Below are 288358 nucleotides of genomic sequence, written 5' to 3'. Positions count from 1 at the left end.
AACCCTTCCAAGACTGAGTGGCTGTGGCTCCCGGCATCCCGATATAGTCAGTTGACTCCATCACTGACTATTGGGGGCGAGTCGTTGGCCCCCACAGAGAGGGCTCGCAATCTGGGAGTCCTCCTGGATAGGCAGCTGTCCTTGGAGGAACATCTGACGGCTGTAACCAGGGGGACCTTTTGTCAGGTTCGCCTGATCCGCCAGTTGCGGCCCTTTCTTGATCGGGATTCCCTGTGCACAGTCACTCATGCCCTCGTCACCTCTCGCCTTGACTACTGCAACGCTCTCTACATGGGGCTCCCCTTGAGGAGCACCCGGAGGCTCCAACTGGTCCAGAATGCAGCAGCGCGGGTAGTGACGGGAGCAGCCTGGCGCTCCCATGTAACACCGTTCCTGCGCGAGCTGCACTGGCTCCCAGTGGTCTTCCGGGTGCGCTTCAAGGTGTTGGTTATCACCTTTAAAGTGCTCCATGGCATAGGGCCTAGCTATCTTCGAGACCGCCTGCTGCCACCGACAATCTCCCATCGACCCGTGCGCTCCCACAGAGAGGGCCTCCTCGGGGTGCCATCAGCCAAACAGTGCAGGCTGGTGACCCCCAGGGGGAGGGCCTTCTCTGTGGGGGCACCTACCCTCTGGAATCAATTGCCTCCAGAGATAAGGAGAATCCAAGACCTCGGTGCCTTCCGCCGTGCCCTTAAAACCTTCCTTTTCCAGCAAGCCGGGCTGGCCTAATTTTTTTAAGTGTTTTTAAGTGTTTTGTTTATTGTTTTTAATTAATGGGGCCAAATTTATATATGTATATTTTAACTGTATTTTAATATTTGTACTTGATGTTTTTACTTGGCTGTTCACCGCCCTGAGTCCTCAGGGAGAAGGGCGGTATACAAATTCAAAATAAAATAAAATAAATAAAAATAAATATAGTTTGGTATAATAGTCCACAAAAGCTTCTTTAATTAATTTTTGTTGAAAAATTTCTTTCCCTCCAATATCAATACTATTGTAAAATACCCCCATCATGGACAACAGCTTACATATCTTTGATACCAAAAGAACAAGTCGGTCCTAAAAAACCTGAGAATTATAGACCAATATCTCTTTTGAATACAGATTATAAAATCTATGCGAAAGTATTAGCCAACAGGTTGATGCCAGTAATCCAAAAGGTGATTCATGAGGATCAAGCGGGATTCATCGAGGGCAGACACATGAAGGACAATGTAAGGCAAGTAATAGATTTATTGGAATATCTTGAGAAGAACAAACAGATTCCTGCAGTGCTGGTCTTTTTGGATGCAGAGAAGGCCTTTGATAGAGTGGATTGGAATTTTCTACTAAAGACTTTAAAAAAGATGGACTTTGGGGATCAATTTATACAGGCGATTTCAGCAATTTATCAAGAGCAAAAGGCACAGATCATTATTAATGGAAGCCTGACAACAGAGTTTAAAATTGAAAAAGGAACAAGACAGGGATGTCCGTTGTCCCCACTTTTATTTATTTTAACACTAAAAGTCTTGTTAAATACAATAAGGGACTCTAATATCTTGAAAGGTATAAAGATTAGGCAAGAGGATTACAGAATAAAGGCATTTGCAGATGATCTGGTTGTTACCCTATCACAACCAATGGAATCAATAATCCTGATGAAGGACATTATACAAGACTATGGTAAAGTTTCAGGTTTTAGACTGAACTCAAAAAAGACTAAAATGATAGTTAAAAACATGACACAAGATCGTAAACATGAGCTTGAAAGGAGGGCAGGTTTTGAGACTGTACCTAAGGTAAAATATCTAGGAGTTCAGGTTGCAGAATCAAACATGAAATTGTTTCAAAATAACTATGAGGTGTTGTGGCGAGAGGTGCAGAAAGACATGGAGACTTGGAAAAAACTGCAGCTGTCTTTACGTGGAAGAATAGCAGCAGTTAAGATGAACATTTTGCCAAGATTTCTTTTTTTGTTTCAAATGATTCCGGTGCTTAAAAGTGATAAACAATTGAAAGTTTGGCAATCTGGAGTGAATAAGTTTGTCTGGAATGAGAAGAAGCCGAGAGTGAAATTGAAAATTATGCAAGATGTTCCAGAAAGAGGAGGTCTTAAACTTCCAAACCTACAGCTATATTATGATGCAGCAGTTTTAACTTCAACAAGTGATTGGTTTGGAAGGAAAAAGACTGGAATATTGAATGCAGAAAGTTTTGATCTTGAATTTGGATGGCATGCTTACTTATTTTACGACGACAAAGTAGATAAAGTATTTAAAAGTCATATACTTAGAGATTCTTTGATGAGAGTTTGGAAGAAGCACCGACTCAAATGGGATTATAAAATACCGCTATGGCTGGATCTTGGTCATACTTTGTGGAATACAAATATAATGTCACTCGGGGGGTTTTTATATAAAGAGGTTCTTTTTACAGATGCGGGCAGATGGCAGCTGAAGACATTGCAGACACTGTTGGATGAAGGGATTAATTTAATTTGGTTACAATATAATCAATTACAACTGAGATGGAAAGAGGACCAAAAAACTGGTATTATGTTGCATGAGGAAGAATTGGTTAGACATATAAGAGAGAAAGGTCCAATGCATATCAAAAGGCTTTATAATGTTTTGCTAGAAAGAGATTCAGAAACTGAATTAGTTAAAGACTGTATGATTAAGTGGGCACAGAATTTTGAAGAACCAGTGATGCTGGAAACATGGGAAAAAATTTGGGTTCAGAATGTTAAATTTACACAGTCGCAGAACCTGAGGGAAAATTTCTACAAAATGTTTTATAGATGGCATTTAGATCCCAAAAAGTTGTCATGTATGTACCCTAATGTTCAGCCAAAATGTTGGAGATGTGAATGTTTGGATGCTACGTATTATCATGTTTGGTGGACCTGTAGGAAAGTTAAGGCTTTTTGGATAAAAATTTGGTGGGTCATGCAGAATGTTTTGAAGAAAAAAATTCAATTTTCTCCACAACTGTTTTTATTGGGTATAGTTAAGGGTTTTACATCGGGTGAAACAAAATTGATATTGTATATGATAACAGCAGCAAGATTGTTGATAGGTAAATATTGGAAGAATGAAGCTTTGCCCACTATAGAGGAATGGACTTTGAAGATGGCCAGTTTTGCAGAGATGGCGAAGATTTCAGCATATTTAAAAGATTGTTCACAAGAGACTTATGAGTGGGAATGGAAAAGGTGGATAGAATATGTTCAGAACAAATATCAAACTAGAAAGTATCAAATAGCTTTTATTTGAAAATAATGTACTAGAAATTTTTTAATGTATTGAGATAAAGAGAAAAATTATACAGGGGAGGGAGGGGTTCAAGTTTATATATAAGTGTTATATTAGGGTTCTTTATGAGTTTGAGTATATTATAGGGAAGTCTGGGGGGAGGGGAGGGTTAGGGAGGGTTAGGGAGGTTGGGAAGTTTGGGGGGGGAGGTGGGGGGGGAAAAGGGGTGAAAATGTAATTGTAAAACTTTTGCAATAAAAACAAAAAACAAATCATACCCTTCAATATTTAATATTCTCTCTTCTGTTAAATTGATCCAATCACTAGTTGCTGAGAGCACAGCTGCCTCATAATACAATCTTAAATTAGGCATTTTGAGACCTCCTCTTTCACGTGTATCTTGCATTATTTTTCATTTTATTCTTGGTCTCTTTCCTGCCCACACAAAGTTAGTAATACCCTTCTGCCATTCATTCAAGTTTCCATCTTTTTTCAATATTGGTATCATTTGGAAAAGAAATAAGAACTTTGGTAAAACATTCATCTTTACAGCAGCTATCCTTCCCAGCAATGATAGTTGCAATTTTTTCCAATTTTCCATCTCTTTCTGTATTTTTTGCCACAACAATTCATAATTATACTTATATAATTTCGCATTTGATGTCGTAATATAAACTCCTAAGTATTTGACCTTCATTACTGATTCAAATCCTGTTAACCTTTCTATTTCTTGTTTTTGACTTGTAACCATATTTTTAATTATTATCTTTGTTTTCCCTGCATTTATTTTAAATCCAGATACTTGTCCATATTGATTAATTATATCCATTAAACCTATAACCGATTTTATTAGTTGGGTCAAAGTCACAACCAGATCATCTGCAAATGCTCTTACCCTATAATCCTCATGCCTAATTCTAATTCCCTTTATTTTATTTGAACCACGTATTTTATTCAATAAAAATTCCAAGGTCAAAATAAACAATAATGGAGTTAAGGACATCCTTGTCTTGTTCCCTTTTCTTTATTGAAAGATTCTGTTAAACTACCATTAATTATTACTTGTGCCATTTGTTGCTGATATATTGTCTTAATAGATTGTACAAAGTACTCTCCAAATTGCATCTTTTCAATTATTTTAAATAAAAAATTCCAGTTCAATCGATCAAATGCTTTCTCTGCATCTAAGAATATAAGCACCGCAGGGACCCGGTTGCTTTTTCCCAAATAGTCCAATATATTAACTATTTGTCTTACATTACTCTTCATATATCATCTATTAATGAAACCTGTTTGGTCATTGTGAATCATTTGTTGCATAACTGGCATCAACCTATTTGCCAATATTTTAGTAAAAATCTTATAATCTGTATTTAAAAATGAAATAGGCCTATAATTTTTTGGCTGAGTGTGATCTTGATCCTCCTTTGGAATCAGGGAAATAAATGCTGTTCTCCAAGAAGGAGGCACTTGTCCTCCAGTTTGTATTTCATTAAATAATTCTTTAAGTGGTTCCACCATTTCTACCTGCAAATTTTTATAATAAGCCGCTGTCAGTCCATCCGTCCCGGGGGCTTTTCCCACCTTCAGTTGCTTAATTGCTAAAACAATTTCTTCAACAGTTATCAATTTATTCAAACCTTCCCTTTGCTCTTCTGAAACTATAGAAGTATTCTCCCCCAGTAAATATTTATCTATGTCTGTACCTTGAATCTTATCACTAGTATACAACTTCATGTAAAATTCTGAAAATGCTTTTTTAATCATGTTTTGCTGATACACCTCTTTACCCTTATATTCTATTTTCTCTACAGTACGTGACTTTTGTTTTTTCCTAAGCAAGTATGCCAGCCATCTGCCTGGTTTGTTCGCATTACAAAAAGAATTATGTTTGGCATATTGCAAATTAGTAGCCACCTGCTCTGCCATCAACATATTAAATTGCCCTCGCAATAAATTAATTGCTTCTTTTATTTTCTTATCAGTTAGATTTATAACTAATACTTGCTCTTTATTTTTTATTTCTTCTACTAACTCCTTCCGTTTCCTTTCTTGTTTACGTCTATGTTTATTATTCAAATATATTAAAATACCTCTCATATATGCTTTACTTGCATCCCAAACCATTTCCATAGGTGTACCTTTATGCATATTCATAACAAAAAATTGTTTCATAAATTGTTTACGCTCTTTCACATTTCCCTCATATCTAAACAAATTTTCATTCAGCCTCCAGGACTTCCTGGGTCCCTTTTCATATTCTAATTCCATCCAAACTGGACTATGATCCGTTAATGTTCTTGGACATATTTTCGTTTTCTTCATCCTAGAAAGAAAATCAGTAGAGATTAATATAAAGTCAATCCTAGAAAATGATTGATGTCTATCAGAAAAAAAAAGGTAAAATCTTTCTCTTCTCCATTCCTCTCATGCCAAATATCTCTAAGCTCCATATCCTCCATCATATCAAAAAAAGATTTAGGCAATGTGGCACGTGTTTGGATATTTTGCAGAGATCCTTTTTTGTCCTTTTTAATATCCAAAACTCAATTCCAATCTCCCATCATTATATGTGTTTTATAATCCCATTGTGTTAGCTTGGCATGTAAAGTCTTATAAAAGCTTTCTTGTTGCTGATTTGGTGCATATATTCCAATCAATAGTGTTTTTTTCCCTTCTATTAAAATTTCAATTGCAATATATCTTCCTTGCACATCTGCTTCAATTAATTTAGCTATTAAACCTTTTTTTAGGTATATAACTATGCCATTTTTCTTTTCTGGTGCTACAAAATGTGTCCCCAACCTTGCATTTATTAAGTATTTTTGATCTTGCATTCTAATATGTGTCTCTTGTAAGCATATAATGTCATTTTTATACTGTTTCAAATAATGAAATATTTTCCTCCTCTTTTGTGGTGAATTTAATCCATTGACATTACAGGTTAAAAATTTATTTGCCATCTTTGGCAATTTGAAGCTTTTCAAGCATTAGCTGAAAATCCTCTTTCACTTTGATCTTTGGCCTTGCCCCTCCCACTGCTTCTGATTTTGTAGTTTCTTGTGCTTTCATCTGGGCTTGCTGCACCTTTAATTCCTGTTGACGTTTCGTTGCTGCTCGAGTCTGTCTTTGGTCCCTTGGTTCCTCTATTTTGCCAAGTAATTCCAAATCTTGGGCAGAGCTCGTAAATTGTAATAAATCTTCTTCAAGGCTCGGGGCCCCTCCTTGAGCCTGTGCCTGGGCCTGTATAATTTCTTTCTCTCCCTTTCTTGCTCCCTCTATTTCCTTACATCTTCTGATTTCCGGGGAAGATGAACCTCCAGCCTTTAATACATTAAAATGAAAATCTCTTGCCTTCCATACTGTATTAAGACGAAATCGCTGCCCTGAATAATCCACCACCAATCCATTTGGAACCTCCTATTTGTACTGTATCTGACGTTTTCTAAGTTCATCCACCACAAAAGCATAGTCCTTCCTTGCTCTCAACATTTTGGGAGGAATTTCTTTCAATGTTAAAACATTCTGCCCTGCCACTTGAAGTTTGTTTTTATAGGAAGCCTGTAATATCACATTCCTTAGCCTCCTTGTTGTAAAGTAAATTACGATGTCTCTTGGTAAGTTTCTCTGCCTGGCCACCCATGAATTAACGCGATAAATTTTGTCAATTTGCCAATCCAGATCCTCCTTTCTTTCTTCAGTTATCTGTACAAAGCCTTCTGCAAAAATCTCTCTCAAATTCTCTTGGGTATTTTCTTTCAGACCTCTTACTCTTATAGCAAATTCCATCGATCTATATTGTATCATCATCACCTCTGAGTCTGCTTTTTCCATCTGTGTCTGAACTTCTCCCATTTTATTCTCCAAGTTCAAATTTGATTAACTTCCTTTAATCTCTTATCTAAGCCTTCAATGTGTCTTGCTAAACCTTGAAATGCAAATATAATATCTTCTCTAATTTCCTTATTCCTCTCTTGAATTACACCTTTGATTTCAGTCATTTCTCCAGTTATTTGGTCCATTTTATTAGTCACCTCTTTCATTTTTTCATTAAAAGCAGAAGTAATTTTTTCTTCTAAAGAAAAGGCTTGCAGCTTTAAAGCCTGCTGCAAAGCTTCCACAGTTAAAACTTGTGGTTCTACTGGAGCTGTCAAAGATTGCGGTTTGGGTGGTAGAACAGGAGAGCTCACAGTATTTTTGGCCCCAGCCGTCTTTATTTGTTTGAAAGCCATTTTCCAATTTTCAATTCCAAATTAAAACTTTTACAGCAACCAGAACAAAGTCCCAGAAGTTAGCTCAATTCCCAATAAGTTTCCAGTCCTCAATTAATTTAATTTAATTTAATTTAATTTAATTTCGAATTTATATACCGCCCTTCTCCCTGAGGACTCAGGGCGGTGTACAGCCAAGATAAAAAACATAGAATACAAATATTAAAACATTTAAAAATATATATAAAATTTGGCCCAAAAAATTAAGAATCGCAGACTAATTAAAAGAATTTTAAAATTTTAAAAATTTCTTCTTAAGCCAACCCGGCTTGATGAAAAAGATAGGTTTTCAGGGAACGACGGAAGGCATTGAGGTCCTGGATTCTTCTTATCTCCGGGGGCAACTGATTCCAGAGGGTGGGAGCCCCCACAGAGAAAGCCCTCCCCCTGGGGGCCACCAGCCTACATTGTTTGGCTGATGGCACCCTGAGGAGGCCCTCTCTGTGGGAGCGCACGGGTCGATGGGAGGTCATCGGTAGCAGCAGGCGGTCTCGGAGATAGCTAGGCCCTATGCCATGGAGCGCTTTAAAGGTGATAACCAACACCTTGAAGCGCACCCGGAAGACCACCGGGAGCCAGTGCAGCTCGCGCAGGAGCGGTGTTACATGGGAGTGCCATGTTGCTCCCATCACTACCCGCGCTGCTGCATTCTGGACCAATGAGTTTAAATTTATCTACAGTCCAATTCTCTTTTCTTTTAAAGCAAATTCTGTTTATAATCAGCAAAGTCTGTCAGCACAAAAGAGTACTTTAGAGTTAACTTTCATTACCACGCCCAATTAAGACTTGGCACCATTTCCTTTCACTTTCTTCCCACAGCAATCAAGAAGGAAGTATTCAATGCACAGGAGTTAAAGCTTAATACTTGCAATTGGAGTCCCTCCTGCCTTTGCTCTGCCTGCTTTTGTATCCAGAATGTTGTCAAATTGAAGCAGGGGTGGTCGCGGCGTCTAGTTCAGTTTAAAACAGAAGCGTCCCGGGTCCGGAGCTTGTGTCAGGTTTCTATGAAGCTTCGAGAATTGTTCCTGGGACTCTTGGGGAGCTCTACCCAAGCCTGGCTGCTCTCCTTCCCCCTCTTTTCCTGAGGGGGAATTTTCAAGCCGCTAGACAGCTGATTTTCGCTGTTCTAGCGGCTTTAACGAGACCGCGGGGCTAGAGCTCCAGGGGAGCTGCCATCGATGCCTGCGGTGCCACCGGAAGTCCCAACCATTTTTTGATGTTAGACCAAAATTTCTTTGCTGCCGGGCATGTCCACCATAAATGATAGAAGGTTCCTTGTGTCTTCTTACACTTCCAGCAGATCGGACTTTTTTTGGCCTGTATTTTTGCCAGTCTAATTGGAGACATGTGCTACCTGTAAAACATTTTCAGTTGGTTTTCCTTGTACGCCACTGCTCTTGTTAATTTTATATTTACTTGCCAGAACTTTTCCCATTTATCCATTTAATCATTGTTTCCTTGATAGTCTCTTCTTCCATTTTATAGCGTAAAAGAAATTTGTAAATTCTGCTAATTAGTTTATTTTCTGAATCTAATATAATTTTATCTATTTCTTGTTTTTGTTTATGAATTTCATATATTTTTATATGTTCTTTATATTTAGATTGTATTTGGGTGTAAGTCCACCAATCTATTTCCCTTTCTATGTCTGTCTCCACTTGTTTTGTCTTCAGTTTACCTTGATAGTCAATTAAATCTTTATATCTAATTATTTTTGTCTTATCTGTTAGATTTCGGTGTCTAATTGATTCTACTGGTGATAACCAATTTGGTATTTTCATATAGTGTTGTTTTTTATTTTGAGCCAAATTTGTAATAATGAGTTTCTTATTGTGTGTCTTTTAAAGTATGAATGTGTTTTGTATCTTTCATCCCACATAAAGGAGTGCCAGCCAATTTTTTTCAGAAGAATTTCCAATGATAGTATGTACAGTAAAGGTGAGAGTGGGCAGCCATGTCTGACTCCTTTTGTTATATTAAATTTATCTGTTATGTCGTCATTCGTAATTATCCTTGCTGTTTGGTTAATATAAATTTCTTCTATGCTTTTTCCAAATTTTTCCCCAATTTGCATATTTTGTAATTGTCTAATCATAAATTTCCAGTTTTGGTTATCAAAAGCTTTTTGGGTGTCAAGGAAAACCAACGAAGCCTGTTTCTCCGGATGTGATTCATAATATTCTAGAGTATTAAGTATTATTCTCATGTTGTTTTTTATTTGGCGTCCCGGCAGAAATCCATTTTGGTCTACATGTATATATGTATTTAGTACTAATTTAATTCGCTCGGCCAGAATTGCTGCAAATATTTTGTAATCGGTGTTCAGTAATGAGATAGGTCTATAGTTTTGAATTTTCTGAAGATCTGTATCTTCTTTTGGTACGATTGTGATTATTGTTTCTGTCCATGTCTTTGGAATTTTAGCTTTCTCCATGGCTTCATTATATAACATCAACATATTTTCTCCCAATACTTCTCGCATTGGCAAACAATACTATTTGATATGGGATTTGTTTTATCAATGGCTAGATAATAAAGCATGGAGAAGAAGTATGAAATATGAAATTAAGGTAACGATAAAATATAAGAAAGGTTTTCTCATGGGAAATAAGCCATTGTTAAAAACCTGTTAAATGAGAATAATAATATAAAGGGATATATAAAATTGTCAAATAAGAGAGATTAAATAATTTGTAACCTTAGATATGGGATTAAGCACAAAAGAATTTTAACCGATCAACACACTGTCGGTGATTGTATTGAATGATGGTTGTTTTTATGTTTTGTTATGTTTAAAATAAAAAAAAATTCAAACAAAAAAAACCAAGTTGCTCTCTCAGTGATTAAGGCAGTACCTTGTTTATGAGGGAGCACGAGATAACAAGGGTATTAATACAATTGTCAGTCATTATGAGAGGTTTTGTTTAAAAAACAAATTCAACTGTTACTATTTCCATTTTATATTCCAAGCTTTACTAGAATATTCTTTTCATCACTTGTTTGAAAGAATGGAATATTTCATTTATCCAGTATACCTGGCCTGAGGGATCTAATAAGTTTGAATTTGAAAGAAAAAGTCAAGATATATCTAAACATTTCTCACCTATAAAATTCTTCTTTAAGATCATTATTTTCCCGTAGGAGCTCTGCATTTTCTCCAGCATATTTTTTAAGCTTGCAGCTGAGACTCTCATTTTCTCATCTGAGTTTGTCCAGCTGCCCAGGCTCATCTGAACTCTTTTTCCTGTAAAATATCACGAGCAGAGTGAAATTAGCCCCCTTAGGTTTTTTTATTTGAATCATAATACTTGTTTAACATTAAAACTAATTGAAATAGCTGAGAAAGGAAGAGGAAGTCAGGGTTACTAGCTCACCTGCTCAGTTTTTCTTCATACACTTTGCAGAGTATGAAGAGTTCCTCTTTTTCTTTGGCCAGTTGCAGATTTTTATTTGTAAGCTCCTGAATTTTTAATTCCAGCTCCTCTTTCTCTGTCAGGAGTTTTGACATTTCCATTGTCTTTCTGCAAATTATGAAGATCGGAGAGAAATTAGCTCCCTTTGTAAAAGAATGAGCTTTTTTACTTGAATGATCACTCCTTTTCTTCAATTAAAATACATTAAAAATACCTTCATGGGTGGGTGCGTGCGTGCGCTTTCGTGCGCCACGTTTGTGCGTGTACGTCAATGCACAGGAAATAATGCTTTGACCATTTATTTTTCTTTTTTTCTAAATATGTTCCATGAAAGGCACAAACAAATTCAAAATGATTTTCAGAAGCGAAGTAAAGTTATGGATGTAGGATATGAGGAAAGTTCTCACTGCTCATAAATGCCTGTCGACATATTTCAACAAGTTGGTCTCTCAGTGATAGTAGTACCTTGTTTATGAGGAAGCGTATATTAATTGTATTAATACCCTTGTTATCTTGTGCTCTCGCAGTACCTTGTTTATGAGGGAGCGTAACAAGGGTATTAATAAACCCTCAAGATAATAAACAGCAAATTGTTACTAAACTCTTTTCAGAAGTCATTCTGTAGAATATGAACCAACAACAAAGCATTCAATTAAAGAAGGATGGGAACTGCTTTGATGTCAGGAAACTCTCACTTTTGTGTATAAAACGTCAGGATCTCGGCCTTGACTCGGAGCTCTTTGTTTTTCTAATGTCAGTTTTGACATCACTGCTCTCTTTCTGTAAATTATGAGAACCGGAGAGATATTAACTCTCTTAGCCCTTTTTGACTTGAATTACTAAGCATACCTACATTCCTAATTATTTATACATTCCATTATACCTATTGCTCTTCTCTTATTTAGCTATACATACATATGAAAGAATGGAATATTTAACTTCTGGTGGCTCCGCGGACATCGAGGATGGTCTCCATTGACCGCCAGCCGCGCGATCTGTTAAAACCGCCCTGACAGCGCTAAACTTCTGTCCGGCGGTTTGAAAAAACTCTCCTTCGGGAAAAGAAGGAGAGGAGGGGGTGGGTAGAGCTCCCCAAAAGTCCCTGGATTAATGCCAGGGGCTCGGAGGGTGAGAGCTCCCCAGTTCAGTCCTCCCAACGCTCCGGATCCGTGGTGTCTCTGCCAGCCAGAGCCAGACGTCGCGTCCAGTTCTGCCGGCAAACAGTGAGTTTTAATGAGTACTAAAGAGGCAGACAGAGCAGAAGCAAGAGTGCAAGCATTTTAAAAGAAACAGAGCTTAACTCCGTGTATACATTGTTGCAAACGGAACTTTCTTGAGCTGGAGGCTGGAGAGGAAGCCTTTGTTATGGGCGGAATGGAAAGTGAAAGTTAAAGGGAAATTGTCTGTTTAGAGCTTTTTCTAATTTGGAGTTAGCAACTAAATTAGGAGAGGTTATGATAAAAACAGAGAAAGTGGATGATGAAATGGTCATGCTACGATATAGATCAATGGAATTTGCCCTGAGACTGAGAGGCTTGAAAGAAAAGAGTGGTGAAAACTTAAAGGACATTTGTTCCAATGCTCTAGCAGAGATGATTTCAGAAAGGCCAGAAGATGTGGCAATTCAAACTGACAAAATCTACAGGGTTAATTCTTGGCTGGCAAAACAAAGGCAGCTGCCAAGAGATGTGGTGATTTATTTTACAACAAGGAGAATTAGAAATGATATCTTGCAAGCTTCTTACAAAAATAAGATTCAAGTGGATGGACAGGAGCTGGTGGTTTTGAAGGAGCTCCCTCCTAAAATGTTGAGAGACAGAAAGCAGTTTGGTTTTTTGGTGAATGAATTAAGAAACCAGCAGGTGCAGTACAAATGGGATGTCCCATTTGGTATAATAGTGACATATGTGGGCAAAGACATCGCTTAAACACAGTTGGGAAGGCAAAAGACTTTTATGCCAATATTTTAAAGGCTGGACGGCCATCCTCACCAGGGGATGGTAGAAAGCAATTGGAAATGACACAACAAGAGAAAGATGGAGGGCAAGTACAAACCTATGCTCAAGCTCTGGCTGGAGGATCTAACCTGGAAGAAGATTTATTGTTGAGTGGGGGTCCACCACCAATCCTTGAACCATTAAAGAAGATAAGAGATGCCAAGAGAACGACTGACAAGAACCACTTACAAACAGCAATTGATACAACAGCCTCAAGATCTAACCCAAGAAGTCCAAAAAACACAAGCAGTGGGAGGAGCTAGGCCGAAGACCAAAATGGCGGAGGAGGTTCAGCTGATGCTCTCAAAGCTTGGAGGGCCTAGAGATGGTAAATAAATTTTTATCTTGGAACGTTAACGGCTTAAATTCTCCACAAAAAAGAAAGAAAATATTTCACTACTTGAAGCAATTTCAGAATGATGTTATTTGTTTACAAGAAACGCATATTAAATTTTCAGATCAAAAGTACTTGATAAATTCGAAATTAGGTACACATTTTGTGGCATCAGCACCAGAGAAGAAAAATGGCCTAGTTATATATGTTAAAAGAGGCCTATCGGCCAACTTAATTGAGGCTGATGCTCAAGGTAGATATATTGCAGTTGAATTAACAACACAGAACGGGAAGTTGCTTGTAATTGGAATATATGCACCTAACCAACAGCAAGATAATTTTTTTTAATTTTTACATACTAAAATACTACAATGGGATTACAGATCTCTACTTTTAATGGGTGATTGGAATGGGGTAATAAATACTCAGAAAGATAAGAAAAGTTTATCCAAGATATCTATGCGTGCTAAGCTGCCTAAATCTTTTTTTGATATTTTGGAGGATATGGAGCTGAGAGACATTTGGCGAGAAAGGAACGTACTGGAAAGTGATTTTACTTTTTTTTCAGATAGACATCAATCCTTTTCTAGGATTGACTTTATATTAACTACAAATGATCTTTTTTCTAGGGTGAAGAAGACGAAGATATGTCCAAGATCGTTAACTGATCATAGCCCGGTTTGGGTGGAATTAGAACAGGAAAGAGGGGAAAGGAGGTCTTGGAGGTTAAATGAAAATTTATTTAGATATGAAGATAATTTGAATGAACTTAAAAAACAAATGAAAGAATTTTTTGTAAACAATATGAATAAAGGTACCTCTATGGAAATGGTATGGGATGCAAGTAAGGCTTATATGAGGGGAACATTAATTTTTCTGAACAATAAATATAGATTAAAACAACAAAGCAGGCGGAAAGAGATAGAGGAGGAAATAAAAAAGAAAGAACAATTGCCTATAACTAATCCAGGAGATAAAAACGCAAAAGATATGATAAACATTTTAAGAGAGCAATTTAATATGTTAATGGCTGGGCAAGTAGCAACCAGTATACAATATGCTAGACTTAATACATTCTGTAATGCCAATAAACCTGGGAGATGGCTGGCTTACACGATGAGGAAAAAGCAAAAATCACGTACTATAGACCAGATAGAATTTAGAGGTAAGGAGATTTATCAACAAAATTTAATTAAAAAGGCTTTTATGGATTTCTATACAAAGTTATATGCTAAAGACTCAATCCAAGATGTTGATATTGATAGATATTTAAAGATAGATATTCCTGAATTAACACTGGAACAGAGAGAAAGATTGAACCAGCCAATAACTTCTGAGGAAATTGCTGGGGTAATTAAACAATTGAAAATAGGTAAGGCTCCGGGAACAGACGGATTAAAAGCTGTTTATTACAAACATTTACAATCTGAAATGTTAGAACCACTTAAAATTCTATTTAATAAAATACAGGTAGGGGGAGGAGTACACCCTCTTGGAAAACAGCTTTTGTCTCACTAATTCCAAAGGAGGATCAAAACTGTATTAAACCTGAGAATTTTAGGCCAATTTCACTCTTGAATACCGACTATAAGATTTTTGCTAAGATATCAGCTAATAGATTAATGCCAGTTATGCAAAAAATAATTCATAATGATCAATCAGGGTTCATAAAAGGGAGACAAATGAAATATAATGTTAGACAAATTGTAAACTTACTGGAATATTTGGAAAAAAACAACAAAGTCCCTGCAGCGTTTATATTTCTGGATGCAGAGAAGGCATTCGATCGTTTGAACTGGCAATTTTTGTTCAAAAAAATGCATTTTGGGGAGTATTTTACACAATCAATTAGAGCGATATACCAGCAGCAAACAGCACAGATAATAGTTAATGGAGGTCTAACTGAGGTTTTTAGAATCGAGAAAGGAACAAGGCAGGGGTATCCTCTGTCCCCATTGTTATTTATCTTGACTTTGGAAGTGCTACTGAATAAGATATGTGACTCAGAAAAATTGAAGGGTATTGTAATCAGACATCAAGATTATAGATTAAGAGCATTTGCAGATGACTTGGTTGTTACCTTATCTCAACCCATAGAGTCGGTTCCATTGGATATAATTGATCAATATGGGAAAGTATCAGGACTTAAAGTCAATTCATATAAGACAAAGATGATAACCAAAAACATGTCTGTACTTGAAAGGGATGAACTAGGAAGAATAACGGGGTTTGAAATAGTTAAAAAGGTTAAATATTTAGGAGTGTATATAGCAGCTTCAAATACAAAATTTTACAAAAATAACTATGAAGATCTCTGGCAGAAGGTACAGAAGGATATGGAGAACTGGAAAAAATTACAGCTGTCTTTATTGGGAAGAATTGCAACAATTAAAATGAATGTGTTACCCAGATTTTTATTCTTGTTCCAAATGATACCAGTGCTTAAGAAAGATGAAAATTTGAGAAAATGGCAGAAAGGTGTTAATATTTTTATTTGGGCTGGGAAAAAACCCAGAATAAAGATGAAAATTATACAAGATACACATGAAAGGGGGGGTCTTAAAATGCCTAATTTAAGATTATATTATGAAGCAGCGGTCTTATCACAAATTAGTGATTGGTTTAATTTAACTGAGGGGAGAATGTTGAATCTGGAAGATTATGATTTACTATATGGATGGCATGCTTATTTGTTATATGATAAAAAAGTGGATAAAGTATTTAAGGCCCATATACTTAGAAATGCTTTGTTGAGGGTTTGGAAAAAATATCAATACAAGTTAAATTATAAGATACCTGTATGGGCAAATCCTAGACATGCAATAGAAAATATAAGTATAGAGCAAAAACAGGAGGTGATTACCTATAAAGAGCTTCTTGTTATGGAAAGGGGTATATTATATTTGAAATCTTTAGATACATTGAGAGAAGAAGGTATAATTTACACATGGTTTCAGTATGGTCAGCTTCAAGCTAGATGGAAGGAAGATAAAAAAACTGGCTTTATGCAAAATGAGGAAAATTTGGTAAAACAAATTAGAGATCAAAAACAAATGCATATCAAAAGGTTGTATAATGCTTTATTGGAAATAGATTCTGAGACGGAACTGGTTAAAGATTGCATGATTAAATGGGCACAAAATTTTCAAGAGCCAGTGATGATGGAGACTTGGGAAAAGATTTGGATTAGAAATGTGAAATTTACACAAGCACAAAATTTAAGAGAAAACTTTTATAAAATGTTTTATAGATGGCACTTAGATCCCAAAAAACTATCATGTATGTATCCTAATGTGCAAGCTAAATGTTGGAGATGTGATTGTGATGATGCAACTTATTATCATATATGGTGGACTTGTAAAAAAATCAAAGCATTCTGGATAAAGATTTGGTGGGTGATGCAGAATATTTAAAAAAAAAGATTGAAATTTACTCCGCACTTGTTTCTACTGGGTATAACTACGGACTGTACAGTTGCAGAGACTAAACTGATCCTGAACTTAATAACAGCAGCAAGATTGTTGATAGCACAACATTGGAAGAAGGACTTTTTGCCTACTATTGATGCTTGGATACTGAAAGTAACTAACTTAGCTGAAATGGCTAAAATTTCAGCATACTTGAAGGATCATACACAAGAAAGATATATACAGGATTGGAGAAGATGGATTGATTATATTCAAAATAAGTATCAGACTAAAAAATATCAAATAGCTTATGAATGAATCTTTAATTGTATAAGCGCTACATGAGTGATTTTAGAAGTATTATATCCAGGAAGCATGATTTTATCTATGGGGGGGGTTAAGATTTTTTTTTTTTTAAGAGGGTGTTAGTTTAATGGATAGTTAAGCAATTTAGTTTATTGTTAAAAGTTAACTGAAATACCTTGTGTTCTGCTCTGGGAAGTCGGGGAGGGGGAGGGGGGGGTTGGGTGGGAGGGTTGTGGGAAAATTGTGTTTTTTCTCTAATAAAACTTTTTCAATAAAAAAAAAAAAGAAAGAATGGAATATTTCTTTCATCCAGTATATCTATCCTGAGGGCGCTAATAAATATATTTGAATTTGAAAGAAAAAGTCAAAAAAAGTCTAATATTTCTCACTTATAAAGCTCTTCTTTAAGATCATTATTGTCTCATAGGAGCTCTGCTTTTTCTCTACTGTATTTTTGAACCTTGTAGCTGAGTTTCTCATTCTCTTGTCTAAGTTTGTCCAGCTGCCCAGGCTCATCTGAACTCTTTTTCCTGTAAAATATCAAGAGCAGAGTGAAATTAGCCCCCTTAGTTTTTTTTATTTGAATCCTAAAACTTATGATTAGCTGAGAAAGGAAGAGAAAGTCAGGGTTGCTATCTAAAATTTTCTCACGTGCTCAACTTTTCTTCATACTCTTCGCAAAGTTCCTCTTTTTCTTTAGCCAGTTGGAGATTTTTATTTAGAAGCTCCTGAATTTTTAATTCCAGCTCCTCATTTAATGTCAGCAGTTTTGACATTTCCATTGTCTTTCTGCAAATGATGAAGATCGGAGAGAAATTAACTCCCTTAGTAAAAAAAATGAGCTCTTTTACTTGAATTATCAATCTTTTTCTTCAATTAAAACACTTTAAAAATACCTTCATGGGTGTGTGTGTGTGTGCATGTGCGTTCGTGTGCTGCGTTTTTACATGTATGTAAATGCACAGGAAATAATGCTTTAACCATTTATTTTTCTTTTTTTCTAAAAATGTTCCACAAAAGGCAGAAACAAATTCAAAATGATTTTCAGAAGCAAAGTAAAGTTATGGATGTAGGATATGGGGAAAGTTCTCAGTGCTCAAAAATACCTAACTGTCCACATATTTCAACAAGTTGCTCTCTCAGTGATTAAGGCAGTACCTTGTTTATGAGGGAGCATGAGATAACAAGGGTATTAATACAATTGTCATTCATTATGAGAGGTTGTTTAAGAAACAAATTCAACTGTTGCTATTCCCATCTTATTTTCCAAGCTTTACTAGAATATACTTTTCATCACTTGTTTGATAAAATGGCCAGTCCCATTGCCAATGTAGAAATTATGAATGTCGTGTTTAATGTGTGAACTTAATAGGATTATGCAAAGATTTGAAGGAGTGCTTCTGTTTTATGAAGCTATGATTATCTCATGATACGTAACCACTAAATAAACTAGGTGAGTATTAAAAGACTTGAGGGCAGATAATCCCTCGACATAATAAACAGCAAATTGTTACTAAAGTCTTTTCAGAAGTCATTCTATAGAGGATACCTAAAATGTTTGTGCACCACATAAAGGTATGACATATGCCATGACTTACGCATAACTCTGGTTCCTCGCTCTCTTCAGATCTACTTCCAGTCTTTCGGTTTTGGTGTGAACAATCTAGAGAAACAAAAATACATCACAAGTCAGGAATATATTTCCATGTCAGCCCACTCCCTACTCCCCACTACACCACCACTTACACTGGGCTTCTTCCCCTCTTATTACGATGGGAATTATTTAATGCACACTCAAAAGATTCCTCACGTGCTAGATAGCTTACCTGATGGGAACGCATCCTTAAATTTAAATCCTGGTCCAGCTGCATCCTAATATTTTCTGAACGCATGGAAACTTGGCAGTTTTGTGAAGAATGAAAAACATAAAATGAATTGCAGATGTTTGCTTGATAATTTTCTTCCTTACAAAAATTTCTTCAAGGAGATACATTTCATGATCATGAGAAAAATTACATGAATTTGTTTTCCATTAATTCTCTGTGATGTCAGTGTAAAGAGGATATTACTTTAAAGTTCCTCTTTAGGAAAAGAGTCAGGGGTGTAGACAAGCATATTTGTGCATATTAAAATCATGCTTTCCAAGATGAGCACACACATGTGCAACTCCCAATTTATTGCTGTAGATGTTCAATACAGGCAATAAAGAGTATTCCCGCTGGGATAAAAGAAAGATCTAGTTTTAGTTAATTTGTTTAGGAAATGTAAAACACAGTGGTTCAAATAAAACATGAATCATCTAAATTTTATTTTACTATTGTATGTGGCCAAAGAAAGTAGCTAATGTGGCAAAGAAGGAACGAACGAAGAATTAGCACGAACTCTGATAATTGCCATTCTTTAATAGAAATTACAAATAAACTAGTTTGTATTGAATAGATGTGTGTGTGGATCTCATATATGTAATGGAAATAGAAAGCAAACATATACACTATATAAAATATGTTGTACATAACAATTAAGAATTGTGAAAAAAACATTTATTTTCAGTTTCTCATAAACATATTCTAAGGTGAGCTACAAGTATACATTATATACCTCAGCGCATCTCTGTTGTTCTGTAGTAGATGACAGAAGAGGATGTCTGGATCTTTCTTCCTGCAATGATAAAATACCCTGTTTTCCTGAGAATAAGACCTCCCCGGATAATAAGCCCAATTGGGCTTTTGAGCGCATGTGCTAAAATAAGCCCCCCCCCCCAGGAAAATAAGCCCTCCCTGAAAATATTTAACCACATGTGCAGCCGGCCCTGCCATTTCCTCTGGTTAGGGTCAGGGAGACAGAGCTGGAAATCAGGTAAGATGGCAAGAGACGCCCCGTCTTGCTCCATGCGCACCAAAATAATAAGACCTCCCCGAAAATAAGGGCAAGCATTTATTTCAGGGTTCAAAAAATGTAAGACAGGGCCTTATTTTCGGGGCAACGCGAATTAAAATCTACAATTTTATTGTATACAATAGTCTACTTACAGCAGATGTTAACTCGTTTATATTTTAACAACTTCAGTTGTTCAGTGTGACTTATTATGTTACTAATTAATTTTATGAAACTATGCAGTTAAAAATGAATCACATTTCATGGAGTATGTCCCAAACCACATTACCTATATTATAATAAGCACAATTTCCTCCCATCTTACACAGAAGGTCCTTAAAACTGCTCTTTTAATAACTCTACAGATTGTCAAATGTACAAAACAACTTATTCACATTGTATACAACCAAAATACGTATTTGCATTTCTTCTTTCCTTCCATATTAGTTTCATGTATGTCTCTCTCTTATTCACACAAAACCAAAAGGAAGAATAAACTCTAATTCAGTTTTATTTTTTCCTATTTCTAACTTATCATTACATGAAACATAAATAATTGTTTAAAATAAATTATTGATCAGCAATCTGAGGGCTGGCAAGGTCACTACCAAAAAGTTCAAGATCAGAAAAGACGATTATCAAAAGGCCATACAAATGCCACTATTTCCAAGAAAAGTCCAGAAAAAAGTTTGTAAACCCATCTTGGCAGGAGAATTCAGTCATAGGCACTATGATTTAAGATGATTTTATGGTGAGTATTCAATTCATTTAGCATAAGGCTTATTTTGATCTTCATCCTCCCCTCTTCACATCTCAAAATCAAATATGACTAAGCATTATTATGTGGTTACTAATCGTTTTCAACTTGTTTTCACAATCATGGTCCACAGACTCTCTAAACTTTATTTTTTTGAAAAACTAGGGTGATTTTTATATCACTGAATACCTGATAGATATTCAGATATTACATGTCCAGGAATGTAGTCTAGGTTATACAAAATCAACGGAAGCATAATAAAGAAATAAACACCCAGGAATAAAAGTTTAATTATTGAGAGTGTTATTGATTGATTGAAAGTATGATTGAAGGCTGTATTACTGAACATTAAAACTTACCTAAAAAGTTGGGATATAGATGATCAATGTTATCCACAAAATAATTATATTTGGGGCATCTGTTGTTATCTTCCAGGCTTCCATGAATACACTTGTAACTGTTCAAGAAAAGTAACAGAACAGTGAAAAATATTGCACAAATTTATTAAGATGTGTTTTTGAATATGATATCACATTCTGTTTCTTAGCTGAGGAATTGGAGCTGTGGAACTAGGTGATTGCATACTAAAGATAGATCAAATCAATGAAGCAGCTTCAAATCATCAAATTACTATCTAGTTTAAAATGAAATTTACCATATTTTTCAGAGTATAAGATGCACCTTTTTACTCCTACAAAGGGGGTGAAAATCTGGGTGCGTCTTATACGCCAAATGTAGCCCTCCCACCCACCGGCCCCCACCCTTCGCACATTTTCGGGCAGTTTCAGGCGGTAGGGATCTGGGTCAGGGCACAGCCTGAGAAACAACCCTCTTCGGGAGGGTGGGGGGGGGGGAAATTTGCCCGGCAGCTTCGGGGAACAAGGCTGGCCCCACGGTTTGTGGCTGGTCAGCCCTCTGTCTCTGGACTTGTGTGTGTATGTGGTTGTGTGTGGAGGAGGAGGGGTCGCCCTGTGATATAAACACCCTCTGCGGCGCCTGAAACCGGAGTTGCAAATTGAAAAGTCAGCTGCCCACGTCGCCCCTCTTCTCTTTCTACCCCTTCCTTCTTCCCTTCCTGATCACCACCCACCCACCTCCCAGCCCAAGGCCGCCAATCCAAACCCACCCACCCACCAGTCCCCCAAACTCCCTGCTCCCTCCTTATCCACGCGTGGCAATGAGCCTCCTCCTCCTCCTCCAGTCTTTGCGTGGCTGCATCGGTGCGCCAACAGAAAAACACACAAGAGTCTGGGGGGCCCTGGGTTATATAGAGTGGGTGGGTGAACGAGGGGAGTCCTGCCGCTACCTCGGAAGGTATTTGTGGGGGTGGGCATATTGGGTAATGAGGAGTGGGCATTTCTCCTCCTCCTCCTCTTTTTCTTCTTCTCTCTCTCTCCCCCCTCTCCTTCCCCACCGCGGCAGATTTTCCCGATGGCATCGTCTCTGAATTGGATTTTCCAAGCGGGTCCACGCAGAAATGCAGAGAGGGGTTGGGGTGTGTGTGTCGAGATGTCAATCTCTCCTTCTCCGCCTTGACTGCTTCTCTCTCCCCCCCCACTTCCTCTCCCCCGTCTCCCCCATTCCCCCCCAGCTCCGCATGGATCGATCGTTGGCCAAAGTCACGCAGGAGGGTGTTTATACATATTTTGGGAACCAATCTCGGCTGGCTGGTGAGATTGGCAGTGCCTTGTTTTTTAAGATGGGAAGAGAGGGGAGGGGAGGAAACGGTGCACCCAACCTGGACTCAATAGGTCCGCCTCGAAAATGGCCGGCCAAAGAGCCCCGCGGGCTGCCTTTGACCGAGTGAATCCGTGGGTTCGTCATGCTGTGGAAAGCTTGCGGGGGGGGGGTTCTCTGATCTTCGGTGCGTGATCAACAGAGAAAAATCACTAGCATTCAACCAGAGTGGGGTGAGGGTCCCCCTGTGTCGGCTTCACGGGTTTTGCCACTGGGACCAGTCTCAGCCCGCTGCGTGGGGGGGGAATCTTCCTTCCACTCGGGTCAAACCCGGGTGGGATCAAAATTGCGACCTAGGAGAAAAGGCGAGGCTCTCATGGAGTATCCACAGCCTTCCCCGGAGGGCCAAAAGCTCATAGCCCAAGAAACCCCCAATTCTGCAGGAAACGGGCAGGTTCCTTCTCCACACCCACACACACCCCGCCAAAGGGACCACAGAAACAGCTCTCCCTGGTCTATTTGCCCCCCTGGCAAATTTAAACCCACCCCCCTCTATTTTTGGCCCTGTCCCCTCCAGCCACTCAGAGGGGGGCTTCAGCTGTATACAAACAGTCATTGCAAACATTGCAGAGCCGTGCGGCAGTGGGAATGTGCAATGGGAAGAAAAGTGCTTTCAGGCAGCAGCACTGCAATCCCCTCCTCGAATCCAAAATGGTTCCCAGTTCCCCACTGCACATTGCAAGGGAACTGGCTGCCCGCCGCCTGAAACGCGGCTCTGAAAATTGCATTGGGGAATCCGGGCAGCAATGGCTGGAAAGGAGGGACGTTTCACTTTAGGGGCTCCCGTTCGGCTCAGCTTCGCTCCTGGGCGTGTAGAGGGCTTAGGTGGTGGCTCCTCACATTGCTGGGGAGTGAAGTCATTGTGACCATTGTCTGCCCTAAGCTGCCTGCTGGGTGGCCAGAGGGGTGACCAGCTGCAAATCGTGGTGCTCACTTTGTTTTCCCCGAAGCTGCCGGGCAGATTCTCCCCCAGACCATCCCAAAGAGGTTTGTTCCTCAGGCTGTGCTCTGTCCCTCCCCCCAGAGCATGCGAGGGGTCTCTTTGGAGGAAAGCGAGTAGTCCCTGCAGATCGCAGGAGCACCCTGATAAGTTTTCTGGAAAAGAACTTATCAGTAATCGACGCCCTCTTTCCCAGCCGAGTCTCTGAGGCACCTCTTGCTTGCAGGAGAAGGGCGGCGTAAAGCAATGCTGATAGGCAGAGGTAGAATTCTTGTTTTCTTCCCCCAAAATTAAGGTGTGTCTTATACTCTGGTGCGTTTTATACTCCGAAAAATACGGTAATCTGAAAAAGAAATGAGAACAGCGGTTATATCTTAAACAATGACTTAATTTATTTAAATTTATCATGACTGAGAAATAAATACACCTTCAAGGAAATAGAAAGGAATCATTAATCAAAACCAGAAAACCTTTCCTTAAGATTGAAATTTTTGCCTAAGAACTTTTAACTTTAAGGAAGGGCTTGAAGAAAGAAGTTAAAAATAAATAATTGGTTGCTTTAATCTCTTCTAGGAAAATTTGTAGAAAACATTACTAAATGTAAAGTAATTAAACACACTGAACACATAAAATAACAAGTCTTCTTAAGGAATGAACTTTTTTCTGCAAAACAAGTTACATTTGTTTTAAAGTTCTTTGCTAAAATCAGCAAGCATGTGAAAGTGGGGATCTTCTTCTTTCTAGATCTGAAGGCTTCACCTCTTCTTACTAGACCAGGGGTCTGCAACCTTAAATACTCAAAGAGCCATTTGGACCCGTTTCCCACAGAAAAGAAAACACTGGGAACCACAAATCCTGGGTGGGCATGGCCAACTCGATGTCACTCACTTCCACCAGTCACATGACACCCCCCCCAGCCATGCCTACCCAGCTGGTCATTAGGGCAGAAAACCAGTTTTTAGAAAACACCGGGAACCACAAAATCCTTTGACATCTCTCTCTGTCTCCCCTCCCTCCCTCCTTCTCTCCCCACTCTCTCCCTCTCCCTCTGTATCTCTTTATGTCTCTCTCACTCTCTCCCCCGCTCTCTGTATCTCTCTGTCTCTGCCCTGGCCGCTTCTCCATCCCCTGCTGTCGCCCTTACCTTCTCAGGCCAGGCAAGGAGTGACTGGCAGGGGAGGGCAAGGGGCAGGGCCAGCCAGTGGTGGGATCACCTGACAGGGAGCCACAGCAAAGGGCCCAAAGAGCCGCATGTAGCTCCAGAGCCACAGGTTGCTGACCTCTGTACTAGACTCTGAAGGATTCACATACCAAAGACCCCTGAGCAAAATTAACCATCTCAGAAGTGCAGAGATTTTCTTATGTTTAGATACTGTCTGAATATCACTGGACGATGACAGCCAGATTAGCCTAAAACTACAGTTTCCAAAGCTTATGTCTTCAAAAATGTGTTAGTTGGAAAAGGTGCTGCCAGATTCTTTCTGATAATCTGAAGAACAGTAAACCATATGTGAGCAACAGGGTCTTTAAAAGCTCACATTCAAACTAGTGTTTCTTAAGAGGTGTTAGAGGCAAGAAATAAGGCAGCCAATAATTTGGATGACAAAAATTGTTTAGAACAATAAGCAAAGGGTTCCAGAATACAGAATAACAGAGTTGTAAGGGTTTTCTAGTCTAGTCCCCTACTCAAGCAGGAGACCCTATACCATTCCAGACAAATGGCTGTCCAATCTCTTCTTTACAGCCTCCAGTGATGGAGTGTCACAACTTCTGGAGGCAAGCCGGTCAACTGATTAATATTATATCCAAATTAGAGGAACAGGAACTAAGATGAAATGCAAATTAGGATAAAGACTTTCACACTAGAGCAAAACATCCTAAACTTTCTGCAATTGATAGTGTCTGATCTGGTGATGGCTAATCAGAAAAAAAAGATATGTTTGTGATAGATGATTTGATACAGATGACAGTACAGCTACTATGTAAATGTTTTCACTTGTAGATCACTGCAGAATAAACCAATAATAAATGTTGTAACATCATATTATAATTCCATGATTCAACATTAATATTATTGACAGGTTTGGTTACACAACTTCCCAAATACAATGTCGAAACAGATCCAGAAAGGGCCAACTTAGTTGTTTAGACCTAGGTGGAACAACTATCCAAGGGAGAAAATAAATGGGCAAAAAAAAAAAAGGCTCAGTACATAATACAGATACACAGAATCATGCATATTGAAAAGAATTGCATAGGGTTAATTTTTTTATTTAGCTCCTATAATACTAAAATCCAGACCATACAATGAAACCATATATTCTTCATTTAGGTCATGGCTAACTGTGAAATTGGATATCACAATACAAAAGAATAGCCAGCAATCTAAATGTTTTAGAAGAATTTACATACATTTATGAAGAATAGCACAAAAACTAGGTAGGCAGCTGGTCAAAGTGCTTTTATCATATCTAGCGTAGAAATAGTGCTCAGCCTTGTCTATCCCTCCTCCAATAGTCCCCAGAAGGTAGTAAGCATGTTTGCTGATCAGGCACTTAGGCACCTAAATTAAAATGTCTATTCTCTGAACTAAAAGATTTCTTAAAAATAATGTACCAAATTTATATTGCCCAACTTACAGATACTGTTTTAGAAGAAAAGACAGAGATTTGAGGCACATTCCTTGCACAAGCATCTTCTGTAAGAAATGTGGATTAAAGTCTTTTTTTGTCTGGAGTAGTTAAAGAAGTCCTATTGACTGGTTTTGCTGGAATAGTTCTCCAAGGTAAACACACTGAATTAATTGGTGAAGCCCTATGAACCCACAACATGATTCTATGCCGATTTCAGAAAAGAGAAGGGAAAATTGAAATGCCCCAAAACACATTTTTTCTTCCTGTCACTCAGTAATCAAAACAGAATCCTGCTGCCAACACAGATATTTCAAACCTGGTTGATCTGTAATAATCTGATTTCAGGCAAAATGCAGGGCAGCTGAAACCTCACCATCTACTCTTCTGACCAGGAGCCTGCAGAATGACTGCAGTAGTAAGCCCCCCTTAGCTCCACAGAACTTATTCTTAAATCATAGGTGTGCACGTGTGTGAGAGAAAATCACAAGCTACCAAATTCACAGCTTAAATCTTACATCAGCCGTGAGTTCGCCGAGTGCCCATTCCCTCCTCTCTTCCACTGCGGTCGCAGTTCCCAGGCACCTAGATGAGCTAACGCTCCTCCTAGCATGCCAGCAACAGCCCTGAGCTATAAGGCACAACCGTGGGGCGGCATTATCAACCAGGGGGAGTGTTGCACTTGGAAGAGCAACGTTGAGAGATGCCTAGATCTACACCAACGATTTCGCCAGCCTAACCCTAATCCCACGACCCCCCCCCCACACACACACACAGCCCTGTCCCCAAACACACGGGAGTAGCAGCACCTTCCCCATCCGCCCAGCGCCACTCACCAGACGAAATCGTTGCTTTTGTCCTCGTAGGAATTCAGAAGGCCGTTGCAAAGCGGAGTCAGAAGCGGCCTCTTCCTGGTGCCGCTGCTGGCTGCGCCACTGCCGATCCTGACTCGGGTCCCCGCCAGGCGAGAAAGGCCCCCGCTGCAGGAGGATCCGGACACGGCGGCCGCCACCAACACGGGTCGCGAGGGGACCGCTGAGGAGCCCGAGGCCATCGTGGTGCCCAAGCAGGCCGAGGTGGTGGTCGAGGAGGAGCCGGCCGGAGGGTGGACATTGACGAGTCCTGCCTGGGCCAGCTACAGCGGCGAAGAAGAGTCTTTCCTCCTCGCTTACCGCCCCTCTCCCACAACACCGACCAACTGCGATCAGAGAGGAACATTAGGGCTTCTATGGAGAAAATTAAAACTGTCACTGTAGTCCCGCCTCAGGAAGCCAGTACACCGCATCTGATTGGTTCCCGGACTGCCTCTGGCTCTCCTCCTCCCATCCGAATGCAAAAGAGGCGGGGAAATGCCTCCCGCTTTTCTAATTTTACCTTCACACAAACGCAAGTACTCCGGAGGCAGGGTTAACAACGACGCATGCGCCACTGAAGAACCGCCTCCCTCCCTATCTGCGCGAGCAAAGCTCGTGCGACAAACTGTCAGAACGGTTGAATGGGTGTTCTTGGGAGAGTTCGCCTTCGTTGCACGATATCGACTTGCGGGGAAGGACGAACTCTCATCAACAAACGCCTCCATTTCCAAAGCCCTAGTCTTTCCTAGGCTCTGTTTGCGTGGCCTTCGGACACCCGGACGCCTAGAATTTTCGGTTATCCGTTGGGGTTGTCCTTGGTGCTGTGGCTGTGTTCAACTATTGCCTTCATTAGACAGAGAAGGGCATCATTCCTGAGGTTTTTTTGTTTTGTTTTTCATAAAATGCCTTTTGGGACTCCCAAACAAGTCGGCAGTTTTCCCCTTTGGAGATCAGTTAGATTTTTGCATATCCATTGGCAAAGCACCTGTCTCAACAAGAGACCGTTATTATCAAATTGGACAGGTTTTACAATTTCAGTGTGCAAGAACCCTTGACACGGCATTGCCTGGTAGTTCGCCCTTTCTTGCAACAGCTGAAACCTTTGGTTCTAGCACTGCCTTCCTCAATTGAGAGCCAGACATCTTTGCCTTTAGACACATCAGCATCTTACAGCCAGATACCTTTGGAATAATTCAGAGGCTCTGAGCGTGAATAATGAAGGTTTTTTAAGCACTTCTATGGAAAGGTATGTATATGTGCCCCTAAACTCAAATATAAAATTTGCAGGCTCCCCTGGTGAAGAATAAGAATCCGACAAACTGTTACAATCAAAGAGATTTATTCTCCTTCCCAGTCGACACCGACTGAACGCAAATTCCTCATTTATTGGGATCAGTTTGATTTTGTTGTTGGACAGCAGATCACACAGTAGTGACCCCTTCTTTTTATTTAAGAGACTAATTTGGACATCCATCTTATATACAACATCCCTGGGCGGGTCAGGGCATAACAATAAAATATAGAAGCCAGCAAAATGATAGTAACCACAAACTGTACTGCGTATTATACCAGCAAAACCATTCTCCCTCCACATCTTCTGAACTCTAGTCTCGAACTATCTCATGCATTGGAGGAAGAAACGACTGTTTGCAAAGTCCTTATCACCCAATAAAGGGATGGAGAGAGGATGCTGGAACTCATAGAAAAATCCTTTCACTGGGCAGGGGCAGCTATGAGAAAGGTGTGCTAACTAGGTCTCACTGGGTGACAATATCTAAGCAAGGAGACCTGAAGGCACCACTCTATCTTGATTGGATAGGCATGTACCCTCAGAGAGAGGCCTTTTTGTAAGTATCTTTGCTCTGTGATATTCGTAGCTTGAAAAGTGATAACTTTGTATTAAATATGAGAAAAAACTGAAAGTCCATGCAGCATGATGGCCAAAGGAAGACTAGCTGTACAGCCCATTACATGAATCCCATTACATGAGTTCAGCTGTGAAGGGACCAAGTAGTGAAGGACTGTGAACAAACCCTCTCAGTCAAGGAATGGGAGGAGATGGCTCTGTGCAAAGGCAGCTAGTCACAGCTAACAATCGCTCTTCGAGCAACAGTTGTAAGTCCAGAGGGAACCCAAATTGCACACCACCTGTTTCTGGGAGCGCTTACCCCATTGAAAATCAGGGTTGAGGTAGACCTGGTTTCTCCCTATCCCAAAATTCACAGCCTTCAAGCACTGTGTAAGCACATGAATAGCATGTGTGAGCACATAGAAGAATAGCAGGGTTCGTGGCTGCTCCTTTTTAATACCAGCAGTAGATGAAACCATTTGGCAGGACGTGATGTAGCACAGTATTATGTGGTCTTTTGCAAGTTCTTTTCTTTCAGCTTAACCTAGAATGGAAAGAACGGAAGGCTTTCTTTGGTGGTGCCCAAATACTGTCTTTGCTGCAGAATCAGCAAGCCTGCCCAGAATGCCAATTTCTAGAAAATGTCTTGGGAGGAAGGCTGCTCCTGGCATGGAGATGATGTGCTTCATTTCACGTGGAGGGAGCAGAGCCTGGCTTCTTCCCTTACAAAGTGGCAAGGGCCTCGTGCTCTTCTCCAGCCCCTTTAATCAGCTGGGGAGGTCACTCTGTAGAAAAGCAAGCAAAACTTCCTATCCTTGGCAGGTGCCACAATGTGGCTTGATGGTTTGGTAGTGCTGCTGCCTGCAAGGCCAGACCCATTCTGGTGGCCTGCCCCAGATACCTTATGTATACAATTGATTTCTGGTGAGAGCCGGGATTGCTAGTGATCTTTGTCTCTTTGCACAATTGCTTCTGAATAGCAAATTTATTTGGGTGACTCCTTTGTTTGGTTGTAAATTTACTTTATTATTCAAAGTAAATCAATCTGATAGGATTAAATCGGCCAAATCTATTTAATTATTTTAATTTTTAATTATTGTTGTGTCTTGTGTTTTTAAATTGGCTGTACACCGCCCTGAGTCCTTCGGGAGAAGGGCGGTATAGAAATAAAATTATTATTATTATTATTATTATTATTATTATTATTATTATTATTATTATTATTATTATTATTATTTGTTTATGGGTCTGTGTGTATGTGTTTTTGGCCAAGTGTCAGGCAACAGCCAGGTGCAACATAAATGGCTTTTTGAGAATCCAAAGACAATGAACACACCAGTTAATAAGATTTGAGGCTTTATTAAGAACCTGTAGCAGGTAAATTAAATACAAGAAAACATCAAGTCTAATGTCCAAAGGTGCTTTTTCAAGAGGCAACTGGACTTTCTTGTTTTTTTCTTTGAAGACATTTCGCTTCTAATCCAAGAAGCTGCTTCTGCTCTGACTGGATGGTGGGGAATGGAAGGATTTATATTCCTTACAGATAGCTGGTCATTTGCATTCTTTTAGAGAGTTGTTGAGGCCACCTCTTTGTCCTCAGGGTCACCTGCTAGTGCAAATGGGTGTGGAGTCTTTTTGGAACTGCTGAAAGGGTTCCTGATTTTCTGGAAATCAGTTCATATTCCCATACTATGAAGTCTCATGATTTTTCTTCAGCTGCTGGGAACTTCATTTCAAGCAACGGAGATACTTTGAGGTCCTGGATGTATAGCTCTGAGTGCTCCAACCAACTGCAGAGCTCTGTGCTGAAAGGGAAATTTCATGGTTTTAAAGTTTGGCACCCAAATTCCATGGTCATGGCAAGACCAGACCATGGCCCATAAGTGTCAGATGGACATCGAAGTCAGAGAACTTTCCTGATAAGGCACCCCTTCCCTTCCACATAGGCTGCATTGTTATGCTAGCAGTGCTGGAATCAGGGGAGCACTCCTGATTTTGGTTGATTCCTTTTCACATTCAAAACTTCCAGCTTTCACATCTGGCTTTTTGATGAGAGCTGCATGTCGTTCTCTATATCATTTTATACATGCAGCTCAGTTGATTCCAAAGAAACAAAAGGATCAGCAGTAAAGATCCATTTGAAATGGTCCAAAAGAGTTCAGCACATGCTGAAACTTAACTGACACTGGATAAACCTCCTGTAAGAATCAGGTAAAAACATGGTATTTCTCTGAAGAGCAGGGCTGCAGATGTTCCTGGATTCCATCCCCCGAGAGAAGGCCCATGAGCTGGGAGTTTGCACCCCAAAACTACTGGAGGCCCACAGATTCTCCACCGGAGATGATACAGTATTCACAGTGCTTCTCATCAAGATGCTTCAGAAATCCTTACCACAACCATGACAAATAAATCTGTCTTGTTCTTTTCCTAAATGTGCTGACCTAAGTGATCATGGGGGTGATTTCTAGACCTTCTGATCCATAAACTAACCTCTTAGTTATAGAATGATCTCTCATTTTGTTTTTAGGGTAAATTCACATAGGACTGTTCATAACACATAGAAACGGAGCGTGCATCTAAAATTTTTGTCATTGCTGACTGATCTAATTTCTAAACTAATGCTTAAATGCATTTCTCTGACTAGATCCTTGGTGACAGCTGAGTTTGCCCAGCTGCCCAGGCTCATTTGAACTATTTTTCCTGTAAAATATCAAGAGCAGAGTGAAATTAGCCCCCTTAGATTTTTTTATTTGAATCATAAAACCTGTTTAAAATTAAAACTAATTAAAATAGCTTATATTTTGTTATACACATTCTTACCTTTTAATTAATGTAGTTTTGCTATTTCTATTACAACAACTAGTAAGCTCTTACAAGAATCAATGCTGGAGTGATTTACTGGGTACTTTTGAAATTCTCAGTAAAAGTGATGAATCAGTAAATCTATACAGACTCTACCTCTGTTATACTCTAAAGGGATTTGGTTAGCTCCTTCAGCATTAAGGTTAAGATCTATATTTAAGAGTTTATTAGTACATTAATAACGGTCATTTTCAGTATTTAGCATTACATAATCTATTATTATCACCAAGAAAAAAATGTTTTTTTCTTTTTTCTCTTACATGCTAAAACAGGCACGAGCCAATTCAAAACAATTTCCAGAAGCAAAGTTTCTTCTGTGTATAGAATGATGGATGAGGCTGAATTTGGAGAATTAAAGAACAAAGTGGAAGCCGAGAGCTGGCGTGATTGAAAAGGACAGTAGTAAGTAGGAGGTAAAACCCAGGATCTCCTAATTATACATGATTGGGCCATGAAGATTTCCTGTGAAGAGATTCATGATGTCTAATACCCATCTGGGACCCAATGCTCTCTCCTCCTCTTTTGCAATTGCTGTAATAAAAAACAAAGTCTCTGGAAGTGAAAGTCTTTGAAGAAACAAGGCCTCGCTGCGATCAGAAAAACCTGCAATGGCCAGGTTTGGAGAGCCAGAATGATTGGAAGGTTGAAAAGAGTCATCTTTTTTTCCCCCTAACCTTGTTCCAGGCAATGTAATTCAACCCAGAACATTGTGTTAAGTACATCCACGGGAAAGAGTTTAGGAAAATATAATATGAAATTCTGGAAGAGAAAGTCAGGGTTGCTCTCTAAATTTTCTCACCTGTTCAACTTTTCTTCATACTTTTCACAGAGCTCCTCTTTTTCTTTAGTTGGCTGGAGATATTTATTTATAAGCTCCTGAATCTTTAAGTCAAGCTCTTCTTTTTCTGTCAAGAGTTTTGAAATTTCCATTGTCTTTCTGTGAATTATGAAGACGGAGAGCAAATAGCTCCCCTAGGTTTTTTTACTTGCATTATCAACCTTTTTCTTCAATTAAAACACATTAAAAATACTTCTCACAAATGCCTAACTATCAACATATCCCAACAAGTTGCTTTCTCAGAGATTAAGGCAGTACCTTGCTTATGAGGGAGCATGCAACAACAATGGTATTAATAGAACTGACAGTCATTATGAGAGGCTCTGTTTAAAAAACACATTCAAGTCTTACTACTCTCAGCTTATTATACCAAGCTTTACTAGAATGTAATATGCCCTTTCATTTTTAACAGAAAGTTGTCAAATTTACCAAAATGGCCTTATTTACTGACTGACTGACTAAATAACTTACAAACATTACTTATTTGATAAAATGGCCAGTCCCATTGTCAGTGTAGAAGTTATGACTTTGTGTAAAAGTGTGAATAGGATTATACAAAGATTTGAAGGAGTGCTTCTGTTTATGAAGCTATGATTATCTCATGCTACATAACCACAAAATAAACTAGGTGAGCATTAAGAGTCAACACTGATTTGATGACAGCAAATTATTACTAAATACTTTTCAGAAGTCATTCTGGAGAGGATATCTAAAAAGTTTGCGCACCACATAAAGACATTACATATGCCATGAACTATTCCAAGCATTACATATAACTGGTCCCTCACTCTCTTCAGATCTACTTCCAGTCGTTGATTTTTTGTCTGAACAATCTAGAGAAGCCAAAATACATGACAAGTCAGGAATATATTTCTATACCAGCCGACTCACTTCCCACCATGACCCCACCACTAGGCTTCTTCATCTTTTATTATGACATGAAATATTTTTAAGTAATACCCACTCAAAAATTCCTCAGATGCTAGATTGTTTACTTGATGGGAACCTATCTTCTAACTTAAATCATGGCCTGCTGCTGGTTCCTCATGGCCCATGGGCATCCTAATGTTTTCTGGATGCCGGGAAACCTGACAGTTCCATGAAGAATGAAAATATAAAATGAATTGTGAATTAGACCAGGGGTGGGTTCTACTTACCTTTATTACAAGTTCGCAACAGGATCGGGTGCGCATGCTTGCATTGCTTGTGCACGTTCCTTGCTTCTGCGCATGCGCAGATCTCTTCTGATGATGTCAGGGTCAGTGGGTGGAGCCTCACAGCGGTTTTACTACCAGTTCTATAGAACCGGTCCGAACCGGGGGCAACCCACCACTGAATTAGACGTTTCCTAATCCTAACACTAATCCTAATCCTAACCCATTCCTGCACATCTAAATCACATGTTTCTGGCCCTTCTTCTTGGAGATGACTTAGTGATACATCCAGACAATCATTCACATCCACCCTGGATGCCTCAGCACATTCCTTTGGGAGGTTAGTCGTGGATGCTTTAAGCCATTGTGGCAGGAAGGAATCCTTTTAAGGATTTTCAGAGATTGCTGAAGCCGTATCAGTATATTTGGCCTGGATTCCTTATATTTTTTTATTTTGAGGCTGTCTACCGAAGCTTTAAGCCATCTCTTGTTTAATTGATATTCCACCATTTGAGGCTTCATTTTTCCATGCGATTCTGTTTTGTCTTCTTTAATGTCTACCCTTGTTAGGCAGACACTCACAGAGGCACTCTCTACTACTAGGTCTCTGCTCCATCTGGTCTCTGTCCATCAATAATGTGCAGCAGCCCTTCCTCAGTTGTTTCCCACTAGAAAAAAATCAGAAGGTTAGATGTAACTCTGGACCAAAAACAAAGTATTCTTAGTTAAAAAAAATGATGGGAACTGCTTTCATTTCTTTCTGAAGTAAGGAGATTTTCAGGTTTTTCCAAGCTTTCTAAGATAAGGAGGACCTAATATGAAACTCTGGAACAGGAAGTTCATGGTGGCTATCTAAAAATTTCTCACCTGCACAGTCTTTCTTTGTACTCTCTGCAGAGCTCCTCTTTCTCATCAGTTAATTCAAGATTTTTGAATGTCAGCATCTCCGTCTTCATTTGGAGCTCTTTGTTTTCTAATGTTAGTTTCGATATTACTGCTCTCTTTCTGTAAATTATGAGGACCGGAGAGATATTAGCTCTCTTAGCCCTTTTTTACTTGAATCGCGTGCGTGTGCTTGCTTTGCTTGTGCACGTTCTTTGCTTCTGCGCATGCGCAGATCTCTTCTGATGATGTCAGGGTCAGTGGGTGGAGCCTCACAGCGGTTTTACTACCAGTTCTATAGAACCGGTCTGAACCGGGGGCAACCCACCACTGAATTAGACGTTTCCTAATCCTAACACTAATCCTAATCCTAATCCTAACCCATTCCTGCACATCTAAATCACATGTTTCTGGCCCTTCTTCTTGGAGATGACTTAGTGATACATCCAGACAATCATTCACATCCACCCTGGATGCCTCAGCACATTCCTTTGGGAGGTTAGTCGTGGATGCTTTAAGCCATTGTGGCAGGAAGGAATCCTTTTAAGGATTTTCAGAGATTGCTGAAGCCGTATCAGTATATTTGGCCTGGATTCCTTATATTTTTTTATTTTGAGGCTGTCTACCGAAGCTTTAAGCCATCTCTTGTTTAATTGATATTCCACCATTTGAGGCTTCATTTTTCCATGCGATTCTGTTTTGTCTTCTTTAATGTCTACCCTTGTTAGGCAGACACTCACAGAGGCACTCTCTACTACTAGGTCTCTGCTCCATCTGGTCTCTGTCCATCAATAATGTGCAGCAGCCCTTCCTCAGTTGTTTCCCACTAGAAAAAAATCAGAAGGTTAGATGTAACTCTGGACCAAAAACAAAGTATTCTTAGTTAAAAAAAATGATGGGAACTGCTTTCATTTCTTTCTGAAGTAAGGAGATTTTCAGGTTTTTCCAAGCTTTCTAAGATAAGGAGGACCTAATATGAAACTCTGGAACAGGAAGTTCATGGTGGCTATCTAAAAATTTCTCACCTGCACAGTCTTTCTTTGTACTCTCTGCAGAGCTCCTCTTTCTCATCAGTTAATTCAAGATTTTTGAATGTCAGCATCTCCGTCTTCATTTGGAGCTCTTTGTTTTCTAATGTTAGTTTCGATATTACTGCTCTCTTTCTGTAAATTATGAGGACCGGAGAGATATTAGCTCTCTTAGCCCTTTTTTACTTGAATCGCGTGCGTGTGCTTGCTTTGCTTGTGCACGTTCTTTGCTTCTGCGCATGTGCAGATCTCTTCTGATGATGTCAGGGTCAGTGGGTGGAGCCTCACAGCGGTTTTACTACCAGTTCTATAGAACCGGTCCGAACCGGGGGCAACCCACCACTGAATTAGACGTTTCCTAATCCTAACACTAATCCTAATCCTAATCCTAATCCTAACCCTAACCCATTCCTGCACATCTAAATCACATGTTTCTGGCCCTTCTTCTTGGAGATGACTTAGTGATACATCCAGACAATCATTCACATCCACCCTGGATGCCTCAGCACATTCCTTTGGGAGGTTAGTCGTGGATGCTTTAAGCCATTGTGGCAGGAAGGAATCCTTTTAAGGATTTTCAGAGATTGCTGAAGCCGTATCAGTATATTTGGCCTGGATTCCTTATATTTTTTTATTTTGAGGCTGTCTACTGAAGCTTTAAGCCATCTCTTGTTTAATTGATATTCCACCATTTGAGGCTTCATTTTTCCATGAGATTCTGTTTTGTCTTCTTTAATGTCTACCCTTGTTAGGCAGACACTCACAGAGGCACTCTCTACTACTAGGTCTCTGCTCCATCTGGTCTCTGTCCATCAATAATGTGCAGCAGCCCTTCCTCAGTTGTTTCCCACTAGAAAAAAATCAGAAGGTTAGATGTAACTCTGGACCAAAAACAAAGTATTCTTAGTTAAAAAAAATGATGGGAACTGCTTTCATTTCTTTCTGAAGTAAGGAGATTTTCAGGTTTTTCCAAGCTTTCTAAGATAAGGAGGACCTAATATGAAACTCTGGAACAGGAAGTTCATGGTGGCTATCTAAAAATTTCTCACCTGCACAGTCTTTCTTTGTACTCTCTGCAGAGCTCCTCTTTCTCATCAGTTAATTCAAGATTTTTGAATGTCAGCATCTCCGTCTTCATTTGGAGCTCTTTGTTTTCTAATGTTAGTTTCGATATTACTGCTCTCTTTCTGTAAATTATGAGGACCGGAGAGATATTAGCTCTCTTAGCCCTTTTTTACTTGAATCGCGTGCGTGTGCTTGCTTTGCTTGTGCACGTTCTTTGCTTCTGCGCATGCGCAGATCTCTTCTGATGATGTCAGGGTCAGTGGGTGTAGCCTCACAGCGGTTTTACTACCAGTTCTATAGAACCGGTCCGAACCGGGGGCAACCCACCACTGAATTAGACGTTTTCTAATCCTAACTCTAATCCTAATCCTAATCCTAACCCATTCCTGCACATCTAAATCACATGTTTCTGGCCCTTCTTCTTGGAGATGACTTAGTGATACATCCAGACAATCATTCACATCCACCCTGGATGCCTCAGCACATTCCTTTGGGAGGTTAGTTGTGGATGCTTTAAGCCATTGTGGCAGGAAGGAATCCTTTTAAGGATTTTCAGAGATTGCTGAAGACGTCTCAGTATATTTGGCCTGGATTCCTTATATTTTTTGATTTTGAGGCTGTCTATCGAAGCTTTAAGCCATCTCTTGTTTAATTGATATTCCACCATTTGAGGCTTCATTTTTCCATGAGATTCTGTTTTGTCTTCTTTAATGTCTACCCTTGTTAGGCAGACACTCACAGAGGCACTCTCTACTACTAGGTCTCTGCTCCATCTGGTCTCTGTCCATCAATAATGTGCAGCAGCCCTTCCTCAGTTGTTTCCCACTAGAAAAAATCAGAAGGTTAGATGTAACTCTGGACCAAAAACAAAGTATTCTTAGTTAAAAAAATGATGGGAACTGCTTTCATTTCTTTCTGAAGTAAGGAGATTTTCAGGTTTTTCCAAGTTTTCTAAGATAAGGAGGACCTAATATGAAACTCTGGAACAGGAAGTTCATGGTGGCTATCTAAAAATTTCTCACCTGCACAGTCTTTCTTTGTACTCTCTGCAGAGCTCCTCTTTCTCATCATCTCTAATTCAAGATTTTTGAATGTCAGCATCTCCGTCTTCATTTGGAGCTCTTTGTTTTCTAATGTTAGTTTCAATATTACTGCCTTCATTCTGTAAAATATGAGACCGGAGAGATATTAGCTCTCTTAGCCATTTTTGACTTGAATCGCGTGCATGTGCTTGCTTTGCTTGTGCACGTGCCTTGCTTCTGCGCATGCGCAGATCTCTTATGATGTCAGGGTCAGTGGGTGGAGCCTCACAGTGGTTTTACTACCTGTTCTATAGCTTTCTTTCTTTGTACTCTCTGCAGAGCTCCTCTTTCTCATCAGTTAATTCAAGATTTTTGAATGTCAGCATCTCCGTCTTCATTTGGAGCTCTTTGTTTTCTAATGTTAGTTTCTGTCACAAGTGTTTTCAGGATTGCTGTGGCTACGTGATCAGTCACAAACAGTATGGTTTCAATCAAGCCATCTCCTATTTGCAATTACCTGCAAGCCTTCCCCCCCCCCCAGTTAATTGCAGGTTAACTCCCCATATAAGCAAGGACCTTTTCGCTTGCTACTTGGGCCTAAACACTGTTTTCGGCCTAGATGCAAGAGCTCTTGCTGGAAGCTGCAAGCAGAGCTCAGTGCAACGTCGCAGATGGGAGGAGAAGCACAGATAAGGACTCCAGACGCTGTTGCAGAGAAACTCCTATGGATGCTTGCCTTTTGCTGTTTTGAAGCACGCAAGCTATCATCGGGACTGCTGTTGCTGGACATTCTTCCTCCCACAAACTTCAAGCTATGTTTGTTGTTTGAACTGTTTTTACTTCAGGTGACTTTTAGCTGTGAAGTTTGTGCTGCCGCCCTTCTACTACCTCGATGATGTATCTGTTATGTATTGATACTTTTCAGCGGGAATTTCAAACCTGCCTAAGTTTCTGATTGGCTGACAGTCCCTCCTGGATTGTATATAAGGAGGGCTGCAGCCTCTGAGTTTTTGCTGAAGTTTCACTGTATATTAAAGAGCTGTTGTCACTTGCTTGGTTGTGCCTCTCGTTATTCCTGAACCACTTCATTGGCGACGAAGGTGGGATAGAGGTCACAAGAAGTGAACCAGTGTGACCATGAGCTTCAGCTAGGCGACGAGGCGAACTACAGGAGGCATACTGAACATGTCTGCCTACGTTCCGCCCAAGCCTTTTGATCCGACCCATGAAAAATGGGTCTCGTACCTAACGAGGTTCGAATGCTCGCTTGAAGCCAGCGACATGCAAGGGCTCTCCGCTAATCGGAAGAGGGCCCTCTTCCTAAGCCACTGCGGACCGGACGTGTTCGAGATGGCAGAGTCACTGTGCGAGCCAACGCCAGTCCAGACCGTCTCCTGGGACACCCTGATGGCCACGCTCTGGGCTCACTACGCTCCCGTGCCCTCCAAGTTCGTGCAACGATACCAACTCAGACAGCGCGTTCAACGAGAGGGAGAACCGGTCAGCGCGTACATGGCCAGCCTGAGAAAAGCCGCAACTCATTGCGACTATAGGGATTTAGACGATGCGTTGCTTGAGCAACTAATCTGTGGCGTTCGGGACATTAGGCTACAATGGCGCCTGCTCACCAAGCCTGATTTAATGCTTGCTGGAGCCCTAGACAAGGCCAGGGCTCATGAAGCCTCCACAAAAGCCGCAGAAATGCTACAGTGTCCGCTGACCAGCAAAGACAGTCCCAAATCTGCCCCGGTGCATAGAGAAGACGCCGGATCCAGCTCGGAGTCCGAGTCAGATGAGGACGTCTTCCGAATGGAGCACCAGAGGAAAGACACAGGCAGCCCTCGGCGAAGCTGCCCCAGCTGTGGAGGGCACCATGATAGACTGTCCTGCAAATACAGAGAGGCTATTTGCAGGCATTGCGAGAAAAAAGGGCACTTGGCGCGAGTCTGTAGAGCCAGTCTGCCCAGAAAACACCAACCACGTGAGCGCCGCAGCCAACCGGAATCGACGCGCCAGAAGCATCCAATGAGAGACGGCGGCGCGAAAAAACGGCGCAAAATTGAACCGCGAGATGGCCGCAGCATACACATAGACCAGGCCAGCACGGCGATCGAGGACAAGGTCAGCACGGTGGTCGAAATCAATGGCAAGCCATGCTCGATGGAGATCGACATCGGATCAGCTCTCTCCATAATGTCATGGGCGACCCTAAAGACCCTCCTGCCGTCGTTCCGGAAGGACCAGCTCTCCAAGCAGAGACTGCGCATCCTAGACTACCAGGGGAACCGAGTCCCCCTCGAAGGCGTGGGCACGTTCCGAGTCACCTATGGAGACTACGAAAGAGACCTGCCACTGACCATCGTCACGAAGCAGCTCCCCAGCCTTCTCGGCATGGGGTGGTTCCGAGCCCTCGGCATGGGCTTCACCGGCGTCCACCAGATGCTCAAGTCATCGTTAAAGGACAGTCTCCTGACCGAGTTCCAGGACGTTTTCAGGGACACGTTGGGCAAGTATGTGGGGACCCCTATTTCTCTTAATCTAGACCCCAACGTAGCCCAAATAAGACTCAAAGCGAGACGGGTGCCCTTTGCATTGAAACCAAAGATCGATGCGGAACTGGACAAATTAATTAAACAAGGGATCTTGGTTCCCGTTGATCACGCAAAATGGGAAACCCCCATAGTGACCCCAGTTAAGTCGGATGGCTCAATTAGAATTTGCGCCGACTACAAGTGCACGATCAACAAGGCTTTGCAACCGAGCGCCTATCCGGTGCCGATCATGCATCATCTACTACACTCCCTGGGGCCCGGAAAAATTTTCGCCAAACTAGACCTGGCCCAGGCCTATCAACAACTTCCTGTCGACGACGCCATGGCAGAGGCGCAGACAATAGTAACCCATAGGGGTGCATTTAAATGCACCAGGCTCCAGTTCAGGGTGAGCGTCGCACCCGGCCTATTTCAAAGCACCATGGAGCGCCTGTTGCAAGGGCTTCCCGGGGTGGTGCCGTATTTTGATGACGTCCTAGTCAGCGTTCAGGACGAACAACAACTAGGGGACAGAGTTAGAAACGTCCTGTTCAGATTCAGGGAAGCGGGACTCAAATAAAAAAAAAACAAGTGTATGATAGCAGTCCCCTCCGTTGAAATCTTGGGGTACAGGGTGGACGGCACAGGCATCCACCCTACCGAAAGCAAGGTGAGAGCTATTAAGAGCGCACCTGCCCCCAAGACCAAAGCAGAGCTCCAAGCCTTCCTTGGACTGCTCAATTTTTACTCAATGTTCCTGAAAGACAAGGCTACCGTCGCAGATCCCCTACACAAACTATTGGGGAAGAATGTACCATGGGTCTGGGGGAAACCACAAGCAGCCGCTTTTGAGGCAGTAAAGAGACTTCTATCGGAAGACAGTTTCCTAATCCAATACAATGCAGCGCTACCGCTTGTATTGGTTTGTGATGCCTCCCCCATAGGAGTTGGTGCCGTCCTAGGCCATAGACTGCCGAACGGCCTAGAGGCGCCCATTGCGTTTTACTCTCGCACCCTGTCAAGCGCAGAGCGGAACTATAGTCAATTGGACAGAGAGGCTCTGGCTGCAATTGCGGGGGTTAAAAAGTTCCACGAATACCTCTATGGCCGGCAATTCGAACTTGTGACTGATCACCGGCCCTTGCTAGGACTTTTGGCAGGCGACAGGCCCACCCCCGCTGCTCTTTTCCCACGTTTGACTAGATGGGCTATTTTTCTTTCGGCCTATTCATATCAGCTTGTACATCGACCTGGACGGACCCTGGGTCACGCGGATGCCCTCAGCCGCTGCCCCCTACCTGACTTACTGACCAATCCAACGCCAGAGGCCTCCGTCCTTCTACTGGACACATTAACTTTGGGACCTATTTCCTCTGCCGAGGTGGCAAAAGCCTCAGCCAGGGACCCGATCATTCGCACTGTGATGGGGTGGGTTCTAAAGGGGTGGCCGGTCAAGGTGGACGGGGGGGGGGGACTACCAAGGTTTTGTGAACAAACGAAACGAACTGTTTACGCAAGGGGGTTGTCTGTTGTGGGGCGACAGGGTGGTAGTACCATCGAAACTAAGAACGAGAGTATTAGAATTGCTGCATGAAGGGCATCTGGGCATTGTTAGAATGAAAAGCTTAGCCCGCAGCCACGTTTGGTGGCCCAACATGGACCAAGTCATCTCCGAGTGGGTGGGGAAGTGCAGATTCTGCCAGGAGTCTCGCCCCAATCCCACAGTAGCGCCCGTCCGAGAGTGGGAGAAACCAAAAGGGCCATGGGGGAGGATCCACATTGATTTTGCCGGTCCCTTTCACGGGCAAACATTTTTAATCGTAGTCGATGCCTACTCAAAGTGGCTCGAAATAATCTTAATGCCTTCAACCACCGCCGAGGCAGTAATCAAGGTCCTGAGGAAGCTGTTTGCCACCCACAGCCTGCCGGATACCCTGGTATCTGATAACGGCCCGCAATTCACGGCAACCCTTTTTGAGGGCTACTTGGCCGGACTGGGCATCCGCCATGCCCTATCGGCCCCGTTCCACCCGGCTTCTAACGGATTGGCTGAACGTTTTGTAAGAACGGCCAAAGAAGCACTGTCCAGACTAGATAACGGGGACTGGCAGGCCAGGATAGACCAATTCTTAGCTGTCCAGCATGCCACAACATGCACCACCACAGGGAGAAGCCCTGCAGAACTCCTCATGGGCAGAAAGCTTCGGTGCGTGTTAGATAGGCTTCACCCTAACTACTCGCACGAAAATTTCAAGGGAGAGACCTCTGGACTAAGACAGTTTCAGGTTGGGTCCCCGGTGTTCACTCGCAATTATGCCAGCAGACCTCTATGGGTTGCAGGAACCATAGTGGGCATAACAGGCCCAAAATCCTACACGGTAGACGTGGGGGTAGACAGACTCTGGAAGCGCCACATAGACCAACTTAGAAAAAGGGTAGTCGGCGAAGCAAACATCAATTTAGACATCTCCGAACCTAACTACAACAACTTTCCCAAAACAGCTAACTCAAGCCCGGGTTCGCGAGAATACTTAGCTGACAAGCCCTGGTTCCAGCGCTGCCCCAGCGAGTCGCCACTCCCAGCCGGGGATAACCACGCCCCGGACAAAATCCAGGAGGTTCCATTGGCGGAGCCGGGAGAGACAGAAAGTCCCTCCGACCAGCTCGACGCCCCACCAAACACTGAACTGCGCAGGTCAACTAGGACGAGAACTCGGCCTGGGCACCTGCGAGATTTTGTGTGTACTTATGTAAATATTTGAATGTTAGTGCCTTCTGGGAAGGGAAGGGTGTTATGTATTGATACTTTTCAGCGGGAATTTCAAACCTGCCTAAGTTTCTGATTGGCTGACAGTCCCTCCTGGATTGTATATAAGGAGGGCTGCAGCCTCTGAGTTTTTGCTGAAGTCTCACTGTATATTAAAGACCTGTTGTCACTTGCTTGGTTGTGCCTCTCGTTATTCCCGAACCACTTCAGTATCGACACCGAAGCTGCTTATCTTCATGTTAGCTTTAGTCTCTTGTGAACTGTTTCGGTATTGTGGAGAGGAATCTAGGGAGATAGCCTTGCTTCACATAACCAAGATAAGACTTTGTTTTTGATGTGCTTTCTTAAAGACATAGTGCTTTTTAAACATTTTAAAGTAAATTATATTTTTACACAAGACTCCTCTGTCAGATTTATTTCAGTCCTAGTGCGTTTGCTCATGAGCTGGTTCCAGGTCTGGGGGACCCCTCAACCCCATTCCCTAACAGTTGGTAGCAGAGGATGGTTGAGTGAACCTCTACTCATGTGGTAATATGCTAGACTGGAATGTCTGCAGTTGAACAGATGTTGATTAGGGCAGCAGTAGCAGCAAAAAGTATGAAGTCACAAACTGGACTGTCTGGGGCTCAGGCCAAAAATGTTTTGGCTGAAGAACCCCAAACTCTAATTGATTCAGAGAATAGTGGAGTTGTAGGTTTTGGAGCAGAGGCCTTAACTTCTGAAGTGCCTAAGATAGTGAGTAAACCATCATCACTTAAAGAAGTAGAGACTGGAAGAACGCCACTTCAGATCTTGAAAACAAATTCAGAGGTGGATGATGAATTTAGGAAGGCAATCCTTCAGTTTTTAGTTTTGCCCATAGTAAGTCAGAACCCGACTGCTGATTCTAGCGAATTATTAAAGAATCCAGCCGTGAAAGGAAAGAAGATCGAAGTCCAAGAAAACACAGGATCGGTAAGAGACTTTCAATCTTTTCCTAAAACCCCTACCTCAGACCATAAGTGGAGAATGGGGGATAACAGATTGCCTGATTAGAATGTTCCTGCTTCTTTGTTAAACCAGCATGGCCAAGTTGATATTGCGCCACCTGCTGTTGAAGCCATCATAGATCAGGCCATAAAGACTTTAGCTCCCTTGATGACGTCAATGACTTCTGCTAAAAATTTAAGAGACTCTCATGTTGAGCGTAAGGTTGCAAGTGTGATAGAAACTTTGGCAACCATTTTAGGTGATGGTTTGCAGGCGCCATCGGCTCAACAAATAGTAGCTGCACGTACCAACTTACCCCTGATGTCTGCGACTAATTCAGCGCACGCCACGAGTGGGATATATCCATCCGTGATGACATCGACATCCAGGACGGTTCCAGAGGCTGCCTCAACTGAAGATAGGAATTTGGGAGCGCGCCCAAAAATTCCTAGAGATGTGCACCAGAGAGGACCCTCGAGCTTTTGTGATCAAACCAGGATGAGCTTTGCATCCGCACAACGTAAAGTTTTAATCCCTCCCATTGGGGAGGAACGATCGTCAGAATGCCAGATGGAAGACACTGTGCTGTTTGCTTCCATTCCAATGCCTTATTGCCTGTTCCAGGACGGACCACATTTTGAACATCAATTAATGTCTGTTTCCATGTTTAATAATGTACAGGTCCTTCCTCCTAATTTTAAAAGTTTAAGTGTGGGTGGAGGAAATTTTAAGGAATGGGTTAAGAGTATTCAAGTAATCTTAATGAAAGAGAATATTTTATCGTTGTTGTTAAAAACCCCACCTTGACCATGGTCCTTAGAAGTTGATCTTTTACATCATAAGGCCTTTTGTATTTTATTGATGTCCATTGACCCTGCACTATATCCCAGTATATCTTGTAACCTGACCATAACAGAAGTTTGGGTGAAACTGCATAAGCTATTTTGTTCAAAAAGCTCCCATGTTACAAACAGAGTTTACAGGGAGTTCTATTCCACAAGGTTGAAGGCGGGAGTAGATATTAATGAACACTTATGTGAGTTAAACAGGTTAAGGCAGGAATTGATGTTGAGGGGGGAAACAGTGTCTGAACAAACCCTCATTACTGTTATACTCAATGCCCTTGATCCTAGCTGGGATAATTTTATATCGCAACTGGATAATGTTAGTTGTAATAACTTATCTTTAGAAGTGTTATCTGGCAGATTGATTGCAGAAGATAACTTGCGAAAATGCAGGGCGGTTTTTCACAAAAAGGAAAAACCTTTAAGAAGGCCCGATAGTTCAGATAGAGCATATACTATCGGAGAATGCTTCAATTGTGGTTCAAGAGAACATTATAGAAGGGATTGCCCACAAAATGTGAATGGTAGGGCATGCTCAAGGACACCTTCTGATAATAAATGTAAAAGGAGGTCATTTCCTCCCGGCAGAAAGCCAAGTGGAGATGTTCCTAACCACAGAAGGGGTAAAAAGCCAAATAGAGGCAACAAAGGGAACAATCCCAGGTTTAATTATAGTTCTGTAGGTATAGTGGAAACTACTGAGTCAGAGCTTACAAGGGAACAGCGAGAGCAACTATGGGTAATGGACAGTGGGGCCAGTAACCATGTTGTGAGTGACTGAAGGTTGTTTGTTAATATGAGAAGGCATCAATCCATGGTCATAGTTGCAAAACGGTAAAAAGGTGAATGTTGTTGGCATTGGAGATGTTTATATTCCTGGGATAGGAGAAATTAATGGAGCATTGTATGTACCTGAGATACCATAATTTGCTAAGCCTAATGAGGATATGTGAGAGCCCTAGAATGGAGATTCTGTTCTCAGGAGGAACAGCTGTGATCAAAAACAACAAATGTGTGATTGGGGAGGTTTTGAAGATAGGTGGTTTGCCTTATTATTCCCCCAATACGAATGCTGAAACGTTTAGTGCTAGCAATTATACTATCTCATTTGGTAGTAACAATGAATCACAGTTAGAACTAGGTGATGAGGATCAAGACTTTCATCAGAGGAAGCCTTGTAATGATCAATGTAAAGTTAATAAAAAGTTTTTAAATTTTAACTTAGAGTCAGTTAATAGGGAACCTGAAAATGCTCATGCAATTTCTATAGGAGAGACATTGCACAATGAATGTGCTCACTTGATGCATCACAGGTTAGGTCATGTGAGTTTTCCTATAGTGAAAAAGGTAACCGAACACTCAAGGGGAACCAAGATCAATGATTGTAACACATTTCTAGATTGTTCAATTTGTAGGAGTGCAAAGTTGAAGGTGAAATCTGCGCCCAAGAGGTCTCAGAGGTACTCCGAACACCTGTTTCAGCTCATCCACATGGATTTGGTGGGTCCATTTGCACCTTCCGTGGGTAAGAGACGGTACTCCCTTACCATAGTAGACGACCATAGCAGATTTGGATTCGTTTTTCCCCTAATATCCAAAAGTGAAATGTTGACTAAGTTTAAGGAATTTTGTAACTTAGTCCAGAACCAGCACAAGGTCAGAGTTAAGAAGATCTTAACTGACGGAGGGACTGAATTTAATTCGAATCAGTTCTCCAGCTGGTTGAGGAGTAAGGGCATAGTCCACTTACGCACCACGCCTTGCTCTGCATTTCAAAATGGCATCGTAGAATGACGCAATGGCATGTTACAAACTATGATGCGGTGCTCCCTAGAGGATTCCGGATTAAACTTCGCGTACTGGGTAGAAGCAGTTAGATACGTGAATTACCCTTGAACCGAGTGTGGTCTAGCATGGTGCAGAAGACCCCATACGAGGTGCTATACGTCCATAAGCCTTTCTTGGCACACCTCCACGTTTTTGGGGTGATGGCTGATGTTCATGTCCCGAAGTAGCTCAGGAGAAAGGGAGACCGAATCTCTGTTAAACTGAGATTTGTTGGTTACGAGCAGGGCTCCAAGGCATTTAGGTTTGCCTACCCTAATGGGAAACTGATGATATCCAGGTCTGCCACCTTTCACGAAGGGGCCAATTGGAGTAAGATCCATGCCAATGAGATTCTTACTCAGAACCCTTCCCGTAGTTGTTGTAGACAAACGGAGGATGTATCAGAGAACCTATCCGATGATAGGGATACATCTGGTTCTGGGGAGCATGTATCCCAGGCACCCTTGAAAGGGATATTAAAGTGTAAGAGGGGGGTAGCCAGGAAGGATAGGCACCCAGCTTCTGAGACGCAGAGCGAGAGTCACAAGGTAGATGACTCATCAGACGACTCTGATGTCAGTGACACGCCTAGAGGCAGACCAGTTAGGGCTACTAGAGGCAATAAGCCTAAGAGGTACGACGACTTTGTTACCTCAGTCAACCAGGTTTCAGCCACACCTCAGAAATATGAGGATGTGCTGGCCTTACCTGACCATGAACGACAGAAGTGGCTGGCCGCCATGGATACAGAATTAGACAGCCTGAAAAGGCTGGATGTATTCATGCCAGCAAGATTGCCCAAGGACAAGAGGGTGATCGGCACCAGGTGGCTTTTCAAGCAAAAGCCCATTGAAGGTGGGGGCTTTATCTATAAAGCGAGACTAGTAGCGCAGGGATTCTTGCAGAGATTCCCTGACGATTATGAGGACACCTTCTCGCCCACGGTGCGCCCTGAGAGTGTGAGAACAGCTCTCACTATCGCTACCATGCGAGGCGAACATGTATATCAGTTCGACATTCAGACCACGTACCTGCACGCCCAATTAGACAAAGAGCTGTATGTGAAGATTCCTCAGGGAGTAAGCCATCGGGAAGATGATGTTTGGTTGTTGAACAAGAGCCTATATGGCTGGAAACAATCTGGTAAGTGATGGTACGAGTGTCTCACTAAAAGCCTGAGAGAGATGGGCTTTTTACCATCGTCGGCTGACGAGTGTTTTTGTCAAGGAAGATCAGGGCATTAGGGAAATGGTACTGTTGTACGTTGATGACATCTTATACATTTGCAAATCAGAGAACAGGCATAAAAAGTTCTCTGAGGACCTAAGTAAAAGTTTCACCTTAAAACCTTTAGGTCGCATTAATAAATTCTTAGGGGTGCAATTCGTAAAAACTGAGAAGGGGTTTCGGCTCTCTCAGGAAGATAAGATTCTGGAATTGCTTAAAAAGTGTAGCATGGTAGAGGCGAAGCCATGCGATACCCCTATGGCAACAGACTTCCTTAAGAGTATGTACACTCAGAGCACGGAATTTGAAGATAAGACCCTTTACAAATCCGTGATTGGGTCATTGTTGTACATTGCAAATTGGACTAGACCGGACATCAGTCTAAGTGTAAATGTGTTATCTAGACATTCTGAACATCCCACACAGTACCATTGGAGTAGAATCAAACGACTCCTGAGATATTTAAAAGGTACTGTGAACTATTCATTGTTATTGGAACCAGAAGCAACTAGAGAACTAAGATTGAGTTGTTTTTCGGATGCCGATTGGGCAGGGGATGTTAGATCTAGAAAAAGTACCTCGGGGTATATCGTATACCTGAATAGTAGCCCCGTGTATTGGTACTCTGGGAAGCAGAAGCTAATTGCAACTTCCACAGCGGAAGCTGAGTATGTCAGTTTGTCCAAAGCTTCCAACAACCTAGTTTGGTTCGACGATCTCTTGGTAAGCTTATGGAGGCAGTCCATACATCCTATAAAAATATATGAGGACAACATGGCTGCCATTAACATATCGGAAGCCGATGCTGTAGGCCAGAGATCACGCCATATTGATACCAAAAACAAACGTGAGGCAGTTGGTGAAAACAGGTTTCATTAAGACTGAATACTGTGAAACTAAGGAACAGGTAGCGGATGTGTTTACCAAACCGCTGCCCCATGATCAACACCATTATCTCCTGGGTAAAATATCGATGGCTATGTGAATGTACTTACCATTGATGTGTACATGTACCCAATGTTGAATGTATGTTTGTTAACAAAATCAAATAGCCGCAGAGAAGGGGATTGTCACAAGTGTTTTCAGGATTGCTGTGGCTACTTGATCAGTCACAAACAGTATGGTTTCAATCAAGCCATCTCCTGTTTGCAATTACCTGCAAGCCTTCCCCGCCCTAGTTAATTGCAGGTTAACTCCCCATATAAGCAAGGACCTTTTCGCTTGCTACTTGGGCCTAAATGCTGTTTTAGGCCTAGATGCAAGAGCTCTTGCTGGAAGCTGCAAGCAGAGCTCAGTGCAACGTCGCAGATGGGAGGAGAAGCACAGATAAGGACTTTATTTAGCTTTATTCTCTTGTGAACTGTTTCGGTATAACCAAGATAAGACTTCGTTTTTAATGTGCTTTCTTAAAGACATAGTACTTTTAAAACATTTTAAAGTAAATTATATTTTTACACAAGACTCCTCTGTCAGATTTATTTCAGTCCTAGTGCGTTTGCTCATGAGCTGGTTCCAGGTCTGGGGGACCCCTCAACCCCATTCCCTAACAGTTTTGATATTACTGCTCTCTTTCTGTAAATTATGAGGACTGGAGAGATATTAGCTCTCTTAGCCCTTTTTGACTTGAATTACTAAGCATACCTACATTCCTAATTATTTTTGCATTCCATTATATCTATTGCTCTTCTCTTATCAGTTATACAAACATATGAAAGAAAAGAATATTTCTTTCATCCAGTATATCTACCCTGAGGGCTCTAATAAATATATTTGAATTGGAAAGAAAAAGTCAAGATTGCTATCTAAATATTTCTCACCTATAAAGCTCTTCTTTAAGATCATTATTGTCTCATAGGAGCTCTGCTTTTTCTCTAGTGTATTTTTTAATCTTGCAGCTGTGATTCTTATTCTCTTGTCTACATTTGTCCAGCTGCCCAGGCTCATCTGAACTCTTTTTCCTGTAAAATACCAAGAGCAGAGTGAAATTAGCCCCCTTAGGGTTTTTTTATTTGAATCATAAAACTTGTTTAAAATTAAAAGTAATTGAAAAAGCTGAGAAAGAAAGAGAAAGTTAGGGTTGCTATCCAAACTTTCTCACCTGCCAAGCTTTTCTTCCTACTCTTTGCAGAGTTCCAATTGGAGATTTTTATTTAGAAGCTCCTGGAGTTTTAATTCCAGCTCCTCTTTTTCTGTCAGCAGTTTTGATATTTCCATTGTCTTTCTGAAAATTATGAATCTGAGGTGCCAACTGTATCTCTGGCATGTAAACTTTGCACCCTTGCCTGGAAGTTCACACTACTGAATAAAAGAATATTTTGATATTCCTCTATCTGTACTGATACTAGCGTTTAATATAAAGTGTGTAGCTGCAGTCTCATCTGGCATAAGTTGTCTTGTCTCTTTTAACCCCTACCTTTCAGAGCCTGATGGGTTGGAGAAGTGAAAGGCCGCTAATCATTTTGTGGCATTTTAGTCATCTCAGTAAATTTAATATTTATTTTCTTTTTCTGCAAAACTGGATGAAGAATCTTAAAAAGTACATCTAAAATTGGTCTTCCACTTTGGTTTGCACTGTTCTCTTTAAATAAAGAATGGATTAAAGCGGATCTATGGAGATTCCATATGTAGCTGAGGAAATAGTTAAAGACTCGATGATAGCCTGGGGGAGGAATTTCGGATATTCATTAGATCTGGAAAAATGGCAACAAATAGGGAATAGAAATGCGAAAATGACGATGGCAGTGTCTTTTAAAGAAAATATATTTAAAATGTTATATAGATGTCATATACCACCAGCAAGAATTGCAAAGATGTTCCCTGGAACCTCAGCAGAATATTGGAAATGTGGGTCAGCCAGGGGTACATTTTACCACCAATGGTGGACATGTATACAAGCCCAAAACTATTGGCGCAAGATAAAAGTTTGGCTCATGGACATCACAGGAGTCAGTTTTCAACTGAGACCAGAGGTCTACTTGCTAGGAATAAACCCTGGGGGCATAAGGAAAGCAGACTGGTACCTTTTTGTACACATTACCACAGCGGCTAGAACTGCATATGCGCAACTTTGGAAAGGGAAGGAAGTACCATCGGATCAGATGATTATCAGCAAAATTTTGTGGTGTGCAGAATGTGATAAATTAACATATATATTAAAAGATAGACAAGAATCAATTTTCAATCAAAGCTGGGATAAATGGTACCAATGGATAGAAGTAAAAATGTCATGAGGTAGATGTTAGGGAAGCATGTAGCATAGAAATATAAATAGCAAGCTAAATATGAATAAGGGAATATTAGATATAAGATTAACAAATGCAAGATGCAATATGACAAACCAAACTGAAGCTGTAGTATGATGATATGTAGTGTTATCTAGAAACTGTATATATATGGGGGTTGAATCAACCTCAGTCGTATGTATGTGATTGTGTTTCGTTATAGTCTTTATTTTGTTCTATGTCTCTAATTTATAATAATAATAAAAAAAAAAGAATCTTAAAAAGTACATCTAAAATTGGTCTTCCACTTTGGTTTGCACTGTTCTCTTTAAAGCCTGGGGGGGTTGCCTGAAGAGTTGTAAGACGTGCCGGGCACCCCCAAAGATCTCTGGGACGTCGCAAGGCTTTTTTGGTGTTGGCGATGATGGCGCGGCGGCAGCGGCGATGGAGGCTGCCTGGCAGTCAGAGGGCATTGGCGACCCCCCCCCTTGGAGTCGGAGTTAGGAGTTAGTGGGGGCAACGAATCAACTAGAATTACCAAGATCGGGAGACCTGCAACCACGGCTGGGGCGAAAAGGACCTGGTGTGACATTTTTCCCAGGCCTCGGGTTGGCCTCAAATCGTGGTTGTGTGGGGGTTGGGGACTTGAGACAACTGCCCCATTTCCGCCCCACTCTTCTCCCCTCCAGCATTCCCCTTTTAAGACTGGGCTTATTCGGACCAACTGTTAACCTGTGGGACTCACTCTCGCTATGTTTTTTATTACCATCTGAACCCCCTGACTGTGGAGAGGGCTATTTCCAGCTGAAAATGGAGGTTGGTTCATGGCTGTATCCCGTCGGCTAAGGGGGCTAGACACCAGTTGGCCACCGTGAGAGGGTGGCCTGGTGTCGGGGCCTCCTGAGGGCTGAACCGGGATGTGTTTACACTTATGCACTTTACCAGCACTTTATCAGCGGTGGGGATCCGACCATCGGACCAACCGCCGTGAGAGGGTGGTTTTTTGGACCTGATCCCTGGACGCTGTTATGCACTGGTTCCATTGCTGCCATCTCACCACAAGAGGGGGCGGACCAGCTGACCTAATCACCGTGGGTGGTTGGATCGATTTTCCCCCTTGGACTGTGGTCGTCCTGGATTTGGACTGTGTCCTCTGTTGTGAGGGGACAGTGGACTTGGTCTTGTGAATATGTTTGAGATCCCCCATTTTCTGTCTTCTCCCCTGTCCTCTTTAAGGACCCTCAGGATATGGTCATGTCTATCCGCTATGATCAAAATGTTCTCAGCAGCGGAGCTTCTTGGTCTGCAAGACTCCCCCCTCTCGCAGGCTTGGCCCTCCACTCTATCAATGGCCTACCTCGATGACGGGCTTTGGAACCTCGAGAGGTGGCATGCCGCAAAGAGGGGGTTGCAGGGTTTTTTAAAATTGTCTTTGTCTAATTTTTTAAGGGGTTGGGGGAGGGGGGAGGGGGGGAGGGGGGTGGGATTGGAACTAGGGTTGTGGGTTTGGGGGATAACCCACCAAGGGGAGGGTCGGGCCCGGCCATGACACGCGGCAGGGAGGGTGAGGGATCCGGGGGCAATGGGGGGGGTCGAGCTTGTCCAGACTGTGTTTTTACTATCGGTACTGTGAGTGGGAGGGGTAGATATGGCGGGAGCAGGGGGCCATATCATGTTAAGGGAGCACGCACCTGTTTCCAAGCGGTAGGGCGCTCCGGCCTCCAAGGCTCCACCCATTCTCCAGGTTGCTCAGACCCTCATGGCCCGGGCCTTCGTCTAATGCTGTGCAATGCCAGGTCCGTAGTAAATAAAACCCCCCTCATCTGTGATCTTGTTCAGGAGGGGGGAGCGGACCTGGCGGGTATTACGGAGACTTGGTTGGGCCCGGAGGGAGGAGTTCAGGTTCAGGTTCGATAACAGGCGCAGCTGATTCCGGCATGGATGGAGAAGAGAACGGTACAATTGACGGATTGTTCCCTGTTACAGACTTCCCAGCCTCGGACTCTACCTCAGGTAAGTTGAGCCACTGCTGGCTCCTCGCGGTGCCCCGCGTTAAGTTTTCATTTGCTTGTGAACTTAACGTTGGACCTGGCATGGAACTTAGCGTTGTTGTAGGTGACGGACTCACAACCTCTGCCGGGTTTTTTTCTAACACACATTTCCGTAACTGGTCCACGTGTCTCCACCAGGTTCTGCCATCAACGAGCAGGACCCTGTAAGAGCAGGGACCCGTTACTTGTATAATCTGTCCCGGCAACCAACGGGGATCACCCCCATAGTTTCGTGCAAAAACCTGGTCCCCCTCTTTAAACACCCTAGGTGGCAAATAGCCTGTTGTAGGCCGGTCTGAGTTGTATCTTTTCTTGACCAGATGTGGCCGTCGCCTTGCGGGGTTTGTGGCTGGACAAAGCAGACCTCTTCCCCGAAACTGACTTGAGACATTTGATGGCCCTGTGAGGTGGGCTCACCTCAGGTTCAAGATCAGACGAGAGGGGTGAGTCTGCCATTATAAGGAAAGGGCCCTCCAGAAGGGGAAATCCAGTAATTCAGCCGAAGGAGGAATAGCCAAAGTCAGTGTCCAATTGCTTCTGAGGCAAAACGAGGCAGCTAATTCGGTGACAAAATGTCAGCCGTTAGATTGACAAAATGGCCGTCGCACTTGGAGGTGAGGTGAACTAAGCTGGTAGGGTGCAACTCCAGCGTCAGTGAGTTCAAAAAGACGCCCGCAGCGAAGACCAGGCCAATTTAACGGCCCAGAGGTCCGTTAAAATGGCGGCTGCCAGACAGTAGCTGTGGAAAATGGCGGCCCGGCCGCAGCAAAATTCGCACCAATTAGATGGCCCAAAGGTCGGTCAAAATGGCGGCTGCTTCAAAGAGATGCGCCGAAATGACAGCCCGAAGGTCCGTCAATGGCTATCACCTCCTTTACGTTACCAGGTATCCTTCTGGGAACGATCACCGCTGCCTCCCTGCAAGCTGTCAGAAAGCCCTTCACCGCTTCAGTTTGTTGCCAATGAAGCGCGGCGCGATGGCGGTGGCAGTTTTTGCAGCCTGTCCCACTAACCGGTGGCTGATAATCAAGGGCCGAATCTGCCCCGAGGGGAACAGAATCCAGCAGCTGCCTTCAGCGAGAACGCCGAGGCGCAGGCGGCCCGGAACCCCAGACACACCACGCGCCTTTCGCAGGAAAGGATCTTCACCTTTTGCTGAAGAAAAGAATAATCAAAATAAAGAAAAAAACCTAAACGAGCCAAAAGAGGCACTAGAAGGGAACAAGAGGAAGGAATTAATTAGGGAAAACCCTGAGCTCAGAAAAAAACACTTCAGTCCTTGACAGCAACTGAGTGAAGACTGGGGGACCATGGGATTGTGGGCGTGGCTAAGCCAGGGAAAGTGAAATTCAGCTCTCACTCAGTTCCTGTCAAAACCTGAAGAAGAACCCAGCTATGGATAGTGGGAGCAGCGCTCAGGAAAACCTTTAGGACAGAAACATTATTTATTTGCTAAACACAGTTGAACTATGTTAAATGTTCAACACTTGTCCTAAAGGATCAGAATAGAGGAACTGGAGGGCAAATATAATTTTAAAATGATGTGTGCTACTGTAGACATTGTGTCTCAAGATCTATGTTCCAATTTTTGAAATAAAAATGTTAATGCTATTCTGCATTGATGTTCTGTCCCCATCCCCACACACACACAAACAGCCAGCCGGGGGTTAAAGAAGTACTCAGCACACACAAGGTTCGTTATCAGGAACTTGGCAGAAATACGATAACCGTCTGCCAAGTGCTTTACTACAAGAAGAGGGAGTGTTCCTCCACCAGATAACACCAACGAATACACACAGTTTTCAAAACAGTCCAGCTCAAACAGAAACCTTCAGCAGATTAGGCGTTGTACAAAGTGACTAGCCAGAAGTTAGCTTTGTCCATCACAGAATCTAAATGGCCACCACACTCTTTTATATAGCCTGTGGGGTGTGGTCCAGTGACTCAGCTTAATCCCTGGCACACCTCATCTGCTGCAAACATTTATCTCGCCTTCGTTGGCGTGGATCCAGGAACGACTTATCACCGTCATCGCTGTCATCGGAGACACCTGGCTCCTGGCCAATCTACTCTCCCTCGGCAGACACCTGAGGCATTGTCAGAGAGGAGGGGCCTGGAGAGGGAGGCCTGGCCGGCTCCTCTCCTTCATGTTCGGAGCCTTCTTCCTCCGATAAGATGGGCTCGGGGGTCGGAGCCACAACAATTCTCACCTATTACTTTATCTTCTACTTTCCATCACTGATTTTGTGATGGAATCTCCATAGATCCACTTTAATCCATTCTTTATTTTATTTATTTATTTATTTATTTATTAAATTTTTATACCGCCCCCTCTCCCGAGAGGGGGAGCCAGTTGGAGCCTCCGAGTGCTCCTCAAGGGGAGCCCCATGTAGAGAGCGTTACAATAGTCCAGACGGGAGGTGAAAGACCTTTGCATTTTTCGGGACAGCACGACTGGACCCTTCTTTCACGCTCAAGATGAACTCCTGGTTTCACCGTGCCCAGGAACTCATCTTGCTGGACTTTTGCCCATCATCTCACGACCACCGGGAGCAACGCTGGCATACGCTTGACGTGCATCGGGCCCTCCGTCTCTACATCCGTCGGACCTCTTCCTTTCAGAAATCGGAGGCTCTTCTTGTATCCTTCCACCCGGCTTCCATGGGCCAGAAGATCTCGGCTTCTATGGTCAGCCAGTGGATTAAGGCCTGCATTGCCATGGCGTATGACCTGCACTCCAATCCACGACCTGGCAGGATTCTGCCGCATTCCACTCGCAGTGCAGCCACTTCTGCGGCCTGGGCAACACAAGCGTCGGTGGCGGACATTTGCCGTGCGGCAACGTGGTCGTCGATTTCGCCCTTCATTCGCCACTACAAAATTGACAAATATGCTTCAGCCGAGGCCTCCTTTGGTCATCAGGTTTTGCAAAGTGTCCATTTGGCCCGGGACTCTGGGGGCAGTCAGCCTCCCGCCCTAGGCGTTTAAGCTTGGGTATATCCCAGCTATGGATAGTGGGAGCAGCACTCAGGAAAACGGACGTTGTCTTACCTGAACGTCCCTTTTCTGGGCGCTGTGACCACTATCCATTCCCACCCCTGTTGTTATTGTTGGCTTCCTGCCCTGGTCCCATTTCACATCTGCATGGGTCGGTTGCCTTTGTTCTACTCGTCATTGACATTTTGTTGTACAGACTTGCCGCACCTTCGTGACAGACTGGGGGACCATAGGATTGTGGGCGTGGCTAAGCTAGAGGAAGTGAAATTCAGCTCTCACTCAGTTCCTGTCAGAACCTGAAGAAGAACCCAGCTATGGATAGTGGTCGCAGCACCCAGAAAAGGGACGTTCAGGTAAGACAACATCCGATCTAGAGGAATAGTCACGATAATGAAAAATGTCATTGGTAAATTAAAATCCAAGCCATAAAAACATTGGCTTCTAAAGACCATACTAAAAATAATTTTTTATGTATTTTATAAAGACAGAGCTGTAGCCAAATGCAGCTGCCTCAAGAGTGCGTTTTAAACTCTGGAAATGATGCAGGAAAAGGCCATCTCCCATCTGCCTAATAGTTTAGTTTCCAAAGAGCAGTGGAGCTTCTTGTTTTCTCCCGCAGACTTCAACGTCTGCTGAAACGCATTCTCTTCACATTCTCTTCGGTAGTCAGGCTCTAAGTGCTTGAAAAGGCAACTCCCTTTGCCTCCCCTAATAACTGAGGAAAACACAGTCCAATCTTCCTGGATAGCACCTGGTTGCCCATCCCTCTCCAGGAGTTTTCACTTTCCACATTATAACAAGAAACATCAACACTAATTTTGTTTTTAAAATGTAAATCCTACTATGTAGGGGATACAACCATGAATCTGCTAAACTAGAATGATTTAGAGCTGAGGTGGTGCAGTGGTTAGAGTGCTGTACTGCAGCTACTTCAGCTGACTGCTAGTTCAGCAGATCAGCAGATCAAATCTCACCGGCTCAAGGTTGATTCAGCCTTCCATCCTTCCGAGGTGGGTAAAATGAGGACCCAGATTATTAGGGGCAATATGCTATTTAGTATACTGTCGATTGTTGTAAGCCGCCCAGAGTCCTCGGAGAGTGGGTGGCATAGAAATATGATTAATAAAAAAAATAATAATAATCTATATAACTGGCCGTGTTATAATATTCCCCATGAAGTCTTTTAATTTAAAGTCTTGGGAAACCCCCCCCCCCCACCTTTTTTTTTTTCAAACCACAACAGATGCAAACAATTTCTAAAGGTAAAATTTTTGATTTAGTGCGTGAGAAAAGTGTTCACTTTTTCCCCAAATGCCAATCTGCAAAGGTAGCCCAACAAGTTGCTTTCTCACAGTTTAGGTAGTACCTTTTTGTGAGATTGCATCAACTGCATCATTAAAATTTGCAATAATGAAGAGAGCTTCAGATGAAAAACAAGTTCATTGTATTGCGGCCACCAACAAATAGCAGATTTCTTCTTGGTATTCTATTCTATAATTTATCTGTCTTTAAAATGGGGATTAGCAACAAAATTTTACAAGGTGCCAAGATTTCTGCTCACCTCCCCAATTTTAAAGTACAAACTAAATACTGAAAGCAAACATGTCATAAAGGCTCAACACATCAGCACAAGGATTGGGATCCTTGATGGTTATGTGGTGGTCTCATCTGCTTTTTGGCTGAGAGTCCCACCTCAGAAATGATTTCGATGGTTTTGAATTTGATGGGGGATCTGAATTCAACATATATCTGAAATGCAAGATCAATTATTCATTGGAACATCTTGTATTAATTTCACTCTTGAACCTTAGACTCTTGGAGTGGCTGACAACCCTGACTCTGCTCTTAAGGCTTGGACCGAATTTAGATTACTCTTTTGTATGCTCATCTTTAGAAAACACTTTACACAATAAAATTCCTCTGAATAGCCAGTTTCAGGAAGAATTGGCAGAGATTTTGGAAGAGTTAATAGATACCCAGAGTCTGGCAGTGGTGGGTTCCTCCCGGTTCGGCCTGGTTCCTGCGAGCCGGTAGTGATGACGATATGATGTCACCGAACCGGTTCTCCCCCCCACCTGCCCCCCCCACCCCCCGCGTTATTCTTACCTTTTATTTGGCCCCACTCCCAATCTATTGCTCCCTCCTGAGTCCCAGCTGATGGCTAGAGGGAAAAAAAACTGCTTAAACTCTTGCCGGGCTTCAAAGGGCCGCCCTACAGCTGATCAGTGTTAAAAGAAAACAAATTAATAGACCGGTGCCTGCAAAAATAGAAAAAACAGCCCCTTACAGCTTCAACATAGGTTAATTAGCACAAGTGGTGGGATTCTACTTCGGTACAACTGGTAGTAAAAAAATTTAGAAACCACCCCTGGGGTCCGGGCACAATTCAGCTATGCTTGCAGATGGGTGGGCACTTATAACAACAATTGGTCAAAGTCTGAAATCACAAACCTGTTATTATGCCTGCAAAACCACACTCCATGTAAAATGTTGAAAAAAACTTCCCCTAAGGAGCTCATGCAGATTGGGAGTGCAGGGCCATTGATGGAGCAGAGAAAGCACAGAGATGGAGAGAGGGGCTTTCCTTTTTTTTTTATTGAAAAAGTTTTACAATTACATTTTCTCCCCAATTTTCCCCCCCAACCCTCCCTGACCTCCCTAACCCTCCCTAGCCCCCCCTAGCCCCCCCCTCCCCCTCGGACTTCCACAGAATATAATCCAGATCAAAATCCCCTTTTTATAAAACTTGAACCCCTCCACCCCCTATATATTTTTCACATCTTCACAAAATTCAAATATTCTATCTCTATATAATACTTTCAGTTAAAAGCTATCTGATATTTCCTAGTTTGATATTTATTCTGCACATAATATATCCACTTTTTCCACTCCCATGCATAAGTCTCTTGTGAGCGATCTTTTAAATATGCTGAAATCTTCGCCATCTCTGCAAAGCTGGCCATCTTCAGAGTCCATTCATTAATAATAGGCATAGCTTCATTTTTCCAATATTGACCTATCAGTAATCTCGCTGCTGTTATCATATGCAATATCAACTTTGTTTCACCCAATGTAAAACCCTTAACTATACCCAATAAAAACAATTGTGGAGAAAACTGAATTTTTTTCTTCAAAACATTCTGCATAACCCACCAAATTTTTATCCAAAAAGCCTTCACTTTCTTACAAGTCAACCACACATGATAATATGTAGCATCTAGGCAATCACATCTCCAGCATTTTGGTTGAACATTAGGGTACATGCACGACAATTTCTTAGGATCTAAATGCCATCTATAAAACATTTTATAAAAATTTTCCCTCAAATTCTGCGACTGTGTAAATTTAACATTCTGAACCCATATTTTTTCCCATGTTTCCAACATCACTGGTTCTGCAAAATTTTGTGCCCACTTTATCATGCAATCTTTAACCAATTCAGTTTCTGAATCCCTTTCTAACAAAACATTATAAACCCTTTTAATATGCATTGGACCTTTCTCTTTTATATGTCTAACCCAGTGTTTCCCAAACTTGACCCTTTGAAGATGTATGGACTTCAACTCCCAGAATTCCTCAACCAGGCATACTGGCTGGGGAATTCTGGGAGTTGAAGTCCATGCATCTTAAAATAGCCAAGTTTGGGAAACACTGGTCTAACCAATTCTTCCTCATGCATCATTATACCAGTTTTTTGGTCCTTTTTCCATCTCAATTGAAGTTGATTATACTGTAACCAAGTTAAATTAATCCCTTCTTCCAACAGCGTTTCTAAAGTCTTCAGTTGCCATCTGCCCGCATCTGCAAAAAGAACTTCTTTATATAAAACCCCCCCGAGTGACATTATATTTGTATTCCACATGATATGACCAAGATCCAGCCATAACGATATTTTGTAATCCCATTTGAGTCAGTGCTTCTTCCAAACTCTCATCAAAGAGTCTCTGAGTATGTGGCTTTTAAATACTTTATCCACTTTGTTCTCATAAAATAAGTAAGCATGCCAACCAAATTCAAGGTCAAAACTTTCTATATTCAATATTCCAGTCTTTTTCCTTCCAAACCAGTCACTTGCTTGTGTCAAAGCTGCTGCTTCATAATATAATTGTAGGTTTGGAAGTTTAAGGCCTCCCCTTTCTGGAACATCTTGCATAATTTTCAGTTTAACTCTTGGCTTTTTCTCATTCCAGACAAACTTATTCAGTCCTCTTTGCCATTCTCTCAGTTGTTTATCACTTTTAAGCACCGGAATCATTTGAAACAAAAAAAGAAATCTTGGCAAAATGTTCATCTTAACTGCTGCTATTCTTCCAAGTAAAGACAACTGCAGTTTTTTCCAGGTCTCCATATCTTTCTGTACGTCTCGCCACAACACTTCATAATTATTTTGGAACAATTTCATATTTGATTCTGCAACTTGAACTCCTAGATATTTGACCTTTGATACTATCTCAAAACCTGCCTTGCTTTCAAGTTCCTGTTTTCGATCTTGTGTCATATTTTTAACTATCATCTTAGTTTTTTTCTGATTCAATCTAAATCCTGATACTGTACCATATTGTTCTATAATGTCTTTCATCTGGATTATTGATTCCATCGGCTGTGTTAGGGTAACTACCAGATCATCTGCAAATGCCCTTATTCTGTAATCCTCTTGCCTTATCACTATTCCTTTCAAAGTGCTTGAGTCCCGTATTATATTCAACAAGACTTCTAATGTTAAAATAAATAACAATGGGGATAATGGACAACCCTGTCTTGTTCCTTTTTCAATATTAAAGTCTGTTGTCAAACTTCCATTAATAATAATCTGTGCCTTTTGTTCTTGATAGATTGCTGAAACCGCCTGAATAAATTGATCCCCAAAGTCCATCTTTTTTAAAGTCTTTAATAGAAAATTCCAATCCACTCTATCAAAGGCCTTCTCCGCATCCAAGAAAACCAGCACTGCAGGGATCTGTTTATTCTTCTCAAGATATTCCAATAAATCTATAACTTGCCTTACATTATCCTTCATATATCTGCCTTCTATAAATCCTGCTTGATCGCAATGAATCACCTCTTGAATAACTGGCATCAACCTGTTGGCTAATACTTTTGCAAATATTTTATAGTCATTATTCAGAAGAGATATTGGTCTAAAATTCTCAGGTTTTTTAGGACCTATTTGCTCTTTCGGTATCAATGAAATATAAGCTGTTTTCCATGATGGGGGTATTTTACCCCCTTGTTGTATACTACAAAATAGATCTTTAAGATGTTTAATCATTTCTGCTTGTAAGGTTTTATAATACACTGCAGTTAAACCATCCATCCCTGGTGCTTTAGCTGTTTTCAATTGTTTAATTGCGGCAATAATCTCCTCAGCGGTTATAAAATGATTCATTCTCTCCTTTTGTTGACTAGTAATTTTTGTGACTCTTTTATTTTCTAGATATTTCTCTATAAGTCCATTCTGTGTATCGTCTTTGGTATATAATTTAGTATAATAATCTACAAAAACATATTTAATTAATTTTTGTTGAGAGATTTCCTTCCCTCCAATGTCGATACTATCAATAATCTGTGTACTCTGTTTCTTCCTTAATGTATAAGCCAACCATCTGCCCGGTTTATTAGCATTGCAAAATGTGTTTTGTTTCGCAAATTGTAAATTTGTTGCTGTTTGCTCCACCATAAACATTTGAAATTGATCTTTCAGAAGTTTTATAGCTCCTCGTATTCTTTCATCTGTTGTGTTTTTTATAAGTAACTGTTCTTTATTCTTTATTTCTGCTTCCATTTCAGTTCTTTTCTTTTGTCGATTTAATTTGTGTTTAGAATTCATATGGATGAGTACCCCTCTCATATACGCTTTACTCGCATCCCACACAATTTCAATAGGGGTACCCTTATTCAAATTCATTTCAAAAAATTCTTTCATCTGCTTTTTAAGTTCTGTTATATTCTTTTCATATCTAAACAGATTTTCATTTAATCTCCATGATCTTCTCTCATTCTTTCCCATCTCAATTTCTATCCATACCGGGCTATTTAGTTAAAGTCCTTGGAAAAATCTTTGTTCTTTTTGTTTTTACAAGTAAGTCAGCTGATAGTAAAATAAAATCAATCCTAGAAAAAGATCTGTGTCTATCTGAGAAAAAGGTAAAGTCCAATTCTTTTGGGTTATGTATTCTCCAAATATCTTTTAATTCCAAATCTTCTTTCATGTCAAAGAAAGTCTGTGGTAATCTAATCCTTGACTTCACCAAACTCTTTTTATCTATTTTAGGGTCAATTACTCCATTCCAATCTCCCATAATTAAAATAGATCTGTAGTCCCATTGCAATATTTTAGAATACAAAGTTTTGTAAAAATTATCCTGTTGATTAGGAGCATAAATTCCAATCATTAGAATTAAGCCACTTGCTGTGTGCAATTCAATTGCTATAAACCTACCACCTTCATCTGCTTCTATAATTTTAGCTGACAGTCTTTTATTTATGTAAATAACCACACCATTCTTTTTCTCCACATTTGAAGCTGTAAAATGTGTTCCTACTCTTGAATTTATCAAATATTTTTGATCTTGTGTTCTAACATGAGTTCTTGTAAGCAAATTATATCATTATTAAATTGTCTCAAGTATGTAAATAATTTCTTCCTTTTCTGTGGTGAATTTAGTCCATTCACATTCCAAGATAAAAACTTAATCATCATGTAGACTTTTTTGAAGCGACGAGCAGAATTGTCAAAGATCTTCCGAATCAGTAGTTTTCGGCTTTGCTCCCCCCATGGCTTCACATTCTTGTATATTGCTCTTGACTCCTTTCTTGTATTGTTGTGGCTTGGGCCTTTCCTGTTGTTGTTTTTCTTTGAGTTGCTTAGAAATTGCTTGAGTTATACGTTGATCTTTAGCTTCACACATCCGGGCTAGGTCCAAAGCCACTTCTCTTGTAGTCTTAGGTGGTTCAATCACAATTTTCGAAGGAGGGTCTAGCAGGGGCTCCTCCAGAAAACCTCCTGTAGCTCCCTGCATTTCCATTGCCTCTGATTCCACCTGCTTAAGCTGCTCTTCCATCTCTTGCTGAAGTTGCTTCTCCTTATCACTCTCCTTTATCTCCAACACAGTAGATGTACGTGGGGATGGTGAACTCTCTTTAAAAACATTAGAGTAAAATTGTTCTGCCTTCTCAACAGTGTTTAATCGGTATCTTTCTCCATTATACCTCAGAATTATGCCAGTTGGAGCGTCCCACCGAAATGGAATTTGTTGTTTTTTTAGTTCATTCACTAGAAATCCAAAATCTTTTCTATCTTTTAACATCTTAGGTGGTAGCTCTTTATAAACTCCAATCTGCGTTCCCTCCACTTGCACAGCAGAGATAAAGGACTTTTGCAAAATATCATTTCTCATTCTTCTGTCTGTAAAATATATCACCACATCTCTAGGCAATTGTCTTTGTCTGGCCACCCACGAATTCACTCTGTAAATTTTATCCATTTTGTAAAAATCTCTTCAGGGCTAATCTTTAACAGCACAGCTAGAGCATCAGCACAAATCTGTCTCAGGTCTTGTCTATCGTTCTCTTTTATGCCTCTCAGCCTTATAGCGAATTCCTAATTCCTAAACTGCATCATTGTAATTTCATTTTCAAATCTCTGCATTTTGTTATCAGCATCAAAGATTTTATAATCAGTTTCCTTCATTTTGACCTCCATTTCTGATTTAAATTCTTCCACCTTGGCATCCGTTTTAATAATTGCTTTTGACAGTCCAGACACCACTGTCATTAAATTTTTAGTCACCTTATCATACTTTTCTTGCACCACCTCTTTAATTTCTTTAATCTCCTGCTTAATTTCCTGTTGTGACTTTTCAAATTTCTCATCCAAAGCCTGAGTAATAAAATCCTTTAAGCTTTCAAGATCAATCTCTTTTTTCTGGCTCTGCTGGCTGGGAGGCTGCTGTTCAGGTTTACGTGTGGGGAATCCTCCCCCCTGCCGCCTTCCCTTCCTGTTTGGTCTGCTTGGAAGCCATCCTGCCACATAGGCTAGCTTTTCCAAAAAAGGATATCCTTTTTCCCTTTCCTCCACCACAAAGTCCAAGATCAGGCTTGTTTAAAAAAAGGATTTTTCCTTTCTTTTCCTCCACTTGTTACAGACAGCGCAACTTTGTAGCTAGTTGAAATAACTTTGCTAATCCATTCTCACTTTCAGCTCGTTAACGCTGAAGCTAGGCGCCATTTTCAAGCGACTTTCACACATTCACTCTTCTGCTTTAAGCTTAATCACAGGGCTAGTAATACTTGCAGTTTTGAGGTTCAAGTTGTTATTGCAACCTGGTTGTTTGAGTTTTCTTTATTTTGAGTAAAAAGGTTGCTCCTGCCGCCTTGCTCTGCACTAAGCAGACTGGTCCCACGCTGTCCGGAGTCTCGGCAAGCTGAAAGGGAGCCGCACCTGTTTCCTTCCCAGAAACAGATGTCTGGGGGCTCACAGGGGCTCAACCTGCTTCTCGCCCACTCTCTTCCACTAATCCTTTGGATTAGGAACTTCCGAGCCGCTTCTCTGGATCGAAGCAGCTCTAACAGACAGCGGGGCTGGCAGTCCAAAAACGGGACCGTCTTTCGGCATCAGGGAGCAAACCGGAAGTCCGAGAGAGGGGCTTTCCTTGTTATGTGGCGACCAGGGACATATGGCAGCAAAAGCCCCTGCCAAAAAATTCCAACTTAGCTCTCTTGTAAAATAGTTTACCTTTAGCTGGACTACTAAATTGGCAAGAGATTGTGGCAAACTAAGCCCAAACATCATGCCCTCCATCAAAACACCTAGAGTGTCATGGCAGATACAAGGGAAACATATTTTGGAAGCCCTGGGCATTCTGGAGGTACAACCAATTTTGTGGACCACCAGTTTGCAGTACATCATAGCATTCCTATGTACGCCCTCCAATCTCTCCTACTGCTCAAATCAACCAAGAGTGTCCACTATGATGCGGTACTGGAGTATGTGGTGAATTACCATCCAACTTTACCATCCTATTTTGCCTGTGGAGAAATCCTTGGGACACATCTGTGCCAGGAACACAACACTGGTTAATTTTCTCAAGTGGCAGATTGCCCATGTCAAGGGTGGAACAGATTTATGTGACTCTCTTGATTCTTGGAACAGTTCATCTGTGGGCAAGGTGGCTGAGGGAGGGTCGTCCTGTCTCCTCTCTTGTCTGTGGGGAGGCCTTTTAACTCTAACACGACGACATGTCGAGAGAGTTACTGATTAGTCTCGTAAAGAGAATTCTAAAGGGAAAGGAAATTACTGTCTCCAGAAGAACCTGAGAGAGAGTCCATCTTGCCTCTGGTGCTTCAGAAGACAGAATCAAAAGATGGAAGGGTTTCAGCTGGACATTAGGAGAACATTCTAAAGCGAAGGGAGAGAAGATTAGAGAATTGACAGCCATCAATTTTTCCTCCCAACTGTGGACATCAAAGCCCCCACTTTATCGACCCCATTGGGTCTGAAAAAGACAGTTAAGCTCTAGGCAGCTTCAGAAGAACATTGGCTCTCCTTGGAGATCTTAAGCTAAGTCTAAGAAATTTTAGAATGGTTCCACAAGGACAAATGTAAGTAAACCACCAAAGTTGAGAGTTCAGATCAATTGTGATGCAGCAGTCAAGGTATTAGATGAGGAACAAGGAGCCTCCCGGTTCAAGTCCAACCATAGACGTTCCTGGGTGACTTCCTCACACTTTCTCATCCCTTTATCTCACACGGTTAATGGATGGAGGGAAAGAGGAACAAAAACTCTCCGGTACCATGAGCTCCTGAACATGAAGCAATACAGGCTGACACAAACACCTCCCAAATTCCAACTGTGGGTTGTGCAGAGGTGCGCTCCTGCATGCGCACTATGGGTTCAGGCTTCCTAATGGGAAATGGGGGAAGGCAAGGCACATACAAGCAGGGAATGTTAAAATTTGCTGATGTATAAAAGGAACACGTATGCAACTGTCCCTGAATAACAGACACATACGTTCACTCTTATGCAGTGCCAGAGTAGTCTGCTCAAGCTGTAAGTCCAACCCTGAATTCTGTTGTGCTAATTGTTAGTTGAGAAGATTCTGTGCATAGTTTCAGCGTTCCGACGGGACCTTTGCGAGTTGACACATAGACTGTTTAGCATTAAATCAGTTTAATTGGACCTTCGTGTGTGGACCTGGTCTTTCCATCAGACACCTTGTTGTCAAATTTTTGCCATTTCATCCCTGGTCATAAATTAATTATTCATGTCATCATGTGACAGCTTTTACATCATCACTTTTACTGCATAATCTTTTTTTCATTGAATGACCTCTCATTTTCTTGATGCTTATAAAGTGGCCTTGTTGCAGTCTCCAAATGCTTTGGTTTTTCTTAAGGGAGTAGATTATTTTATGCAACAGATAGTAATGTACTCAGCCCCTAGATCCTATTGCAACTTCCCCAGGATCAAAACCAGATTTACTTTGCGATTGCTCGTACGTAGTGGGCTCTCAGCTCCTTGTAACTGATTCATGGTGGATATGAATTTCTGACTGACTGAAAAGTTGTCTGACTTTTAAAACGCATCCGTGCGGTGTGTGCCTCCCTTTACACTGCATGCGGAGGGATTGTAGATGAGAATAACCACGATTTGAGTGAAAGTTCCCCTTTTAGAGATTGGGCCCTATGCAAGGCCAGACCCATATTGGTGGTCTCCCCCAGATACCTTATGGATACAGTTGATTTCTGGTGGGAGCCTAATTTGCAAGGGATCTTGGCCTCTTGGCACAATTGCATCTGAATAGGAAATTTGTTTAGGTGGCTCCTTTGTTTGATTGTTAATTTACATGTTATTCAAAGTAAATAAATCTGATATGATAAATCAGATATGTTTACGTGTCTGTGTGTGTTTTTCGCAAAGTATCAGGCAATGGCCCAGGGGCCAGATAAATGGCTCTTTGAGAATCCAAACACAACGAACAAACCAGTTAACGAGGAGATTTCAGGCTTTATTAAGTACCTGTAGAACAGGGATGTCAAACTGGCGGCCTTCAGGCCGTATGCCCCATGCACAGGCCATGCCCACACCAGCTCCCCAAAGGTAAAAAATGTCACGGAACGTCACGTGATAGCAACGTGCTGTAGAAGGCAAATTAAATAGACGAAAGCATCAAGTCTTAGAAGTCATTTCGCTTCTCAACCAAGAAGGTTCTTCAGGTCTGATTGGATGGTGGGAATGGAAGGATTGATATTCCTTGCAGACAGCTGGGCATTTGTATTCTTTTAGAGAGTTGTTGAGGCCACTTGAAGGTTTGCTTGGTCCTCAGGGTCACCTGAGTAGTGCAAATGGGTGGGGAGCCTTTTTCGACCTGCTGAAAGGGTTCCTGCAGTCTGCACTTTTTCTGGAACTCCCTTCATACTCCTGCACCATCAAGTCCAATGATGGCTCTTTTGCTGCTGGGAACCCCATTTCAAGCAATGGTGATGCTCTGAGGCCCTGGGCGTACAGCCCCACACAACAGACAAGACCGTGGTCCATAACTGTCGGACGGGCATGGAAGTCTGACACGTTTCCTGATAAGGCATCCCCTTCCTTCCACATAGGCTGCATTGTTATGCTAGCAATGCTGCACTCAGGGGAGCACTTCTGATTTTGGTTGATTCCTTTTCACCTTCAAAGCTTCCAGCTTTCACATCTGGCTTTTCGATGAGAGCGGCATGTGGTTTCCTATATGATTTTATACACGTAGGTCAGTTGACTCCAAACAAACAAAATGATCAACGGTGAAGACCCATTTGAAATGGTCCAAAAGAGTAGCGCACATGCCGAAACTTCTCCTGTAAGAATCAGGTGAAAACACGGCATTTCTCTCAAAAGGAGGGCTGCAGATGTTCCCGGATTCCAGCCTCGGAGAGAAGGCCCATGAGCTGGGAATTTCTACCCCCAAAATACTGGAGGCCCACAGATTCTCCACCAGAGATGATACAGTATTCACAGTGCTTCTCATCAAGATGCTTCAGAAATCCTTACCACAGCCATGACGAGTAAATCTGTCTTGTTCTTTTCCTAAATGTGCTGACCTAGGCTATCATGGCTTGTTTAAGATATCTGTTGAGTTCATGGGGAAGCTATTTCCAGACCTTCTGATCCGTGAACTAACCTCTTAGTTACAGAATGATATCTCATTTTGTTTATGTCTAGGTAGGGCAAATTCACATGGGCTGTGGACCAGTAATATGTATTTTTAGGAAAAATGCTTCCTCTTCATACATCGCACATAGAAACAGAGGCGTGCATCTAAAATTGTTGTCATTGCTGACTGATCTAATTTCTAAACTAATGCTTAAATGCATTTCTTCAGCTAGCTCCTTGGTGACAGCTTTTCTGATATCTCACTTGGCTTGAGATTTCTTGATAGGCTATCAGGGAAGACTATTTAACTTTGATGGTTATCTTCCTGAATCATCCAGCTCTCACTGGCATAATTCCTAGTTCACAAGGATCTCTTTGTTTTAGTGAGTTGTTGGTACAGGTGACACAGCCTGTATGGCATATGCAATCTTGGTCTATCCTTTCTTTGTCCGTGCTCTACGGTTGTCTATCCATTCTTGGCATTTTGGCATAAATCATGCTTGTCGTTTGGCCCTTCTTTCCTTTTCTTCCTCCATATCAATCGCTTCTTCTTTCCTTTTTCCTTCCACTCTCTTTCTTTTCTCCTCCCACCCAACTTAAGGCAGCGTCTAGATAATCGCTATTGTTGATGACAAGCGTTCATTGGTTATGAAGCTCCTGCTGTAATACCAACGTCCATTAGGAAAACAGTATGCCACTCACTCCAAAAAGGCCCAAGAAGTTTTGGAAAACCAAAACAATAAATACTTGCTGATAGGTTTCCAGTTTGTACATTTGGTCATCTTGATCCCAGTAACCCTAGAAGCAGCAGAAATGAGAGACAAGTCTGTACCAAGATGGGATGGGATGGGAGGTTTCAGGCTCTTCCCCATGGAGGTGATTTAAAACTATCTCAAGCTACTCATTCACATATTGCACGATTTCTTCAGGACGTTTTCTATGCATTCCAAGAGCCATTCTTTCTGGCTTCTTCCGGGGATTCTCGTCTGAGGTTTTTCAGAGATGGTTGTAGCCATGCTTGCATATCTGTTTTGGATGCACTAGGACCATTCTTTCTGAACTTGCTAAAGATGCTTGAAGCCATCCATCCACCCATAAGTTTCTTTCAGAGCAAGCAGGTTCTACCCAAATCACCCTCTCCTTCCTCTTTACCATGCTTGTTTTTGATTCCTTAGAGTATTTGAGATCCTGGATGCCCTTAATAGATGCTTCAGGACATTCCCGAGTACCTAGATGGGGTGCTTCAGGTCCTTCCCCTTTGAAGCTATTTACAGATATTTCAAGCCATTTTTGGCATCTTGCTTGTATGTTTCAGGACCTTTTCCAAGTTTTTCAGGGATCGTTGAAGCCATTTTTCCAGTTGCGGTATGGGTTCTTCAGAAAATAAAAAGCTTTCTAAGGATCCTTGAAGCCATTGTAAACTATTTTCCACGGGTCCTTCGGAACATTGCTTCTTGAGGTTTGCTATTGATTTTTCAAACCATCTCTTCCTCAGAGTTCTTTTAATCTCTACCGTGGACTTCTGTAGATCCTGAACGCCTTTAATAGAGGCTTCAAGCCATTCCCGAGTACCTAGGCGTCCTTCCTCCTCAAGATTCTTTATAGATATTTCAAGTCATTTTTTGGCATCTTGTTTAGATACTTTAGGACCTTCGTCTTGCAGGTTTTTTAAGGATTGTCGAAGCCATTTTTCAAGAACTGGTCTAGGTTCTCCAGAAAGTGACAGGCTTTCTAAGGATCCTTGAAGCCATTCTAATCTATTCACCAGAGATCCTTCAGGACATTGCTTCTTGAGGTTCTCTATTGATTTTTCCAGCCATCCCTTTTTTCTGGCTCGACTTGGATTTTTGTAGATGTTGAATGCCTATAATAGATGCTTCAAGCCATCCCTGCACATCTAAATCGCAGGTTTCTGGCCCTTCTTCTTGGAGATGATTTATCGATGTTTCTAGCCAACCATTCACATCCCCCCTGGATGCCTCAGCACATTCCTTCGGGAGGTTGGTGGTGGATGCTTTAAGCCATTCGGGCAGGGTGTACAGTTCAGAGGAATCCTCTTTCAGGATTTTCAGCGATTGCTGAAGCCACCTCAGTATATTTTGCCCAGGTTCCTTAGATGTTCTGATTTTAAGGCTGTCTACTGAAGCCTTAAGCCATTTCTTATTTAATTGATATCTCAAATTGATTTGAGGCTTCGTTTTGTCTTGAGCTTCTGTCTTGTTTTCGGTAATGTCTGCCCTTGTTTGGCAGAGACTCACAGAGCCTCCTTTGCTCTCTCTGCTGCTGGGTCTCTGCTCCATCTGGTCTCGGTCCATCATTAAGGGGCAGCGGCCCTTCCTCAGTTGTGTCTCTCTAGAAAAAGCCAGAAGGTTAGATGTGAATCTGGACCAACAACAAAGCATTCTTAATTAAAAAAGGATGGGAACTGCTTTGATGTCAGGAAACTCTCACTCTTGTGTCTAAAGTGTGTAGAAGTGTATGAATATTGTTGGGCAGCGGGGGTTGGAGGTTAAAAGATCTCTCCTATACATATCTTCCCATTCACTTCCATGAGATTAACTCCTAGATTTGTATATGTAAAAGTATAATGAGCCATAATTCATTAATTTCTTTCTGAAGTAAGGAGATGTTCAGGTTTTCCCAAGCTTTCTAAGATAAGGGGAACCTAATGTGAAATTCTGGAACAGGAAATTCATGGTGGCTATCTAAAAATTTCTCACCTCCACAGTCTTATTTCGTACTCTCGGCAGAGCTCCTCTTTCTCGTCGGTCAACTCAATATTTTTGAAGGTCAGGACCTCTGTTTTCATTTCGAGCTCTTTGTTTTCTATCGCTAGCTTTGCTATTACTGCTCTTTTTCTGTAAATTATGAGGACAAGAGATATTAGCCCTCTTCATTTTTTACTTGAATTACTAAGCATACCTACATTCTTAATTATTTTTGCATTCCATTATACCTATTGCTCTTCTCTTATTCAGTTATACATACATATAAAAGAATGGAACATTTCTTTCATCCGGTATATCTGGCTTAAGGGCTCTAATAAATAAATTTGAATTGGAAAGAAAAAATCAAGTTCGATCTAAACATTTCTCACCTATAAAATTCTTCTTTAAGGTCATTATTTTCCCGTAGGAGCTCTGCATTTTCTCCAGCATATTTTTTAAGCTTGCAGCTGAGACTCTCATTTTCTCGTCTGAGTTTGTCCAGCTGCCCAGGCTCATCTGAACTCTTTTCCCTGTAAAATATCACGAGCAGAGTGAAATTAGCCCCCTTAGGTTTTTTTTATTTGAATCATAATACTCGTTTAACATTAAAACTAACTGAAATAGCTGAGAAAGGAAGAGGAAGTCAGGGTTACTAGCTCACCTGCTCAGCTTTTCTTCATACTCTTTGCAGAGTATGAAGAGTTCCTCTTTTTCTTTGGCCAGTTGCAGATTTTTATTCGTAAGCTCCTGAATTTTTAATTCCAGCTCCTCTTTCTCTGTCAGGAGTTTTGACATTTCCATTGTCTTTCTGCAAATTATGAAGATCGGAGAGAAATTAGCTCCCTTTGTAAAAGAATGAGCTTTTTTACTTGAATGATCACTCCTTTTCTTCAATTAAAACACATTAAAAATACCTTCATGGGTGGGTGCGTGCGTGCGTGCGCTTTCGTGCGCCACGTTTGTGTGTGTACGTCAATGCACAGGAAATAATGCTTTGACCATTTATTTTTCTTTTTTTCTAAATATGTTCCATGAAAGGCACAAACAAATTCAAAATGATTTTCAGAAGCAAAGTAAAGTTATGGATGTAGGATATGGGGAAAGTTCTCACTGCTCACAAATGCCTAACTGTCGACATATTTCAACAAGTTGGTCTCTCAGAGATAGTAGTACCTTGTTTATGAGGGAGCGTATATTAATTGTATCAATACCCTTGTTATCTCGTGCTCCGCCGGACCTTGTTTATGAGGGAGCGTAACAAGGGTATTAATAAACCCTCAAGATAATAAACAGCAAAGTGTTACTAAACTCTTTTCAGAAGTCATTCTGTAGTGTAGAGGATACCTAAAATGTTTGTGCACCACATAAAGGTATGGCGTATGCCATGACTTACGCATAACTCTGGTTCCTCGCTCTCTTCAGATCTACTTCCAGTCTTTCGGTTTTGGTGTGAACAATCTAGAGAAACAAAAGTACATCACAAGTCAGGAATATATTTCCATATCAGCCCACTCCCTACCCCCACCCCCACTACCCCATCACTCACACTGGGCTTCTTCCCCTCTTATTACGACGTGAATTATTTAATCCACGCTCAAAAGATTCCTCACATGCTAGATGGCTTACCTGATGGGAACGCATCCTTAAATTTAAATCCTGGTCCAGCTGCATCCTAATATTTTCTGGACGCCTGGAAACCTAGCAATTCCGTGAAGAATGAAAAACATAAAATGAATTGTAGATGTTTGCTTGATAATTTTCTTCCTTACGAAAATTTCTTCAAGGAGATACATTTCATGATCATGAGAAGAATTACATGAATTTGTTTTCCATTAATTCTCTGTGATGTCAGTGTAAAGAGGATATTACTTTAAAGTTCCTCTTTAGGAAAAGAGTCAGGGGTGTAGACAAGCATATTTGTGCATATTAAAATCATGCATTCCAAGATGAGCACACACATGTGCAACTCCCAATTTATTGCTGTAGATGTTCAATACAGGCAATAAAGAGTATTCCGGCTGGGATAAAAAAAGAAAGACCTAGTTTTAGTTAATTTGTTTAGGAAACGTAAAAGACAGTGGTTCAAACCAAATATGAATCATCTAAATTTTATGTTACTATTGTATAGGGCCAAAGAAAGTAGCTAATGTGGCAAGGAAGGAACGAACCAAGAATTAGCACAAACTCTGATAATTGCCATTCTTTATTAGAAATTACAAATAAACTAGTTTGTATTGAATAGGGGTGTGTGTGTGTGGATCTCATATATGTAATGGAAATAGAAAGCGAACATGTACACTATCTAAAATATGTTGCACATGCATTATTAACAATTACCTCAGCACGTCTCCGTTCTTCTGTGGTAGATGACAGAAGAGGAAGTCTGGATGTTTCTTCCTGCCATGACAAAATACCCCATTTACAAAAACAAACAAATTGACAGCCACTATTTTTTCTAACAACAGCTCTATGTGACTTGGGTTGTTGTTAAAGATAGTTTCAGCTTCAAATCTGCGGTGCCAACTGTATTTCTGTCATCTAAAGTTTGCACCCCGGCCTGGAAGATTTTGATGTTTGTCCACAACTGGAGCAGCTTCTTGGATGAGAATCTAAACATCTTCAAGGAAAACAAAAAAGAAAGTCCTGCTTCCTCTTGAAAAATTCCCATTCCTATTCTTGGGAATAGGAATGGGACAGATAGGGAGTCCTTCTACTATATCCCCAAACAGCCCTTTCATTTTAAGTGCAGAGAAAACGAAAAGTACTCCTGCTAAAAGTCATGTAAAACCTCCATTAGCAACTTGGCCTATTAAATATGTTAAATCAATACTTACAATGACCTAAGATAGCTCTGCAAGTTCATTGATTCATTCATCCAACTTATTTGGCTGCCCAAGTTGCAATAGAGACTCTGGGTCTCTCTCTTTGCTTTCCTTCCACTTGTTTGTGTTTGATTCTCAGGGACTGACCGACCGACCTATTTACCTACCCACCTACTACCCACCTACCGACCGACCGACCGACCGACCGACCTAACTATTCAAATTTCTATACGTTTTATCACACTTGAGAATAGCATTTACTGCGACAGCCTATGAACAAATGTTTTTTCTTACCTCTTTTTGGAGACGTTTCATGGTTTCTCTTAATCTTCTCAACAAATGGTTTTCCATCGCAAAATCAGTGATGGAAACTAGAAGGTAAGGTAATAGGTGAGAATGCAGAATAGCTTTAACATTTTTATTTCAAAAATTGGAATGTAGATCTTGAGACACAATGTCTACAATAGCACATCATTTTTAAATTATATTTGCCCTCCAGGTCCTCTAATCTGATCCTTTAGGACAGGGCTGTGTCAAGCTCCCAGCCCGTGGGCTGGATGGGTCACATCCTGGCCACAGCCACACCCGGTTTAGTGAAGGAGAAAAAAAGTCCAGATATGTCACGTGATGCCGCCGTGACGACGTGACTTAAAGACAGAGCTGTAGCCAAATGCAGCTTCCTCAAGAGTGCCTTTTAAACTCTGGGAATGATGCAGGAAAAGGCCATCTCCCATCTGCCTAATAGTTTAGTCTCCAAAGAGCAGTGGAGCTTCTTGTTTTCTCCCGCAGACTTCAACGTCTGCTGAAACGCATTCTCTTCACATTCTCTTCGGTAGTCAGGCTCTAAGTGCTTGAAAAGGCAACTCCCTTTGCCTCCCCTAATAACTGAGGGAAACACAGTCCAATCTTCCTGGATAGCACCTGGTCGCCCATCCCTCTCCAGGACTTTTCACTTTCCATATTATAACAAGAAACATCAACACTAACTTTGTTTTCAAAATGTAAATCCTACTATGTAGGAGATACAACCATGGACCTGCTAAACTACTGTATCTAGAATGATCTATATAACTGGCCGTGTTATAATATTCCCCATGAAAAGTCTTTTAATTTAAGGAACTTTTTTCCTTTCAAACCACAACAGACGCTAACAATTTCTAGAGGTAAAATTTTTGATTTAGCGCGTGAGAAAAGTGTTCACTTTTTCCCCAAATGCCAATCTGCAAAGGTAGCCCAACAAGTTGCTTTCTCACAGTTTAGGCGGTACTACTTTTTGTGAGATTGATTGCGATCACAACTGCATCAATAAAATTTGCAATAGTGATGAGAGCTTCATATGAAAAACAAGCTCATTGTTTTGCGGCCACCAACAAATAGCAGAGGTCTTCTTGGTATTCTATTTAAAATGGGGATTAGCAACAAAATTTTACAAGGTGCCAAGCAAACAAGTCATCAAGGCTTGGTGCTATGGGGTGATGACATCTCAGTGGTTTCTCTCGAAGTGTGAACTGTGACACGCTGGGTCCTCCTTCCGGAGGTGTGTCCTTACCAGGATCCTCAGCTCCTCGACGCTTCAGCACCTCAGCACTTCAGCACCTCCGCACTTCAGCTCCTCGACGCTTCAGCACCTCAGCACTTCAGCACTTCCGCACCTCAGCTCCTCAGAACCTCAGCACTTCAGCACCTCCGCACTTCAGCACTTCAGCACCTCAGAACGTCCGCACTTCAGCACCTCAGCACTTAGCTCCTCAACACCTCCGCACTTCAGCACCTCCGCACTTCAGCTCCTCGACGCTTCAGCACCTCAGCGCTTCAGCACTTCCGCACCTCAGCTCCTCAGAACCTCAGCACTTCAGCACCTCCGCACTTCAGCACTTCAGCACCTCAGAACGTCCGCACTTCAGCACCTCAGCACTTAGCTCCTCAACACCTCCGCACTTCAGCACCTCCGCACTTCAGCTCCTCGACGCTTCAGCACCTCAGCGCTTCAGCACTTCCGCACCTCAGCTCCTCAGAACCTCAGCACTTCAGCACCTCCGCACTTCAGCACTTCAGCACCTCAGAACCTCAGCACTTCAGCACCTCAGCACTTAGCTCCTCAACTCCTCCGCACTTCAGCACCTCAGCACTTCAGCACCTCCGCACTTCAGCTCCTCAGCACTTCAGCACCTCCGCACGTCAGCACCTCCGCACCTCAGCTCCTCAGCGCTTCAGCGCCTCAGCGCTTCAGCACCTCAGAACCTCAGCACTTCAGCACCTCCGCACTTCAGCACTTCAGCACCTCAGAACCTCAGCACTTCAGCACCTCAGCACTTAGCTCCTCAACACCTCCGCACTTCAGCACCTCAGCACTTCAGCACCTCCGCACTTCAGCTCCTCAGCACTTCAGCACCTCCGCACGTCAGCACCTCCGCACCTCAGCTCCTCAGCGCTTCAGCGCCTCAGCGCTTCAGCACCTCAGAACCTCAGCACTTCAGCACCTCTGCACTTCAGCACTTCAGCACCTCAGAACGTCCGCACTTCAGCACCTCCGCACTTCAGCACCTTAGCTCCTCAACACCTCCGCAATTCAGCACCTCAGCTCCTCCGCAACTCAGCACCTCAACTCCTCAACACCTCAGCACAAGGATTGGGATCCTGGATATATATATATGTAGCAGTCAAAGTCATCACAATCAGTGTTTCATGACACGGTCTACTATGTCTTAATCTTTTATTTAGCTGTGGATAGATGCTAGAGGTGCAACTTGTATGCCCCACAGTGTCATGGCAGATAGCGGATACCCCCTCCTATGCCCCCTCGTGCTCAAATCAATCAATGGCTGTCCACTATCGTGTGGTATTGGAGCTTGGGCTACAACCCCATTGAAACATTCTTTCGCTTTTTACTAATTTCAGAACAACCCCAAAAATGCTTGGCTTGAGTTTAGGGGTGCTTCTACTATGTCCATTATACCAAATGCCCTTTGCTTCTGGAGTGCGATGGAGTGGAACCATTACAGGGCACGAAACCATCTCAGTGGGTGGGGTCCTTTCTGCAACAATGACTATCTTGAGGTCGCACCATTTCAACAAGTGTCCATCTACTAAATGACCACTCACAAATGATTCCAAAAACTCTAATCATTTCTCAATTTCTAGCATGTGTCTGCTTTGTTTCATCCCTCTGGTGAATTACCATCCAACTTTACCATCCTATTTTGCCTGTGGAGAAATCCTTGGGACACATCTGTGCCAGGAACACAACACTGGTTAATTTTCTCAAGTGGCAGATTGCCCATGTCAAGGGTGGAACAGATTTATGTGACTCTCTTGATTCTTGGAACAGTTCAGCTGTGGGCAAGGTGGCTGAGGGAGGGTCGTCCTGTCTCCTCTCTTGTCTGTGGGGAGGCCTTTTAACTCTAACACGACGACATGTCGAGAGAGTTACTGATTAGTCTCGTAAAGAGAATTTTAAAGGGAAAGGAAATTACTGTCTCCAGAAGAACCTGAGAGAGAGTCCATCTTGCCTCTGGTGCTTCAGAAGACAGAATCAAAAGATGGAAGGGTTTCAGCTGGACATTAGGAGAACATTCTAAAGCGAAGGGAGAGAAGATTAGAGAATTGACAGCCATCAATTTTTCCTCCCAACTGTGGACATCAAAGCCCCCACTTTATCGACCCCATTGGGTCTGAAAAAGACAGTTAAGCTCTAGGCAGCTTCAGAAGAACATTGGCTCTCCTTGGAGATCTTAAGCTAAGTCTAAGAAATTTTAGAATGGTTCCACAAGGACAAATGTAAGTAAACCACCAAAGTTGAGAGTTCAGATCAATTGTGATGCAGCAGTCAAGGTATTAGATGAGGAACAAGGAGCCTCTCGGTTCAAGTCCAACCATAGACGTTCCTGGGTGACTTCCTCACACTTTCTCATCCCTTTATCTCACACGGTTAATGGATGGAGGGAAAGAGGAACAAAAACTCTCCGGTACCATGAGCTCCTGAACATGAAGCAATACAGGCTGACACAAACACCTCCCAAATTCCAACTGTGGGTTGTGCAGAGGTGCGCTCCTGCATGCGCACTATGGGTTCAGGCTTCCTAATGGGAAATGGGGGAAGGCAAGGCACATACAAGCAGGGAATGTTAAAATTTGCTGATGTATAAAAGGAACACGTATGCAACTGTCCCTGAATAACAGACACATACGTTCACTCTTATGCAGTGCCAGAGTAGTCTGCTCAAGCTGTAAGTCCAACCCTGAATTCTGTTGTGCTAATTGTTAGTTGAGAAGATTCTGTGCATAGTTTCAGCGTTCCGACGGGACCTTTGCGAGTTGACACATAGACTGTTTAGCATTAAATCAGTTTAATTGGACCTTCGTGTGTGGACCTGGTCTTTCCATCAGACACCTTGTTGTCAAATTTTTGCCATTTCATCCCTGGTCATAAATTAATTATTCATGTCATCATGTGACAGCTTTTACATCGTCACTTTTACTGCATAATCTTTTTTTCATTGAATGACCTCTCATTTTCTTGATGCTTATAAAGTGGCCTTGTTGCAGTCTCCAAATGCTTTGGTTTTTCTTAAGGGAGTAGATTATTTTATGCAACAGATAGTAATGTACTCAGCCCCTAGATCCTATTGCAACTTCCCCAGGATCAAAACCAGATTTACTTTGCGATTGCTCGTACGTAGTGGGCTCTCAGCTCCTTGTAACTGATTCATGGTGGATATGAATTTCTGACTGACTGAAAAGTTGTCTGACTTTTAAAACGCATCCGTGCGGTGTGTGCCTCCCTTTACACTGCATGCGGAGGGATTGTAGATGAGAATAACCACGATTTGAGTGAAAGTTCCCCTTTTAGAGATTGGGCCCTATGCAAGGCCAGACCCATATTGGTGGTCTCCCCCAGATACCTTATGGATACAGTTGATTTCTGGTGGGAGCCTAATTTGCAAGGGATCTTGGCCTCTTGGCACAATTGCATCTGAATAGGAAATTTGTTTAGGTGGCTCCTTTGTTTGATTGTTAATTTACATGTTATTCAAAGTAAATAAATCTGATATGATAAATCAGATATGTTTACGTGTCTGTGTGTGTTTTTCGCAAAGTATCAGGCAATGGCCCAGGGGCCAGATAAATGGCTCTTTGAGAATCCAAACACAACGAACAAACCAGTTAACGAGGAGATTTCAGGCTTTATTAAGTACCTGTAGAACAGGGATGTCAAACTGGCGGCCTTCAGGCCGTATGCCCCATGCACAGGCCATGCCCACACCAGCTCCCCAAAGGTAAAAAATGTCACGGAACGTCACGTGATAGCAACGTGCTGTAGAAGGCAAATTAAATAGACGAAAGCATCAAGTCTTAGAAGTCATTTCGCTTCTCAACCAAGAAGGTTCTTCAGGTCTGATTGGATGGTGGGAATGGAAGGATTGATATTCCTTGCAGACAGCTGGGCATTTGTATTCTTTTAGAGAGTTGTTGAGGCCACTTGAAGGTTTGCTTGGTCCTCAGGGTCACCTGAGTAGTGCAAATGGGTGGGGAGCCTTTTTCGACCTGCTGAAAGGGTTCCTGCAGTCTGCACTTTTTCTGGAACTCCCTTCATACTCCTGCACCATCAAGTCCAATGATGGCTCTTTTGCTGCTGGGAACCCCATTTCAAGCAATGGTGATGCTCTGAGGCCCTGGGCGTACAGCCCCACACAACAGACAAGACCGTGGTCCATAACTGTCGGACGGGCATGGAAGTCTGACACGTTTCCTGATAAGGCATCCCCTTCCTTCCACATAGGCTGCATTGTTATGCTAGCAATGCTGCACTCAGGGGAGCACTTCTGATTTTGGTTGATTCCTTTTCACCTTCAAAGCTTCCAGCTTTCACATCTGGCTTTTCGATGAGAGCGGCATGTGGTTTCCTATATGATTTTATACACGTAGGTCAGTTGACTCCAAACAAACAAAATGATCAACGGTGAAGACCCATTTGAAATGGTCCAAAAGAGTAGCGCACATGCCGAAACTTCTCCTGTAAGAATCAGGTGAAAACACGGCATTTCTCTCAAAAGGAGGGCTGCAGATGTTCCCGGATTCCAGCCTCGGAGAGAAGGCCCATGAGCTGGGAATTTCTACCCCCAAAATACTGGAGGCCCACAGATTCTCCACCAGAGATGATACAGTATTCACAGTGCTTCTCATCAAGATGCTTCAGAAATCCTTACCACAGCCATGACGAGTAAATCTGTCTTGTTCTTTTCCTAAATGTGCTGACCTAGGCTATCATGGCTTGTTTAAGATATCTGTTGAGTTCATGGGGAAGCTATTTCCAGACCTTCTGATCCGTGAACTAACCTCTTAGTTACAGAATGATATCTCATTTTGTTTATGTCTAGGTAGGGCAAATTCACATGGGCTGTGGACCAGTAATATGTATTTTTAGGAAAAATGCTTCCTCTTCATACATCGCACATAGAAACAGAGGCGTGCATCTAAAATTGTTGTCATTGCTGACTGATCTAATTTCTAAACTAATGCTTAAATGCATTTCTTCAGCTAGCTCCTTGGTGACAGCTTTTCTGATATCTCACTTGGCTTGAGATTTCTTGATAGGCTATCAGGGAAGACTATTTAACTTTGATGGTTATCTTCCTGAATCATCCAGCTCTCACTGGCATAATTCCTAGTTCACAAGGATCTCTTTGTTTTAGTGAGTTGTTGGTACAGGTGACACAGCCTGTATGGCATATGCAATCTTGGTCTATCCTTTCTTTGTCCGTGCTCTACGGTTGTCTATCCATTCTTGGCATTTTGGCATAAATCATGCTTGTCGTTTGGCCCTTCTTTCCTTTTCTTCCTCCATATCAATCGCTTCTTCTTTCCTTTTTCCTTCCACTCTCTTTCTTTTCTCCTCCCACCCAACTTAAGGCAGCGTCTAGATAATCGCTATTGTTGATGACAAGCGTTCATTGGTTATGAAGCTCCTGCTGTAATACCAACGTCCATTAGGAAAACAGTATGCCACTCACTCCAAAAAGGCCCAAGAAGTTTTGGAAAACCAAAACAATAAATACTTGCTGATAGGTTTCCAGTTTGTACATTTGGTCATCTTGATCCCAGTAACCCTAGAAGCAGCAGAAATGAGAGACAAGTCTGTACCAAGATGGGATGGGATGGGAGGTTTCAGGCTCTTCCCCATGGAGGTGATTTAAAACTATCTCAAGCTACTCATTCACATATTGCACGATTTCTTCAGGACGTTTTCTATGCATTCCAAGAGCCATTCTTTCTGGCTTCTTCCGGGGATTCTCGTCTGAGGTTTTTCAGAGATGGTTGTAGCCATGCTTGCATATCTGTTTTGGATGCACTAGGACCATTCTTTCTGAACTTGCTAAAGATGCTTGAAGCCATCCATCCACCCATAAGTTTCTTTCAGAGCAAGCAGGTTCTACCCAAATCACCCTCTCCTTCCTCTTTACCATGCTTGTTTTTGATTCCTTAGAGTATTTGAGATCCTGGATGCCCTTAATAGATGCTTCAGGACATTCCCGAGTACCTAGATGGGGTGCTTCAGGTCCTTCCCCTTTGAAGCTATTTACAGATATTTCAAGCCATTTTTGGCATCTTGCTTGTATGTTTCAGGACCTTTTCCAAGTTTTTCAGGGATCGTTGAAGCCATTTTTCCAGTTGCGGTATGGGTTCTTCAGAAAATAAAAAGCTTTCTAAGGATCCTTGAAGCCATTGTAAACTATTTTCCACGGGTCCTTCGGAACATTGCTTCTTGAGGTTTGCTATTGATTTTTCAAACCATCTCTTCCTCAGAGTTCTTTTAATCTCTACCGTGGACTTCTGTAGATCCTGAACGCCTTTAATAGAGGCTTCAAGCCATTCCCGAGTACCTAGGCGTCCTTCCTCCTCAAGATTCTTTATAGATATTTCAAGTCATTTTTTGGCATCTTGTTTAGATACTTTAGGACCTTCGTCTTGCAGGTTTTTTAAGGATTGTCGAAGCCATTTTTCAAGAACTGGTCTAGGTTCTCCAGAAAGTGACAGGCTTTCTAAGGATCCTTGAAGCCATTCTAATCTATTCACCAGAGATCCTTCAGGACATTGCTTCTTGAGGTTCTCTATTGATTTTTCCAGCCATCCCTTTTTTCTGGCTCGACTTGGATTTTTGTAGATGTTGAATGCCTATAATAGATGCTTCAAGCCATCCCTGCACATCTAAATCGCAGGTTTCTGGCCCTTCTTCTTGGAGATGATTTATCGATGTTTCTAGCCAACCATTCACATCCCCCCTGGATGCCTCAGCACATTCCTTCGGGAGGTTGGTGGTGGATGCTTTAAGCCATTCGGGCAGGGTGTACAGTTCAGAGGAATCCTCTTTCAGGATTTTCAGCGATTGCTGAAGCCACCTCAGTATATTTTGCCCGGGTTCCTTAGATGTTCTGATTTTAAGGCTGTCTACTGAAGCCTTAAGCCATTTCTTATTTAATTGATATCTCAAATTGATTTGAGGCTTCGTTTTGTCTTGAGCTTCTGTCTTGTTTTCGGTAATGTCTGCCCTTGTTTGGCAGAGACTCACAGAGCCTCCTTTGCTCTCTCTGCTGCTGGGTCTCTGCTCCATCTGGTCTCGGTCCATCATTAAGGGGCAGCGGCCCTTCCTCAGTTGTGTCTCTCTAGAAAAAGCCAGAAGGTTAGATGTGAATCTGGACCAACAACAAAGCATTCTTAATTAAAAAAGGATGGGAACTGCTTTGATGTCAGGAAACTCTCACTCTTGTGTCTAAAGTGTGTAGAAGTGTATGAATATTGTTGGGCAGCGGGGGTTGGAGGTTAAAAGATCTCTCCTATACATATCTTCCCATTCACTTCCATGAGATTAACTCCTAGATTTGTATATGTAAAAGTATAATGAGCCATAATTCATTAATTTCTTTCTGAAGTAAGGAGATGTTCAGGTTTTCCCAAGCTTTCTAAGATAAGGGGAACCTAATGTGAAATTCTGGAACAGGAAATTCATGGTGGCTATCTAAAAATTTCTCACCTCCACAGTCTTATTTCGTACTCTCGGCAGAGCTCCTCTTTCTCGTCGGTCAACTCAATATTTTTGAAGGTCAGGACCTCTGTTTTCATTTCGAGCTCTTTGTTTTCTATCGCTAGCTTTGCTATTACTGCTCTTTTTCTGTAAATTATGAGGACAAGAGATATTAGCCCTCTTCATTTTTTACTTGAATTACTAAGCATACCTACATTCTTAATTATTTTTGCATTCCATTATACCTATTGCTCTTCTCTTATTCAGTTATACATACATATAAAAGAATGGAACATTTCTTTCATCCGGTATATCTGGCTTAAGGGCTCTAATAAATAAATTTGAATTGGAAAGAAAAAATCAAGTTCGATCTAAACATTTCTCACCTATAAAATTCTTCTTTAAGGTCATTATTTTCCCGTAGGAGCTCTGCATTTTCTCCAGCATATTTTTTAAGCTTGCAGCTGAGACTCTCATTTTCTCGTCTGAGTTTGTCCAGCTGCCCAGGCTCATCTGAACTCTTTTCCCTGTAAAATATCACGAGCAGAGTGAAATTAGCCCCCTTAGGTTTTTTTTATTTGAATCATAATACTCGTTTAACATTAAAACTAACTGAAATAGCTGAGAAAGGAAGAGGAAGTCAGGGTTACTAGCTCACCTGCTCAGCTTTTCTTCATACTCTTTGCAGAGTATGAAGAGTTCCTCTTTTTCTTTGGCCAGTTGCAGATTTTTATTCGTAAGCTCCTGAATTTTTAATTCCAGCTCCTCTTTCTCTGTCAGGAGTTTTGACATTTCCATTGTCTTTCTGCAAATTATGAAGATCGGAGAGAAATTAGCTCCCTTTGTAAAAGAATGAGCTTTTTTACTTGAATGATCACTCCTTTTCTTCAATTAAAACACATTAAAAATACCTTCATGGGTGGGTGCGTGCGTGCGTGTGCTTTCGTGCGCCACGTTTGTGTGTGTACGTCAATGCACAGGAAATAATGCTTTGACCATTTATTTTTCTTTTTTTCTAAATATGTTCCATGAAAGGCACAAACAAATTCAAAATGATTTTCAGAAGCAAAGTAAAGTTATGGATGTAGGATATGGGGAAAGTTCTCACTGCTCACAAATGCCTAACTGTCGACATATTTCAACAAGTTGGTCTCTCAGAGATAGTAGTACCTTGTTTATGAGGGAGCGTATATTAATTGTATCAATACCCTTGTTATCTCGTGCTCCGCCGGACCTTGTTTATGAGGGAGCGTAACAAGGGTATTAATAAACCCTCAAGATAATAAACAGCAAAGTGTTACTAAACTCTTTTCAGAAGTCATTCTGTAGTGTAGAGGATACCTAAAATGTTTGTGCACCACATAAAGGTATGGCGTATGCCATGACTTACGCATAACTCTGGTTCCTCGCTCTCTTCAGATCTACTTCCAGTCTTTCGGTTTTGGTGTGAACAATCTAGAGAAACAAAAGTACATCACAAGTCAGGAATATATTTCCATATCAGCCCACTCCCTACCCCCACCCCCACTACCCCATCACTCACACTGGGCTTCTTCCCCTCTTATTACGACGTGAATTATTTAATCCACGCTCAAAAGATTCCTCACATGCTAGATGGCTTACCTGATGGGAACGCATCCTTAAATTTAAATCCTGGTCCAGCTGCATCCTAATATTTTCTGGACGCCTGGAAACCTAGCAATTCCGTGAAGAATGAAAAACATAAAATGAATTGTAGATGTTTGCTTGATAATTTTCTTCCTTACGAAAATTTCTTCAAGGAGATACATTTCATGATCATGAGAAGAATTACATGAATTTGTTTTCCATTAATTCTCTGTGATGTCAGTGTAAAGAGGATATTACTTTAAAGTTCCTCTTTAGGAAAAGAGTCAGGGGTGTAGACAAGCATATTTGTGCATATTAAAATCATGCATTCCAAGATGAGCACACACATGTGCAACTCCCAATTTATTGCTGTAGATGTTCAATACAGGCAATAAAGAGTATTCCGGCTGGGATAAAAAAAGAAAGACCTAGTTTTAGTTAATTTGTTTAGGAAACGTAAAAGACAGTGGTTCAAACCAAATATGAATCATCTAAATTTTATGTTACTATTGTATAGGGCCAAAGAAAGTAGCTAATGTGGCAAGGAAGGAACGAACCAAGAATTAGCACAAACTCTGATAATTGCCATTCTTTATTAGAAATTACAAATAAACTAGTTTGTATTGAATAGGGGTGTGTGTGTGTGGATCTCATATATGTAATGGAAATAGAAAGCGAACATGTACACTATCTAAAATATGTTGCACATGCATTATTAACAATTACCTCAGCACGTCTCCGTTCTTCTGTGGTAGATGACAGAAGAGGAAGTCTGGATGTTTCTTCCTGCCATGACAAAATACCCCATTTACAAAAACAAACAAATTGACAGCCACTATTTTTTCTAACAACAGCTCTATGTGACTTGGGTTGTTGTTAAAGATAGTTTCAGCTTCAAATCTGCGGTGCCAACTGTATTTCTGTCATCTAAAGTTTGCACCCCGGCCTGGAAGATTTTGATGTTTGTCCACAACTGGAGCAGCTTCTTGGATGAGAATCTAAACATCTTCAAGGAAAACAAAAAAGAAAGTCCTGCTTCCTCTTGAAAAATTCCCATTCCTATTCTTGGGAATAGGAATGGGACAGATAGGGAGTCCTTCTACTATATCCCCAAACAGCCCTTTCATTTTAAGTGCAGAGAAAACGAAAAGTACTCCTGCTAAAAGTCATGTAAAACCTCCATTAGCAACTTGGCCTATTAAATATGTTAAATCAATACTTACAATGACCTAAGATAGCTCTGCAAGTTCATTGATTCATTCATCCAACTTATTTGGCTGCCCAAGTTGCAATAGAGACTCTGGGTCTCTCTCTTTGCTTTCCTTCCACTTGTTTGTGTTTGATTCTCAGGGACTGACCGACCGACCTATTTACCTACCCACCTACTACCCACCTACCGACCGACCGACCGACCGACCGACCTAACTATTCAAATTTCTATACGTTTTATCACACTTGAGAATAGCATTTACTGCGACAGCCTATGAACAAATGTTTTTTCTTACCTCTTTTTGGAGACGTTTCATGGTTTCTCTTAATCTTCTCAACAAATGGTTTTCCATCGCAAAATCAGTGATGGAAACTAGAAGGTAAGGTAATAGGTGAGAATGCAGAATAGCTTTAACATTTTTATTTCAAAAATTGGAATGTAGATCTTGAGACACAATGTCTACAATAGCACATCATTTTTAAATTATATTTGCCCTCCAGGTCCTCTAATCTGATCCTTTAGGACAGGGCTGTGTCAAGCTCCCAGCCCGTGGGCTGGATGGGTCACATCCTGGCCACAGCCACACCCGGTTTAGTGAAGGAGAAAAAAAGTCCAGATATGTCACGTGATGCCGCCGTGACGACGTGACTTAAAGACAGAGCTGTAGCCAAATGCAGCTTCCTCAAGAGTGCCTTTTAAACTCTGGGAATGATGCAGGAAAAGGCCATCTCCCATCTGCCTAATAGTTTAGTCTCCAAAGAGCAGTGGAGCTTCTTGTTTTCTCCCGCAGACTTCAACGTCTGCTGAAACGCATTCTCTTCACATTCTCTTCGGTAGTCAGGCTCTAAGTGCTTGAAAAGGCAACTCCCTTTGCCTCCCCTAATAACTGAGGGAAACACAGTCCAATCTTCCTGGATAGCACCTGGTCGCCCATCCCTCTCCAGGACTTTTCACTTTCCATATTATAACAAGAAACATCAACACTAACTTTGTTTTCAAAATGTAAATCCTACTATGTAGGAGATACAACCATGGACCTGCTAAACTACTGTATCTAGAATGATCTATATAACTGGCCGTGTTATAATATTCCCCATGAAAAGTCTTTTAATTTAAGGAACTTTTTTCCTTTCAAACCACAACAGACGCTAACAATTTCTAGAGGTAAAATTTTTGATTTAGCGCGTGAGAAAAGTGTTCACTTTTTCCCCAAATGCCAATCTGCAAAGGTAGCCCAACAAGTTGCTTTCTCACAGTTTAGGCGGTACTACTTTTTGTGAGATTGATTGCGATCACAACTGCATCAATAAAATTTGCAATAGTGATGAGAGCTTCATATGAAAAACAAGCTCATTGTTTTGCGGCCACCAACAAATAGCAGAGGTCTTCTTGGTATTCTATTTAAAATGGGGATTAGCAACAAAATTTTACAAGGTGCCAAGCAAACAAGTCATCAAGGCTTGGTGCTATGGGGTGATGACATCTCAGTGGTTTCTCTCGAAGTGTGAACTGTGACACGCTGGGTCCTCCTTCCGGAGGTGTGTCCTTACCAGGATCCTCAGCTCCTCGACGCTTCAGCACCTCAGCACTTCAGCACCTCCGCACTTCAGCTCCTCGACGCTTCAGCACCTCAGCACTTCAGCACTTCCGCACCTCAGCTCCTCAGAACCTCAGCACTTCAGCACCTCCGCACTTCAGCACTTCAGCACCTCAGAACGTCCGCACTTCAGCACCTCAGCACTTAGCTCCTCAACACCTCCGCACTTCAGCACCTCCGCACTTCAGCTCTCGACGCTTCAGCACCTCAGCGCTTCAGCACTTCCGCACCTCAGCTCCTCAGAACCTCAGCACTTCAGCACCTCCGCACTTCAGCACTTCAGCACCTCAGAACGTCCGCACTTCAGCACCTCAGCACTTAGCTCCTCAACACCTCCGCACTTCAGCTCCTCGACGCTTCAGCACCTCAGCGCTTCAGCACTTCCGCACCTCAGCTCCTCAGAACCTCAGCACTTCAGCACCTCCGCACTTCAGCACTTCAGCACCTCAGAACCTCAGCACTTCAGCACCTCAGCACTTAGCTCCTCAACTCCTCCGCACTTCAGCACCTCAGCACTTCAGCACCTCCGCACTTCAGCTCCTCAGCACTTCAGCACCTCCGCACGTCAGCACCTCCGCACCTCAGCTCCTCAGCGCTTCAGCGCCTCAGCGCTTCAGCACCTCAGAACCTCAGCACTTCAGCACCTCCGCACTTCAGCACTTCAGCACCTCAGAACCTCAGCACTTCAGCACCTCAGCACTTAGCTCCTCAACACCTCCGCACTTCAGCACCTCAGCACTTCAGCACCTCCGCACTTCAGCTCCTCAGCACTTCAGCACCTCCGCACGTCAGCACCTCCGCACCTCAGCTCCTCAGCGCTTCAGCGCCTCAGCGCTTCAGCACCTCAGAACCTCAGCACTTCAGCACCTCTGCACTTCAGCACTTCAGCACCTCAGAACGTCCGCACTTCAGCACCTCCGCACTTCAGCACCTTAGCTCCTCAACACCTCCGCAATTCAGCACCTCAGCTCCTCCGCAACTCAGCACCTCAACTCCTCAACACCTCAGCACAAGGATTGGGATCCTGGATATATATATATGTAGCAGTCAAAGTCATCACAATCAGTGTTTCATGACACGGTCTACTATGTCTTAATCTTTTATTTAGCTGTGGATAGATGCTAGAGGTGCAACTTGTATGCCCCACAGTGTCATGGCAGATAGCGGATACCCCCTCCTATGCCCCCTCGTGCTCAAATCAATCAATGGCTGTCCACTATCGTGTGGTATTGGAGCTTGGGCTACAACCCCATTGAAACATTCTTTCGCTTTTTACTAATTTCAGAACAACCCCAAAAATGCTTGGCTGTTTATCAGGCTTGAGTTTAGGGGTGCTTCTACTATGTCCATTATACCAAATGCCCTTTGCTTCTGGAGTGCGATGGAGTGGAACCATTACAGGGCACGAAACCATCTCAGTGGGTGGGGTCCTTTCTGCAACAATGACTATCTTGAGGTCGCACCATTTCAACAAGTGTCCATCTACTAAATGACCACTCACAAATGATTCCAAAAACTCTAATCATTTCTCAATTTCTAGCATGTGTCTGCTTTGTTTCATCCCTCTGGTGAATTACCATCCAACTTTACCATCCTATTTTGCCTGTGGAGAAATCCTTGGGACACATCTGTGCCAGGAACACAACACTGGTTAATTTTCTCAAGTGGCAGATTGCCCATGTCAAGGGTGGAACAGATTTATGTGACTCTCTTGATTCTTGGAACAGTTCAGCTGTGGGCAAGGTGGCTGAGGGAGGGTCGTCCTGTCTCCTCTCTTGTCTGTGGGGAGGCCTTTTAACTCTAACACGACGACATGTCGAGAGAGTTACTGATTAGTCTCGTAAAGAGAATTTTAAAGGGAAAGGAAATTACTGTCTCCAGAAGAACCTGAGAGAGAGTCCATCTTGCCTCTGGTGCTTCAGAAGACAGAATCAAAAGATGGAAGGGTTTCAGCTGGACATTAGGAGAACATTCTAAAGCGAAGGGAGAGAAGATTAGAGAATTGACAGCCATCAATTTTTCCTCCCAACTGTGGACATCAAAGCCCCCACTTTATCGACCCCATTGGGTCTGAAAAAGACAGTTAAGCTCTAGGCAGCTTCAGAAGAACATTGGCTCTCCTTGGAGATCTTAAGCTAAGTCTAAGAAATTTTAGAATGGTTCCACAAGGACAAATGTAAGTAAACCACCAAAGTTGAGAGTTCAGATCAATTGTGATGCAGCAGTCAAGGTATTAGATGAGGAACAAGGAGCCTCTCGGTTCAAGTCCAACCATAGACGTTCCTGGGTGACTTCCTCACACTTTCTCATCCCTTTATCTCACACGGTTAATGGATGGAGGGAAAGAGGAACAAAAACTCTCCGGTACCATGAGCTCCTGAACATGAAGCAATACAGGCTGACACAAACACCTCCCAAATTCCAACTGTGGGTTGTGCAGAGGTGCGCTCCTGCATGCGCACTATGGGTTCAGGCTTCCTAATGGGAAATGGGGGAAGGCAAGGCACATACAAGCAGGGAATGTTAAAATTTGCTGATGTATAAAAGGAACACGTATGCAACTGTCCCTGAATAACAGACACATACGTTCACTCTTATGCAGTGCCAGAGTAGTCTGCTCAAGCTGTAAGTCCAACCCTGAATTCTGTTGTGCTAATTGTTAGTTGAGAAGATTCTGTGCATAGTTTCAGCGTTCCGACGGGACCTTTGCGAGTTGACACATAGACTGTTTAGCATTAAATCAGTTTAATTGGACCTTCGTGTGTGGACCTGGTCTTTCCATCAGACACCTTGTTGTCAAATTTTTGCCATTTCATCCCTGGTCATAAATTAATTATTCATGTCATCATGTGACAGCTTTTACATCGTCACTTTTACTGCATAATCTTTTTTTCATTGAATGACCTCTCATTTTCTTGATGCTTATAAAGTGGCCTTGTTGCAGTCTCCAAATGCTTTGGTTTTTCTTAAGGGAGTAGATTATTTTATGCAACAGATAGTAATGTACTCAGCCCCTAGATCCTATTGCAACTTCCCCAGGATCAAAACCAGATTTACTTTGCGATTGCTCGTACGTAGTGGGCTCTCAGCTCCTTGTAACTGATTCATGGTGGATATGAATTTCTGACTGACTGAAAAGTTGTCTGACTTTTAAAACGCATCCGTGCGGTGTGTGCCTCCCTTTACACTGCATGCGGAGGGATTGTAGATGAGAATAACCACGATTTGAGTGAAAGTTCCCCTTTTAGAGATTGGGCCCTATGCAAGGCCAGACCCATATTGGTGGTCTCCCCCAGATACCTTATGGATACAGTTGATTTCTGGTGGGAGCCTAATTTGCAAGGGATCTTGGCCTCTTGGCACAATTGCATCTGAATAGGAAATTTGTTTAGGTGGCTCCTTTGTTTGATTGTTAATTTACATGTTATTCAAAGTAAATAAATCTGATATGATAAATCAGATATGTTTACGTGTCTGTGTGTGTTTTTCGCAAAGTATCAGGCAATGGCCCAGGGGCCAGATAAATGGCTCTTTGAGAATCCAAACACAACGAACAAACCAGTTAACGAGGAGATTTCAGGCTTTATTAAGTACCTGTAGAACAGGGATGTCAAACTGGCGGCCTTCAGGCCGTATGCCCCATGCACAGGCCATGCCCACACCAGCTCCCCAAAGGTAAAAAATGTCACGGAACGTCACGTGATAGCAACGTGCTGTAGAAGGCAAATTAAATAGACGAAAGCATCAAGTCTTAGAAGTCATTTCGCTTCTCAACCAAGAAGGTTCTTCAGGTCTGATTGGATGGTGGGAATGGAAGGATTGATATTCCTTGCAGACAGCTGGGCATTTGTATTCTTTTAGAGAGTTGTTGAGGCCACTTGGAGGTTTGCTTGGTCCTCAGGGTCACCTGAGTAGTGCAAATGGGTGGGGAGCCTTTTTCGACCTGCTGAAAGGGTTCCTGCAGTCTGCACTTTTTCTGGAACTCCCTTCATACTCCTGCACCATCAAGTCCAATGATGGCTCTTTTGCTGCTGGGAACCCCATTTCAAGCAATGGTGATGCTCTGAGGCCCTGGGCGTACAGCCCCACACAACAGACAAGACCGTGGTCCATAACTGTCGGACGGGCATGGAAGTCTGACACGTTTCCTGATAAGGCATCCCCTTCCTTCCACATAGGCTGCATTGTTATGCTAGCAATGCTGCACTCAGGGGAGCACTTCTGATTTTGGTTGATTCCTTTTCACCTTCAAAGCTTCCAGCTTTCACATCTGGCTTTTCGATGAGAGCGGCATGTGGTTTCCTATATGATTTTATACACGTAGGTCAGTTGACTCCAAACAAACAAAATGATCAACGGTGAAGACCCATTTGAAATGGTCCAAAAGAGTAGCGCACATGCCGAAACTTCTCCTGTAAGAATCAGGTGAAAACACGGCATTTCTCTCAAAAGGAGGGCTGCAGATGTTCCCGGATTCCAGCCTCGGAGAGAAGGCCCATGAGCTGGGAATTTCTACCCCCAAAATACTGGAGGCCCACAGATTCTCCACCAGAGATGATACAGTATTCACAGTGCTTCTCATCAAGATGCTTCAGAAATCCTTACCACAGCCATGACGAGTAAATCTGTCTTGTTCTTTTCCTAAATGTGCTGACCTAGGCTATCATGGCTTGTTTAAGATATCTGTTGAGTTCATGGGGAAGCTATTTCCAGACCTTCTGATCCATGAACTAACCTCTTAGTTACAGAATGATATCTCATTTTGTTTATGTCTAGGTAGGGCAAATTCACATGGGCTGTGGACCAGTAATATGTATTTTTAGGAAAAATGCTTCCTCTTCATACATCGCACATAGAAACAGAGGCGTGCATCTAAAATTGTTGTCATTGCTGACTGATCTAATTTCTAAACTAATGCTTAAATGCATTTCTTCAGCTAGCTCCTTGGTGACAGCTTTTCTGATATCTCACTTGGCTTGAGATTTCTTGATAGGCTATCAGGGAAGACTATTTAACTTTGATGGTTATCTTCCTGAATCATCCAGCTCTCACTGGCATAATTCCTAGTTCACAAGGATCTCTTTGTTTTAGTGAGTTGTTGGTACAGGTGACACAGCCTGTATGGCATATGCAATCTTGGTCTATCCTTTCTTTGTCCGTGCTCTACGGTTGTCTATCCATTCTTGGCATTTTGGCATAAATCATGCTTGTCGTTTGGCCCTTCTTTCCTTTTCTTCCTCCATATCAATCGCTTCTTCTTTCCTTTTTCCTTCCACTCTCTTTCTTTTCTCCTCCCACCCAACTTAAGGCAGCGTCTAGATAATCGCTATTGTTGATGACAAGCGTTCATTGGTTATGAAGCTCCTGCTGTAATACCAACGTCCATTAGGAAAACAGTATGCCACTCACTCCAAAAAGGCCCAAGAAGTTTTGGAAAACCAAAACAATAAATACTTGCTGATAGGTTTCCAGTTTGTACATTTGGTCATCTTGATCCCAGTAACCCTAGAAGCAGCAGAAATGAGAGACAAGTCTGTACCAAGATGGGATGGGATGGGAGGTTTCAGGCTCTTCCCCATGGAGGTGATTTAAAACTATCTCAAGCTACTCATTCACATATTGCACGATTTCTTCAGGACGTTTTCTATGCATTCCAAGAGCCATTCTTTCTGGCTTCTTCCGGGGATTCTCGTCTGAGGTTTTTCAGAGATGGTTGTAGCCATGCTTGCATATCTGTTTTGGATGCACTAGGACCATTCTTTCTGAACTTGCTAAAGATGCTTGAAGCCATCCATCCACCCATAAGTTTCTTTCAGAGCAAGCAGGTTCTACCCAAATCACCCTCTCCTTCCTCTTTACCATGCTTGTTTTTGATTCCTTAGAGTATTTGAGATCCTGGATGCCCTTAATAGATGCTTCGGGACATTCCCGAGTACCTAGATGGGGTGCTTCAGGTCCTTCCCCTTTGAAGCTATTTACAGATATTTCAAGCCATTTTTGGCATCTTGCTTGTATGTTTCAGGACCTTTTCCAAGTTTTTCAGGGATCGTTGAAGCCATTTTTCCAGTTGCGGTATGGGTTCTTCAGAAAATAAAAAGCTTTCTAAGGATCCTTGAAGCCATTGTAAACTATTTTCCACGGGTCCTTCGGAACATTGCTTCTTGAGGTTTGCTATTGATTTTTCAAACCATCTCTTCCTCAGAGTTCTTTTAATCTCTACCGTGGACTTCTGTAGATCCTGAACGCCTTTCATAGAGGCTTCAAGCCATTCCCGAGTACCTAGGCGTCCTTCCTCCTCAAGATTCTTTATAGATATTTCAAGTCATTTTTTGGCATCTTGTTTAGATACTTTAGGACCTTCGTCTTGCAGGTTTTTTAAGGATTGTCGAAGCCATTTTTCAAGAACTGGTCTAGGTTCTCCAGAAAGTGACAGGCTTTCTAAGGATCCTTGAAGCCATTCTAATCTATTCACCAGAGATCCTTCAGGACATTGCTTCTTGAGGTTCTCTATTGATTTTTCCAGCCATCCCTTTTTTCTGGCTCGACTTGGATTTTTGTAGATGTTGAATGCCTATAATAGATGCTTCAAGCCATCCCTGCACATCTAAATCGCAGGTTTCTGGCCCTTCTTCTTGGAGATGATTTATCGATGTTTCTAGCCAACCATTCACATCCCCCCTGGATGCCTCAGCACATTCCTTCGGGAGGTTGGTGGTGGATGCTTTAAGCCATTCGGGCAGGGTGTACAGTTCAGAGGAATCCTCTTTCAGGATTTTCAGCGATTGCTGAAGCCACCTCAGTATATTTTGCCCGGGTTCCTTAGATGTTCTGATTTTAAGGCTGTCTACTGAAGCCTTAAGCCATTTCTTATTTAATTGATATCTCAAATTGATTTGAGGCTTCGTTTTGTCTTGAGCTTCTGTCTTGTTTTCGGTAATGTCTGCCCTTGTTTGGCAGAGACTCACAGAGCCTCCTTTGCTCTCTCTGCTGCTGGGTCTCTGCTCCATCTGGTCTCGGTCCATCATTAAGGGGCAGCGGCCCTTCCTCAGTTGTGTCTCTCTAGAAAAAGCCAGAAGGTTAGATGTGAATCTGGACCAACAACAAAGCATTCTTAATTTAAAAAGGATGGGAACTGCTTTGATGTCAGGAAACTCTCACTCTTGTGTCTAAAGTGTGTAGAAGTGTATGAATATTGTTGGGCAGCAGGGGTTGGAGGTTAAAAGATCTCTCCTATACATATCTTCCCATTCACTTCCATGAGATTAACTCCTAGATTTGTATATGTAAAAGTATAATGAGCCATAATTCATTAATTTCTTTCTGAAGTAAGGAGATGTTCAGGTTTTCCCAAGCTTTCTAAGATAAGGGGAACCTAATGTGAAATTCTGGAACAGGAAATTCATGGTGGCTATCTAAAAATTTCTCACCTCCACAGTCTTATTTCGTACTCTCGGCAGAGCTCCTCTTTCTCGTCGGTCAACTCAATATTTTTGAAGGTCAGGACCTCTGTTTTCATTTCGAGCTCTTTGTTTTCTATCGCTAGCTTTGCTATTACTGCTCTTTTTCTGTAAATTATGAGGACAAGAGATATTAGCCCTCTTCATTTTTTACTTGAATTACTAAGCATACCTACATTCTTAATTATTTTTGCAATCCATTATACCTATTGCTCTTCTCTTATTCAGTTATACATACATATAAAAGAATGGAACATTTCTTTCATCCGGTATATCTGGCTTAAGGGCTCTAATAAATAAATTTGAATTGGAAAGAAAAAATCAAGTTCGATCTAAACATTTCTCACCTATAAAATTCTTCTTTAAGGTCATTATTTTCCCGTAGGAGCTCTGCATTTTCTCCAGCATATTTTTTAAGCTTGCAGCTGAGACTCTCATTTTCTCGTCTGAGTTTGTCCAGCTGCCCAGGCTCATCTGAACTCCTTTCCCTGTAAAATATCACGAGCAGAGTGAAATTAGCCCCCTTAGGTTTTTTTTATTTGAATCATAATACTCGTTTAACATTAAAACTAACTGAAATAGCTGAGAAAGGAAGAGGAAGTCAGGGTTACTAGCTCACCTGCTCAGCTTTTCTTCATACTCTTTGCAGAGTATGAAGAGTTCCTCTTTTTCTTTGGCCAGTTGCAGATTTTTATTCGTAAGCTCCTGAATTTTTAATTCCAGCTCCTCTTTCTCTGTCAGGAGTTTTGACATTTCCATTGTCTTTCTGCAAATTATGAAGATCGGAGAGAAATTAGCTCCCTTTGTAAAAGAATGAGCTTTTTTACTTGAATGATCACTCCTTTTCTTCAATTAAAACACATTAAAAATACCTTCATGGGTGGGTGCGTGCGTGCGTGCGCTTTCGTGCGCCACGTTTGTGTGTGTACGTCAATGCACAGGAAATAATGCTTTGACCATTTATTTTTCTTTTTTTCTAAATATGTTCCATGAAAGGCACAAACAAATTCAAAATGATTTTCAGAAGCAAAGTAAAGTTATGGATGTAGGATATGGGGAAAGTTCTCACTGCTCACAAATGCCTAACTGTCGACATATTTCAACAAGTTGGTCTCTCAGAGATAGTAGTACCTTGTTTATGAGGGAGCGTATATTAATTGTATCAATACCCTTGTTATCTCGTGCTCCGCCGGACCTTGTTTATGAGGGAGCGTAACAAGGGTATTAATAAACCCTCAAGATAATAAACAGCAAAGTGTTACTAAACTCTTTTCAGAAGTCATTCTGTAGTGTAGAGGATACCTAAAATGTTTGTGCACCACATAAAGGTATGGCGTATGCCATGACTTACGCATAACTCTGGTTCCTCGCTCTCTTCAGATCTACTTCCAGTCTTTCGGTTTTGGTGTGAACAATCTAGAGAAACAAAAGTACATCACAAGTCAGGAATATATTTCCATATCAGCCCACTCCCTACCCCCACCCCCACTACCCCATCACTCACACTGGGCTTCTTCCCCTCTTATTACGACGTGAATTATTTAATCCACGCTCAAAAGATTCCTCACATGCTAGATGGCTTACCTGATGGGAACGCATCCTTAAATTTAAATCCTGGTCCAGCTGCATCCTAATATTTTCTGGACGCCTGGAAACCTAGCAATTCCGTGAAGAATGAAAAACATAAAATGAATTGTAGATGTTTGCTTGATAATTTTCTTCCTTACGAAAATTTCTTCAAGGAGATACATTTCATGATCATGAGAAGAATTACATGAATTTGTTTTCCATTAATTCTCTGTGATGTCAGTGTAAAGAGGATATTACTTTAAAGTTCCTCTTTAGGAAAAGAGTCAGGGGTGTAGACAAGCATATTTGTGCATATTAAAATCATGCATTCCAAGATGAGCACACACATGTGCAACTCCCAATTTATTGCTGTAGATGTTCAATACAGGCAATAAAGAGTATTCCGGCTGGGATAAAAAAAGAAAGACCTAGTTTTAGTTAATTTGTTTAGGAAACGTAAAAGACAGTGGTTCAAACCAAATATGAATCATCTAAATTTTATGTTACTATTGTATAGGGCCAAAGAAAGTAGCTAATGTGGCAAGGAAGGAACGAACCAAGAATTAGCACAAACTCTGATAATTGCCATTCTTTATTAGAAATTACAAATAAACTAGTTTGTATTGAATAGGGGTGTGTGTGTGTGGATCTCATATATGTAATGGAAATAGAAAGCGAACATGTACACTATCTAAAATATGTTGCACATGCATTATTAACAATTACCTCAGCACGTCTCCGTTCTTCTGTGGTAGATGACAGAAGAGGAAGTCTGGATGTTTCTTCCTGCCATGACAAAATACCCCATTTACAAAAACAAACAAATTGACAGCCACTATTTTTTCTAACAACAGCTCTATGTGACTTGGGTTGTTGTTAAAGATAGTTTCAGCTTCAAATCTGCGGTGCCAACTGTATTTCTGTCATCTAAAGTTTGCACCCCGGCCTGGAAGATTTTGATGTTTGTCCACAACTGGAGCAGCTTCTTGGATGAGAATCTAAACATCTTCAAGGAAAACAAAAAAGAAAGTCCTGCTTCCTCTTGAAAAATTCCCATTCCTATTCTTGGGAATAGGAATGGGACAGATAGGGAGTCCTTCTACTATATCCCCAAACAGCCCTTTCATTTTAAGTGCAGAGAAAACGAAAAGTACTCCTGCTAAAAGTCATGTAAAACCTCCATTAGCAACTTGGCCTATTAAATATGTTAAATCAATACTTACAATGACCTAAGATAGCTCTGCAAGTTCATTGATTCATTCATCCAACTTATTTGGCTGCCCAAGTTGCAATAGAGACTCTGGGTCTCTCTCTTTGCTTTCCTTCCACTTGTTTGTGTTTGATTCTCAGGGACTGACCGACCGACCTATTTACCTACCCACCTACTACCCACCTACCGACCGACCGACCGACCGACCGACCGACCTAACTATTCAAATTTCTATATGTTTTATCACACTTGAGAATAGCATTTACTGCGACAGCCTATGAACAAATGTTTTTTCTTACCTCTTTTTGGAGACGTTTCATGGTTTCTCTTAATCTTCTCAACAAATGGTTTTCCATCGCAAAATCAGTGATGGAAACTAGAAGGTAAGGTAATAGGTGAGAATGCAGAATAGCTTTAACATTTTTATTTCAAAAATTGGAATGTAGATCTTGAGACACAATGTCTACAATAGCACATCATTTTTAAATTATATTTGCCCTCCAGGTCCTCTAATCTGATCCTTTAGGACAGGGCTGTGTCAAGCTCCCAGCCCGTGGGCTGGATGGGTCACATCCTGGCCACAGCCACACCCGGTTTAGTGAAGGAGAAAAAAAGTCCAGATATGTCACGTGATGCCGCCGTGACGACGTGACTTAAAGACAGAGCTGTAGCCAAATGCAGCTTCCTCAAGAGTGCCTTTTAAACTCTGGGAATGATGCAGGAAAAGGCCATCTCCCATCTGCCTAATAGTTTAGTCTCCAAAGAGCAGTGGAGCTTCTTGTTTTCTCCCGCAGACTTCAACGTCTGCTGAAACGCATTCTCTTCACATTCTCTTCGGTAGTCAGGCTCTAAGTGCTTGAAAAGGCAACTCCCTTTGCCTCCCCTAATAACTGAGGGAAACACAGTCCAATCTTCCTGGATAGCACCTGGTCGCCCATCCCTCTCCAGGACTTTTCACTTTCCATATTATAACAAGAAACATCAACACTAACTTTGTTTTCAAAATGTAAATCCTACTATGTAGGAGATACAACCATGGACCTGCTAAACTACTGTATCTAGAATGATCTATATAACTGGCCGTGTTATAATATTCCCCATGAAAAGTCTTTTAATTTAAGGAACTTTTTTCCTTTCAAACCACAACAGACGCTAACAATTTCTAGAGGTAAAATTTTTGATTTAGCGCGTGAGAAAAGTGTTCACTTTTTCCCCAAATGCCAATCTGCAAAGGTAGCCCAACAAGTTGCTTTCTCACAGTTTAGGCGGTACTACTTTTTGTGAGATTGATTGCGATCACAACTGCATCAATAAAATTTGCAATAGTGATGAGAGCTTCATATGAAAAACAAGCTCATTGTTTTGCGGCCACCAACAAATAGCAGAGGTCTTCTTGGTATTCTATTTAAAATGGGGATTAGCAACAAAATTTTACAAGGTGCCAAGAAACAAGTCATCAAGGCTTGGTGCTATGGGGTGATGACATCTCAGTGGTTTCTCTCGAAGTGTGAACTGTGACACGCTGGGTCCTCCTTCCGGAGGTGTGTCCTTACCAGGATCCTCAGCTCCTCGACGCTTCAGCACCTCAGCACTTCAGCACCTCCGCACTTCAGCTCCTCGACGCTTCAGCACCTCAGCACTTCAGCACTTCCGCACCTCAGCTCCTCAGAACCTCAGCACTTCAGCACCTCCGCACTTCAGCACTTCAGCACCTCAGAACGTCCGCACTTCAGCACCTCAGCACTTAGCTCCTCAACACCTCCGCACTTCAGCACCTCCGCACTTCAGCTCCTCGACGCTTCAGCACCTCAGCGCTTCAGCACTTCCGCACCTCAGCTCCTCAGAACCTCAGCACTTCAGCACCTCCGCACTTCAGCACTTCAGCACCTCAGAACGTCCGCACTTCAGCACCTCAGCACTTAGCTCCTCAACACCTCCGCACTTCAGCACCTCCGCACTTCAGCTCCTCGACGCTTCAGCACCTCAGCGCTTCAGCACTTCCGCACCTCAGCTCCTCAGAACCTCAGCACTTCAGCACCTCCGCACTTCAGCACTTCAGCACCTCAGAACCTCAGCACTTCAGCACCTCAGCACTTAGCTCCTCAACTCCTCCGCACTTCAGCACCTCAGCACTTCAGCACCTCCGCACTTCAGCTCCTCAGCACTTCAGCACCTCCGCACGTCAGCACCTCCGCACCTCAGCTCCTCAGCGCTTCAGCGCCTCAGCGCTTCAGCACCTCAGAACCTCAGCACTTCAGCACCTCCGCACTTCAGCACTTCAGCACCTCAGAACCTCAGCACTTCAGCACCTCAGCACTTAGCTCCTCAACACCTCCGCACTTCAGCACCTCAGCACTTCAGCACCTCCGCACTTCAGCTCCTCAGCACTTCAGCACCTCCGCACGTCAGCACCTCCGCACCTCAGCTCCTCAGCGCTTCAGCGCCTCAGCGCTTCAGCACCTCAGAACCTCAGCACTTCAGCACCTCTGCACTTCAGCACTTCAGCACCTCAGAACGTCCGCACTTCAGCACCTCCGCACTTCAGCACCTTAGCTCCTCAACACCTCCGCAATTCAGCACCTCAGCTCCTCCGCAACTCAGCACCTCAACTCCTCAACACCTCAGCACAAGGATTGGGATCCTGGATATATATATATGTAGCAGTCAAAGTCATCACAATCAGTGTTTCATGACACGGTCTACTATGTCTTAATCTTTTATTTAGCTGTGGATAGATGCTAGAGGTGCAACTTGTATGCCCCACAGTGTCATGGCAGATAGCGGATACCCCCTCCTATGCCCCCTCGTGCTCAAATCAATCAATGGCTGTCCACTATCGTGTGGTATTGGAGCTTGGGCTACAACCCCATTGAAACATTCTTTCGCTTTTTACTAATTTCAGAACAACCCCAAAAATGCTTGGCTGTTTATCAGGCTTGAGTTTAGGGGTGCTTCTACTATGTCCATTATACCAAATGCCCTTTGCTTCTGGAGTGCGATGGAGTGGAACCATTACAGGGCACGAAACCATCTCAGTGGGTGGGGTCCTTTCTGCAACAATGACTATCTTGAGGTCGCACCATTTCAACAAGTGTCCATCTACTAAATGACCACTCACAAATGATTCCAAAAACTCTAATCATTTCTCAATTTCTAGCATGTGTCTGCTTTGTTTCATCCCTCTGGTGAATTACCATCCAACTTTACCATCCTATTTTGCCTGTGGAGAAATCCTTGGGACACATCTGTGCCAGGAACACAACACTGGTTAATTTTCTCAAGTGGCAGATTGCCCATGTCAAGGGTGGAACAGATTTATGTGACTCTCTTGATTCTTGGAACAGTTCAGCTGTGGGCAAGGTGGCTGAGGGAGGGTCGTCCTGTCTCCTCTCTTGTCTGTGGGGAGGCCTTTTAACTCTAACACGACGACATGTCGAGAGAGTTACTGATTAGTCTCGTAAAGAGAATTTTAAAGGGAAAGGAAATTACTGTCTCCAGAAGAACCTGAGAGAGAGTCCATCTTGCCTCTGGTGCTTCAGAAGACAGAATCAAAAGATGGAAGGGTTTCAGCTGGACATTAGGAGAACATTCTAAAGCGAAGGGAGAGAAGATTAGAGAATTGACAGCCATCAATTTTTCCTCCCAACTGTGGACATCAAAGCCCCCACTTTATCGACCCCATTGGGTCTGAAAAAGACAGTTAAGCTCTAGGCAGCTTCAGAAGAACATTGGCTCTCCTTGGAGATCTTAAGCTAAGTCTAAGAAATTTTAGAATGGTTCCACAAGGACAAATGTAAGTAAACCACCAAAGTTGAGAGTTCAGATCAATTGTGATGCAGCAGTCAAGGTATTAGATGAGGAACAAGGAGCCTCTCGGTTCAAGTCCAACCATAGACGTTCCTGGGTGACTTCCTCACACTTTCTCATCCCTTTATCTCACACGGTTAATGGATGGAGGGAAAGAGGAACAAAAACTCTCCGGTACCATGAGCTCCTGAACATGAAGCAATACAGGCTGACACAAACACCTCCCAAATTCCAACTGTGGGTTGTGCAGAGGTGCGCTCCTGCATGCGCACTATGGGTTCAGGCTTCCTAATGGGAAATGGGGGAAGGCAAGGCACATACAAGCAGGGAATGTTAAAATTTGCTGATGTATAAAAGGAACACGTATGCAACTGTCCCTGAATAACAGACACATACGTTCACTCTTATGCAGTGCCAGAGTAGTCTGCTCAAGCTGTAAGTCCAACCCTGAATTCTGTTGTGCTAATTGTTAGTTGAGAAGATTCTGTGCATAGTTTCAGCGTTCCGACGGGACCTTTGCGAGTTGACACATAGACTGTTTAGCATTAAATCAGTTTAATTGGACCTTCGTGTGTGGACCTGGTCTTTCCATCAGACACCTTGTTGTCAAATTTTTGCCATTTCATCCCTGGTCATAAATTAATTATTCATGTCATCATGTGACAGCTTTTACATCGTCACTTTTACTGCATAATCTTTTTTTCATTGAATGACCTCTCATTTTCTTGATGCTTATAAAGTGGCCTTGTTGCAGTCTCCAAATGCTTTGGTTTTTCTTAAGGGAGTAGATTATTTTATGCAACAGATAGTAATGTACTCAGCCCCTAGATCCTATTGCAACTTCCCCAGGATCAAAACCAGATTTACTTTGCGATTGCTCGTACGTAGTGGGCTCTCAGCTCCTTGTAACTGATTCATGGTGGATATGAATTTCTGACTGACTGAAAAGTTGTCTGACTTTTAAAACACATCCGTGCGGTGTGTGCCTCCCTTTACACTGCATGCGGAGGGATTGTAGATGAGAATAACCACGATTTGAGTGAAAGTTCCCCTTTTAGAGATTGGGCCCTATGCAAGGCCAGACCCATATTGGTGGTCTCCCCCAGATACCTTATGGATACAGTTGATTTCTGGTGGGAGCCTAATTTGCAAGGGATCTTGGCCTCTTGGCACAATTGCATCTGAATAGGAAATTTGTTTAGGTGGCTCCTTTGTTTGATTGTTAATTTACATGTTATTCAAAGTAAATAAATCTGATATGATAAATCAGATATGTTTACGTGTCTGTGTGTGTTTTTCGCAAAGTATCAGGCAATGGCCCAGGGGCCAGATAAATGGCTCTTTGAGAATCCAAACACAACGAACAAACCAGTTAACGAGGAGATTTCAGGCTTTATTAAGTACCTGTAGAACAGGGATGTCAAACTGGCGGCCTTCAGGCCGTATGCCCCATGCACAGGCCATGCCCACACCAGCTCCCCAAAGGTAAAAAATGTCACGGAACGTCACGTGATAGCAACGTGCTGTAGAAGGCAAATTAAATAGACGAAAGCATCAAGTCTTAGAAGTCATTTCGCTTCTCAACCAAGAAGGTTCTTCAGGTCTGATTGGATGGTGGGAATGGAAGGATTGATATTCCTTGCAGACAGCTGGGCATTTGTATTCTTTTAGAGAGTTGTTGAGGCCACTTGGAGGTTTGCTTGGTCCTCAGGGTCACCTGAGTAGTGCAAATGGGTGGGGAGCCTTTTTCGACCTGCTGAAAGGGTTCCTGCAGTCTGCACTTTTTCTGGAACTCCCTTCATACTCCTGCACCATCAAGTCCAATGATGGCTCTTTTGCTGCTGGGAACCCCATTTCAAGCAATGGTGATGCTCTGAGGCCCTGGGCGTACAGCCCCACACAACAGACAAGACCGTGGTCCATAACTGTCGGACGGGCATGGAAGTCTGACACGTTTCCTGATAAGGCATCCCCTTCCTTCCACATAGGCTGCATTGTTATGCTAGCAATGCTGCACTCAGGGGAGCACTTCTGATTTTGGTTGATTCCTTTTCACCTTCAAAGCTTCCAGCTTTCACATCTGGCTTTTCGATGAGAGCGGCATGTGGTTTCCTATATGATTTTATACACGTAGGTCAGTTGACTCCAAACAAACAAAATGATCAACGGTGAAGACCCATTTGAAATGGTCCAAAAGAGTAGCGCACATGCCGAAACTTCTCCTGTAAGAATCAGGTGAAAACACGGCATTTCTCTCAAAAGGAGGGCTGCAGATGTTCCCGGATTCCAGCCTCGGAGAGAAGGCCCATGAGCTGGGAATTTCTACCCCCAAAATACTGGAGGCCCACAGATTCTCCACCAGAGATGATACAGTATTCACAGTGCTTCTCATCAAGATGCTTCAGAAATCCTTACCACAGCCATGACGAGTAAATCTGTCTTGTTCTTTTCCTAAATGTGCTGACCTAGGCTATCATGGCTTGTTTAAGATATCTGTTGAGTTCATGGGGAAGCTATTTCCAGACCTTCTGATCCGTGAACTAACCTCTTAGTTACAGAATGATATCTCATTTTGTTTATGTCTAGGTAGGGCAAATTCACATGGGCTGTGGACCAGTAATATGTATTTTTAGGAAAAATGCTTCCTCTTCATACATCGCACATAGAAACAGAGGCGTGCATCTAAAATTGTTGTCATTGCTGACTGATCTAATTTCTAAACTAATGCTTAAATGCATTTCTTCAGCTAGCTCCTTGGTGACAGCTTTTCTGATATCTCACTTGGCTTGAGATTTCTTGATAGGCTATCAGGGAAGACTATTTAACTTTGATGGTTATCTTCCTGAATCATCCAGCTCTCACTGGCATAATTCCTAGTTCACAAGGATCTCTTTGTTTTAGTGAGTTGTTGGTACAGGTGACACAGCCTGTATGGCATATGCAATCTTGGTCTATCCTTTCTTTGTCCGTGCTCTACGGTTGTCTATCCATTCTTGGCATTTTGGCATAAATCATGCTTGTCGTTTGGCCCTTCTTTCCTTTTCTTCCTCCATATCAATCGCTTCTTCTTTCCTTTTTCCTTCCACTCTCTTTCTTTTCTCCTCCCACCCAACTTAAGGCAGCGTCTAGATAATCGCTATTGTTGATGACAAGCGTTCATTGGTTATGAAGCTCCTGCTGTAATACCAACGTCCATTAGGAAAACAGTATGCCACTCACTCCAAAAAGGCCCAAGAAGTTTTGGAAAACCAAAACAATAAATACTTGCTGATAGGTTTCCAGTTTGTACATTTGGTCATCTTGATCCCAGTAACCCTAGAAGCAGCAGAAATGAGAGACAAGTCTGTACCAAGATGGGATGGGATGGGAGGTTTCAGGCTCTTCCCCATGGAGGTGATTTAAAACTATCTCAAGCTACTCATTCACATATTGCACGATTTCTTCAGGACGTTTTCTATGCATTCCAAGAGCCATTCTTTCTGGCTTCTTCCGGGGATTCTCGTCTGAGGTTTTTCAGAGATGGTTGTAGCCATGCTTGCATATCTGTTTTGGATGCACTAGGACCATTCTTTCTGAACTTGCTAAAGATGCTTGAAGCCATCCATCCACCCATAAGTTTCTTTCAGAGCAAGCAGGTTCTACCCAAATCACCCTCTCCTTCCTCTTTACCATGCTTGTTTTTGATTCCTTAGAGTATTTGAGATCCTGGATGCCCTTAATAGATGCTTCGGGACATTCCCGAGTACCTAGATGGGGTGCTTCAGGTCCTTCCCCTTTGAAGCTATTTACAGATATTTCAAGCCATTTTTGGCATCTTGCTTGTATGTTTCAGGACCTTTTCCAAGTTTTTCAGGGATCGTTGAAGCCATTTTTCCAGTTGCGGTATGGGTTCTTCAGAAAATAAAAAGCTTTCTAAGGATCCTTGAAGCCATTGTAAACTATTTTCCACGGGTCCTTCGGAACATTGCTTCTTGAGGTTTGCTATTGATTTTTCAAACCATCTCTTCCTCAGAGTTCTTTTAATCTCTACCGTGGACTTCTGTAGATCCTGAACGCCTTTCATAGAGGCTTCAAGCCATTCCCGAGTACCTAGGCGTCCTTCCTCCTCAAGATTCTTTATAGATATTTCAAGTCATTTTTTGGCATCTTGTTTAGATACTTTAGGACCTTCGTCTTGCAGGTTTTTTAAGGATTGTCGAAGCCATTTTTCAAGAACTGGTCTAGGTTCTCCAGAAAGTGACAGGCTTTCTAAGGATCCTTGAAGCCATTCTAATCTATTCACCAGAGATCCTTCAGGACATTGCTTCTTGAGGTTCTCTATTGATTTTTCCAGCCATCCCTTTTTTCTGGCTCGACTTGGATTTTTGTAGATGTTGAATGCCTATAATAGATGCTTCAAGCCATCCCTGCACATCTAAATCGCAGGTTTCTGGCCCTTCTTCTTGGAGATGATTTATCGATGTTTCTAGCCAACCATTCACATCCCCCCTGGATGCCTCAGCACATTCCTTCGGGAGGTTGGTGGTGGATGCTTTAAGCCATTCGGGCAGGGTGTACAGTTCAGAGGAATCCTCTTTCAGGATTTTCAGCGATTGCTGAAGCCACCTCAGTATATTTTGCCCGGGTTCCTTAGATGTTCTGATTTTAAGGCTGTCTACTGAAGCCTTAAGCCATTTCTTATTTAATTGATATCTCAAATTGATTTGAGGCTTCGTTTTGTCTTGAGCTTCTGTCTTGTTTTCAGTAATGTCTGCCCTTGTTTGGCAGAGACTCACAGAGCCTCCTTTGCTCTCTCTGCTGCTGGGTCTCTGCTCCATCTGGTCTCGGTCCATCATTAAGGGGCAGCGGCCCTTCCTCAGTTGTGTCTCTCTAGAAAAAGCCAGAAGGTTAGATGTGAATCTGGACCAACAACAAAGCATTCTTAATTTAAAAAGGATGGGAACTGCTTTGATGTCAGGAAACTCTCACTCTTGTGTCTAAAGTGTGTAGAAGTGTATGAATATTGTTGGGCAGCGGGGGTTGGAGGTTAAAAGATCTCTCCTATACATATCTTCCCATTCACTTCCATGAGATTAACTCCTAGATTTGTATATGTAAAAGTATAATGAGCCATAATTCATTAATTTCTTTCTGAAGTAAGGAGATGTTCAGGTTTTCCCAAGCTTTCTAAGATAAGGGGAACCTAATGTGAAATTCTGGAACAGGAAATTCATGGTGGCTATCTAAAAATTTCTCACCTCCACAGTCTTATTTCGTACTCTCGGCAGAGCTCCTCTTTCTCGTCGGTCAACTCAATATTTTTGAAGGTCAGGACCTCTGTTTTCATTTCGAGCTCTTTGTTTTCTATCGCTAGCTTTGCTATTACTGCTCTTTTTCTGTAAATTATGAGGACAAGAGATATTAGCCCTCTTCATTTTTTACTTGAATTACTAAGCATACCTACATTCTTAATTATTTTTGCAATCCATTATACCTATTGCTCTTCTCTTATTCAGTTATACATACATATAAAAGAATGGAACATTTCTTTCATCCGGTATATCTGGCTTAAGGGCTCTAATAAATAAATTTGAATTGGAAAGAAAAAATCAAGTTCGATCTAAACATTTCTCACCTATAAAATTCTTCTTTAAGGTCATTATTTTCCCGTAGGAGCTCTGCATTTTCTCCAGCATATTTTTTAAGCTTGCAGCTGAGACTCTCATTTTCTCGTCTGAGTTTGTCCAGCTGCCCAGGCTCATCTGAACTCCTTTCCCTGTAAAATATCACGAGCAGAGTGAAATTAGCCCCCTTAGGTTTTTTTTATTTGAATCATAATACTCGTTTAACATTAAAACTAACTGAAATAGCTGAGAAAGGAAGAGGAAGTCAGGGTTACTAGCTCACCTGCTCAGCTTTTCTTCATACTCTTTGCAGAGTATGAAGAGTTCCTCTTTTTCTTTGGCCAGTTGCAGATTTTTATTCGTAAGCTCCTGAATTTTTAATTCCAGCTCCTCTTTCTCTGTCAGGAGTTTTGACATTTCCATTGTCTTTCTGCAAATTATGAAGATCGGAGAGAAATTAGCTCCCTTTGTAAAAGAATGAGCTTTTTTACTTGAATGATCACTCCTTTTCTTCAATTAAAACACATTAAAAATACCTTCATGGGTGGGTGCGTGCGTGCGTGCGCTTTCGTGCGCCACGTTTGTGTGTGTACGTCAATGCACAGGAAATAATGCTTTGACCATTTATTTTTCTTTTTTTCTAAATATGTTCCATGAAAGGCACAAACAAATTCAAAATGATTTTCAGAAGCAAAGTAAAGTTATGGATGTAGGATATGGGGAAAGTTCTCACTGCTCACAAATGCCTAACTGTCGACATATTTCAACAAGTTGGTCTCTCAGAGATAGTAGTACCTTGTTTATGAGGGAGCGTATATTAATTGTATCAATACCCTTGTTATCTCGTGCTCCGCCGGACCTTGTTTATGAGGGAGCGTAACAAGGGTATTAATAAACCCTCAAGATAATAAACAGCAAAGTGTTACTAAACTCTTTTCAGAAGTCATTCTGTAGTGTAGAGGATACCTAAAATGTTTGTGCACCACATAAAGGTATGGCGTATGCCATGACTTACGCATAACTCTGGTTCCTCGCTCTCTTCAGATCTACTTCCAGTCTTTCGGTTTTGGTGTGAACAATCTAGAGAAACAAAAGTACATCACAAGTCAGGAATATATTTCCATATCAGCCCACTCCCTACCCCCACCCCCACTACCCCATCACTCACACTGGGCTTCTTCCCCTCTTATTACGACGTGAATTATTTAATCCACGCTCAAAAGATTCCTCACATGCTAGATGGCTTACCTGATGGGAACGCATCCTTAAATTTAAATCCTGGTCCAGCTGCATCCTAATATTTTCTGGACGCCTGGAAACCTAGCAATTCCGTGAAGAATGAAAAACATAAAATGAATTGTAGATGTTTGCTTGATAATTTTCTTCCTTACGAAAATTTCTTCAAGGAGATACATTTCATGATCATGAGAAGAATTACATGAATTTGTTTTCCATTAATTCTCTGTGATGTCAGTGTAAAGAGGATATTACTTTAAAGTTCCTCTTTAGGAAAAGAGTCAGGGGTGTAGACAAGCATATTTGTGCATATTAAAATCATGCATTCCAAGATGAGCACACACATGTGCAACTCCCAATTTATTGCTGTAGATGTTCAATACAGGCAATAAAGAGTATTCCGGCTGGGATAAAAAAAGAAAGACCTAGTTTTAGTTAATTTGTTTAGGAAACGTAAAAGACAGTGGTTCAAACCAAATATGAATCATCTAAATTTTATGTTACTATTGTATAGGGCCAAAGAAAGTAGCTAATGTGGCAAGGAAGGAACGAACCAAGAATTAGCACAAACTCTGATAATTGCCATTCTTTATTAGAAATTACAAATAAACTAGTTTGTATTGAATAGGGGTGTGTGTGTGTGGATCTCATATATGTAATGGAAATAGAAAGCGAACATGTACACTATCTAAAATATGTTGCACATGCATTATTAACAATTACCTCAGCACGTCTCCGTTCTTCTGTGGTAGATGACAGAAGAGGAAGTCTGGATGTTTCTTCCTGCCATGACAAAATACCCCATTTACAAAAACAAACAAATTGACAGCCACTATTTTTTCTAACAACAGCTCTATGTGACTTGGGTTGTTGTTAAAGATAGTTTCAGCTTCAAATCTGCGGTGCCAACTGTATTTCTGTCATCTAAAGTTTGCACCCCGGCCTGGAAGATTTTGATGTTTGTCCACAACTGGAGCAGCTTCTTGGATGAGAATCTAAACATCTTCAAGGAAAACAAAAAAGAAAGTCCTGCTTCCTCTTGAAAAATTCCCATTCCTATTCTTGGGAATAGGAATGGGACAGATAGGGAGTCCTTCTACTATATCCCCAAACAGCCCTTTCATTTTAAGTGCAGAGAAAACGAAAAGTACTCCTGCTAAAAGTCATGTAAAACCTCCATTAGCAACTTGGCCTATTAAATATGTTAAATCAATACTTACAATGACCTAAGATAGCTCTGCAAGTTCATTGATTCATTCATCCAACTTATTTGGCTGCCCAAGTTGCAATAGAGACTCTGGGTCTCTCTCTTTGCTTTCCTTCCACTTGTTTGTGTTTGATTCTCAGGGACTGACCGACCGACCTATTTACCTACCCACCTACTACCCACCTACCGACCGACCGACCGACCGACCGACCGACCTAACTATTCAAATTTCTATATGTTTTATCACACTTGAGAATAGCATTTACTGCGACAGCCTATGAACAAATGTTTTTTCTTACCTCTTTTTGGAGACGTTTCATGGTTTCTCTTAATCTTCTCAACAAATGGTTTTCCATCGCAAAATCAGTGATGGAAACTAGAAGGTAAGGTAATAGGTGAGAATGCAGAATAGCTTTAACATTTTTATTTCAAAAATTGGAATGTAGATCTTGAGACACAATGTCTACAATAGCACATCATTTTTAAATTATATTTGCCCTCCAGGTCCTCTAATCTGATCCTTTAGGACAGGGCTGTGTCAAGCTCCCAGCCCGTGGGCTGGATGGGTCACATCCTGGCCACAGCCACACCCGGTTTAGTGAAGGAGAAAAAAAGTCCAGATATGTCACGTGATGCCGCCGTGACGACGTGACTTAAAGACAGAGCTGTAGCCAAATGCAGCTTCCTCAAGAGTGCCTTTTAAACTCTGGGAATGATGCAGGAAAAGGCCATCTCCCATCTGCCTAATAGTTTAGTCTCCAAAGAGCAGTGGAGCTTCTTGTTTTCTCCCGCAGACTTCAACGTCTGCTGAAACGCATTCTCTTCACATTCTCTTCGGTAGTCAGGCTCTAAGTGCTTGAAAAGGCAACTCCCTTTGCCTCCCCTAATAACTGAGGGAAACACAGTCCAATCTTCCTGGATAGCACCTGGTCGCCCATCCCTCTCCAGGACTTTTCACTTTCCATATTATAACAAGAAACATCAACACTAACTTTGTTTTCAAAATGTAAATCCTACTATGTAGGAGATACAACCATGGACCTGCTAAACTACTGTATCTAGAATGATCTATATAACTGGCCGTGTTATAATATTCCCCATGAAAAGTCTTTTAATTTAAGGAACTTTTTTCCTTTCAAACCACAACAGACGCTAACAATTTCTAGAGGTAAAATTTTTGATTTAGCGCGTGAGAAAAGTGTTCACTTTTTCCCCAAATGCCAATCTGCAAAGGTAGCCCAACAAGTTGCTTTCTCACAGTTTAGGCGGTACTACTTTTTGTGAGATTGATTGCGATCACAACTGCATCAATAAAATTTGCAATAGTGATGAGAGCTTCATATGAAAAACAAGCTCATTGTTTTGCGGCCACCAACAAATAGCAGAGGTCTTCTTGGTATTCTATTTAAAATGGGGATTAGCAACAAAATTTTACAAGGTGCCAAGCAAACAAGTCATCAAGGCTTGGTGCTATGGGGTGATGACATCTCAGTGGTTTCTCTCGAAGTGTGAACTGTGACACGCTGGGTCCTCCTTCCGGAGGTGTGTCCTTACCAGGATCCTCAGCTCCTCGACGCTTCAGCACCTCAGCACTTCAGCACCTCCGCACTTCAGCTCCTCGACGCTTCAGCACCTCAGCACTTCAGCACTTCCGCACCTCAGCTCCTCAGAACCTCAGCACTTCAGCACCTCCGCACTTCAGCACTTCAGCACCTCAGAACGTCCGCACTTCAGCACCTCAGCACTTAGCTCCTCAACACCTCCGCACTTCAGCACCTCCGCACTTCAGCTCCTCGACGCTTCAGCACCTCAGCGCTTCAGCACTTCCGCACCTCAGCTCCTCAGAACCTCAGCACTTCAGCACCTCCGCACTTCAGCACTTCAGCACCTCAGAACCTCAGCACTTCAGCACCTCAGCACTTAGCTCCTCAACTCCTCCGCACTTCAGCACCTCAGCACTTCAGCACCTCCGCACTTCAGCTCCTCAGCACTTCAGCACCTCCGCACGTCAGCACCTCCGCACCTCAGCTCCTCAGCGCTTCAGCGCCTCAGCGCTTCAGCACCTCAGAACCTCAGCACTTCAGCACCTCCGCACTTCAGCACTTCAGCACCTCAGAACCTCAGCACTTCAGCACCTCAGCACTTAGCTCCTCAACACCTCCGCACTTCAGCACCTCAGCACTTCAGCACCTCCGCACTTCAGCTCCTCAGCACTTCAGCACCTCCGCACGTCAGCACCTCCGCACCTCAGCTCCTCAGCGCTTCAGCGCCTCAGCGCTTCAGCACCTCAGAACCTCAGCACTTCAGCACCTCTGCACTTCAGCACTTCAGCACCTCAGAACGTCCGCACTTCAGCACCTCCGCACTTCAGCACCTTAGCTCCTCAACACCTCCGCAATTCAGCACCTCAGCTCCTCCGCAACTCAGCACCTCAACTCCTCAACACCTCAGCACAAGGATTGGGATCCTGGATATATATATATGTAGCAGTCAAAGTCATCACAATCAGTGTTTCATGACACGGTCTACTATGTCTTAATCTTTTATTTAGCTGTGGATAGATGCTAGAGGTGCAACTTGTATGCCCCACAGTGTCATGGCAGATAGCGGATACCCCCTCCTATGCCCCCTCGTGCTCAAATCAATCAATGGCTGTCCACTATCGTGTGGTATTGGAGCTTGGGCTACAACCCCATTGAAACATTCTTTCGCTTTTTACTAATTTCAGAACAACCCCAAAAATGCTTGGCTGTTTATCAGGCTTGAGTTTAGGGGTGCTTCTACTATGTCCATTATACCAAATGCCCTTTGCTTCTGGAGTGCGATGGAGTGGAACCATTACAGGGCACGAAACCATCTCAGTGGGTGGGGTCCTTTCTGCAACAATGACTATCTTGAGGTCGCACCATTTCAACAAGTGTCCATCTACTAAATGACCACTCACAAATGATTCCAAAAACTCTAATCATTTCTCAATTTCTAGCATGTGTCTGCTTTGTTTCATCCCTCTGGTGAATTACCATCCAACTTTACCATCCTATTTTGCCTGTGGAGAAATCCTTGGGACACATCTGTGCCAGGAACACAACACTGGTTAATTTTCTCAAGTGGCAGATTGCCCATGTCAAGGGTGGAACAGATTTATGTGACTCTCTTGATTCTTGGAACAGTTCAGCTGTGGGCAAGGTGGCTGAGGGAGGGTCGTCCTGTCTCCTCTCTTGTCTGTGGGGAGGCCTTTTAACTCTAACACGACGACATGTCGAGAGAGTTACTGATTAGTCTCGTAAAGAGAATTTTAAAGGGAAAGGAAATTACTGTCTCCAGAAGAACCTGAGAGAGAGTCCATCTTGCCTCTGGTGCTTCAGAAGACAGAATCAAAAGATGGAAGGGTTTCAGCTGGACATTAGGAGAACATTCTAAAGCGAAGGGAGAGAAGATTAGAGAATTGACAGCCATCAATTTTTCCTCCCAACTGTGGACATCAAAGCCCCCACTTTATCGACCCCATTGGGTCTGAAAAAGACAGTTAAGCTCTAGGCAGCTTCAGAAGAACATTGGCTCTCCTTGGAGATCTTAAGCTAAGTCTAAGAAATTTTAGAATGGTTCCACAAGGACAAATGTAAGTAAACCACCAAAGTTGAGAGTTCAGATCAATTGTGATGCAGCAGTCAAGGTATTAGATGAGGAACAAGGAGCCTCTCGGTTCAAGTCCAACCATAGACGTTCCTGGGTGACTTCCTCACACTTTCTCATCCCTTTATCTCACACGGTTAATGGATGGAGGGAAAGAGGAACAAAAACTCTCCGGTACCATGAGCTCCTGAACATGAAGCAATACAGGCTGACACAAACACCTCCCAAATTCCAACTGTGGGTTGTGCAGAGGTGCGCTCCTGCATGCGCACTATGGGTTCAGGCTTCCTAATGGGAAATGGGGGAAGGCAAGGCACATACAAGCAGGGAATGTTAAAATTTGCTGATGTATAAAAGGAACACGTATGCAACTGTCCCTGAATAACAGACACATACGTTCACTCTTATGCAGTGCCAGAGTAGTCTGCTCAAGCTGTAAGTCCAACCCTGAATTCTGTTGTGCTAATTGTTAGTTGAGAAGATTCTGTGCATAGTTTCAGCGTTCCGACGGGACCTTTGCGAGTTGACACATAGACTGTTTAGCATTAAATCAGTTTAATTGGACCTTCGTGTGTGGACCTGGTCTTTCCATCAGACACCTTGTTGTCAAATTTTTGCCATTTCATCCCTGGTCATAAATTAATTATTCATGTCATCATGTGACAGCTTTTACATCGTCACTTTTACTGCATAATCTTTTTTTCATTGAATGACCTCTCATTTTCTTGATGCTTATAAAGTGGCCTTGTTGCAGTCTCCAAATGCTTTGGTTTTTCTTAAGGGAGTAGATTATTTTATGCAACAGATAGTAATGTACTCAGCCCCTAGATCCTATTGCAACTTCCCCAGGATCAAAACCAGATTTACTTTGCGATTGCTCGTACGTAGTGGGCTCTCAGCTCCTTATAACTGATTCATGGTGGATATGAATTTCTGACTGACTGAAAAGTTGTCTGACTTTTAAAACGCATCCGTGCGGTGTGTGCCTCCCTTTACACTGCATGCGGAGGGATTGTAGATGAGAATAACCACGATTTGAGTGAAAGTTCCCCTTTTAGAGATTGGGCCCTATGCAAGGCCAGACCCATATTGGTGGTCTCCCCCAGATACCTTATGGATACAGTTGATTTCTGGTGGGAGCCTAATTTGCAAGGGATCTTGGCCTCTTGGCACAATTGCATCTGAATAGGAAATTTGTTTAGGTGGCTCCTTTGTTTGATTGTTAATTTACATGTTATTCAAAGTAAATAAATCTGATATGATAAATCAGATATGTTTACGTGTCTGTGTGTGTTTTTCGCAAAGTATCAGGCAATGGCCCAGGGGCCAGATAAATGGCTCTTTGAGAATCCAAACACAACGAACAAACCAGTTAACGAGGAGATTTCAGGCTTTATTAAGTACCTGTAGAACAGGGATGTCAAACTGGCGGCCTTCAGGCCGTATGCCCCATGCACAGGCCATGCCCACACCAGCTCCCCAAAGGTAAAAAATGTCACGGAACGTCACGTGATAGCAACGTGCTGTAGAAGGCAAATTAAATAGACGAAAGCATCAAGTCTTAGAAGTCATTTCGCTTCTCAACCAAGAAGGTTCTTCAGGTCTGATTGGATGGTGGGAATGGAAGGATTGATATTCCTTGCAGACAGCTGGGCATTTGTATTCTTTTAGAGAGTTGTTGAGGCCACTTGGAGGTTTGCTTGGTCCTCAGGGTCACCTGAGTAGTGCAAATGGGTGGGGAGCCTTTTTCGACCTGCTGAAAGGGTTCCTGCAGTCTGCACTTTTTCTGGAACTCCCTTCATACTCCTGCACCATCAAGTCCAATGATGGCTCTTTTGCTGCTGGGAACCCCATTTCAAGCAATGGTGATGCTCTGAGGCCCTGGGCGTACAGCCCCACACAACAGACAAGACCGTGGTCCATAACTGTCGGACGGGCATGGAAGTCTGACACGTTTCCTGATAAGGCATCCCCTTCCTTCCACATAGGCTGCATTGTTATGCTAGCAATGCTGCACTCAGGGGAGCACTTCTGATTTTGGTTGATTCCTTTTCACCTTCAAAGCTTCCAGCTTTCACATCTGGCTTTTCGATGAGAGCGGCATGTGGTTTCCTATATGATTTTATACACGTAGGTCAGTTGACTCCAAACAAACAAAATGATCAACGGTGAAGACCCATTTGAAATGGTCCAAAAGAGTAGCGCACATGCCGAAACTTCTCCTGTAAGAATCAGGTGAAAACACGGCATTTCTCTCAAAAGGAGGGCTGCAGATGTTCCCGGATTCCAGCCTCGGAGAGAAGGCCCATGAGCTGGGAATTTCTACCCCCAAAATACTGGAGGCCCACAGATTCTCCACCAGAGATGATACAGTATTCACAGTGCTTCTCATCAAGATGCTTCAGAAATCCTTACCACAGCCATGACGAGTAAATCTGTCTTGTTCTTTTCCTAAATGTGCTGACCTAGGCTATCATGGCTTGTTTAAGATATCTGTTGAGTTCATGGGGAAGCTATTTCCAGACCTTCTGATCCGTGAACTAACCTCTTAGTTACAGAATGATATCTCATTTTGTTTATGTCTAGGTAGGGCAAATTCACATGGGCTGTGGACCAGTAATATGTATTTTTAGGAAAAATGCTTCCTCTTCATACATCGCACATAGAAACAGAGGCGTGCATCTAAAATTGTTGTCATTGCTGACTGATCTAATTTCTAAACTAATGCTTAAATGCATTTCTTCAGCTAGCTCCTTGGTGACAGCTTTTCTGATATCTCACTTGGCTTGAGATTTCTTGATAGGCTATCAGGGAAGACTATTTAACTTTGATGGTTATCTTCCTGAATCATCCAGCTCTCACTGGCATAATTCCTAGTTCACAAGGATCTCTTTGTTTTAGTGAGTTGTTGGTACAGGTGACACAGCCTGTATGGCATATGCAATCTTGGTCTATCCTTTCTTTGTCCGTGCTCTACGGTTGTCTATCCATTCTTGGCATTTTGGCATAAATCATGCTTGTCGTTTGGCCCTTCTTTCCTTTTCTTCCTCCATATCAATCGCTTCTTCTTTCCTTTTTCCTTCCACTCTCTTTCTTTTCTCCTCCCACCCAACTTAAGGCAGCGTCTAGATAATCGCTATTGTTGATGACAAGCGTTCATTGGTTATGAAGCTCCTGCTGTAATACCAACGTCCATTAGGAAAACAGTATGCCACTCACTCCAAAAAGGCCCAAGAAGTTTTGGAAAACCAAAACAATAAATACTTGCTGATAGGTTTCCAGTTTGTACATTTGGTCATCTTGATCCCAGTAACCCTAGAAGCAGCAGAAATGAGAGACAAGTCTGTACCAAGATGGGATGGGATGGGAGGTTTCAGGCTCTTCCCCATGGAGGTGATTTAAAACTATCTCAAGCTACTCATTCACATATTGCACGATTTCTTCAGGACGTTTTCTATGCATTCCAAGAGCCATTCTTTCTGGCTTCTTCCGGGGATTCTCGTCTGAGGTTTTTCAGAGATGGTTGTAGCCATGCTTGCATATCTGTTTTGGATGCACTAGGACCATTCTTTCTGAACTTGCTAAAGATGCTTGAAGCCATCCATCCACCCATAAGTTTCTTTCAGAGCAAGCAGGTTCTACCCAAATCACCCTCTCCTTCCTCTTTACCATGCTTGTTTTTGATTCCTTAGAGTATTTGAGATCCTGGATGCCCTTAATAGATGCTTCGGGACATTCCCGAGTACCTAGATGGGGTGCTTCAGGTCCTTCCCCTTTGAAGCTATTTACAGATATTTCAAGCCATTTTTGGCATCTTGCTTGTATGTTTCAGGACCTTTTCCAAGTTTTTCAGGGATCGTTGAAGCCATTTTTCCAGTTGCGGTATGGGTTCTTCAGAAAATAAAAAGCTTTCTAAGGATCCTTGAAGCCATTGTAAACTATTTTCCACGGGTCCTTCGGAACATTGCTTCTTGAGGTTTGCTATTGATTTTTCAAACCATCTCTTCCTCAGAGTTCTTTTAATCTCTACCGTGGACTTCTGTAGATCCTGAACGCCTTTCATAGAGGCTTCAAGCCATTCCCGAGTACCTAGGCGTCCTTCCTCCTCAAGATTCTTTATAGATATTTCAAGTCATTTTTTGGCATCTTGTTTAGATACTTTAGGACCTTCGTCTTGCAGGTTTTTTAAGGATTGTCGAAGCCATTTTTCAAGAACTGGTCTAGGTTCTCCAGAAAGTGACAGGCTTTCTAAGGATCCTTGAAGCCATTCTAATCTATTCACCAGAGATCCTTCAGGACATTGCTTCTTGAGGTTCTCTATTGATTTTTCCAGCCATCCCTTTTTTCTGGCTCGACTTGGATTTTTGTAGATGTTGAATGCCTATAATAGATGCTTCAAGCCATCCCTGCACATCTAAATCGCAGGTTTCTGGCCCTTCTTCTTGGAGATGATTTATCGATGTTTCTAGCCAACCATTCACATCCCCCCTGGATGCCTCAGCACATTCCTTCGGGAGGTTGGTGGTGGATGCTTTAAGCCATTCGGGCAGGGTGTACAGTTCAGAGGAATCCTCTTTCAGGATTTTCAGCGATTGCTGAAGCCACCTCAGTATATTTTGCCCGGGTTCCTTAGATGTTCTGATTTTAAGGCTGTCTACTGAAGCCTTAAGCCATTTCTTATTTAATTGATATCTCAAATTGATTTGAGGCTTCGTTTTGTCTTGAGCTTCTGTCTTGTTTTCGGTAATGTCTGCCCTTGTTTGGCAGAGACTCACAGAGCCTCCTTTGCTCTCTCTGCTGCTGGGTCTCTGCTCCATCTGGTCTCGGTCCATCATTAAGGGGCAGCGGCCCTTCCTCAGTTGTGTCTCTCTAGAAAAAGCCAGAAGGTTAGATGTGAATCTGGACCAACAACAAAGCATTCTTAATTAAAAAAGGATGGGAACTGCTTTGATGTCAGGAAACTCTCACTCTTGTGTCTAAAGTGTGTAGAAGTGTATGAATATTGTTGGGCAGCGGGGGTTGGAGGTTAAAAGATCTCTCCTATACATATCTTCCCATTCACTTCCATGAGATTAACTCCTAGATTTGTATATGTAAAAGTATAATGAGCCATAATTCATTAATTTCTTTCTGAAGTAAGGAGATGTTCAGGTTTTCCCAAGCTTTCTAAGATAAGGGGAACCTAATGTGAAATTCTGGAACAGGAAATTCATGGTGGCTATCTAAAAATTTCTCACCTCCACAGTCTTATTTCGTACTCTCGGCAGAGCTCCTCTTTCTCGTCGGTCAACTCAATATTTTTGAAGGTCAGGACCTCTGTTTTCATTTCGAGCTCTTTGTTTTCTATCGCTAGCTTTGCTATTACTGCTCTTTTTCTGTAAATTATGAGGACAAGAGATATTAGCCCTCTTCATTTTTTACTTGAATTACTAAGCATACCTACATTCTTAATTATTTTTGCAATCCATTATACCTATTGCTCTTCTCTTATTCAGTTATACATACATATAAAAGAATGGAACATTTCTTTCATCCGGTATATCTGGCTTAAGGGCTCTAATAAATAAATTTGAATTGGAAAGAAAAAATCAAGTTCGATCTAAACATTTCTCACCTATAAAATTCTTCTTTAAGGTCATTATTTTCCCGTAGGAGCTCTGCATTTTCTCCAGCATATTTTTTAAGCTTGCAGCTGAGACTCTCATTTTCTCGTCTGAGTTTGTCCAGCTGCCCAGGCTCATCTGAACTCTTTTCCCTGTAAAATATCACGAGCAGAGTGAAATTAGCCCCCTTAGGTTTTTTTTATTTGAATCATAATACTCGTTTAACATTAAAACTAACTGAAATAGCTGAGAAAGGAAGAGGAAGTCAGGGTTACTAGCTCACCTGCTCAGCTTTTCTTCATACTCTTTGCAGAGTATGAAGAGTTCCTCTTTTTCTTTGGCCAGTTGCAGATTTTTATTCGTAAGCTCCTGAATTTTTAATTCCAGCTCCTCTTTCTCTGTCAGGAGTTTTGACATTTCCATTGTCTTTCTGCAAATTATGAAGATCGGAGAGAAATTAGCTCCCTTTGTAAAAGAATGAGCTTTTTTACTTGAATGATCACTCCTTTTCTTCAATTAAAACACATTAAAAATACCTTCATGGGTGGGTGCGTGCGTGCGTGCGCTTTCGTGCGCCACGTTTGTGTGTGTACGTCAATGCACAGGAAATAATGCTTTGACCATTTATTTTTCTTTTTTTCTAAATATGTTCCATGAAAGGCACAAACAAATTCAAAATGATTTTCAGAAGCAAAGTAAAGTTATGGATGTAGGATATGGGGAAAGTTCTCACTGCTCACAAATGCCTAACTGTCGACATATTTCAACAAGTTGGTCTCTCAGAGATAGTAGTACCTTGTTTATGAGGGAGCGTATATTAATTGTATCAATACCCTTGTTATCTCGTGCTCCGCCGGACCTTGTTTATGAGGGAGCGTAACAAGGGTATTAATAAACCCTCAAGATAATAAACAGCAAAGTGTTACTAAACTCTTTTCAGAAGTCATTCTGTAGTGTAGAGGATACCTAAAATGTTTGTGCACCACATAAAGGTATGGCGTATGCCATGACTTACGCATAACTCTGGTTCCTCGCTCTCTTCAGATCTACTTCCAGTCTTTCGGTTTTGGTGTGAACAATCTAGAGAAACAAAAGTACATCACAAGTCAGGAATATATTTCCATATCAGCCCACTCCCTACCCCCACCCCCACTACCCCATCACTCACACTGGGCTTCTTCCCCTCTTATTACGACGTGAATTATTTAATCCACGCTCAAAAGATTCCTCACATGCTAGATGGCTTACCTGATGGGAACGCATCCTTAAATTTAAATCCTGGTCCAGCTGCATCCTAATATTTTCTGGACGCCTGGAAACCTAGCAATTCCGTGAAGAATGAAAAACATAAAATGAATTGTAGATGTTTGCTTGATAATTTTCTTCCTTACGAAAATTTCTTCAAGGAGATACATTTCATGATCATGAGAAGAATTACATGAATTTGTTTTCCATTAATTCTCTGTGATGTCAGTGTAAAGAGGATATTACTTTAAAGTTCCTCTTTAGGAAAAGAGTCAGGGGTGTAGACAAGCATATTTGTGCATATTAAAATCATGCATTCCAAGATGAGCACACACATGTGCAACTCCCAATTTATTGCTGTAGATGTTCAATACAGGCAATAAAGAGTATTCCGGCTGGGATAAAAAAAGAAAGACCTAGTTTTAGTTAATTTGTTTAGGAAACGTAAAAGACAGTGGTTCAAACCAAATATGAATCATCTAAATTTTATGTTACTATTGTATAGGGCCAAAGAAAGTAGCTAATGTGGCAAGGAAGGAACGAACCAAGAATTAGCACAAACTCTGATAATTGCCATTCTTTATTAGAAATTACAAATAAACTAGTTTGTATTGAATAGGGGTGTGTGTGTGTGGATCTCATATATGTAATGGAAATAGAAAGCGAACATGTACACTATCTAAAATATGTTGCACATGCATTATTAACAATTACCTCAGCACGTCTCCGTTCTTCTGTGGTAGATGACAGAAGAGGAAGTCTGGATGTTTCTTCCTGCCATGACAAAATACCCCATTTACAAAAACAAACAAATTGACAGCCACTATTTTTTCTAACAACAGCTCTATGTGACTTGGGTTGTTGTTAAAGATAGTTTCAGCTTCAAATCTGCGGTGCCAACTGTATTTCTGTCATCTAAAGTTTGCACCCCGGCCTGGAAGATTTTGATGTTTGTCCACAACTGGAGCAGCTTCTTGGATGAGAATCTAAACATCTTCAAGGAAAACAAAAAAGAAAGTCCTGCTTCCTCTTGAAAAATTCCCATTCCTATTCTTGGGAATAGGAATGGGACAGATAGGGAGTCCTTCTACTATATCCCCAAACAGCCCTTTCATTTTAAGTGCAGAGAAAACGAAAAGTACTCCTGCTAAAAGTCATGTAAAACCTCCATTAGCAACTTGGCCTATTAAATATGTTAAATCAATACTTACAATGACCTAAGATAGCTCTGCAAGTTCATTGATTCATTCATCCAACTTATTTGGCTGCCCAAGTTGCAATAGAGACTCTGGGTCTCTCTCTTTGCTTTCCTTCCACTTGTTTGTGTTTGATTCTCAGGGACTGACCGACCGACCTATTTACCTACCCACCTACTACCCACCTACCGACCGACCGACCGACCGACCGACCGACCTAACTATTCAAATTTCTATACGTTTTATCACACTTGAGAATAGCATTTACTGCGACAGCCTATGAACAAATGTTTTTTCTTACCTCTTTTTGGAGACGTTTCATGGTTTCTCTTAATCTTCTCAACAAATGGTTTTCCATCGCAAAATCAGTGATGGAAACTAGAAGGTAAGGTAATAGGTGAGAATGCAGAATAGCTTTAACATTTTTATTTCAAAAATTGGAATGTAGATCTTGAGACACAATGTCTACAATAGCACATCATTTTTAAATTATATTTGCCCTCCAGGTCCTCTAATCTGATCCTTTAGGACAGGGCTGTGTCAAGCTCCCAGCCCGTGGGCTGGATGGGTCACATCCTGGCCACAGCCACACCCGGTTTAGTGAAGGAGAAAAAAAGTCCAGATATGTCACGTGATGCCGCCGTGACGACGTGACTTAAAGACAGAGCTGTAGCCAAATGCAGCTTCCTCAAGAGTGCCTTTTAAACTCTGGGAATGATGCAGGAAAAGGCCATCTCCCATCTGCCTAATAGTTTAGTCTCCAAAGAGCAGTGGAGCTTCTTGTTTTCTCCCGCAGACTTCAACGTCTGCTGAAACGCATTCTCTTCACATTCTCTTCGGTAGTCAGGCTCTAAGTGCTTGAAAAGGCAACTCCCTTTGCCTCCCCTAATAACTGAGGGAAACACAGTCCAATCTTCCTGGATAGCACCTGGTCGCCCATCCCTCTCCAGGACTTTTCACTTTCCATATTATAACAAGAAACATCAACACTAACTTTGTTTTCAAAATGTAAATCCTACTATGTAGGAGATACAACCATGGACCTGCTAAACTACTGTATCTAGAATGATCTATATAACTGGCCGTGTTATAATATTCCCCATGAAAAGTCTTTTAATTTAAGGAACTTTTTTCCTTTCAAACCACAACAGACGCTAACAATTTCTAGAGGTAAAATTTTTGATTTAGCGCGTGAGAAAAGTGTTCACTTTTTCCCCAAATGCCAATCTGCAAAGGTAGCCCAACAAGTTGCTTTCTCACAGTTTAGGCGGTACTACTTTTTGTGAGATTGATTGCGATCACAACTGCATCAATAAAATTTGCAATAGTGATGAGAGCTTCATATGAAAAACAAGCTCATTGTTTTGCGGCCACCAACAAATAGCAGAGGTCTTCTTGGTATTCTATTTAAAATGGGGATTAGCAACAAAATTTTACAAGGTGCCAAGCAAACAAGTCATCAAGGCTTGGTGCTATGGGGTGATGACATCTCAGTGGTTTCTCTCGAAGTGTGAACTGTGACACGCTGGGTCCTCCTTCCGGAGGTGTGTCCTTACCAGGATCCTCAGCTCCTCGACGCTTCAGCACCTCAGCACTTCAGCACCTCCGCACTTCAGCTCCTCGACGCTTCAGCACCTCAGCACTTCAGCACTTCCGCACCTCAGCTCCTCAGAACCTCAGCACTTCAGCACCTCCGCACTTCAGCACTTCAGCACCTCAGAACGTCCGCACTTCAGCACCTCAGCACTTAGCTCCTCAACACCTCCGCACTTCAGCACCTCCGCACTTCAGCTCTCGACGCTTCAGCACCTCAGCGCTTCAGCACTTCCGCACCTCAGCTCCTCAGAACCTCAGCACTTCAGCACCTCCGCACTTCAGCACTTCAGCACCTCAGAACGTCCGCACTTCAGCACCTCAGCACTTAGCTCCTCAACACCTCCGCACTTCAGCACCTCCGCACTTCAGCTCCTCGACGCTTCAGCACCTCAGCGCTTCAGCACTTCCGCACCTCAGCTCCTCAGAACCTCAGCACTTCAGCACCTCCGCACTTCAGCACTTCAGCACCTCAGAACCTCAGCACTTCAGCACCTCAGCACTTAGCTCCTCAACTCCTCCGCACTTCAGCACCTCAGCACTTCAGCACCTCCGCACTTCAGCTCCTCAGCACTTCAGCACCTCCGCACGTCAGCACCTCCGCACCTCAGCTCCTCAGCGCTTCAGCGCCTCAGCGCTTCAGCACCTCAGAACCTCAGCACTTCAGCACCTCCGCACTTCAGCACTTCAGCACCTCAGAACCTCAGCACTTCAGCACCTCAGCACTTAGCTCCTCAACACCTCCGCACTTCAGCACCTCAGCACTTCAGCACCTCCGCACTTCAGCTCCTCAGCACTTCAGCACCTCCGCACGTCAGCACCTCCGCACCTCAGCTCCTCAGCGCTTCAGCGCCTCAGCGCTTCAGCACCTCAGAACCTCAGCACTTCAGCACCTCTGCACTTCAGCACTTCAGCACCTCAGAATGTCCGCCCTTCAGCACCTCCGCACTTCAGCACCTTAGCTCCTCAACACCTCCGCAATTCAGCACCTCAGCTCCTCCGCAACTCAGCACCTCAACTCCTCAACACCTCAGCACAAGGATTGGGATCCTGGATATATATATATGTAGCAGTCAAAGTCATCACAATCAGTGTTTCATGACACGGTCTACTATGTCTTAATCTTTTATTTAGCTGTGGATAGATGCTAGAGGTGCAACTTGTATGCCCCACAGTGTCATGGCAGATAGCGGATACCCCCTCCTATGCCCCCTCGTGCTCAAATCAATCAATGGCTGTCCACTATCGTGTGGTATTGGAGCTTGGGCTACAACCCCATTGAAACATTCTTTCGCTTTTTACTAATTTCAGAACAACCCCAAAAATGCTTGGCTGTTTATCAGGCTTGAGTTTAGGGGTGCTTCTACTATGTCCATTATACCAAATGCCCTTTGCTTCTGGAGTGCGATGGAGTGGAACCATTACAGGGCACGAAACCATCTCAGTGGGTGGGGTCCTTTCTGCAACAATGACTATCTTGAGGTCGCACCATTTCAACAAGTGTCCATCTACTAAATGACCACTCACAAATGATTCCAAAAACTCTAATCATTTCTCAATTTCTAGCATGTGTCTGCTTTGTTTCATCCCTCTGGTGAATTACCATCCAACTTTACCATCCTATTTTGCCTGTGGAGAAATCCTTGGGACACATCTGTGCCAGGAACACAACACTGGTTAATTTTCTCAAGTGGCAGATTGCCCATGTCAAGGGTGGAACAGATTTATGTGACTCTCTTGATTCTTGGAACAGTTCAGCTGTGGGCAAGGTGGCTGAGGGAGGGTCGTCCTGTCTCCTCTCTTGTCTGTGGGGAGGCCTTTTAACTCTAACACGACGACATGTCGAGAGAGTTACTGATTAGTCTCGTAAAGAGAATTTTAAAGGGAAAGGAAATTACTGTCTCCAGAAGAACCTGAGAGAGAGTCCATCTTGCCTCTGGTGCTTCAGAAGACAGAATCAAAAGATGGAAGGGTTTCAGCTGGACATTAGGAGAACATTCTAAAGCGAAGGGAGAGAAGATTAGAGAATTGACAGCCATCAATTTTTCCTCCCAACTGTGGACATCAAAGCCCCCACTTTATCGACCCCATTGGGTCTGAAAAAGACAGTTAAGCTCTAGGCAGCTTCAGAAGAACATTGGCTCTCCTTGGAGATCTTAAGCTAAGTCTAAGAAATTTTAGAATGGTTCCACAAGGACAAATGTAAGTAAACCACCAAAGTTGAGAGTTCAGATCAATTGTGATGCAGCAGTCAAGGTATTAGATGAGGAACAAGGAGCCTCTCGGTTCAAGTCCAACCATAGACGTTCCTGGGTGACTTCCTCACACTTTCTCATCCCTTTATCTCACACGGTTAATGGATGGAGGGAAAGAGGAACAAAAACTCTCCGGTACCATGAGCTCCTGAACATGAAGCAATACAGGCTGACACAAACACCTCCCAAATTCCAACTGTGGGTTGTGCAGAGGTGCGCTCCTGCATGCGCACTATGGGTTCAGGCTTCCTAATGGGAAATGGGGGAAGGCAAGGCACATACAAGCAGGGAATGTTAAAATTTGCTGATGTATAAAAGGAACACGTATGCAACTGTCCCTGAATAACAGACACATACGTTCACTCTTATGCAGTGCCAGAGTAGTCTGCTCAAGCTGTAAGTCCAACCCTGAATTCTGTTGTGCTAATTGTTAGTTGAGAAGATTCTGTGCATAGTTTCAGCGTTCCGACGGGACCTTTGCGAGTTGACACATAGACTGTTTAGCATTAAATCAGTTTAATTGGACCTTCGTGTGTGGACCTGGTCTTTCCATCAGACACCTTGTTGTCAAATTTTTGCCATTTCATCCCTGGTCATAAATTAATTATTCATGTCATCATGTGACAGCTTTTACATCGTCACTTTTACTGCATAATCTTTTTTTCATTGAATGACCTCTCATTTTCTTGATGCTTATAAAGTGGCCTTGTTGCAGTCTCCAAATGCTTTGGTTTTTCTTAAGGGAGTAGATTATTTTATGCAACAGATAGTAATGTACTCAGCCCCTAGATCCTATTGCAACTTCCCCAGGATCAAAACCAGATTTACTTTGCGATTGCTCGTACGTAGTGGGCTCTCAGCTCCTTGTAACTGATTCATGGTGGATATGAATTTCTGACTGACTGAAAAGTTGTCTGACTTTTAAAACACATCCGTGCGGTGTGTGCCTCCCTTTACACTGCATGCGGAGGGATTGTAGATGAGAATAACCACGATTTGAGTGAAAGTTCCCCTTTTAGAGATTGGGCCCTATGCAAGGCCAGACCCATATTGGTGGTCTCCCCCAGATACCTTATGGATACAGTTGATTTCTGGTGGGAGCCTAATTTGCAAGGGATCTTGGCCTCTTGGCACAATTGCATCTGAATAGGAAATTTGTTTAGGTGGCTCCTTTGTTTGATTGTTAATTTACATGTTATTCAAAGTAAATAAATCTGATATGATAAATCAGATATGTTTACGTGTCTGTGTGTGTTTTTCGCAAAGTATCAGGCAATGGCCCAGGGGCCAGATAAATGGCTCTTTGAGAATCCAAACACAACGAACAAACCAGTTAACGAGGAGATTTCAGGCTTTATTAAGTACCTGTAGAACAGGGATGTCAAACTGGCGGCCTTCAGGCCGTATGCCCCATGCACAGGCCATGCCCACACCAGCTCCCCAAAGGTAAAAAATGTCACGGAACGTCACGTGATAGCAACGTGCTGTAGAAGGCAAATTAAATAGACGAAAGCATCAAGTCTTAGAAGTCATTTCGCTTCTCAACCAAGAAGGTTCTTCAGGTCTGATTGGATGGTGGGAATGGAAGGATTGATATTCCTTGCAGACAGCTGGGCATTTGTATTCTTTTAGAGAGTTGTTGAGGCCACTTGGAGGTTTGCTTGGTCCTCAGGGTCACCTGAGTAGTGCAAATGGGTGGGGAGCCTTTTTCGACCTGCTGAAAGGGTTCCTGCAGTCTGCACTTTTTCTGGAACTCCCTTCATACTCCTGCACCATCAAGTCCAATGATGGCTCTTTTGCTGCTGGGAACCCCATTTCAAGCAATGGTGATGCTCTGAGGCCCTGGGCGTACAGCCCCACACAACAGACAAGACCGTGGTCCATAACTGTCGGACGGGCATGGAAGTCTGACACGTTTCCTGATAAGGCATCCCCTTCCTTCCACATAGGCTGCATTGTTATGCTAGCAATGCTGCACTCAGGGGAGCACTTCTGATTTTGGTTGATTCCTTTTCACCTTCAAAGCTTCCAGCTTTCACATCTGGCTTTTCGATGAGAGCGGCATGTGGTTTCCTATATGATTTTATACACGTAGGTCAGTTGACTCCAAACAAACAAAATGATCAACGGTGAAGACCCATTTGAAATGGTCCAAAAGAGTAGCGCACATGCCGAAACTTCTCCTGTAAGAATCAGGTGAAAACACGGCATTTCTCTCAAAAGGAGGGCTGCAGATGTTCCCGGATTCCAGCCTCGGAGAGAAGGCCCATGAGCTGGGAATTTCTACCCCCAAAATACTGGAGGCCCACAGATTCTCCACCAGAGATGATACAGTATTCACAGTGCTTCTCATCAAGATGCTTCAGAAATCCTTACCACAGCCATGACGAGTAAATCTGTCTTGTTCTTTTCCTAAATGTGCTGACCTAGGCTATCATGGCTTGTTTAAGATATCTGTTGAGTTCATGGGGAAGCTATTTCCAGACCTTCTGATCCGTGAACTAACCTCTTAGTTACAGAATGATATCTCATTTTGTTTATGTCTAGGTAGGGCAAATTCACATGGGCTGTGGACCAGTAATATGTATTTTTAGGAAAAATGCTTCCTCTTCATACATCGCACATAGAAACAGAGGCGTGCATCTAAAATTGTTGTCATTGCTGACTGATCTAATTTCTAAACTAATGCTTAAATGCATTTCTTCAGCTAGCTCCTTGGTGACAGCTTTTCTGATATCTCACTTGGCTTGAGATTTCTTGATAGGCTATCAGGGAAGACTATTTAACTTTGATGGTTATCTTCCTGAATCATCCAGCTCTCACTGGCATAATTCCTAGTTCACAAGGATCTCTTTGTTTTAGTGAGTTGTTGGTACAGGTGACACAGCCTGTATGGCATATGCAATCTTGGTCTATCCTTTCTTTGTCCGTGCTCTACGGTTGTCTATCCATTCTTGGCATTTTGGCATAAATCATGCTTGTCGTTTGGCCCTTCTTTCCTTTTCTTCCTCCATATCAATCGCTTCTTCTTTCCTTTTTCCTTCCACTCTCTTTCTTTTCTCCTCCCACCCAACTTAAGGCAGCGTCTAGATAATCGCTATTGTTGATGACAAGCGTTCATTGGTTATGAAGCTCCTGCTGTAATACCAACGTCCATTAGGAAAACAGTATGCCACTCACTCCAAAAAGGCCCAAGAAGTTTTGGAAAACCAAAACAATAAATACTTGCTGATAGGTTTCCAGTTTGTACATTTGGTCATCTTGATCCCAGTAACCCTAGAAGCAGCAGAAATGAGAGACAAGTCTGTACCAAGATGGGATGGGATGGGAGGTTTCAGGCTCTTCCCCATTGAGGTGATTTAAAACTATCTCAAGCTACTCATTCACATATTGCACGATTTCTTCAGGACGTTTTCTATGCATTCCAAGAGCCATTCTTTCTGGCTTCTTCCGGGGATTCTCGTCTGAGGTTTTTCAGAGATGGTTGTAGCCATGCTTGCATATCTGTTTTGGATGCACTAGGACCATTCTTTCTGAACTTGCTAAAGATGCTTGAAGCCATCCATCCACCCATAAGTTTCTTTCAGAGCAAGCAGGTTCTACCCAAATCACCCTCTCCTTCCTCTTTACCATGCTTGTTTTTGATTCCTTAGAGTATTTGAGATCCTGGATGCCCTTAATAGATGCTTCGGGACATTCCCGAGTACCTAGATGGGGTGCTTCAGGTCCTTCCCCTTTGAAGCTATTTACAGATATTTCAAGCCATTTTTGGCATCTTGCTTGTATGTTTCAGGACCTTTTCCAAGTTTTTCAGGGATCGTTGAAGCCATTTTTCCAGTTGCGGTATGGGTTCTTCAGAAAATAAAAAGCTTTCTAAGGATCCTTGAAGCCATTGTAAACTATTTTCCACGGGTCCTTCGGAACATTGCTTCTTGAGGTTTGCTATTGATTTTTCAAACCATCTCTTCCTCAGAGTTCTTTTAATCTCTACCGTGGACTTCTGTAGATCCTGAACGCCTTTCATAGAGGCTTCAAGCCATTCCCGAGTACCTAGGCGTCCTTCCTCCTCAAGATTCTTTATAGATATTTCAAGTCATTTTTTGGCATCTTGTTTAGATACTTTAGGACCTTCGTCTTGCAGGTTTTTTAAGGATTGTCGAAGCCATTTTTCAAGAACTGGTCTAGGTTCTCCAGAAAGTGACAGGCTTTCTAAGGATCCTTGAAGCCATTCTAATCTATTCACCAGAGATCCTTCAGGACATTGCTTCTTGAGGTTCTCTATTGATTTTTCCAGCCATCCCTTTTTTCTGGCTCGACTTGGATTTTTGTAGATGTTGAATGCCTATAATAGATGCTTCAAGCCATCCCTGCACATCTAAATCGCAGGTTTCTGGCCCTTCTTCTTGGAGATGATTTATCGATGTTTCTAGCCAACCATTCACATCCCCCCTGGATGCCTCAGCACATTCCTTCGGGAGGTTGGTGGTGGATGCTTTAAGCCATTCGGGCAGGGTGTACAGTTCAGAGGAATCCTCTTTCAGGATTTTCAGCGATTGCTGAAGCCACCTCAGTATATTTTGCCCGGGTTCCTTAGATGTTCTGATTTTAAGGCTGTCTACTGAAGCCTTAAGCCATTTCTTATTTAATTGATATCTCAAATTGATTTGAGGCTTCGTTTTGTCTTGAGCTTCTGTCTTGTTTTCGGTAATGTCTGCCCTTGTTTGGCAGAGACTCACAGAGCCTCCTTTGCTCTCTCTGCTGCTGGGTCTCTGCTCCATCTGGTCTCGGTCCATCATTAAGGGGCAGCGGCCCTTCCTCAGTTGTGTCTCTCTAGAAAAAGCCAGAAGGTTAGATGTGAATCTGGACCAACAACAAAGCATTCTTAATTAAAAAAGGATGGGAACTGCTTTGATGTCAGGAAACTCTCACTCTTGTGTCTAAAGTGTGTAGAAGTGTATGAATATTGTTGGGCAGCGGGGGTTGGAGGTTAAAAGATCTCTCCTATACATATCTTCCCATTCACTTCCATGAGATTAACTCCTAGATTTGTATATGTAAAAGTATAATGAGCCATAATTCATTAATTTCTTTCTGAAGTAAGGAGATGTTCAGGTTTTCCCAAGCTTTCTAAGATAAGGGGAACCTAATGTGAAATTCTGGAACAGGAAATTCATGGTGGCTATCTAAAAATTTCTCACCTCCACAGTCTTATTTCGTACTCTCGGCAGAGCTCCTCTTTCTCGTCGGTCAACTCAATATTTTTGAAGGTCAGGACCTCTGTTTTCATTTCGAGCTCTTTGTTTTCTATCGCTAGCTTTGCTATTACTGCTCTTTTTCTGTAAATTATGAGGACAAGAGATATTAGCCCTCTTCATTTTTTACTTGAATTACTAAGCATACCTACATTCTTAATTATTTTTGCAATCCATTATACCTATTGCTCTTCTCTTATTCAGTTATACATACATATAAAAGAATGGAACATTTCTTTCATCCGGTATATCTGGCTTAAGGGCTCTAATAAATAAATTTGAATTGGAAAGAAAAAATCAAGTTCGATCTAAACATTTCTCACCTATAAAATTCTTCTTTAAGGTCATTATTTTCCCGTAGGAGCTCTGCATTTTCTCCAGCATATTTTTTAAGCTTGCAGCTGAGACTCTCATTTTCTCGTCTGAGTTTGTCCAGCTGCCCAGGCTCATCTGAACTCTTTTCCCTGTAAAATATCACGAGCAGAGTGAAATTAGCCCCCTTAGGTTTTTTTTATTTGAATCATAATACTCGTTTAACATTAAAACTAACTGAAATAGCTGAGAAAGGAAGAGGAAGTCAGGGTTACTAGCTCACCTGCTCAGCTTTTCTTCATACTCTTTGCAGAGTATGAAGAGTTCCTCTTTTTCTTTGGCCAGTTGCAGATTTTTATTCGTAAGCTCCTGAATTTTTAATTCCAGCTCCTCTTTCTCTGTCAGGAGTTTTGACATTTCCATTGTCTTTCTGCAAATTATGAAGATCGGAGAGAAATTAGCTCCCTTTGTAAAAGAATGAGCTTTTTTACTTGAATGATCACTCCTTTTCTTCAATTAAAACACATTAAAAATACCTTCATGGGTGGGTGCGTGCGTGCGTGCGCTTTCGTGCGCCACGTTTGTGTGTGTACGTCAATGCACAGGAAATAATGCTTTGACCATTTATTTTTCTTTTTTTCTAAATATGTTCCATGAAAGGCACAAACAAATTCAAAATGATTTTCAGAAGCAAAGTAAAGTTATGGATGTAGGATATGGGGAAAGTTCTCACTGCTCACAAATGCCTAACTGTCGACATATTTCAACAAGTTGGTCTCTCAGAGATAGTAGTACCTTGTTTATGAGGGAGCGTATATTAATTGTATCAATACCCTTGTTATCTCGTGCTCCGCCGGACCTTGTTTATGAGGGAGCGTAACAAGGGTATTAATAAACCCTCAAGATAATAAACAGCAAAGTGTTACTAAACTCTTTTCAGAAGTCATTCTGTAGTGTAGAGGATACCTAAAATGTTTGTGCACCACATAAAGGTATGGCGTATGCCATGACTTACGCATAACTCTGGTTCCTCGCTCTCTTCAGATCTACTTCCAGTCTTTCGGTTTTGGTGTGAACAATCTAGAGAAACAAAAGTACATCACAAGTCAGGAATATATTTCCATATCAGCCCACTCCCTACCCCCACCCCCACTACCCCATCACTCACACTGGGCTTCTTCCCCTCTTATTACGACGTGAATTATTTAATCCACGCTCAAAAGATTCCTCACATGCTAGATGGCTTACCTGATGGGAACGCATCCTTAAATTTAAATCCTGGTCCAGCTGCATCCTAATATTTTCTGGACGCCTGGAAACCTAGCAATTCCGTGAAGAATGAAAAACATAAAATGAATTGTAGATGTTTGCTTGATAATTTTCTTCCTTACGAAAATTTCTTCAAGGAGATACATTTCATGATCATGAGAAGAATTACATGAATTTGTTTTCCATTAATTCTCTGTGATGTCAGTGTAAAGAGGATATTACTTTAAAGTTCCTCTTTAGGAAAAGAGTCAGGGGTGTAGACAAGCATATTTGTGCATATTAAAATCATGCATTCCAAGATGAGCACACACATGTGCAACTCCCAATTTATTGCTGTAGATGTTCAATACAGGCAATAAAGAGTATTCCGGCTGGGATAAAAAAAGAAAGACCTAGTTTTAGTTAATTTGTTTAGGAAACGTAAAAGACAGTGGTTCAAACCAAATATGAATCATCTAAATTTTATGTTACTATTGTATAGGGCCAAAGAAAGTAGCTAATGTGGCAAGGAAGGAACGAACCAAGAATTAGCACAAACTCTGATAATTGCCATTCTTTATTAGAAATTACAAATAAACTAGTTTGTATTGAATAGGGGTGTGTGTGTGTGGATCTCATATATGTAATGGAAATAGAAAGCGAACATGTACACTATCTAAAATATGTTGCACATGCATTATTAACAATTACCTCAGCACGTCTCCGTTCTTCTGTGGTAGATGACAGAAGAGGAAGTCTGGATGTTTCTTCCTGCCATGACAAAATACCCCATTTACAAAAACAAACAAATTGACAGCCACTATTTTTTCTAACAACAGCTCTATGTGACTTGGGTTGTTGTTAAAGATAGTTTCAGCTTCAAATCTGCGGTGCCAACTGTATTTCTGTCATCTAAAGTTTGCACCCCGGCCTGGAAGATTTTGATGTTTGTCCACAACTGGAGCAGCTTCTTGGATGAGAATCTAAACATCTTCAAGGAAAACAAAAAAGAAAGTCCTGCTTCCTCTTGAAAAATTCCCATTCCTATTCTTGGGAATAGGAATGGGACAGATAGGGAGTCCTTCTACTATATCCCCAAACAGCCCTTTCATTTTAAGTGCAGAGAAAACGAAAAGTACTCCTGCTAAAAGTCATGTAAAACCTCCATTAGCAACTTGGCCTATTAAATATGTTAAATCAATACTTACAATGACCTAAGATAGCTCTGCAAGTTCATTGATTCATTCATCCAACTTATTTGGCTGCCCAAGTTGCAATAGAGACTCTGGGTCTCTCTCTTTGCTTTCCTTCCACTTGTTTGTGTTTGATTCTCAGGGACTGACCGACCGACCTATTTACCTACCCACCTACTACCCACCTACCGACCGACCGACCGACCGACCGACCGACCTAACTATTCAAATTTCTATACGTTTTATCACACTTGAGAATAGCATTTACTGCGACAGCCTATGAACAAATGTTTTTTCTTACCTCTTTTTGGAGACGTTTCATGGTTTCTCTTAATCTTCTCAACAAATGGTTTTCCATCGCAAAATCAGTGATGGAAACTAGAAGGTAAGGTAATAGGTGAGAATGCAGAATAGCTTTAACATTTTTATTTCAAAAATTGGAATGTAGATCTTGAGACACAATGTCTACAATAGCACATCATTTTTAAATTATATTTGCCCTCCAGGTCCTCTAATCTGATCCTTTAGGACAGGGCTGTGTCAAGCTCCCAGCCCGTGGGCTGGATGGGTCACATCCTGGCCACAGCCACACCCGGTTTAGTGAAGGAGAAAAAAAGTCCAGATATGTCACGTGATGCCGCCGTGACGACGTGACTTAAAGACAGAGCTGTAGCCAAATGCAGCTTCCTCAAGAGTGCCTTTTAAACTCTGGGAATGATGCAGGAAAAGGCCATCTCCCATCTGCCTAATAGTTTAGTCTCCAAAGAGCAGTGGAGCTTCTTGTTTTCTCCCGCAGACTTCAACGTCTGCTGAAACGCATTCTCTTCACATTCTCTTCGGTAGTCAGGCTCTAAGTGCTTGAAAAGGCAACTCCCTTTGCCTCCCCTAATAACTGAGGGAAACACAGTCCAATCTTCCTGGATAGCACCTGGTCGCCCATCCCTCTCCAGGACTTTTCACTTTCCATATTATAACAAGAAACATCAACACTAACTTTGTTTTCAAAATGTAAATCCTACTATGTAGGAGATACAACCATGGACCTGCTAAACTACTGTATCTAGAATGATCTATATAACTGGCCGTGTTATAATATTCCCCATGAAAAGTCTTTTAATTTAAGGAACTTTTTTCCTTTCAAACCACAACAGACGCTAACAATTTCTAGAGGTAAAATTTTTGATTTAGCGCGTGAGAAAAGTGTTCACTTTTTCCCCAAATGCCAATCTGCAAAGGTAGCCCAACAAGTTGCTTTCTCACAGTTTAGGCGGTACTACTTTTTGTGAGATTGATTGCGATCACAACTGCATCAATAAAATTTGCAATAGTGATGAGAGCTTCATATGAAAAACAAGCTCATTGTTTTGCGGCCACCAACAAATAGCAGAGGTCTTCTTGGTATTCTATTTAAAATGGGGATTAGCAACAAAATTTTACAAGGTGCCAAGCAAACAAGTCATCAAGGCTTGGTGCTATGGGGTGATGACATCTCAGTGGTTTCTCTCGAAGTGTGAACTGTGACACGCTGGGTCCTCCTTCCGGAGGTGTGTCCTTACCAGGATCCTCAGCTCCTCGACGCTTCAGCACCTCAGCACTTCAGCACCTCCGCACTTCAGCTCCTCGACGCTTCAGCACCTCAGCACTTCAGCACTTCCGCACCTCAGCTCCTCAGAACCTCAGCACTTCAGCACCTCCGCACTTCAGCACTTCAGCACCTCAGAACGTCCGCACTTCAGCACCTCAGCACTTAGCTCCTCAACACCTCCGCACTTCAGCACCTCCGCACTTCAGCTCCTCGACGCTTCAGCACCTCAGCGCTTCAGCACTTCCGCACCTCAGCTCCTCAGAACCTCAGCACTTCAGCACCTCCGCACTTCAGCACTTCAGCACCTCAGAACGTCCGCACTTCAGCACCTCAGCACTTAGCTCCTCAACACCTCCGCACTTCAGCACCTCCGCACTTCAGCTCCTCGACGCTTCAGCACCTCAGCGCTTCAGCACTTCCGCACCTCAGCTCCTCAGAACCTCAGCACTTCAGCACCTCCGCACTTCAGCACTTCAGCACCTCAGAACCTCAGCACTTCAGCACCTCAGCACTTAGCTCCTCAACTCCTCCGCACTTCAGCACCTCAGCACTTCAGCACCTCCGCACTTCAGCTCCTCAGCACTTCAGCACCTCCGCACGTCAGCACCTCCGCACCTCAGCTCCTCAGCGCTTCAGCGCCTCAGCGCTTCAGCACCTCAGAACCTCAGCACTTCAGCACCTCCGCACTTCAGCACTTCAGCACCTCAGAACCTCAGCACTTCAGCACCTCAGCACTTAGCTCCTCAACACCTCCGCACTTCAGCACCTCAGCACTTCAGCACCTCCGCACTTCAGCTCCTCAGCACTTCAGCACCTCCGCACGTCAGCACCTCCGCACCTCAGCTCCTCAGCGCTTCAGCGCCTCAGCGCTTCAGCACCTCAGAACCTCAGCACTTCAGCACCTCTGCACTTCAGCACTTCAGCACCTCAGAACGTCCGCACTTCAGCACCTCCGCACTTCAGCACCTTAGCTCCTCAACACCTCCGCAATTCAGCACCTCAGCTCCTCCGCAACTCAGCACCTCAACTCCTCAACACCTCAGCACAAGGATTGGGATCCTGGATATATATATATGTAGCAGTCAAAGTCATCACAATCAGTGTTTCATGACACGGTCTACTATGTCTTAATCTTTTATTTAGCTGTGGATAGATGCTAGAGGTGCAACTTGTATGCCCCACAGTGTCATGGCAGATAGCGGATACCCCCTCCTATGCCCCCTCGTGCTCAAATCAATCAATGGCTGTCCACTATCGTGTGGTATTGGAGCTTGGGCTACAACCCCATTGAAACATTCTTTCGCTTTTTACTAATTTCAGAACAACCCCAAAAATGCTTGGCTGTTTATCAGGCTTGAGTTTAGGGGTGCTTCTACTATGTCCATTATACCAAATGCCCTTTGCTTCTGGAGTGCGATGGAGTGGAACCATTACAGGGCACGAAACCATCTCAGTGGGTGGGGTCCTTTCTGCAACAATGACTATCTTGAGGTCGCACCATTTCAACAAGTGTCCATCTACTAAATGACCACTCACAAATGATTCCAAAAACTCTAATCATTTCTCAATTTCTAGCATGTGTCTGCTTTGTTTCATCCCTCTGGTGAATTACCATCCAACTTTACCATCCTATTTTGCCTGTGGAGAAATCCTTGGGACACATCTGTGCCAGGAACACAACACTGGTTAATTTTCTCAAGTGGCAGATTGCCCATGTCAAGGGTGGAACAGATTTATGTGACTCTCTTGATTCTTGGAACAGTTCAGCTGTGGGCAAGGTGGCTGAGGGAGGGTCGTCCTGTCTCCTCTCTTGTCTGTGGGGAGGCCTTTTAACTCTAACACGACGACATGTCGAGAGAGTTACTGATTAGTCTCGTAAAGAGAATTTTAAAGGGAAAGGAAATTACTGTCTCCAGAAGAACCTGAGAGAGAGTCCATCTTGCCTCTGGTGCTTCAGAAGACAGAATCAAAAGATGGAAGGGTTTCAGCTGGACATTAGGAGAACATTCTAAAGCGAAGGGAGAGAAGATTAGAGAATTGACAGCCATCAATTTTTCCTCCCAACTGTGGACATCAAAGCCCCCACTTTATCGACCCCATTGGGTCTGAAAAAGACAGTTAAGCTCTAGGCAGCTTCAGAAGAACATTGGCTCTCCTTGGAGATCTTAAGCTAAGTCTAAGAAATTTTAGAATGGTTCCACAAGGACAAATGTAAGTAAACCACCAAAGTTGAGAGTTCAGATCAATTGTGATGCAGCAGTCAAGGTATTAGATGAGGAACAAGGAGCCTCTCGGTTCAAGTCCAACCATAGACGTTCCTGGGTGACTTCCTCACACTTTCTCATCCCTTTATCTCACACGGTTAATGGATGGAGGGAAAGAGGAACAAAAACTCTCCGGTACCATGAGCTCCTGAACATGAAGCAATACAGGCTGACACAAACACCTCCCAAATTCCAACTGTGGGTTGTGCAGAGGTGCGCTCCTGCATGCGCACTATGGGTTCAGGCTTCCTAATGGGAAATGGGGGAAGGCAAGGCACATACAAGCAGGGAATGTTAAAATTTGCTGATGTATAAAAGGAACACGTATGCAACTGTCCCTGAATAACAGACACATACGTTCACTCTTATGCAGTGCCAGAGTAGTCTGCTCAAGCTGTAAGTCCAACCCTGAATTCTGTTGTGCTAATTGTTAGTTGAGAAGATTCTGTGCATAGTTTCAGCGTTCCGACGGGACCTTTGCGAGTTGACACATAGACTGTTTAGCATTAAATCAGTTTAATTGGACCTTCGTGTGTGGACCTGGTCTTTCCATCAGACACCTTGTTGTCAAATTTTTGCCATTTCATCCCTGGTCATAAATTAATTATTCATGTCATCATGTGACAGCTTTTACATCGTCACTTTTACTGCATAATCTTTTTTTCATTGAATGACCTCTCATTTTCTTGATGCTTATAAAGTGGCCTTGTTGCAGTCTCCAAATGCTTTGGTTTTTCTTAAGGGAGTAGATTATTTTATGCAACAGATAGTAATGTACTCAGCCCCTAGATCCTATTGCAACTTCCCCAGGATCAAAACCAGATTTACTTTGCGATTGCTCGTACGTAGTGGGCTCTCAGCTCCTTGTAACTGATTCATGGTGGATATGAATTTCTGACTGACTGAAAAGTTGTCTGACTTTTAAAACGCATCCGTGCGGTGTGTGCCTCCCTTTACACTGCATGCGGAGGGATTGTAGATGAGAATAACCACGATTTGAGTGAAAGTTCCCCTTTTAGAGATTGGGCCCTATGCAAGGCCAGACCCATATTGGTGGTCTCCCCCAGATACCTTATGGATACAGTTGATTTCTGGTGGGAGCCTAATTTGCAAGGGATCTTGGCCTCTTGGCACAATTGCATCTGAATAGGAAATTTGTTTAGGTGGCTCCTTTGTTTGATTGTTAATTTACATGTTATTCAAAGTAAATAAATCTGATATGATAAATCAGATATGTTTACGTGTCTGTGTGTGTTTTTCGCAAAGTATCAGGCAATGGCCCAGGGGCCAGATAAATGGCTCTTTGAGAATCCAAACACAACGAACAAACCAGTTAACGAGGAGATTTCAGGCTTTATTAAGTACCTGTAGAACAGGGATGTCAAACTGGCGGCCTTCAGGCCGTATGCCCCATGCACAGGCCATGCCCACACCAGCTCCCCAAAGGTAAAAAATGTCACGGAACGTCACGTGATAGCAACGTGCTGTAGAAGGCAAATTAAATAGACGAAAGCATCAAGTCTTAGAAGTCATTTCGCTTCTCAACCAAGAAGGTTCTTCAGGTCTGATTGGATGGTGGGAATGGAAGGATTGATATTCCTTGCAGACAGCTGGGCATTTGTATTCTTTTAGAGAGTTGTTGAGGCCACTTGGAGGTTTGCTTGGTCCTCAGGGTCACCTGAGTAGTGCAAATGGGTGGGGAGCCTTTTTCGACCTGCTGAAAGGGTTCCTGCAGTCTGCACTTTTTCTGGAACTCCCTTCATACTCCTGCACCATCAAGTCCAATGATGGCTCTTTTGCTGCTGGGAACCCCATTTCAAGCAATGGTGATGCTCTGAGGCCCTGGGCGTACAGCCCCACACAACAGACAAGACCGTGGTCCATAACTGTCGGACGGGCATGGAAGTCTGACACGTTTCCTGATAAGGCATCCCCTTCCTTCCACATAGGCTGCATTGTTATGCTAGCAATGCTGCACTCAGGGGAGCACTTCTGATTTTGGTTGATTCCTTTTCACCTTCAAAGCTTCCAGCTTTCACATCTGGCTTTTCGATGAGAGCGGCATGTGGTTTCCTATATGATTTTATACACGTAGGTCAGTTGACTCCAAACAAACAAAATGATCAACGGTGAAGACCCATTTGAAATGGTCCAAAAGAGTAGCGCACATGCCGAAACTTCTCCTGTAAGAATCAGGTGAAAACACGGCATTTCTCTCAAAAGGAGGGCTGCAGATGTTCCCGGATTCCAGCCTCGGAGAGAAGGCCCATGAGCTGGGAATTTCTACCCCCAAAATACTGGAGGCCCACAGATTCTCCACCAGAGATGATACAGTATTCACAGTGCTTCTCATCAAGATGCTTCAGAAATCCTTACCACAGCCATGACGAGTAAATCTGTCTTGTTCTTTTCCTAAATGTGCTGACCTAGGCTATCATGGCTTGTTTAAGATATCTGTTGAGTTCATGGGGAAGCTATTTCCAGACCTTCTGATCCATGAACTAACCTCTTAGTTACAGAATGATATCTCATTTTGTTTATGTCTAGGTAGGGCAAATTCACATGGGCTGTGGACCAGTAATATGTATTTTTAGGAAAAATGCTTCCTCTTCATACATCGCACATAGAAACAGAGGCGTGCATCTAAAATTGTTGTCATTGCTGACTGATCTAATTTCTAAACTAATGCTTAAATGCATTTCTTCAGCTAGCTCCTTGGTGACAGCTTTTCTGATATCTCACTTGGCTTGAGATTTCTTGATAGGCTATCAGGGAAGACTATTTAACTTTGATGGTTATCTTCCTGAATCATCCAGCTCTCACTGGCATAATTCCTAGTTCACAAGGATCTCTTTGTTTTAGTGAGTTGTTGGTACAGGTGACACAGCCTGTATGGCATATGCAATCTTGGTCTATCCTTTCTTTGTCCGTGCTCTACGGTTGTCTATCCATTCTTGGCATTTTGGCATAAATCATGCTTGTCGTTTGGCCCTTCTTTCCTTTTCTTCCTCCATATCAATCGCTTCTTCTTTCCTTTTTCCTTCCACTCTCTTTCTTTTCTCCTCCCACCCAACTTAAGGCAGCGTCTAGATAATCGCTATTGTTGATGACAAGCGTTCATTGGTTATGAAGCTCCTGCTGTAATACCAACGTCCATTAGGAAAACAGTATGCCACTCACTCCAAAAAGGCCCAAGAAGTTTTGGAAAACCAAAACAATAAATACTTGCTGATAGGTTTCCAGTTTGTACATTTGGTCATCTTGATCCCAGTAACCCTAGAAGCAGCAGAAATGAGAGACAAGTCTGTACCAAGATGGGATGGGATGGGAGGTTTCAGGCTCTTCCCCATGGAGGTGATTTAAAACTATCTCAAGCTACTCATTCACATATTGCACGATTTCTTCAGGACGTTTTCTATGCATTCCAAGAGCCATTCTTTCTGGCTTCTTCCGGGGATTCTCGTCTGAGGTTTTTCAGAGATGGTTGTAGCCATGCTTGCATATCTGTTTTGGATGCACTAGGACCATTCTTTCTGAACTTGCTAAAGATGCTTGAAGCCATCCATCCACCCATAAGTTTCTTTCAGAGCAAGCAGGTTCTACCCAAATCACCCTCTCCTTCCTCTTTACCATGCTTGTTTTTGATTCCTTAGAGTATTTGAGATCCTGGATGCCCTTAATAGATGCTTCGGGACATTCCCGAGTACCTAGATGGGGTGCTTCAGGTCCTTCCCCTTTGAAGCTATTTACAGATATTTCAAGCCATTTTTGGCATCTTGCTTGTATGTTTCAGGACCTTTTCCAAGTTTTTCAGGGATCGTTGAAGCCATTTTTCCAGTTGCGGTATGGGTTCTTCAGAAAATAAAAAGCTTTCTAAGGATCCTTGAAGCCATTGTAAACTATTTTCCACGGGTCCTTCGGAACATTGCTTCTTGAGGTTTGCTATTGATTTTTCAAACCATCTCTTCCTCAGAGTTCTTTTAATCTCTACCGTGGACTTCTGTAGATCCTGAACGCCTTTCATAGAGGCTTCAAGCCATTCCCGAGTACCTAGGCGTCCTTCCTCCTCAAGATTCTTTATAGATATTTCAAGTCATTTTTTGGCATCTTGTTTAGATACTTTAGGACCTTCGTCTTGCAGGTTTTTTAAGGATTGTCGAAGCCATTTTTCAAGAACTGGTCTAGGTTCTCCAGAAAGTGACAGGCTTTCTAAGGATCCTTGAAGCCATTCTAATCTATTCACCAGAGATCCTTCAGGACATTGCTTCTTGAGGTTCTCTATTGATTTTTCCAGCCATCCCTTTTTTCTGGCTCGACTTGGATTTTTGTAGATGTTGAATGCCTATAATAGATGCTTCAAGCCATCCCTGCACATCTAAATCGCAGGTTTCTGGCCCTTCTTCTTGGAGATGATTTATCGATGTTTCTAGCCAACCATTCACATCCCCCCTGGATGCCTCAGCACATTCCTTCGGGAGGTTGGTGGTGGATGCTTTAAGCCATTCGGGCAGGGTGTACAGTTCAGAGGAATCCTCTTTCAGGATTTTCAGCGATTGCTGAAGCCACCTCAGTATATTTTGCCCGGGTTCCTTAGATGTTCTGATTTTAAGGCTGTCTACTGAAGCCTTAAGCCATTTCTTATTTAATTGATATCTCAAATTGATTTGAGGCTTCGTTTTGTCTTGAGCTTCTGTCTTGTTTTCGGTAATGTCTGCCCTTGTTTGGCAGAGACTCACAGAGCCTCCTTTGCTCTCTCTGCTGCTGGGTCTCTGCTCCATCTGGTCTCGGTCCATCATTAAGGGGCAGCGGCCCTTCCTCAGTTGTGTCTCTCTAGAAAAAGCCAGAAGGTTAGATGTGAATCTGGACCAACAACAAAGCATTCTTAATTAAAAAAGGATGGGAACTGCTTTGATGTCAGGAAACTCTCACTCTTGTGTCTAAAGTGTGTAGAAGTGTATGAATATTGTTGGGCAGCGGGGGTTGGAGGTTAAAAGATCTCTCCTATACATATCTTCCCATTCACTTCCATGAGATTAACTCCTAGATTTGTATATGTAAAAGTATAATGAGCCATAATTCATTAATTTCTTTCTGAAGTAAGGAGATGTTCAGGTTTTCCCAAGCTTTCTAAGATAAGGGGAACCTAATGTGAAATTCTGGAACAGGAAATTCATGGTGGCTATCTAAAAATTTCTCACCTCCACAGTCTTATTTCGTACTCTCGGCAGAGCTCCTCTTTCTCGTCGGTCAACTCAATATTTTTGAAGGTCAGGACCTCTGTTTTCATTTCGAGCTCTTTGTTTTCTATCGCTAGCTTTGCTATTACTGCTCTTTTTCTGTAAATTATGAGGACAAGAGATATTAGCCCTCTTCATTTTTTACTTGAATTACTAAGCATACCTACATTCTTAATTATTTTTGCAATCCATTATACCTATTGCTCTTCTCTTATTCAGTTATACATACATATAAAAGAATGGAACATTTCTTTCATCCGGTATATCTGGCTTAAGGGCTCTAATAAATAAATTTGAATTGGAAAGAAAAAATCAAGTTCGATCTAAACATTTCTCACCTATAAAATTCTTCTTTAAGGTCATTATTTTCCCGTAGGAGCTCTGCATTTTCTCCAGCATATTTTTTAAGCTTGCAGCTGAGACTCTCATTTTCTCGTCTGAGTTTGTCCAGCTGCCCAGGCTCATCTGAACTCTTTTCCCTGTAAAATATCACGAGCAGAGTGAAATTAGCCCCCTTAGGTTTTTTTTATTTGAATCATAATACTCGTTTAACATTAAAACTAACTGAAATAGCTGAGAAAGGAAGAGGAAGTCAGGGTTACTAGCTCACCTGCTCAGCTTTTCTTCATACTCTTTGCAGAGTATGAAGAGTTCCTCTTTTTCTTTGGCCAGTTGCAGATTTTTATTCGTAAGCTCCTGAATTTTTAATTCCAGCTCCTCTTTCTCTGTCAGGAGTTTTGACATTTCCATTGTCTTTCTGCAAATTATGAAGATCGGAGAGAAATTAGCTCCCTTTGTAAAAGAATGAGCTTTTTTACTTGAATGATCACTCCTTTTCTTCAATTAAAACACATTAAAAATACCTTCATGGGTGGGTGCGTGCGTGCGTGCGCTTTCGTGCGCCACGTTTGTGTGTGTACGTCAATGCACAGGAAATAATGCTTTGACCATTTATTTTTCTTTTTTTCTAAATATGTTCCATGAAAGGCACAAACAAATTCAAAATGATTTTCAGAAGCAAAGTAAAGTTATGGATGTAGGATATGGGGAAAGTTCTCACTGCTCACAAATGCCTAACTGTCGACATATTTCAACAAGTTGGTCTCTCAGAGATAGTAGTACCTTGTTTATGAGGGAGCGTATATTAATTGTATCAATACCCTTGTTATCTCGTGCTCCGCCGGACCTTGTTTATGAGGGAGCGTAACAAGGGTATTAATAAACCCTCAAGATAATAAACAGCAAAGTGTTACTAAACTCTTTTCAGAAGTCATTCTGTAGTGTAGAGGATACCTAAAATGTTTGTGCACCACATAAAGGTATGGCGTATGCCATGACTTACGCATAACTCTGGTTCCTCGCTCTCTTCAGATCTACTTCCAGTCTTTCGGTTTTGGTGTGAACAATCTAGAGAAACAAAAGTACATCACAAGTCAGGAATATATTTCCATATCAGCCCACTCCCTACCCCCACCCCCACTACCCCATCACTCACACTGGGCTTCTTCCCCTCTTATTACGACGTGAATTATTTAATCCACGCTCAAAAGATTCCTCACATGCTAGATGGCTTACCTGATGGGAACGCATCCTTAAATTTAAATCCTGGTCCAGCTGCATCCTAATATTTTCTGGACGCCTGGAAACCTAGCAATTCCGTGAAGAATGAAAAACATAAAATGAATTGTAGATGTTTGCTTGATAATTTTCTTCCTTACGAAAATTTCTTCAAGGAGATACATTTCATGATCATGAGAAGAATTACATGAATTTGTTTTCCATTAATTCTCTGTGATGTCAGTGTAAAGAGGATATTACTTTAAAGTTCCTCTTTAGGAAAAGAGTCAGGGGTGTAGACAAGCATATTTGTGCATATTAAAATCATGCATTCCAAGATGAGCACACACATGTGCAACTCCCAATTTATTGCTGTAGATGTTCAATACAGGCAATAAAGAGTATTCCGGCTGGGATAAAAAAAGAAAGACCTAGTTTTAGTTAATTTGTTTAGGAAACGTAAAAGACAGTGGTTCAAACCAAATATGAATCATCTAAATTTTATGTTACTATTGTATAGGGCCAAAGAAAGTAGCTAATGTGGCAAGGAAGGAACGAACCAAGAATTAGCACAAACTCTGATAATTGCCATTCTTTATTAGAAATTACAAATAAACTAGTTTGTATTGAATAGGGGTGTGTGTGTGTGGATCTCATATATGTAATGGAAATAGAAAGCGAACATGTACACTATCTAAAATATGTTGCACATGCATTATTAACAATTACCTCAGCACGTCTCCGTTCTTCTGTGGTAGATGACAGAAGAGGAAGTCTGGATGTTTCTTCCTGCCATGACAAAATACCCCATTTACAAAAACAAACAAATTGACAGCCACTATTTTTTCTAACAACAGCTCTATGTGACTTGGGTTGTTGTTAAAGATAGTTTCAGCTTCAAATCTGCGGTGCCAACTGTATTTCTGTCATCTAAAGTTTGCACCCCGGCCTGGAAGATTTTGATGTTTGTCCACAACTGGAGCAGCTTCTTGGATGAGAATCTAAACATCTTCAAGGAAAACAAAAAAGAAAGTCCTGCTTCCTCTTGAAAAATTCCCATTCCTATTCTTGGGAATAGGAATGGGACAGATAGGGAGTCCTTCTACTATATCCCCAAACAGCCCTTTCATTTTAAGTGCAGAGAAAACGAAAAGTACTCCTGCTAAAAGTCATGTAAAACCTCCATTAGCAACTTGGCCTATTAAATATGTTAAATCAATACTTACAATGACCTAAGATAGCTCTGCAAGTTCATTGATTCATTCATCCAACTTATTTGGCTGCCCAAGTTGCAATAGAGACTCTGGGTCTCTCTCTTTGCTTTCCTTCCACTTGTTTGTGTTTGATTCTCAGGGACTGACCGACCGACCTATTTACCTACCCACCTACTACCCACCTACCGACCGACCGACCGACCGACCGACCGACCTAACTATTCAAATTTCTATACGTTTTATCACACTTGAGAATAGCATTTACTGCGACAGCCTATGAACAAATGTTTTTTCTTACCTCTTTTTGGAGACGTTTCATGGTTTCTCTTAATCTTCTCAACAAATGGTTTTCCATCGCAAAATCAGTGATGGAAACTAGAAGGTAAGGTAATAGGTGAGAATGCAGAATAGCTTTAACATTTTTATTTCAAAAATTGGAATGTAGATCTTGAGACACAATGTCTACAATAGCACATCATTTTTAAATTATATTTGCCCTCCAGGTCCTCTAATCTGATCCTTTAGGACAGGGCTGTGTCAAGCTCCCAGCCCGTGGGCTGGATGGGTCACATCCTGGCCACAGCCACACCCGGTTTAGTGAAGGAGAAAAAAAGTCCAGATATGTCACGTGATGCCGCCGTGACGACGTGACTTAAAGACAGAGCTGTAGCCAAATGCAGCTTCCTCAAGAGTGCCTTTTAAACTCTGGGAATGATGCAGGAAAAGGCCATCTCCCATCTGCCTAATAGTTTAGTCTCCAAAGAGCAGTGGAGCTTCTTGTTTTCTCCCGCAGACTTCAACGTCTGCTGAAACGCATTCTCTTCACATTCTCTTCGGTAGTCAGGCTCTAAGTGCTTGAAAAGGCAACTCCCTTTGCCTCCCCTAATAACTGAGGGAAACACAGTCCAATCTTCCTGGATAGCACCTGGTCGCCCATCCCTCTCCAGGACTTTTCACTTTCCATATTATAACAAGAAACATCAACACTAACTTTGTTTTCAAAATGTAAATCCTACTATGTAGGAGATACAACCATGGACCTGCTAAACTACTGTATCTAGAATGATCTATATAACTGGCCGTGTTATAATATTCCCCATGAAAAGTCTTTTAATTTAAGGAACTTTTTTCCTTTCAAACCACAACAGACGCTAACAATTTCTAGAGGTAAAATTTTTGATTTAGCGCGTGAGAAAAGTGTTCACTTTTTCCCCAAATGCCAATCTGCAAAGGTAGCCCAACAAGTTGCTTTCTCACAGTTTAGGCGGTACTACTTTTTGTGAGATTGATTGCGATCACAACTGCATCAATAAAATTTGCAATAGTGATGAGAGCTTCATATGAAAAACAAGCTCATTGTTTTGCGGCCACCAACAAATAGCAGAGGTCTTCTTGGTATTCTATTTAAAATGGGGATTAGCAACAAAATTTTACAAGGTGCCAAGAAACAAGTCATCAAGGCTTGGTGCTATGGGGTGATGACATCTCAGTGGTTTCTCTCGAAGTGTGAACTGTGACACGCTGGGTCCTCCTTCCGGAGGTGTGTCCTTACCAGGATCCTCAGCTCCTCGACGCTTCAGCACCTCAGCACTTCAGCACCTCCGCACTTCAGCTCCTCGACGCTTCAGCACCTCAGCACTTCAGCACTTCCGCACCTCAGCTCCTCAGAACCTCAGCACTTCAGCACCTCCGCACTTCAGCACTTCAGCACCTCAGAACGTCCGCACTTCAGCACCTCAGCACTTAGCTCCTCAACACCTCCGCACTTCAGCACCTCCGCACTTCAGCTCCTCGACGCTTCAGCACCTCAGCGCTTCAGCACTTCCGCACCTCAGCTCCTCAGAACCTCAGCACTTCAGCACCTCCGCACTTCAGCACTTCAGCACCTCAGAACGTCCGCACTTCAGCACCTCAGCACTTAGCTCCTCAACACCTCCGCACTTCAGCACCTCCGCACTTCAGCTCCTCGACGCTTCAGCACCTCAGCGCTTCAGCACTTCCGCACCTCAGCTCCTCAGAACCTCAGCACTTCAGCACCTCCGCACTTCAGCACTTCAGCACCTCAGAACCTCAGCACTTCAGCACCTCAGCACTTAGCTCCTCAACTCCTCCGCACTTCAGCACCTCAGCACTTCAGCACCTCCGCACTTCAGCTCCTCAGCACTTCAGCACCTCCGCACGTCAGCACCTCCGCACCTCAGCTCCTCAGCGCTTCAGCGCCTCAGCGCTTCAGCACCTCAGAACCTCAGCACTTCAGCACCTCCGCACTTCAGCACTTCAGCACCTCAGAACCTCAGCACTTCAGCACCTCAGCACTTAGCTCCTCAACACCTCCGCACTTCAGCACCTCAGCACTTCAGCACCTCCGCACTTCAGCTCCTCAGCACTTCAGCACCTCCGCACGTCAGCACCTCCGCACCTCAGCTCCTCAGCGCTTCAGCGCCTCAGCGCTTCAGCACCTCAGAACCTCAGCACTTCAGCACCTCTGCACTTCAGCACTTCAGCACCTCAGAATGTCCGCCCTTCAGCACCTCCGCACTTCAGCACCTTAGCTCCTCAACACCTCCGCAATTCAGCACCTCAGCTCCTCCGCAACTCAGCACCTCAACTCCTCAACACCTCAGCACAAGGATTGGGATCCTGGATATATATATATGTAGCAGTCAAAGTCATCACAATCAGTGTTTCATGACACGGTCTACTATGTCTTAATCTTTTATTTAGCTGTGGATAGATGCTAGAGGTGCAACTTGTATGCCCCACAGTGTCATGGCAGATAGCGGATACCCCCTCCTATGCCCCCTCGTGCTCAAATCAATCAATGGCTGTCCACTATCGTGTGGTATTGGAGCTTGGGCTACAACCCCATTGAAACATTCTTTCGCTTTTTACTAATTTCAGAACAACCTCAAAAATGCTTGGCTGTTTATCAGGCTTGAGTTTAGGGGTGCTTCTACTATGTCCATTATACCAAATGCCCTTTGCTTCTGGAGTGCGATGGAGTGGAACCATTACAGGGCACGAAACCATCTCAGTGGGTGGGGTCCTTTCTGCAACAATGACTATCTTGAGGTCGCACCATTTCAACAAGTGTCCATCTACTAAATGACCACTCACAAATGATTCCAAAAACTCTAATCATTTCTCAATTTCTAGCATGTGTCTGCTTTGTTTCATCCCTCTGGTGAATTACCATCCAACTTTACCATCCTATTTTGCCTGTGGAGAAATCCTTGGGACACATCTGTGCCAGGAACACAACACTGGTTAATTTTCTCAAGTGGCAGATTGCCCATGTCAAGGGTGGAACAGATTTATGTGACTCTCTTGATTCTTGGAACAGTTCAGCTGTGGGCAAGGTGGCTGAGGGAGGGTCGTCCTGTCTCCTCTCTTGTCTGTGGGGAGGCCTTTTAACTCTAACACGACGACATGTCGAGAGAGTTACTGATTAGTCTCGTAAAGAGAATTTTAAAGGGAAAGGAAATTACTGTCTCCAGAAGAACCTGAGAGAGAGTCCATCTTGCCTCTGGTGCTTCAGAAGACAGAATCAAAAGATGGAAGGGTTTCAGCTGGACATTAGGAGAACATTCTAAAGCGAAGGGAGAGAAGATTAGAGAATTGACAGCCATCAATTTTTCCTCCCAACTGTGGACATCAAAGCCCCCACTTTATCGACCCCATTGGGTCTGAAAAAGACAGTTAAGCTCTAGGCAGCTTCAGAAGAACATTGGCTCTCCTTGGAGATCTTAAGCTAAGTCTAAGAAATTTTAGAATGGTTCCACAAGGACAAATGTAAGTAAACCACCAAAGTTGAGAGTTCAGATCAATTGTGATGCAGCAGTCAAGGTATTAGATGAGGAACAAGGAGCCTCTCGGTTCAAGTCCAACCATAGACGTTCCTGGGTGACTTCCTCACACTTTCTCATCCCTTTATCTCACACGGTTAATGGATGGAGGGAAAGAGGAACAAAAACTCTCCGGTACCATGAGCTCCTGAACATGAAGCAATACAGGCTGACACAAACACCTCCCAAATTCCAACTGTGGGTTGTGCAGAGGTGCGCTCCTGCATGCGCACTATGGGTTCAGGCTTCCTAATGGGAAATGGGGGAAGGCAAGGCACATACAAGCAGGGAATGTTAAAATTTGCTGATGTATAAAAGGAACACGTATGCAACTGTCCCTGAATAACAGACACATACGTTCACTCTTATGCAGTGCCAGAGTAGTCTGCTCAAGCTGTAAGTCCAACCCTGAATTCTGTTGTGCTAATTGTTAGTTGAGAAGATTCTGTGCATAGTTTCAGCGTTCCGACGGGACCTTTGCGAGTTGACACATAGACTGTTTAGCATTAAATCAGTTTAATTGGACCTTCGTGTGTGGACCTGGTCTTTCCATCAGACACCTTGTTGTCAAATTTTTGCCATTTCATCCCTGGTCATAAATTAATTATTCATGTCATCATGTGACAGCTTTTACATCGTCACTTTTACTGCATAATCTTTTTTTCATTGAATGACCTCTCATTTTCTTGATGCTTATAAAGTGGCCTTGTTGCAGTCTCCAAATGTTTTGGTTTTTCTTAAGGGAGTAGATTATTTTATGCAACAGATAGTAATGTACTCAGCCCCTAGATCCTATTGCAACTTCCCCAGGATCAAAACCAGATTTACTTTGCGATTGCTCGTACGTAGTGGGCTCTCAGCTCCTTGTAACTGATTCATGGTGGATATGAATTTCTGACTGACTGAAAAGTTGTCTGACTTTTAAAACGCATCCGTGCGGTGTGTGCCTCCCTTTACACTGCATGCGGAGGGATTGTAGATGAGAATAACCACGATTTGAGTGAAAGTTCCCCTTTTAGAGATTGGGCCCTATGCAAGGCCAGACCCATATTGGTGGTCTCCCCCAGATACCTTATGGATACAGTTGATTTCTGGTGGGAGCCTAATTTGCAAGGGATCTTGGCCTCTTGGCACAATTGCATCTGAATAGGAAATTTGTTTAGGTGGCTCCTTTGTTTGATTGTTAATTTACATGTTATTCAAAGTAAATAAATCTGATATGATAAATCAGATATGTTTACGTGTCTGTGTGTGTTTTTCGCAAAGTATCAGGCAATGGCCCAGGGGCCAGATAAATGGCTCTTTGAGAATCCAAACACAACGAACAAACCAGTTAACGAGGAGATTTCAGGCTTTATTAAGTACCTGTAGAACAGGGATGTCAAACTGGCGGCCTTCAGGCCGTATGCCCCATGCACAGGCCATGCCCACACCAGCTCCCCAAAGGTAAAAAATGTCACGGAACGTCACGTGATAGCAACGTGCTGTAGAAGGCAAATTAAATAGACGAAAGCATCAAGTCTTAGAAGTCATTTCGCTTCTCAACCAAGAAGGTTCTTCAGGTCTGATTGGATGGTGGGAATGGAAGGATTGATATTCCTTGCAGACAGCTGGGCATTTGTATTCTTTTAGAGAGTTGTTGAGGCCACTTGGAGGTTTGCTTGGTCCTCAGGGTCACCTGAGTAGTGCAAATGGGTGGGGAGCCTTTTTCGACCTGCTGAAAGGGTTCCTGCAGTCTGCACTTTTTCTGGAACTCCCTTCATACTCCTGCACCATCAAGTCCAATGATGGCTCTTTTGCTGCTGGGAACCCCATTTCAAGCAATGGTGATGCTCTGAGGCCCTGGGCGTACAGCCCCACACAACAGACAAGACCGTGGTCCATAACTGTCGGACGGGCATGGAAGTCTGACACGTTTCCTGATAAGGCATCCCCTTCCTTCCACATAGGCTGCATTGTTATGCTAGCAATGCTGCACTCAGGGGAGCACTTCTGATTTTGGTTGATTCCTTTTCACCTTCAAAGCTTCCAGCTTTCACATCTGGCTTTTCGATGAGAGCGGCATGTGGTTTCCTATATGATTTTATACACGTAGGTCAGTTGACTCCAAACAAACAAAATGATCAACGGTGAAGACCCATTTGAAATGGTCCAAAAGAGTAGCGCACATGCCGAAACTTCTCCTGTAAGAATCAGGTGAAAACACGGCATTTCTCTCAAAAGGAGGGCTGCAGATGTTCCCGGATTCCAGCCTCGGAGAGAAGGCCCATGAGCTGGGAATTTCTACCCCCAAAATACTGGAGGCCCACAGATTCTCCACCAGAGATGATACAGTATTCACAGTGCTTCTCATCAAGATGCTTCAGAAATCCTTACCACAGCCATGACGAGTAAATCTGTCTTGTTCTTTTCCTAAATGTGCTGACCTAGGCTATCATGGCTTGTTTAAGATATCTGTTGAGTTCATGGGGAAGCTATTTCCAGACCTTCTGATCCGTGAACTAACCTCTTAGTTACAGAATGATATCTCATTTTGTTTATGTCTAGGTAGGGCAAATTCACATGGGCTGTGGACCAGTAATATGTATTTTTAGGAAAAATGCTTCCTCTTCATACATCGCACATAGAAACAGAGGCGTGCATCTAAAATTGTTGTCATTGCTGACTGATCTAATTTCTAAACTAATGCTTAAATGCATTTCTTCAGCTAGCTCCTTGGTGACAGCTTTTCTGATATCTCACTTGGCTTGAGATTTCTTGATAGGCTATCAGGGAAGACTATTTAACTTTGATGGTTATCTTCCTGAATCATCCAGCTCTCACTGGCATAATTCCTAGTTCACAAGGATCTCTTTGTTTTAGTGAGTTGTTGGTACAGGTGACACAGCCTGTATGGCATATGCAATCTTGGTCTATCCTTTCTTTGTCCGTGCTCTACGGTTGTCTATCCATTCTTGGCATTTTGGCATAAATCATGCTTGTCGTTTGGCCCTTCTTTCCTTTTCTTCCTCCATATCAATCGCTTCTTCTTTCCTTTTTCCTTCCACTCTCTTTCTTTTCTCCTCCCACCCAACTTAAGGCAGCGTCTAGATAATCGCTATTGTTGATGACAAGCGTTCATTGGTTATGAAGCTCCTGCTGTAATACCAACGTCCATTAGGAAAACAGTATGCCACTCACTCCAAAAAGGCCCAAGAAGTTTTGGAAAACCAAAACAATAAATACTTGCTGATAGGTTTCCAGTTTGTACATTTGGTCATCTTGATCCCAGTAACCCTAGAAGCAGCAGAAATGAGAGACAAGTCTGTACCAAGATGGGATGGGATGGGACGTTTCAGGCTCTTCCCCATGGAGGTGATTTAAAACTATCTCAAGCTACTCATTCACATATTGCACGATTTCTTCAGGACGTTTTCTATGCATTCCAAGAGCCATTCTTTCTGGCTTCTTCCGGGGATTCTCGTCTGAGGTTTTTCAGAGATGGTTGTAGCCATGCTTGCATATCTGTTTTGGATGCACTAGGACCATTCTTTCTGAACTTGCTAAAGATGCTTGAAGCCATCCATCCACCCATAAGTTTCTTTCAGAGCAAGCAGGTTCTACCCAAATCACCCTCTCCTTCCTCTTTACCATGCTTGTTTTTGATTCCTTAGAGTATTTGAGATCCTGGATGCCCTTAATAGATGCTTCGGGACATTCCCGAGTACCTAGATGGGGTGCTTCAGGTCCTTCCCCTTTGAAGCTATTTACAGATATTTCAAGCCATTTTTGGCATCTTGCTTGTATGTTTCAGGACCTTTTCCAAGTTTTTCAGGGATCGTTGAAGCCATTTTTCCAGTTGCGGTATGGGTTCTTCAGAAAATAAAAAGCTTTCTAAGGATCCTTGAAGCCATTGTAAACTATTTTCCACGGGTCCTTCGGAACATTGCTTCTTGAGGTTTGCTATTGATTTTTCAAACCATCTCTTCCTCAGAGTTCTTTTAATCTCTACCGTGGACTTCTGTAGATCCTGAACGCCTTTCATAGAGGCTTCAAGCCATTCCCGAGTACCTAGGCGTCCTTCCTCCTCAAGATTCTTTATAGATATTTCAAGTCATTTTTTGGCATCTTGTTTAGATAGATACTTTAGGACCTTCGTCTTGCAGGTTTTTTAAGGATTGTCGAAGCCATTTTTCAAGAACTGGTCTGGGTTCTCCAGAAAGTGACAGGCTTTCTAAGGATCCTTGAAGCCATTCTAATCTATTCACCAGAGATCCTTCAGGACATTGCTTCTTGAGGTTCTCTATTGATTTTTCCAGCCATCCCTTTTTTCTGGCTCGACTTGGATTTTTGTAGATGTTGAATGCCTATAATAGATGCTTCAAGCCATCCCTGCACATCTAAATCGCAGGTTTCTGGCCCTTCTTCTTGGAGATGATTTATCGATGTTTCTAGCCAACCATTCACATCCCCCCTGGATGCCTCAGCACATTCCTTCGGGAGGTTGGTGGTGGATGCTTTAAGCCATTCGGGCAGGGTGTACAGTTCAGAGGAATCCTCTTTCAGGATTTTCAGCGATTGCTGAAGCCACCTCAGTATATTTTGCCCGGGTTCCTTAGATGTTCTGATTTTAAGGCTGTCTACTGAAGCCTTAAGCCATTTCTTATTTAATTGATATCTCAAATTGATTTGAGGCTTCGTTTTGTCTTGAGCTTCTGTCTTGTTTTCGGTAATGTCTGCCCTTGTTTGGCAGAGACTCACAGAGCCTCCTTTGCTCTCTCTGCTGCTGGGTCTCTGCTCCATCTGGTCTCGGTCCATCATTAAGGGGCAGCGGCCCTTCCTCAGTTGTGTCTCTCTAGAAAAAGCCAGAAGGTTAGATGTGAATCTGGACCAACAACAAAGCATTCTTAATTTAAAAAGGATGGGAACTGCTTTGATGTCAGGAAACTCTCACTCTTGTGTCTAAAGTGTGTAGAAGTGTATGAATATTGTTGGGCAGCGGGGGTTGGAGGTTAAAAGATCTCTCCTATACATATCTTCCCATTCACTTCCATGAGATTAACTCCTAGATTTGTATATGTAAAAGTATAATGAGCCATAATTCATTAATTTCTTTCTGAAGTAAGGAGATGTTCAGGTTTTCCCAAGCTTTCTAAGATAAGGGGAACCTAATGTGAAATTCTGGAACAGGAAATTCATGGTGGCTATCTAAAAATTTCTCACCTCCACAGTCTTATTTCGTACTCTCGGCAGAGCTCCTCTTTCTCGTCGGTCAACTCAATATTTTTGAAGGTCAGGACCTCTGTTTTCATTTCGAGCTCTTTGTTTTCTATCGCTAGCTTTGCTATTACTGCTCTTTTTCTGTAAATTATGAGGACAAGAGATATTAGCCCTCTTCATTTTTTACTTGAATTACTAAGCATACCTACATTCTTAATTATTTTTGCAATCCATTATACCTATTGCTCTTCTCTTATTCAGTTATACATACATATAAAAGAATGGAACATTTCTTTCATCCGGTATATCTGGCTTAAGGGCTCTAATAAATAAATTTGAATTGGAAAGAAAAAATCAAGTTCGATCTAAACATTTCTCACCTATAAAATTCTTCTTTAAGGTCATTATTTTCCCGTAGGAGCTCTGCATTTTCTCCAGCATATTTTTTAAGCTTGCAGCTGAGACTCTCATTTTCTCGTCTGAGTTTGTCCAGCTGCCCAGGCTCATCTGAACTCTTTTCCCTGTAAAATATCACGAGCAGAGTGAAATTAGCCCCCTTAGGTTTTTTTTATTTGAATCATAATACTCGTTTAACATTAAAACTAACTGAAATAGCTGAGAAAGGAAGAGGAAGTCAGGGTTACTAGCTCACCTGCTCAGCTTTTCTTCATACTCTTTGCAGAGTATGAAGAGTTCCTCTTTTTCTTTGGCCAGTTGCAGATTTTTATTCGTAAGCTCCTGAATTTTTAATTCCAGCTCCTCTTTCTCTGTCAGGAGTTTTGACATTTCCATTGTCTTTCTGCAAATTATGAAGATCGGAGAGAAATTAGCTCCCTTTGTAAAAGAATGAGCTTTTTTACTTGAATGATCACTCCTTTTCTTCAATTAAAACACATTAAAAATACCTTCATGGGTGGGTGCGTGCGTGCGTGCGCTTTCGTGCGCCACGTTTGTGTGTGTACGTCAATGCACAGGAAATAATGCTTTGACCATTTATTTTTCTTTTTTTCTAAATATGTTCCATGAAAGGCACAAACAAATTCAAAATGATTTTCAGAAGCAAAGTAAAGTTATGGATGTAGGATATGGGGAAAGTTCTCACTGCTCACAAATGCCTAACTGTCGACATATTTCAACAAGTTGGTCTCTCAGAGATAGTAGTACCTTGTTTATGAGGGAGCGTATATTAATTGTATCAATACCCTTGTTATCTCGTGCTCCGCCGGACCTTGTTTATGAGGGAGCGTAACAAGGGTATTAATAAACCCTCAAGATAATAAACAGCAAAGTGTTACTAAACTCTTTTCAGAAGTCATTCTGTAGTGTAGAGGATACCTAAAATGTTTGTGCACCACATAAAGGTATGGCGTATGCCATGACTTACGCATAACTCTGGTTCCTCGCTCTCTTCAGATCTACTTCCAGTCTTTCGGTTTTGGTGTGAACAATCTAGAGAAACAAAAGTACATCACAAGTCAGGAATATATTTCCATATCAGCCCACTCCCTACCCCCACCCCCACTACCCCATCACTCACACTGGGCTTCTTCCCCTCTTATTACGACGTGAATTATTTAATCCACGCTCAAAAGATTCCTCACATGCTAGATGGCTTACCTGATGGGAACGCATCCTTAAATTTAAATCCTGGTCCAGCTGCATCCTAATATTTTCTGGACGCCTGGAAACCTAGCAATTCCGTGAAGAATGAAAAACATAAAATGAATTGTAGATGTTTGCTTGATAATTTTCTTCCTTACGAAAATTTCTTCAAGGAGATACATTTCATGATCATGAGAAGAATTACATGAATTTGTTTTCCATTAATTCTCTGTGATGTCAGTGTAAAGAGGATATTACTTTAAAGTTCCTCTTTAGGAAAAGAGTCAGGGGTGTAGACAAGCATATTTGTGCATATTAAAATCATGCATTCCAAGATGAGCACACACATGTGCAACTCCCAATTTATTGCTGTAGATGTTCAATACAGGCAATAAAGAGTATTCCGGCTGGGATAAAAAAAGAAAGACCTAGTTTTAGTTAATTTGTTTAGGAAACGTAAAAGACAGTGGTTCAAACCAAATATGAATCATCTAAATTTTATGTTACTATTGTATAGGGCCAAAGAAAGTAGCTAATGTGGCAAGGAAGGAACGAACCAAGAATTAGCACAAACTCTGATAATTGCCATTCTTTATTAGAAATTACAAATAAACTAGTTTGTATTGAATAGGGGTGTGTGTGTGTGGATCTCATATATGTAATGGAAATAGAAAGCGAACATGTACACTATCTAAAATATGTTGCACATGCATTATTAACAATTACCTCAGCACGTCTCCGTTCTTCTGTGGTAGATGACAGAAGAGGAAGTCTGGATGTTTCTTCCTGCCATGACAAAATACCCCATTTACAAAAACAAACAAATTGACAGCCACTATTTTTTCTAACAACAGCTCTATGTGACTTGGGTTGTTGTTAAAGATAGTTTCAGCTTCAAATCTGCGGTGCCAACTGTATTTCTGTCATCTAAAGTTTGCACCCCGGCCTGGAAGATTTTGATGTTTGTCCACAACTGGAGCAGCTTCTTGGATGAGAATCTAAACATCTTCAAGGAAAACAAAAAAGAAAGTCCTGCTTCCTCTTGAAAAATTCCCATTCCTATTCTTGGGAATAGGAATGGGACAGATAGGGAGTCCTTCTACTATATCCCCAAACAGCCCTTTCATTTTAAGTGCAGAGAAAACGAAAAGTACTCCTGCTAAAAGTCATGTAAAACCTCCATTAGCAACTTGGCCTATTAAATATGTTAAATCAATACTTACAATGACCTAAGATAGCTCTGCAAGTTCATTGATTCATTCATCCAACTTATTTGGCTGCCCAAGTTGCAATAGAGACTCTGGGTCTCTCTCTTTGCTTTCCTTCCACTTGTTTGTGTTTGATTCTCAGGGACTGACCGACCGACCTATTTACCTACCCACCTACTACCCACCTACCGACCGACCGACCGACCGACCGACCGACCTAACTATTCAAATTTCTATACGTTTTATCACACTTGAGAATAGCATTTACTGCGACAGCCTATGAACAAATGTTTTTTCTTACCTCTTTTTGGAGACGTTTCATGGTTTCTCTTAATCTTCTCAACAAATGGTTTTCCATCGCAAAATCAGTGATGGAAACTAGAAGGTAAGGTAATAGGTGAGAATGCAGAATAGCTTTAACATTTTTATTTCAAAAATTGGAATGTAGATCTTGAGACACAATGTCTACAATAGCACATCATTTTTAAATTATATTTGCCCTCCAGGTCCTCTAATCTGATCCTTTAGGACAGGGCTGTGTCAAGCTCCCAGCCCGTGGGCTGGATGGGTCACATCCTGGCCACAGCCACACCCGGTTTAGTGAAGGAGAAAAAAAGTCCAGATATGTCACGTGATGCCGCCGTGACGACGTGACTTAAAGACAGAGCTGTAGCCAAATGCAGCTTCCTCAAGAGTGCCTTTTAAACTCTGGGAATGATGCAGGAAAAGGCCATCTCCCATCTGCCTAATAGTTTAGTCTCCAAAGAGCAGTGGAGCTTCTTGTTTTCTCCCGCAGACTTCAACGTCTGCTGAAACGCATTCTCTTCACATTCTCTTCGGTAGTCAGGCTCTAAGTGCTTGAAAAGGCAACTCCCTTTGCCTCCCCTAATAACTGAGGGAAACACAGTCCAATCTTCCTGGATAGCACCTGGTCGCCCATCCCTCTCCAGGACTTTTCACTTTCCATATTATAACAAGAAACATCAACACTAACTTTGTTTTCAAAATGTAAATCCTACTATGTAGGAGATACAACCATGGACCTGCTAAACTACTGTATCTAGAATGATCTATATAACTGGCCGTGTTATAATATTCCCCATGAAAAGTCTTTTAATTTAAGGAACTTTTTTCCTTTCAAACCACAACAGACGCTAACAATTTCTAGAGGTAAAATTTTTGATTTAGCGCGTGAGAAAAGTGTTCACTTTTTCCCCAAATGCCAATCTGCAAAGGTAGCCCAACAAGTTGCTTTCTCACAGTTTAGGCGGTACTACTTTTTGTGAGATTGATTGCGATCACAACTGCATCAATAAAATTTGCAATAGTGATGAGAGCTTCATATGAAAAACAAGCTCATTGTTTTGCGGCCACCAACAAATAGCAGAGGTCTTCTTGGTATTCTATTTAAAATGGGGATTAGCAACAAAATTTTACAAGGTGCCAAGCAAACAAGTCATCAAGGCTTGGTGCTATGGGGTGATGACATCTCAGTGGTTTCTCTCGAAGTGTGAACTGTGACACGCTGGGTCCTCCTTCCGGAGGTGTGTCCTTACCAGGATCCTCAGCTCCTCGACGCTTCAGCACCTCAGCACTTCAGCACCTCCGCACTTCAGCTCCTCGACGCTTCAGCACCTCAGCACTTCAGCACTTCCGCACCTCAGCTCCTCAGAACCTCAGCACTTCAGCACCTCCGCACTTCAGCACTTCAGCACCTCAGAACGTCCGCACTTCAGCACCTCAGCACTTAGCTCCTCAACACCTCCGCACTTCAGCACCTCCGCACTTCAGCTCCTCGACGCTTCAGCACCTCAGCGCTTCAGCACTTCCGCACCTCAGCTCCTCAGAACCTCAGCACTTCAGCACCTCCGCACTTCAGCACTTCAGCACCTCAGAACGTCCGCACTTCAGCACCTCAGCACTTAGCTCCTCAACACCTCCGCACTTCAGCACCTCCGCACTTCAGCTCCTCGACGCTTCAGCACCTCAGCGCTTCAGCACTTCCGCACCTCAGCTCCTCAGAACCTCAGCACTTCAGCACCTCCGCACTTCAGCACTTCAGCACCTCAGAACCTCAGCACTTCAGCACCTCAGCACTTAGCTCCTCAACTCCTCCGCACTTCAGCACCTCAGCACTTCAGCACCTCCGCACTTCAGCTCCTCAGCACTTCAGCACCTCCGCACGTCAGCACCTCCGCACCTCAGCTCCTCAGCGCTTCAGCGCCTCAGCGCTTCAGCACCTCAGAACCTCAGCACTTCAGCACCTCCGCACTTCAGCACTTCAGCACCTCAGAACCTCAGCACTTCAGCACCTCAGCACTTAGCTCCTCAACACCTCCGCACTTCAGCACCTCAGCACTTCAGCACCTCCGCACTTCAGCTCCTCAGCACTTCAGCACCTCCGCACGTCAGCACCTCCGCACCTCAGCTCCTCAGCGCTTCAGCGCCTCAGCGCTTCAGCACCTCAGAACCTCAGCACTTCAGCACCTCTGCACTTCAGCACTTCAGCACCTCAGAACGTCCGCACTTCAGCACCTCCGCACTTCAGCACCTTAGCTCCTCAACACCTCCGCAATTCAGCACCTCAGCTCCTCCGCAACTCAGCACCTCAACTCCTCAACACCTCAGCACAAGGATTGGGATCCTGGATATATATATATGTAGCAGTCAAAGTCATCACAATCAGTGTTTCATGACACGGTCTACTATGTCTTAATCTTTTATTTAGCTGTGGATAGATGCTAGAGGTGCAACTTGTATGCCCCACAGTGTCATGGCAGATAGCGGATACCCCCTCCTATGCCCCCTCGTGCTCAAATCAATCAATGGCTGTCCACTATCGTGTGGTATTGGAGCTTGGGCTACAACCCCATTGAAACATTCTTTCGCTTTTTACTAATTTCAGAACAACCCCAAAAATGCTTGGCTGTTTATCAGGCTTGAGTTTAGGGGTGCTTCTACTATGTCCATTATACCAAATGCCCTTTGCTTCTGGAGTGCGATGGAGTGGAACCATTACAGGGCACGAAACCATCTCAGTGGGTGGGGTCCTTTCTGCAACAATGACTATCTTGAGGTCGCACCATTTCAACAAGTGTCCATCTACTAAATGACCACTCACAAATGATTCCAAAAACTCTAATCATTTCTCAATTTCTAGCATGTGTCTGCTTTGTTTCATCCCTCTGGTGAATTACCATCCAACTTTACCATCCTATTTTGCCTGTGGAGAAATCCTTGGGACACATCTGTGCCAGGAACACAACACTGGTTAATTTTCTCAAGTGGCAGATTGCCCATGTCAAGGGTGGAACAGATTTATGTGACTCTCTTGATTCTTGGAACAGTTCAGCTGTGGGCAAGGTGGCTGAGGGAGGGTCGTCCTGTCTCCTCTCTTGTCTGTGGGGAGGCCTTTTAACTCTAACACGACGACATGTCGAGAGAGTTACTGATTAGTCTCGTAAAGAGAATTTTAAAGGGAAAGGAAATTACTGTCTCCAGAAGAACCTGAGAGAGAGTCCATCTTGCCTCTGGTGCTTCAGAAGACAGAATCAAAAGATGGAAGGGTTTCAGCTGGACATTAGGAGAACATTCTAAAGCGAAGGGAGAGAAGATTAGAGAATTGACAGCCATCAATTTTTCCTCCCAACTGTGGACATCAAAGCCCCCACTTTATCGACCCCATTGGGTCTGAAAAAGACAGTTAAGCTCTAGGCAGCTTCAGAAGAACATTGGCTCTCCTTGGAGATCTTAAGCTAAGTCTAAGAAATTTTAGAATGGTTCCACAAGGACAAATGTAAGTAAACCACCAAAGTTGAGAGTTCAGATCAATTGTGATGCAGCAGTCAAGGTATTAGATGAGGAACAAGGAGCCTCTCGGTTCAAGTCCAACCATAGACGTTCCTGGGTGACTTCCTCACACTTTCTCATCCCTTTATCTCACACGGTTAATGGATGGAGGGAAAGAGGAACAAAAACTCTCCGGTACCATGAGCTCCTGAACATGAAGCAATACAGGCTGACACAAACACCTCCCAAATTCCAACTGTGGGTTGTGCAGAGGTGCGCTCCTGCATGCGCACTATGGGTTCAGGCTTCCTAATGGGAAATGGGGGAAGGCAAGGCACATACAAGCAGGGAATGTTAAAATTTGCTGATGTATAAAAGGAACACGTATGCAACTGTCCCTGAATAACAGACACATACGTTCACTCTTATGCAGTGCCAGAGTAGTCTGCTCAAGCTGTAAGTCCAACCCTGAATTCTGTTGTGCTAATTGTTAGTTGAGAAGATTCTGTGCATAGTTTCAGCGTTCCGACGGGACCTTTGCGAGTTGACACATAGACTGTTTAGCATTAAATCAGTTTAATTGGACCTTCGTGTGTGGACCTGGTCTTTCCATCAGACACCTTGTTGTCAAATTTTTGCCATTTCATCCCTGGTCATAAATTAATTATTCATGTCATCATGTGACAGCTTTTACATCGTCACTTTTACTGCATAATCTTTTTTTCATTGAATGACCTCTCATTTTCTTGATGCTTATAAAGTGGCCTTGTTGCAGTCTCCAAATGCTTTGGTTTTTCTTAAGGGAGTAGATTATTTTATGCAACAGATAGTAATGTACTCAGCCCCTAGATCCTATTGCAACTTCCCCAGGATCAAAACCAGATTTACTTTGCGATTGCTCGTACGTAGTGGGCTCTCAGCTCCTTGTAACTGATTCATGGTGGATATGAATTTCTGACTGACTGAAAAGTTGTCTGACTTTTAAAACGCATCCGTGCGGTGTGTGCCTCCCTTTACACTGCATGCGGAGGGATTGTAGATGAGAATAACCACGATTTGAGTGAAAGTTCCCCTTTTAGAGATTGGGCCCTATGCAAGGCCAGACCCATATTGGTGGTCTCCCCCAGATACCTTATGGATACAGTTGATTTCTGGTGGGAGCCTAATTTGCAAGGGATCTTGGCCTCTTGGCACAATTGCATCTGAATAGGAAATTTGTTTAGGTGGCTCCTTTGTTTGATTGTTAATTTACATGTTATTCAAAGTAAATAAATCTGATATGATAAATCAGATATGTTTACGTGTCTGTGTGTGTTTTTCGCAAAGTATCAGGCAATGGCCCAGGGGCCAGATAAATGGCTCTTTGAGAATCCAAACACAACGAACAAACCAGTTAACGAGGAGATTTCAGGCTTTATTAAGTACCTGTAGAACAGGGATGTCAAACTGGCGGCCTTCAGGCCGTATGCCCCATGCACAGGCCATGCCCACACCAGCTCCCCAAAGGTAAAAAATGTCACGGAACGTCACGTGATAGCAACGTGCTGTAGAAGGCAAATTAAATAGACGAAAGCATCAAGTCTTAGAAGTCATTTCGCTTCTCAACCAAGAAGGTTCTTCAGGTCTGATTGGATGGTGGGAATGGAAGGATTGATATTCCTTGCAGACAGCTGGGCATTTGTATTCTTTTAGAGAGTTGTTGAGGCCACTTGGAGGTTTGCTTGGTCCTCAGGGTCACCTGAGTAGTGCAAATGGGTGGGGAGCCTTTTTCGACCTGCTGAAAGGGTTCCTGCAGTCTGCACTTTTTCTGGAACTCCCTTCATACTCCTGCACCATCAAGTCCAATGATGGCTCTTTTGCTGCTGGGAACCCCATTTCAAGCAATGGTGATGCTCTGAGGCCCTGGGCGTACAGCCCCACACAACAGACAAGACCGTGGTCCATAACTGTCGGACGGGCATGGAAGTCTGACACGTTTCCTGATAAGGCATCCCCTTCCTTCCACATAGGCTGCATTGTTATGCTAGCAATGCTGCACTCAGGGGAGCACTTCTGATTTTGGTTGATTCCTTTTCACCTTCAAAGCTTCCAGCTTTCACATCTGGCTTTTCGATGAGAGCGGCATGTGGTTTCCTATATGATTTTATACACGTAGGTCAGTTGACTCCAAACAAACAAAATGATCAACGGTGAAGACCCATTTGAAATGGTCCAAAAGAGTAGCGCACATGCCGAAACTTCTCCTGTAAGAATCAGGTGAAAACACGGCATTTCTCTCAAAAGGAGGGCTGCAGATGTTCCCGGATTCCAGCCTCGGAGAGAAGGCCCATGAGCTGGGAATTTCTACCCCCAAAATACTGGAGGCCCACAGATTCTCCACCAGAGATGATACAGTATTCACAGTGCTTCTCATCAAGATGCTTCAGAAATCCTTACCACAGCCATGACGAGTAAATCTGTCTTGTTCTTTTCCTAAATGTGCTGACCTAGGCTATCATGGCTTGTTTAAGATATCTGTTGAGTTCATGGGGAAGCTATTTCCAGACCTTCTGATCCGTGAACTAACCTCTTAGTTACAGAATGATATCTCATTTTGTTTATGTCTAGGTAGGGCAAATTCACATGGGCTGTGGACCAGTAATATGTATTTTTAGGAAAAATGCTTCCTCTTCATACATCGCACATAGAAACAGAGGCGTGCATCTAAAATTGTTGTCATTGCTGACTGATCTAATTTCTAAACTAATGCTTAAATGCATTTCTTCAGCTAGCTCCTTGGTGACAGCTTTTCTGATATCTCACTTGGCTTGAGATTTCTTGATAGGCTATCAGGGAAGACTATTTAACTTTGATGGTTATCTTCCTGAATCATCCAGCTCTCACTGGCATAATTCCTAGTTCACAAGGATCTCTTTGTTTTAGTGAGTTGTTGGTACAGGTGACACAGCCTGTATGGCATATGCAATCTTGGTCTATCCTTTCTTTGTCCGTGCTCTACGGTTGTCTATCCATTCTTGGCATTTTGGCATAAATCATGCTTGTCGTTTGGCCCTTCTTTCCTTTTCTTCCTCCATATCAATCGCTTCTTCTTTCCTTTTTCCTTCCACTCTCTTTCTTTTCTCCTCCCACCCAACTTAAGGCAGCGTCTAGATAATCGCTATTGTTGATGACAAGCGTTCATTGGTTATGAAGCTCCTGCTGTAATACCAACGTCCATTAGGAAAACAGTATGCCACTCACTCCAAAAAGGCCCAAGAAGTTTTGGAAAACCAAAACAATAAATACTTGCTGATAGGTTTCCAGTTTGTACATTTGGTCATCTTGATCCCAGTAACCCTAGAAGCAGCAGAAATGAGAGACAAGTCTGTACCAAGATGGGATGGGATGGGACGTTTCAGGCTCTTCCCCATGGAGGTGATTTAAAACTATCTCAAGCTACTCATTCACATATTGCACGATTTCTTCAGGACGTTTTCTATGCATTCCAAGAGCCATTCTTTCTGGCTTCTTCCGGGGATTCTCGTCTGAGGTTTTTCAGAGATGGTTGTAGCCATGCTTGCATATCTGTTTTGGATGCACTAGGACCATTCTTTCTGAACTTGCTAAAGATGCTTGAAGCCATCCATCCACCCATAAGTTTCTTTCAGAGCAAGCAGGTTCTACCCAAATCACCCTCTCCTTCCTCTTTACCATGCTTGTTTTTGATTCCTTAGAGTATTTGAGATCCTGGATGCCCTTAATAGATGCTTCGGGACATTCCCGAGTACCTAGATGGGGTGCTTCAGGTCCTTCCCCTTTGAAGCTATTTACAGATATTTCAAGCCATTTTTGGCATCTTGCTTGTATGTTTCAGGACCTTTTCCAAGTTTTTCAGGGATCGTTGAAGCCATTTTTCCAGTTGCGGTATGGGTTCTTCAGAAAATAAAAAGCTTTCTAAGGATCCTTGAAGCCATTGTAAACTATTTTCCACGGGTCCTTCGGAACATTGCTTCTTGAGGTTTGCTATTGATTTTTCAAACCATCTCTTCCTCAGAGTTCTTTTAATCTCTACCGTGGACTTCTGTAGATCCTGAACGCCTTTCATAGAGGCTTCAAGCCATTCCCGAGTACCTAGGCGTCCTTCCTCCTCAAGATTCTTTATAGATATTTCAAGTCATTTTTTGGCATCTTGTTTAGATACTTTAGGACCTTCGTCTTGCAGGTTTTTTAAGGATTGTCGAAGCCATTTTTCAAGAACTGGTCTAGGTTCTCCAGAAAGTGACAGGCTTTCTAAGGATCCTTGAAGCCATTCTAATCTATTCACCAGAGATCCTTCAGGACATTGCTTCTTGAGGTTCTCTATTGATTTTTCCAGCCATCCCTTTTTTCTGGCTCGACTTGGATTTTTGTAGATGTTGAATGCCTATAATAGATGCTTCAAGCCATCCCTGCACATCTAAATCGCAGGTTTCTGGCCCTTCTTCTTGGAGATGATTTATCGATGTTTCTAGCCAACCATTCACATCCCCCCTGGATGCCTCAGCACATTCCTTCGGGAGGTTGGTGGTGGATGCTTTAAGCCATTCGGGCAGGGTGTACAGTTCAGAGGAATCCTCTTTCAGGATTTTCAGCGATTGCTGAAGCCACCTCAGTATATTTTGCCCGGGTTCCTTAGATGTTCTGATTTTAAGGCTGTCTACTGAAGCCTTAAGCCATTTCTTATTTAATTGATATCTCAAATTGATTTGAGGCTTCGTTTTGTCTTGAGCTTCTGTCTTGTTTTCGGTAATGTCTGCCCTTGTTTGGCAGAGACTCACAGAGCCTCCTTTGCTCTCTCTGCTGCTGGGTCTCTGCTCCATCTGGTCTCGGTCCATCATTAAGGGGCAGCGGCCCTTCCTCAGTTGTGTCTCTCTAGAAAAAGCCAGAAGGTTAGATGTGAATCTGGACCAACAACAAAGCATTCTTAATTTAAAAAGGATGGGAACTGCTTTGATGTCAGGAAACTCTCACTCTTGTGTCTAAAGTGTGTAGAAGTGTATGAATATTGTTGGGCAGCGGGGGTTGGAGGTTAAAAGATCTCTCCTATACATATCTTCCCATTCACTTCCATGAGATTAACTCCTAGATTTGTATATGTAAAAGTATAATGAGCCATAATTCATTAATTTCTTTCTGAAGTAAGGAGATGTTCAGGTTTTCCCAAGCTTTCTAAGATAAGGGGAACCTAATGTGAAATTCTGGAACAGGAAATTCATGGTGGCTATCTAAAAATTTCTCACCTCCACAGTCTTATTTCGTACTCTCGGCAGAGCTCCTCTTTCTCGTCGGTCAACTCAATATTTTTGAAGGTCAGGACCTCTGTTTTCATTTCGAGCTCTTTGTTTTCTATCGCTAGCTTTGCTATTACTGCTCTTTTTCTGTAAATTATGAGGACAAGAGATATTAGCCCTCTTCATTTTTTACTTGAATTACTAAGCATACCTACATTCTTAATTATTTTTGCAATCCATTATACCTATTGCTCTTCTCTTATTCAGTTATACATACATATAAAAGAATGGAACATTTCTTTCATCCGGTATATCTGGCTTAAGGGCTCTAATAAATAAATTTGAATTGGAAAGAAAAAATCAAGTTCGATCTAAACATTTCTCACCTATAAAATTCTTCTTTAAGGTCATTATTTTCCCGTAGGAGCTCTGCATTTTCTCCAGCATATTTTTTAAGCTTGCAGCTGAGACTCTCATTTTCTCGTCTGAGTTTGTCCAGCTGCCCAGGCTCATCTGAACTCTTTTCCCTGTAAAATATCACGAGCAGAGTGAAATTAGCCCCCTTAGGTTTTTTTTATTTGAATCATAATACTCGTTTAACATTAAAACTAACTGAAATAGCTGAGAAAGGAAGAGGAAGTCAGGGTTACTAGCTCACCTGCTCAGCTTTTCTTCATACTCTTTGCAGAGTATGAAGAGTTCCTCTTTTTCTTTGGCCAGTTGCAGATTTTTATTCGTAAGCTCCTGAATTTTTAATTCCAGCTCCTCTTTCTCTGTCAGGAGTTTTGACATTTCCATTGTCTTTCTGCAAATTATGAAGATCGGAGAGAAATTAGCTCCCTTTGTAAAAGAATGAGCTTTTTTACTTGAATGATCACTCCTTTTCTTCAATTAAAACACATTAAAAATACCTTCATGGGTGGGTGCGTGCGTGCGTGCGCTTTCGTGCGCCACGTTTGTGTGTGTACGTCAATGCACAGGAAATAATGCTTTGACCATTTATTTTTCTTTTTTTCTAAATATGTTCCATGAAAGGCACAAACAAATTCAAAATGATTTTCAGAAGCAAAGTAAAGTTATGGATGTAGGATATGGGGAAAGTTCTCACTGCTCACAAATGCCTAACTGTCGACATATTTCAACAAGTTGGTCTCTCAGAGATAGTAGTACCTTGTTTATGAGGGAGCGTATATTAATTGTATCAATACCCTTGTTATCTCGTGCTCCGCCGGACCTTGTTTATGAGGGAGCGTAACAAGGGTATTAATAAACCCTCAAGATAATAAACAGCAAAGTGTTACTAAACTCTTTTCAGAAGTCATTCTGTAGTGTAGAGGATACCTAAAATGTTTGTGCACCACATAAAGGTATGGCGTATGCCATGACTTACGCATAACTCTGGTTCCTCGCTCTCTTCAGATCTACTTCCAGTCTTTCGGTTTTGGTGTGAACAATCTAGAGAAACAAAAGTACATCACAAGTCAGGAATATATTTCCATATCAGCCCACTCCCTACCCCCACCCCCACTACCCCATCACTCACACTGGGCTTCTTCCCCTCTTATTACGACGTGAATTATTTAATCCACGCTCAAAAGATTCCTCACATGCTAGATGGCTTACCTGATGGGAACGCATCCTTAAATTTAAATCCTGGTCCAGCTGCATCCTAATATTTTCTGGACGCCTGGAAACCTAGCAATTCCGTGAAGAATGAAAAACATAAAATGAATTGTAGATGTTTGCTTGATAATTTTCTTCCTTACGAAAATTTCTTCAAGGAGATACATTTCATGATCATGAGAAGAATTACATGAATTTGTTTTCCATTAATTCTCTGTGATGTCAGTGTAAAGAGGATATTACTTTAAAGTTCCTCTTTAGGAAAAGAGTCAGGGGTGTAGACAAGCATATTTGTGCATATTAAAATCATGCATTCCAAGATGAGCACACACATGTGCAACTCCCAATTTATTTCTGTAGATGTTCAATACAGGCAATAAAGAGTATTCCGGCTGGGATAAAAAAAGAAAGACCTAGTTTTAGTTAATTTGTTTAGGAAACGTAAAAGACAGTGGTTCAAACCAAATATGAATCATCTAAATTTTATGTTACTATTGTATAGGGCCAAAGAAAGTAGCTAATGTGGCAAGGAAGGAACGAACCAAGAATTAGCACAAACTCTGATAATTGCCATTCTTTATTAGAAATTACAAATAAACTAGTTTGTATTGAATAGGGGTGTGTGTGTGTGGATCTCATATATGTAATGGAAATAGAAAGCGAACATGTACACTATCTAAAATATGTTGCACATGCATTATTAACAATTACCTCAGCACGTCTCCGTTCTTCTGTGGTAGATGACAGAAGAGGAAGTCTGGATGTTTCTTCCTGCCATGACAAAATACCCCATTTACAAAAACAAACAAATTGACAGCCACTATTTTTTCTAACAGCTCTATGTGACTTGGGTTGTTGTTAAAGATAGTTTCAGCTTCAAATCTGCGGTGCCAACTGTATTTCTGTCATCTAAAGTTTGCACCCCGGCCTGGAAGATTTTGATGTTTGTCCACAACTGGAGCAGCTTCTTGGATGAGAATCTAAACATCTTCAAGGAAAACAAAAAAGAAAGTCCTGCTTCCTCTTGAAAAATTCCCATTCCTATTCTTGGGAATAGGAATGGGACAGATAGGGAGTCCTTCTACTATATCCCCAAACAGCCCTTTCATTTTAAGTGCAGAGAAAACGAAAAGTACTCCTGCTAAAAGTCATGTAAAACCTCCATTAGCAACTTGGCCTATTAAATATGTTAAATCAATACTTACAATGACCTAAGATAGCTCTGCAAGTTCATTGATTCATTCATCCAACTTATTTGGCTGCCCAAGTTGCAATAGAGACTCTGGGTCTCTCTCTTTGCTTTCCTTCCACTTGTTTGTGTTTGATTCTCAGGGACTGACCGACCGACCTATTTACCTACCCACCTACTACCCACCTACCGACCGACCGACCGACCGACCGACCGACCTAACTATTCAAATTTCTATACGTTTTATCACACTTGAGAATAGCATTTACTGCGACAGCCTATGAACAAATGTTTTTTCTTACCTCTTTTTGGAGACGTTTCATGGTTTCTCTTAATCTTCTCAACAAATGGTTTTCCATCGCAAAATCAGTGATGGAAACTAGAAGGTAAGGTAATAGGTGAGAATGCAGAATAGCTTTAACATTTTTATTTCAAAAATTGGAATGTAGATCTTGAGACACAATGTCTACAATAGCACATCATTTTTAAATTATATTTGCCCTCCAGGTCCTCTAATCTGATCCTTTAGGACAGGGCTGTGTCAAGCTCCCAGCCCGTGGGCTGGATGGGTCACATCCTGGCCACAGCCACACCCGGTTTAGTGAAGGAGAAAAAAAGTCCAGATATGTCACGTGATGCCGCCGTGACGACGTGACTTAAAGACAGAGCTGTAGCCAAATGCAGCTTCCTCAAGAGTGCCTTTTAAACTCTGGGAATGATGCAGGAAAAGGCCATCTCCCATCTGCCTAATAGTTTAGTCTCCAAAGAGCAGTGGAGCTTCTTGTTTTCTCCCGCAGACTTCAACGTCTGCTGAAACGCATTCTCTTCACATTCTCTTCGGTAGTCAGGCTCTAAGTGCTTGAAAAGGCAACTCCCTTTGCCTCCCCTAATAACTGAGGGAAACACAGTCCAATCTTCCTGGATAGCACCTGGTTGCCCATCCCTCTCCAGGACTTTTCACTTTCCATATTATAACAAGAAACATCAACACTAACTTTGTTTTCAAAATGTAAATCCTACTATGTAGGAGATACAACCATGGACCTGCTAAACTACTGTATCTAGAATGATCTATATAACTGGCCGTGTTATAATATTCCCCATGAAAAGTCTTTTAATTTAAGGAACTTTTTTCCTTTCAAACCACAACAGACGCTAACAATTTCTAGAGGTAAAATTTTTGATTTAGCGCGTGAGAAAAGTGTTCACTTTTTCCCCAAATGCCAATCTGCAAAGGTAGCCCAACAAGTTGCTTTCTCACAGTTTAGGCGGTACTACTTTTTGTGAGATTGATTGCGATCACAACTGCATCAATAAAATTTGCAATAGTGATGAGAGCTTCATATGAAAAACAAGCTCATTGTTTTGCGGCCACCAACAAATAGCAGAGGTCTTCTTGGTATTCTATTTAAAATGGGGATTAGCAACAAAATTTTACAAGGTGCCAAGCAAACAAGTCATCAAGGCTTGGTGCTATGGGGTGATGACATCTCAGTGGTTTCTCTCGAAGTGTGAACTGTGACACGCTGGGTCCTCCTTCCGGAGGTGTGTCCTTACCAGGATCCTCAGCTCCTCGACGCTTCAGCACCTCAGCACTTCAGCACCTCCGCACTTCAGCTCCTCGACGCTTCAGCACCTCAGCACTTCAGCACTTCCGCACCTCAGCTCCTCAGAACCTCAGCACTTCAGCACCTCCGCACTTCAGCACTTCAGCACCTCAGAACGTCCGCACTTCAGCACCTCAGCACTTAGCTCCTCAACACCTCCGCACTTCAGCACCTCCGCACTTCAGCTCCTCGACGCTTCAGCACCTCAGCGCTTCAGCACTTCCGCACCTCAGCTCCTCAGAACCTCAGCACTTCAGCACCTCCGCACTTCAGCACTTCAGCACCTCAGAACGTCCGCACTTCAGCACCTCAGCACTTAGCTCCTCAACACCTCCGCACTTCAGCACCTCCGCACTTCAGCTCCTCGACGCTTCAGCACCTCAGCGCTTCAGCACTTCCGCACCTCAGCTCCTCAGAACCTCAGCACTTCAGCACCTCCGCACTTCAGCACTTCAGCACCTCAGAACCTCAGCACTTCAGCACCTCAGCACTTAGCTCCTCAACTCCTCCGCACTTCAGCACCTCAGCACTTCAGCACCTCCGCACTTCAGCTCCTCAGCACTTCAGCACCTCCGCACGTCAGCACCTCCGCACCTCAGCTCCTCAGCGCTTCAGCGCCTCAGCGCTTCAGCACCTCAGAACCTCAGCACTTCAGCACCTCCGCACTTCAGCACTTCAGCACCTCAGAACCTCAGCACTTCAGCACCTCAGCACTTAGCTCCTCAACACCTCCGCACTTCAGCACCTCAGCACTTCAGCACCTCCGCACTTCAGCTCCTCAGCACTTCAGCACCTCCGCACGTCAGCACCTCCGCACCTCAGCTCCTCAGCGCTTCAGCGCCTCAGCGCTTCAGCACCTCAGAACCTCAGCACTTCAGCACCTCTGCACTTCAGCACTTCAGCACCTCAGAACGTCCGCACTTCAGCACCTCCGCACTTCAGCACCTTAGCTCCTCAACACCTCCGCAATTCAGCACCTCAGCTCCTCCGCAACTCAGCACCTCAACTCCTCAACACCTCAGCACAAGGATTGGGATCCTGGATATATATATATGTAGCAGTCAAAGTCATCACAATCAGTGTTTCATGACACGGTCTACTATGTCTTAATCTTTTATTTAGCTGTGGATAGATGCTAGAGGTGCAACTTGTATGCCCCACAGTGTCATGGCAGATAGCGGATACCCCCTCCTATGCCCCCTCGTGCTCAAATCAATCAATGGCTGTCCACTATCGTGTGGTATTGGAGCTTGGGCTACAACCCCATTGAAACATTCTTTCGCTTTTTACTAATTTCAGAACAACCTCAAAAATGCTTGGCTGTTTATCAGGCTTGAGTTTAGGGGTGCTTCTACTATGTCCATTATACCAAATGCCCTTTGCTTCTGGAGTGCGATGGAGTGGAACCATTACAGGGCACGAAACCATCTCAGTGGGTGGGGTCCTTTCTGCAACAATGACTATCTTGAGGTCGCACCATTTCAACAAGTGTCCATCTACTAAATGACCACTCACAAATGATTCCAAAAACTCTAATCATTTCTCAATTTCTAGCATGTGTCTGCTTTGTTTCATCCCTCTGGTGAATTACCATCCAACTTTACCATCCTATTTTGCCTGTGGAGAAATCCTTGGGACACATCTGTGCCAGGAACACAACACTGGTTAATTTTCTCAAGTGGCAGATTGCCCATGTCAAGGGTGGAACAGATTTATGTGACTCTCTTGATTCTTGGAACAGTTCAGCTGTGGGCAAGGTGGCTGAGGGAGGGTCGTCCTGTCTCCTCTCTTGTCTGTGGGGAGGCCTTTTAACTCTAACACGACGACATGTCGAGAGAGTTACTGATTAGTCTCGTAAAGAGAATTTTAAAGGGAAAGGAAATTACTGTCTCCAGAAGAACCTGAGAGAGAGTCCATCTTGCCTCTGGTGCTTCAGAAGACAGAATCAAAAGATGGAAGGGTTTCAGCTGGACATTAGGAGAACATTCTAAAGCGAAGGGAGAGAAGATTAGAGAATTGACAGCCATCAATTTTTCCTCCCAACTGTGGACATCAAAGCCCCCACTTTATCGACCCCATTGGGTCTGAAAAAGACAGTTAAGCTCTAGGCAGCTTCAGAAGAACATTGGCTCTCCTTGGAGATCTTAAGCTAAGTCTAAGAAATTTTAGAATGGTTCCACAAGGACAAATGTAAGTAAACCACCAAAGTTGAGAGTTCAGATCAATTGTGATGCAGCAGTCAAGGTATTAGATGAGGAACAAGGAGCCTCCCGGTTCAAGTCCAACCATAGACGTTCCTGGGTGACTTCCTCACACTTTCTCATCCCTTTATCTCACACGGTTAATGGATGGAGGGAAAGAGGAACAAAAACTCTCCGGTACCATGAGCTCCTGAACATGAAGCAATACAGGCTGACACAAACACCTCCCAAATTCCAACTGTGGGTTGTGCAGAGGTGCGCTCCTGCATGCGCACTATGGGTTCAGGCTTCCTAATGGGAAATGGGGGAAGGCAAGGCACATACAAGCAGGGAATGTTAAAATTTGCTGATGTATAAAAGGAACACGTATGCAACTGTCCCTGAATAACAGACACATACGTTCACTCTTATGCAGTGCCAGAGTAGTCTGCTCAAGCTGTAAGTCCAACCCTGAATTCTGTTGTGCTAATTGTTAGTTGAGAAGATTCTGTGCATAGTTTCAGCGTTCCGACGGGACCTTTGCGAGTTGACACATAGACTGTTTAGCATTAAATCAGTTTAATTGGACCTTCGTGTGTGGACCTGGTCTTTCCATCAGACACCTTGTTGTCAAATTTTTGCCATTTCATCCCTGGTCATAAATTAATTATTCATGTCATCATGTGACAGCTTTTACATCGTCACTTTTACTGCATAATCTTTTTTTCATTGAATGACCTCTCATTTTCTTGATGCTTATAAAGTGGCCTTGTTGCAGTCTCCAAATGCTTTGGTTTTTCTTAAGGGAGTAGATTATTTTATGCAACAGATAGTAATGTACTCAGCCCCTAGATCCTATTGCAACTTCCCCAGGATCAAAACCAGATTTACTTTGCGATTGCTCGTACGTAGTGGGCTCTCAGCTCCTTGTAACTGATTCATGGTGGATATGAATTTCTGACTGACTGAAAAGTTGTCTGACTTTTAAAACGCATCCGTGCGGTGTGTGCCTCCCTTTACACTGCATGCGGAGGGATTGTAGATGAGAATAACCACGATTTGAGTGAAAGTTCCCCTTTTAGAGATTGGGCCCTATGCAAGGCCAGACCCATATTGGTGGTCTCCCCCAGATACCTTATGGATACAGTTGATTTCTGGTGGGAGCCTAATTTGCAAGGGATCTTGGCCTCTTGGCACAATTGCATCTGAATAGGAAATTTGTTTAGGTGGCTCCTTTGTTTGATTGTTAATTTACATGTTATTCAAAGTAAATAAATCTGATATGATAAATCAGATATGTTTACGTGTCTGTGTGTGTTTTTCGCAAAGTATCAGGCAATGGCCCAGGGGCCAGATAAATGGCTCTTTGAGAATCCAAACACAACGAACAAACCAGTTAACGAGGAGATTTCAGGCTTTATTAAGTACCTGTAGAACAGGGATGTCAAACTGGCGGCCTTCAGGCCGTATGCCCCATGCACAGGCCATGCCCACACCAGCTCCCCAAAGGTAAAAAATGTCACGGAACGTCACGTGATAGCAACGTGCTGTAGAAGGCAAATTAAATAGACGAAAGCATCAAGTCTTAGAAGTCATTTCGCTTCTCAACCAAGAAGGTTCTTCAGGTCTGATTGGATGGTGGGAATGGAAGGATTGATATTCCTTGCAGACAGCTGGGCATTTGTATTCTTTTAGAGAGTTGTTGAGGCCACTTGGAGGTTTGCTTGGTCCTCAGGGTCACCTGAGTAGTGCAAATGGGTGGGGAGCCTTTTTCGACCTGCTGAAAGGGTTCCTGCAGTCTGCACTTTTTCTGGAACTCCCTTCATACTCCTGCACCATCAAGTCCAATGATGGCTCTTTTGCTGCTGGGAACCCCATTTCAAGCAATGGTGATGCTCTGAGGCCCTGGGCGTACAGCCCCACACAACAGACAAGACCGTGGTCCATAACTGTCGGACGGGCATGGAAGTCTGACACGTTTCCTGATAAGGCATCCCCTTCCTTCCACATAGGCTGCATTGTTATGCTAGCAATGCTGCACTCAGGGGAGCACTTCTGATTTTGGTTGATTCCTTTTCACCTTCAAAGCTTCCAGCTTTCACATCTGGCTTTTCGATGAGAGCGGCATGTGGTTTCCTATATGATTTTATACACGTAGGTCAGTTGACTCCAAACAAACAAAATGATCAACGGTGAAGACCCATTTGAAATGGTCCAAAAGAGTAGCGCACATGCCGAAACTTCTCCTGTAAGAATCAGGTGAAAACACGGCATTTCTCTCAAAAGGAGGGCTGCAGATGTTCCCGGATTCCAGCCTCGGAGAGAAGGCCCATGAGCTGGGAATTTCTACCCCCAAAATACTGGAGGCCCACAGATTCTCCACCAGAGATGATACAGTATTCACAGTGCTTCTCATCAAGATGCTTCAGAAATCCTTACCACAGCCATGACGAGTAAATCTGTCTTGTTCTTTTCCTAAATGTGCTGACCTAGGCTATCATGGCTTGTTTAAGATATCTGTTGAGTTCATGGGGAAGCTATTTCCAGACCTTCTGATCCGTGAACTAACCTCTTAGTTACAGAATGATATCTCATTTTGTTTATGTCTAGGTAGGGCAAATTCACATGGGCTGTGGACCAGTAATATGTATTTTTAGGAAAAATGCTTCCTCTTCATACATCGCACATAGAAACAGAGGCGTGCATCTAAAATTGTTGTCATTGCTGACTGATCTAATTTCTAAACTAATGCTTAAATGCATTTCTTCAGCTAGCTCCTTGGTGACAGCTTTTCTGATATCTCACTTGGCTTGAGATTTCTTGATAGGCTATCAGGGAAGACTATTTAACTTTGATGGTTATCTTCCTGAATCATCCAGCTCTCACTGGCATAATTCCTAGTTCACAAGGATCTCTTTGTTTTAGTGAGTTGTTGGTACAGGTGACACAGCCTGTATGGCATATGCAATCTTGGTCTATCCTTTCTTTGTCCGTGCTCTACGGTTGTCTATCCATTCTTGGCATTTTGGCATAAATCATGCTTGTCGTTTGGCCCTTCTTTCCTTTTCTTCCTCCATATCAATCGCTTCTTCTTTCCTTTTTCCTTCCACTCTCTTTCTTTTCTCCTCCCACCCAACTTAAGGCAGCGTCTAGATAATCGCTATTGTTGATGACAAGCGTTCATTGGTTATGAAGCTCCTGCTGTAATACCAACGTCCATTAGGAAAACAGTATGCCACTCACTCCAAAAAGGCCCAAGAAGTTTTGGAAAACCAAAACAATAAATACTTGCTGATAGGTTTCCAGTTTGTACATTTGGTCATCTTGATCCCAGTAACCCTAGAAGCAGCAGAAATGAGAGACAAGTCTGTACCAAGATGGGATGGGATGGGACGTTTCAGGCTCTTCCCCATGGAGGTGATTTAAAACTATCTCAAGCTACTCATTCACATATTGCACGATTTCTTCAGGACGTTTTCTATGCATTCCAAGAGCCATTCTTTCTGGCTTCTTCCGGGGATTCTCGTCTGAGGTTTTTCAGAGATGGTTGTAGCCATGCTTGCATATCTGTTTTGGATGCACTAGGACCATTCTTTCTGAACTTGCTAAAGATGCTTGAAGCCATCCATCCACCCATAAGTTTCTTTCAGAGCAAGCAGGTTCTACCCAAATCACCCTCTCCTTCCTCTTTACCATGCTTGTTTTTGATTCCTTAGAGTATTTGAGATCCTGGATGCCCTTAATAGATGCTTCGGGACATTCCCGAGTACCTAGATGGGGTGCTTCAGGTCCTTCCCCTTTGAAGCTATTTACAGATATTTCAAGCCATTTTTGGCATCTTGCTTGTATGTTTCAGGACCTTTTCCAAGTTTTTCAGGGATCGTTGAAGCCATTTTTCCAGTTGCGGTATGGGTTCTTCAGAAAATAAAAAGCTTTCTAAGGATCCTTGAAGCCATTGTAAACTATTTTCCACGGGTCCTTCGGAACATTGCTTCTTGAGGTTTGCTATTGATTTTTCAAACCATCTCTTCCTCAGAGTTCTTTTAATCTCTACCGTGGACTTCTGTAGATCCTGAACGCCTTTCATAGAGGCTTCAAGCCATTCCCGAGTACCTAGGCGTCCTTCCTCCTCAAGATTCTTTATAGATATTTCAAGTCATTTTTTGGCATCTTGTTTAGATACTTTAGGACCTTCGTCTTGCAGGTTTTTTAAGGATTGTCGAAGCCATTTTTCAAGAACTGGTCTAGGTTCTCCAGAAAGTGACAGGCTTTCTAAGGATCCTTGAAGCCATTCTAATCTATTCACCAGAGATCCTTCAGGACATTGCTTCTTGAGGTTCTCTATTGATTTTTCCAGCCATCCCTTTTTTCTGGCTCGACTTGGATTTTTGTAGATGTTGAATGCCTATAATAGATGCTTCAAGCCATCCCTGCACATCTAAATCGCAGGTTTCTGGCCCTTCTTCTTGGAGATGATTTATCGATGTTTCTAGCCAACCATTCACATCCCCCCTGGATGCCTCAGCACATTCCTTCGGGAGGTTGGTGGTGGATGCTTTAAGCCATTCGGGCAGGGTGTACAGTTCAGAGGAATCCTCTTTCAGGATTTTCAGCGATTGCTGAAGCCACCTCAGTATATTTTGCCCGGGTTCCTTAGATGTTCTGATTTTAAGGCTGTCTACTGAAGCCTTAAGCCATTTCTTATTTAATTGATATCTCAAATTGATTTGAGGCTTCGTTTTGTCTTGAGCTTCTGTCTTGTTTTCGGTAATGTCTGCCCTTGTTTGGCAGAGACTCACAGAGCCTCCTTTGCTCTCTCTGCTGCTGGGTCTCTGCTCCATCTGGTCTCGGTCCATCATTAAGGGGCAGCGGCCCTTCCTCAGTTGTGTCTCTCTAGAAAAAGCCAGAAGGTTAGATGTGAATCTGGACCAACAACAAAGCATTCTTAATTTAAAAAGGATGGGAACTGCTTTGATGTCAGGAAACTCTCACTCTTGTGTCTAAAGTGTGTAGAAGTGTATGAATATTGTTGGGCAGCGGGGGTTGGAGGTTAAAAGATCTCTCCTATACATATCTTCCCATTCACTTCCATGAGATTAACTCCTAGATTTGTATATGTAAAAGTATAATGAGCCATAATTCATTAATTTCTTTCTGAAGTAAGGAGATGTTCAGGTTTTCCCAAGCTTTCTAAGATAAGGGGAACCTAATGTGAAATTCTGGAACAGGAAATTCATGGTGGCTATCTAAAAATTTCTCACCTCCACAGTCTTATTTCGTACTCTCGGCAGAGCTCCTCTTTCTCGTCGGTCAACTCAATATTTTTGAAGGTCAGGACCTCTGTTTTCATTTCGAGCTCTTTGTTTTCTATCGCTAGCTTTGCTATTACTGCTCTTTTTCTGTAAATTATGAGGACAAGAGATATTAGCCCTCTTCATTTTTTACTTGAATTACTAAGCATACCTACATTCTTAATTATTTTTGCATTCCATTATACCTATTGCTCTTCTCTTATTCAGTTATACATACATATAAAAGAATGGAACATTTCTTTCATCCGGTATATCTGGCTTAAGGGCTCTAATAAATAAATTTGAATTGGAAAGAAAAAATCAAGTTCGATCTAAACATTTCTCACCTATAAAATTCTTCTTTAAGGTCATTATTTTCCCGTAGGAGCTCTGCATTTTCTCCAGCATATTTTTTAAGCTTGCAGCTGAGACTCTCATTTTCTCGTCTGAGTTTGTCCAGCTGCCCAGGCTCATCTGAACTCTTTTCCCTGTAAAATATCACGAGCAGAGTGAAATTAGCCCCCTTAGGTTTTTTTTATTTGAATCATAATACTCGTTTAACATTAAAACTAACTGAAATAGCTGAGAAAGGAAGAGGAAGTCAGGGTTACTAGCTCACCTGCTCAGCTTTTCTTCATACTCTTTGCAGAGTATGAAGAGTTCCTCTTTTTCTTTGGCCAGTTGCAGATTTTTATTCGTAAGCTCCTGAATTTTTAATTCCAGCTCCTCTTTCTCTGTCAGGAGTTTTGACATTTCCATTGTCTTTCTGCAAATTATGAAGATCGGAGAGAAATTAGCTCCCTTTGTAAAAGAATGAGCTTTTTTACTTGAATGATCACTCCTTTTCTTCAATTAAAACACATTAAAAATACCTTCATGGGTGGGTGCGTGCGTGCGTGCGCTTTCGTGCGCCACGTTTGTGTGTGTACGTCAATGCACAGGAAATAATGCTTTGACCATTTATTTTTCTTTTTTTCTAAATATGTTCCATGAAAGGCACAAACAAATTCAAAATGATTTTCAGAAGCAAAGTAAAGTTATGGATGTAGGATATGGGGAAAGTTCTCACTGCTCACAAATGCCTAACTGTCGACATATTTCAACAAGTTGGTCTCTCAGAGATAGTAGTACCTTGTTTATGAGGGAGCGTATATTAATTGTATCAATACCCTTGTTATCTCGTGCTCCGCCGGACCTTGTTTATGAGGGAGCGTAACAAGGGTATTAATAAACCCTCAAGATAATAAACAGCAAAGTGTTACTAAACTCTTTTCAGAAGTCATTCTGTAGTGTAGAGGATACCTAAAATGTTTGTGCACCACATAAAGGTATGGCGTATGCCATGACTTACGCATAACTCTGGTTCCTCGCTCTCTTCAGATCTACTTCCAGTCTTTCGGTTTTGGTGTGAACAATCTAGAGAAACAAAAGTACATCACAAGTCAGGAATATATTTCCATATCAGCCCACTCCCTACCCCCACCCCCACTACCCCATCACTCACACTGGGCTTCTTCCCCTCTTATTACGACGTGAATTATTTAATCCACGCTCAAAAGATTCCTCACATGCTAGATGGCTTACCTGATGGGAACGCATCCTTAAATTTAAATCCTGGTCCAGCTGCATCCTAATATTTTCTGGACGCCTGGAAACCTAGCAATTCCGTGAAGAATGAAAAACATAAAATGAATTGTAGATGTTTGCTTGATAATTTTCTTCCTTACGAAAATTTCTTCAAGGAGATACATTTCATGATCATGAGAAGAATTACATGAATTTGTTTTCCATTAATTCTCTGTGATGTCAGTGTAAAGAGGATATTACTTTAAAGTTCCTCTTTAGGAAAAGAGTCAGGGGTGTAGACAAGCATATTTGTGCATATTAAAATCATGCATTCCAAGATGAGCACACACATGTGCAACTCCCAATTTATTGCTGTAGATGTTCAATACAGGCAATAAAGAGTATTCCGGCTGGGATAAAAAAAGAAAGACCTAGTTTTAGTTAATTTGTTTAGGAAACGTAAAAGACAGTGGTTCAAACCAAATATGAATCATCTAAATTTTATGTTACTATTGTATAGGGCCAAAGAAAGTAGCTAATGTGGCAAGGAAGGAACGAACCAAGAATTAGCACAAACTCTGATAATTGCCATTCTTTATTAGAAATTACAAATAAACTAGTTTGTATTGAATAGGGGTGTGTGTGTGTGGATCTCATATATGTAATGGAAATAGAAAGCGAACATGTACACTATCTAAAATATGTTGCACATGCATTATTAACAATTACCTCAGCACGTCTCCGTTCTTCTGTGGTAGATGACAGAAGAGGAAGTCTGGATGTTTCTTCCTGCCATGACAAAATACCCCATTTACAAAAACAAACAAATTGACAGCCACTATTTTTTCTAACAACAGCTCTATGTGACTTGGGTTGTTGTTAAAGATAGTTTCAGCTTCAAATCTGCGGTGCCAACTGTATTTCTGTCATCTAAAGTTTGCACCCCGGCCTGGAAGATTTTGATGTTTGTCCACAACTGGAGCAGCTTCTTGGATGAGAATCTAAACATCTTCAAGGAAAACAAAAAAGAAAGTCCTGCTTCCTCTTGAAAAATTCCCATTCCTATTCTTGGGAATAGGAATGGGACAGATAGGGAGTCCTTCTACTATATCCCCAAACAGCCCTTTCATTTTAAGTGCAGAGAAAACGAAAAGTACTCCTGCTAAAAGTCATGTAAAACCTCCATTAGCAACTTGGCCTATTAAATATGTTAAATCAATACTTACAATGACCTAAGATAGCTCTGCAAGTTCATTGATTCATTCATCCAACTTATTTGGCTGCCCAAGTTGCAATAGAGACTCTGGGTCTCTCTCTTTGCTTTCCTTCCACTTGTTTGTGTTTGATTCTCAGGGACTGACCGACCGACCTATTTACCTACCCACCTACTACCCACCTACCGACCGACCGACCGACCGACCGACCTAACTATTCAAATTTCTATACGTTTTATCACACTTGAGAATAGCATTTACTGCGACAGCCTATGAACAAATGTTTTTTCTTACCTCTTTTTGGAGACGTTTCATGGTTTCTCTTAATCTTCTCAACAAATGGTTTTCCATCGCAAAATCAGTGATGGAAACTAGAAGGTAAGGTAATAGGTGAGAATGCAGAATAGCTTTAACATTTTTATTTCAAAAATTGGAATGTAGATCTTGAGACACAATGTCTACAATAGCACATCATTTTTAAATTATATTTGCCCTCCAGGTCCTCTAATCTGATCCTTTAGGACAGGGCTGTGTCAAGCTCCCAGCCCGTGGGCTGGATGGGTCACATCCTGGCCACAGCCACACCCGGTTTAGTGAAGGAGAAAAAAAGTCCAGATATGTCACGTGATGCCGCCGTGACGACGTGACTTAAAGACAGAGCTGTAGCCAAATGCAGCTTCCTCAAGAGTGCCTTTTAAACTCTGGGAATGATGCAGGAAAAGGCCATCTCCCATCTGCCTAATAGTTTAGTCTCCAAAGAGCAGTGGAGCTTCTTGTTTTCTCCCGCAGACTTCAACGTCTGCTGAAACGCATTCTCTTCACATTCTCTTCGGTAGTCAGGCTCTAAGTGCTTGAAAAGGCAACTCCCTTTGCCTCCCCTAATAACTGAGGGAAACACAGTCCAATCTTCCTGGATAGCACCTGGTTGCCCATCCCTCTCCAGGACTTTTCACTTTCCATATTATAACAAGAAACATCAACACTAACTTTGTTTTCAAAATGTAAATCCTACTATGTAGGAGATACAACCATGGACCTGCTAAACTACTGTATCTAGAATGATCTATATAACTGGCCGTGTTATAATATTCCCCATGAAAAGTCTTTTAATTTAAGGAACTTTTTTCCTTTCAAACCACAACAGACGCTAACAATTTCTAGAGGTAAAATTTTTGATTTAGCGCGTGAGAAAAGTGTTCACTTTTTCCCCAAATGCCAATCTGCAAAGGTAGCCCAACAAGTTGCTTTCTCACAGTTTAGGCGGTACTACTTTTTGTGAGATTGATTGCGATCACAACTGCATCAATAAAATTTGCAATAGTGATGAGAGCTTCATATGAAAAACAAGCTCATTGTTTTGCGGCCACCAACAAATAGCAGAGGTCTTCTTGGTATTCTATTTAAAATGGGGATTAGCAACAAAATTTTACAAGGTGCCAAGCAAACAAGTCATCAAGGCTTGGTGCTATGGGGTGATGACATCTCAGTGGTTTCTCTCGAAGTGTGAACTGTGACACGCTGGGTCCTCCTTCCGGAGGTGTGTCCTTACCAGGATCCTCAGCTCCTCGACGCTTCAGCACCTCAGCACTTCAGCACCTCCGCACTTCAGCTCCTCGACGCTTCAGCACCTCAGCACTTCAGCACTTCCGCACCTCAGCTCCTCAGAACCTCAGCACTTCAGCACCTCCGCACTTCAGCACTTCAGCACCTCAGAACGTCCGCACTTCAGCACCTCAGCACTTAGCTCCTCAACACCTCCGCACTTCAGCACCTCCGCACTTCAGCTCCTCGACGCTTCAGCACCTCAGCGCTTCAGCACTTCCGCACCTCAGCTCCTCAGAACCTCAGCACTTCAGCACCTCCGCACTTCAGCACTTCAGCACCTCAGAACGTCCGCACTTCAGCACCTCAGCACTTAGCTCCTCAACACCTCCGCACTTCAGCACCTCCGCACTTCAGCTCCTCGACGCTTCAGCACCTCAGCGCTTCAGCACTTCCGCACCTCAGCTCCTCAGAACCTCAGCACTTCAGCACCTCCGCACTTCAGCACTTCAGCACCTCAGAACCTCAGCACTTCAGCACCTCAGCACTTAGCTCCTCAACTCCTCCGCACTTCAGCACCTCAGCACTTCAGCACCTCCGCACTTCAGCTCCTCAGCACTTCAGCACCTCCGCACGTCAGCACCTCCGCACCTCAGCTCCTCAGCGCTTCAGCGCCTCAGCGCTTCAGCACCTCAGAACCTCAGCACTTCAGCACCTCCGCACTTCAGCACTTCAGCACCTCAGAACCTCAGCACTTCAGCACCTCAGCACTTAGCTCCTCAACACCTCCGCACTTCAGCACCTCAGCACTTCAGCACCTCCGCACTTCAGCTCCTCAGCACTTCAGCACCTCCGCACGTCAGCACCTCCGCACCTCAGCTCCTCAGCGCTTCAGCGCCTCAGCGCTTCAGCACCTCAGAACCTCAGCACTTCAGCACCTCTGCACTTCAGCACTTCAGCACCTCAGAACGTCCGCACTTCAGCACCTCCGCACTTCAGCACCTTAGCTCCTCAACACCTCCGCAATTCAGCACCTCAGCTCCTCGGCAACTCAGCACCTCAACTCCTCAACACCTCAGCACAAGGATTGGGATCCTGGATATATATATATGTAGCAGTCAAAGTCATCACAATCAGTGTTTCATGACACGGTCTACTATGTCTTAATCTTTTATTTAGCTATGGATAGATGCTAGAGGTGCAACTTGTATGCCCCACAGTGTCATGGCAGATAGCGGATACCCCCTCCTATGCCCCCTCGTGCTCAAATCAATCAATGGCTGTCCACTATCGTGTGGTATTGGAGCTTGGGCTACAACCCCATTGAAACATTCTTTCGCTTTTTACTAATTTCAGAACAACCTCAAAAATGCTTGGCTGTTTATCAGGCTTGAGTTTAGGGGTGCTTCTACTATGTCCATTATACCAAATGCCCTTTGCTTCTGGAGTGCGATGGAGTGGAACCATTACAGGGCACGAAACCATCTCAGTGGGTGGGGTCCTTTCTGCAACAATGACTATCTTGAGGTCGCACCATTTCAACAAGTGTCCATCTACTAAATGACCACTCACAAATGATTCCAAAAACTCTAATCATTTCTCAATTTCTAGCATGTGTCTGCTTTGTTTCATCCCTCTGGTGAATTACCATCCAACTTTACCATCCTATTTTGCCTGTGGAGAAATCCTTGGGACACATCTGTGCCAGGAACACAACACTGGTTAATTTTCTCAAGTGGCAGATTGCCCATGTCAAGGGTGGAACAGATTTATGTGACTCTCTTGATTCTTGGAACAGTTCAGCTGTGGGCAAGGTGGCTGAGGGAGGGTCGTCCTGTCTCCTCTCTTGTCTGTGGGGAGGCCTTTTAACTCTAACACGACGACATGTCGAGAGAGTTACTGATTAGTCTCGTAAAGAGAATTTTAAAGGGAAAGGAAATTACTGTCTCCAGAAGAACCTGAGAGAGAGTCCATCTTGCCTCTGGTGCTTCAGAAGACAGAATCAAAAGATGGAAGGGTTTCAGCTGGACATTAGGAGAACATTCTAAAGCGAAGGGAGAGAAGATTAGAGAATTGACAGCCATCAATTTTTCCTCCCAACTGTGGACATCAAAGCCCCCACTTTATCGACCCCATTGGGTCTGAAAAAGACAGTTAAGCTCTAGGCAGCTTCAGAAGAACATTGGCTCTCCTTGGAGATCTTAAGCTAAGTCTAAGAAATTTTAGAATGGTTCCACAAGGACAAATGTAAGTAAACCACCAAAGTTGAGAGTTCAGATCAATTGTGATGCAGCAGTCAAGGTATTAGATGAGGAACAAGGAGCCTCCCGGTTCAAGTCCAACCATAGACGTTCCTGGGTGACTTCCTCACACTTTCTCATCCCTTTATCTCACACGGTTAATGGATGGAGGGAAAGAGGAACAAAAACTCTCCGGTACCATGAGCTCCTGAACATGAAGCAATACAGGCTGACACAAACACCTCCCAAATTCCAACTGTGGGTTGTGCAGAGGTGCGCTCCTGCATGCGCACTATGGGTTCAGGCTTCCTAATGGGAAATGGGGGAAGGCAAGGCACATACAAGCAGGGAATGTTAAAATTTGCTGATGTATAAAAGGAACACGTATGCAACTGTCCCTGAATAACAGACACATACGTTCACTCTTATGCAGTGCCAGAGTAGTCTGCTCAAGCTGTAAGTCCAACCCTGAATTCTGTTGTGCTAATTGTTAGTTGAGAAGATTCTGTGCATAGTTTCAGCGTTCCGACGGGACCTTTGCGAGTTGACACATAGACTGTTTAGCATTAAATCAGTTTAATTGGACCTTCGTGTGTGGACCTGGTCTTTCCATCAGACACCTTGTTGTCAAATTTTTGCCATTTCATCCCTGGTCATAAATTAATTATTCATGTCATCATGTGACAGCTTTTACATCGTCACTTTTACTGCATAATCTTTTTTTCATTGAATGACCTCTCATTTTCTTGATGCTTATAAAGTGGCCTTGTTGCAGTCTCCAAATGCTTTGGTTTTTCTTAAGGGAGTAGATTATTTTATGCAACAGATAGTAATGTACTCAGCCCCTAGATCCTATTGCAACTTCCCCAGGATCAAAACCAGATTTACTTTGCGATTGCTCGTACGTAGTGGGCTCTCAGCTCCTTGTAACTGATTCATGGTGGATATGAATTTCTGACTGACTGAAAAGTTGTCTGACTTTTAAAACGCATCCGTGCGGTGTGTGCCTCCCTTTACACTGCATGCGGAGGGATTGTAGATGAGAATAACCACGATTTGAGTGAAAGTTCCCCTTTTAGAGATTGGGCCCTATGCAAGGCCAGACCCATATTGGTGGTCTCCCCCAGATACCTTATGGATACAGTTGATTTCTGGTGGGAGCCTAATTTGCAAGGGATCTTGGCCTCTTGGCACAATTGCATCTGAATAGGAAATTTGTTTAGGTGGCTCCTTTGTTTGATTGTTAATTTACATGTTATTCAAAGTAAATAAATCTGATATGATAAATCAGATATGTTTACGTGTCTGTGTGTGTTTTTCGCAAAGTATCAGGCAATGGCCCAGGGGCCAGATAAATGGCTCTTTGAGAATCCAAACACAACGAACAAACCAGTTAACGAGGAGATTTCAGGCTTTATTAAGTACCTGTAGAACAGGGATGTCAAACTGGCGGCCTTCAGGCCGTATGCCCCATGCACAGGCCATGCCCACACCAGCTCCCCAAAGGTAAAAAATGTCACGGAACGTCACGTGATAGCAACGTGCTGTAGAAGGCAAATTAAATAGACGAAAGCATCAAGTCTTAGAAGTCATTTCGCTTCTCAACCAAGAAGGTTCTTCAGGTCTGATTGGATGGTGGGAATGGAAGGATTGATATTCCTTGCAGACAGCTGGGCATTTGTATTCTTTTAGAGAGTTGTTGAGGCCACTTGGAGGTTTGCTTGGTCCTCAGGGTCACCTGAGTAGTGCAAATGGGTGGGGAGCCTTTTTCGACCTGCTGAAAGGGTTCCTGCAGTCTGCACTTTTTCTGGAACTCCCTTCATACTCCTGCACCATCAAGTCCAATGATGGCTCTTTTGCTGCTGGGAACCCCATTTCAAGCAATGGTGATGCTCTGAGGCCCTGGGCGTACAGCCCCACACAACAGACAAGACCGTGGTCCATAACTGTCGGACGGGCATGGAAGTCTGACACGTTTCCTGATAAGGCATCCCCTTCCTTCCACATAGGCTGCATTGTTATGCTAGCAATGCTGCACTCAGGGGAGCACTTCTGATTTTGGTTGATTCCTTTTCACCTTCAAAGCTTCCAGCTTTCACATCTGGCTTTTCGATGAGAGCGGCATGTGGTTTCCTATATGATTTTATACACGTAGGTCAGTTGACTCCAAACAAACAAAATGATCAACGGTGAAGACCCATTTGAAATGGTCCAAAAGAGTAGCGCACATGCCGAAACTTCTCCTGTAAGAATCAGGTGAAAACACGGCATTTCTCTCAAAAGGAGGGCTGCAGATGTTCCCGGATTCCAGCCTCGGAGAGAAGGCCCATGAGCTGGGAATTTCTACCCCCAAAATACTGGAGGCCCACAGATTCTCCACCAGAGATGATACAGTATTCACAGTGCTTCTCATCAAGATGCTTCAGAAATCCTTACCACAGCCATGACGAGTAAATCTGTCTTGTTCTTTTCCTAAATGTGCTGACCTAGGCTATCATGGCTTGTTTAAGATATCTGTTGAGTTCATGGGGAAGCTATTTCCAGACCTTCTGATCCGTGAACTAACCTCTTAGTTACAGAATGATATCTCATTTTGTTTATGTCTAGGTAGGGCAAATTCACATGGGCTGTGGACCAGTAATATGTATTTTTAGGAAAAATGCTTCCTCTTCATACATCGCACATAGAAACAGAGGCGTGCATCTAAAATTGTTGTCATTGCTGACTGATCTAATTTCTAAACTAATGCTTAAATGCATTTCTTCAGCTAGCTCCTTGGTGACAGCTTTTCTGATATCTCACTTGGCTTGAGATTTCTTGATAGGCTATCAGGGAAGACTATTTAACTTTGATGGTTATCTTCCTGAATCATCCAGCTCTCACTGGCATAATTCCTAGTTCACAAGGATCTCTTTGTTTTAGTGAGTTGTTGGTACAGGTGACACAGCCTGTATGGCATATGCAATCTTGGTCTATCCTTTCTTTGTCCGTGCTCTACGGTTGTCTATCCATTCTTGGCATTTTGGCATAAATCATGCTTGTCGTTTGGCCCTTCTTTCCTTTTCTTCCTCCATATCAATCGCTTCTTCTTTCCTTTTTCCTTCCACTCTCTTTCTTTTCTCCTCCCACCCAACTTAAGGCAGCGTCTAGATAATCGCTATTGTTGATGACAAGCGTTCATTGGTTATGAAGCTCCTGCTGTAATACCAACGTCCATTAGGAAAACAGTATGCCACTCACTCCAAAAAGGCCCAAGAAGTTTTGGAAAACCAAAACAATAAATACTTGCTGATAGGTTTCCAGTTTGTACATTTGGTCATCTTGATCCCAGTAACCCTAGAAGCAGCAGAAATGAGAGACAAGTCTGTACCAAGATGGGATGGGATGGGACGTTTCAGGCTCTTCCCCATGGAGGTGATTTAAAACTATCTCAAGCTACTCATTCACATATTGCACGATTTCTTCAGGACGTTTTCTATGCATTCCAAGAGCCATTCTTTCTGGCTTCTTCCGGGGATTCTCGTCTGAGGTTTTTCAGAGATGGTTGTAGCCATGCTTGCATATCTGTTTTGGATGCACTAGGACCATTCTTTCTGAACTTGCTAAAGATGCTTGAAGCCATCCATCCACCCATAAGTTTCTTTCAGAGCAAGCAGGTTCTACCCAAATCACCCTCTCCTTCCTCTTTACCATGCTTGTTTTTGATTCCTTAGAGTATTTGAGATCCTGGATGCCCTTAATAGATGCTTCGGGACATTCCCGAGTACCTAGATGGGGTGCTTCAGGTCCTTCCCCTTTGAAGCTATTTACAGATATTTCAAGCCATTTTTGGCATCTTGCTTGTATGTTTCAGGACCTTTTCCAAGTTTTTCAGGGATCGTTGAAGCCATTTTTCCAGTTGCGGTATGGGTTCTTCAGAAAATAAAAAGCTTTCTAAGGATCCTTGAAGCCATTGTAAACTATTTTCCACGGGTCCTTCGGAACATTGCTTCTTGAGGTTTGCTATTGATTTTTCAAACCATCTCTTCCTCAGAGTTCTTTTAATCTCTACCGTGGACTTCTGTAGATCCTGAACGCCTTTCATAGAGGCTTCAAGCCATTCCCGAGTACCTAGGCGTCCTTCCTCCTCAAGATTCTTTATAGATATTTCAAGTCATTTTTTGGCATCTTGTTTAGATACTTTAGGACCTTCGTCTTGCAGGTTTTTTAAGGATTGTCGAAGCCATTTTTCAAGAACTGGTCTAGGTTCTCCAGAAAGTGACAGGCTTTCTAAGGATCCTTGAAGCCATTCTAATCTATTCACCAGAGATCCTTCAGGACATTGCTTCTTGAGGTTCTCTATTGATTTTTCCAGCCATCCCTTTTTTCTGGCTCGACTTGGATTTTTGTAGATGTTGAATGCCTATAATAGATGCTTCAAGCCATCCCTGCACATCTAAATCGCAGGTTTCTGGCCCTTCTTCTTGGAGATGATTTATCGATGTTTCTAGCCAACCATTCACATCCCCCCTGGATGCCTCAGCACATTCCTTCGGGAGGTTGGTGGTGGATGCTTTAAGCCATTCGGGCAGGGTGTACAGTTCAGAGGAATCCTCTTTCAGGATTTTCAGCGATTGCTGAAGCCACCTCAGTATATTTTGCCCGGGTTCCTTAGATGTTCTGATTTTAAGGCTGTCTACTGAAGCCTTAAGCCATTTCTTATTTAATTGATATCTCAAATTGATTTGAGGCTTCGTTTTGTCTTGAGCTTCTGTCTTGTTTTCGGTAATGTCTGCCCTTGTTTGGCAGAGACTCACAGAGCCTCCTTTGCTCTCTCTGCTGCTGGGTCTCTGCTCCATCTGGTCTCGGTCCATCATTAAGGGGCAGCGGCCCTTCCTCAGTTGTGTCTCTCTAGAAAAAGCCAGAAGGTTAGATGTGAATCTGGACCAACAACAAAGCATTCTTAATTTAAAAAGGATGGGAACTGCTTTGATGTCAGGAAACTCTCACTCTTGTGTCTAAAGTGTGTAGAAGTGTATGAATATTGTTGGGCAGCGGGGGTTGGAGGTTAAAAGATCTCTCCTATACATATCTTCCCATTCACTTCCATGAGATTAACTCCTAGATTTGTATATGTAAAAGTATAATGAGCCATAATTCATTAATTTCTTTCTGAAGTAAGGAGATGTTCAGGTTTTCCCAAGCTTTCTAAGATAAGGGGAACCTAATGTGAAATTCTGGAACAGGAAATTCATGGTGGCTATCTAAAAATTTCTCACCTCCACAGTCTTATTTCGTACTCTCGGCAGAGCTCCTCTTTCTCGTCGGTCAACTCAATATTTTTGAAGGTCAGGACCTCTGTTTTCATTTCGAGCTCTTTGTTTTCTATCGCTAGCTTTGCTATTACTGCTCTTTTTCTGTAAATTATGAGGACAAGAGATATTAGCCCTCTTCATTTTTTACTTGAATTACTAAGCATACCTACATTCTTAATTATTTTTGCATTCCATTATACCTATTGCTCTTCTCTTATTCAGTTATACATACATATAAAAGAATGGAACATTTCTTTCATCTGGTATATCTGGCTTAAGGGCTCTAATAAATAAATTTGAATTGGAAAGAAAAAATCAAGTTCGATCTAAACATTTCTCACCTATAAAATTCTTCTTTAAGGTCATTATTTTCCCGTAGGAGCTCTGCATTTTCTCCAGCATATTTTTTAAGCTTGCAGCTGAGACTCTCATTTTCTCGTCTGAGTTTGTCCAGCTGCCCAGGCTCATCTGAACTCTTTTCCCTGTAAAATATCACGAGCAGAGTGAAATTAGCCCCCTTAGGTTTTTTTTATTTGAATCATAATACTCGTTTAACATTAAAACTAACTGAAATAGCTGAGAAAGGAAGAGGAAGTCAGGGTTATTAGCTCACCTGCTCAGCTTTTCTTCATACTCTTTGCAGAGTATGAAGAGTTCCTCTTTTTCTTTGGCCAGTTGCAGATTTTTATTCGTAAGCTCCTGAATTTTTAATTCCAGCTCCTCTTTCTCTGTCAGGAGTTTTGACATTTCCATTGTCTTTCTGCAAATTATGAAGATCGGAGAGAAATTAGCTCCCTTTGTAAAAGAATGAGCTTTTTTACTTGAATGATCACTCCTTTTCTTCAATTAAAACACATTAAAAATACCTTCATGGGTGGGTGCTTGCGTGCGTGCGCTTTCGTGCGCCACGTTTGTGTGTGTACGTCAATGCACAGGAAATAATGCTTTGACCATTTATTTTTCTTTTTTTCTAAATATGTTCCATGAAAGGCACAAACAAATTCAAAATGATTTTCAGAAGCAAAGTAAAGTTATGGATGTAGGATATGGGGAAAGTTCTCACTGCTCACAAATGCCTAACTGTCGACATATTTCAACAAGTTGGTCTCTCAGAGATAGTAGTACCTTGTTTATGAGGGAGCGTATATTAATTGTATCAATACCCTTGTTATCTCGTGCTCCGCCGGACCTTGTTTATGAGGGAGCGTAACAAGGGTATTAATAAACCCTCAAGATAATAAACAGCAAAGTGTTACTAAACTCTTTTCAGAAGTCATTCTGTAGTGTAGAGGATACCTAAAATGTTTGTGCACCACATAAAGGTATGGCGTATGCCATGACTTACGCATAACTCTGGTTCCTCGCTCTCTTCAGATCTACTTCCAGTCTTTCGGTTTTGGTGTGAACAATCTAGAGAAACAAAAGTACATCACAAGTCAGGAATATATTTCCATATCAGCCCACTCCCTACCCCCACCCCCACTACCCCATCACTCACACTGGGCTTCTTCCCCTCTTATTACGACGTGAATTATTTAATCCACGCTCAAAAGATTCCTCACATGCTAGATGGCTTACCTGATGGGAACGCATCCTTAAATTTAAATCCTGGTCCAGCTGCATCCTAATATTTTCTGGACGCCTGGAAACCTAGCAATTCCGTGAAGAATGAAAAACATAAAATGAATTGTAGATGTTTGCTTGATAATTTTCTTCCTTACGAAAATTTCTTCAAGGAGATACATTTCATGATCATGAGAAGAATTACATGAATTTGTTTTCCATTAATTCTCTGTGATGTCAGTGTAAAGAGGATATTACTTTAAAGTTCCTCTTTAGGAAAAGAGTCAGGGGTGTAGACAAGCATATTTGTGCATATTAAAATCATGCATTCCAAGATGAGCACACACATGTGCAACTCCCAATTTATTGCTGTAGATGTTCAATACAGGCAATAAAGAGTATTCCGGCTGGGATAAAAAAAGAAAGACCTAGTTTTAGTTAATTTGTTTAGGAAACGTAAAAGACAGTGGTTCAAACCAAATATGAATCATCTAAATTTTATGTTACTATTGTATAGGGCCAAAGAAAGTAGCTAATGTGGCAAGGAAGGAACGAACCAAGAATTAGCACAAACTCTGATAATTGCCATTCTTTATTAGAAATTACAAATAAACTAGTTTGTATTGAATAGGGGTGTGTGTGTGTGGATCTCATATATGTAATGGAAATAGAAAGCGAACATGTACACTATCTAAAATATGTTGCACATGCATTATTAACAATTACCTCAGCACGTCTCCGTTCTTCTGTGGTAGATGACAGAAGAGGAAGTCTGGATGTTTCTTCCTGCCATGACAAAATACCCCATTTACAAAAACAAACAAATTGACAGCCACTATTTTTTCTAACAACAGCTCTATGTGACTTGGGTTGTTGTTAAAGATAGTTTCAGCTTCAAATCTGCGGTGCCAACTGTATTTCTGTCATCTAAAGTTTGCACCCCGGCCTGGAAGATTTTGATGTTTGTCCACAACTGGAGCAGCTTCTTGGATGAGAATCTAAACATCTTCAAGGAAAACAAAAAAGAAAGTCCTGCTTCCTCTTGAAAAATTCCCATTCCTATTCTTGGGAATAGGAATGGGACAGATAGGGAGTCCTTCTACTATATCCCCAAACAGCCCTTTCATTTTAAGTGCAGAGAAAACGAAAAGTACTCCTGCTAAAAGTCATGTAAAACCTCCATTAGCAACTTGGCCTATTAAATATGTTAAATCAATACTTACAATGACCTAAGATAGCTCTGCAAGTTCATTGATTCATTCATCCAACTTATTTGGCTGCCCAAGTTGCAATAGAGACTCTGGGTCTCTCTCTTTGCTTTCCTTCCACTTGTTTGTGTTTGATTCTCAGGGACTGACCGACCGACCTATTTACCTACCCACCTACTACCCACCTACCGACCGACCGACCGACCGACCGACCTAACTATTCAAATTTCTATACGTTTTATCACACTTGAGAATAGCATTTACTGCGACAGCCTATGAACAAATGTTTTTTCTTACCTCTTTTTGGAGACGTTTCATGGTTTCTCTTAATCTTCTCAACAAATGGTTTTCCATCGCAAAATCAGTGATGGAAACTAGAAGGTAAGGTAATAGGTGAGAATGCAGAATAGCTTTAACATTTTTATTTCAAAAATTGGAATGTAGATCTTGAGACACAATGTCTACAATAGCACATCATTTTTAAATTATATTTGCCCTCCAGGTCCTCTAATCTGATCCTTTAGGACAGGGCTGTGTCAAGCTCCCAGCCCGTGGGCTGGATGGGTCACATCCTGGCCACAGCCACACCCGGTTTAGTGAAGGAGAAAAAAAGTCCAGATATGTCACGTGATGCCGCCGTGACGACGTGACTTAAAGACAGAGCTGTAGCCAAATGCAGCTTCCTCAAGAGTGCCTTTTAAACTCTGGGAATGATGCAGGAAAAGGCCATCTCCCATCTGCCTAATAGTTTAGTCTCCAAAGAGCAGTGGAGCTTCTTGTTTTCTCCCGCAGACTTCAACGTCTGCTGAAACGCATTCTCTTCACATTCTCTTCGGTAGTCAGGCTCTAAGTGCTTGAAAAGGCAACTCCCTTTGCCTCCCCTAATAACTGAGGGAAACACAGTCCAATCTTCCTGGATAGCACCTGGTCGCCCATCCCTCTCCAGGACTTTTCACTTTCCATATTATAACAAGAAACATCAACACTAACTTTGTTTTCAAAATGTAAATCCTACTATGTAGGAGATACAACCATGGACCTGCTAAACTACTGTATCTAGAATGATCTATATAACTGGCCGTGTTATAATATTCCCCATGAAAAGTCTTTTAATTTAAGGAACTTTTTTCCTTTCAAACCACAACAGACGCTAACAATTTCTAGAGGTAAAATTTTTGATTTAGTGCGTGAGAAAAGTGTTCACTTTTCTCCAACAAGAGGTAAAAACGTCAGTCAGTCTGGGTATTCGTCCCGTCTAGCCCAATGACCGAGCACTTTCTAAAGCCAAAAGCTCCGCCCCTTCGAGGCTGCCCCAGTTCTTCGTCTCGGTCTTCGCCTGACAGGAACGTGTCCTCCTCTGACTGATCCTTTTTCCTCTGTTATAATTGCTGATAATTGTTGACCTGACCTCGTTGGAACTTCAGGTTCCTTGACTACAACGCCTGCAGGCTTGTGCCTTGCTAAAGGTATTTCTAGCCTCCTTTAGCACTAGCTGCATGTAAACGGCTGTGTCCTAGCAGCTTTACCGGCCCCAGCGATCTCAAGCAGCCCCGGAGTCGCGTGTAGTGCCGAAAAGGCTAGCGACTGAAGAGCGCCCCTTTTCTCTCAGCTGTTGGGCGCAAGGGGCTATCACTCCGATAGATCTAAGGCGCTTTCGGCCTCTTTGCATAGCTTCGGAGGCTTCCCGCTTCAATTTCGCTCCCTGAAGTGATCGGGAAGATAAGGCTCAGGCGCATGCTCTCCTTCCTGAGACATTGACTCGGACGGATTGCCGGTTGCGGCGCTTTAACGGAGGGGGCGATCGGACAGATAACAACTTGGTGAGCTCCCCCCCCTCCCTTCGCTAACTGGGGCCCTGGTTACATTGGGAAGGATCATCTTGCTAGCGCCGTTTTTTTCGCTATCTCGCCGCCATTTCGGGACGCTAATTATTTCAAAATGGCGTCTACCAGGAGCAATTCCGAGCGACCTACGGCCTCTTCTTCACGCAGGCGCCATCCTAGTGACCCTCTTGAGGGTCCCTCATCCTCCCTTCCCCCCCCAGCCAAGAAAGCCCGGGCTAAGCGCAATAATGTTCAATCCTCTTCATCTGGGCCTTCCCGGGAGGAACAGCGTCGTCATAAGGCCATAGAAAAGGCCTTTCTGCGGGCGCAATCACATTCTGGCCGGGCTGCTTCACTGCCTACACCAGGGTCTCATTCTCCCCACTCGGTGAGAGACCTTTCCCCAGATGTGATGGGAGATTCTCAGAATATTACTTCAGACCCTCAGAGGTTATTACAAACGTTACCTGATTCGGACCAGCATCCGGCATTACTAACTGCACCTCCTCCAGCTATGCCAGCTTTATCTACACCTATGGCTGACTCTTTGGAGGCCTTTATTTCCAGAGCGATCCGTCAATCTATCGCGGATTGTCTTACCCAAGCACCAAGTGTGGTTCCTTCAAGGGATTCTATTCACTCCCTCCCTGAAGCTCAGGAGGGGTCCTTATTAGATCAGGATCACTCCGCTCCCCATGCTGCTCCCGACCAAGCCTCAGTGTCGGAAGGGGATGATTATCAAGATCTAGCTTGGTCTGATGATGAAGGCTTGGGGCCCGACCAGCCTGCGTTTGTCGGCCTATTTAAGCCTCACCTCTTCCGCTCCTTGCTTTTTAAGGCTATTGCCGTCACCCGTTTGGGTTCCCCTTCTTCGGCTGCTCCATCTTCTTCGACTTCGGATCCAGCGGCTGCCATGTTCGCTGAACATACCAGCGAACCCGAGACCATTCCAGCCCCGAAGCTATTTACCGATGTCCTTCAGCGTCAATGGACCTTACCTGGAGCAGGCCCTAGCCCGAACGGCTTGGATAAGCGTCTCTACAATTCGGCATCCCCTTTGGCAGATATCTTGCAGATTCCGAAAGTTGACCCTCCTATTGTGGCCTTGTCTGATACTACCCACCCAGCAGGGCCTCCTGAAGATTCTCTCAGACCCGAGGATAAGCGAGCTGAAAAGACCCTCCTGAAAGGGCACCAAGCTACAGCCTGGTCCATCCGGGCATCCACGTCTGCTTCTTTCTTTAACCGGGCAGCCTTGCTCTGGCTTAAGCAGCTGCAAGCCAGGCTTCCTCTTTCAGACGCACGGTCCCACCAGGACCTAAATAAGATTGCTGCAGCCTTGGAATATTCGGCAGATGCCACTTTAAATTCCACCAGATTTTCGGCTAGAGCCTTAGGCTCTAATGTTACATCTAGGCGGCTCTTGTGGCTTAGAAATTGGCAAGCCGACATTCGCAGCAAATGGCAGCTCGCTTCGGCTCCTTATTCTTCTGGCTCCCTCTTTGGCTCGTCGTTGGAACCCTTGCTTGTTGAAACCAGGGATCACCGGAAGATTCTACCACCGGCCTCTCATCGCTCTGATCACCGTTTCCCACCCCCACGGTTTCAGTCCTTTCGGACTTCTGCTTCCTCCTCCTTTCAGTCGCGGGGGCAACGATCCTTTCCTTCTAGACCACAACAGGATCCCCAGGTCAGACAAGGGTCCAGATTTTCATCTTAGAAACCCTTCCGAGGTAGTAGGGGAGGTCGTTGGCCTCGAAGGTCTAGGTAGGGTGTGTTTCCGTTCTCCTATTGGAGGACGCCTGTCCTTGTTCCGGGATCAGTGGGCTTCCTCTATTTCTGACTCCTGGGTGCTTGACACCATTTCCTTTGGTTTGTCTTTAGAATTCTCCTCTCCTCCCCCCTCCCGGTTTCTTCCTTGTCCAGTTTCTCGAGATCCGGCTAGGGTAGGGATTGTTTCAGGCGCCATTAACCACCTCTTAGAGATTTCGGCCATTGAAACAGTGCCTTCTTCGGAACAAGGTCATGGTTTCTATTCCCGTCTCTTTGTTGTCCAAAAAGCTTCTGGGGGTTGGCGTCCCATTTTAGACTTGAAGGCATTGAACCGGCACATTAAATATCGCCGGTTCAAGATGCATTCCCTGACATCTATTCTTGAGTTAATTCGCCCTTCCGATTTTCTTTCGTCAATCGACCTTACGGATGCCTACCTCCATGTCCCTATCTTACCTTCTCATCGACGATTCCTCCGTTTTGCCTTCAGAGGCTCTCATTACCAGTATAAGGCTCTACCATTCGGGCTGTCTTCGGCCCCTAGGGTATTCACAAAAATTATGGCCTCCTTAATTGGTTTCATTAGGTCCCACCCTGTTCGCCTTCAATTTTATTTGGATGACATATTAGTTATGTCTCCTTCACTACACAAAGCTCAGGAGGATCTGTCTTTCATTCTCTCTTCTCTTCAATCTCATGGGTTTTCCATAAATTGGTCGAAGAGCCATCTGTTTCCCTCTACTAATATTATTCACTTAGGGGCTTCCATTGATACCATCTCCTCCATAGTTTGCCTTTCACCTGAACGCCAGACCAATCTACATTCATTAGCATGGCAATGTCTTACAGATGGCTCTGCAACCCTTCTCGTTCTTTCCCGCCTCTTGGGAATGATGGTCTCATTCATTCATACCTTCGGTATTACTCCATGGTCCCGTTTACATAGTAGGGAGTTACAATGGCTTCTGCTCCCCTTTCAACGTTCAAACCAAGGGGTTTCTTCCCGTCGTATTCGACTGCCTCAGCCTGTCCTCCAATCTCTTCTCTGGTGGGTTTCTCCAGCTTTGGCTCAAGGTTCTTGCTTTAGGGAACCTCGGAGACTCCAGCTTACTACTGATGCGAGCCTCTATGGCTGGGGTGCCCATCTGCAACATCACATGGCGCAAGGTCGGTGGACCTCTCAGGAATCCCTTCTTAGCATTAACTTGTTGGAATTGCGAGCCATCAGGCTCGCGTTATTGAAGTTTAGTGATTTGGTGGACGGTAGGCATGTTTTGGTCCTTACCGATAATACTACGGCCAAGGCCCATGTAAATAGGTTGGGTGGCACTAGGTCTCTCTCTTTGATGAATGAGGCTCGTTTGTTGGGTTCATGGGCCGAGGACCATCTGGCTTCCATCAGGGCTGATTACATTTCAGGAACCGACAACGTCCAGGCTGATTCTCTCAGCCGTTCGCAGGTAGATCAGGGCGAGTGGTCTATCTCTCAGGATCTTTTCCGGGACATCTCCTCCAAATTTGGCTGTCCAGTAGTAGATTTATTCGCCTCCCGTGCGAACCATCGTCTTCCACGATATTTTTCCAGGTTTCTGGACCTTCAGGCCGAAGCCACGGACGCCCTTCGCAGTCCTTGGCCCCCCGGTCTCTTATATGCCTTCCCTCCTCTCCCATTGATCCCCAGGGTCCTGCGGAAATTACTCGAGGAACAGGCTCAGATCCTCATGGTGGCCCCGTTCTGGCACATGCGCCCCTGGTTTGCGGACCTTATGGATCTCTCCGTGGCTCCTCCTTGGCAGATCCCTGCCTCCAAGGTTGTCTTATCTCAGGGATCGCTCATTCATCCGAACCCGGGGTGGCTTCGCTTAACCGCCTGGCGGTTGAGCGGCTCCTTTTGACGAAGGCCAGGATTCCATCAGACGTTGTTTCTATAATCCAAGCTGCTCGCAAACCCTCTACCATCCGTATTTATGAGGCCACTTGGCGGTCATTTGTTTTGTGGTGTTCATCGGTTCCTGTTTTGCCTACTTCGGCTTCAATTATCCACGTGTTGATGTTTCTTCAATCGGGCCTTCGCAAGGGACTTCGACCCAACACTCTACGTCGGCAGGTGGCGGCCATTGCTTCCGTCTTGTCTTGCGGTTCGAAGGATTCCATCTCTCGTCATCCTATCATCACTACTTTCCTGCGGGGAGCTACGAACTTACGTCCTCCTACAGTGCATAGGTTTCCAACATGGAACTTAAATAAAGTCTTGAAAGCTCTCATGTCACCTCCCTTCGAACCTCTTCGATGCGTCTCACTGCGTTTCCTTTCATTAAAAGTAGCGTTCTTGGTAGCTATTACCTCTTCCCGGAGAATTTCAGAACTGGCAGCTTTATCCGTACGGGCGGATCTTTGTACCTTCCATACCAATCGAGTGGTTCTCCGGCTAGACCCCTCTTTCGTACCGAAAGTGAATTCGACCTTCCACAGAGCTCAGGAACTCGTTCTCCCAGATTTTTGCCCCCACCCTTCCCACCGTCTGGAAAGGGCTTGGCACACGCTGGACGTCCGCCGGGCTTTGAAGATCTATATAGCCCGAACGGCTCCGCACAGGAAGACGGAGGCTCTGTTTGTTGCCTTTCACCCCGCCTCTCTGGGAGGTCGTGTATCAAGTGTGACATTGGGTCGTTGGATTAGGGCCGCAATTACTCTGGCTTACCGCCAGTCTGACTCTCCGCTGCCTCATCCCATCACGGCTCATTCAACAAGGAGCGCTGCAACATCAGCCGCCTGGGCTACGCAGGCTTCCATTGAAGAAGTTTGCCGGGCTGCCACATGGACTTCTCTCAGTCCTTTCATCAGACATTACAAAGTGGATTCGTTTGCCTCTTCGGATGCTGCATTCGGCAGGAGGGTACTGCAGTCGGTCCATATTGCTTGAGTTCTTCAGGACCAGTTCCTTCCCTCCCTGGTGACATCTGGCTTTGGTATGTCCCCAGACTGACTGACGTTTTTACCTCTTGTTGGAGAATAGACGTTGGTCTTACCTGATACGTCTTTTCTCGACATGGGTAAAAACGTCAGTCAGCCCCACCCTTGGTTTGGTTCCGGTGGTGGTTGGGGGGGGTGATATTAATTCTCTATCGTTTCAGGAGGACACGGAGCACGAGTCCGTCGCTTCGCCTCACCGAAGAACTGGGGCAGCCTCGAAGGGGCGGAGCTTTTGGCTTTAGAAAGTGCTCGGTCATTGGGCTAGACGGGACGAATACCCAGACTGACTGACGTTTTTACCCATGTCGAGAAAAGACGTATCAGGTAAGACCAACGTCTATTTCCCCAAATGCCAATCTGCAAAGGTAGCCCAACAAGTTGCTTTCTCACAGTTTAGGCGGTACTACTTTTTGTGAGATTGATTGCGATCACAACTGCATCAATAAAATTTGCAATAGTGATGAGAGCTTCATATGAAAAACAAGCTCATTGTTTTGCGGCCACCAACAAATAGCAGAGGTCTTCTTGGTATTCTATTTAAAATGGGGATTAGCAACAAAATTTTACAAGGTGCCAAGCAAACAAGTCATCAAGGCTTGGTGCTATGGGGTGATGACATCTCAGTGGTTTCTCTCGAAGTGTGAACTGTGACACGCTGGGTTCTCCTTCCGGAGGTGTGTCCTTACCAGGATCCTCAGCTCCTCGACGCTTCAGCACCTCCGCACTTCAGCTCCTCGACGCTTCAGCACCTCAGCGCTTCAGCACTTCCGCACCTCAGCTCCTCAGAACCTCAGCACTTCAGCACCTCCGCACTTCAGCTCCTCGACGCTTCAGCACCTCAGCGCTTCAGCACTTCCGCACCTCAGCTCCTCAGAACCTCAGCACTTCAGCACCTCCGCACTTCAGCACTTCAGCACCTCAGAACCTCAGCACTTCAGCACCTCAGCACTTAGCTCCTCAACTCCTCCGCACTTCAGCACCTCAGCACTTCAGCACCTCCGCACTTCAGCTCCTCAGCACTTCAGCACCTCCGCACGTCAGCACCTCCGCACCTCAGCTCCTCAGCGCTTCAGCGCCTCAGCGCTTCAGCACCTCAGAACCTCAGCACTTCAGCACCTCCGCACTTCAGCACTTCAGCACCTCAGAACCTCAGCACTTCAGCACCTCAGCACTTAGCTCCTCAACACCTCCGCACTTCAGCACCTCAGCACTTCAGCACCTCCGCACTTCAGCTCCTCAGCACTTCAGCACCTCCGCACGTCAGCACCTCCGCACCTCAGCTCCTCAGCGCTTCAGCGCCTCAGCGCTTCAGCACCTCAGAACCTCAGCACTTCAGCACCTCTGCACTTCAGCACTTCAGCACCTCAGAACGTCCGCACTTCAGCACCTCCGCACTTCAGCACCTTAGCTCCTCAACACCTCCGCAATTCAGCACCTCAGCTCCTCCGCAACTCAGCACCTCAACTCCTCAACACCTCAGCACAAGGATTGGGATCCTGGATATATATATATGTAGCAGTCAAAGTCATCACAATCAGTGTTTCATGACACGGTCTACTATGTCTTAATCTTTTATTTAGCTGTGGATAGATGCTAGAGGTGCAACTTGTATGCCCCACAGTGTCATGGCAGATAGCGGATACCCCCTCCTATGCCCCCTCGTGCTCAAATCAATCAATGGCTGTCCACTATCGTGTGGTATTGGAGCTTGGGCTACAACCCCATTGAAACATTCTTTCGCTTTTTACTAATTTCAGAACAACCTCAAAAATGCTTGGCTGTTTATCAGGCTTGAGTTTAGGGGTGCTTCTACTATGTCCATTATACCAAATGCCCTTTGCTTCTGGAGTGCGATGGAGTGGAACCATTACAGGGCACGAAACCATCTCAGTGGGTGGGGTCCTTTCTGCAACAATGACTATCTTGAGGTCGCACCATTTCAACAAGTGTCCATCTACTAAATGACCACTCACAAATGATTCCAAAAACTCTAATCATTTCTCAATTTCTAGCATGTGTCTGCTTTGTTTCATCCCTCTGGTGAATTACCATCCAACTTTACCATCCTATTTTGCCTGTGGAGAAATCCTTGGGACACATCTGTGCCAGGAACACAACACTGGTTAATTTTCTCAAGTGGCAGATTGCCCATGTCAAGGGTGGAACAGATTTATGTGACTCTCTTGATTCTTGGAACAGTTCAGCTGTGGGCAAGGTGGCTGAGGGAGGGTCGTCCTGTCTCCTCTCTTGTCTGTGGGGAGGCCTTTTAACTCTAACACGACGACATGTCGAGAGAGTTACTGATTAGTCTCGTAAAGAGAATTTTAAAGGGAAAGGAAATTACTGTCTCCAGAAGAACCTGAGAGAGAGTCCATCTTGCCTCTGGTGCTTCAGAAGACAGAATCAAAAGATGGAAGGGTTTCAGCTGGACATTAGGAGAACATTCTAAAGCGAAGGGAGAGAAGATTAGAGAATTGACAGCCATCAATTTTTCCTCCCAACTGTGGACATCAAAGCCCCCACTTTATCGACCCCATTGGGTCTGAAAAAGACAGTTAAGCTCTAGGCAGCTTCAGAAGAACATTGGCTCTCCTTGGAGATCTTAAGCTAAGTCTAAGAAATTTTAGAATGGTTCCACAAGGACAAATGTAAGTAAACCACCAAAGTTGAGAGTTCAGATCAATTGTGATGCAGCAGTCAAGGTATTAGATGAGGAACAAGGAGCCTCCCGGTTCAAGTCCAACCATAGACGTTCCTGGGTGACTTCCTCACACTTTCTCATCCCTTTATCTCACACGGTTAATGGATGGAGGGAAAGAGGAACAAAAACTCTCCGGTACCATGAGCTCCTGAACATGAAGCAATACAGGCTGACACAAACACCTCCCAAATTCCAACTGTGGGTTGTGCAGAGGTGCGCTCCTGCATGCGCACTATGGGTTCAGGCTTCCTAATGGGAAATGGGGGAAGGCAAGGCACATACAAGCAGGGAATGTTAAAATTTGCTGATGTATAAAAGGAACACGTATGCAACTGTCCCTGAATAACAGACACATACGTTCACTCTTATGCAGTGCCAGAGTAGTCTGCTCAAGCTGTAAGTCCAACCCTGAATTCTGTTGTGCTAATTGTTAATTGAGAAGATTCTGTGCATAGTTTCAGCGTTCCGACGGGACCTTTGCGAGTTGACACATAGACTGTTTAGCATTAAATCAGTTTAATTGGACCTTCGTGTGTGGACCTGGTCTTTCCATCAGACACCTTGTTGTCAAATTTTTGCCATTTCATCCCTGGTCATAAATTAATTATTCATGTCATCATGTGACAGCTTTTACATCGTCACTTTTACTGCATAATCTTTTTTTCATTGAATGACCTCTCATTTTCTTGATGCTTATAAAGTGGCCTTGTTGCAGTCTCCAAATGCTTTGGTTTTTCTTAAGGGAGTAGATTATTTTATGCAACAGATAGTAATGTACTCAGCCCCTAGATCCTATTGCAACTTCCCCAGGATCAAAACCAGATTTACTTTGCGATTGCTCGTACGTAGTGGGCTCTCAGCTCCTTGTAACTGATTCATGGTGGATATGAATTTCTGACTGACTGAAAAGTTGTCTGACTTTTAAAACGCATCCGTGCGGTGTGTGCCTCCCTTTACACTGCATGCGGAGGGATTGTAGATGAGAATAACCACGATTTGAGTGAAAGTTCCCCTTTTAGAGATTGGGCCCTATGCAAGGCCAGACCCATATTGGTGGTCTCCCCCAGATACCTTATGGATACAGTTGATTTCTGGTGGGAGCCTAATTTGCAAGGGATCTTCGCCTCTTGGCACAATTGCATCTGAATAGGAAATTTGTTTAGGTGGCTCCTTTGTTTGATTGTTAATTTACATGTTATTCAAAGTAAATAAATCTGATATGATAAATCAGATATGTTTACGTGTCTGTGTGTGTTTTTCGCAAAGTATCAGGCAATGGCCCAGGGGCCAGATAAATGGCTCTTTGAGAATCCAAACACAACGAACAAACCAGTTAACGAGGAGATTTCAGGCTTTATTAAGTACCTGTAGAACAGGGATGTCAAACTGGCGGCCTTCAGGCCGTATGCCCCATGCACAGGCCATGCCCACACCAGCTCCCCAAAGGTAAAAAATGTCACGGAACGTCACGTGATAGCAACGTGCTGTAGAAGGCAAATTAAATAGACGAAAGCATCAAGTCTTAGAAGTCATTTCGCTTCTCAACCAAGAAGGTTCTTCAGGTCTGATTGGATGGTGGGAATGGAAGGATTGATATTCCTTGCAGACAGCTGGGCATTTGTATTCTTTTAGAGAGTTGTTGAGGCCACTTGGAGGTTTGCTTGGTCCTCAGGGTCACCTGAGTAGTGCAAATGGGTGGGGAGCCTTTTTCGACCTGCTGAAAGGGTTCCTGCAGTCTGCACTTTTTCTGGAACTCCCTTCATACTCCTGCACCATCAAGTCCAATGATGGCTCTTTTGCTGCTGGGAACCCCATTTCAAGCAATGGTGATGCTCTGAGGCCCTGGGCGTACAGCCCCACACAACAGACAAGACCGTGGTCCATAACTGTCGGACGGGCATGGAAGTCTGACACGTTTCCTGATAAGGCATCCCCTTCCTTCCACATAGGCTGCATTGTTATGCTAGCAATGCTGCACTCAGGGGAGCACTTCTGATTTTGGTTGATTCCTTTTCACCTTCAAAGCTTCCAGCTTTCACATCTGGCTTTTCGATGAGAGCGGCATGTGGTTTCCTATATGATTTTATACACGTAGGTCAGTTGACTCCAAACAAACAAAATGATCAACGGTGAAGACCCATTTGAAATGGTCCAAAAGAGTAGCGCACATGCCGAAACTTCTCCTGTAAGAATCAGGTGAAAACACGGCATTTCTCTCAAAAGGAGGGCTGCAGATGTTCCCGGATTCCAGCCTCGGAGAGAAGGCCCATGAGCTGGGAATTTCTACCCCCAAAATACTGGAGGCCCACAGATTCTCCACCAGAGATGATACAGTATTCACAGTGCTTCTCATCAAGATGCTTCAGAAATCCTTACCACAGCCATGACGAGTAAATCTGTCTTGTTCTTTTCCTAAATGTGCTGACCTAGGCTATCATGGCTTGTTTAAGATATCTGTTGAGTTCATGGGGAAGCTATTTCCAGACCTTCTGATCCGTGAACTAACCTCTTAGTTACAGAATGATATCTCATTTTGTTTATGTCTAGGTAGGGCAAATTCACATGGGCTGTGGACCAGTAATATGTATTTTTAGGAAAAATGCTTCCTCTTCATACATCGCACATAGAAACAGAGGCGTGCATCTAAAATTGTTGTCATTGCTGACTGATCTAATTTCTAAACTAATGCTTAAATGCATTTCTTCAGCTAGCTCCTTGGTGACAGCTTTTCTGATATCTCACTTGGCTTGAGATTTCTTGATAGGCTATCAGGGAAGACTATTTAACTTTGATGGTTATCTTCCTGAATCATCCAGCTCTCACTGGCATAATTCCTAGTTCACAAGGATCTCTTTGTTTTAGTGAGTTGTTGGTACAGGTGACACAGCCTGTATGGCATATGCAATCTTGGTCTATCCTTTCTTTGTCCGTGCTCTACGGTTGTCTATCCATTCTTGGCATTTTGGCATAAATCATGCTTGTCGTTTGGCCCTTCTTTCCTTTTCTTCCTCCATATCAATCGCTTCTTCTTTCCTTTTTCCTTCCACTCTCTTTCTTTTCTCCTCCCACCCAACTTAAGGCAGCGTCTAGATAATCGCTATTGTTGATGACAAGCGTTCATTGGTTATGAAGCTCCTGCTGTAATACCAACGTCCATTAGGAAAACAGTATGCCACTCACTCCAAAAAGGCCCAAGAAGTTTTGGAAAACCAAAACAATAAATACTTGCTGATAGGTTTCCAGTTTGTACATTTGGTCATCTTGATCCCAGTAACCCTAGAAGCAGCAGAAATGAGAGACAAGTCTGTACCAAGATGGGATGGGATGGGAGGTTTCAGGCTCTTCCCCATGGAGGTGATTTAAAACTATCTCAAGCTACTCATTCACATATTGCACGATTTCTTCAGGACGTTTTCTATGCATTCCAAGAGCCATTCTTTCTGGCTTCTTCCGGGGATTCTCGTCTGAGGTTTTTCAGAGATGGTTGTAGCCATGCTTGCATATCTGTTTTGGATGCACTAGGACCATTCTTTCTGAACTTGCTAAAGATGCTTGAAGCCATCCATCCACCCATAAGTTTCTTTCAGAGCAAGCAGGTTCTACCCAAATCACCCTCTCCTTCCTCTTTACCATGCTTGTTTTTGATTCCTTAGAGTATTTGAGATCCTGGATGCCCTTAATAGATGCTTCGGGACATTCCCGAGTACCTAGATGGGGTGCTTCAGGTCCTTCCCCTTTGAAGCTATTTACAGATATTTCAAGCCATTTTTGGCATCTTGCTTGTATGTTTCAGGACCTTTTCCAAGTTTTTCAGGGATCGTTGAAGCCATTTTTCCAGTTGCGGTATGGGTTCTTCAGAAAATAAAAAGCTTTCTAAGGATCCTTGAAGCCATTGTAAACTATTTTCCACGGGTCCTTCGGAACATTGCTTCTTGAGGTTTGCTATTGATTTTTCAAACCATCTCTTCCTCAGAGTTCTTTTAATCTCTACCGTGGACTTCTGTAGATCCTGAACGCCTTTCATAGAGGCTTCAAGCCATTCCCGAGTACCTAGGCGTCCTTCCTCCTCAAGATTCTTTATAGATATTTCAAGTCATTTTTTGGCATCTTGTTTAGATACTTTAGGACCTTCGTCTTGCAGGTTTTTTAAGGATTGTCGAAGCCATTTTTCAAGAACTGGTCTAGGTTCTCCAGAAAGTGACAGGCTTTCTAAGGATCCTTGAAGCCATTCTAATCTATTCACCAGAGATCCTTCAGGACATTGCTTCTTGAGGTTCTCTATTGATTTTTCCAGCCATCCCTTTTTTCTGGCTCGACTTGGATTTTTGTAGATGTTGAATGCCTATAATAGATGCTTCAAGCCATCCCTGCACATCTAAATCGCAGGTTTCTGGCCCTTCTTCTTGGAGATGATTTATCGATGTTTCTAGCCAACCATTCACATCCCCCCTGGATGCCTCAGCACATTCCTTCGGGAGGTTGGTGGTGGATGCTTTAAGCCATTCGGGCAGGGTGTACAGTTCAGAGGAATCCTCTTTCAGGATTTTCAGCGATTGCTGAAGCCACCTCAGTATATTTTGCCCGGGTTCCTTAGATGTTCTGATTTTAAGGCTGTCTACTGAAGCCTTAAGCCATTTCTTATTTAATTGATATCTCAAATTGATTTGAGGCTTCGTTTTGTCTTGAGCTTCTGTCTTGTTTTCGGTAATGTCTGCCCTTGTTTGGCAGAGACTCACAGAGCCTCCTTTGCTCTCTCTGCTGCTGGGTCTCTGCTCCATCTGGTCTCGGTCCATCATTAAGGGGCAGCGGCCCTTCCTCAGTTGTGTCTCTCTAGAAAAAGCCAGAAGGTTAGATGTGAATCTGGACCAACAACAAAGCATTCTTAATTTAAAAAGGATGGGAACTGCTTTGATGTCAGGAAACTCTCACTCTTGTGTCTAAAGTGTGTAGAAGTGTATGAATATTGTTGGGCAGCGGGGGTTGGAGGTTAAAAGATCTCTCCTATACATATCTTCCCATTCACTTCCATGAGATTAACTCCTAGATTTGTATATGTAAAAGTATAATGAGCCATAATTCATTAATTTCTTTCTGAAGTAAGGAGATGTTCAGGTTTTCCCAAGCTTTCTAAGATAAGGGGAACCTAATGTGAAATTCTGGAACAGGAAATTCATGGTGGCTATCTAAAAATTTCTCACCTCCACAGTCTTATTTCGTACTCTCGGCAGAGCTCCTCTTTCTCGTCGGTCAACTCAATATTTTTGAAGGTCAGGACCTCTGTTTTCATTTCGAGCTCTTTGTTTTCTATCGCTAGCTTTGCTATTACTGCTCTTTTTCTGTAAATTATGAGGACAAGAGATATTAGCCCTCTTCATTTTTTACTTGAATTACTAAGCATACCTACATTCTTAATTATTTTTGCATTCCATTATACCTATTGCTCTTCTCTTATTCAGTTATACATACATATAAAAGAATGGAACATTTCTTTCATCCGGTATATCTGGCTTAAGGGCTCTAATAAATAAATTTGAATTGGAAAGAAAAAATCAAGTTCGATCTAAACATTTCTCACCTATAAAATTCTTCTTTAAGGTCATTATTTTCCCGTAGGAGCTCTGCATTTTCTCCAGCATATTTTTTAAGCTTGCAGCTGAGACTCTCATTTTCTCGTCTGAGTTTGTCCAGCTGCCCAGGCTCATCTGAACTCTTTTCCCTGTAAAATATCACGAGCAGAGTGAAATTAGCCCCCTTAGGTTTTTTTTATTTGAATCATAATACTCGTTTAACATTAAAACTAACTGAAATAGCTGAGAAAGGAAGAGGAAGTCAGGGTTACTAGCTCACCTGCTCAGCTTTTCTTCATACTCTTTGCAGAGTATGAAGAGTTCCTCTTTTTCTTTGGCCAGTTGCAGATTTTTATTCGTAAGCTCCTGAATTTTTAATTCCAGCTCCTCTTTCTCTGTCAGGAGTTTTGACATTTCCATTGTCTTTCTGCAAATTATGAAGATCGGAGAGAAATTAGCTCCCTTTGTAAAAGAATGAGCTTTTTTACTTGAATGATCACTCCTTTTCTTCAATTAAAACACATTAAAAATACCTTCATGGGTGGGTGCGTGCGTGCGTGCGCTTTCGTGCGCCACGTTTGTGTGTGTACGTCAATGCACAGGAAATAATGCTTTGACCATTTATTTTTCTTTTTTTCTAAATATGTTCCATGAAAGGCACAAACAAATTCAAAATGATTTTCAGAAGCAAAGTAAAGTTATGGATGTAGGATATGGGGAAAGTTCTCACTGCTCACAAATGCCTAACTGTCGACATATTTCAACAAGTTGGTCTCTCAGAGATAGTAGTACCTTGTTTATGAGGGAGCGTATATTAATTGTATCAATACCCTTGTTATCTCGTGCTCCGCCGGACCTTGTTTATGAGGGAGCGTAACAAGGGTATTAATAAACCCTCAAGATAATAAACAGCAAAGTGTTACTAAACTCTTTTCAGAAGTCATTCTGTAGTGTAGAGGATACCTAAAATGTTTGTGCACCACATAAAGGTATGGCGTATGCCATGACTTACGCATAACTCTGGTTCCTCGCTCTCTTCAGATCTACTTCCAGTCTTTCGGTTTTGGTGTGAACAATCTAGAGAAACAAAAGTACATCACAAGTCAGGAATATATTTCCATATCAGCCCACTCCCTACCCCCACCCCCACTACCCCATCACTCACACTGGGCTTCTTCCCCTCTTATTACGACGTGAATTATTTAATCCACGCTCAAAAGATTCCTCACATGCTAGATGGCTTACCTGATGGGAACGCATCCTTAAATTTAAATCCTGGTCCAGCTGCATCCTAATATTTTCTGGACGCCTGGAAACCTAGCAATTCCGTGAAGAATGAAAAACATAAAATGAATTGTAGATGTTTGCTTGATAATTTTCTTCCTTACGAAAATTTCTTCAAGGAGATACATTTCATGATCATGAGAAGAATTACATGAATTTGTTTTCCATTAATTCTCTGTGATGTCAGTGTAAAGAGGATATTACTTTAAAGTTCCTCTTTAGGAAAAGAGTCAGGGGTGTAGACAAGCATATTTGTGCATATTAAAATCATGCATTCCAAGATGAGCACACACATGTGCAACTCCCAATTTATTGCTGTAGATGTTCAATACAGGCAATAAAGAGTATTCCGGCTGGGATAAAAAAAGAAAGACCTAGTTTTAGTTAATTTGTTTAGGAAACGTAAAAGACAGTGGTTCAAACCAAATATGAATCATCTAAATTTTATGTTACTATTGTATAGGGCCAAAGAAAGTAGCTAATGTGGCAAGGAAGGAACGAACCAAGAATTAGCACAAACTCTGATAATTGCCATTCTTTATTAGAAATTACAAATAAACTAGTTTGTATTGAATAGGGGTGTGTGTGTGTGGATCTCATATATGTAATGGAAATAGAAAGCGAACATGTACACTATCTAAAATATGTTGCACATGCATTATTAACAATTACCTCAGCACGTCTCCGTTCTTCTGTGGTAGATGACAGAAGAGGAAGTCTGGATGTTTCTTCCTGCCATGACAAAATACCCCATTTACAAAAACAAACAAATTGACAGCCACTATTTTTTCTAACAACAGCTCTATGTGACTTGGGTTGTTGTTAAAGATAGTTTCAGCTTCAAATCTGCGGTGCCAACTGTATTTCTGTCATCTAAAGTTTGCACCCCGGCCTGGAAGATTTTGATGTTTGTCCACAACTGGAGCAGCTTCTTGGATGAGAATCTAAACATCTTCAAGGAAAACAAAAAAGAAAGTCCTGCTTCCTCTTGAAAAATTCCCATTCCTATTCTTGGGAATAGGAATGGGACAGATAGGGAGTCCTTCTACTATATCCCCAAACAGCCCTTTCATTTTAAGTGCAGAGAAAACGAAAAGTACTCCTGCTAAAAGTCATGTAAAACCTCCATTAGCAACTTGGCCTATTAAATATGTTAAATCAATACTTACAATGACCTAAGATAGCTCTGCAAGTTCATTGATTCATTCATCCAACTTATTTGGCTGCCCAAGTTGCAATAGAGACTCTGGGTCTCTCTCTTTGCTTTCCTTCCACTTGTTTGTGTTTGATTCTCAGGGACTGACCGACCGACCTATTTACCTACCCACCTACTACCCACCTACCGACCGACCGACCGACCGACCGACCTAACTATTCAAATTTCTATACGTTTTATCACACTTGAGAATAGCATTTACTGCGACAGCCTATGAACAAATGTTTTTTCTTACCTCTTTTTGGAGACGTTTCATGGTTTCTCTTAATCTTCTCAACAAATGGTTTTCCATCGCAAAATCAGTGATGGAAACTAGAAGGTAAGGTAATAGGTGAGAATGCAGAATAGCTTTAACATTTTTATTTCAAAAATTGGAATGTAGATCTTGAGACACAATGTCTACAATAGCACATCATTTTTAAATTATATTTGCCCTCCAGGTCCTCTAATCTGATCCTTTAGGACAGGGCTGTGTCAAGCTCCCAGCCCGTGGGCTGGATGGGTCACATCCTGGCCACAGCCACACCCGGTTTAGTGAAGGAGAAAAAAAGTCCAGATATGTCACGTGATGCCGCCGTGACGACGTGACTTAAAGACAGAGCTGTAGCCAAATGCAGCTTCCTCAAGAGTGCCTTTTAAACTCTGGGAATGATGCAGGAAAAGGCCATCTCCCATCTGCCTAATAGTTTAGTCTCCAAAGAGCAGTGGAGCTTCTTGTTTTCTCCCGCAGACTTCAACGTCTGCTGAAACGCATTCTCTTCACATTCTCTTCGGTAGTCAGGCTCTAAGTGCTTGAAAAGGCAACTCCCTTTGCCTCCCCTAATAACTGAGGGAAACACAGTCCAATCTTCCTGGATAGCACCTGGTCGCCCATCCCTCTCCAGGACTTTTCACTTTCCATATTATAACAAGAAACATCAACACTAACTTTGTTTTCAAAATGTAAATCCTACTATGTAGGAGATACAACCATGGACCTGCTAAACTACTGTATCTAGAATGATCTATATAACTGGCCGTGTTATAATATTCCCCATGAAAAGTCTTTTAATTTAAGGAACTTTTTTCCTTTCAAACCACAACAGACGCTAACAATTTCTAGAGGTAAAATTTTTGATTTAGCGCGTGAGAAAAGTGTTCACTTTTTCCCCAAATGCCAATCTGCAAAGGTAGCCCAACAAGTTGCTTTCTCACAGTTTAGGCGGTACTACTTTTTGTGAGATTGATTGCGATCACAACTGCATCAATAAAATTTGCAATAGTGATGAGAGCTTCATATGAAAAACAAGCTCATTGTTTTGCGGCCACCAACAAATAGCAGAGGTCTTCTTGGTATTCTATTTAAAATGGGGATTAGCAACAAAATTTTACAAGGTGCCAAGCAAACAAGTCATCAAGGCTTGGTGCTATGGGGTGATGACATCTCAGTGGTTTCTCTCGAAGTGTGAACTGTGACACGCTGGGTCCTCCTTCCGGAGGTGTGTCCTTACCAGGATCCTCAGCTCCTCGACGCTTCAGCACCTCAGCACTTCAGCACCTCCGCACTTCAGCTCCTCGACGCTTCAGCACCTCAGCACTTCAGCACTTCCGCACCTCAGCTCCTCAGAACCTCAGCACTTCAGCACCTCCGCACTTCAGCACTTCAGCACCTCAGAACGTCCGCACTTCAGCACCTCAGCACTTAGCTCCTCAACACCTCCGCACTTCAGCACCTCCGCACTTCAGCTCCTCGACGCTTCAGCACCTCAGCGCTTCAGCACTTCCGCACCTCAGCTCCTCAGAACCTCAGCACTTCAGCACCTCCGCACTTCAGCACTTCAGCACCTCAGAACGTCCGCACTTCAGCACCTCAGCACTTAGCTCCTCAACACCTCCGCACTTCAGCACCTCCGCACTTCAGCTCCTCGACGCTTCAGCACCTCAGCGCTTCAGCACTTCCGCACCTCAGCTCCTCAGAACCTCAGCACTTCAGCACCTCCGCACTTCAGCACTTCAGCACCTCAGAACCTCAGCACTTCAGCACCTCAGCACTTAGCTCCTCAACTCCTCCGCACTTCAGCACCTCAGCACTTCAGCACCTCCGCACTTCAGCTCCTCAGCACTTCAGCACCTCCGCACGTCAGCACCTCCGCACCTCAGCTCCTCAGCGCTTCAGCGCCTCAGCGCTTCAGCACCTCAGAACCTCAGCACTTCAGCACCTCCGCACTTCAGCACTTCAGCACCTCAGAACCTCAGCACTTCAGCACCTCAGCACTTAGCTCCTCAACACCTCCGCACTTCAGCACCTCCGCACTTCAGCACCTCCGCACTTCAGCTCCTCAGCACTTCAGCACCTCCGCACGTCAGCACCTCCGCACCTCAGCTCCTCAGCGCTTCAGCGCCTCAGCGCTTCAGCACCTCAGAACCTCAGCACTTCAGCACCTCTGCACTTCAGCACTTCAGCACCTCAGAACGTCCGCACTTCAGCACCTCCGCACTTCAGCACCTTAGCTCCTCAACACCTCCGCAATTCAGCACCTCAGCTCCTCCGCAACTCAGCACCTCAACTCCTCAACACCTCAGCACAAGGATTGGGATCCTGGATATATATATATGTAGCAGTCAAAGTCATCACAATCAGTGTTTCATGACACGGTCTACTATGTCTTAATCTTTTATTTAGCTGTGGATAGATGCTAGAGGTGCAACTTGTATGCCCCACAGTGTCATGGCAGATAGCGGATACCCCCTCCTATGCCCCCTCGTGCTCAAATCAATCAATGGCTGTCCACTATCGTGTGGTATTGGAGCTTGGGCTACAACCCCATTGAAACATTCTTTCGCTTTTTACTAATTTCAGAACAACCTCAAAAATGCTTGGCTGTTTATCAGGCTTGAGTTTAGGGGTGCTTCTACTATGTCCATTATACCAAATGCCCTTTGCTTCTGGAGTGCGATGGAGTGGAACCATTACAGGGCACGAAACCATCTCAGTGGGTGGGGTCCTTTCTGCAACAATGACTATCTTGAGGTCGCACCATTTCAACAAGTGTCCATCTACTAAATGACCACTCACAAATGATTCCAAAAACTCTAATCATTTCTCAATTTCTAGCATGTGTCTGCTTTGTTTCATCCCTCTGGTGAATTACCATCCAACTTTACCATCCTATTTTGCCTGTGGAGAAATCCTTGGGACACATCTGTGCCAGGAACACAACAATGGTTACTTTTCTCAAGTGGCAGATTGCCCATGTCAAGGGTGGAACAGATTTATGTGACTCTCTTGATTCTTGGAACAGTTCAGCTGTGGGCAAGGTGGCTGAGGGAGGGTCGTCCTGTCTCCTCTCTTGTCTGTGGGGAGGCCTTTTAACTCTAACACGATGACATGTCGAGAGAGTTACTGATTAGTCTCGTAAAGAGAATTTTAAAGGGAAAGGAAATTACTGTCTCCAGAAGAACCTGAGAGAGAGTCCATCTTGCCTCTGGTGCTTCAGAAGACAGAATCAAAAGATGGAAGGGTTTCAGCTGGACATTAGGAGAACATTCTAAAGCGAAGGGAGAGAAGATTAGAGAATTGACAGCCATCAATTTTTCCTCCCAACTGTGGACATCAAAGCCCCCACTTTATCGACCCCATTGGGTCTGAAAAAGACAGTTAAGCTCTAGGCAGCTTCAGAAGAACATTGGCTCTCCTTGGAGATCTTAAGCTAAGTCTAAGAAATTTTAGAATGGTTCCACAAGGACAAATGTAAGTAAACCACCAAAGTTGAGAGTTCAGATCAATTGTGATGCAGCAGTCAAGGTATTAGATGAGGAACAAGGAGCCTCTCGGTTCAAGTCCAACCATAGACGTTCCTGGGTGACTTCCTCACACTTTCTCATCCCTTTATCTCACACGGTTAATGGATGGAGGGAAAGAGGAACAAAAACTCTCCGGTACCATGAGCTCCTGAACATGAAGCAATACAGGCTGACACAAACACCTCCCAAATTCCAACTGTGGGTTGTGCAGAGGTGCGCTCCTGCATGCGCACTATGGGTTCAGGCTTCCTAATGGGAAATGGGGGAAGGCAAGGCACATACAAGCAGGGAATGTTAAAATTTGCTGATGTATAAAAGGAACACGTATGCAACTGTCCCTGAATAACAGACACATACGTTCACTCTTATGCAGTGCCAGAGTAGTCTGCTCAAGCTGTAAGTCCAACCCTGAATTCTGTTGTGCTAATTGTTAGTTGAGAAGATTCTGTGCATAGTTTCAGCGTTCCGACGGGACCTTTGCGAGTTGACACATAGACTGTTTAGCATTAAATCAGTTTAATTGGACCTTCGTGTGTGGACCTGGTCTTTCCATCAGACACCTTGTTGTCAAATTTTTGCCATTTCATCCCTGGTCATAAATTAATTATTCATGTCATCATGTGACAGCTTTTACATCGTCACTTTTACTGCATAATCTTTTTTTCATTGAATGACCTCTCATTTTCTTGATGCTTATAAAGTGGCCTTGTTGCAGTCTCCAAATGCTTTGGTTTTTCTTAAGGGAGTAGATTATTTTATGCAACAGATAGTAATGTACTCAGCCCCTAGATCCTATTGCAACTTCCCCAGGATCAAAACCAGATTTACTTTGCGATTGCTCGTACGTAGTGGGCTCTCAGCTCCTTGTAACTGATTCATGGTGGATATGAATTTCTGACTGACTGAAAAGTTGTCTGACTTTTAAAACGCATCCGTGCGGTGTGTGCCTCCCTTTACACTGCATGCGGAGGGATTGTAGATGAGAATAACCACGATTTGAGTGAAAGTTCCCCTTTTAGAGATTGGGCCCTATGCAAGGCCAGACCCATATTGGTGGTCTCCCCCAGATACCTTATGGATACAGTTGATTTCTGGTGGGAGCCTAATTTGCAAGGGATCTTGGCCTCTTGGCACAATTGCATCTGAATAGGAAATTTGTTTAGGTGGCTCCTTTGTTTGATTGTTAATTTACATGTTATTCAAAGTAAATAAATCTGATATGATAAATCAGATATGTTTACGTGTCTGTGTGTGTTTTTCGCAAAGTATCAGGCAATGGCCCAGGGGCCAGATAAATGGCTCTTTGAGAATCCAAACACAACGAACAAACCAGTTAACGAGGAGATTTCAGGCTTTATTAAGTACCTGTAGAACAGGGATGTCAAACTGGCGGCCTTCAGGCCGTATGCCCCATGCACAGGCCATGCCCACACCAGCTCCCCAAAGGTAAAAAATGTCACGGAACGTCACGTGATAGCAACGTGCTGTAGAAGGCAAATTAAATAGACGAAAGCATCAAGTCTTAGAAGTCATTTCGCTTCTCAACCAAGAAGGTTCTTCAGGTCTGATTGGATGGTGGGAATGGAAGGATTGATATTCCTTGCAGACAGCTGGGCATTTGTATTCTTTTAGAGAGTTGTTGAGGCCACTTGGAGGTTTGCTTGGTCCTCAGGGTCACCTGAGTAGTGCAAATGGGTGGGGAGCCTTTTTCGACCTGCTGAAAGGGTTCCTGCAGTCTGCACTTTTTCTGGAACTCCCTTCATACTCCTGCACCATCAAGTCCAATGATGGCTCTTTTGCTGCTGGGAACCCCATTTCAAGCAATGGTGATGCTCTGAGGCCCTGGGCGTACAGCCCCACACAACAGACAAGACCGTGGTCCATAACTGTCGGACGGGCATGGAAGTCTGACACGTTTCCTGATAAGGCATCCCCTTCCTTCCACATAGGCTGCATTGTTATGCTAGCAATGCTGCACTCAGGGGAGCACTTCTGATTTTGGTTGATTCCTTTTCACCTTCAAAGCTTCCAGCTTTCACATCTGGCTTTTCGATGAGAGCGGCATGTGGTTTCCTATATGATTTTATACACGTAGGTCAGTTGACTCCAAACAAACAAAATGATCAACGGTGAAGACCCATTTGAAATGGTCCAAAAGAGTAGCGCACATGCCGAAACTTCTCCTGTAAGAATCAGGTGAAAACACGGCATTTCTCTCAAAAGGAGGGCTGCAGATGTTCCCGGATTCCAGCCTCGGAGAGAAGGCCCATGAGCTGGGAATTTCTACCCCCAAAATACTGGAGGCCCACAGATTCTCCACCAGAGATGATACAGTATTCACAGTGCTTCTCATCAAGATGCTTCAGAAATCCTTACCACAGCCATGACGAGTAAATCTGTCTTGTTCTTTTCCTAAATGTGCTGACCTAGGCTATCATGGCTTGTTTAAGATATCTGTTGAGTTCATGGGGAAGCTATTTCCAGACCTTCTGATCCGTGAACTAACCTCTTAGTTACAGAATGATATCTCATTTTGTTTATGTCTAGGTAGGGCAAATTCACATGGGCTGTGGACCAGTAATATGTATTTTTAGGAAAAATGCTTCCTCTTCATACATCGCACATAGAAACAGAGGCGTGCATCTAAAATTGTTGTCATTGCTGACTGATCTAATTTCTAAACTAATGCTTAAATGCATTTCTTCAGCTAGCTCCTTGGTGACAGCTTTTCTGATATCTCACTTGGCTTGAGATTTCTTGATAGGCTATCAGGGAAGACTATTTAACTTTGATGGTTATCTTCCTGAATCATCCAGCTCTCACTGGCATAATTCCTAGTTCACAAGGATCTCTTTGTTTTAGTGAGTTGTTGGTACAGGTGACACAGCCTGTATGGCATATGCAATCTTGGTCTATCCTTTCTTTGTCCGTGCTCTACGGTTGTCTATCCATTCTTGGCATTTTGGCATAAATCATGCTTGTCGTTTGGCCCTTCTTTCCTTTTCTTCCTCCATATCAATCGCTTCTTCTTTCCTTTTTCCTTCCACTCTCTTTCTTTTCTCCTCCCACCCAACTTAAGGCAGCGTCTAGATAATCGCTATTGTTGATGACAAGCGTTCATTGGTTATGAAGCTCCTGCTGTAATACCAACGTCCATTAGGAAAACAGTATGCCACTCACTCCAAAAAGGCCCAAGAAGTTTTGGAAAACCAAAACAATAAATACTTGCTGATAGGTTTCCAGTTTGTACATTTGGTCATCTTGATCCCAGTAACCCTAGAAGCAGCAGAAATGAGAGACAAGTCTGTACCAAGATGGGATGGGATGGGAGGTTTCAGGCTCTTCCCCATGGAGGTGATTTAAAACTATCTCAAGCTACTCATTCACATATTGCACGATTTCTTCAGGACGTTTTCTATGCATTCCAAGAGCCATTCTTTCTGGCTTCTTCCGGGGATTCTCGTCTGAGGTTTTTCAGAGATGGTTGTAGCCATGCTTGCATATCTGTTTTGGATGCACTAGGACCATTCTTTCTGAACTTGCTAAAGATGCTTGAAGCCATCCATCCACCCATAAGTTTCTTTCAGAGCAAGCAGGTTCTACCCAAATCACCCTCTCCTTCCTCTTTACCATGCTTGTTTTTGATTCCTTAGAGTATTTGAGATCCTGGATGCCCTTAATAGATGCTTCGGGACATTCCCGAGTACCTAGATGGGGTGCTTCAGGTCCTTCCCCTTTGAAGCTATTTACAGATATTTCAAGCCATTTTTGGCATCTTGCTTGTATGTTTCAGGACCTTTTCCAAGTTTTTCAGGGATCGTTGAAGCCATTTTTCCAGTTGCGGTATGGGTTCTTCAGAAAATAAAAAGCTTTCTAAGGATCCTTGAAGCCATTGTAAACTATTTTCCACGGGTCCTTCGGAACATTGCTTCTTGAGGTTTGCTATTGATTTTTCAAACCATCTCTTCCTCAGAGTTCTTTTAATCTCTACCGTGGACTTCTGTAGATCCTGAACGCCTTTCATAGAGGCTTCAAGCCATTCCCGAGTACCTAGGCGTCCTTCCTCCTCAAGATTCTTTATAGATATTTCAAGTCATTTTTTGGCATCTTGTTTAGATACTTTAGGACCTTCGTCTTGCAGGTTTTTTAAGGATTGTCGAAGCCATTTTTCAAGAACTGGTCTAGGTTCTCCAGAAAGTGACAGGCTTTCTAAGGATCCTTGAAGCCATTCTAATCTATTCACCAGAGATCCTTCAGGACATTGCTTCTTGAGGTTCTCTATTGATTTTTCCAGCCATCCCTTTTTTCTGGCTCGACTTGGATTTTTGTAGATGTTGAATGCCTATAATAGATGCTTCAAGCCATCCCTGCACATCTAAATCGCAGGTTTCTGGCCCTTCTTCTTGGAGATGATTTATCGATGTTTCTAGCCAACCATTCACATCCCCCCTGGATGCCTCAGCACATTCCTTCGGGAGGTTGGTGGTGGATGCTTTAAGCCATTCGGGCAGGGTGTACAGTTCAGAGGAATCCTCTTTCAGGATTTTCAGCGATTGCTGAAGCCACCTCAGTATATTTTGCCCGGGTTCCTTAGATGTTCTGATTTTAAGGCTGTCTACTGAAGCCTTAAGCCATTTCTTATTTAATTGATATCTCAAATTGATTTGAGGCTTCGTTTTGTCTTGAGCTTCTGTCTTGTTTTCGGTAATGTCTGCCCTTGTTTGGCAGAGACTCACAGAGCCTCCTTTGCTCTCTCTGCTGCTGGGTCTCTGCTCCATCTGGTCTCGGTCCATCATTAAGGGGCAGCGGCCCTTCCTCAGTTGTGTCTCTCTAGAAAAAGCCAGAAGGTTAGATGTGAATCTGGACCAACAACAAAGCATTCTTAATTTAAAAAGGATGGGAACTGCTTTGATGTCAGGAAACTCTCACTCTTGTGTCTAAAGTGTGTAGAAGTGTATGAATATTGTTGGGCAGCGGGGGTTGGAGGTTAAAAGATCTCTCCTATACATATCTTCCCATTCACTTCCATGAGATTAACTCCTAGATTTGTATATGTAAAAGTATAATGAGCCATAATTCATTAATTTCTTTCTGAAGTAAGGAGATGTTCAGGTTTTCCCAAGCTTTCTAAGATAAGGGGAACCTAATGTGAAATTCTGGAACAGGAAATTCATGGTGGCTATCTAAAAATTTCTCACCTCCACAGTCTTATTTCGTACTCTCGGCAGAGCTCCTCTTTCTCGTCGGTCAACTCAATATTTTTGAAGGTCAGGACCTCTGTTTTCATTTCGAGCTCTTTGTTTTCTATCGCTAGCTTTGCTATTACTGCTCTTTTTCTGTAAATTATGAGGACAAGAGATATTAGCCCTCTTCATTTTTTACTTGAATTACTAAGCATACCTACATTCTTAATTATTTTTGCAATCCATTATACCTATTGCTCTTCTCTTATTCAGTTATACATACATATAAAAGAATGGAACATTTCTTTCATCCGGTATATCTGGCTTAAGGGCTCTAATAAATAAATTTGAATTGGAAAGAAAAAATCAAGTTCGATCTAAACATTTCTCACCTATAAAATTCTTCTTTAAGGTCATTATTTTCCTGTAGGAGCTCTGCATTTTCTCCAGCATATTTTTTAAGCTTGCAGCTGAGACTCTCATTTTCTCGTCTGAGTTTGTCCAGCTGCCCAGGCTCATCTGAACTCTTTTCCCTGTAAAATATCACGAGCAGAGTGAAATTAGCCCCCTTAGGTTTTTTTTATTTGAATCATAATACTCGTTTAACATTAAAACTAACTGAAATAGCTGAGAAAGGAAGAGGAAGTCAGGGTTACTAGCTCACCTGCTCAGCTTTTCTTCATACTCTTTGCAGAGTATGAAGAGTTCCTCTTTTTCTTTGGCCAGTTGCAGATTTTTATTCGTAAGCTCCTGAATTTTTAATTCCAGCTCCTCTTTCTCTGTCAGGAGTTTTGACATTTCCATTGTCTTTCTGCAAATTATGAAGATCGGAGAGAAATTAGCTCCCTTTGTAAAAGAATGAGCTTTTTTACTTGAATGATCACTCCTTTTCTTCAATTAAAACACATTAAAAATACCTTCATGGGTGGGTGCGTGCGTGCGTGCGCTTTCGTGCGCCACGTTTGTGTGTGTACGTCAATGCACAGGAAATAATGCTTTGACCATTTATTTTTCTTTTTTTCTAAATATGTTCCATGAAAGGCACAAACAAATTCAAAATGATTTTCAGAAGCAAAGTAAAGTTATGGATGTAGGATATGGGGAAAGTTCTCACTGCTCACAAATGCCTAACTGTCGACATATTTCAACAAGTTGGTCTCTCAGAGATAGTAGTACCTTGTTTATGAGGGAGCGTATATTAATTGTATCAATACCCTTGTTATCTCGTGCTCCGCCGGACCTTGTTTATGAGGGAGCGTAACAAGGGTATTAATAAACCCTCAAGATAATAAACAGCAAAGTGTTACTAAACTCTTTTCAGAAGTCATTCTGTAGTGTAGAGGATACCTAAAATGTTTGTGCACCACATAAAGGTATGGCGTATGCCATGACTTACGCATAACTCTGGTTCCTCGCTCTCTTCAGATCTACTTCCAGTCTTTCGGTTTTGGTGTGAACAATCTAGAGAAACAAAAGTACATCACAAGTCAGGAATATATTTCCATATCAGCCCACTCCCTACCCCCACCCCCACTACCCCATCACTCACACTGGGCTTCTTCCCCTCTTATTACGACGTGAATTATTTAATCCACGCTCAAAAGATTCCTCACATGCTAGATGGCTTACCTGATGGGAACGCATCCTTAAATTTAAATCCTGGTCCAGCTGCATCCTAATATTTTCTGGACGCCTGGAAACCTAGCAATTCCGTGAAGAATGAAAAACATAAAATGAATTGTAGATGTTTGCTTGATAATTTTCTTCCTTATGAAAATTTCTTCAAGGAGATACATTTCATGATCATGAGAAGAATTACATGAATTTGTTTTCCATTAATTCTCTGTGATGTCAGTGTAAAGAGGATATTACTTTAAAGTTCCTCTTTAGGAAAAGAGTCAGGGGTGTAGACAAGCATATTTGTGCATATTAAAATCATGCATTCCAAGATGAGCACACACATGTGCAACTCCCAATTTATTGCTGTAGATGTTCAATACAGGCAATAAAGAGTATTCCGGCTGGGATAAAAAAAGAAAGACCTAGTTTTAGTTAATTTGTTTAGGAAACGTAAAAGACAGTGGTTCAAACCAAATATGAATCATCTAAATTTTATGTTACTATTGTATAGGGCCAAAGAAAGTAGCTAATGTGGCAAGGAAGGAACGAACCAAGAATTAGCACAAACTCTGATAATTGCCATTCTTTATTAGAAATTACAAATAAACTAGTTTGTATTGAATAGGGGTGTGTGTGTGTGGATCTCATATATGTAATGGAAATAGAAAGCGAACATGTACACTATCTAAAATATGTTGCACATGCATTATTAACAATTACCTCAGCACGTCTCCGTTCTTCTGTGGTAGATGACAGAAGAGGAAGTCTGGATGTTTCTTCCTGCCATGACAAAATACCCCATTTACAAAAACAAACAAATTGACAGCCACTATTTTTTCTAACAACAGCTCTATGTGACTTGGGTTGTTGTTAAAGATAGTTTCAGCTTCAAATCTGCGGTGCCAACTGTATTTCTGTCATCTAAAGTTTGCACCCCGGCCTGGAAGATTTTGATGTTTGTCCACAACTGGAGCAGCTTCTTGGATGAGAATCTAAACATCTTCAAGGAAAACAAAAAAGAAAGTCCTGCTTCCTCTTGAAAAATTCCCATTCCTATTCTTGGGAATAGGAATGGGACAGATAGGGAGTCCTTCTACTATATCCCCAAACAGCCCTTTCATTTTAAGTGCAGAGAAAACGAAAAGTACTCCTGCTAAAAGTCATGTAAAACCTCCATTAGCAACTTGGCCTATTAAATATGTTAAATCAATACTTACAATGACCTAAGATAGCTCTGCAAGTTCATTGATTCATTCATCCAACTTATTTGGCTGCCCAAGTTGCAATAGAGACTCTGGGTCTCTCTCTTTGCTTTCCTTCCACTTGTTTGTGTTTGATTCTCAGGGACTGACCGACCGACCTATTTACCTACCCACCTACTACCCACCTACCGACCGACCGACCGACCGACCGACCTAACTATTCAAATTTCTATACGTTTTATCACACTTGAGAATAGCATTTACTGCGACAGCCTATGAACAAATGTTTTTTCTTACCTCTTTTTGGAGACGTTTCATGGTTTCTCTTAATCTTCTCAACAAATGGTTTTCCATCGCAAAATCAGTGATGGAAACTAGAAGGTAAGGTAATAGGTGAGAATGCAGAATAGCTTTAACATTTTTATTTCAAAAATTGGAATGTAGATCTTGAGACACAATGTCTACAATAGCACATCATTTTTAAATTATATTTGCCCTCCAGGTCCTCTAATCTGATCCTTTAGGACAGGGCTGTGTCAAGCTCCCAGCCCGTGGGCTGGATGGGTCACATCCTGGCCACAGCCACACCCGGTTTAGTGAAGGAGAAAAAAAGTCCAGATATGTCACGTGATGCCGCCGTGACGACGTGACTTAAAGACAGAGCTGTAGCCAAATGCAGCTTCCTCAAGAGTGCCTTTTAAACTCTGGGAATGATGCAGGAAAAGGCCATCTCCCATCTGCCTAATAGTTTAGTCTCCAAAGAGCAGTGGAGCTTCTTGTTTTCTCCCGCAGACTTCAACGTCTGCTGAAACGCATTCTCTTCACATTCTCTTCGGTAGTCAGGCTCTAAGTGCTTGAAAAGGCAACTCCCTTTGCCTCCCCTAATAACTGAGGGAAACACAGTCCAATCTTCCTGGATAGCACCTGGTCGCCCATCCCTCTCCAGGACTTTTCACTTTCCATATTATAACAAGAAACATCAACACTAACTTTGTTTTCAAAATGTAAATCCTACTATGTAGGAGATACAACCATGGACCTGCTAAACTACTGTATCTAGAATGATCTATATAACTGGCCGTGTTATAATATTCCCCATGAAAAGTCTTTTAATTTAAGGAACTTTTTTCCTTTCAAACCACAACAGACGCTAACAATTTCTAGAGGTAAAATTTTTGATTTAGCGCGTGAGAAAAGTGTTCACTTTTTCCCCAAATGCCAATCTGCAAAGGTAGCCCAACAAGTTGCTTTCTCACAGTTTAGGCGGTACTACTTTTTGTGAGATTGATTGCGATCACAACTGCATCAATAAAATTTGCAATAGTGATGAGAGCTTCATATGAAAAACAAGCTCATTGTTTTGCGGCCACCAACAAATAGCAGAGGTCTTCTTGGTATTCTATTTAAAATGGGGATTAGCAACAAAATTTTACAAGGTGCCAAGCAAACAAGTCATCAAGGCTTGGTGCTATGGGGTGATGACATCTCAGTGGTTTCTCTCGAAGTGTGAACTGTGACACGCTGGGTCCTCCTTCCGGAGGTGTGTCCTTACCAGGATCCTCAGCTCCTCGACGCTTCAGCACCTCAGCACTTCAGCACCTCCGCACTTCAGCTCCTCGACGCTTCAGCACCTCAGCACTTCAGCACTTCCGCACCTCAGCTCCTCAGAACCTCAGCACTTCAGCACCTCCGCACTTCAGCACTTCAGCACCTCAGAACGTCCGCACTTCAGCACCTCAGCACTTAGCTCCTCAACACCTCCGCACTTCAGCACCTCCGCACTTCAGCTCCTCGACGCTTCAGCACCTCAGCGCTTCAGCACTTCCGCACCTCAGCTCCTCAGAACCTCAGCACTTCAGCACCTCCGCACTTCAGCACTTCAGCACCTCAGAACCTCAGCACTTCAGCACCTCAGCACTTAGCTCCTCAACTCCTCCGCACTTCAGCACCTCAGCACTTCAGCACCTCCGCACTTCAGCTCCTCAGCACTTCAGCACCTCCGCACGTCAGCACCTCCGCACCTCAGCTCCTCAGCGCTTCAGCGCCTCAGCGCTTCAGCACCTCAGAACCTCAGCACTTCAGCACCTCCGCACTTCAGCACTTCAGCACCTCAGAACCTCAGCACTTCAGCACCTCAGCACTTAGCTCCTCAACACCTCCGCACTTCAGCACCTCCGCACTTCAGCACCTCCGCACTTCAGCTCCTCAGCACTTCAGCACCTCCGCACGTCAGCACCTCCGCACCTCAGCTCCTCAGCGCTTCAGCGCCTCAGCGCTTCAGCACCTCAGAACCTCAGCACTTCAGCACCTCTGCACTTCAGCACTTCAGCACCTCAGAACGTCCGCACTTCAGCACCTCCGCACTTCAGCACCTTAGCTCCTCAACACCTCCGCAATTCAGCACCTCAGCTCCTCCGCAACTCAGCACCTCAACTCCTCAACACCTCAGCACAAGGATTGGGATCCTGGATATATATATATGTAGCAGTCAAAGTCATCACAATCAGTGTTTCATGACACGGTCTACTATGTCTTAATCTTTTATTTAGCTGTGGATAGATGCTAGAGGTGCAACTTGTATGCCCCACAGTGTCATGGCAGATAGCGGATACCCCCTCCTATGCCCCCTCGTGCTCAAATCAATCAATGGCTGTCCACTATCGTGTGGTATTGGAGCTTGGGCTACAACCCCATTGAAACATTCTTTCGCTTTTTACTAATTTCAGAACAACCTCAAAAATGCTTGGCTGTTTATCAGGCTTGAGTTTAGGGGTGCTTCTACTATGTCCATTATACCAAATGCCCTTTGCTTCTGGAGTGCGATGGAGTGGAACCATTACAGGGCACGAAACCATCTCAGTGGGTGGGGTCCTTTCTGCAACAATGACTATCTTGAGGTCGCACCATTTCAACAAGTGTCCATCTACTAAATGACCACTCACAAATGATTCCAAAAACTCTAATCATTTCTCAATTTCTAGCATGTGTCTGCTTTGTTTCATCCCTCTGGTGAATTACCATCCAACTTTACCATCCTATTTTGCCTGTGGAGAAATCCTTGGGACACATCTGTGCCAGGAACACAACACTGGTTAATTTTCTCAAGTGGCAGATTGCCCATGTCAAGGGTGGAACAGATTTATGTGACTCTCTTGATTCTTGGAACAGTTCAGCTGTGGGCAAGGTGGCTGAGGGAGGGTCGTCCTGTCTCCTCTCTTGTCTGTGGGGAGGCCTTTTAACTCTAACACGACGACATGTCGAGAGAGTTACTGATTAGTCTCGTAAAGAGAATTTTAAAGGGAAAGGAAATTACTGTCTCCAGAAGAACCTGAGAGAGAGTCCATCTTGCCTCTGGTGCTTCAGAAGACAGAATCAAAAGATGGAAGGGTTTCAGCTGGACATTAGGAGAACATTCTAAAGCGAAGGGAGAGAAGATTAGAGAATTGACAGCCATCAATTTTTCCTCCCAACTGTGGACATCAAAGCCCCCACTTTATCGACCCCATTGGGTCTGAAAAAGACAGTTAAGCTCTAGGCAGCTTCAGAAGAACATTGGCTCTCCTTGGAGATCTTAAGCTAAGTCTAAGAAATTTTAGAATGGTTCCACAAGGACAAATGTAAGTAAACCACCAAAGTTGAGAGTTCAGATCAATTGTGATGCAGCAGTCAAGGTATTAGATGAGGAACAAGGAGCCTCCCGGTTCAAGTCCAACCATAGACGTTCCTGGGTGACTTCCTCACACTTTCTCATCCCTTTATCTCACACGGTTAATGGATGGAGGGAAAGAGGAACAAAAACTCTCCGGTACCATGAGCTCCTGAACATGAAGCAATACAGGCTGACACAAACACCTCCCAAATTCCAACTGTGGGTTGTGCAGAGGTGCGCTCCTGCATGCGCACTATGGGTTCAGGCTTCCTAATGGGAAATGGGGGAAGGCAAGGCACATACAAGCAGGGAATGTTAAAATTTGCTGATGTATAAAAGGAACACGTATGCAACTGTCCCTGAATAACAGACACATACGTTCACTCTTATGCAGTGCCAGAGTAGTCTGCTCAAGCTGTAAGTCCAACCCTGAATTCTGTTGTGCTAATTGTTAGTTGAGAAGATTCTGTGCATAGTTTCAGCGTTCCGACGGGACCTTTGCGAGTTGACACATAGACTGTTTAGCATTAAATCAGTTTAATTGGACCTTCGTGTGTGGACCTGGTCTTTCCATCAGACACCTTGTTGTCAAATTTTTGCCATTTCATCCCTGGTCATAAATTAATTATTCATGTCATCATGTGACAGCTTTTACATCGTCACTTTTACTGCATAATCTTTTTTTCATTGAATGACCTCTCATTTTCTTGATGCTTATAAAGTGGCCTTGTTGCAGTCTCCAAATGCTTTGGTTTTTCTTAAGGGAGTAGATTATTTTATGCAACAGATAGTAATGTACTCAGCCCCTAGATCCTATTGCAACTTCCCCAGGATCAAAACCAGATTTACTTTGCGATTGCTCGTACGTAGTGGGCTCTCAGCTCCTTGTAACTGATTCATGGTGGATATGAATTTCTGACTGACTGAAAAGTTGTCTGACTTTTAAAACGCATCTGTGCGGTGTGTGCCTCCCTTTACACTGCATGCGGAGGGATTGTAGATGAGAATAACCACGATTTGAGTGAAAGTTCCCCTTTTAGAGATTGGGCCCTATGCAAGGCCAGACCCATATTGGTGGTCTCCCCCAGATACCTTATGGATACAGTTGATTTCTGATGGGAGCCTAATTTGCAAGGGATCTTGGCCTCTTGGCACAATTGCATCTGAATAGGAAATTTGTTTAGGTGGCTCCTTTGTTTGTTAATTTACATGTTATTCAAAGTAAATAAATCTGATATGATAAATCAGATATGTTTACGTGTCTGTGTGTGTTTTTCGCAAAGTATCAGGCAATGGCCCAGGGGCCAGATAAATGGCTCTTTGAGAATCCAAACACAACGAACAAACCAGTTAACGAGGAGATTTCAGGCTTTATTAAGTACCTGTAGAACAGGGATGTCAAACTGGCGGCCTTCAGGCCGTATGCCCCATGCACAGGCCATGCCCACACCAGCTCCCCAAAGGTTAAAAATGTCATGGAACGTCACGTGATAGCAACGTGCTGTAGAAGGCAAATTAAATAGATGAAAGCATCAAGTCTTAGAAGTCATTTCGCTTCTCAACCAAGAAGGTTCTTCAGGTCTGATTGGATGGTGGGAATGGAAGGATTGATATTCCTTGCAGACAGCTGGGCATTTGTATTCTTTTAGAGAGTTGTTGAGGCCACTTGGAGGTTTGCTTGGGGGTCACCTGAGTAGTGCAAATGGGTGGGGAGCCTTTTTCGACCTGCTGAAAGGGTTCCTGCAGTCTGCACTTTTTCTGGAACTCCCTTCATACTCCTGCACCATCAAGTCCAATGATGGCTCTTTTGCTGCTGGGAACCCCATTTCAAGCAATGGTGATGCTCTGAGGCCCTGGGCGTACAGCCCCACACAACAGACAAGACCGTGGTCCATAACTGTCGGACGGGCATGGAAGTCTGACACGTTTCCTGATAAGGCATCCCCTTCCTTCCACATAGGCTGCATTGTTATGCTAGCAATGCTGCACTCAGGGGAGCACTTCTGATTTTGGTTGATTCCTTTTCACCTTCAAAGCTTCCAGCTTTCACATCTGGCTTTTCGATGAGAGCTGCATGTGGTTCCCTATATGATTTTATACACGTAAGTCAGTTGACTCCAAACAAACAAAATGATCAACGGTGAAGACCCATTTGAAATGGTCCAAAAGAGTAGCGCACATGCCGAAACTTAGCTGACACTTCTCCTGTAAGAATCAGGTGAAAACACGGCATTTCTCTCAAAAGGAGGGCTGCAGATGTTCCCGGATTCCAGCCTCGGAGAGAAGGCCCATGAGCTGGGAATTTCTACCCCCAAAATACTGGAGGCCCACAGATTCTCCACCAGAGATGATACAGTATTCACAGTGCTTCTCATCAAGATGCTTCAGAAATCCTTAACACAGCCATGACGAGTAAATCTGTCTTGTTCTTTTCCTAAATGTGCTGAAAGAAAATAGCCGGGAAAGACATTTGCACTGGAGCAATGGCTGATATAATTAATGAAAGAGTAGAAGATGTGGCAATTTGAATTGATAAAATTTACAGGGTTAACTCCTGGGTGGCCAGACAGAGGCAGTTACCAAGAGATGTGGTGATTTATTTTACAACGAGGAAACTCAGAAATGATATTTTGCAGGCTTCTTACAAGAATAAGATTCAAGTGGCTGGACAAGAATTAGTGGTCCTGAAAGAGATCCCTACCAAGATGTTAAGAGGTAGAAAGGACTTTGGCTTCTTGGTAAATGAATTGAGAAACCGGCAAGATGGGATGTTCCAACTGGTTTAATAGTGAATTATGGTGGAGAAAGATACCGTTTAAATACAGTTTGGAAGGCAAAAATTTTTATGTTAATGTCCTAAAGGCTGGATACCCACCCTCACCAGGGGGGGGGGGCAGAAAGAAAATGGAAATGTTACAACAAGAGAAAGATGGAAAATAGATATAAACTTATGCTGAAGTTGCAGCTGGAGCAGGGGTGGGTTCTAATTTTTTTTACTACTGGTTCTGTGGGCGTGGCTTATTTTGTGGGTGTGGCTTAAAGGTCATGTGACTAGGTGGGCGTGGCTAGCTGGTCATGTGACCGGGTGGCCATGGCGATGTGTATAGGGACTACTCAGAGGGCTGAAAAGAGTCATTTCTGGAAGGTCCTCGCACTTACGACCCAACTCATTTGTTTGCTTTTAACACTGATCAGCTGTAGAGCAGCCCTTTGAAGCCCCGTGGCAAGAGTTTAAACAGTTTTTTTCCCTCTAGCCATTAGTTGGGACTCGGGAGGCAGCAGTAGATTGGGAGTGGGGCCAAATAAAGGGTAAGAATAACGTGGGAGGGTGGGGGGTGGGGGGGAGAACCAGTTTGGTGACGTCATATCATCACCGCTACCGGCTCGGCCGAACCGGACCGAACCGGGAGGAACCTACCACTGAGCTGGAGGAATTACCATGGAAGAAGATTTACTGCAATTAGGGGCCCACCCCCAACTCTTGAACCACCCAAGAAGATAGAGGAACCAAGAGAACAATGATTGACACGAGCAACCTTTAAACGTCAAGAACAGCAACTAAAAGTGCAACAATCCCAAGATTCATCTCAAGAAGTGGAAAAAACAGAAGCAGTGGGAGGGGCTAGGCTGAAGAGTAAGATTGAGGAGGATATTCAGCAGATGCTCGCAAAACTTTGAGGGGCCAAAGATAGCAACTAAATTTTTATCTTGGAATGTTAATGGTTTAAATTCACCACAAAAAAGAAAGAAAGTATTTCATTACTTGAAACAATTTAAGAACGATGTTATTTGTTTGCAAGAAACACATATCAGATTATCAGACCAAAAATATTTGATAAATTCAAGATTAGGTACACATTTTGTGGCATCAGCATCAGAGAAGAAAAATGGGTTAGTCATATATGTAAAGAAAGGACTACCAGCTAATCTAATTGAGGCAGATGCTCAAGGTAGATATATTGCAATTGAATTATTAACACAGAATGGAAAAATGCTTTTAATTGGAATATACGCACCCAACCAACAGCAAGATAAATTTTATAAATTTTTACATACCAAAATAATACAATGGGATTACAAATCTCTGATACTAATGGGTGATTGGAATGGTGTAATAGATACACAGAAAGACAAAAAAAGTCTATCAAAGATCTCAACACGTGCTAAATTACCTAAATCTTTTTTTGATATGATGAAAGATATGGAATTGAGAGACATTTGGAGAGAACGGAATGTTGAGGAATGAGATTTTACTTTTTTCTCCGATAGACACCAATCCTTTTCTAGGTTTGATTTTATATTTGTCACATGTAAATGCCTTATTCTCTAATATGTAAATAATGTATGAACGGGGTATCAGGGGTTAATTTATTCTTCACTTCTTAATGTATTCATACTTTACCACTCCCACACCTAGCTCCACCCATTGTATATATAAGGAGCTGCACGCAACCATTCCTTGCTTCTATCTGTGAATATTCAGTGAATATAGAATGCCTAGTGTAAATAAAGAGAGATATATTTGAACCCTTAACTCTTACTAGATTTATTGAGTCTGATCCTGAAAATATTGCAACAAGCTGGTAGCAGAGGATGGTTAATTGACTCAATAAAAAATTTAAATATGTCTAAGAGAGATAGGCCCAACACCAGGGCATACAGCAAAGAAATGGAAACGGATCGAGAAATAATCGATGAATCCACAAACGCGATTTCGAGAGAATCCGAAGAATACACCACTGAAGACGAAGAAATAATAAATGAAAATGATGACCGAGAGGAAATCAAAATAGAAAACAACGAACTCAGGTCAGAGATATTAAAACTATTAAAAAGCCAGAAGAATGATGAAAGCCTCATCGCGAACCTCCAAGATATGCTGAAAAACAGCGGAGCAGCGAAAGAGAAGCACATCACTACTGAAAAGCCAAAAGATTCAAAAATAGTGAGTGATATGATTACAGAAAAAAATACCATGAAGAAGAAAAACGGTGATCCCGCGCAAAATTTTGAATGGCAGCCATCTTGGTTTCAACAGACCTCCAGGGTGAGCGAAGCAGAGCCAATCAGAAAACTCGATTCAAAATTTCTGGCGCGAAAAACATTACTAGACAGTGAAAACGAAAAAGAAAAGTCAAACATCTCAGAAGAATCAGAATCCGAAAGTGAAGGTGATTCAACAGATACTCAGATAAAATCAGCAATGAAAACGCTTTTTGCTGCATTTGGGCCGAAACTAAAAATTACCAAAAAGTCAACTAGAAAGCAAGCGAGCAAGCCAACGCCTCAAAATCTACCCGCTCCCATCCTGACAACGAGAGCACCGACGCCTGAACCCAGAGAGCCCTGCAGATACCGCCCCACGCCACAGACCGATGTAAGCACCAACGCTCTCAAAAGAAGAAAAAGAACAGCCGCCATCGTCAGGACTCCCAAGATCGAGCCAGAGACCGATTCGTCTGAGGAGGAGCAGAACGAGCGAGCCGCAACGACGAGAACCTCTCACGACGACTCCAGGGACAAAATGGACAACGCGCATGCACAAGACTACGCAGACGGCCCAGGAAGACATGAGGTGCTGAGAGGACCGTGCAGGCTCGTTGCGAGCATTCCCACGCCATTTTGTAATTTCCAGCATTTACGAGATCACGGACTACCTCAGGTTGTAAGTAATGGACCCAATAATGTCGGAAATTTGCCCAGTGACTTCCCAAAGCTGAGGATAGATGGCATTAATTTACAAGAATGGTATCAGCAGCTCCAGGTTGTCTTTATGAAAGAAAACTTACTGTTTTTTATCACTAATCCCCCAAAAAGACCTTGGACTCTAAAGTTAGACTGCTTACACCATAGAGCATTTTTCTTATTAATTTCTAGTGTATCTCCTGCTATGTATCACAGCATTAAGCAAAATCTGACTGTCTCAGAAATTATTCAATGCATGTTCAATTTATTTCACAGTGACAGTGTAGCTACTACCACAAGAATGTCTAAAGATTTCTTTTCCTCTAGGATAAAACCAGGGGTTTCCATAAGTGAACATTTAAAATCTTTAAACAAAGTAAGAGCTGAACTGCATTTAAGGGGGGAGGTGATTTCAGACCAAACAATGAAAAGTGTTATCATCAACTCACTTGACCCATCATGGGATAATTATATGTCACATTTAGACACAATCAATCTAGGATACTTATCCATAGAAAGTCTATCCAATAAGTTAATAGCTGAAGACAATTCAAGGAGGAATCGCTCTAACAACCACATAGAACACAAACCATATAGAAAAGTAGCTTTTCAAGAAAGATATAATGAAACATTTAGGTGCCACAACTGTGGATCCAGGGAACACAATAGAAGAGATTGCCCCAAAATTTCAAAAGAAAGACATAGATCAGAACACAGAAACAAATACAATTATAGACAGTCTTCCATTGATAGACATAGATATAGAAGCCCACCAAATTACAGAGAGCATAGAGGGGGCAGAGATAATTCAAAGGATAGAAAATCTGGTTCACTGAATGGACTAAATAAACAAGACAACACTAACATACAGCAAACTGAGAACAATAATTGGCTTATTGATTCTGGAGCAACTAATCACACCACTAATAACAAAAGTATATTATCTTCATTTGTAGAAGATAAATTTGTAATAAAGGTAGCTAACCAAGAAAAGGTTCAAGTATTAGGCAGAGGGAATGTAACCTTACCCGGCCTAGGAAAAATAGAGGGGGTATTACTAATACCTGAAATACCTCATAACATACTAAGTGCCATAAAACTAAGCAGAGATTCTGATATTAATATTGTTTTTTCAAAAGGAAAAGCGACCTTGGAGAAAAATAAAATAGATTTAGGTATAGTAATGATTAAAGGAGGCCTACCTTATTTAATAACAAAAGAAAAATGGTTACACAACATTGATTCAAATATGGAAGATTGTATTGAACTAGATGATGGAAACATTAGCAACAGTGACAATGATGAATGTAAAGTAGCTCATGATCACAAGGATGCACTTAATGAAAAAAAACCAAAAATAGGTAAGCCAATTCATGATGAGTGTGCTCATATTTTGCATAGGAAGTTAGGACATGCCAGTTTTCCTGTAGTACAAAAAATGACTGAACACGCAGAAGGTGTTAAAATAAAAAATTGTGAAAACTATTTGGAATGCTCAGTATGTAAATCTACAAAACTAAAAACTAGCCCCAGGCCTAGAAAATCAACTAGGTCAACCAATAAAATTTTTGATTTAGTACACATGGATTTAGTTGGTCCACTAACTCCATCAATCACTTATAGAAAACGTTACTTCTTAACCATAGTGGACGATTATAGTCGCTATGGATTTGTTTATACATTAAAACACAAAGATGAAACTTTTCAGAAATTTAAAGAATTTTATAAACGCGTAGAAACGCAACACAATATCAAAATAAAACAAATCATGACAGATAGGGGATGTGAATTCATGTCTAAGGAATTCTCCCAATGGCTGAAGGACAAAGGAATGTTACATTACACATCTAGCCCATTTTCTGCGTTTCAGAACGGGATTGCAGAGAGGAAGAACTCAACATTACAAACCATGATTAGATGCACATTGGAAGATGCTGGCTTAAGCAAACAATTCTGGTCAGAAGCCCTACATTATTCCAATTACACACAGAATAGAACCTGGTCCAGCATTGTAAATAAGACACCATATGAAGTGATGTATAATAGGAAACCAAAATTAGCACACATGCACATATTTGGAGTCACTGCAGACGTACACATACCTAAACAATTAAGAAGAAAGGGAGAAAATGTGTCTAGAAGACTCAGATTTATGGGATATGAGACAGGCACAAAAGGATACAGATTCATTGATAATAATAACAAATTTATAGTTTCCAGAACAGCTGTGTTCCATGAACAGGCCAACTGGTCTAAAATACATCTTAATGAAATATTCCCAAGTAACAACAAAGATACGAAATCCCAAGAGAAAAGGACTATAGAAAAGCTAAATGATAACAATCATAGAATCAAAACTAAAACATGGACAAATAGTCAACACAAAATAAAGACAGACACACTAACAAAAAAGGAAGCAAGATATTTGCATGATAACAATAGTAAACCTGAAAAAACAATTAGAAACACCAGAAATCAAATGCCAAATAAATACAAGGATTATATAATGCACATGGATGGAGAACCAACGACACCTAATACATATGAGGAAGTGTTAAAACTTCCTCGTAAAGAAAAGGAAAAATGGGAATTAGCAATGAAAAAAGAGATGGAAAGTTTACAAGGATTAAATGTATTTACACCTGCAATTGCACCAAAAGACAAAACCATTATTGGTACTAGGTGGATATATAAAATTAAAAATTTAGAGGGAGGCAATACTCTATACAAAGCTAGATTAGTTGCACAGGGTTATGCACAGAAATATCCAGAGGACTATACTGACACATACTCCCCCACAGTAAGAACTGAGAGTGTCAAAACAGCTCTAGTAGTAGCATCAGCACTCAATCTCGATGTATTCCAATATGACATACAGACTGCGTATCTACACGCAAAACTAGATAAGGAAATATATGTAAGAGCACCTCACAGTCAATACACAAACAAGGATGAGACTTGGTTATTAAACAAAAGTTTATACGGGTTAAAACAATCTGGTAAACGATGGTATGATTGTTTAGTAAAAGTACTTAAAACTATGGATTTCAATGCTACTACTGCTGATAACTGTTTCTTTGTCAAAAAAGGTGATGATTACATAGAATTTGTATTGATCTATGTGGATGACATTTTGTACATAGGTAAACATAAAGAAAGAAGAGAAACATTTGTATCTAAGCTAAATGAACATTTCTCACTGAAATCTTTAGGCAAAGTAAATAAGTATCTTGGTGTTCAAATTAATAGGATAAAAGAGGATTCAAACTTACTCAGAGAGATAAGATTATAGAGCTCTTGAACAAATGCAATCTAAGTGATGCCAAACCCTGTGACACTCCTATGCAGACTGACTTCCTAAGAAATGCTGATGAATCATCCCCTGAATTCAAAGATAACACGTTCTATAGATCAATCATAGGTTCACTTCTTTACATTTCTAATTGGACAAGACCTGATATCGCTTTACCCCTCAATTTATTGTCCAGACATGTCAGCAAACCAACAATGTATCATTGGGAAGCTGTTAAAAGGATATTAAGATATTTAAAAAATACATTAGATTTTTGTTTGATATTAGAACCTAATAATGTTAAGGAACCAAACCTCACATGTTACGCAGATGCGGATTGGGCTGGAGACACTTCATGCAGAAAAAGTACATCCGGTTATGTATTCCTCCTAAATGATTGTCCAGTTTACTGGTACACTGGCAAACAAGATTTAGTGGCCACTTCAACGGCAGAAGCAGAATATGTTTGTTTATCTAAAGCGGCAAATAACCTTGTATGGTTTAATGATTTAATTTCTGATGTTTGGAAAAAAACTGTCTTACCTTTTGTCATGCATGAAGACAATAAAGCGGCTATCGAAATATCTAGATCTGACGCCATTGGACAAAGGTCCAGGCATATAGATATAAAATTTAAACATGTGAGACAACTATCTCAGGATGGATTTATTAAGGCAGTGCATTGTGAGACATCAGAACAATTAGCTGACATATTGACAAAGCCTTTACCTTCTAAGCAGCATAAATACTTGACTTCCAAGTTATATGTTTTGTATTGTCCTGAATCTGAATGTAATTGGTGTAGCATACCGAATCGGCATTTAGAGGGGGATTTGTCACATGTAAATGCCTTATTCTCTAATATGTAAATAATGTATGAACGGGGTATCAGGGGTTAATTTATTCTTCACTTCTTAATGTATTCATACTTTACCACTCCCACACCTAGCTCCACCCATTGTATATATAAGGAGCTGCACGCAACCATTCCTTGCTTCTATCTGTGAATATTCAGTGAATATAGAATGCCTAGTGTAAATAAAGAGAGATATATTTGAACCCTTAACTCTTACTAGATTTATTGAGTCTGATCCTGAAAATATTGCAACAATATTAATCACAAATGATTTCTTTTGTAGGGTGAAGAAGACGAAGATATGTCCAAGAACTTTAACTGATCATAGCCCAGTTTGGGTGGAATTGGAACAGGAGAGGGGAGAAAGGAGGTCTTGGAGGTTAAATGAAAATTTATTTAGATATGAAGAAAATGTCAATGAACTTAAAAAACAAATGAAAGAATTTTTTGTTATGAACATGCATAAGGGCACCTCTATGGAAATGGTATGGGATGCAAGTAAGGCCTATATGAGGGGAATTTTAATACATATGAATAATAAATATAGATTAAAACACAAAAAAAGCGGAAAGAGATAGAGGAGGAAATAAAAAAGAAAGAACAACTACTTATAATTAATCCAGGAGATAAGAAAGTAAAAGAAACAATAAATATTTTATGAAAGCAATTTAATATGTTAATGGATGATCAAGTGGAAACCAGTTTACAATATGCTAAACATAATACATTTTGCAATGCTAATAAACCAGGTAGATGGTTGGCCTATGTGCTAAGGAAAAAACAGAAATCACGAGTCATTGGTAAGATAGAATTTAGAGGTAAGGAAGTTTATCAACAGAATATGATTAAAAAAGCTTTTTTAGAATTTTATACAAAGTTATATGCTAGTGACTCAATTCAAGGTATAGATATAGACAGATACTTAAAGGAAGAGAATATTCCTGAATTAACACTAGAACAGAGGGAAGGATTGAATCAGCCAATAACTTCTGAGGCGATTATTGCAGCAATTAAACAGTTAAAAACAGCTAAAGCTCTGGGAACAGATGGACTAACAGCTGTTTATTACAAGAATCTACAGTCTGAAATGGTGGAACCGCTTAAAGCTTTATTCTGCAAAATTCAATCGGGGGAGGAGTTCCACCCTCTTGGAGAACAGCTTTTGTTTCACTGATCCCGAAGGAAGACCAAAACTGTAACAAGCCAGAAAACTTTAGGCCAATATCACTTTTGAATACTGATTATAAAGTTTTTGCCAAGATATTAGCGAATAGATTAATGCCAGTTATGCAACAAACAGTTCATAATGACCAATCAGGGTTTATAAAAGGGAGACAAATGAAATATAATGTTAGACAAATTGTAAATTTACTGGAATATTTGGAAAAGAACAACCAAGTCTCTGCAGCATTTATATTCTTGGATGCAGAGAAGGCATTTGATTGATTGAATTGGCAATTCCTGCTTAAGGTAATAGAAAAAATGCATTTTGGGGAGTATTTTATACAATCAATTAGAGCAATATATCAGGAACAAACAGCACAAATAATAGTTAATGGAGGTTTAACAGATGTTTTCAAAATTGAAAAAGGAACAAGACAGGGTTGTCCCTTATCTCCACTGCTGTTTATTTTAACTTTAGAAGTTTTGTTGAATAAGATACGTAATTCTGATAAAATGAAGGGAATTGTAATTAGACAGCAAGGTTATAGACTAAGAGCGTTTGCAGATGACTTGGTTGTTACTTTATCTCAACCTATAGAATTGGTTCCACATATGTTGGATATAATAGGTCAATATGGTAAGGTATCTGGATTTAAAGTAAATCAACATAAGACAAAGATGATAACTAAAAATATGTCTGTATTTCAAAGAGAAGACTTAGGTAGAATAACGGGGTTTGAAATAGTTAAAAAGGTTAAATATTTAGGAGTATACATTGCAGCTTCAAATACGAAATTATTTAAAAATAATTATGAAGTTCTTTGGCAAAAAGTGCAGAAAGAAATGGAAAATTGGAAAAAGTTACAATTATCTTTACTGGGAAGGATAGCAGCAATAAAAATGAATGTGTTACCCAGGTTTCTATTCTTGTTTCAAATGATACCAGTGCTTAAGAAATATGGAAATTTGAGGGAGTGGCAGAAAGGGGTTAATACTTTTATCTGGGGTGGGAAAAAACCAAGAATAAAATTGAAAATTATACAGGATGTACAGTACGTGAGAGGGGAGGTCTTAAAATGCCTAACTTGCGATTGTATTATGAAGCAGCTGTTTTATCACAAATTAGTGATTGGTTTAATTTAACTGAAGAGAGAATGTTAAATATAGAGGGTTATGATTTGTTATATGGATGGCATGCTTATTTGTTATATGATAAAAAAAGTGGATAAGGTGTTCAAAGATCACATACTTAGAAATGCTTTGTTGAGGGTTTGGAAAAAGTATCAATATAAATTAAACTATAAAGTACCTATATGGGCAAATCCTAGACATGCAATAGAAAATATAAGTATAGAACAAAAACAGGAGGTGATTACTTATAAAGAGCTTCTTTTTATGGAAAGGGATAAATTGCAATTGAAATCTTTAAATGTACTGAAAGAAGAAGGGATAATCTATACTTGGTTTCAGTATGGTCAGCTTCAAGCTAGATGGAAAGAAGATCAAAAAATTGGTTTTATGCAAAATGAGGAAAACTTGGTAAAACAGATTAGAGATCAAAGTCAAATGCATATTAAAAGGTTGTATAATGCATTATTGGAAATAGATTCAGAAACGGAACTGGTTAAGGACTGTATGATAAAATGGGCACAAAACTTTCAGGAACCAGTGATGATGGATATATGGGAAAAGATTTGGGTTAGAAATGTTAAATTTACACCAGCACAAAATTTAAGAGAAAATTTTTATAAAATGTTTTATAGATGGCATTTAGATCCCAAAAAATTATCATGTATGTATCCAAATTTGCAAGCTAAATGTTGGAGATGTGACTGTGATGATGCAACTTATTACCATATATGGTGGACTTGTAAGAAAATCAAAGCATTTTGGATAAAAATTTGGTGGGTGATGCAGAATATTTTTTAAAAAAGGTTGAAATTTACTCCGCAATTGTTTTTATTGGGTATAACTACGGATTGTACAGCATCAGAGACTAAATTGATTTTAAATTTAATATCAGCAGCTAGGCTGTTGGTAGCACAACACTGGAAGAAGGACTCTTTGCCTACTATTGAAGAGTGGATATTGAAAGTAGCTAATTTAGCGGAAATGGCTAAAATTTCAGCATATTTGAAGGACTATACACAAGAAAGATACATAACGGAATGGAGAAGATGGATTGATTATATTCAAAATAAGTACCAGACAAGAAAATATCAAATTGCTTATGAATGAATGTTAAACTTTAGAAGTATTATCTATAATGGAGTTAAGGTTTCCGGGGGGGATTTGGTGGTTTAAGGATAGTTAGGTTAACTTAGCCTATGATTGTTAATTATTATTTGAAATACCTTGTATTTTGCTCTGGGAAGTCTGGGGGGGAGAGTGGGATGGGGGCAGGAGTGTGGGGTTGGTGGGGGGGAGGGAAAAAGGGTGGGGGGAATGGGGGGAAATTGTTTTTTTTTAATAAAACTTTTCAATAAAAAAAAAAAGATGCTTCAGAAATCCTTACCACAGCCATGACGAGTAAATCTGTCTTGTTCTTTTCCTAAATATGCTGACCTAGGCTATCATGGCTTGTTTAAGATATCTGTTGAGTTCATGGGGAAGCTATTTCCAGACCTTCTGATCCGTGAACTAACCTCTTAGTTACAGAATGATATCTCATTTTGTTTATGTCTAGGTAGGGCAAATTCACATGGGCTGTGGACCAGTAATATGTATTTTTAGGAAAAATGCTTCCTCTTCATACATCACATATAGAAACAGAGGCGTGCATCTAAAATTGTTGTCATTGCTGACTGATCTAATTTCTAAACTAATGCTTAAATGCATTTCTTCAGCTAGCTCCTTGGTGACAGCTTTTCTGATATCTCACTTGGCTTGAGATTTCTTGATAGGTTATCAGGGAAGACTATTTAATTTTGATGGTTATCTTCCTGAATCATCCAGCTCTCACTGGCTTAATTCCTAGTTCACAAGGATCTCTTTGTTTTAGTGAGTTGTTGGTACAGGTGACACAGCCTGTATGGCATATGCAATCTTGGTCTATCCTTTCTTTGTCCGTGCTCTATGGTTGTCTATCCATTCTTGGCATTTTGGCATAAATCATGCTTGTCGTTTGGCCCAATTGTTGATGACAAGCGTTCATTGGTTATGAAGCTCCTGCTGTAATACCAAAGTCCATTAGGAAAACAGTATGCCACTCACTCCAAGAAGGCCCAAGAAGTTTTGGAAAACCAAACAATAAATACTTGCTGATAGGTTTCCAGTTTGTACATTTGGTCATCTTGATCCCAGTAACCCTAGAAGCAGCAGAAATGAGAGACAAGTCTGTACCAAGATGGGATGGGATGGGAGGTTTCAGGCTCTTCCCCATGGAGGTGATTTAAAACTATCTCAAGCTACTCATTCACATATTGCACGATTTCTTCAGGACGTTTTCTATGCATTCCAAGAGCCATTCTTTCTGGCTTCTTCCGGGGATTCTCGTCTGAGGTTTTTCAGAGATGGTTGTAGCCATGCTTGCATATCTGTTTTGGATGCACTAGGACCATTCTTTCTGAACTTGCTAAAGATGCTTGAAGCCATCCATCCACCCATAAGTTTCTTTCAGAGCAAGCAGGTTCTACCCAAATCACCCTCTCCTTCCTCTTTACCATGCTTGTTTTTGATTCCTTAGAGTATTTGAGATCCTGGATGCCCTTAGCACCTGAACTCCAAACAGGTGCTAATTGTTAGTTGTGAAGATTCTGTGCATAGTGTCAGGGTTCTGATGGGACCTTTGTGAGTTGGGTTATGCAAAGGGATGTTTTGCGAGCTGACACATAGACCGTTTAGCAATAAATCAATTTAATTGGACCTTCACGTGTAGACGTGGTCTTTCCATCAGACAAATTTTTGCCATTTCATCCCTGGGTCATAAATTAATTATTTATGTCATCATGTGATAGAAAAAGAAAGATCTAGTTTTAGTTAATTGGACTCCGATTGGATGAGTCCATGGGAGGAGACCGGGGCAGGCCTTGAGAATGTTATCTGGGAGGAGTTTGATCCTGTGACTCCCGAGGATGTGGACAGGGTTCTGGGTAAGATTAGTGCCGCCACGTGTTTATTGGACCCGTGTCCCTCCTGGTTGGTACTGGCCTCCCGGGAGGTTACACGAGGCTGGCTCCAGGGGATTATAGGTGCTTCTTTGGGTGAGGGTGCCTTTCCTGCTGCCTTGAAAGAGGCGGTAGTGAGGCCCCTCCTCAAGAAGCCTTCCCTGGACCCGGCTGAATTAGCCAACTATCGTCCAGTCTCCAACCTTCGTTTTGTGGCGAAGGTTGTTGAGAGCGTGGTGGCACGACAACTTCCCCGGCACCTGGATGAAGCTATCTATCTAGACCCGTACCAGTCGGGCTTCAGGCAGGGGTACAGCACAGAAACGGCATTGGTCGCGTTGGTGGATGATCTCTGGAGGGCTCGGGACAGGGGTTGTTCCTCTGTCCTAGTCCTATTAGATCTCTCAGCGGCTTTTGATACCATCGACCATGGTATCATGCTGCAGCGGTTGAGGGGGTTAGGAATAGGGGGCACCGTTTTGCGGTGGTTCTCCTCCTTCCTCTCCGACCGCTCGCAGTTCGTGTTGGCAGGGGGGCAGAGGTCGACCTCGAGGCGTCTCGCATGGGGAGTGCCGCAAGGGTCGGTCCTCTCGCCCCTCCTGTTCAACATTTATGTGAAGCCGCTGGGTGAGATCATCCGTGGTTTTGGAGTGAAGTGTCATCTGTACGCTGACGATACCCAGCTGTACATCTCCACCCCAGACCACCCCAACGATGCCCTTGATGTGATGTCCCGCTGCCTGGAGGCCGTGCGGGCCTGGATGGGGAGGAACAGGCTCAGACTCAACCCCTCCAAGACCGAGTGGCTGTGGCTCCCGGCGCCCCGATATAGTCAGCAGGTGCCATCGCTGACTATTGGGGGTGAATCTTTGCCCCCCACGGAGAGGGCTCGCAATCTGGGTGTCCTCCTGGATGCACGGCTGTCTTTAGAAGAGCATATGACGGCCGTGGCCAGGGGGGCCTTTTATCAGGTTCGCCTGATTCGCCAGTTGCAGCCCTTTCTGGATCGGGACGCCCTGCGCACGGTCACTCATGCCCTTGTTACTTCCCGGTTGGACTATTGTAATGCTCTCTACATGGGGCTCCCCTTGAAGAGCACTCGGAGGCTCCAGCTGGTCCAGAATGCGGCCGCGCGGGTGGTTATGGGCGCAACCCGTTATGCCCATGTGACACCCCTCCTGCGCGAGCTGCACTGGCTCCCGGTGGTCTTCCGGGTGCGATTCAAGGTGTTGGTTACCACCTTTAAAGCGCTCCATGGCATAGGACCCGGGTACCTCCGAGACCGTCTTCTGCCACCAATAGCCTCCCACCGACCAGTTCGTTCCCACAGAGAGGGTCTCCTCAGGGTGCCGTCAGCCAAGTTATGTCGGCTGGCGACGCCCAGGGGGAGGGCCTTCTCTGTGGGAGCCCCAGCCCTGTGGAATGAACTGCCCCCGGAAATTCGTAAGATATCTGACCTCCGGGTGTTTCGCTGCGCATTGAAGACCCTGTTGTTCCGCCAGGCCGGACTATCAATACAATAGTTTTAAATTGGGGTATTTAAATTTATTGGGGTTTTAAATTTGAGCCATTTATTTAATTATTTTAAATTTTATATCATTGTTTTGTTTGTGTTTTTAAATAGGCTGTACACCGCCCTGAGTCCTTCGGGAGAAGGGCGGTATAGAAATAAAATTATTATTATTATTATTATTATTATTAATTTGTTTCAGAAATGTAAATCACAGTGGTTCAAACAAAATATGAATCATCTAAATTTTATTTCACTATTGTATGTGGCCAAAGAAAGTAGCTAATGTAGCAAAGATGGAACGAACTAAGAACTCTGATAATTGCAATTCTTTAATAGAAATTACAAATACGACTGACATTTTTGGTCAGTCACAAGCTGGGATAACCAGGATACTAAGATCTTGTGCTGGAGCGGTGTGTGGACAGAGCAGTGAAACTGGATGAGAAAATTTCCAACTGTTATCTTAGAGACTTATCTTAAACTTAAAGTTCCAGAAATGATCTCCAAACACTAAAAAAGCAGTGATTGGATTTATGGAGAAAAATTAAAATCTAAAAAGTAAAGAGGAAGATTAAAGATTTAGAAGTAAAAGAAAAACCTATAGGATGATTTAAAACATAGAAAGACTGGAAAAGCCAAACAACGTTATGAAAAGTGACTATTGGGAGAAATTGCTTTTCTAAACTTTATTTCTAACTCCCCTGACTGGATGACAATTAGCTGTTTCTGTTTTTTTTATATTCTGTGGAACTCTGGAATTGGGAGGAAGGGAGCCATCTACTGAAGGAAGAAGATTACTGCATTGTACAAAATCCAAAAGGAAATGAAGAGAAAGTAAATAACATCTGGAAGACTATCTGATCTTGACTTTATCTTAGTAGGCAATTGGAATGCTGGTAAATATTTACTGAGCTTCTTGAAGATTCAGAAGGAAAATTAAATTAAACACTAAAATTCTACTGGAACAATACACTGAAAAGCAGATTTGAAAGATTGGAAGAAACTTGGTTGGCTAAATTGGATTTGGGTTATTACCATTATGTGATAGATTATTTTACAAAGCAAAAGAAGAAAAGTGACAGAAGGGGGGAAAGGAAAAAAGAAAAAAAGATAAATAAGTTTTTAAAATCTGAACAATTGGGAAGGTGTAAATTGGAAATTATAAAGACTGAAAAGCACAAATTTACAGACATTTTGGGGACTTGGAGAAATAACTTTGGGATTCATCCAATCTTGCTATTTATTTATTTATTTATTTACTTACTTACTTACTTATTTATTTATTTTTTAGTTTTTAGATATTGGGATATTGGGATTTTAGAGAGATATTAATTTGCTACAAAATGACCCAGCAGGAGACGATAAAATTTTATGAAGAAATGTTAGAAATAGTGACAAAGAACTATAAGAAGTTGATGGGAATATCTAAAGATAAAGACAAATGTATCTTGTCTTTTTATGTATACTGAGAACATATGCACCGAAGACAAATTCCTTGTGTGTCCAATCACACTTAGCCAATAAGGAATTCTATTCTATTCTATGTGAAAGTAGAGGGCGCTCAACAAATGGTGGGAAAAGGTGAATATGATACACAGAAGACAGCTGAGAAATCAGAAGGAGTGTGGAGGGGACAATGCAAAATAAACTACAAAAAGATAAAGATCTTACTGATAATTGGTTTTAATGGTGTTTATAGAAAGTTGAGATATTGAAAATGTGGTGGAACACTGAATGACATCTATAATATCAAAATGTTAGGAGTTAATAAGTATATAAAAGAAGATATTACAATTATAATGAGTACATTAAGGTTAGAAGTTGGAAGATAACAATTTTCTATATGTAATTGTATTATTACTGTGAACACTGTGTGAAAAATATGTTAACCCAGTCATTACACTGCCCACAAAAAAAAAAAGGTTGTTAAAGAAAAACTGCAAATAAAACTTACACACAAAAAAAAATTAATAAAATTAATGCCTGCCATATTTCATTTGGCTGGAAGATGGCAATAGTGGTCCCCATATACAAAAAAGGGAACAAAAGGGATCTTAGTAATTATAGACCCATCAATATCATAGCAAAAATATATGTGAGGTTCCTTCTGAACAAAATGGAAATCTGGGCAGAGGAAAATCGTATTCTAGTAGAAGAAGCAGGCTTTAGACAAAGCCAATCTACCACTGACAACTGCTTTGTTCTGAACCATCTAATTGCCAAATATACCTATAAAAGGAGACCCCTATATGCAGCCTTTATAGATTTTACCGCTGCATTTGATATGGTAAGTAGATATGTACTATGGCATAAACTGACAGCTCTTAAGATTGAACCTAGACTACTAATCCTAATTAAAGCCCTATATACAAATACTTGTTTGAAAGCGCGGTATGGGGTTAATGGAGCCCTGACTAACAGGATTCACACAAGCAAATGGGTAAGGCAAGGGTGGATTTTCAGCCCCATTACTATTTAATTTATACATCAATGATTTACCAGGATCAATGAAAGACCCTATGATGAACATGCTAACGATCCTAAATAGAAATTGTAACACCTTGCTCTATGCTGATGATATGATCCTATTATCGTACTCACAAGTAGGATTGCATAAGCTACTAGGGAGATTTAGCTACTACTGTCAGGATAACTTTCTAATTATTAACAAATCCAAATCAAAAATTATGGTGTTTGGTAAACATAACTACAGACATAGATGGCAACTAGATGGGGAACCAATTGAGCAGGTTAGCACCTTCATATACTTAGGCATAACTTTTAATAAGATCAGATCTTGGGCTTGTAACCACCAATGGAGCATTTAGAGCAAAAACTCGCTTGAATCTATTATTTAAATTAAAGAATCAGTTACCCAGGATTCCTAGTACCTAGTACCATTAATGAAAGGTTTGAGGTTTGGGGTTTACACCCTATTACAGCTTTAGAACAAGCACAGTCCCAGCACCTAAAATGTATTTTGGGTGTGGACCAGTGGTGAAACCTGAACCAATTTACTACCGGTTTGCTGGAGTGCAAGTTCACTGTGCTTGCGCATGGACAGTGCACTCCACACACCAAATGCAAGGTGCGCGCGGATGCGCAGTGCATGCCAAAAGGAGGCATGGGGTAAGTAAAACAGCATGTGGGGTGGTGGTGTGTGATCAGCTGTGGCGCATGATCTTTTTTTTAAGTAAAAACAAAAGGCTCTGATGATCAGGCAGCTCAGCTGGGATCGTCAGAGCCTCTTTTTTTTACCTTTTAAAAGCATTTTTTTACAACCTATAGGTTGTAAAAAAAATGCTTTTAAAAGTAAAAAAAAAAAGGCTCACACAATTGCATGGCTCAGCTGGGCTCGTCAGAGCCTTCTTTTTACCTTTTGAAAGCATTTTTTAGAAGAAGCGGCAAGTGGGTGACCGGGCGATTGGGTGGGCATGGGCGGGGGAGCCAGGGATTTTTGCAACCGGTTCTGTGAACCACCTGCTGCCATCACTACCGGATCGGCCGATCCTGTCCGAACCAACAGCATTTCACCCCTGGTGTGGACCCTAAGATCTGCTGCAACAGTCAGAGCGGAACTGGGAATCTACACAATTCACGCACTGTCTAAAATGAGAGCTTACAATTGTGATGGCGAACCTATGGCACGTGTGCCACAGCTGGCACGCAGAGCCCTCTCTGCGGGCATGCGAGCTGTTGCCCAGCTCAGCTGCACCATGCATGCGCGCGTGCACCTCCCACCGGCAACCTGATTTTCGGGATGGGTGGGGGGCAGGGCACATGGAGGACATGCTGATGCCTATTCCCGTCACCTGGAACAGGCGAAAATGGGATGTGCGGAGGTGATGATAGGTGGCAGCAGCAATGGGCGACAATGGTGCCGATGAGTGGCGGTGATCCTCGCAGCCTGGAACAGCTGATAGGAGGTATTCTGGGAGGCAGATCCACCCGCCAATCAGCTGCTCCTGCTAAATCAGGCTGTGCTGAAGCTGACCACTCTGTTTGCTATTTGCTGCAAGGAGGCAAATTGCTGGGAGGCAGAGGCCGAAGGATGGGGGCCGGTGGGTGGGCGGGGCTTCGGCAACATTTGCTGTATAAGACGCACAGACATTTCCACCCACTTTTTGGGGAGGAAAAAGTGCCTCTTATATTCTGAAAAATACAGTACCTACCATGTTTCCCTGAAATTAAGACCTCTCTGGATAATTAGCCCAATCAGGCTTTTCAGCGCATGCGTTAAAATAAGCCCCCAAACAATAAGCCCCCCACCAACTATTTACACACATGCGCAGCCAGTCCCACCATTTCTTCTGGTTGCTTGCCGCGCAAACAACATGAGTTGCCCTGATGTGTCCCACCACCGTCGCTGCCTCATGGAGCAGGGCTCTGCAAGCCTTGCTGTGCCGTTGCACGCATAAACTGCAGCACTGCCATGAGCTTCATCATACTGGCACAGCTGGTGTCCTGCCACTTGCGGCTGCGCTATGTCAAACCTCATGGCAGTGCTGCCATTTGTGCATACAATGGCACAAGCCTTGCAGAGTTCTGCTCTACGAGGCGGTGGTGGCACGATGAGTTTTGCAGACTCATTTCTGGCAGGTGGGGAGGAGGAGAAGTGAGATGCATGGAGCAAGATGTGGCTCCCCTTGCCATCTCTTTCCCCCTCCCCTCGCCAGAGATGGCAGGGCTCCTGACCCTTGCTTAGCCACCCCCCTTTAGGGATGCAATTTGGGGGTGGCAGGTGGGGCGGGTGATAAACGGAATGCATGTCTTACCTTTCAAGCTCCGTTGGGTTCCTCGCCGTTGTGTCCAAACACGTTGTGTCCAGACAAACACGTTGTAAAAAATACCCTTCTCACAAGTTCAATAAAGTTTTCTTTTACAACATGTTTCCCTTTGTTTGGGGAAAAAAGTGTTTCCTCTTTATAACAGATAGAAACAGAGGTGTGCATCTAAAAAATTGTGTCAGTGCTGACTGATCTAATTTCTAAACTAATGCTTAAATGCACACCTTCAACCAGATTCTTGGTGGCTGCTTTTCTGACATCTCACTATCTGACTGACTATTTAACTTGATTATGTTTCTGCACTCAGTCATCCAGCACTCATTGGCATAATTCCTAGTTCACAAGAATCTTTTTGTTTTAGTGAGTTGTGTTCTCTAGGCTAGTACAGGTGTCATATGTGTCATATGCAATCTTGGTCTATCCTTTTTTATCCTTGGTCTACCATTGTCTATTCATTTTTGGCATTTTGGGATAAATCATACTAATTGTTTAGTTTCTTTCTTTCTTTCCTTTTCTTCCTGCATAGCTATCTTTCCTTCCTTCATTTTTCCTTCCATAAAGGCCCAAGAAGTTCTGGAAAACCACAACAGAAAATACTTGTTGATATGCTTCCATTTTTTTTATTTGGTCAGCTTGATGCTAGTTAACACTAGAAGCATGAGAGACAAGTCTACACCAAGGCAGTCATGGGAAAATTGTAGCCACCTCTGGCTTTAGCCCATAATTGAAATTAATTTAATATTTAATTATTACAGTTGTTAAAGAATGAAAGAACACTTTCAACTTTCCACATAGGAAACACTGTGGAAAATTCGATGTCTTCATTTCTGTATTTGTCAGATGAGATCCAAAGGAAAAGAATCTCTATAGTTCAGGGTTGAAATGTGGAGTCCTTGGTGCTCTCTAAGCTTGGTTCTTTGCTTGCTGATGTTTCATTACCCAACGTCTTTGATCTTTAACATAATCAGTGCCAGTACATGAGGTTTGCTCCCTATTTATATACAGTACATTACAAGTAGTCCTTAGTGATTTTTTTAGTGACCGTTTGAAGTTACAACTGCACTGGGATTCAGCGGAAGCGTCACGGCGAGACAGTCGGGAAATTAGCGGGGTCTGATGACGAACCGCTGGCGAGAGATTTTCAGACCAGAATCATCCTGTAGGGATGGGGAAGAAGGAGAGGCACCTCGGAAGACCAAGAGGAACAGGCAAGTTCCTCCTGACCTCGAAGTTCAGAGGAATCTCTCTCCGATTTGGCAGCAGGGGCAGCAGCCATTGCAGCTGTCAAGAAGCTAGAGCAACTGGGCTAAGTATTGAGCAGGAGCGGTGAATGGAACGGAGTTTTTGAAGCCAGGTAAGTGACAGCCAACCTACAGGCAAAGTAACAACAAAAAAATTATTTTTAAATCTGAAATCCCTAGCGTAAGAACAGTAGCTAATGGGCATGGGGGGGGGAAAGAGGATGTAAGCGGAATTTAAAGGGACAACCCTCCCCCCCAATTGACTTTTGAATAAAATTATCTGGAAAATTTTAAGAATTAGAAGAAGTAACCCCAACTTTGATTAAAGGTTTGGAAAGAAAATAAATAGATCCTTTCTTTTTTGAAAGCTAAGAAAAATAAAAGATAATTGGATATTAAGCCCTACAACAGAAGTGCTGTATACCGAAAGATAAAATAAAGGAGGGGGAAAAAAAGAGCAAAAAGTATTTGTTTAATTTGGACTGGACTATAAAATTGATTTGGTATTTTCAAAGGTTTCCTTCTTAGCCTTTTTTATTGTCTCTTTTAAATTGTGTGTAAATGTGGTTTATCTCTATGTGTATTGATGGCTGGTTTGTCTGAATGCCAGGCTTTCAGAAGTTCCCTAACACTTTTGGATTTGGCTTGGTCTAGGATGATCAGAGTTTACCAGCTGAAACTATGATGAAGTCTGTCCATGTGTTGTGAGATTAAGGAGTTTTCATTGTGTCTTCTGATGTTAGTTGGTGTTCATGGATGTGCTCTTCCTGTCTGTCCTACATAGTGGCTGACCCAAGCAAACAGAAGGCAGACAATCATACAACAGACCCGAACAATACAGAATTGGAATCTACTCAAAGCAGAGGAGCATCCCCCAAAACCCTAAAGAAGGATCAAACTATCACCATCCTCCCAACAAACAAAAGCTAAATCACAGGTATAACAGACAACACAATTCATCCTGGTTTAGCTCAACAGACAGAAGCACTGTAATTTAACACCAGCTGTCTGCAATTAAAGTAAGATAGAATCTCGCCAGGCTCAAGGTTGACTCAGCCTTCCATCCTTTCTAAGGTAGGTAAATTGAAGACCCAGTTTGTGGGGGCAATAAGCTGACTTTGTATAAATATACAAAAGTATGAAGGCTATTGCTTAACGCACTGTAAGCCGCCCTGAGTCTCCGAAGGGCGGCATATAAATCAAATTAAAAAAAAAATACAAAGTACTCAAGCAACTCGGCAGATGGGCAAAAAATGTTCGCAAAATTTTTTCATCTACACAAACGCACAGTACTCTTTTACTTCTACTAGGTGCCCACATGTTATAGTCTTAAGTTTTCCAATCTATGGCTCAGGAATCCTCTATTCATGTTATAAATGCCAATTTAATATAATCAAATTATTTAATTTTACTAAAAATGCAGTTGATCACATCCCCTTCAATTAATTTTTTACTCCAGAATATAACTAATAAGATTTTTAAAAACGTTTGAAGGTAGCTGAACTTCTTATTATTCAGATTCATACTGAAAATACATTTATGAGAAAATTTCTCATAAATCCGATTAAGTCCTTTGAGGGTCACGCCTCACTTTTCAGGTGGAGTTAGAATATAATTTTTGTATGAAATAGAGGACCCGTTTAACAACAGTAGTACTTTTTAATTTATCCCAGAGGGCACATCTGGATAGTGAATCAAAGACCTATTTAAAGTCAAGGAGGGCTGCAAAAAGAGAATATTTCTTTTTATACGTATATTTTTGTACAGGTGAAGTACCAAAATATGGTCAACTATTGATCTTCCTTCCCTGAATCCAGCTTTTCTGTTTTTAATCATGCCCTCTGCAATTATCCAATTTTAAAGTTCGTTATTTAGGTGCTTACAACTTGCTAACAACCTCAATAGATTAATGGGCTGGTAGTTACATGGATCATTTTTATTGCTTTTTGTAGAGCAATACTACCCACCTGCCCAGATGTCTCTGCACATGCGCAGAAGCGTTGCATGTGCCCACGAGCAAACCAGTAGTGGCCAAAATTGAAACCCACTAGTGGACTTAACTCATATAAGTCCTACATCAGCTCCTGGGGGACTTGACACCATTTAACAACACTTGCCTTGTTGGGGGAGGGGGTGTCTCCTCCAGAGGCGTTGGGCAAAGAGATGTTAGATAAATAAATAAATAAATAAATAAATAAATAAATAAATAAATAAATAAATAATTTTATTTTTATACCGCCCTTCTCCCAAAGGACTCAGGGCGGTGTACAGCCTATTAAAAGCACAAAGACAGACATCAGTTAAAAATAATTAAAATTATTAAATAATTTTGGCTCAAATTTAAAACCCCAAAATTTAAAACACCCAATTTAAAAATCATTACATTGATAGCCCGGCCTGGCGGAACAACAGGGTCTTGAGGGCACAGCGAAATACACGGAGGTCGGAGATCTTTTTTTTTTTTATATAGAAACTTTATTGAGATTTTTTAAAGAACAAAAAAGAAATAAAAAGAAAAAACAAACAAACATTCAAACAATAACGTAGAACACATAAATATAATATACGTTTTCAATTTGTATCGGATGTGCAATGTTTTAACTATTTACATAAATAATACTTGGTGACATTTTAACTCACTTTTAACCAATATTTAACACACCTTTAGATCTTTCTTTCATTTTATCATGCAACCACTTGTACCACCTTTCCCACACCATATAGTAAACTGACTTTTCATCATTTAATTCATAAATTAATTTAGTCATCTCTGCGCACTCGAGTATTTTCTTAATTGTAAGCTCTTCTGGTGGTTGAATTTTCTCTTTCCAGTACTGTGCGTATGCCAATCTAGCCGCTGTAATTATATGGATCATTAAATGTGTCATTTCCTTTCTATATGGCTTCTTTATTATTCCCAGGAGGAAAATCTCTGGTATTAATTCAATATCTTCATCAGTTATTTCATATAACCACCTCCTAATTTTATTCCAGTATCCTTTAGCTTCTGGGCATGTCCACCACATGTGAAAGGTGCCTTGACGTGGCCACATTTCCAACAATTGGGATGTATATTGGGATATATCTTCGCTAGTCTGGCCGGGGCTAGGTACCATCTATGAAACATTTTGTAATGGTTTTCCTTATATGCCACCGCTCTAGTCAATTTAAGATTTCTGTTCCATGCCTCCTCCCATTCCCCAAAATTTATATTACGCCCTATATTTTTCTCCCATACAATTATTTGATTCTTCGTGAGGTCTCCGAACTTGTCATCGCTTAATAAATAATTATATAGTTTTGCCAGAATCTTCTTATTTGTTCCCATCAAGACTTTATCCAATCCATTTGGTCCCAGTTCTAGACCGTATTGTTTTTTGTCTCTCTGATATCTGGATTTTACTTGTGAATAGGTCCACCAATCTAAAGTTATTCCTTGCTCTCATAAAGTATCATTTGGTTTAAGCCTCCCTCCTTCGTCTAGAATATCTTTATATCTGCCCATTTTCTCCCTCTCCCACCTATTTGGGTGGGTCAGGGCCTCCATCGTTGAGAGCCAATTTGGGATTTTTTTGTAGTGTTTTTGCCTAATCTGGGTCCATGTTTGTATCAAGGAATCTCTAATTTTATGTCTATGGAAATGTGTCTTCCTTTTCTTCTCCGTTTCCCAGATGTGGGCGTGCCAGCCTTTTTGCAAGTCATGGCCTTCTAAGATAAGAATTCTCTTATTTTCCAGGGTGATCCAGTCTCTTATCCAAACTAGTTTGGCTGACCTGTAGTATGTTTCCCAATCCGGGAGTCCAAATCCACCTATATCTCTTTTGCCCCTTAAAATTTTAATGGAAAATCTCGGTTTTTTCCCCTCCCATATAAATTCTCTAATGATTTTGTCTAATTCTAGAAAGAATTTTTTATCTAAATTTATCGGTATATTTTGGAATAGAAATAATATTCTGGGGAGGATGTTCATCTTAATTGTGGCTATCTTGCCCAAAAGTGATAATCTTATTTTTTTCCAGCTATCTAGGTCTTGTTTTATTTTTCTAATTAGGGGAATATAATTATCATCTTTCAGGGTCGAACATCTTGATGTAATCCAAATTCCTAGGTATTTAATTTTTTTGGCAACCTGTAATCCTAGTACTTCTTCTATCTCGTTTTTCTGGCTCTCAGTTGCATTCTTGATCAATACTTTGGTTTTAGTTTTGTTCAGTATGAAGCCTGCCACCTCTCCATATTTACTTAATTCCTCCAATACTTTAGGTCCCGACTCTATAGGGTCTTCAAGGATTAGGGCTACATCGTCCGCAAATGCTTGTGTCTTATAAGTCTCCTTCCTGATCTTCAATCCTTTTATTTCGTCGTTAGATCTAATTTTCCGTAGAAGGACTTCTAGGGCCAGAATAAACAGTAGAGGGGATAGGGGACAACCTTGCCTTACTCCCTTGCTAATTTGGAATGTTTTAGTCCTATCCCCATTCACCAGGATATTCGCCTTTTGGTTATTATAGATGGATTTAGTCATCATTTCAAAATTTGTTCCGAATTTCATAATCTCAATTTGTTTAATCATAAATTTCCAATTTAGATTGTCAAATGCCTTTTGAGCATCGACAAAAATCAGAGCCATCTGTTTTCCAGGGTGTTCCTCATAATACTCTAGCATGTCTAGCACGATTCTCATATTATCCCTAATTTGTCTCCCCGGTAATAATCCGTTCTGGTCTTTATATATCCAATTATTTAAAATCTTTTTCATTCTTTCTGCCATTATGCCCATGAATAATTTGTAGTCGTATTTAGGAGCGAAATTGGTCTATAATTTTGAATTTGTTTTGGGTCGGCACTTTCTTTCGGCACAAGTGTGACATGCGCCTCTTTCCATGACTCTGGAATTTTATGGTCTAACAGTGCATCATTAAAAATTTCTACTAATTTCGGTTGGAGTATTTCTTCTAATTTTTTATATATTTCCCCTGGAAATCCGTCAGGTCCTGGAGCTTTATTATTTTCCAATTTGGAAAGGGCTATTTTTAATTCTTCAATTGTAATCTTTCTGTTAAGCATTTCTTTCTCATCATCAGTTATTTGTGGGAGCTCTGCTTTTATCAAATATTGTTCTATTTTGTCATCCGATACCTCTTCTTTATATAGGGATTCGTAATATTCTCTCACCCTATCCCGTTTTTCTTCCTCGTTAGTCAATAATTTACCCTTAGAGTCTTCTAAAGTATGAATTATTCCCCTTTCATTTTCCTTTTTTAATTTATAGCCCAGCCACCTCCCCGATTTGTTGGTATTCTCAAAAAGATATTGTTTCGTTCTTTTCATTCTTTGTGCCAACTCTTCTTGCTCCATGATATTTACTTAAACTGATCCGTTTGGGGGTACACTGGTATAATTTTAAATTGTTTTTAATTGGGTTACTGATTTTAATTTGGTATTGTATTGTGATTTGTATTGAAGCTGTCATTTTGTAAGCCGCCTTGAGTCCCTAGGGAGAAAGGCGGCATATAAATCGCAATAAATAAATAAATAAATAAATAAATACTTTATGCTTCCACATCACCCAATTTTCTTTGGCTACTTCATCTTCTGGATTATCTTGGAGTTTTCTTTCTGATTCTCCTATATGATTTAAATAATCTTCCAGGGTCTTCCTTTCTTCTTTATTTTTATGTGTGGTGTATGAAATCATGACTCCTCTCAGGTAGGCCTTCATTGTGTCCCAAACTATTGCGCGGGATGTGCCTTTGTTTTCATTTTCCTTGAAAAAGAAGTTTATTTCTTCTTTGAATTTTTGTATACAGTCTTCGTCGCCCAGTAATTTGGCATTAAACCTCCACCTCCATTGGTATTTTCTCTGAAGAGGCTTCCATCTAATTTCAAATGGATTATGGTCTGCCCAATCGTTTGGGTTAATTACAGCTGTTCCAATTTCTAACCCCAAATTCCTACTGACCCATGCCATGTCAATTCTGGACCACAACTTTTGTGGATTTGAAAAGAAGGTATATTGCCTATCGTTTGGGTGCAGGGTACGCCAGATATCAATTAGATCTAATTCATCGACTAACTCAAAAAAAGCTCTCAGTAAGTTTGTCCTTTTATTTTTTTTTACTTTATTGCTCTTGTGGTCCTTCTCCGGATCCACAATGCCGTTAAAATCCCCTATCATACAGATTTCGTTATATGCCATTTTCACTAATTGTTCATGAAGTTTCTTAAAAAAATTCTCCCTGTTTTTTATTCGGGGCATAAATGCCCACTAATAATACCTTGGAATTCCCTCTCTTAATTTCAATCATAAGGATTCTACCCTTTGTATCTTTAAATTTCAGTTCTGCTTCAATTCCTTTTTTTACATAGATAATCACCCCCCTCTTCTTTTTCTCTGCCAGCGAATCAAATGTTTGACCAAATTTTTTATATTCTAAACATTTACTTTCTTCTTTTTTTATGTGCACCTCTTGTAAACACATTATATCAACATTTTGTTTACCTAGTTTTGTTAATATTCTTTTCCTCTTTTTATAATCATTTAGGCCATTGACATTTACGGATATTAGCTCCAAGCCATTCATCTCTATACCCCTATCTGATTATTGGTTCTTGTTTGTTTCTTACGGCCCTTACTGGTCTCGCTTTCTTCTCTTTGGCTTCTTCTTCTTCTTCTGTCTTCTCCTCTACAGTTGCTTCGTTCGTGTTCTGTTGATGTGGGGCTTCCTCCTCCACTACTGCTGTTTCTAGTTCTTCCTTGCTCCCCTGCTCTTCTTCCGCGCCTCTTAGCTGGTCAAGGAAGTCTTGTGCTGTACTCAGGCTTTCTATTTTGATTTTTCTTCCTTGCCAGGTTATTAGCATCCCTTCTGGGAGAAACCACCTGAATAGTATCTTTCTTTTATTCAACTGTATGGCCAAAAATCTATATCCCTTCCTCATCTCCCGGACTCTTCTTGGTATCTGTTTTAGAATTATTATTTCTTTTCCTCGGTATGTAATCTGTTCGTCTCTTGCCATGTTGTAAAGAATATCTTTAACTTTTTTCCGTGCGAAGCGGATATGTACTTCTCTAGGAAGCTTGTTCCTTCTTGCATAGTTAGTCTGGACCCTATATACTTCGTCCAGCTCCCTAATTATCGCCTGTTTGTCTTGATGAAGTGCGTCAGCTATCAGCTCCGCCATTTTTTCCCCTAGGTCTTCCTCTTTGTCCTCGACAACATTCTGAAATCGCAAGTAGAAGGAAGCCCGGTCCATCTCCAGTTGGATTATTGTATCTTCTATCTCTTTATTTTGACTCGTTAATGCTTGATCCACAATGTCTAATTTCTTTTCAGTTTGGTCAATTCTTGTTTCGGCTTTTTGAATTCGTAATTCATTATTAACTATTGATGTTTGGATATCATTCATTTTCTGGTCCAATGCATGTATGTCTGATTTTAATTCAACATGGTTATTTAATAATTTTTCCTGCATTGCCATCATCGTTTCTTGAATCAGGGTTAATGATGCTTGCAGAGTTTGCATTGCCAGGCTTTCTGTTGATTTTTGTGTCGCCGGAGAGGTTGTCGCTATAGTGGGATTAGAGGGAGTCTTTTTTCCTGTTTTCCCCACTGTGGATGACATGCTTGTCATTTCTTTCAAGATTTTCTTTTGCTCTTTAATTATCCTATCGATGTTACTCCAAATTCTCATTCGCCAGTTAGCGCCTCTATTACTTTATATATATATAAAGTATATATATATGTATATATGTATATAAAATACTATATCTATTTTTTCCTTCTAAGTTTATAGACAAGTATAGCTAGTTTTCCAGTGGGCAATCAATGTCAATATCTATACGGTGATTCTAATCTCTTCCTCACAATACCTTATACTCAGAGTATTATTTACATATATTAGATGTTAAATTGGCTTAGTAAATATAAGTAAATATAAGTTAGACAGTTCAATACTATACAAATCAAAATATCAGTTAATCAACAGTTCACAATCAATGTATCAATATAGCAATTAATTTGGCTAAATATTGTACTTTTAAATGTGGGCACGAGTTGCGAGATCATGCTGCATTTGACTCTGTACCATTTATACAACGTCTATAAGTGGATGGGTTATGGTGATTGTGACCAACAGAGTTTTCTTCAGATTTTCTACCTTAAGCAGTATATTGTCTTGTTCTTTTTGTGCTAAAGAGTCGAAAGGATTAATAAGGCCAGCTTCTGAAGTCTTGAGAAATCTTCATCAAGTAAGGCTGACTGACTCCCACTCTTGCTCTCAAGGTTGGGAGTGAAGAAGCAGCAACCTTGGTAGTTATCATGTTAGTGATTAAAGGTTTAATGTAGACTATTCAAAGGACAAGACTATCCGCTTGGAGCATCTGGGAGCCATTCAACAGCATACAGATCTATCTGCCCAAACAGGTAGTGAAGAAGTTAACCTAAGTATGCTAGAATTGGCACAAATATCACAATTGCTGTACCTTCTTTCAGGTGTAAAAACTGGTACATACATGTAAAAAGGGAAGAAACAAACTTTTCAGTAATGCATTCACATTTCATTATATTAAGTGTATAGCTTTATTTACTTGAGTCTTTCTAAAAGTTTATCCTAAGAATTTAAAATGTTCCAGAAAACAGACTGCAAAGAACTCTAACTCATTAGGAAAGTGTCAACTGTATTAAAACGAAACATTTTCAGTCAAAATATAGTAATTTTTAATGAAGACTTTAGCACACATACATAAATAACCAAACTGATTAAATATGTAGTCTATTATTTATCACTATATTAGGTTTTTGCTAAAAAATTAAACTCTTTGAATTGATCAAAGAACTTCTCTCATGAAGTGACTCAAACCTATACTCTCCACAGTCAATGTACAGTATTAATATCTGCAAATACAATTTTATTATCTATTAAATTTCTTGATTGCCCAACCCTACAAAGAAGTGGCTTTACAAAAGTTAATGCAATCTATATTTTGTATTAATATTTGCTATTTATAGCAGCAATTGTAGAAAATCTCAATGCTATCAGTTTCTTTAGCAGGAAAAGAATGATCCAGTTTTGATTGTACAGTACATGCCATGAGGATTGCTGGACTGCTGTAAGACTATGCTAGATCCCTGTGAGACCTTACTCCATGTTTTGGAGTAAGGTCCAAAGCCCCAATAGCTGAGTGAATATGTACATGTGAGAATGGGGAAGTTGAAGATATATCACATCTTATTGCGCTGCACATTTTACAGGGACATCAATGTACATTCTCCCTCTAATAGATAGATTTCTAGGGAAATCAAAATAATGTCTTTGTAAACCATCTTCTTCAGTATTTGAATCCATGCACCACTCGTGCAGTAGCAAAATTTTGTACTGCTGCAATGATAATAAGGAAAAACTGATTAAAGCACTAAAGATCCTTATTTTTATTAATACTTTGCTTAGTTATTTTTTGGTAATTTTTAGAGAACATATATTTTAATATATAGTTTTATTAAATAGGTAGTCCTTAACTTATGATAATGGAGCCCCAAATTTATGTTGCTAAGTGAGTTTTTTCCATTTTATGCCTTTTCTTTCCGTATTTGTTAAGTGAATCATGGTAGTAATTAAAGTAGCACAGTTAAGTGAATCTGGCTTCCCCATTGACTTTGCTTGTGAGAAGGTTGCAAAGAATGATCACGTGATCACAGGACATTGCAACTGTCATAAATATGAGTCAGTTGCCAAGCATTCAAAATTTGATCATGGGGATGCTACAATGATCATAAGTGTGAAAAACAATCATGTCACTTTTTTCAGTGCCATTGTAACTTTGAATGGTCAGTAAAGGAACAGTTGTAAGTTGAGGACTACCTGTATTACTTTTATCAGTACTAATAAAGGAGAATATTTGTAGCTCAGGGTTGAAATTAGGGCTCCTTGGTCCTCTCTGAGCTTCCTTGTTTTCTTGCAGACATTTCATTACCTTAACTAGGTAACATCATCAGTGCTAGTCGTAGCACTGATTCTACCTAGTTAGGGTGATGAAACATCTGCAAGAAAACAAGCAAGCTCAGAGAACACCAAGGACCCCTCACTTTTACCAGTGTTAGATAAATAAACAGGGCCTTATTGTAATAAGGTGTTTATAGAGTATATCATATTTGATTTCTTTTATAATTGCTAATATATAATGCACCTATTTCTCTTTCTTGATCCTGATTGTATTTCCTATCACTGTTTTATATAGCTCATTTTATTATTTAATGTTGCTGGTCATTGACAGAATAAAAAAATAGATTTCAAATAAAAATTTCAAATTTCTCATAAATCTGAAGGAAGCCTTTGGTTGTCTAGTAGTTATAGTCTAACTGAACAAACTGAAGAGGCTTGTGTTTTTAGATTGATGTGATTATAATTATTTGAAAACATACATACCATATTACATAGCTACAGGCCATTTTCAAATGAGAAAAACAGTCTATCATTGAATTGACACAGGCTTACATCTTACATAATTTTGTAGCCAAAGCAGAAACTTACAGAATCTACAGTTACAAGATTTTTTAAAATGCAGTTTTGGGAAATGGAGTAAGACAGAATTATTCTTAAGCTATAGGAAAACCTGGTCTCAACTTCAACTTTGCAGTCCATTAAACTTCAAGCAGAAAGATAGACTCTAGTACTATAATGCCTTACCTTGTTGCCCACAATCACAGTATTTTCCAAAAGGATTTTGATGCTTTAAAAAATTCGTATTACACAAAGTTGGGTGGACCTGAGCAACAAGATATTTTCCCCTTAGTATAGAATCTTGATTTCCAATAAATCACTAGAATTGTGTTAAAGATCTAAAAGTTCTTTACAGATTATCAGCTTCCTTATAAAGGAGACATCTTATTCCGATATTGAATCACCTATAACTTCAGTAATTCTGATTAGTAAATTGCAATTTTCTCATTATATAAACATTAACAGATTTATACAATTCATGTTTTCTTCGTTTTCTTCTTGCTCCCTTTTCTTAAGTTATTTCATCTGCAAGCATTTCTCCTGAGGGAGGAAATTTTCCGGCCATATAGGTAAGACTAGATGGGCTATACGACTCCACAAGCCACTCAACTTGTCTGTATCCATGTAGTTATAAGACTTTGGTGTATCTGAGTTAGTAAATTTAGCCCAGAGGAAATCTTTCACTCTCTCCTCAACTTCCAACAAGGAAAAGCTCTTATTCAGGGATTCCCCATCCAGAAGAACGGTTAATAGTAAAGCCACATCTTTAAATGCTGCATTTTCGTGGTCACAGTACTTGTAAAAAATCAGGGTGGAACCTGCGGGTAATGAGTCAAACCGATGGACTACCGCTGCTTTGTTACCATTCTCAAAACCAGAGCTCAGTTTTTCATCAACAGTAAGTTTGACAACATCACTATCTTGAGCTCTTGTGCTGGCCCCATCAATTTTAACTGTAAGCGCACCTTGAGAAGATGAGAAAGCATCAGCAATCTGGTTGCTTAAACATTTCAACACATCTTCAGCTTCTTTTGAAGCGGTGAGTAATAAAATAGCTGGTTCTGAATGAGGGTGAGAAAAATTTAGACGTTTCTCAAAAATACTTTGGATTCTGTTCCACACTATTGCGTCTTGACTTGGATAGGTGTTCCTGAGCTCTTTCATTTGGTTTTTAAATGCTTGTAGAACTTTATAATCAATTTCCGAAGCATGAATTGATGAATGCCAAAATATATACCATCCACCAGCAGCAATGCAAGCTGCCACAAATATCACAATTGCTGTGAGTGAGTATCTTCTTTCAGGTTTAGAAACTGGTACATACATGTAAGAAGGGAAGAAAAAAAAATTCAGTAATGCAGTCATATTTTATTATATTAAGTGTATATCTTTATTTACTTGAGTCTTTCTAAACATTTATCCTAAGAACTTAAGTGTTCCAGAAAACAGACTGCAAAGAACTCTAACTCATTAGGAAAATGTCAATTAAACATTTCAGTCAAAATAAAGTATATAATTTTTTTTACTGAAGATTTTAACACACCCTACACAAATAACCAAACTGATTTAGCATGCAGTTCATTATTTATCACTATATATTAGGCTGTTGCTAATATATTGACCAAAGAACCTCTGTGATGAAGTGACTCAAATCTATACCCTCCACAATCAATGTACAGTGTTAACATCTGAAAATGCAGTTTTATTATTTATTAAATTTCTAAATTGCCCAATCCTATAAACAAAGTGACTTCATAAATTTAAAATAACAACTCCATAAAAACAACATTAATAAAACAGCTACCCAAGAGAACAAAATCATCTCCCTTCAGTTCAAAAGGGCCTACCAATCACTCTTAACCCAAGGCCTAGGAAAAAGCTGGGAATTTAAAGAACACTTGAAAATGGGCATGATAGAGAACATATGGATCTCAGAGGGAGAGAGAGGTTATCCCACAGCATAAATGGAGCAACAGAAAAAGTTGTTCTCCATTTCCTTTTAATGACACTGTTTAGCAATGGGACCTGAAGCAGGTTAATACTGTTGGAGCACACAAAGCAGATGGACACTACAGGAATCGAGCAGCCCCTCTATTAGGGTCTATACCCGTGATAGTGAACCTAGGGCACGAACCAACCAAAAAACAGGCATGCATGCACCGGCCAGCTGGTCTTTGGGTTTCCAGTGCTCTGGCATGTGCAAAGACCAGCTGGCCGGCGCGCATGTACAGGCCGGAAACCCGAAGACCAGCTGTCCGGCATGCACCCATGCATGCAAGTACGCTCCGGTTTGGGCACTTGGTGCCAAAAAGGTTCACCGTCACTGGTCTATACAATTAAATGGCTTTACAGGTGATAACTACCCAGAATTACATCCAGAAGCCAAGTAAGGGATAACTTAAGAGCCTTGGTGGTGCAGCAGACTAAAGTGCTGTTAAGTAACACCAGCTGCCTGCAATTACTGCAAGTTCAAATCTCACCAGGCTCAAGGTTGACTCAGCCTTCCATCCTTTCAAGGTAGGTAAAAAGCTGACTTTGTATAAAAAAAAACACCGCTTGGGGGGGCCGAAAGCCCTACCAAGCAGGTATATACAAAAGTATGAAGGCTATTGCTTAACGCATTGTAAGCCGCCCTGAGTCTCCGGAGAAGAGATAGATAGATAGATAGATAGATAGATAGATAGATAGATAGATAGATAGATAGATAGATAAATAAATAAATAAATAAATAAATAAATAAACTGTAAATTGCATTCTTTTATGCTCCTTGCTGTCCCATATGTACTTCATCTTATCACTAGCTGCTTCTCTCTGGCAGTTGAAATCTAGTTCTTAGATTGTATCCCTAGGCTTCAAAACAGAAAAAGAAAGTTAAGTCATTCTGCATAACCAAGCACATCTGAATTTGTCTCATTACAGAGAGTTTCAGATTCCTCAGATATTTCAGACGAGTGCATATATAGTAGACTATATTGGTTATCACCATATATAATTCTAAAGGATTAAAAATGAGTCTTACTTTTTAAAGCAGTCTGTAGATCCTTCTTCTGTAGAGCACTGAGCTTCTCATGCTTTGTGATTCTGTGATCTGTGATTCTGTGATCCCCTAATATTATGTCAGCCTTTGCTAATAATTTGGGTAGAACAAGAGAAAAATACATCACTTTCAGTAATTACTTTTTAATTTATGTATCAAAACGATATGAACTTTGCAACTTTTAACTGTAAAAGGTTTTCATTGGAAACAAGCAATAGTAAAATCAAATTTAAAAATAATTTTAATTTGAATCAATTTGAGTTCATTTTTATATAATTTGTAAAATCTGTGTTTTAATTCTTAGACAGACACTTATACTTTTGGGTTCCAAATATATTTTGTGTTAATATTTGCTCTTTATAGGAGCAATTGTAGAAAATCCAAATTTTGCTGCCACTTTGTCTAGCAGGAAAGAAACTATCCAGTTTTGACTGTACATGCCAAGAGGGTTGCTGGACTTCTGTAAGACTGTGCTAGATCAGACCTTATCCCATGTTTTCCTCTCTGCTTTACATAAATAATCCAACAGTCAGCATGATCTGGCTGTGACAGGATTCCAGCTTGTGAGACAAAGACGGATCATTGAAAGAACTTGCTGCTACTCTGACAAGGTGGTTATCAACTTTTCCCAGCAAAGTGGGGAGGAAAATGATAGATCATAGATAGATGGGGTTTGAGCTTTGTTTGTCCAGGCAAAGAGGAAAGGAGTAGTACAAATGACCCTGCTTTGCAGAAAATGGAGCCCTTTAAGACTGTATTCTGAATTTTCCAATTTGCTTAAACAGGCCAACAGCTATTTATCCAAGCATATTAGGAAGTAATCCTGATAGAGCTGTGGCTTTACATGCAAAGGTATCTCCCACATCCTCAATCATGGCCCCTCTCTCAAATATTTTTGTGTTCTTTAAGAAGTTAAAATAGGGGCCAAATTTTGAAACTTATAAAAAAGTTTTTAAAACATATTCTAATCCAACTATTCTAAAATCAAACCCCATTAGTTTAATTAAAAAGAGGCTTGTTTGAAATGTTATATATCTTAGATCTAGTAGAGTCTCCCAAACGCTGCTAGCCAGCTGGTGCAAAACTCTGTGGTGTACCATGGATGGAGTACATGTGTGAACAAAACAAACTAGCAATCTTAGGTTGCCAGAACTATTTTGTGGTAAAAAGCATTTCAGAAAGATCCCCAAAACAGGGAAATCAGAAAGGAAATAGAGTTAATGAAACATAAAATTAATATACTACAACAGGAAGAAATTATAAGGAATATAAAATTGGCAAAACAAAACTATTTTGAATCGGCAAATAAACCAGGGAAATGGCTCGCCCACAAATTGAAAAAAGAAAAAGCTAAAAAATTGATACAATATTTAAGAGATGAGCAAGGAAATTTGCACCATAGAATTGAGGGGAAAAAATATTATTCAAAATTATTTTCAAATACTGTATAGTCAAGAAAACATTAAAGAAGAAAATATCATAAGTTACCTACAGGAGAGGAACTTGCCAAGTATAACAGATGAAGATAGGGAAATGTTGAATGGGGAAATTACATTAACAAAGTTAAGAGAGGCAATTAAAAAACAGAAAAATAACAAAACACCAGGGACAGATGGAATTCCGGCGGAAGTATATAAAAAATTTCAGACGTTTTGGAGGAAATTATGTTGGATATATATAACGAGGTATTAGAGAAAGCCAAAATGCCAAATTCATGGATGGAGGCATATATAGCATTAATTCCAAAGGAAAGCACAGACAATCAATTCATTCAAAACTATAGGCCAATCTCGCTGTTTAATGCTGACTATAAAATCCTGGCAACAATAATAGCAGAAAGACTAAAAAAGATATTAAATAAAATAATTCATTCGGATCAAAATGGTTTTTTACCCAAACAACAAATTAAGAACAATACAAGGATTATCATGAATATTTTAGAATACTATGAGGCTCATCCAGAAAAACAATTGGCAGTAATAATGATAGATGCACAAAAGGCGTTCGACAACTTGAATTGGCAGTTTTTAATTAATCAATTAATTGGGATGAAATTTGGTGAAAAATTTATAGAAATGATTAAGACAATTTATTCTAAGCAAACAGCAAAAATTATGGTCAATGGAGAACTTACAGAAAAAGTCAATATAAACAAAGGGATTAGACAAGGCTGTCCATTGTCCCCACTCTTATTCATCCTTTCATTGGAAATATTATTGGCACAGGTAAGGGGAAATAAGGAAATAAAAGGGTTAAAAATTAAAAGAGAAGAATACAAAACACAGGCCTTTGCAGACGACATGGCATTTATATTAGAGGATTCTTTGGAAACAGGAGAAAAATTCCTACTAGAAATAAGAGAAATTTGGAATAATAGCAGGCCTGAAAATAAATAAAAACAAAACAAAGATAATTACCAAGAATCTCTCACGCAAGGCCAAAACAAGAAAAAGGGAATTTCCTTTAGAACAAGAAAAATCGTCACACTTAAAATAACTTCGAGGGGGGGTGGGGGTGGTCACAGACTTTTGTTTGATTTTAAAAAGCTCTACTACAGATGCAAAATATGATTCCCTATCCCCATCCTTAAAACTAGAATGCTAAAATTTATAGTGTCAGATCATACAAACAACACATAGTTAATATAAATATGAAATATTAAACTAAACAACATAATTCTACATATGACAGAGTACAACATTAATAAATACCTTGTTTTCTGTGCCTTAATTCTTCCCAATTCTGCACTGAATCTGAAAGAGAACCTCAATAGGAGAACAAATGATCATATTAGAGATATAATCCAAGAGGTCCCATCTCTTCATTAGACATTGACATACTCTACAGTATGTCTAAATGCAAGAACAGATATCGATTAAAAAGTATTTATTCACCAATTACAAAATTCCATCCAAAATTAATTTGCTAGTTAATTAAATCAGCAAAAAATAAGACAAAACACAGCAACCATGTATACTTAAAACAGCTTTCTTAAGATATGAAAAATATCCATAATTAAAAAAAAGCAAGCCTTAACCTAGGAATTGCCAAGATTAATGACAGTAGGATGACTAACCATGCCCTACAATATCCTACTAGTCAAATATTCAGGTATTTAAACTCTTTTTAAGCTTTCTTCAAGCTTTAAGAGAAAGAAAGATCTGATTCCTTTAAGAACACAACATGAAGGTTGTATTCTTGGAACAACAAACAGAAAGAAAGCTCTGCTCAAAGAAACCTATAGAGTAGATAGGATTGTAGGAAAAATAAGGACAAATAGATATTTGAAGTTTGGGACTGGATGACTTTAAACACAAGTACCAATAGTTTAAGCTGCTTCTGGCTTGAAAAGGGAGTTAATAAAAAAAAGGCTGTGCTATGAGACACAAGTATTGGCTGGCAGCTCCAAATAGCACTAAGATCAGGGAACAGAGAGAGGAATTCGGAACAGTTGCCAAGAGACTATTGACATAATCTAGGCATGCACAAATAAAATCAGATTCCTCTGTCTGTCTGTCTCCTAGAGCCCACCAATATGCATAAAAGGTAAATTACCAACCTTTGTTATCAGTTCAATCAGCTCAATAAGTGACTGCAAAGTCACCCAATTTCAATCTCATAAAATACATACTGATTAAAACAGATGCTGGGAGATGCATTATTTCCACATTATTGTAGTATTACATGGACTGTAGAGGTAGTCCTTGACCGATTACCATAATGGAACCTGCTTAACAACCTCCACTCCCTGCTCTCTTAACAACAATGCAGTTGCAAGTTATTTATGGGGATGGGGGCCTTCCCCACCCTGAGACTCTTCTGTGCTTCACTTCCCCCGCTGTGCAGGATCCCCACAATTTTTGGGCATGCTCCTCCTCCCACTGGCTTCCCACAGGCCTTAGGCCTGCTTCCCATCCCACCAAGCCCTAGAACCTCCTCTCTACTTACCTCTCAAAGATCTCTTGAGCTCAGGAGTTCGGGGCAGGGCAGGAGGATTATCTATATAATAAATTACAGTAAGTACAAGTTCAAAAAACCCTCAATATTCAATTTAGTGAGAACTGTAAATTGATACCAAGTCACATTTAATGTGACAACGAATTCAGTTAATGGGAGTCTAGTGTTTGTGCAATTGAAAAAAGCACATGCATAGTGAGTTTTAGATGCAGCTAATCATTATTTGTGCAAAATGGAGAAAAGAAAATTTCCATACAGAGGAAAACAGTACAAGTTTAAAAAGAAGAGGCTCGTTATTACATTAGAGCAAAAATTTAATGTAACTGAATGACATGAATCTGGTCATATAAAGATTAAAATAGGATATCTTGGAATGCCTGAATCTACAGTAGATATTTTTTACTTTGTTTTCTATAACTATTCTGTGATTTTGTTAACCACAAATTTAAATTTTAGGTATATTATTTTTTTATCCTTTACTGTAACATTTCGTTAATATTCATATAAAAATTATGATTAAAAAGTTTTATTATTTTTCTCAAGCTGAAACCAATTACCATATTTTCCATAAAAATACTACTATGAACAGTGTGAATTTGAATAATGTCACCATTTCGTGGAACTCATTAACCTCACTGAGACCTACTTATATTAGGAAATTGTTATGTATCTGCTGAATTGGGCAATAAAGACCAATAAATATCTATCTGGATCCAGATATGTCTATCTGGATCCGCTCCAGTCCGGCTTCCGGCCTGGGTACAGCACGGAATCGGCATTGGTCGCATTGGTGGATGATCTCTGGACGGCTCGGGATAGGGGTTGCTCCTCTATCCTGGTCCTGTTAGATCTCTCAGCGGCTTTTGATACCATCGACCATGGTATCTTGCTGCACTGGTTAGAGGGGTTGAGAGTGGGGGGCACCGTTTTACGGTGGTTCTCCTCCTATGTCTCTGACCGGTCGCAGTCGGTGTTGGCAGGGGGGTAGAGGTCGACCCCAAGGCGCCTCGTTTGTGGGGTGCCGCAAGGGTCGGTCCTCTCGCCCCTTCTGTTCAACATTTATGTGAAGCTGCTGGGCGAAATCATCCATGCTTTGGGGTGGAGTTCCATCAGTACGCTGATGATACGCAGCTGTACATCTCTACCCCAGGCCATCCCAACGATGCCCTTGAAGTGATGTCCCGGTGCCTGGAGACCGTGCGGATCTGGATGGGGAATAACAGGCTTCGACTCAACTCTTCCAAGACCGAGTGGCTGTGGCTTCCGGCATCCCGATATAGTCAGCAGGTGCCATCGCTGACTATTGGGGGTGAATCTTTGCCCCCCCATAGAGAGGGCTCGCAATCTGGGTGTCCTCCTGGATACATGGCTGTCTTTAGAACAGCATATGACGGCCATGGCCGGGGGGGCCTTTTATCAGGTTCACCTGATTCGCCAGTTGCAGCCCTTTCTGGACTGGGACGCCCTGCGCACAGTCACTCACGCCCTTGTTACCTCCCGGTTGGACTATTGTAATGCTCTCTACATGGGGCTCCCCTTGAGGAGTACCCGGAGGCTCCAACTGGTGCAGAATGCAGCCGCGCGGGGGATTATGGGAGCAAGAGGGCACTCCGATGTGATGCCTCTCCTGCGTGAGCTGCATTGGCTTCCAGTGGTCTTCCGGGTGCGCTTCAAGGTGTTGGTCACCACCTTTAAAGCACTCCATGGCATCGGACCTGGGTATTTGTGAGACCGCCTTTTGCCGCCGATTGCCTCCCACAGACCAGTACGCTCCCACAGAGAGGGACTCCTCAGGGTGCCATCGGCCAGGCAGTGTTGGCTGGCGACCCCCAGGGGGAGGGCCTTCTCTGTGGCAGCACCTGCCCTCTGGAACAATTTGCCCCCGGAGATACGAAGGATACCGGATCTCCGGGCCTTTCGACGTGCCCTAAAAACTTTTCTTTTCCATCAAGCAGGCTGGCGTGAACCCCCCCCCCCCTTTTTAGCTCTTTTTAGCTTTTTAAGTGTAAATTGGGTTTTAATTGGATTGTTTTAAATTGTGGGCCAAAGCTGTATAATTCTTTTAATTGATTTTGAATTTTGTATTGGTATGTTTTTATCCTTGGCTGTACACCGCCCTGAGTCCAATAGGAGAAGGGCGGTATATAAATTGAAATAATAATAATAATAATAATAATAATAATAATAATAATAATAATAATAATAATAATAATAATAATAATAATAATAATAATTAGGTGATGAAAGTTACTTTCATTTTTAAGGACAATACTTTTTTTTGGGTTTTTCTTACAGATTAACATGGGTAGTCTTTTGAATTCAAATGAAAATAATTCAATTGGATTTATTCATGCAGAGTATGAATCTCGGCTAATCTTTATGACAATCCTAATAAGGGATTCCCTGTGAACATGGCCGATGGTTGATAGCCCCAGAGAAGATTTTCTCTCTGGACTCTTGTTTTTTCAACTTACTAACAGAAGGAACAGGATTCCTTTTGTTTATACAATTCTCCTGGGTTAGAGAGAGTCCTAGTCCTCACAAAATTCTCTTTACGGCAGCGGTCTGAAAAAAACTTCAGAAGCTGTGCTTTGGAGCAACTGGTGAGGCATTCAGTTGAGGTACGGGGCTGCAATTATTTCATTGTTGGTAAAGCAGATATTTTGGAATTTATTTTTCAAATAAATTGTTATTTGAAAATAAGTTGTGCCTTTCCTTTCTTAATCAATTTATGGCATTATTATCTGTATTACCTAAGAGATTCTTTTTAGTCACAGCCTATCACCCCTTTTGAAGCTCTGTACCTTTTTTGAGACTTTATTAAATGACAAAAAAGAATTACCTTTGGAAACATTTATCAAATTGAAAGAGAACCTAAATAATTGTACCCTTTAAATGACAGATTTTTTGTTAAATTGCCACAGGTTTTATTTACCTTCTCTTGAAGCCCTAATAGGAGGTCGAGTGAGACCAACACTCGACATTTTGATGTTATCTGTATTTTCTGTCAAAGAAAGGAGGAATAAATGAAATAAAAAATTGTTACAGCTAGAGCTATCTGACAAAACAACTTATAGTTCTAGTTCCCACTTGACAATATGAGAAATAAATAGTATATACATATTTATATATTAAAAAATCACTAGGCTTTTTTGTAATATGCTTTTTTCCTACAAATTTATGTGTATGTAAAAAAAAAGTACATGTTTTTGTGTACTATATTTGCCTGCGAACTTATTTACATGTACATGTCTGTTGTGCTATGTATGTATCCCTCTTTCTGAAGATACATATGCATAAACACTATATGATCTTGGTACCAAACACTGCAAAACTGATCTCTTGAAAAAAATGGTCAGAAATTGTATATAATACGTACTTGTCCCCATGTTGATACCAAAGCAAAAAGATTGATACAGACATCCTCTACTTATGATCTACAATTTGGACTGGAATCTTGGTTGTTGAGCAAAGTGGTGTAAAGCAATTTGTCACGTGACTGTTTGCTCAATCTACACTCCTGGTTATGATTGTTAAACAGTCCCAGTTAAGGAATACGGGATGCCTCAGGGAGATGGGGAAGGCCCTAGACAGCCTGATGCAGGACACAACAGTTGGAAAGGTGTTGCCTCCCCGCCCACCTGGCCCGCAAGCACAGTGACCCACTTACCTTTGCCGTTTTTTTCCAGCTGCTGACAGGAAGGTCCAGTTTGTGCGAGGTGTTGTCTTTACTATATACCAAGGCTACCTAGCACCATCCTTCAAGCAGGCTCCATGCTTAGAAATCCTTCAAAAGCCTCCTCCAAATTGGGCCAGTTGGAGGAGTAGGCTTTCAAAAGATTACAAGAATGGACCTGCTCCTGTGGTGTTTCAAAAGCTGCCTTCTCCAAATTGGCCAATTTGGAAAAAAGAAAGCTTCTGAAGCACCATGATAGTGGGCTCTATTCTCGTGGTGCTTTAGAAACCTCCTTCTGCCTTGCATAGATTGGGCACATCTATCAGCAGCTGCAGAAAAACAGCGGGGCAGTTTATTTGCACTGATAAGTTTGCCTCACTTAAACTGGCAGACTGGATGGCAACGAAGCTTCCTGGATCTGGCCATCTTTGCTTGGATTGGTGGGTCCAGTGGACAGCTAAGATATGGGGAGGAATATACGGACAGGAAGATTTGCAGCACCCCTTTGCTTGTAAATGAAGGCAGGCTGTCAAAGGCCTGAATTTTTATCACATGACTGTGGGGGTACCTGTAACACCTGTATCTTCAGGCATAGGTCATAGGTCCCTTCATTCAGCATCATAACTTTGAGTGGTGGCCTCCATAACTCTTAAATGGAAGAAGTTTGGCATAACCAGGACTCTTCCAAGAGCTGATTGCCTGGTCAAACTGAGCAATTGGGGGAGAAGGGCCTCGGTAAGAGAGGTGACCAAGAACCTAATGTTTACTCTGACTGAACTCGAGAGATCTGTGTGTAGATGGGACTGAGTTCCAGAAGGACAACTATCACTGCAGCTTTCCCCCGATCTGGGCTTTATGGCAGGGTGGCTAGACAGAATGAATGGCTGTAGGTCAAGGATTACCTGTATATTAAGTCTGCTTGTCTAAGAGGAAGAACTATTATGAATGTTTACAATCCTGAATCACTTATATTTTTTTAAAAAAATCTTTAAAAATGTAAGAACAAGTCAGACTGAAGATACCATCAGAAAAAAAACATCCAATATCTTCTATTAGCATTAAATTTTTATCTCTTCCCATCAATAACAGTAAAAAAAAGATGTAAATTATCTATTTTAAAGAATACGCAATATGTGTAAGATAAATAACATTTTTCAAGATTTTACTCATAATCCATCTTTGTCCTCACAACTCAGTATGTTCAATATTAGAAAATGAAATGGAAACTGATCTTTGTACAGATACAAAGCTACAAAATTGGGCACATTTGAGCCCAAAATTTCTGTTCCTAAGTGAAACATTTGTTAAGTCAGATATCATTAATAAAATGTTCATTATCATGAAGAAAATCCAAGATTACCTTTCTGTGTTTGCATTTTGCCATTAAAATTTTTGTTGGACGCTCTGTTTCTGGCTTCGCTTGAGGAACATTCTTCTAAATAGAGGGGGGAAAGTCCTTTATAAATAAAGCATAAACAAGCAAACATTCAGATATTATTTATTTGATTTGTGTGCCACCCATCTCTTCTAGAGATGACGGTTATACCACTCCTAGTCCTATGAAATGCTGTATGCATAGGCGCTAAAGTATCTCTGGACACCTCTTATGATTCTTGCTACCAATTCCTCACTTTTTATATTTCAGAAATGTTTAAAAAAGAACCTGTGTATAAGTGTGATATGAAGTAAAGGGCTCCAAATTCTTAGTATTTTGCAGTCTGAATGAGTGCCAGTATGTCCAAAGTAGCCATTTTATATGCAATTAAGGCTCTTGCAAAAGCCATCTTTGAACAGGTTCAAAGTTCATAGTTCATAGTTCACAATATAAAACAGTTTCTATACTTCAGAAATGTTTCTTTAAAAACCTTTCAAAACAAAATAATGGTTTCCTCACTATAACTTCTCTCACACGTCCTTTTCTTATTAGTTATTTAATTCTGGTTCAACATAATAGTTCATTCCCTTTTGCGCTGACAAAAACTGGTGAAAATTGAAAAGATAACCCAAAGGCAAGTTAAACTGTTTCTCAAGGCTTTTTAGCAAATTGCATTGCAGCAAATCTCACCAATTTAGCAAAATGCAACCTGCACCATATCATCTCAGGGATATTTTTCATTTTGAAAAATCAGGATGTGTTAAAAAAAACAATAGAAAGATATTCCTTAGTCACCTGCTTTTTCTCAACTAAAATAATTCCATTAAAAACCAAGTCTCTCCTACTTGAACAATTAAACAATGCATACTATTGTATGGGAGATATGAATTCTATAGGACAGTTCATATAGGTGAGTAGAATGCTAATTTAACATTTTTTTCAAACCAATACAATTTTACAGCCTAAGAATTTAACTGAACTGCTATTGCTAGCAATATGTGAAACAATTGCACTGGAAAACAATATACTGGGATTACCAATAGTTTTTAAAAGAATCAAAAACAAAGATATATTATCAATTAACTGTATCTTTTATTATATATTCCTATAGAATATAATTATCAATTCATAAATCACCAGCAGCACATTGGTAATTTTATTTTTGGAAAGTTATGATGAATAGATTCAATCAGGCATTGCCAAATCACAGTAAGTATTGTTCCCGCAAGCTTCTTAGAGCAAATTTCTAAAAAGCAGAACTATTATATATCAGTTCTGCAATAAACCAAATCAGAAGATTTAGCTTGCACTTTCAATTCCCATAAAGGGAGAAGGACAGACTTAAGTAAACCGCCCTACAGTTCTCTTTAACCCACTGTCACACTTTTAAAATGTAAGCTTTTTATACGTTGGAAATTGAGCATCAGTTTTCAGATGGCAGCATCTGGTCAGGGATGCCTTTCTAAGGCTGTTTGGCCTGCATTACTAGGATAGGAGGTCACCCAAAAAGTACAGGTAGTCAACTTACCACACTTCATTTATTGACCATTCAAAGTTACAACGGCATAGAAAAAAGGGATGACCATTTTTCACACTGACAACCTTTGCAGCATTCTTGTAGTCACGCGATCACAATTCAGATGCTTGGCCACTGACTCACATTTATGATGGTTGCGGTGTTGCAGGGTCATGTGGGATCTCCTTTTGAAATGTTCTGACTAGCCAAATTCACTTAACAACTGTGCCACTAACTTAACAACCGCAGCGATTCACTTAACAACTGTCTCACTTAGCCACAGAAACGCCCCCTCCACTGTGGTCGTAAGTCGAGGACTACCTGTAGATTTGAGAAATCGGAAATTTTCCTAAAAGAAAGACATTTAGTAACAGTAGTAAAATGGCACTTTGGGTAACAATACCCAAATAAAGCCAAGGTCGGAGTCACCAGCTGTCTAGACTGACTCGAAGGAGATCGGCCTCGGGCTGGCATCAATGAGCGAGCCAGGCGTGGAAAAGCCAGCGCTGATTTCTTACCTTTGGAAGATCTAGTTAGTAGCTCCTCTCTGGGGAGCTGCTGCTGCTGCTGCTCGGTCCTTGCTTCCTTCTCGGCCAGCCATTCCGGTTGGAACCCCACGCTACGTTCTTCTTCCTCTTCTTCTGCCGCCGCCGCCGCCGCCGCCTCTTTTTCATCTTTCGCAGCCTTTCTGGTAAGCCGTCTTCCCGACATCGCAAAGCCGTGCGGCCTCGGCTTGGTCCCCGCGGTCGAGTGCTCGACTACTTCCTCAGAAAACCTCACTTCCCGCCGACGACCACCGCGATGGCTTCCGCCGCTGCCCTGAGAGATGGAGGCGCACGTTCGAAAGCTGCCGCTGCCGCCATTTTGCAAGGCGGTTCTCCTCAGAGGCTGCCTGGGCGTCACGTGGTACAGGAACGTCCTCTCCTCGTCCCCGCCCGCCTCGCTCTGGCGGGGGGAGTCAGAGGAGGCTTCTGACTTTCCACCGGGCATAGTTGTCTCTCCGGTCCGTTCTAACCTCGCCAATCGTTTCTGGGTGGTTTTTCTATCGCCGATGTGCGCGCCCACCCCGGGGACTGACCTTCAGCGTCGCCGTCTTCTTTCTTTCTTTTTAATCGATTTCCACCAACCAACTTTCATTCTACGCTGCAGGCTGAAAAGAGAAATGAAAGCCAATATTATAGTGGTTTAATCCTTCGCACTTGTTCCTTAGTTGTCCTTCTCAACTCTTCCACGTTTTTTCTCCCCCCCTTATTTGTCGTCCTCTTCCCCTGTATCTTCTTAGCAGGAGCAAAGTGGTCAATTTAATCCTTTCCCTTGGTGAAAGTTAACTTGATCCTCTTCAAGGTCCTGTATTTTTGACGGACAGCCGCTCCTGGTCCGGTCATCTGCTTTTTTCTTTTCCGAGGAGAACAACAAACAGATAAGGACAGCAACAAAAAAGAGTAAGACCAGCTACATTTTATTCTCCCCTCCCCTCTCCTCTTATGAGTTGTCTCGAGAAAAAGGTTGCCCCGAAAATTAAGCCCAGATAAGTATCCCACACAGTACCTAGTCCACAATCAGCAAGTAAAGAGTATTGGCTCAGCCCAGCATCTGCTTAAAAAAGTAAATAGGTCACCGGGAGGAGACAAATTTTAAAGTAACCTCCCAATTGATTCAGCCAAACCAAATAAATAAATAAATCCTTTAATTCTGCATCTTTGTATACCATCTGTTAATAAGGAAAACATATTTGGAAAACAATATTTTGGAAACTGCAATTTCCAAAGAAGGCTGCTGCAATTCAAACTCAAGGAATAAAGAACTACACATTGTTGTCTATTCATGCTACTATATAAACACACTGAAATTCTATGGTCTGCACTAGCAACTGGCTAATTTTTCAAGGCTGATATTCACCACGTTTATTAAAGGGAGACAAGGAGGGAATTGAACAAGAACCCCAGAAAAAGACAATGACAAACAACTTGGGCATTTGGGGGCCAAAAAGACCTGCATCAATGTGTCTAGGTAGTCTCCAGGAGTTAATATCAACTTAACTAGACTTTTCTTAAACTGTTACAAACTTCAATAGGTTTATTATGCAGCAATCCTAGCATGCTTAGAGTCTCAGTATTTTTTGAAGTTCACAGATGTGTGCTGGACAATGCAACCATTTTTCTAAAATAATATTTGATAAGATATCCATCTCAGATCCTGCTTTACACACTGAAATGATAGCTTTATTCAATAGTATCTGTTTTGATTACTATGAGATTCAACATTAGAAAAACTGAGACCAAGCTAAATATTTAGCATGTTATGGTAGTTATTTCTTGCCTTTTAAAATTCTACCAGTGCACATTTTTCTATAGATTTCTATGCACAACTGTGATTTCAAATAAGTATGCACAAGACTGTTCTTATTGTGAGATCCTATAAATGTCTACTCAACACCTTTTGAGATCAATAGGACTTAGTAAGTGAATATATGTAGGAGTGCAGAATTAATACTTTTCTGTACTTAATATATTCTTTTCATGCTTTGCTATCATTATTGTATCTTAAGTTTCTCAAATATAATTCACCATAGTCAGAGTTTATTTAGCCTGGACATAGCCTTAATTGTTCCTAAATAAATTCTTATATGTAAAATTTTTTATTTTATCCCAAAAAACCTGTATTATTCAAAAAATATTACCCCCTCAAAAGGCTGCCTAGAAATATCTAATTGAAAGTCAATTTTTATTACTGTCACAAACCGACATTACAAATAAAAGCATTAAAAATAGTAAAAAAATAAATGACAGATTAATATATTGCAATTGGTGGTGGGTTATCAGTGGGCAGTTAGAGTCTGAATTCAGCATAATAAAAACTAGTCACATTCAGAAAAACTACTTCATATTGATATGATAACAGCAGTTGTACATAAAAGAGATCAGTATTCCCCAGATATTTTATTAGGCAAGGTGTTATAAATTGAGTCCATGAATCCTTATAGAAGATACAGTACTATAGCAGAATGTGAGCTATTGTTTCAATGGCCCCTTGTCCCCTTGTCTCAGCTCATAGGGGTTTTTTTTTTGTAATGGCCCTCCAAAAGTGCTATGGGAAGTCCTGTTGTAGCGTGGTAAGGTTAATGCCCATTGGATTTTTGGGGTGGTTATTCGATATAAATATCCTACTGCTTTAAAAGGAGGAGTTTGACTGCTCAAATAAAGATTCTTGGGAAGAACAGTTCAAACTTGTTGGATTTCCAGATCTTTCGTATGTTGCTTAAGTGCACAAGATGGTTATCTTTTTCTATACCTCAAAGGTGATAACTTGATGATAGTTTAAGAATATAAAATCATGATGAATATAAAATAATGGAATCCTTTAAATAGAGAATGCCCCCTCTTTTTAAGAGAGCAACCACAAAGGCAATAACTTCTATAGGAAAGAATCCCATTCATAAGAAAAGGCCTCAAATAATGTTTTCAACACCAAGCCATGAATTGATCAAATTATGTAAAACAAACCAACAAAAGTTAGAATTGATTAAATTATCTATTGGATTATCTAAGATCCCCCTCTTTGCTGGCTTCCTTGCAAAACTGACAAACCAGAAACATGCAGCAGGAAACTCCTGACAATGATAGGATTCGGAAGGTTCTGCTATCTTGTATTAAATACAATAAATGTAAATTTGTACCAAAAGGGATAAAGGTAGTCAACCAAATGTAAACATCAACCTTTTTGGGGAGGAAAAAACATCAAACAGATTGATGTTTATAAACAACAAAGAAATGTTTTGTATAATGATCTGAGCTGTCTTTTACTTACAGCACTTAATTTGGATCTCTGTCCCAAGAATGAAAGTAATAGCTGAAAGTTTCCTTCCTTGTTCCAGCATCACTTATTGGCTATTTACGCCAGTAAGAACAGAGTTCAGTTCAGGCCAACAACTGCATATCATACATCCTGAAACAGTTCTTGTAAACAAATTTAGAAAGGAACGAAAACTCCATAGTGCAATCCTCTTCTATTGGGACAATTTCTTGCAGTTTTGAAGAAATGGTTGAGAAAGGAACAAAGCTTGGAAAATGATGGCCTTTCATCTATCCCCATTTACCAAAACTCTGCAGAAAGATTGAAATTAAGACAAGCATGATAATTTCTCCTTTCAGTAATTCTCATCTGCTACTATCTCTGCCATTCATCCCCAATTCTCCATTTTATTTGGTATTTGACTTCCAAAGGAAGTCAGACAGGAGTATTGGTCTTTGTGAGACCCAGCTGTCTTTACATATTTGCATATTCTTATTTTGACACACTCATGTGAGCTATGATCCATCATAGCTGAGTGCAAAGACCCATAATTCAGAATTGTATATCCAAAGTTTATTTCATTGTCTCTTTTGCAAACACACCTCCTTTATGAACAGGAATTACCTTGGGACAAAGAATCAGCAATGTATTTGCTTTCAAAACCCTACAGTTCTAATTCATCCAAAACCAGCAACATTTAGCTTGTTTTCATCCATATGTACATAACTATTAAAAAAACAGACACCCTAATTTACTTCTTATCATTTTTAAGTCAATATTTTGTCCTTCCAAAGAAAGCTATCAGCACTCTATAGCTATCCCCTCCTTGCTTAAGAGATAAGGCATAACAGAGGCGCTGCTGAGTGAGGGAAAAATCCTCCATAAAACAGAACATTCCAAAGTGGAATGAACATTGGCCGAGGCGACAACCTTACAAAGAAACGTCATCGAAGCAGCTATTGAAAAGGCGGCTCCCGTGGATTGCTTTCTCTCATAGTCATGGAAGAATAGGGGGGAAAAACTACACCTCCCAGCATCCCTCTGCAAGGCCTTGTACTGCGGAACAAATCATTCGGACGTTAGTAGGAATTAAGGATTGTGGGATAGTTGTATGTTCGGCTTCAAGGAAGTTGTCTAAGGAGTTTCAGTTTAGTTTTAGGAAGATAGGATCTGAATATAATCCTTGTCTCCTTTCACACGACGAAGGACGGAGCAACGTGCATGACTAACTTCATGAGGAAAGGTAAGTCTCGGTTTTGTCACTTTCGGGTTTTTTTGGAGTGGGGGGAGAGGGGAGGAGGAGGAGAAGGACGCGGTTCCAAATTCCCACAACTCTGTTCAGGCAGAGATCCGTTGCAGTTCTCCTGCATAAGGATAGCCTTTGCCGTGATGCCTTTCTGTTCCAGTCTTAGGCTACTAGTAAGCACTAAGCTCGAGGTAGTTAAAAGCTGAAAAAGTAGCATCTCTGGAACCTTCTGCAGATCAGCGAAGGGGATCCATTCAGTCTCTTGATAGAAATGTGAGTTCCCGGATTGGAGGAAGGGGACAGTAAGAGAGGCGTTTTGGACTTAGCGCCCGCCGAAGGGTGACAAGCTAACGTGGCCAGGGCGAGTCCAAGGTGAGAATTGGAGGCGATTTCCTGGAGGCTTCCTGGGCGATAACACGTGAAAGACTCTTTAGATATTTTTTTTCCTGTTTCAGGTTAATTTCCCAAAACTAAGAGAAGACCATTCTCTTTTCCATTCAAGTACTTCTCACCGGCTTGGACAGTTATGAATGTTATTCATAACTTTTGGATTAATTAATTAATTGGACAAACCTAAAATACTGTCTCCAACTATTTTGGTCTTTCTTTCGCTGTTTTAATTCTCCTGTCTTCCGTGATGCATGGAAGCATCCGTGTCTAGAAACAAACCACACCCCAACTTCAAATAAGTGTGGCTTCTGCCTAATCGGGGAATAACTTAGGGACATAATGAAGGCTTCCTGCATCCTGGGGCAAAGAATTGAGGGGGAACTGCTTGGTCAGGATCTCCCATTAACGTTGTTATTCTCTATATTATGGTCATAATCTAGTTCCTTGTTTTCCAACCTTTGGTTTACTTGGGCTGCATTGACTGAAGAGGAATTGACTTGGGCTGCATATAAACTATATAATATAGTTAATATATATATCGTATTTTTCGGAATATAAGAGGCACTGGAGTATAAGAGGCACCTACCTTTTTGGGTGAGGAAAAGAAGAAAAAGAAATCTCCCTCTGCCTCTGAGCAATGTTGCCTAGTTACAGCAAACAGCCTGCTTTACTTTCATTTTCGTTTTCAGCATAGTTTGATTAGCACAAGGGGGAAAAAATCTGCTCCAGCAATTTTCTTCCTTGCAAGCAAGCAGTAGAGCCCTTTGCAAAACAGCTGAGAGCAAATCAGCTGAGAGTCAGGAGGCCCTCCAATCAACTTGTGCTAATTAGGCTGTGCTGAAGCTGAAAGGAGCTGTTTTTTCTTGCTGTTTGCTTGCAAGAAGGTAATTGTTGGGAGGCAGAGGCCAAAGGATGGGGGCCAGTGGGTGGGTGGGGCTACATTCGCTTTGTAAGACGCACCTAAATTTTCACCCCCTTTTAGGGGTTGCGTCTTATACACCCCCTTTTAGTGGGTGCGTCTTATAGGGAAAAAGCTGTGTCTTATACACCGAAATAGCTAACAAACCTTTTTTGTTGTTTTTTGTTGTTTTGTGAGGAGCATTACTAGCTATCCAGGGGCACATACCAGATATGAGTTGGACACAGCTGATCTAATTCATCCATCCAGAGCTACCTTTTTTTTAATGAGGTGAGACATGATCTGAGTCACTTGCAATACAAAATATTTAGGCATCATGTAAAGATACTTTAACAAAGAGTGGGTGATAGGTGTATGTTTTATAAATCTAGACCTTTCCACTATGAAGTGGTTTTTTTCCTGTCTAAATGTGAGGCAAATTGATAGCTGCAAGCTGGAGGAATTGTGCTTAGATCATTTATTCAGCTGGAGTCAGTAGAATGTCTAGTTTGAAGTTACTGGACAGACATAAGTGAAATCAACTCTATCTTTAAAATCCTAAGACAATTTGTTTTTACTCAGAAGTTTAAAAGAGTTTTACAGCTTTGAAATCCTGACAGAAAGGTGGGATATAAATATAGAGAGAGCATTGGTTGGCAAAAACTGATTTTTTTTTTTGACTGATAAAATATTTGTAAGCTGTGTTTCAGACAAAAGCTTCGACTGTGGCCTCTGAAGAATAACAAGGCCATTGTGAAAATAATAATTATTAAATCACTTAAAGCAGGGGTGGGCAACTGTGGCCCTTTTACAACCTGTGGACTTCAATTCCCAGAATTCCTGAGCCAGCTTGGCTGTATCAGGAATTCTGGGAGTTGAAGTCCACAGCTTGTAAAAGGGCCACAGTTGCCCACCCCTGACTTAAAGAAAACTAGAAACTGGTGAAAAATAAGCATTTATAATAATTCACTGGAAATACAGTACTTTGCTTCCTTTATGCTAGAAAGCAAATAGTTTTGATCACATAACAACTTAAAAGTTACTGAAACCATATTTTCTATGTTACCCCATACAAACTTCCCTGAAGAAGAAAAAGAAAAGTCTATGTCAGAAAGGCAGATGACTCTTCAGCCCACCAATATAGAAAATATCTCAGCCAGTCTTCAACAGGATGAGGCTGAAGAAACAAAAGAGGATTCTTTGGGAGAAAAACTGTCAAATTCTGATGAACTCCCATTTGGAACAGAGGATAGTGACGCTACAGAGGATGGTGATGCTACAGAGTGCATTGTAAGGCTTCCATCTGATTCTGCTGATTTACCTGATAGTTGTGTAGATACAAATTTGTTGAATTCTTTACATGAAAAGACAGAGTGTTCCACCCATACTGACCTCCTAGATTCTCAGAAAGAGGAAAAACCTTTAACAGAGACTGTTCCAGAAGATAAAATCAATTCACAGGGCCAGCAAAGCCAGCACTCTCCGAAACATACTGAAGAAACAAAAGAAGATGATTTGGACAAGGAAAGCGAAACAGTTCAAAATGAACACATAGAGAAGACATACCAGGTTGCAGGTAAAACAATTAATGAGAAAATACAACAATATATTCTATATTAAATGTATCAAATATATTTTAACTGCGAACATATAAGACAAATGGGGTTGACAAACTCCCATGTCAAATTAGACAAGTGGAATAAAATATTTGACATTGGTCCAAGTTTCATAAACATGATTCTAATTACATTTTTCTAGTTGCAGTTAGTGCTAATAAGTAAACTTTTGTTGCAGTGTTTCTTCAGATGAGAACTTTGCTAAGATTTATAAACTATAAAGAGTAAAGGTTGCTAAAAATCCCTCTTTTTATGGTAGTAGATGTTTTAAGGAAAGAGATATCACTGCTGTATAGACTTGAGTGTCCTATTTAGTTTTGTACACTTACTATAAAATCAAAACAAAGCTGATCAAATAAGCCATGCAGTAATTAATGAAATTCAAGTCTTGATAATATCATTTGTAGTAATCATAACTTTTTATTTACTGTGTAAACGAAGGGTGTTCCACCTAAATCAAGTAAAAGGAAAAAAAAAAATTATCTTGCTATAACTAGGGACCATGAAATCTTGATTTTAAATTGGTATTTTAATAGAGACTGCACTCCAGGAAATGTCTAAATTGAAATATTGTAAAATATCATAAGATTTCATTTACATCTGCTGTTTCAATGGAATTGTGTATGTTGGGCTTCTTAACTGCTGCATATCTATAGAAAATAGTAAGACTGGGACACCGAGAAAATTTGCTAAGCTGTGACTGGGTTCACACAACAAATTAGGAGCAAATCCAAAGAAATTATAGAATGGTTTGGTATGATGTTTCAACTAGGAACATAGAATGGCCACAAGACATGAGAAGGTTGAACTATTGCTGAACTTTCACTGATTACTTACAGATTAGGGCAGGGATTCCCAACCTCTGCGCCATGGCACACTACTGGGCAATGAGCTGTTCAAAACCAGGCCACAGAAGCAGCTGGCAAGCGTGCATATGCACATCCCCATGAGCCCATTTGTGCGAGTGGCATGTGTGTGCCCACTGCTCGCGCAAATGGAGTTGCATGTATGAGCTTGCTGACCACTTGCACAGAACCATCCCCTCTCCTCCTCCTCCTCCCCCCCCCCGTCCGAAAGGTTGCGGAACTCTGGATTAGGGCAGGTTTCTGGACTTTGACTCCTCAGTTATTAGACTGTAATATTCATAACTCATATCCAATGACATGCTAGTGAGGAGATCTGGGACCAATGGTTGAAAAAGCTTGCTGTACTGATTAGTAAAATTGTATAACTAGATTTATAACTGGACAGATTGTTTCTCATAATACTGCTATGCTTTTTTTTCTTAAAAGATGTACAACATACATCCAAACTAGTGCCTGAAGTCTATTCTCGGAAGACAATTGAATGCTTTTCACCAGAAGTAAGTCAACAGAATTCAGTGAAAAAGCTGGTAATAAATAATTCTCAGTCTCATCAAGATAATGGTAAGAATATTCTTGATTTTTTTACAAAGCTGATCAAATAAGCCATACAATGATGAAATTCAAGTCCCGATAATATTTGTAGTAATCCTCACTCTTTATTTTATTTTATTATTTTATTTATAGACTTATTTTATTGGGTAAAAAAGGATGTTATAGCTGAATCCAGTAAAATGAAAAAAGCAATTTCTTGCTGTAACAAGGGACCATTAAATCGTCACTTAAACATGATATTTTAATACATTAGAAGCTTTGCAGTCCAAATGTATAAAGAACTTCTTTGTCTATGCATGTGTAATTTTGTAAAACAAAGCAATACTTCATTTACTCTGCTGTTTTGTCATGTTGGGCTTAACTGCCCAACATGTTGGGCTTAACTGCTCCTTGCCTTTAGAAGATAGTAAGACTGCACCATGCCTGGGGGTGGGAATTAGTTACTACTACTGTCTCAAGATTGACCCTTTGTCTTTGAGATATGAGATATTTCCATTAATAATAAATTATTTAAGTCTTTGGCATGTGACTTTTTTCCTTGTGTGATGTTGTTTTCTGAATGATTTTCTCTTTCTTCACTCTCCCCTCCCTGCCCTTAATTATTAGGCTTTCTCCACTATGGAGTTTTTCTGGCAATAATGGTGGCGTTGATTGCAATTTTCATAAATTGCCGTTATTACTACACTTTACACCCTCCAAGTATGCAGAAAAATCCAGTGGTGGAGGTCTTCCTATCAAAGTTCAATCCACTGAAAGACATCTTCCCAGGTCAGAGTCCTCACCTTTGGGGACGAGTACGGAAAATATTGCAGAAACACCTTAATACATCCTATCACACTGAACCAGCTATCTTAATCTTTACTGCTGCCCAGGAAGCCAAATCAACTCTGAAGTGTCTGAGCACCCAGATTGCCAGTGCCTATTCATCATCCCTGGGAGGCAGCACAGTTCATGTAGATGGAATTTCTAAATCCACTCTAAGCAATGATCTTGCAAAGCTAGCAGTTGATGAGGAGCTGAGCGTTGGTTTCCATGGAGGAGGAAAGGCAGCAGTAGTACATCAGTTTGAATCCCTGCCTGCAAGTTCCACCTTAATCTTTTACAAATACTGTGACCATGAGAGTGCTGCTTTCAAAGATGTGGCACTGATTTTGACAGTTTTGCTGGAGAATGAGAAGTTGGATCCTACCATTGGTCTACAGATTGTGGAGGAAAATGTGCGGGACTTCCTCTGGGCCAAATTCACAAACACTGATTCACCCAGTTCTTATGACCTTATGGATACTGATAAGCTAAGTGGGCTCTGGAGCCGTATATCCCACTTAGTCGTGCCTGTTTGTCCTGTGCCATTTATAGAAGATAATGGTTGCTTTCAACAAGTGGCAAATAAAGAAGACTTCACTTTTAAAAATTAAAGGAAAAAGAGGAGCCCACTTTCCTTCTGCAGTTTTCTGAAAGATTTGCACAAATCAGATTTTTTTTGATTACCTGAAAGGACTAGAGGTATTAAGAGAAAACAAACTAATTTTAAATAAATCATGCATTGTGATGTTGGTTTTGATTATGGCTTTCATAACAAACCAGAAAAGAAATTACTGAATTGATTTTATTGTTGAGTTGGCATTTGCAATGTAATTTAATGCAATATTTTACAAGATGGGTAACTAGTATAGTTTGCACATTTATATATTCAGAACAAATTTGCCATTGGAGGAAAATGGAAAGACTACTCTTAAAATCTTTCTTCGTTTTTTTATAAATAGAATGGATAGCTTAATCTAGAACTCTTAATTGGCATGTGAGAACTCTAGTAATTAACTAGTGATTATGTGAACTCCTCCTAAGCAAACACTACAAAATTCAGCGTATTTGCACAAGATCTCATATTAATTCAGTCAATTTACTGAAAATTAGATGCTGATATTAAAGCTAATTGCAAAATAAACTACGTAATTTTCTGAATTTATGCAGTTAATATATTGAATTTATAAAGTTTTTTTAATACAGACTCCATAGATTGAGATGTCAATTAAGTAAAATGCACTGTATTTGTGCATCTAAGGCATATTTTCTAAATGGTAATTCTAAAAATAGGTTTTACTATAATGTGATACACTACTCTCAATATAAAGAAGCTATTATATACTGCATCTCTTCTCAATTTTGGTGATTTTTAATTTATGATGCAAACTGCAATTCCTTCCAAAGGTACAATATAAATATCCTATTGGGAACAGAATATGATGCCTCATGATCAGTCAGTATATTTCATTTCATCTAATTTAGTATTTTTTCAGCTACTGATTAGGACTCTTGGACTTATCTGGATATCTTGGCATTGAAGGTGGCTGAGAGTTTTTTTTTTTTTTATTTGATTTATATGCCGCCCTTCTCCGGAGACTCAGGGCGGCTTACAATGCGCTAAGCAATAGCCTTCATTCTTTTGTATATTTATACAGTCAGCTTATTGCCCCCACAACTGGGTCCTCAATTTACCTACCTTAGAAAGGATGGAAGGCTGAGTCAACCTTGAGCCTTGGCAAGATTTGAACCTGCAGTAATTGCAGACAGCTGGTCTTAATAACAGGGTGCCTTAGACCACTGTACTACCAAGGCTCTTAGAACTGCTATTGTAAAAAAAATTGAAAGGGGTATAGTTGGAAAAGCTACCTTAGAAATTACATACCGTAAGTATAATTCAACTCCATTGTAGTAATAAATTGGGACTACCAGTATCTAGTTAGTGACTACAAAGTTCAGAGATTTTTTTAAAATGATGTAGTTGCTTTACTGAAGTGATGCTGGATTAACAAATATACAGATGTCTTTAAAGAATTGACAGCCTGAAGTTTAATTTATGGTAGCTGCAGTACATAGAAATTATTTTCATTTTATTTAATGTTATTACAAATGAAATACAAGAAATTGGAATCTTCCCTTGCAAACCATGTTACATATATTTCTATACTTTGTGACAGTTATAATCTATATGAGAATCTCCATCCTCTTTTAGTAAATGTTTCTCCTGGACAAACAAACTGAATCTATTTTCATTTGAAGATCCAGTTATTTTTAGCACAGATTGGTGCTAGGTAGAACTCTTCAGATTCAAGTTGACTAAATTGATGAGCAATATGAAAGTAGGGCAACTCATGCAAACACCTATTGATGCCAGTCTGCACTGAGACTAAAATTTCTGTTTTCAAATTAATAGGACCACAGAAACCTGTAATAAGACAGTGGCATACCACTTCAAAGTATGACAAAACCCGCTGCATGAATAGATCTGTGTAGTTACCAGGAGTAAAGCTCAATTCAAGACAATTTTTATGTTTTTACTAAGTGCACAATAATAATAAACCACTATACAACATAAAATTGGTTTTAACTTCTGTTAGTCATGTGTTTGACCCATTGAATTCAACAACGCTGAAGATGGTCATCACTGCCTTGTCTCATTGGTTTCAATAGAACTAAAGTTGGATGTGGTTCAAGTCTAATGTAGCAGAGAGGAACTAAGTAAGTACACATCTTTTCCAACAGCATTCTTCAATGTATACAGAGAGAGGGAGGGAGGGGGAGAGAGAGAGAGAGAAAACCTGGTATCACATGATCATTATTTGTGACCGTCATTAAAGTGCTATATTAGAAACTAGGAGATTCTGAGTTCTAGACCTCCTTTAGGCATTGCTTTCTCTCTCAGCCAACCCATCTCACAAGGTTGTTGCTACAGGGAAAACATAGTAGGCAGGAATACAGATAGCAATAGCACTTAGACTTATATATCTCTTCACAGTGCTTTACAGCCCTCTCTAAGCTGTTTATAAAGTCAGCCTATTGCCCCCAACTATCTGGGTCCTCATTTTATCAACCTCGGAAGAATGGAAGGCTGAGTCAACCTCGAGCTGGTGAGAATCAAACTTCTGGCAGTCAGCAGAATTAGCCTGCAACACTACATTCTAACCACTGCACCACCACAGATAGTCCTTGCTAACCGACTACTTATTCAGTTATGGTTAGAAGTTACGACAGCTGAAAAAAAATATGACCTGTCCTCAAAGTTGCATCCGTTACTGCATCCCTGTGGTCATCTGATCATGATTCAGGCACTTTTCAGGCACAGTACTGGTACTGTGCAACCAGTACACATCAACTGTGGAGCCATGGTAGGGGAGATAAAATCAGAACAAGAGGTCTCTGGACCTTCAGTCAAATCCAAACCTAAAACAAGGTGAAGTTTCTTCACAGCCAAGAATTACCTGTTCAATTGCCATAATCAAGACATTCAGCTGAGGTTCAAAATTTGAGACAAAATCTCAAATACAGCAGTTTATTTTTCTTGGTACTTCTCTTCCCCTTCCTTTTTCTTCCCTGAAAAAGTTGTCTCATTCCCTGGTTTTCATCTTTCAGTATTTATATTTCAAGGTTCTGGGTAGGTCTACAGAGAATAGCACTGTTTCTTTTTTGTGCTCTTTGGTTTCTGCTTTGACATCTAAAGTGGGTTTTTGATGGTAGTGTTTTTACACAAACCCTAGCTTTAAGATTACCTTTCTAACCAGAGCTGTGTCATCATTCGTGGAATTTCATCAAGAGTAAAATATATTTTGCTGTTCAAATAAAGTAATATATCTTTAATTTTACTTTTTTTTTCAATGAACACTTTAGGGCTGACTTTTAACTTGATCAAGGCTTTGAGAAGTTCTTTACTTTATGGAAGTTGTACACCCGTAATTTATATGCTGTCCTATACATGAGTACATCCAAATATTTTGGACAGCTCAAAATGGCAAAAAAAGTAGCCATTTTTTTGTATTTTTCTTCTCATATTTTATAAATAATGAATATAAAACTCAATTCAACTGGAATAATTTCACAAAGTTTAACGTATATTAAATCATGAATTTTATTTTTAAATTCACTTGAACATATAAAATACGTAAGGGATTGCAGAAAAAGAAATCCAAATGTTGTGTAATACCTGGTAATTATAAAGGACCAAAACCCAAGGAAAAATTGCAAGATAACGTATACAAGGCTGCAAAAACCACACGGAAACAGAAATGATGAATTCTAGGTTTCTCACCTGAGTTAATGGCAATAATTATAGACAATTGTTTTTGTGGGATGCAGGGAACTATAAGTTATGGCCAATCAGCTAAAAGCAGCTTTCTCATTTGGTCCTGAGGTTTCTCCTGAGAATTATTGGATAAACAACAGACCACTGTTTATAACTAAACCTTATAATACAACAATATCTCTCTGATTCATAAGATCAGAGCATTTTTCAAATATCAACCTAATAAACTAAAAAACAATAGGCCAGGGATTGAAATCAAGGGGAAAAAAATCTTCTGCATGAAAGAAGTTTCTGATTGTTTCAAGTTACAATTTTCCTATAGTTAATCACAGATAAGGAATTATCATCCTATATTTGTTTATATAGATAGTGCCTTGATCCATAATATCTACTTACCATGAAACAATAATGCAAAAGATTTGGACCCAGGACTGATAGGCCAAGATGCTAATTCTTATTCCCAGAGCTATTTTGGCAGTATTATTACAAGATTTATTAACCATTGTACCATTCACTTGTCTGTCTTACAATGTGATATATTCTATATATCATCCTGCTAAACTCCATTGAGCAAACTATCTTTATACTAGAAGAGTAAATCTCAGTTGGTAACACACATTTCTGGATGATTCTCATTGTGCTGGAACTAATTTGGAAATTTAAATATTTTTTCAAGAATGAAGGCTTATCAATCCTCACCAATGCAGGATTGTCTTGTGAATAACCAGTCTCTGTTTATTTGTCTTTTTATGTATCTTAAGAAAAATTCTAGATATACAAAGATGAGATTCACATATTTTCTGATTTCTGCAAAAACAATTATACTGATTTTTAAAAACTGAAATATTATTATTTAGAAATTTCTTGACATTACATTATAGACTACAGGTCCTTAAGCCATTTATAACAGATCATTTAAACTTTCCAAACATCTGATGGGTATTCATTTTGTAATTTATATATTTAACAAACAAATAAATACATTTATAAAACAGATATAACAAAGGGAAAACAGGCTTCCTTTGTTTTTAAGCATGTGAATTTATGAAAAAAAAATGAAATATGACTATTTTTCACACTAAGACTGTAGCGGCATTCCCATGATTATGTGATCAAAATTCACACGTTTGGCAACTGACTCATATTTATGACCGTTGTAATGTCCTGGGGCTCATGTGATCCCCTTTTATGACCTCCTGACAAGCAAAATCAATGGGGAAGCCAGATTCACTTAACCGTGTTACTAACTTAACAATTGCAGTAATTCATTTAACAACTGTGGCAAGAAAGGTTGTAAAATGGGGCAAAATTTACATAACAAATGTCTCCGCAACATAAATTTTGGGCTCAATTGTGTCGAGGACTACCTGTGCAGGGGTATCAATCGTTGAGAGATACATGCCTGTGTACATCCTGATTTTCAGCCAAGCCTTATTATATCAATTAGTTGTTACAAACAGTGGACACATATAGAACTACCCGAGACAACAACTTGAAAGCAGCAAAGAAGTTTATTCACGTATTTGCAAACACGGGTGCACAGATAGTGGACATGGAACAAAGCATTCATCAGCTTTTATCCCCTTACAAAAGTTCATTTCCCCCTCCCCTTTTTGACACAGCTACTCAATTCTCCTAAAAGCCCCCTCCACCTTTGCTCAAAGAGTTTTTAACAAGTTTTGAAACAGCTTATAATTGTTTGACATATCAAGCATCCACTTTTTAGAAACAATACCAACTCCATTTTCTTATACAAAATAATAATACATGAAAATTATTATTCTTTTAAATGATCATTTTCCTTATGCATGACGGTTCCATTCTTTTAAGCCACAGAAATCCACACCTTTATGATGAAAATAGGATTTCCACTGGCTCCAGTGAATTCCCTTTAAATTCCTGAAAGGAGCAGGCCAAAAAGGCTTTCATCTTCACTGAAGCAAACAACTGTACTTCAGAGGTTAAATAGCAGGATCCCATGGGTGCCATTGGGAGGGGCCCTATGATGCAAAAACATTGTTTATGTAGTACACTCAACAATAATCAACGATTAATGGTCAGCAAAAAGAAAAAACGTGGAAACTGATGCCTATCCTGTTTGACAATAACTTCCCAGTCCCTGACACAGCTCAAGCTATATCAACAACTTCAGGGTTAAATTTGGACCTTTGGCTTAAGTTGACCAGTTCACTTTTCCCATGACAGCCATTTGGTTAATTCTTACAACAGATCCATATATGCCCACCCACCCCTTAAAGGTTTGGCAAAGTCTCTTTATTGTTGAATCCAACACTGCCCCCACCCCCACCCCACCATCTAATAAAAGATTTAATCTCAGTTCCAAAATCCATCTGCAACCCTTGGGTGCAAGAAAACATGGTTCCAAAGAGTTCAGCCCTCCCTGGAACCTTGCCTACTTTTCCCGCCCCGCTGCCTAATCCGGCAGCTCTTGCTGAAGGGCCTCTTTGACAGTCAAGCAGGAGAGGATGTGGGCCTCTCCCGCCTTCCTTTCCTCGGCCAGCGGCGGGCAAAGGCTGCGGTAGGAAAACTCCCGCTGCGCCGGGATCC

At 41.8% G+C, this 288358-nt stretch overlaps 4 protein-coding genes across 10 annotated transcripts; 1 reads left to right on the top strand and 3 right to left on the bottom strand.

The window, feature by feature from the left end:
- Positions 1–69803: 69803 nt before the first annotated feature.
- Positions 69804–192195, bottom strand: LOC139315026 (golgin subfamily A member 4-like). The gene is made up of 77 exons (XM_070941048.1): positions 192175–192195; positions 190685–190756; positions 190452–190516; positions 189720–189866; positions 189448–189588; positions 189071–189208; positions 188609–188702; positions 187098–187148; positions 178835–178906; positions 178602–178666; positions 177870–178016; positions 177598–177738; positions 177221–177358; positions 176759–176852; positions 175248–175298; positions 166984–167055; positions 166751–166815; positions 166019–166165; positions 165747–165887; positions 165370–165507; positions 164908–165001; positions 163397–163447; positions 155130–155201; positions 154897–154961; positions 154165–154311; positions 153893–154033; positions 153516–153653; positions 153054–153147; positions 151539–151589; positions 143273–143344; positions 143040–143104; positions 142308–142454; positions 142036–142176; positions 141659–141796; positions 141197–141290; positions 139686–139736; positions 131419–131490; positions 131186–131250; positions 130454–130600; positions 130182–130322; positions 129805–129942; positions 129343–129436; positions 127832–127882; positions 119566–119637; positions 119333–119397; positions 118601–118747; positions 118329–118469; positions 117952–118089; positions 117490–117583; positions 115979–116029; positions 107887–107958; positions 107654–107718; positions 106922–107068; positions 106650–106790; positions 106273–106410; positions 105811–105904; positions 104300–104350; positions 96034–96105; positions 95801–95865; positions 95069–95215; positions 94797–94937; positions 94420–94557; positions 93958–94051; positions 92447–92497; positions 84201–84272; positions 83968–84032; positions 83236–83382; positions 82964–83104; positions 82587–82724; positions 82125–82218; positions 80614–80664; positions 72363–72434; positions 72130–72194; positions 71398–71544; positions 71126–71266; positions 70749–70886; positions 69804–70380 (listed from the first exon to the last, which is right to left on the bottom strand). Exons 1-77 carry the CDS (start codon positions 192193–192195, stop codon positions 69804–69806), a joined length of 8241 nt encoding a protein of 2746 aa, XP_070797149.1.
- Positions 192196–198587: 6392 nt separating this feature from the next.
- LOC139315025 (trichohyalin-like) lies at positions 198588–254549 on the bottom strand. The gene is made up of 17 exons (XM_070941047.1): positions 254412–254549; positions 253932–254084; positions 219810–219881; positions 219577–219641; positions 218845–218991; positions 218573–218713; positions 218196–218333; positions 217734–217827; positions 216223–216273; positions 207960–208031; positions 207727–207791; positions 206995–207141; positions 206723–206863; positions 206346–206483; positions 205884–205977; positions 204373–204423; positions 198588–198707 (listed from the first exon to the last, which is right to left on the bottom strand). Exons 1-17 carry the CDS (start codon positions 254547–254549, stop codon positions 198588–198590), a joined length of 1827 nt encoding a protein of 608 aa, XP_070797148.1.
- A 3120-nt stretch (positions 254550–257669) lies between these two features.
- LOC139314926 (torsin-1A-interacting protein 2-like) lies at positions 257670–272937 on the bottom strand. 4 transcript variants are annotated; one of them, XM_070940935.1, is made up of 8 exons: positions 272902–272937; positions 271872–272503; positions 269823–269918; positions 267722–267790; positions 264778–264828; positions 263541–263594; positions 260812–260919; positions 257670–259105 (listed from the first exon to the last, which is right to left on the bottom strand). In XM_070940935.1, exons 2-8 carry the CDS (start codon positions 272341–272343, stop codon positions 258309–258311), a joined length of 1647 nt encoding a protein of 548 aa, XP_070797036.1. In that variant the 5' UTR covers positions 272344–272503; positions 272902–272937; the 3' UTR covers positions 257670–258308. The 4 variants fall into 4 exon arrangements, with proteins under 4 accessions (XP_070797036.1, XP_070797035.1, XP_070797038.1 ...); XM_070940934.1 differs by lacking the exon at positions 272902–272937 and having other exon boundaries at positions 271872–272704; XM_070940937.1 differs by lacking the exon at positions 272902–272937 and having other exon boundaries at positions 269823–269894; positions 271872–272704.
- A 3339-nt stretch (positions 272938–276276) lies between these two features.
- LOC139313795 (torsin-1A-interacting protein 2-like) lies at positions 276277–282267 on the top strand. 4 transcript variants are annotated; one of them, XM_070939261.1, is made up of 5 exons: positions 276310–276388; positions 277878–277970; positions 278767–279255; positions 280588–280722; positions 281320–282267. In XM_070939261.1, the coding sequence occupies exons 3-5, from the start codon at positions 278784–278786 to the stop codon at positions 282126–282128; spliced, it is 1416 nt and encodes a 471-aa protein (XP_070795362.1). In that variant the 5' UTR covers positions 276310–276388; positions 277878–277970; positions 278767–278783; the 3' UTR covers positions 282129–282267. The 4 variants fall into 4 exon arrangements, with proteins under 4 accessions (XP_070795361.1, XP_070795362.1, XP_070795363.1 ...); XM_070939262.1 differs by having other exon boundaries at positions 276347–276388; positions 277881–277970; XM_070939260.1 differs by lacking the exon at positions 277878–277970 and having other exon boundaries at positions 276277–276388.
- The last annotated feature ends 6091 nt before the right edge of the window (positions 282268–288358 follow it).

This window comes from Pituophis catenifer, unplaced genomic scaffold (assembly GCF_029215685.1).
Source record: "Pituophis catenifer annectens isolate HBS135680 unplaced genomic scaffold, rPitCat1.0.hap2 SCAF_3, whole genome shotgun sequence".
NCBI lineage: Eukaryota > Metazoa > Chordata > Lepidosauria > Squamata > Colubridae > Pituophis > Pituophis catenifer.
The sequence above is the reverse complement of the archived record's forward strand: the minus strand, read 5'-3'. Positions and strand labels throughout refer to the sequence as shown.

Excerpts from the sequence above, each read along its gene's own strand:
- LOC139315026 (XM_070941048.1), bottom strand. The coding sequence starts at position 192,195 with ATGAAACGTCTCCAAAAAGAG. Across the intron at positions 143,345-151,538 it reads AACTGGAAACCTATCAGCAA|GTTTCCAGGCGTCCAGAAAA; the intron begins GTATTTATTGTT and ends CGGAATTGCTAG. Across the intron at positions 129,943-130,181 it reads CTTAAAGAAGAATTTTATAG|AAAAAGAGCAGTAATAGCAA; the intron begins GTGAGAAATGTT and ends CATAATTTACAG.
- LOC139314926 (XM_070940935.1), bottom strand. The coding sequence starts at position 272,343 with ATGCCCGGTGGAAAGTCAGAAGCCTCCTCTGACTCCCCCCGCCAGAGC. Across the intron at positions 263,595-264,777 it reads GCTCAAGAGATCTTTGAGAG|GTTCTCTTTCAGATTCAGTG; the intron begins GTAAGTAGAGAG and ends TCTCCTATTGAG. Across the intron at positions 259,106-260,811 it reads TCTACAGACTGCTTTAAAAA|TTTCTAAACCTGAAAGAAGA; the intron begins GTAAGACTCATT and ends TGTATGTACCAG.
- LOC139315025 (XM_070941047.1), bottom strand. The coding sequence starts at position 254,549 with ATGGACCGGGCTTCCTTCTACTTGCGATTTCAGAATGTTGTCGAGGAC. Across the intron at positions 218,992-219,576 it reads GCGAGGAACCAGAGTTATGC|AAAGACAATGGAAATGTCAA; the intron begins GTAAGTCATGGC and ends CATAATTTGCAG. Across the intron at positions 217,828-218,195 it reads TACGAAATAAGACTGTGGAG|AGAGACACAACTGAGGAAGG; the intron begins GTGAGAAATTTT and ends GGCTTTTTCTAG.
- LOC139313795 (XM_070939259.1), top strand. The coding sequence starts at position 278,739 with ATGTTACCCCATACAAACTTCCCTGAAGAAGAAAAAGAAAAGTCTATG. Across the intron at positions 279,256-280,587 it reads GAAGACATACCAGGTTGCAG|ATGTACAACATACATCCAAA; the intron begins GTAAAACAATTA and ends TTTTCTTAAAAG. Across the intron at positions 280,723-281,319 it reads TCAGTCTCATCAAGATAATG|GCTTTCTCCACTATGGAGTT; the intron begins GTAAGAATATTC and ends CTTAATTATTAG.